Below are 249,327 nucleotides of genomic sequence, written 5' to 3'. Positions count from 1 at the left end.
GAGGGTTTGAAGTTTTCAAGCTTCCTGTGGGCCTGTGAAAATGTGCATTTTTACTCTTCTGCTCCAAGTGGTAAGTTCAGCTCTTCTTTGAAAAAATTAAATAAATTAAATAAAAAAATTAAAAATTTCCATTCCAGAACTGGAATTTTATGCCTCTTCCTTCTCCAGCCTGTGCTGAGCACGGGCACGTTCCTGTTGTAAAAATTACAAGGTGGATTTAATTTGCTTGTCTCTGCTAAATATAAATTCACTTTTATCTTGGGGCTGAAATACTGTCATAACTTTCTGATCCATCCCTCTGAACTTGTTCAGAAATAACACAATTATTGTAGTGGGGTAAAAAAAAAAAAAAAAAAAAGACCTCTGGGGAAGTGTGTGCAGCAGGGATCATAAAATATTCAATATCCAGCATTTGTTAAAATTCAAATGAGCCACTTGAAAGAATGGGTTTGAAGCCCATAAACCTCCCCAAATTATTGTGGCATTACCTGGAAATCTTAGCAAAGGAAAAACCTCATTCTTTTGACTCTGTCTTCTAGGGAATAACCATAAAAACTGAATTTACAGCAAAATAAAAAATCCTTGAATTTGGTTTCCTTTTTGTTTCCCAGCCACACCAACCTCATTATTTTTAATGTATATTTTAGTGCTCTAGATTTTTTTTTTTCTCTGCTACAAGGAATTTGAAGTGTTAGAAGCTGATTTTCCTCCAATGAGGCAAATACTTGAATAAATTTTGGTTCATTTTGCAGAGATATTTCCTCTTCTTTTCTGTGTGTGCTGCTGTGCAAGGTGGAACAAGAGGGAAAAATGAAGAATCCACTGCTGGAAATGCTGGAATCCCCTTGAGCAGAGATGAAATCCTGATCTGCAGCCTTGGATGGGTTTTCACCCAGTGAGAGCTGCTCTTGGTGGTGTTAAAATCACCTTTTTTTTGGGTGGAATCATTGCAATTCTGATGTCCTGGCAAATCAAGAGGATTTGTCTGATTTAAAGCCAATAATTAAAAAGTAATTTAGCAGGGACTTGGCTTCCTGCTGTCCTTTTACTTCCAGATTCCTCACGTGTATGTTCAGCCCAGAATTATCTTCCCTATTTAAGGGATAATGGGTCCTTCTGTGTGATTTTAAATATTTAAATTGCCTAAAATGTTGAATAAAAACAATCTCTGCTTACCTGCATTTGATGTCCAAGCTTAAATCTGTGTGTGAGCATAGCATGCTTTAGAAATGTTGGGACCTTTCCTGAAAATCTTGGAAACTTTGGAGCCAGTGACAAATTTTGAAGTGTTGGGTAGAAGAACGTGTACTAAATGTTGGATAAATATCAGTTTAAAAAAAAACCTTAAATGCCTACAAAATTTAATGTATTTATTAAATCATACCAATTAGGATTAAATAAATAATATTTAAAAGCTCCTCTACCACACCACATCTGAATGCCCAAAGAGTTTGAAAACGAAGTTAAAAAATAAAGTTGGGAAGAGCTGCCTGGATCATCCCACGGATTTCAAAACAGACTCCTAGAAAAAAAAAAAAAAAAGAAAAAAAAAAGAAAGAAAAATCAGACAGCATTGTCTCCTGTTGCTGCATGCAGCTCTTTTATTTTCATTTATCTTTACAGAAATGTGAAGCATCTTCACAAGAATTGTACAAAACCCTCTCCCCTTGGCTGGCTGCATCCCAGCAGAGCAGCTCCTGGAATTGTCTCCGAGAGCAAAGACGGGAGTTGCTGTTGCTGATAAAAATCCATGCAGGAGCTGAGCTTGGAATAAAAATGTCCTGTTCTACAGAGATTAAATAAAAAGGGGGAATAACAGGAAATAAATATACTCCTAACATTGGTTTGAGTAGTTGAGTTTAATGCAGGATATATGGATTTAGTCCATATTGAGCGTTAGTGGACACGGAACATGCGCCGGAGCCGCTGCTGAAAAAAACCCCCAAAATATCCCAGCTGTCCTCATTTCTGCATCCCCCAGGGCCTGCCGGGTCTCTGCATTGGAACACAACTATTTCCTCCAGAAAATGGGATTTTTTTTCCATGGTTGGAAGCAATAGCCATTGTCCTCTTCCTAAGGAAGCTCCTTGTGCCCCTCTCCCTGCAGGAACGACTCTTGGCCTGCATCAACATTTCCAGGACCATTAGAAAAATAAACTGCTTTTGTTTTGACATGAGGATTGTAACTGAGGCTAAGGAATTAGAAAAATGAACCCTTGGTTCTCAAACTTGCATTGCCCACAGGTGAATATTTACAGGCATTTCCCCATCCCATGGGAAAGGTCGGCTGGAAATTTACACCAGAGCAGGAACGCCGAGGGTTTGTACACGGAGCTTCCACCTCAAATCCGGGGCTTTTGTACACTGAACAAACAAGAAGCATTGTCAAAACACAGGAATATCGAGGGCATCTTGATCATAGCACAAACCACACAGAGGCTTCAGTCCTTTGATGTGGTTTCCTCTCGGGATTGTTTTGTCCTCGGATTAAGGGGCTGTGTGTGCCCCCCGAGGAAGGAGGGACCCAACACCAACAGCTCTGGAACACAGAGCCTGCATTTGGCCACACGGCTGACCTGGCTGCTCAGGGCTGGGGGTGTGAAATTTTAAGTAAATTAAGAATTTTTAAAAGAAATTTCATTTTCTTGCCATGGGAAGGTTGAGCTGAAGAGCTGTGCTCCCACACACAGCTCCCAGCCAAACAAACAAAAAAATCATTAAAATTGTATGCTCTCAGTAACTATATGCCAATAATCCCACCTTTTGTTTCATTTGGGGTCTGAGCTTTTGTTTGTTTGCTGATTTGTTTATTTTTTTTTTTTAACCTGTAATACTGCTTTGTTCCACTTTCCCTTGAAAGTAAAGTGGGGTTTGGAAAATGATCTATATTAAATACACACACTTAAATACATTAATTAACACTCCGTGCTCTGAGCATCCTGAGGCTTCAAGAGCCCACCTGTCCTTTTGTACTTCAACCACACCCACTTTTTAACCTACAACCCATTTTTGCCATTTTTAAATGACAGGTTTGGCATGTGAAGCTGTAAACAGAAATAAATAAAGCACGTGCCTGCCTTAACCAAACAGATACAAAATTAATCTTTAAAATTCCATCAAAACAAGCCCAAAAAGCTTTAAAGACAGTTCTGTTTGTGCCCACAGCTCAGCAGGGTGGGAGGGGTGCACTCATTGCTTTGACCTCTGGTAAAAGCAGAGCCTGGGATGTGCCACCACTCAGGGACTTCTGCCTGGCACTTCAGGAAAAAAAAAAAAAACAATTAAAAAAAATAAAAGATGGACCTCAAACCTCATCCAGGCACAGCAGGTCTCTCTCAACACCCTCTCGGGGTGATGCCAGCCTTGGCACTGGTCCTACCCTGGGCATCTCTGTTCTTCCTCAGGGTTACAGGCAGGATGGGCAGCACATCCCCATAGGCTGGGGAAAACTCCTTTCAAACAGGTTTTGGCTTGTTTTCTTTGTAAACATTGATTGGGGGTGTTTTGGGGAGCAAACAGTGAATGTTAATGGCAATAAACCATTCAGCTGGCAGCGAGTGCAGGAAGCTGATGGGATTTCATGGCCCTGTTGTGCTTTACAAGCTCCTTGCTAAAAAAAAAAAAAAAAAAAAAAATCACATTGGAACTGTAAGATATGAACATAAAAATATAGAAAGTTAACAACTCAGTTATTCACTTGGCAGTCAGATAAACCCTTTCCACATGGATGTTGTGGAATGTTCAGCAGATGAGGAACACCTCTGGTGTTTGTGGTGGTGCCAGGTCCCTGTGGGTCTGGGGGATGTTCTGCTGCAGGGGAAGCCACGGGGACAGGGGGTACAGAGCAGAGCAGGGGGGCTGGAGCTGCCAGGGGGCCGTGGTGGATGGGGGACAGGCAGAACCCGCTGCCTTAACAGTGACCTGTGACCGCAGGGAGGGGAAGGACAGCAGCCACAGAGGGGTTGGACCCCAGACTGGCCTGGCTGGAAGGGAAAGGGCCGAGTGGAGACACCAAAATCCACACCCTGGCCAGCCCAGCCCATCCACCCCAGCACAAACATCCCCAAATCCCCTGGGCAGCTCAGCTCCGGCAGCAGCACAGGGGGACACAAACCCAGGGGCTCAGAGGCGCGGCCACAGAGCTGGCCCGGCTTTCAGTCCCCTGGTCTTGGCGAGTTTTGGTTTGTGAGATGCCACTGCTGGGGACACAGCGGCCCCTGCCACGGCACCTCCCTGTCCCCTCCATCCCATCTGTCCCACGGCCACCAGAGTCCTTGCCCAGCATCCAGAACGCAAACCCAGCAGAGGATGAAGAAGAACACGAGTTGGGCAAAAGAGAAGAAGTTTGGGTACCCTGGGGGCCACCTGGTGAAGGAGGAGGAGGAAGAGGAGCAGGGTTTCGGTGCACTTTTACTCTCCTCTTTACCAGCCCCATAAATACACCCGACCTGCACCCTCCGGGGCGATACCAACCGCACAGCCCTGCTCCCCCAGGGCCATCGGCGTCGGGGCTCAGCCGCGTCCCACCAGCACCAGCGAAGACTTTCTCACTAGTTGCGGTATTGATATAAAAAGTTAAAATCCCCGGGGCTCACGGCCACCGGCTCTGTGTGTGTGTGTGTGGCTCTCCCGGGGCTCCGGGCATCCCTCCGGCGGCGCAGAGCCAGCCTGGCATCGCCTTTCTCGGGGGGCACCGCGGGCAGCGCCGCCTTCCCCTGGGGCCGGGACGTGCTCGCCTTTCCCCGCCGTCCCCGAGCCCTGGGCCCGCAGGGATGCGGGGCTCGGCCGCTGCTCACAGCTGGGTCTCGTCGCGCGTTTCGGGGTTGCCGGAGCCCAGCTTGTTGCTGCAGCTGCTCTTGCGGCTGTGGCCATCGTTGGCCACGTGGGCCAGCGGGTCGGAGCGGATCAGGTACCTGCGGGACACAGATTTGGTTACGCTGCTGGAATTCTCCCCCTGGAACTGACACTCAGGGATGCCCCGTGGAGCTGTGCTGCTTGCAGAGCACGGCCGTTGTTTGAGTAAGAGGTGTTAAATAATAAGAGCTGTTTATGTAAATGCTAAAAGATACTATAATAAATAATCAGGAGTTTATGTAAATGCTAAAAGATACTATAATAAATAATCAGGAGTTTATGTAAATGCTATAAGATACTATAATAAATAATCAGGAGTTATTTCTCAGCTGCTCAGTGGCAAAAGCCAAAGGGAAATTCCACACTGCCCATGGCAGCTGAGATGGGGCTGGGGTGGTTTGGGCGCTGCTCAGGAGCACAGACAGGGGGAATGGCCCGGGAAAGAGGCACAACCTGTGAGTGTTTATGAGAAATCATGGGAAGGAATGGGATGGGGGCAGCTCGTGGCTCTGGGGGACAGGGGGGAGGTGACACCCACACGATGTCATTGAGCTCCAGCCGCGTGTCCGGGGGGGGGTTGATCAGGACGTAGGACAAGGTGTTCTGGTGGTCGTTCATCTCATCTGCAAGAGGAGGGACAGGGCTGGTGAGGGAGGGACACCCCACAGACACCCCAAGGCGACAGATGCCATCCTGGCTCTCAGACCCACGGGCGAATGGGTCCCTTCACCGGGAGAAGCCGTGGGCAATGTCACTGCCACAGGGAGGCCACCAAGAATGCCACTGCCACCTCCCTCCTCACCTCCCCAGGCTCTCCCCCACCACAGGGCACTGGCACAGGTCACTCTCCAGAGTCCCCACTCCCCCCCAAAATAAAGTGAGAAGTCTTACCTTGGTTCAGTGCAAAAGAGGGAACAGGTTAGTCCTGCTGTGTCAGCTACAGCACAAGTCCAACCACTGGCTCAGGGCAGCTGAACCCCCCCCGGGGCCGCCCCAACGCTGTGCCCACCTCTCCCCTTCAATTCCTCAATTTAGCATCATCCAGGCACAGGATTAGTCCAAGGATTGCTTCTCTCCCCTGCCCAGGGGAAATCTCCTCCATGGAGCTCCAGAGCCATCAATGCCATTTTGGGGATGGCTCTAAACCACAGTGACCACCCAGGGGGGGCTCAGGGCCACCAAGAGCAGCACCCACGGGGTCTGGATGACGCGGGGGGGGGGCCCCTGTGCTTCCCGAAATAGCCAAGAACAAGATCATGGTGAAATGGATGGGGGTGCGAGGCTGCGGGCGCCGGGGAGGGGTGGAAGCTGCGACAGGTGACACCATTTCCAGACGGGCTGATGGGGTGTGGATGGACAGGGTGGAGAGGGGACGGACAGACGGACGCCGGGGCAGCATGAGGAGCACGGCGGGACACCAGCTCGCTGCAAGGCTTGTCACTGGGACACGTCTCCAGGCTTTTGGAAAGGCCCCTCTGAGGTGCAAATGGAGCAAATGGAGCTGCTCTGGGGGCAGCAGGACCAGGACCTGGGATGGGCATTAACTCCAGGCTGGGAGTGTTCCCTGTGGCCTGTCCTGCTGCTCCCACCACCCTGTCCCTGCTGATACCCCAGCCAGAGGCTGCCCTGCCCCACGGTGGCCACAGCAACGACAACGGGTGCCACATCACCCTGGCACGGGGGTGAAACTGCTTTCCTCTAGCCCTGAGATGCAGCTCCAGCCATCATAAACACCCAGCACAGGAATGCAAAGTTTCCACTCGAGGTGCCTTTGCCAAGGCACAGCCAGATGAGCCCCGGGACATCCAGCGGTGCTTGCAGGGGACACCAGACCTTTGTTGTGCTGCTCAGACACATCCCCGGCATCCCTGAGACCACAGAGGGAGCTGCAGCCACGAGGGCACGGGAGCACCCTCGGGGAGAGGCTGCCCGGGAGCCCAGCCTGTGCCAGGCTGTCCTGGAGAGTTTTCCCATCCCAGTGCTCAGCCTTACAGGGAGACAGGGATGGGGGTGGCAATGCCGGGGGGGGGGGGCAAGGGTGGCACACAGACCCTGGGACCCGACGGGACACACGGGGTTGGACATGACAGGGAGGCAGGGATGGGCTCTGGCTCTGGGCAGCTTTCCCTGCCCCATGGAAGTTTCCTGACCCCATGCAGCCAAGCTGGGCCCTGCTGAGCACACCGAGTATATTGCTGCACCTCCACTGCCCCAGGCAATATACTCTGCTGGCCTGGGGCTTCCATGAGCCCCAGCTGGGCTGCCTGGCTGATGGAGGACACACTTTGTAGGAAAATGCCAACGTTTCACCTTAAAGCTGGGCTAGTGAAGCCAAAAATGAAGCTGGGATGGGCTGCTGTTAATCTTGGGGCTGCTGCAGTACAAAGGAGCCTCTCCAGGGCATGTTCCACCATGGTGTAAAGGTGAAAAAAAAGATGGGAAAACCTGGCAGGTCCCACAGAGCCCCACAAGGTGCCTGGGGTGGCTGCAGCACCAGTGGCCCCTGTGGCTGCTGCTGCTGCCCCGGGCTGGGCCCAGCACCCCTGGTCAGAAAATGGGGTCTTCTAATGCTGGAGAGGGGTCCAGGAAGGCAAACCAAGGGGTGCAAAGGGATTTTTAAAGCACTGCCTTGCCCTGGATTGCAGCTGACCCAGCAGGAGCTCCAGCATCTCATCACAACATGCACAGGCAGCTCTGGTGCACTTGTCCCCCTCCTTGTCCCCTCCTCAAGTTGCTGTAACAGCCCAAAGCCACCTCGTGGAGCCATGGAGGGAGGGTTTTGTTAATGAAAGCCAAGGGCTGTGATTTCCCTGTAGGAATTCAGCTAAAAAAGGATCCCTGAGGTTTCTACCTTCCTGATTAGGCAGAGCCCTGTGTTTGCACCACCACCACAGGACACTGATTGGTTTTCCAATGCCACCCAACAAATCAGTGCTGAAAGCTGGGGGATCTAAGGTGAAAACTGGCAAGGGTGAGGTTTGGGCTTAGCTGGCATGATCTTGTTGTACGCTGCACGCCATGAGTCACGCGGGACTCCCAGGGAAAGGGAATTACCTTGCAAATATCCCAGGTTTACCCGATTCATCACATCACTGGCTGTTAAATTTGCTACATCCTCTACAGAACATACAGGGAAAGGCACAGACATAAACAGAGAGAGAGAGAGAGGTCAGCAAGCCATGGCTCGGCAAATATCAGAGACAAGCTCCTGCGCTGCAGCGATAACGTGAGCAAAAGAAAAAGGAAAGGGGCAGAAGGCAGAGCGACGTTTTTCCATGGGTGTCCAGACACTGATGGTGACACACGGTGACAACACACAGTCCCAGCACCGCTGGGTGCCCGAGGAGCTGCTGGTCCCCACACTGCGCCCAGTGTCCCTGTCCTGTACCCCCCACTGCCCCCTCTCCTGTTTGCTTCAACCAAAATTTGCCAAGATGGGCCAGGACAAGGATGCCAGCCCTGAGCTGACCCCAAGCTGTGCCCCAAGCCTCACCGAGGCTAGACAGCCCCTCTGGAACTACAACAGGAACTTCTGGGACTGGGAATGTAGAGAGAAAAGGAGAGGGGGATACAGCAAGGCAGTCCCTGTCCTCACTCCATCCCACCACATCCAGCTCTCCTGCCTCAATCCCTGGAGATGCTGGCAGTGCCCACAACCACCCCCTGGGCCCCCACTCCAAACCACTCCAAACCCTTCCTGCACTGCACCCCTGGACATTTTCTCCTTCTCGTTCCCGTGCCTAAAGCCAAGATGGGAAAGGAGGAATCCCACCCTCAAAATCAGCTCCCACCCCAGCTGGGGCTCATTGCCAGCCTGAGTGTGGGCAGGGGCCAGCACGGGGTGGACGGACACTCTTGGAGGATGGAGCAAACAAGCAGCAGCACAGGATGGCTTCAAAGAAAGAAAGAAAGAAAAAAAAAAAAAAAACCAAAAAAACAAAAAACCAAAACCAACCGAACAAAGGGAGCTGTGGGCTACAGACTTTGCCATAACCAAGGGGTGGGAGCTGTCCAGGAGGACACAGATGCCAGCACCGACGGGCAGGTCAGAAGCTTCACGAGAGATGTGGCTGCACAGAGGGACCCTGAGCGCTGTGGCTGTCACAGCCACACACCGGTGGCACACGCAATGAAGCAACTCAGCCCTGCAGCTACCGAAAGGTTTTCCACGGAAGAGTTTATGACGGATTCGAGTCTATAACCAAAGGGGGCTGCGCCAGCTGACGGGGTTCGGCTCTCCCTGCCGCACTACGGGGGCTCTTGGGCACAAGGCTTGTGCTGACCTGGGGTTGGCTTGTCCTGAGTCACTGTGTATGGCTGGGAAGAGGGGGGGACAAACGGGGCCGGTACGGGGACACTGCAGGCACTGGAGTCACTCTGCCACTGCCAACTCCTGCCTGGAGCCATCCCAGAGCCCAGAAATGGGGGGGGGGGGACGGGACTGCCTGCAGCTGGCCGGGGGTGGCAGGGGAGGGTGGGGGGGGTGTCTGCGTGGCGGGACCCCAGCCTGGAGCCGCGGGTCTGCACAAGCACAAGCAAGCCGGGGAATGAGGCACGGCCGGAGCAGCGCCCGCGGGGACAGGCGCTAAGCTCGGCACGGGGTTAGGCTCGGCACGGGGTTAGGCTGGCTCAGGGGGGTCGGGCCGGCTCGGGGGAGGGCGGGGGGGGGGTTACCTGAGGAGCACCGCAGAGCAGCTGGGCCGAGCAGCACTTACCGTAGCCGGTGGTGGGCAAGCCCAGGTGCTTCATACGGTTTTTGACGAGCTCGGAGAGCTCCTGGCGCTCGGAGCGCCGGTACAGGCTGAGGCGCTGCTGGCTGATCCACTCGGCCGTCTTGCTGGAGTGTTTGTTGCCCTTCCTGCTGAGCCGCCGGGCCCACTGCATGCTCTTGCGCCGCAGCAGAGGGTGCTCGGACTGGTCGCTGGAACACGAGTTGCGGTGGTGGCTCGTCTTGATGCCCCAGTGCTCCTTGACGTCCTTGGTGTCCTCGCAGTCCTCAACATTGATTGAGATCTGTGACTGGAAGCCCAGCAGGTCACGCGGGATGGGGGGTGGCCAAGAAGGGTTTGGCCTGGGACTGGCAGGGTGGGATCTCTCCCACGCCGCTGGGGTTCTTCCTCTGACACAAATGGGCTCTCCCAGCACTCGATCTCTGCCCTGCAAGAGCCGCCTGGCTGGCTGATCTCACAGAATCCCAGAATGGTTTGGATTGGAAAGAGAGGAAAGCTCATCTCCTTCCACCCCTTGCCATAGGCAGGGACACTTCCCGCCGGACCAGGCTGCTCCAACTCCTGTCCGACCTGGCCTTGAATTTCCAGGGATGGGGCAGCCACAGCTTCCCTTGGATAAGCAGTGCCGAGGGGAGTCTCGTGAGCACCTGACACCTCACACCTCTGGGATATCGGCCCAAGAAGCAGCCATGCCCTCATCTCCCTCTCTTCCCTCTTCTGTGCTGCCATGTCTGACCCAGCAATCCCCACTGGTGAGCAGGAATTTATTAATAAAGCCTTTTAAAGCATCTCAAGGAGCTGGGTTACATTTAATTAAATGTCAACTTTCAGCTCCCCATCACTGCTTCCTTACAAAGTTGAAAACTGAAGGTATTTAAAAGGGATCCTGGCTCCCTCCTTGCTCCTTATCCCAGTTAATTACATCAGGGCACTGAGGACTTTTCCCCGGAGCACTGAGGCTCAGCCAGAATCTCCCTTCCATGGGGACAGGCAGTGCTGTGCTGGCACTGGCCCGAGAGCTGGCACCAAGCACAGGAGGGCTCTTGGTGGCCAGAGCCAGCCCAGGGATCAGCCACAGGGTGAGGGGCCAGGGAGGCAGAGCCCGAGGGTGGCGGGACACGAGCAGCACTCACCTGTGCTCTGATGTCGTGGGGCTGCAGCAGGGCACAAGGAAGGAAGGCAAAACCGAGGGTGAGTCCAGCAAAGGGGCAGCCCTGCTGTGCCCACCCTGCTCCCAAATGCCCCCAGTGCCAACAACATCCAGCACTGCCCAGAGAGATGGGCACTGACCCTGACCCAGCGTATCCAGCACCACCCAGTGCAGCCACACTAACGAAATAAACACAAAAATTAATCCCCCTTCCCTTATTCTCCCCTTCTGAGGTGCTCCAGGGACCAACACTCTCCTGGATCCCACCTTGGCTGGGACCACCAGAGCCCCTTCCCAGCTCCCCCTACCATGCCCCTACCTCGGAGGTGGCGAACATGTGCGACTCCGTCCTGTAAATCCCGATGGGAATCTCGGCGCTGGAGGAGCAGAGCTTCTGGAAGAGGCGCCCGTACGTCCTGATCCACAGGTCATCCTCAGTGATCTTCATCTGAGGAGCAGAGCACAAACCTGACCCCCCCTGTGCACCTCAGGCTGCTCCTGACCCTCACCCCAGCTCATCCACAGCAATCCCAAAAGTCAGCTGGACTCCACAAAAAAAACCAAAACCAGAGGCAATTTCTGACCTCAGCCTTCCAAACTGGGAGTCTGGTCCTTGGCAGCTCTTGGTAGCACTGAGGTTCCCCAAAATGAAGGGGAACAATGACCTGGCAATGCTGCTCCCCCCTTGATTTTGCAGAAGAGGGGAACCCTCACCCCGTGCACAGGGTGACAGATGCCACCAGACCCAGGACACCCCATGGGTTTCACCCCATGGGACTTGGCACGTACCGCACACAGGTACCCAGAGCCCGGCGTGGTGTCGAGGCCCAGCAGCAGCCGAGTGATGGTGATCATGTAATCCTTCACGAACGACTGCCGAGACATTTGGGCACAAAACCAGGGAAAGGTTTGCTCAGATGTTCCCTGGGGCATGCCAAGGGGAGGCCACAGCTGCAGGGCTGTGTCTCACCTGGTAGAGCAGCGTGTCCAACATGCTGATGCTGAAGACCCTCCCTGCTGCGAAGGGCAGCCGGAACATGAAGGCCAGGTTGGAGCCATTCTCTCGCTCTCTCTGCAAGAAGAAGGGCAAGTTTGAGCTCAGACTGCACAGAAACTTGGAGGACTCATGACAATGGGAGGGCACAGGTGGCATGTTTCTGGGGGGTGTGGCAGGAGGAAACCAGGGCAGCATCTTTGCACTGTAGAAAAAGAGGATTTTTTGTTTTCCTCCACAGAAATGCATGAGACATGATTTGGTTTTCTGGACATGGGAAAAGCACAGGACTTCGAGGAGCTCAAATGCAGTCAGTCACTGTCAGTGTTGAGTTCCCAGACCCCAATGCAGGGAACGACCTCCTCTTACCTTTTCTAGCTTGGAAAGGGCCAGAGAGTAGCTGTCCTTTGCTCTGAACTGCATGAATCTCATGTTGGAGGGGTGGGTCAGCTCCGTGATAATGCTGAGGCTGGGGAAGAGCCTGCAATGGAAAGGGATCTGATGTCCTGCAGCTGTCTCAGAGGACTTAAAGCCTGAGGAAGTCATCCCTGTCCTGTCTGAGGTCAGAAATAGCTGATTGCATGCTGCTTCCTCCAGCAAACCCAGTGCCAGATGTGTCCCCCTGTCCGTAGCCACCACCCCAGGCACTGTCACCCTTCCTGGTCTCGTCCCTCACCTGAACATGGTCTGGACGTTGACAATGGTCTTGGCATCTGCCATGTAGTCCTCCTCGGCACTCATGGTGCTCTCCTTGTCCACCACCACCAAGTTGTCAGCGTAGATGATGCCACACTGCAGCAAACTGTCCAGGCTGGGCAGTTCCCAAAGAGAAGAGCGCAGGGTCAGCCCTTGGAAACGACACAGGGAAGCAGCACAGGGGTTCCACGGCGAGCCCAGGCTGCTCCCAACCTGCTCTTCACCTGCTCCCCTCTCCCAGGGAGGGGTTGACAACTCAAGAAGCCCAAGCTGGGCTCAGCTCTATGCTACCAACCCTGGGGCTTCTCGTGGGGCGACTGAAAAATCTGGGCTGGGGTGAATGCAACAATTGAGGCACGAGAGCCACACGTGGCAACACCTACTTGTCAATGGTGCCCTCCATGTAGTAAACCATGGGGAAACAGCAGATGGCCTCCAGGAAGTGGTGCTCAGGCCTGGGGGGAGAGCCACAGAGAGCGAGGTGGTTCAGCACGTCCATGCAGCACAGACAGACACAAAACCCCAGGGCCGGCCAGCAATGCCACCACCCAGCAGTGACACCGCTCGCACTCCCACCCTGCAGATGCCCGTGGAGAGGCAGGGAGGGCTCTGTGGGAGGCAGAACACCCGTGCTAAAGTACTTGCTTGTTGTCCAGCAGCAGCACGATGGGGTTGAGCTCCTTGCGGGAGCGGTAGTACGCGCGCAGCGGGACGATGAAGTTGTAGAGCCCGTTCCCGGCTGTCTCTGCAGAAACGATGATCAGTTTGTTCTTGAAGCCGTAGGCTTTGGCGTCCTCAAAGCTGTTGTGTTTGCAGCCCTGGGCGTGGGACAGAGCAGGGGTCAGTGCACACAGCCCGGGGGTGTTGCTGGTGATGGGGAGCCTCCGTGAGGCCCCAGAACTGCCCAGGCAGTTCTCGGCAACGAGGCATCTTTGCAAGCCTTGCCCGGATAGAATTCGGGCTCACAAAGTGCCTCTCGAGCCAGCAGGGATAGAGATAGAGAAGTGCCAACAGGAAAGTCCCATAGAATTTATTTCTTCTATGAAGGGAGTCCTTCCAGTCTGGCAAATCCACTGGGTGGGGTTTCTAAGGGGTCTTTTATAGAGTTTAAGGGTTTTACATTTTGCACCAATTACCAAGGGAATTCTATAACTAACCAATCTACAAAGGGCTTTAGGGGAGAAAGTAACCAATAATATAAGAGGAAAATGAACCACTAATGTCACAGAAAGATAACCCAGGGGTCTACAAGGGGGGGGACAAAATACGTCTTGGTATTGGTCACTCTAAGCAAGCAATTTCTTATCTTTAAGGTATCATCTTCCATGGGGCCCCTTCCAGGGACTTAGAGAGGGTTTCTGCTCCCTCCACATGGGGGGGTTCAGCCCCAGGCAGCCCCACAGCCCCTCCACACCTTGTCCAGCCTCAGGCAGCAGAACGGGGCTTTCTCAGGCAGGAGGTGGCACAGGGTCGGGGAGCTCCCGATGTAGGGTGAGTTTGGGGGGTAGCCCTTCACGTACCTGCAGCAGAGAGAAATCTGTGTGAGGAAACAAGGAGAGCTTTCCATTTATCCAGCCCTCAGGTGCTGGGGAAAACGTTCAACAGCAACACCAGAAAATGCCCTGCAAAACTCTCCTGCAGCAGCTGGGAATTCCTTGAATATACATATTTAGGAGCACTTTTTGCTATGCAAAGGGCCATGAGATTGTAAAGATGTAGGGACAGAGTGGAAAAGCCAAGAGGGGCTGAGCCTGAGCATCCCCAGGCACCACTGAGCTCCCCCCGAATTTTTCCTAATATCCAAAAGAGAGATTTCCTCATCATGTCCTCCAGAAGCTTCCAAAAATCAAACACATGGATGTCATGTGATCCCAGTGCCTCTGAAAACTGGAACAAACTGGGTGTAACCACAACGAACCAGAAGCAACTGAATCAAACTGGATTTAACTGGAATGAACCAGAGAAGATCTCTATCAACAGAGTGTGGACACACACATTCACAGAGCTGGGGAATTACAGCTTGGAAATTATTTTCAGGCCTGAATTTCTCCTGACTCTCAGCTCCATTCCCAGGCTGACAAGTTGACTGCAGCTTCAGTTAGGGAGGAAGTCTCCCAGGGTGATAATATAGAAAAAAACAGAGTGGAATGAATTATAAAGATTAACACCTCGTGTCTTTCCCGTGGGATACATCCTGAGGTGCTGTCCCAAGGATGTTTTTCCCAATTATCCAATGAGCTCTGTCCTGTCCTGGCTGCACGTAACACACTTTAAATACAGAATATCCGTGTTTGTGTTGCTGTCCTTTCTCCCTCTTTGCACCGCAGCAACCACAGCAGAGAGCCACTCACTCCACAACCGCCGAGCCTTCCTCGTCCGACTGCGTCATCTCATCCTCGGACTGGTCGCTGAGGAGGTCGCAGGGCAGCAGGGAGGAGGTGTCAGCCAGCTCCAGCACGGGGGCGATGCTGGGCCGCCGTGTGCCCGAGCCGTTCTCGGCCGGCAGGGCCAGTTTGCTGCTGTTGGCAGGGCGGCACTCGGTGTTCTGCAGGTCCATGGCCACTGTACCTGGAGCACAGCAAACACGCTCTAAGGGAGGGGGGGAAATGTCAGAGAAGCCTCCTGTCCTCCAGTGTTGGATCTCAGGAATCTGGAGTTTTTGGAGCGTTCTGTGCTTCCAGGCACAGACCCCCTGGAAAACACTGCTCTGGAGCTGGAACCTTGGAGAAGATTTGTAAATATGAATAATGAGTTAGAAATCATAAATGTGTACCGAGTTAGATGTGTGTATTTTCACTGGGCGATGGGTTTTAAATTTGAGGTTTTTATGTGTAGTGGTAGCTATGGGACAAGCTGGAGAATTTTGGGTGGTGTCTTTCTTCTTGTTCATCTTCTTCTCTTCCTTCTTCTTCACAGAACTTAGGTAGTTACCTTTGGATTGGTCAGTTGAAAGTCACTCTAAAGGTCATGGGAATCTATTATTGGGTCAAAAGTATAAATAATAGAGGTGTAAAACTCTTATTGGTCTGTTTAGCTTTAAAAGGCCTTGAATCAGGCTCAGCTGGATCCATTTTCCCTACTTCTAGCAAGGAGCTGGAAGTGCTGCTGTGCTTTCTGTAATTCTCTGATAAAATATAATAAACATCCAAGCCTGAACATGAGAATCCATCTCCGTCACCTTTCTAATAATCCTGGCTCTGAACAGAAACAGACGAGGCTGATGACAAACCACTAATGAGTGGTGCAAAAACCCTGCTCACTCTTACACTCCAGCTCTGCACAGGGATGAGACAGCCCAGCTGGTGCTCCAGCATTCCCGGGCACAGGGGGTGCAGGGAAAGCCCCCACAGTGAGCTCCACCTGGGCACTGCTGTGTGCAGCATCTCCCCTGGGGTCTGTCCCCTCTCCATTCCCCTCACAGCTCCATGGCCACCTGAACCACACACCTGCTGCTCTCTGAGGGCTCTGCTGGAGGTTTTACCATGCTGATGGATGTCTGAGATGAGAATCCTGCAGGCCAAGCCCTGCCCATGGCTCCTCACGGGCTCTGGGGGACACCAGCCAGGTAAGGAGCCACACCTGCCCGGGCACTGCCCTTCCTGTGGATGTCCCTTTGCCCCATGGAGAGGCAGGCAGGCAGCAGTGCCTTCATCCACCTCCCACATCCCTCCTGATCAGCTCCAGGTTTTAGAATTTCAGAATCCCAGAGGCCCGAAAAGTCCTCTAAGATCATTAAATCCAACCCAGCACTCTCTACCTGCCACCAAATCATGTTCCCAAATGCCACACCTACACATCATTTAAATCCCTCCAGGGATGGTGATTCCACCACTGTGCCAATGCTTCACAACCTTTTCTGGGAAGGAATTTTCCCTAAAATCCAACAGGGGACAAGAGAGACCTCCTCATCCTGTCCTCCAGCAGCTTCCAAAAATCAAACACATTGATGGAGTGGCCCAAGAAGCAGAGCCCAGGCGTTGGCCTTGCCAAACATCACTGCCCTGCTGGCACTCACGTCATTTCTGTCCCTCTCATCACCTCTGCCAAAGGTCCCCCGTGCAGGAGCCGTGTGAGAACTGTGCTCAGCAAAGTGCTCTGCGGCTTGCTGGGGGATAATCTATGCAAATCGCTGCTCAGGAGTACAAACACATAAATTATTTGCCTGAAATATAATGTGCTCGTGTGGCTCAGCTCCTCCAAAACTTGTTCTCCCCAGATACAAGAGGGAAGTAATGACTCATGGTATTTTTCACTTGCACAAATGCACCGCTCGCTGCAGAGAAAACTACACTCTTCCTCGGCTTGGGAATCATAAATGTGATTTAGGATGTGCCCCACGGCATTTCTTCTTCCAGCCTTGGAAATAACTGAGGGCTAAATCCAGGCTTGGGGCATTTATGCAAATACCCTTAATGATAATGGACATCACGAGGTTTAATAATGATATTCGAGCTTGCTGAGAGCACCCGGCGTGCAAGGAAATGTGTATTTTACTGGTGAGATGACTGGGGCAGAGGATGCAGGGGGGTTTTTAGTGGAGAGGGGGCGGCACGGAAAAAGAGCGTGCAAAACACAAAACAAACCAAACGTGAGAGAGGAAACGAACCCAAAGGTGGGGAAGGTGCTGGAGTGGGGTGTGCGGGCTCCTGCTGCCCCCAGACTCACCCATGCTGGCGATGATGCTGTGCACGGGCAGGCGGGAGGGGCCGTCGTAGCTGCCCGCAAATCCTTTCTTCTTCTGCTTCTCCTCCTGCTTGAAGATGAAGGCAGAGTTCTCCTCCTTGGTGATGTTGATGTAGAAGCAGGTGTCCGACGCTGCCATGATGTGCCGCGGGCCGGGGTTCAGCAGGATGCTTTTGTTCTCCTCCCTCCGGATACCGATCAGGCAGACGCCGTACCTGAGCCGGGAGCACGGGGCTGGGCATTCCCGGCTGGACAAAAACCCCTCCGGGACATTGTCCCTGCACACAGGAGCTCGCAGAGCACTCAGCCCCAGCCCTGACCCTGGGGCACGCAGATCCCCCTGCCCATCAACCCCCTGCCCATCTCCCCCTTTCCTCACTTCTTGTGTGCGTGGAAGGCAGCGTAGGTGAAGCTCTTGCCCTCGTACTCCATGAAGAATTTGCTGTCCCCCATGCGGATGTGATAGACCTCATTGCCCGAGCAGCGCCCGTACATCCTCTGCCACTGCTCCGGGGACTCCTGGCCCTCCCTGCAACCACAGCAACAGCATCAGGAGGGACCCACCAGGGCTGGGATGGGACCCCCTGGTTCTGGGATGGGACCCCCTGGAGCAGGGATGGGACCCTTTGGTGCTGGGATGGAAATTCTGAGGCTGGAATGGGACCCCTGGTTCTGGGATGGGATCCCCGGTTCTTGCACGGGACCCCCGGTTCTGGCACAAATCCCAGAACTCCAGGCAGATCCCAGGGCAGAGCACCAATAATCCCTGGAGCCTGAGGGCAGGGAGGTGACAGTGACACATCGCCACCGCTCTGGGGATGAGCTCGTTTTCATTTTGGGATTTAAGTGCCTTTTTATTGAACGAGGGCTCCTGCAGAGTGCAGAGGGAGGGTTCAGAGCCCGTGTTGGCAAACAGCTCCGAGCATGGGGCGAGAGGCATCTGGCAAGGATGTTTCATAACTGTTTTGATGGCACTTTACCCAAAATTCAGACATCTCTGACTGGCCAAGGAGTACAAGGCACACACCACTGCTCTCCTGTGCTGGCAGAGCTCCTTCCAGCCATGCTGGATATATACCCACCAAAAAAACCCTGCAGGGTCTGGGGCTGCTTGTGCTGTGAATTCACCTTCCTGCCATCAGGATCGTGCCAAAAAAAAAAGATATTTTTATCTCTCTATTTTATTTCTATCTGGAAAGCTGGCATTGCTCAGCCCAACTGCACTGGTGTGCTCCCCTTACAATCTGGGCTTTTGCTCTTGACCTGGATGGGGGTCACTGATCCCACTGTGCTCCCCAGACCCCAACCCTCTCCCCCTGAGCTCAGAGGCCTCAGCTCTGCCGTCCTTCCAGGCTCAGGCTGGGGCAGAGATGGGCAGGGATGGGCAGGGACACACGGGGACGGGCAGGGACACACGGGGACACGCAGGGACAGCACTCACTGGCCACGGGAGGTGTGCACCAGCAGCGTGATGAGGGTGGAGGTGGCAGGGCAGACGCAGTTCAGTGCCAGCATGGCGTATTTGCACTCCTCTTCACACACAACGTGATCTGAAAGGCAGAGGGGACCATCACAGAGGAGAGGGGGACAGGTGGGTTCCCTGGCTGGCAGTGCCCAGGAATGTGGGCCCATTTTGGGGTGGGGTTGGGCACTGGGCATTTCCTCCTCCTGCCAATCCAGGAGGGCTCTCAGCTGACCGAGAGCTGCTGTGCAGCTGCTCCAACTCACCAGCAAACTTGACATGGAATTTATTTTCTGGCTTTAAGATCTGGACGTAGAGAGGACAGTTTGGAGCAAAGTCTTTGACAGCCCAGGCCCTCAGGATGGTCTGGTGGTCCTGGACAGGGACAAGAGCAACAAGAACTACTTGGCTGATGGTTTATTTTCCCCAAGGCTTCTACACCTGGGGTGAACTGCAAAGCCCCCAGCCACCCTGGAGATGCACAGCAAGGGCTTCTCCTGCCCCTGCTGCTCCCTGAAACCCAGCAGAAGAAAGGTGAGCCCACAGGGGCTCAGCCACCAGCGTGCTGCTGCACATCTCTGTGCCACCCCCAAGGCTCTCCATGGCACTCAGCCCCTTCCCAGCACCCTCCTTTGCTGGGCACAGGTGAGATCAACATCACCCCAGTCCCTTCTGCCTCAAAAACGCCCCATCCCCACCCTCAGGCTGGGCTCACCGCTGCTGTCCTGTCCACCTCGTTTCGGCTGCTGAGAATGAAGCAAGCTTCTCCATTGTCCATCCTGCCAAGAGAGAGCAGTGACCCCATGTGGAGAGGCTTACAGCTGGCCTGTGGGCCACAGAGGGTTAATCAATAAGGGTTATTTCTGAAAGGAATCCTATCAGGGCCGTTGGCCTGGAGACTGAGAAGAGAAGAAGGAGATAAGTGAGAAAGAAAGCCTGCAGCTGGGAAAAGTATTTTTAGAAAAAAATTGTGAGAAACAGAGGTGGAGATGGTTTGACACCAATTATGTTGATCTATTGTAAACAATGAACAAAATGTTCAAAGTTTACACTTTTACAAAGTGTAAACTCTGTAGAGGGTATAAAAGACAGCATGCTGTTGTAATAAACAGGTATCAGCCTTCTGAAATGTAGAGTGTCAATTCGAGTGTCGTGCCCACCTCAACAGTGACAACCCCATGAATTGCACAGACCCACAACCCCGGGCACTGCCCATCCCAGCCACGCCACTGCCAGCCCTCCCCAGGCCCAGCAGGGGCACACTGGGGTGACATTCCTCTCTGGGGACGTGCAGTGTGTCCCTCTGCTCACTTGGCTCTCATGAGGTCCTGGTCCTTGAGCGCAGAGCCCTGCAGGTAAATGACCCTCTGGGACCACAGGGGGATCTGCAGCACCCGCCGCACCTGGATGTCCATCTCTGTGGGGCACAGGATCACCACGTAGTAATCCTGCAAGAGACAGACACCACCATGGGTAGGGTGTAGGAGCTGCTGGTCCGACAGTCGGGACTGAGAGACCTCTAAAGGCAGGTTTTGGAGCTTAGGGTTTATTGCATAGGGTGTGGGTGAAAGGGCCCTGCTTGGAGCTGCCAGCTCAGAGCAGGCTGTGAGAACAGGAGGGCAAGAGGAAAAGGAGTAAAGAGAGGGCAGGGGGTAAGAGGTGAGAGGGGTAAGGGTGGTAAGAGAGGAGAGTAAAGTAAGAGAGGTAAGAGAGCGAGGTTCCCGTTACAACACAATAAATCTTCTGTGTGGAATATTCTAATTTTCACTCACCAATCTAATACAAGATACAAATCCTATAGCATTTACATACAGCCTATAAGAATCACTACATTACCACACTGTGTTACACTTTGGACCCTCTTTACCAAGCTAGTAGGGTCTTCTCTGCCCTTTGGACCTGTCTGCAAGCAGAGGGGATAGTTCAGTCAAGGGGGGATTACTTTCAGCTGGCCATACTATTGTTTTCTAGTTGTTTGGCTTTCATTTCGATCTCGCTTATAGTTTCCATTTTCTCAAAATCTTTTGCCAGGCAATCATATTTACAAGGCTTTCCATTTTCATCTTCCCCAACAGTAGGGGAGCCCAGCAGTGACCCAGCAGCGTGTGCCAGCAGCCCGGTGCCCACCTGCAGGCGTGGGTGGGCGTAGAACTCGTTGAGGAAGTCCATGAGGAGGTCGATTTTGAGGGAGCTGACGCAGAGCACCACGTGCTTCTCCGTCTGCGCTCGGTGCCGGCTGTAATTCCCTCCCGACTTCTGCCGCTCCATCCACAGGTAGACGAGCTCCTCGAACTGCAGAGGGCACGGAGCTGATGTCCCCATCGGCAGGGCTGCCCTGGGAAGGGCTCCGAGTCCCTCCCCACCCTAACCTGGAGCGGCAGCACCACCAGGGCCACGCAGATCATGATCACCACGAGGAGCTGGGAAGGCCAAATCTTTGGTGTCACATCTCCGTAGCCCACGGTGGAAAAGGTGACGATGCAGAAATAGAAGGACTTGAAGAGGGAGAGCTTCTCACCTGCTCTTTCTAAATGCTGGATGCCGCAGGTCCTGGAAGGGAAAAGCCCCATCACAGCAGGGGCTGGCCTGCCCGGGACACAGGGCACCATCCTGCTAAACACAAGTGTCACCCAAGCCTTCCTGGGCCCGAATTGTAACTCCCCCCAAATTCACCCAGCAGCAGGGCTGGGAGCACCACTGAGCTCTGAAACACCATTAGTCATCCACATCAGAGCATCGTCTTTATTGCCAAAAACTCATGAGCCTAAAAGCCTCATTTCCTCTCCATTCAGCAACTTAATGGTGTAATATGCCTCAAACCCAGACCAAGGGAGCCAGAGGAGAATTCAAAGCCTAATTCAGAGCTAAATAGCCAGTGATGAGCTCTGCTCCCCTGCCCAGAGGAACACCCTTGATGATGGCAATATGCAGGGTAAAGGGCCCAGGTAATTAGCGGGAGCCCCGCTGGACAATTACACAAATGAGCTCAGGAGCTGTGACTTGTGTGGGAGGAAGAGCTGGGCTGGACCCCGGGAGTTCGATGGGTTCTGGTGAATGAGCCATCCCACAGCTGCCCCTGGGGGAAGCTGCAGTCCCTGCTCTGACACTCACAGCCCCCAGCTCCCTCTGACAACACCCTCATCCCCACTAACAACTCCCTGTTCAAACCCCAGAAAAAGGCTCATTAAGGATCATTAGTCTGGCTTAGAAACCCCCGGCAGCGTTCAGTGTGTTGGGGGATGAAGCAAAGCAGGGGAAGGTGTGAGCCCTGCCAGAGCCCAGCTCTGCCAGCCGGATCAGATGGGCACAGCTGGATTCCCGGGGTGGGCACAGCTGGATTCCCAGGATCAGGAAGGGGGTTTAGAGAAAAGGAGAGCAACACTCACCCCGTGAAAACGAGACACAGGAGGGTGCAGATCAGGATGAGCACCTGGTTAAACATTGCTGACTGTGTCCTTTGGATGGCTCGGTGCAGATCGTTCTGGGGACAGAGGGGAGAGGGGAGGGCTCCCAGCAGCTCCCAGAGCCCGAGGGAAAAGTCCCCTCCAAGCACCAACTGCTGCCTCGCTGGCCCCAGCAATGCCCTCCCTCCCCAGTGAAGGTCAAGGCTGGATTTTGCCCCCGGGAAGGGATGTGCATTCCCATCAGCAGGTCTGGGATCTGCTGCAGCATTCCCAGCTCCAGTGGGAACAGGGGGATGGCTGGAACACCTCACTCCTGACCACCCCTGTCACCGTGGTTCAGACACTGAGGGATTCCTGGTGCCAGCCTGGCATTCCCAGCCTGGCATTCCCAGGCACGGCTGCACACATCAAGCCCCAAATCCTGCCCCAGATCTGGGGGCAGCAAAGGGTTCCCTGCCAGTCCTGCTGCCCTCCACATCCCCGAGGAGCTGGACAAAAGGGATCACTCACAATCATGTTCTCCAGGGCGTACTTGGCCAGCCAGCAGTTCAGAAACACAGGAATGAACAGATTCCGCAAAGGAGGCCAGAATATCTACCAAAAAAAAAAAGGGTTATTCACAGAAAAATCCACACTCTTCTAAAAAATAGAGTTATAAACGGCCAATCCTTCTTGTGTGGAAGGATCCAAATCCAAGTTGAGCAGAAGCTGCCACCAAACATGGCCCTGCTTCCCTGGCTGCAGCAGAGCAGCTGGAAAGGGAGGATGGATTTTGGGATAATACTCCAGAGAAAGTCATTATATTGTCAAATATTGAAGGAAAAATTTCCTGCCAGCCTTAGATACCACTTGGCCAGACACCCATTTTTCTTGATTTCACCACCAAAATACAGCACTTACTACACTCAGAGCTGCTTTCAAATGTCACCAGGACAGACTCACCGTGATGATGAATGGCACCGTGTTGATCATCTCCAGGATGAAGGAAATGCGAAAAATCTGTTCCCAGATGTTCCCCTGAGGAATTAAAACCAAAGGAGAATTAAATAAGGTTAAAAACTTGCCAAAGGTCAATTAAAACCACCACACTGTGCCTCAGACCCTGCTGGATGAGGGAAATACAGAACCAGGAGAGGTGCAGTGGTGGTGGCAGACACTCTGGGGGTGGGAAATGTTCCCAAACTCCTCAGTCCTCTCCACAGCCACGACATCCCTCTGTCTGTCACTGCTGCCACCCAGAACTGGGGGACAACACCATTTCATTCAAGGATGGAGAGTGACAGTGACAGCTACAGACCTGGCACTCAGAGCAGGGGGTGGTGCAGGCTCTGGGGCTCTGCTGCCAGCCCTCCCCTGCTCCCTGGGAAGATGCCATTTGTTAAGGTCACTTTTTCTGCCCATTTTAAGGGGCTTTGGTCCAAAGGAGTCAGCTTGTGCCTCTCGTTGTCTGGCTTGGAGACAGAGTCACCCTGCCGAGCTCAGGAAAGTCGGGATGTGTCAGCCTGACACTAAAAACCTGCGTTAAACAGGTCTGAATTTCTGAGAAAGCACAAAAAGAAAAATATTCTGCACTGCACAACGCTTATCCAGCAGCCCGAGGGGGAATGAGAAAGGAAAACATCCAGAGCCGGCTGAGGAGAGACAAAACATCCTCCCGGGATGCTGCGGGCTCCGGACAGCCCCGAGCTGGAGAAATCAATTCCTGCCGGGGGGCAGAGGCAGCTGAGCCCTCCCGAGCCGGGCTCTCACCTTGTAGCTGAGATAGATGAGCAGCATGGTCTCCAGGAAGCTGATGAGAGCGATGCTGACCTGCAGGGACACACAGGGGAGGCTCCCAGGGCTCTCTCCAGGTGCTGGAGGTGGATCAGAGCTCACCGAGCACCCCCCTGGCCCGGGGAGCCCCTGGGGGTGTCACAGGGGGGACAGAGCTCCCAGCCCAGCTCCTCTGGGCTCCTGCACACCCACCAAGGGCCGCTCACCTGCACTGCCCACAGCGGGGTTTTCCTGTCCACCCAAAAGATGTGTGACCTGCAGAGAGAGCCCGGAGGGGATCTGAGCCGTGGGTTCTCCCAGCTCTCAGGGTTTTTACCCCCTCACTGAATGCAAACCAAGGTCATCACTGATTCAGGAGCTGCTGTTCCAGCCCCTGCACTGGAAATAATCCATTCCCAAAGGTGCAGCCACTGGCACCTCCCAATGGATTTGATTCTGGGATGCTGCTCCACATCCCTCCAGCAGCCCCAAAACCAAGACATGGAGGTGCCAGCTCAGCAGCCTCCATCCCTCTGCTCCCACATCCTGGCAGAGCTGACCCAAAGCTCTGGAGCAGTGCCCCACTCACCAGTTTATGTTGGTGGACTGGTTGAACGCTGTGTAATTCTGCTTTTCGCATTCCCAGCTGGAAAGAAAGAGCAGGGAAAAGCAGTCAGTGGGGAACAGGGACACTGGGATTGACTCCCCGGGATCACGAGGTGCCCTCACGGCTGGGGGAGCACAGAACAACATTTCCATGGATTCCTACAGGGCTTTGCACAGGAAAAGTCTCACCCAGGCAGCTTTGAACATCTCATTACTGGAGGATAAAACCCCTCAGGTTTTATTTATCAGTCCCTACCAGAGATGCTGTGGAATGCTGATTCTCCCTGGCACAGTGCAGAACACAGGGAGTTGGGAACTGGGAATTACCAGGTTACAATTAGCAAAAATTGCTGAGCTGCAGCTTCTGGGACAAGGCTGGCTGGGCCCCCAGCATCCTGCCAGGCAGGCAGCACCGAGCCAAGCTCTCCCTGCCTCGTTGGGAGGGCTGTGCTCCTGCTGGCCAGCCTGGCTGCTGCCTCACCCCCTCAGGAAAATGGAATTCCCTGAGCTGCAGCTGAGCTAAACCTCTCAAGGATGAGCATCCGTGTCCTGCTTCATCCTCACAGGTCTGAAAGCACTTTCAGAACGTGCAGATGTACTTGGTAGTCTGCAGCCTTTACAAGGAGAAAATCAAATCACCAATTCTCCAAGCTCTTGGGGAAAAAAAAAAAAAACAAACAAAAACCCCATTGTACATGAGCTAAACGAAGCAAGGACACATTAAAAATAGGCTTATACTGAAACCCAGCAAAGCTGATGTGGGGCATCATCCATCACCTCAAGGATCCACACAGCACAACATATTTGCCTCTCAAATGGGATTTAGTGTTAATGTCTTCAAGGGCACTGGCCTTCAGAAAATATTTGCATGGTGATGCCCTGGAGTCACTGAGCTCTTGCTGTGTCTGAAGGCCACGCTGAGCCCCTGACAGAGTCAGACAGAATTTAGAAATGAACATGACCATGCCATTAGAAACGCCCACAGCCATCCACGGGGTTTGAGCAGGGAGCAGGAGCCTCCAGCCTGGGCAGTTTTGTTAAAGTACCAATTCAAACCCATCCTCACACGTGCTGCACCCACACTGAGCCCTGCCTGGGCTGGGCTGGGGGCTCGGGGACACTCACCAGCCAATGCCCTCCTCGGGGTTGTCCAGCAGGACACGCACGATGTACAGCAGGCACGTCAGCAGCTTCAGGGAGAAGTTGAAGAGCCGGATCCTCAGGCCTGGGGTGGAGGGGAGCAGGGATGGGGCAGAATTCCCCAGCACCCCATGGGCCCCCAAACCCCCTGGGCATGCTGGGCACAGCCCCACAGGTTTTGCACAGCACAGGAGCCCCCTGATCCCCCAGGGAGCTGCAGCAGCACCGCCCAGGGCTCCACGTGTCCTGCCCAGTGCCACAGACACAGGAAAAATAAATAATGATGAGTCAGCTCCTTGCTGACCCCAATAGATGTGAGACACAAGCGAGGAGCTGCTGGAGTGTATCCCCCTCATCAGCAGGCACCCACACCAGCACTGACCACATTACAGGAGCAGGGATGGCGAGGAAAAGCTGCTGCTTTATCCACTCTGCCTCCCCAGCCAGTTCATGGGGTTATTACTCAAATTACAAGTGAGAAATTCATCACATTTTCATTAAAAACTTCCCCCCGGGCACCCTGTTGTGCTGCGCTCCAGTTTTTTAACCAGACAACAAACAGGATGGAGGCAGGAAAAGAAAATGTGAATTTATAAATTAACGAGCAGGCCCCCCTCCAGACAGCTAATGACATCTCATAGAAAGAAAATAAAAACACCATTAGTCAAGTGGAGACTAATCCCGATGGCTGGAGCAGGAGTGGGTAACTCACAGCCGGCCCTGGCTGTCCCCACAGCCTCAGGGCAGCTCAGCCAGCTTGGTGATGGGGACATTTGCTCCCTGACACCCAGGGACAAGCACCCAGCTCTTTGTCACGCTGTGCCTGTCCCCAGGGAGGTGAGGTGGCAGGAGCATCCTCTCCTCCCCGTGCAAAGCATCCCCCAAACCAAGCTGACCAAAAAACACCCAAAAAAAAGGGGCCAAGGGGTGGCAGCAGCCCCGGGTTGGGGACACGCGGGGACAAAGCCACCAGCAGATGGCAATGGCTTCTCATCCCACGGGACAGAGCTCTCGGCACTCACTCGATCGCTGGTTTTTGATGAAGAAGAGCTTCAGCCGCTCCTTGAAGGTGTTTTCATTCACGTAGAACTCGACCTGCACCCTGCGGGGAAAGTCCCCGGGGGGGATCGTCAGTGGGGTGGCAGGGCAGGGCAGGACCCCCCTGTCCCCCCACGGCAGCCGGGTGACCCCAATGACATCCCACAGTGACTCCAGGCTCAGCCAGGGGCTCCCGGCTCTTCCCGCAGCCCCAAATCAGCAGCACCAGCAGCCGGGAGCCCCAGGGGCCACCAAAGCAGCAGAAGGGGCCACCAAAGCAGCAGAATTGAGCCCCGGGGCCAGCTCTGCTGGGGGTGGCCCCAGGACTTGGCTTTGGTTCACACACACCCAGCTGACAACAGAGTTACAAACTTCTCCTTCCACACACACTTCAAAAACCCCAAAATCTCCCGGAAAAGCAGCGCCCTTGGAGCAGCCTCCTCCAGTTTTATCTGCTCCAGCCACCCGGCTGCAGCAGAGCAGGAGGTGGCCAGGACAATGTCCCCGATGTCCCCAGCGTGTCAAACACTCAGCATCAAAGTGTTCATTCAGCATCGAAGCTGTTAAAAAACAATTCCGCTCTAAGAGGAGAAAATTTCCCTTTGTTGCTAAGATACCACGCTTGGTCATTCCAGAAAAACCCAGGAGGAGCTGACAACCAACTCCAAACATCGCCTGGCATCCAGGGCCACTGGTGGTGACTCGTGGGACGGTGCCAGGGCAGAGTCACCTGCCAGGGCCCTTCACAGAATGGGGCAGGGAGGAGCAGCAGGTGAATCTGGGAATGTCCCACCCGCACCTTCCTTGGCTTCTCCTGCCTCCCACCGAGCCCACCCGCAGCCCCCTGGCAGCCCCACATCCCGGCTGGATGGATGCCCACGGCCGTGGGGATGGCAGGAAACCTCCCCGAGGCTGGGGGCTCCTCCCAGGGATCTGGGATCATGGATGGGATCCTGGATGAAGAGAATGAGGCCAGAACGGGTCCCAGCTCAGCTCATCCGCCACCGCCTCTCGTGGCACTTTATAAACCCCGCAGCCCTTTGCAAACTCATTATTCATCACCCTAAATCGCGCTGATCCTGCTGAGAGCCCTGAAACGCCAGCGGCTCCTCCTGCCTCGGCTCTCGGCTGAGCGAGACAAAACCTGCTCGTCACTGCCCGCCCATGAAGGAGTTAATTAGCAATCGCTTCCATTCAGCCAGTCCTAAGGAAGTGCTCCTGTTATTACTCCATTTTTAACTGCTCGCAGAAGGTCACGGAGCCCTCATTAATCAGGCGTGTTCCCCAGATTTCCCGGTGACAGTCCTTGCCGTCCCGCAGGTGCCAGGACCGGCCGAGCTCTGCCACCGGATCCTGATTTATTGGGAAGCAGCTGCTCCCCGCTCTGACACGGAGAGATAAATATTTACCGAGTGTTCATGCTCAGCTGATCGGGCAGCAAATTGGGAAAGGGTTTTATGTGATCCTCATTCCTCTGGGGTGCCTCATTCCAGCTGGCCTGAGGGGTGGGGAGGTGGCCAGAGGGGCTTTGCCCCACTCCTGGCTCGTGGTCACCACGAGAAGGGAGCCCAGGCCCCGCTGCAGGGACAGGAGAATTTACAAGCCCTGGCTCATCAGCACGAGGAGCAAACAGCCTTAATGCAGAGCCTCAAAGCCCAGCCTTTACACGTGTTAAAATTAATCGTTTCCAGAGCCAGACTCGGCAAATCATCCTTCTGTGCCAGGGCATAAATCAGCTGTCACAACTGCTCACAACGCTGCACACAAGATAATTGCTCCTTCTCCTTATTAAAAATGCCCAGGAAGTGCTGGGAGCTGGCTGAGCACCCCATTCATCAGAGTCCCTGAGGATTAAGTGCCTTGAGGAGCTGGAGACTTCAGGGAGCACGATTCCTCTGCCAGACATTTGTCTCGTATCAAAGCAACAAACAGCAAAATAAATCTCTGTCACCAGACAGATGGTTCAGTGATCTGTAGAGCTGTGGCCCACCTCGAGATGATGACTGTAATTGCTGATGGATAAAAGGACTAAATTATTAGATCTAACTTTTTATGATGAAGTAACCCACGTATTCATCCATCCTGATGGCTGCAGGAGGAAGGAACGCTGGAAAAACAACACAGCAACAAAAAGCCACTTCTTGACTGGGGGGAACAGGGTGTTTAACACTGCCAAGAGACGAAGAAATGAAAGAATGTGGAAGGAACACGTTCCTGTGCAGATAACCTGCCAAGGCTGAGCCCCAGATCTTTGTGGGGGTCCCACTCTGCAGGTGACTCCAACGCCCCACAGGTGAATGAGGGATGGCTCTTCCCAGGCAGCAGCACCATCCCAAAGTATCAAAGCTCCTACTCCATTTCCAGCCGAGGGAAGGAGATGATATCATGTAAAACGTACCCTTTAATTTCATTGTCAGGAAGTTAACTAGAAATAAAAATCTAGCAGAACTCTGTCTGCATTTTTACCACCCCAGAACACACCGTGACAGCTCTGCCTCTGCAGCAGCTCAGCCAGGATGGGGTGTCCAAAGTGTCCCCTCCCTGCTGCCATGGCTGGGCATCCTTCCCACCTGGAGCATCATCCCCACCTGGAGCATTCCTCACATCTGGAGCATCATTCCTACCTGCAGCATCCTCCCCACCTGCAGCATCCTTCACATCTGGAGCATCCCTCACACCTGGAGCATCATCCCCACCTCAAGCATCATCCCCACCTGGAATATCCCTCACACCTGGAGCATCCCTCACACCTGCAGCATCATCCCCACTGTCTGAACATCCTGCTGCCAGCCCATCCAGGCCACTCCAAGGGTCTCCAACTCCACAGGCAGCCACAGTTCCCCCCTCTCCCCACTCCCTCTGAACCCCCCTGGGCCATGCAAACAAGGATCCAAGTTCAGTTACAAACCCTCTGCTTGGAAATGTAATTACTGCTATTATGCACTTCATAATGCCTGAGCGACTTCGTTTTCTTCGCTCGGTTATTTATTGTACTTTATTAACCTAAGATTAGAGGCAATTTGTTGTAAGATGATGAGTTCCCAAAAAAAGACACAATAGTTTGTTCATAACAGTGCAGGATGAAAGGTTGGGATGAGCACATTGCAGCTCACTGGCATTAAAATAGACACTGAGGAGCACAGCCCCTGCTCCACACTTGCAATTTCCACACAGTGCTGGGACAGTTCTCTTAAAAAGGAGGAAAACACAAAATATGAACCCATACAGGGATGGAGAGATGGAAATCTCCTCCAAATTCTGCATCTATGGGATGTTTACATGTGGGCACAGGCAGCCCCTCTGATCTCCACAGCCTGTGACACTCCCTGAGCTCGGCCTGAAAGCTGAGACAGCCCCAAAATCCAGCGGCCAGCCAAGGGAGGGAGCTGCCAGCCCTGCCCCAGGACCTGCCCAGAGCCCCCCTGCTCCTTTCTTGGCTCCCCAAGGCGGTTTTGCTCTATTTTATATCAGACACTTCATGCCATGAGAAGCGTGTGTTCAAATAAATAAGGCTCCGGAGAGGGGAAAAACCTCTCAGCACGGCTCCATTCCTTTCCCTCACACTTCAGCTGGGTGGGAAATGAAGGGACCTTAAAGCTCATCTCATTCCTACCCCCTCCCACTTGACCAGGTTGCTCCCATGCCCATCCAACCATTTCTTGTCCCAAGAAGACTCTCAAGGAATTTCTCCCATCATGGAGCAGGATGCAAACAAGACTCTTCAGAATTTTTTTTTTTCTGAGGGGGGAATATAGCCAACAAAGCCCCAGAAATCTCTGCAATCTCAGCTCAGTGAGACCCCACTTCACCCCTCCAGCTCAGCCCGGAGAAACGCTCTGCACCCTCTGTGCAAACCCACCTGGATCAAACACATGAGCAATGTGGCTGCTGCCTCGTTGGAATTACAGAAATGTGCTGCTGGCCCAGATGGGCTCCCTGGGGATGGCTTTGGCTACCAGACACAGCTCAGAGGAAGGTGAGGAGCAGGGCTGGCGCTGCGGGTCTGCAGCATTTCCTCTCCCAGCAGCCCGAGGAGCAGCAGAGGCTGTGCAGGATGCTCTGGAGGCACCGTGCCATGGCCAGGGAGCAGCCGGTGCCAGCTGGAACCTGAGCAGAGCCAAAATCCTTCCCAAATAAACCACAAAACCTGCCAGGCTGAGGCTCGCTACCTGCTGATGGCAGCTACATGAAACACCCAGACAGCTCCAGCCTTCCTGATTCCCTTGGGGATATTTTTTCCTTTTTTCCCCCACCATGTTCGTGATGCTAGCTGGTATTTGGGCACAGAATCTCCAGCGAGAGGGATGACACGGAGCGAGCTCTGTGCCCTTGCCACGCTCCATCCATCCGGGGTGAGCAGGGGACGGGGACAGCTCCAGCCCTGCCCAGCCGAGCTCCCAGAGCAGGGAATGGGAACGGGAACGGGAATGGGAACGGGAATGGGAGCAGGAATGGGAACAGGAATGAGAACGGGAATGGGAAGGGGAACGGGAATGAGAACCGGAATAGCTGCACAGCTGTGTGCTCACAGACAGCCTGGGCGCCTGCCAAAGGCAGGGACAGGGAACGAGCTGCCCCCGCGCTCAATAAGCAGTAATTGAACAATTACTCAAAGCTGTGGTTTTCGGCACTGCTGAACGGCTTCAAACCGAGGGGGATTCGCTTCCAGGGGCTTCTCCTGCCTCGCCGGGTCCCTGTCGGGCCGGGGGATGCTTGGATTCACCGCTCCCGGCAGGATTGATGCTGCTCAGGGTGGCTGGACGCGCTCCCCTGGCAGGGGCTGCAGCTTCCCCCGGGGATGTCTCGGCTGCTCCAGAGCATCACCGAGCACCTGCGGGGCTCTGCCACTGCAGCAGCTCCTCCTCGGGCACGTTTTCAAACACAAAAAAGCAAAGCACAAACCAGACACGGAGGGAAGTCTGTCTGTCCAGACTTTGGCGGCAGAGCCCCCCAAGCCAACGCTGCTGATGCACGGAGGGGAGAGGGGGGATCTCTGTCAGGGGGGATTTCAGCTCCTTAGGGAGGTACAGGAGAGCACTGGGGACACAACTGGCAGGGCCAGCAGGGTCCAAGAGGCCAAATCTTGCAAACAGAGCAAATCTGCCAACTTCTAGTGAATGTTCTCATCCCATATGCCTTAGGAGGTGCGACACCAAAGCTGCTCTCCCCCTCATCCCAGAATCCCAGAAAATCCTCATTGGTCACAGCAGCAGCCGAGGTACTCAGCAGGTCCCACATCAGCCTGTGACAGGCACAGTCACAGCCACCATGGCACAGCCACTGTGCCACCATCACAGCCACCATGTCACCGTCACAGCCACCATGGCACTGCCACCATGGCACTGTCACTGTGCCAAGATCACAGCCACCATGGCACCATCACAGCCACCATGGCACCATCATAGCCACCATGGCACAGCCACTGTGCCACCATCACAGCCACCGTGGCACTGGCACAGCCCTGTGGAAATGCAGCTGCCCCTCCAGCAGCAGGATTGAGTTTCCCTGGCACAGCACAGGCTCATCACAGAACACCATCAGCAGAATGGAGCCCCACATCAATAAACACTGCCCAGGGAGCCAGGAGCCTTGGCACATCCTGCCCCTCGAGCACAAATACTCATTTCTTCAAGGTTTCATACATTTACCATGGGAATCAATCAGAAAAAAAAAAAATCTCTTGTTTTATTATGGAGTGTGATTTTTTTTTGCCCAGAGAAAGAATTGATATTGCCAACCACTCTGCAGCAAATTAAACCCAGCTGGGTGCAGGTAATGTCATCCTGGCTCCAGCAGTAATGCTGCAGTTTTATTTTGGGGATGAAAAGCAAACTCCAAGCAGTCACTACAGGAAAAGCCCTGCCCAAGGGTAGGTTTGGCCTCCAGGGCCATTTATCTTCACCCTGCCCTCAAGTCATCCCACAGACCCTCGTGTGTCAGTGGGACAAGAGCTGACACACACTGCAGGAAGGGCTCCCTGGGCCTGAAGAGATGTAGAAGAAATCTCCTGCTTGACTTTTAGTTCATATATATATATATATATATATATATATATATATGTATTTTTTTATTAGGGAGGACATTGCAATGGAAATGGGATTTTTATCGATTCCTCATTCCCTGAAGGCAGCTGTAATCCCTCTCCAACTGTGCTCAGCAGTTGCAGAGCTCATTTCCAGGCACCCAACCAAACACTGGAAGGAACAGGGACACACTCAAGGGGTTCAAGTTGTAGATAATGGAATACTTTAGGCTGGAAGCACCTTAAAGTTCATCCTGTTCCACTCCTGCTGTGAGCAGGGACAGCTTCCACTACACCCCAGGGTGCTCCAAGCCCCATCCAACCTGACCTGGGACAGTTCCAGGATGGAGCAGCATCTCCCATCCAAAACTTGGATGGTTCTCATGGCTGGGCAGTGGCACCACTTGCTCCTCAATAAAATAATTATACTTTTACTAAAGGTTAAAACCCCAAAAGGGAGGCAGCAATGGGATGACAGGCTGTGTTTCCTTTGCCCTATTTGTTTTGCAACATTGGAGACTGACACTCAGGAGTCTGCTCCTCTAATTGCTTGTGCTGATGAATCTGCATTGTTTAATTAGGGCTGTGCATGGAGCTCATCGTTAATGGATAATTGCCAATTTGCTGCTATCAATTCTTCCTCAAGAAACTTGTCTGTCCCTGGGAGCAGAGAATCCTCCCCACGGTGGGAATTGTTGAAGGGTTTGCTGCTCCCATAAACAATTCCTTGGTGCCCAGAGCAGTGAAGGACAAATCTTGTGCTTATCTGTTCCCTTAAAAGCAGGAAAAATCGTGGAATCATGGTTTGGGTTGGAAGGGACCTTTAAATCTGGCTGCAGACATGGGCAGGGACAATTCCATTAGACAAGGTTGTTCCCAACCCCACCCTGGAACATTTCCATGGATGCACCATCCACTTTAATCCACAATAATCCAGAGCCAAGCTTAACCACCGTTCTGCCCAAAAAAACCCCTCAGCTCACTGCATGCCCCAAACACCCCAAATTCCAAGGGGTTTTTGCCCAGGGCAAGCCAGGGTCCCTTTGTCCCTCCCCACGTTCCCAGGACACCACAGAACTTACTGTGAGAAGGAGGAATCCACGCTGAAATCCTCGGCGTGAGGCCTAAGAGTGAGAGCAGCACAGAGGGTCAGGGAATGCACAGATTTTGGAGCCTGGCTCCAAAGCAGGGCTGTCCCCCCGGGAATGGCAGTGCCAGAGGGACAAGAGGCCACCTGAGTGCTCACACCACACCTGGGACATGGCCCTGGCTCAGCTCCCAGTGATGCTCTGCTGGCTTTGCCACTTACAGCCCCTTCAAGGACTCAGCTCTATAGATAAAAACAGGGTTTGTGCCTGTTTTATGCCCTTTTTTTTTTATTTTTAAATGAGTCTCACTAAATGTGTCTCTGCTCTGCCTGTAATCGGTGCCACACCTGGTGCAGAGAAATGGGACTGGGAAGGATTGGTGCTTTCATTGTGCCTCTCCTGGGCTGGCTTTACAGACACCAGTGATGAGCAGAGAAGGGAAAAGAAACCAGAATAATAAACCAAAAATCAAATAAAATCAAATAACAGAGAGGAACGATGAGGGTGATGAGGGGCTCAAGGCAAGGAGAGGAAGAACACAAAGAAAAACAAGAGGGGGTGAGAGGCAAAGGGGCTGTGCTCGTGTACTGGACATCCCACAGACAGACAGACAGACAGACAGACAGCACAGGGCTATCAAACACAGCAGTTACAGCTGCAAAGCAAAAAATCCCCTTGTGAAAATGATGCTGTCATCAAGACACCCCAGGGTCCCCATCTTTAACTGAGCCTGAGCCTTTCCCTGCTCCAGCAGTGCCCTCTCTCCTTTCCTCGTTTACTGTGAGCCACAGACACCAAGAAATATCCTCAAAGCCAAGGGGGCTGCTGCAGACCGTAAAGATTTCTCTTGCATTTTGCTTTATGAGTCCGCAGCACTCCAGCACAGTTCACATTTTTTAAAAAAGCAATAAATTCACATTTCAGCAGTAATGTGAGCCCGAAGGGAGCTGATCCATCCCTCAGCTACGAGGTGCAGCCTCCCTGGGACAGGATTTATTTTGCTGCTTCTCCTGGGCTCTGGGCTGTGCAGAGGCTGGGGAGGAGCTCATTGCTCATTCCTTTATCCCAGGTTGTTCCAAGCCCTGGCCTTGGACATTCCCAGAGATGGGGCACTCTGTGCCAGGGCCTCCCTACACTCACAGGGATTTCTCCCCAATATTTAATTCAATATTCCATCAGTGTGAAGCCATTCCCCCTTGTCCTGACATTCCAGGCCCTTATCCAAAGTTGGCTCTTTTGGAGCTCCTTTAGGCACTGGAGGGTGCTTTAGGATCTCCCCTGAGCCTTTTCTTCCCTGGGCTCAGTTCCTGCCATCTTCCCCCTCTTCCCTGCTCATTTCCAGCTTTCTCCTGGATCATTGAGTTAACTCACACCAAAGTGGTCTCTTGTGCCACCTCTCACAGCAAGAACAAGCCCTGGGGTGCCTCGGAGCAGCCCTGGCATTTATCCCTGCCCAGCATCCCAGAATTTCTCCAGCTGCAGAGCAGAGCCTCAGGAAGGAGCCAGCTCAGGCTCCCTCCAGCGAAATTGGATTATCCCACGTTAGCAGCAGGGGCTGCCCGGGCCCCTCTGCCTGTGTTTGGTTTTGAGCAGGGGCCTTTTGTGCCTCACTGAGATGTTTATGGGGAAAGAATCAGCAAAATTATTTGGTTTTCTCCTAATCTGGTGCCAGCTGGCAGCCGGGAGGAGTGGAGGAGCAGGAGCTAATTCCAGCTGCAGAACAACCCTCCTGAAAGCCAAACAGCAAAGGCACAAAACCACACAGATCAGAGGGGTCCTGCAGGTTCTGGGATGAGCCAGGGAGATTCCCTGGGTTCCTTCCCCCAAAGCCATAAATAAACACCTCGCTCACGTGGAGGCACCACGAACAAAAGGGATTCCAAAGTCTTGGACAGACAGAAACCTCTCCAATGGTGGCTTTGGCCACTCTGTGCCAAGGTTAAAGCACACGAAATAAAATAACCCCTCTTTTTTTGGTTATAAAAAGGTGATTTTGGCTCCCAAGTGAGCGAGCTTTGTTGTGCTGGTCACAGAGGGAAGAAGTGATTTGAGGATTCCCACTGAAACCTCTCCTTCCTCCCACCAGGCACCCAAATTCTCACCAGCACTCCGATTGCTGAGAAAATATGGAGATTTCTCTGAGAAAACTAAAAATCATTCCAAATCTCATCTGGAAAACAGCCGTTCTCCAGACCCCAAAACCACTTTAACACTGATTTACAACACACAGAACTAAAGCCACTTAATGGAGTCAGAAAGGTTACGCTGGCTTTTAATGTGTTTTAGATAATCTACTTCAAATTGACCTTTTTATTTCCTCCAGATCTGGCTCCATGAGAGCAGACAAACCTTCAGCTCATCCCATTCCCACGGAAAACAACACAAGCAGGGAAAGACCTTCACCCCCCTCCAGCATCCAGGGCTGGGAGAGCAGAGCTGGGAAAGCAGAGGTCCCTTGTCCTGGTGCTGCCAAGCACAAATCACGGTGCCAAGCTGCTGGCTGCCACAAGCAGCATCCCCCAGACAGAAGAGGGGAGCAGGGAAAGGAGGGAGAAAGGAGAGGAGCAGAGGGGGAAGGAACTTCTTGGCTGCTTCAGAGACAGGTCTGCCCCCACCTTTCAAGCCCCTCACAAAAGGGGAAGGTTTTGTTAGAAGGTGAGGAGACAAAGGCACACTTATTATTAGAACAAAGCCATAATAAAGCTTGCTTATGTAAAAGAGAGAGCAATCACCTGCCCACCCATGCTGGAGGCAGCTCCTTGGCTGAGCAGCACCTTCCACCTCATCCTGCCTCCCCAGCTCCGGCTCCAGCCCCTCCCAGCAAAGGCAGGACCCCCCTGAGCTGGGCAGGGATGTGACAGCACCCCTGGGCTCCAGTACACCAAGAACTGGGGCAGCAGAACCAGTTCCCTTCTCTCCAGCCAGCCCCAAGCCCCAGCTCTGCCAGGCCACTGCGGGGTCAGGGTGGCGTTTAGGATGTGCCTCATGCAGATATTTTGAGGCTGAATGCTGTCCCTGTGCTCCAAGATGCTCAGAGCAGCTCCTCCCTCCCACCCAGACCTGCTCCCTCCCAGCAAACTCTGTGCCTTCACCACTGTCTCCCGAATTTTTGGTAAATGAAGAGCATTAAAAATTCACTGCTGGTGGTGCATTTCCTATTCAATTTACAGCCATCATTTCCAAACAAACAAACAAAAATATTCATGCCTTGACTTGAAGCCTCTGGAAGTTACAGGCACAAGTAATGACCTGCCAACACCACTCTTGGCTTCAGGCAGCTTTAATAACCACTTGCAAGGCTCAGAGGCATTTCAAGACCGAGGTGGAAAGGGATTAAATCTGACTTTCTTCCCTTGCTCTGGGAAGGATTCAACGCCTTTTCACCCTGATCTTGAAAAGCCTTCAAGACAGGGTCAAGGCAGAGGGGTCAAGATGAGCCAAGCAAGGTGAGTGCCTGGGGAGGCTTCCCAGAGCATTGCTCATCCTCCAGAGACAGGAGCTGCACCACGGTTCTACCATATTGACAGTGAGAAACTCAGCCCAAAATAGCCTGATGTGAGAAGGACAGATGGGAGGAGATGAAAAAAGAAAGAAAAGAGGGGGAGAAGGAACGAGCGAGAGGAAGAGGCACAGGTCTGCTCCCAAACCCTGCGAGAGGGGAGGGAAGGGCAGCTCCCCTTGCTGCCTGTGGGATGGAGCTGGGGTGACCCCAGGGAAAGGGCTGGAGCCTCCAGCACCATTGGTGTGGAGGAACTCAGCCAGCTGTGCTGGTGAGCACCTGGAAAAGGCAGCAGCAGCAGCTGCAGGGACTTGCAGAGAGCTGCAGAGGTGCCACAGGGCCAGGAGGCAGCTCACAGGCTCAGCTGCCTCCCCAGGGTGCTGCTGTAATCACAGGAGCGCTTTTCCCTGGCATTCCTCTGCAAAAGCCACGCCACAACTCAAACACACAAAGTTTGGAGAGCAGCAGGCGCCGTGCCAGAGCTGCAGCACCCGACATGCTGTACCCAGCCCGGGGTCCAGCCTGGCCTGCCAGGACGTTGTGTCTCAACCAGAACCAGCCACAGATTCGCTGAGGTGGGGAAGGATCTCTGAGGTCATCAAATCCACCATCAAACCATACCCTCAGCACTGCCAAGCCCACCACTAAGCCATGTCCCCAAACACCACAAGCACACATCACCCACATCCCTCCAGGGATGGGGACTCCACCTATGCCAGGGCTGGATAATTCTTTTGGTAAAGAAATTCTGCCCCAAATCCAACCTAAATCTCCTCTGGAACAACTTGAGGCCGTTTCCTCTTGTCCCAGTGATTGTTTCTTGGAAGAAGAGACAGATCCCACCTGGCTACAAACCCCTTTCAGGTCGATGGAGAGGGCAGGCACTGCCAAACCTGGACAAAAAGGCCCTGCAGATGCTCAGACACTGCTCCTTGCCTTTGCTAATGAGATAAATGAGTGCCTGCAGTCCTGACGAGTGACTGATCCTCGTGGGGGAAGGACTGTGGATGAGCTTGGAGGTGGGATGTGAGACCCTGGTGGCCCACTCAGAGGGGTGCCACCCTTCCAGCAAGCAGGCAAGCCTCCCCTGGGGGGGGAACATGCTGATCCCTGTGCCCTGATGGGACCTGATGGCAACGAGGATCCTAAAATAAACAGAGCAGAAGCCTGAGCTCGAGTGCCGAGCGTGGCATCCTTAGGTGAGGATCGTGGCTGCCTGTCAGGGCTATGTAGGGCACCGAGATCCTCACGGTGCTGGCAGCTCCCCAGGAGCGTGGGAGGAGAGCTCAGCACTCCCAAACCTCAGCCTGCTCCCCTCCAGCACCCAGCTCGGGGGCTGGCATCACCCCGTGCCCACAGGGCAAACACCTTCTGCCAGAGAGGTGGGGACCACAGGGGCAGCCACAAACACATCGGGGAGCTGCAGGGGGCTCAGAGCTGAGCCCTGGGTGGGACACGGGGATGTCAGTGCTTGGCCCTGCAGAGGAGTGGCTCCAAACCCGGGAGATGAGCAGAGCTCGAGGCCATTCCAGCAGTTTGGAGAAGTTCCAGCAGCTCTGGGGCAAGGAAAAGAAGCAGCCAGGCTCAAGGCCTGACTCTGCAGTCTGTGGTGGAATCGCTGCCGTGTTTGTGAATGGCTCTGCTCAGTGTGAGGGACGGCAGCTCCTGGTCTGGGATCGTGTCCTGATCATCAGGATCCTGCCTTAGCACATTGTCCTGAGAGCTGAGCCCAGCTCCTGAGCTCCCTGCCCCATTCCTGCAGGGATCCTGCCCTGAGAACACCCTCAGCACCCCCCAGACAAATGCCCAGAAGCCTGAGCAGGCCTGAGCCTGGCAGAGAACAGCCCCACCAGGGCTGGCAGGAGAGGTGATGCCCAGCCCTCCACGGGCACAGACCCACGGGAGGGCTGCGTGGTTGGAGCCAGGGCAGGGCTGGGAGATGCTCCAGTGTGGGCAGAGATCAGCACGCTGCCAGCAAACCAACCCCAGTGCCCTCCACCCCAAAAACACATCCCAGCCCACCAGAGCAAAGCACAACAAAGCCAAAGTGCTTCACAAGGAAAACATTGGATCCCTCACATTCTCCTTCAGATCTCGTCCATAAAGGCTCCCCCAGCGACGCTGGTCCTGCCCTGCCTCACAAAGTGTCACTGATGGCCCCAGCTCACAGTGCAGGGGCCAGCTCTGGCACAGAGCACCCTGACACCTCCAGCCTCAGCCCTGCTGGGATTTCTGGTCCAAACCCTCATGCCCAGCCACGAGAGAAGCAGCAGAAGCCCCAAGGCTGGAGCAGGGCAGGGTTGGGCAAACCTCACACAAGGAATGTTCCCTGGCACAGCGTTTCTCACCCAGAGCTGAGGCAGCAAACCAGCACATGGCATTTGCTGAGGGCAGAGAGAGGGCTCTGAAAGGTCTCTGCTGGAAAAAGCTTTTGTTAAAGAAATGTCAAAAATAAATAAATTGACTTCTTGTCCCCGCAGGAGGGAATTCCGCAGCACGGCAATGGTTCGGCAGGGAATTGTGAGCATCACCTGGAGAGCTCCTGCAAGGACTCAGTGCCTGCAGTGGTTTCACTGGCTAGGCTGGACCTCTCTGTGGATCATTTGTGTCAGGCAAAAAAAAACCCAAAAAAACCAACACATTTAGCAAGTCCTGTTTGTTAATACCACGCTGCTCCCGGGGGGAACAAACATCCATCGGTCAGAAATTCTCTTTTCAGACACATCTGGGTGAATTCCTCACTCTCTGGAGTGCTCTACCTCCAAGAACCCTGCATTAAACTCGGCCTAGCAGAGTGCTGCTCTTTCCCACTGAGGAGACTCCAGCCACCTTGTTGACTGTAACAGGGCTGAAGCAGAGTCCCATTTATTCCTGCCAAAAATATCTCAAACTGAGAGACGAGGCAAGGCTGCAGGGGATGGGAACGTGCAGGAAAGAAAGGGAGGGAAGGATCCAGCTGCTGCCTTGGGCTGCCCAAGGAAAGGAGCAGCCAGGCTCCTCTGGGACACACAGAATGGACAAGAGGGAACAGGTACAAGATGCAACAAGAGAAAAATGAGAATGATCAAACCCTGCACCCAAAGAAGCTGAGAAATGTCCAGTGAGATGTTCAAAACTCAGCAGGACTTGTCCTGAGCCAGCTGGGACAACTTTAAAGCCAGTCCAGCTTTGGAGCAGAGCCCTGCAGGTCCCCTCCAAGCCCAGCTCTTCTGCAATGCTAATCTTCCTCCCAAACCTCAGCAGTCACAATTCTGTTATTATCAACTCAACAAACACAACCGAAGGAGGTGAGGGGGGCAGGGAGGGGACACAGAGCCCTGCCAGGGCCACAGCATCCAAAGCAGACAGCAAACAGGAATGTTTGCAATCCCTCTGGAGCCCCAGGACAGGCAGTGCTCAGAGCTTCCCCTGCTTCCAGCAGAGCTGCACAAACAGGACATGGTTATCTTGTAAAAACCTCGCTTTGTGTTTTTAAACCCACATCTCGGGTGCTACAGGGAGATCACCGTGAAATGGGATCCAAGCTGATGTTTGCATGCCCTGCCTCCTGCCAGCAGCTCCTTCCCAAACACACAGAGCCCCATGAGCTCTGCTTCCCTTCACACCTTTCCCTTTCAAATGCCCCCCAGCAAAAGGGACAAATCTGCCTCAGGAAAAACCTGGCAGGGAAAAACTCAGCCTCTCCTGGCTGGTTCCAGTCACTCTCACCTGGTGCCAGGGGAGTCTCAGTGCCCAGGCAGCCGGTCTGCAGCTGAGCCCGTCCTCCCTGGCATGGCCAGGGGGCTGCCAGTGCCATCCCCATCTCACAGCAATCCCTGGCACACAGAAATGACTCCAAGCCTCTTTGGCGGAGGATTCTTCCAGCCTGGGCTGGTCCCATCCCACCTGCAGGTCACCAGACACAGGAAAATATCCCTGTCCTGGATGCCCAAGGGCAGTCCTGAATTCCCCTTTTTACTCCCAAGCTCTGGAGTGGTTTTTCCTCCGATTAATTCAAATCCTTACCTCCTGTTTTGACTGGGAACCCCTAAAAGCTTTGAGATGCTGCAATGACTCAGAGACAGAGTAAGGAGGTAAATAAAGTAGGTGAGAATAAATTTCCCTGGCTTCAATCATCAGGAGGAGTCATTTGCATCCCGAGAACACCCTGTAACACACATCTCCTTCCACCATCACCTGGAGATTCACCCCCAGCTCCCAGGGACAACTGTCACTGTGAACTGGCTTTGGGAGACACAAAGCATCTCAAACTCGCTGTTCATCACTTCCAAACCAATCTCCCTGCCTTTGTTGCAGCAGCGCAAGAAAAGTGCAGAAATCTCAATCTTAATTTCCAGCTCATTGTTGGGAAGCAGAGCCCGGGGAAGGAGGAGATCCTGGCAGTCAGGAATCCAGACAGGACGAGTCAAGGCTCACTGGGCTCTGCCCGCTGCCACAGGGGTGTCAAAGTGTTCCACCAACTTCTCCACCTCACAGCAGCACTCTCTTACAGCAATATTGCAGCAAATCACTTAAAACTCCAGCGAAACTCAGGGAATTGGGTCTTTATACAGCCCTGGGGCATTTTCTCTCGAGGGTCCACCAAAACACCGTAGTGATGCGATTTTTGGAATTGCTGCCCTCCAGAACCAATAGTGCCTTGCAGCGTCCCTACTTTATACTGTGCTCCCACAAAAGCCAAGGAGGATCAGCTCTGGGATGAAGGTTTGGCTGCCTGGACTTGGGCAGGAATCCAGCAAGCCCCTGGCTGCCAGAGAGGAGCATCCCTCTTGCACGTTTGCTCACGGCTGATGGGTGGAATCAGTTTGTAGCAGTCTGGCCCCTACACACCAGGTTTGGCCACTGACCCTGTCCTGAGGGGACGCCACCAGAACTTGGGAGAGCACGGAGAGGAAGCAGCCCTGCTCCAAAGGCTTTGCCCACAGTGGTGCTCAGAGATTCAGGTACCCCCAGGACAGGTGCAGCTTTGGTGCCTTTTTTGCAGCAATGAAAACAAGGCACAAAACCAGACCACAAACAGCCTGACCAGCACACCCAGCCTGTCAGAACATCCTGAGACCCAGCAGCTGCAGGGATTTAACCCCCCTGTACCCCCACGATGCCCATTCTCAGTTTTCACACGTGTGAGCCTTGCCTGGCAGAGTCAGAGGCAGCGCCCCACAGCTCCCAGTGTTTGCTCACCACAGCCCCGGCACCGGTGCCATCTGGAGCGCCAGGGACACACACTCCACTTCCCCAGTGTGCCAGGACTCTGCCTCCCAGACCTGGAGACCGAAGCATGTGCCCGGCACGGCTCGGCACCGGCAGCAGCCACGCCGGAGCTCCCAGCACACACCTCCCTGCTCGGCTTCCCCGGCGGGCACCACAGCTGCTGGTCCTGGCTCAGTGCCAACCCCCCCTCCAGATATGCCAAGAGGCAGAAGCTGAGGCATTAATTCATTCCAGTCTAAAGCCAAACAAGTAAAATTCTCCCTGAGCAGGAGATTTCCTACCGTGCTCATTTGCACCGAATTTACCTCCTAGAAGACATACAGTACACAGTCACAGGTGAGGCAGCACGGATGGGCTGGAAGGCTGGGTAGATGGTGGAAAAGGATGAAACAGAAAATGGAAACGAACAGAACAAGAACTGAATTAGTGACATTTGCATCCTCATCGTAACTAGGGGACCCGGCTCCTTCTGAATCACTGAAATCCCAGCGCAGTCAGAGCGTTCTCATCCTCCTGAAAAACAGCTCCAAAACAGCTCCTTCCTCACCCTGCACTCGGCTGTGTGCTTGCAGGAAGGCTGCAGCATTTCCTATGGCAGCTTTTTTTTTTTTTTTTTTTTTTTTTTTTTTTTTTTTTTTTAATATTGCAGTTACAAATAAATTATTGCTCAGATGGGGGGACCGAGCATCTCTCCTGCCACACAAACATGGTGCTTATGTACAGTGCGTTAGCAGTGTAAATAAGCCTGGGGTTTATACTGCACAGGGAAGGTGCAGTGCAAGTTAACAGTGGTGTGTGGCAGCCCCACGGGCTCAGGCTGCCATTCAGACATGCTTTAGGCATGTAAGAAAGAACCAAGGAGCACCTATAAAAAATTTAAAGGAACTGGTTTCCTTCTGCTCCATCTCCCTATTTCATAACACAACTTTGGAGCTGCCGTGGCTCTTTAACGCGGCTCTGCGAAGGATTCCATCCACCACCCCTCCAGCCCGTGGAGGCACTGATCCTTTCCCCTCTCATTTAAAAGATAAAAGGTGCTGCCTCCCCCACCCAGCCTCCCCACGCAGCACTGCAGTCCTGCAATACCTTTGTCCGACATCACTCCCCATGGATCCCATCCTCCGAGACGGTAACAAGGGGCTCACCCCGTGGACATCTTCTGTCGTGGCAGGTGGGACAGTTTTGACATGGGAATTGCTCTCTGAAGGGGAATTCTTCAGCTTGGCTCTTGCCATCCTGCGAGCCTTGGCTGCCTCTGTGAGTTCCTCCTCTTTCCCCCCTGAACTCTCTCATACATAGCAATCCTCACCGCAATCAGTTTAGAGCTGTCGGCACGTACCATCTCCTTCCTTCTTCTTCTTCTCTCCCCAGTCACGGCTGCTCAGTGGAACAATCCTGCCCTGTTCATTTATTTTGGTAGTGAGGGGAGTCAAGGCAAACTCTCTGGCCTTGCTGCTGCAACAATTTTGGTGCAAAACCGCCGAGAAAACGTCCGCGATGCAGAAATCTCTGAAAGGGCTTTGTTTGCTAAATAATGAAATTGCCTTGCCTGACTCTGTCAAAAGAAGGATTGCACTGCTCTTATCACCACAGGCAGGGCAGGGGCTGAAGGATTATTTTTTTTTCCTCCATCTCTGTTTTTCGGTAGCAACATGAGGAGGAGGAAGCTATTTTATCTTATTCCTCTGTGAGCAGAGCAGCGTGAGGACTGCGTGCCAGGGAACAGACTCAGCAGGTTTGGCTCTCTCAGACACAAAGCAGCAGAGCTCAGTCCCCTCCTAAACGCACCCACTGTGAACTGAGCAGGGAGGAACTCACTCTGAGTGGCCAGCAGGGCTCAGCTCCTGCTCACCTGGCCAGGCAGGTGAACCTCACCTGTCCCAGAGAGACGCTTCCCTCCTCAGTGACAGCAAAACCGCTGCTCTTTGCACTCTTGGCATCGATTTCTCAAGCTATCAAACAGAAAATGGAATTCACTGAGGCCAGGGGAAAGCTGAGCTGGAGGCGACACCTGAGTGCACAGGTGGGATGGGAAAGGATCGTGTATCCTTCCTTATTTTGGGAATGCCACCGGCCCAGAGCTGCTCCTGCCTGTGTTTGATGGCAGCCAGGAATAAAAACATCTGGACGGTGCTACAGGCGGAGTGGGGCACAGGTCTCAGCACCACGGACAGCAGTGTCACCAGAGCCCTGCAGTGACAGCGTCACCCGGCTCCTGCCATGCCACCCCCAAGGTGCCAACACATCCCAGCAGCGCTGCCCCATGGCCCAGCCCCTCTGCAGGCTGGAAATAATCAATTAATTCACTGATAGCCATCACCTAAAGCAATGGGAATAATCGGGCTCCACCATAGGATTTCTTTAAATGTTTTTGTACAAAAAGTCAAAGTATTGACTGGGAGGGTCTCCCCAGAGCCTGGGACCTGTAGCTGGCTGGGAGAGCAGGGCAGGAGCTGCCCTGGAATGGGAATTCTGGGACCCAAAGTAGTTCCCTTTCAGAATGCAAAGCTGACAATTCCCTTTGGCACAGCTCCACGCCCCTTCCAGGCTGTCAGAGCACCCAGAATCTCCATCCTGTGCCAATTCTGGTCCTTCCAGCCCGGAGCTGTCAGGCTGAGCTCTGCCCTCTGCTTTTCCCCCTGCCATCATTTGCCCCATGGCACAAAGGCCGTCCCCAGCTGCTGTGGGAGGAGAAGCAAAGTCCCCATTTCCTGTTAACCAAATCCTGGTTTCCCTGCTCACGGCATTATTTCTTAATGGGATTTCACTATCCGACATACTTTGTTCCAGCATTTTGAAATGCAAAATGGATAAAAACCCGCAGCCCTTTTCTTCATGTGCCAGCTTTCAGCGTACACTTAATTTCTTGTTTTGCCTCGAAATGATTCATTAGCTCAATACATTCATTTTCCACCCAAGTCATTCCTTTCTGCTTCATGGCTTGATTCAGACTCTTCAACTTATTGCTCCACGTGTCATTACTTCAGGGTTCTGTCCTCAAACACCAAAATATAATCTGTCAGCCCTCTGGGTTGGAGTGTGCCCTGATAAATCCTCCTGGAGCTCAGAGCCACTGCGATGGGGCAATCAGGTGTCTCTTTTTGGATGAATTCTACATTCTATTGTATTCCTAATTGCAGAAGAATATTAATTTTAGGCTTGAGATTAGAGGAGAAAAGGGGCTTAGGCTTAAGTTGTTCCTCTCAGCACTAATGCCCTGACACGGCAGCAGGAACAGAAGAGGGATTAGGGAAAGACCTGGGGAATTTTAACAGAAAATATAAACTCTCCTGTCATCCTTGTGCTGTGCAGAAGGTGACAAAAAGCACATCAAAGAGCCCCTTGAGGAACTCAGATCCTGCCCACTGAAGCCTCTCCATGAAGTCGCATTTTCTGTCGAGAGCTTAAACACAAACATAAACAAAGACAGGAAAACCAGAGAGAGGGGAATGATCTGACACGAGGCCACCAAAATCTGCGGGTCAGAGCAAGCACTGCCCTTCTGGGGGAGAAAAGAGGTCACAGAACATCCGTGAGCCCAGCTCAGAGTGACTCAGAGCGCTCAGCCCTGCCCTGAGCTGCCACAGCAGCTCCTGTCAGGAAAATATTCCTCCCTCAGCATTGCAGTGTGCTCCCCACTTCACCTGAAGACCCCGAGCAGCCTCTCCCCTTCCAGCCCCAGACTGCTGCTGTGTCAAAAAGAGCAGTGGGAGGAGGAGTGAAGCAGGAACTCAGAGGCAGCCCAGCACTCCCAGATACACCCAGAACACACCGAGAAACACCCAGCACTCCCAGATACACCAAACACTCCCAGATACACCCAGAAACACCCAAAACACCCAGATACACCCAGCACTCCCAGATACACCCAGCACACACCCAGATACACCCAAAACACCCAGCACTCCCAGCACTCTCCCTCTGGCTGGGAAACAGGCTGTTCCTAGAAAGAGCCGTGGCTGTGTCACCTGAGCCAGCTCTGCAGGGACACGTCCCCTGAGCTTCTGCCCTGGGGACACAGCAGCCAGCTCCACATCGAGCACCTTGTTTGCACAGCACGTCCTCCGAGGGAATCCAGGAGGGCAAAACCAACAAAGCACAACCTCGGTAACATCAAAGCCCAAATCAGAATTCCTCTAGTCCAGAAACACTTCCTGGGCCAGCTGAATGCCAAGCATCTGACTGCAAGCCAGGAAATTGATGTTTAATTTTAGTTTGAGAGCCCATTACAAAGTGCTGATTTCTCATTTCAGCATCTACATTATGCAGAGACCACTGCTGTGCCGGGGGCTGGAGACATGGCTGGGAATTGCTGAGCAGCAGTTGCAGGGGTAATAATATTTCAGAAAATAAGATTAAGAAAGAAGCAGATTCCTCATTGCTCTTAATTGAATCCACAGCAACTGCACTGTTAAATATTCTCCCTTTCATCCAGGCCGCTTTCAGTCCTGACTGCCAAAACTCCCTTTACCCACATATCCAACTTATTAATAATAAAGCATCACCCTGTCCATTAGAAGAAGTTGATGATACAGGAAGGGGTTGAGTTTTCCCCATTTTCTGGCAAACAAACCTGCTCGGTTGAGACACAACCCAAGGGTTTGTTTGCAGGAACTCCTTCAAGTTAATGTATTTTTAAAATCTCAAAATGCATCAGCTCGGCAAAGATCATACAAAGAGTAACCTGGGTGGGAAAACACATTTTGGAAGAAGAGCTTGTGCTCAGAGAAGCTCACATTAGACATGATCAGAGCTGCTGCTCGAAGGAGGGGCTGTGCTCATACAATTAAAGTGTTAACTCCAGGGACCCCGAGCTGAAAAGCCATTCCTGCTCATTATTATCCCTCCGGGAACACACTTGGCAAGCAGCTCTAGGAAAATCACCTTTCCCTACACGGCCCCTCCGTGTTCCTGTGCCTTTGCAAAGCAACCCTGACCTGCCTTTATTTAATAACACCAAGGAAAAACAAGATCCCAGGTAATTTATTACTGCCACGAACACCTCCTGTATTTCAGGACCCCAACAAATGTCACAGCGTGACATTATCAGCTCAATAAACTTCAGAGGGCCACTAATACTCAGATTAATGCCTGGCACAGCCTCTTGCTGAGGTGTTTTTCACCAAGTGCACATGCCCCAGTTCTGCCCCAGAGTGACCAGGGAATGCCCTACATTGTCACCAGGCACTCTGCAAAATTACTTTTCCAAAGCTGCCAATGTTTGGAGGTTGCCAAGGCTCAGGCAGAGCCCTGAAAAAAACCATCCCCCATCACACCGAGGATCCTGCAGCCAAGCCACAAAAAAACACCAGCTGAAATATCCCTCTGCAGCAGAACTGCCTGGAAATGTCCATGTCTCTGAGGAAATCTGAAGATCTGATTTTTTTTTCTCTATTTACTAATCGTTCTCTATCCCAACGGGAAGTTAAAATCACAGAAAAAGGAGCTTCTGCTTCCTCACCAGAATGTTTTTTCCTCTGACATTTGCTTCAGTGAAAATAATAAATTTGCCAAAAAGAAAAGAAAATAAAAAAATGTTGGTGCTTCATCCTCTTTCCCTGTGTAGAACTTGGCCTTTCCATGGCTGTGCAGTGCCAGAGCTGCTCCCACACACAGGGATGTGGTGCATGGACACCCTCAGAGCCCTCTGAGACAGCCAGCATCCCCTCACCTGCCCCCCTAGAGTGCCCCAAGGAACTTTTTCCTAACAAAACACGTCCTTCTGCCAGGATTTTTTTACTATCCATCACCTTCTGGAATTACAGAAGGGAGAGAGTTGAGCCCAAAGAGCTCCAGTTCCTTTTACAATCAAACATACAATAGCAATACATTGATTAACTCAGATTATAGATATCAGAACACACAGCAGATGCCTGGGAACCCTCTCTGGGCAGCAAGGATGTAGGTATTTATAAATAAAAGTGCTTAGGAAATACTTTTAGCTATTGATCCCGAGTCAATTAAAAAAACTTCTCTCCATTTTCTTTCCATTAGCCGGGAGAGGAAGGTCCTCCCTGGCCCACAGCCCTGGCATGGGAGCAGGAGCTCAGCACTGCTGGGAGAGCCAGAAGGGCTCTGACAAAAATGAAATTTAAAACACACAGAGGATCAAATCCTTCCTGAGGGGCTGCAGAAAGCCGGGGTGGGGGATGACTCCTACCTGTCACTCCCAGAGAGGGGCATCCAGGTGAGCTGGGGCTGATCCAGGTGAGCTGGGGCTGATCCAGGTGGGACAGACACGGATCCCGTGGGGCTGGAGCAGCTCAGGGTGCACTTTGCCATTCAAAGCACTTGCAAACGTGTCCTGCCTCCTGTGCCCTCTGTCCCCAGGGGAGGAGGATCCTGCTTTCCCCACTCCCTTCGAGCAGAGCCCCTCAGCAGCTGAGTGCCCAAGATAATGGGAGGATTTCTCAGGATTTTGGAGGTGAATCCATCGGGTAATGGGCTGTGAGCAGCAGGGCAGCACACAGAAAGCATCTCAGGGACTCTCCCACCTGCATTCACGGGGTTTGGCCACTCTCTGCCCATTACTGTCACACCAAGAGGCCTCAGCCAAAACAAGGCTGCACTTCCCTGGGCTCAGCACGAGAACCTGTCCTTTCCCCTGCAGGCTGGAGAGGACCAGGATGCACCAGGGGGATGCAGAGCAGGACAGAGAGGAGCAGGGAAAAGCCCAAAATTCAGTGACTTCACAGGAAGAGGTTGTGGCCTCTTTGAATCCTCCTGCTAAGAAACCAATCAATGACTAAAGCAATTATTTCAGTGGATTTTTTCAGTGCACTACACGGAGTGAACTGAGAATCAGAGAACACTCAGGAGTTGGGAGAATATTCCCAAGCAATGGGAAGCTTTTCCCCAAAGCTTTGAGCAGCTGGAGAAGGGAAGGGCAGAGGGAATAACACACCACAGCAGCTTTCAGAAACACCCACTCAGCAGGACCCAGGGACCAATAAACCCACACCGTGCCCTGTCTTTCCTCATCTCTCTGCTCCCTCCTCACTCTGCCTGGGCAGGGTTAATGCCTTTGCACCACAGGCTCTGACGAGTTCCCTGAGAAGCCATCAGATGGATCTGCACCACTTCGAGCTCTCTAGGATTCCTTTCTGACATTTGTCTTTAAAAAGCAACACCATTCATATGAAAAGTTGATTAATTCCACTTGTTATAATTAGGCTCACAAATAAAAGCAGCCATTCCCCCCTGCCAGCACGGGGGATAATGGTCCTTACCCTTCTCACAAAAGCGTTTCGGTTCCAGGGGTGAGAAGCTCTGTACCGAGCACTAAGTGTTATTATTAAACTGTCATTAAAAGCATTTCAGGAAAAGTTCACAAACTGCAGGGATTTCTGTCATCACAGCATCTGGCTGGGACAGCGCTTGGGCTGAGTGTTCCTGCCAAAATCACGACGGTACCAAAAATCACGAGGGTACCAAATTCCCTCTCCCCATTGCGGAGTCTCAGCCACATCCACCCTTGGGAACTCACCCCCAAGGATTTCTGTGGGATCAGCTCTCACCACAGTGGCCCTGCTCCATCCCCACTGCACTTCCAGGGGCTCCTTGGCATCCTGGAACAAAACAACCCAACCCACCAGGAGAGAGCCTGGAGCGGGGGAACACCGATATTTCACTGACACCATCACACATCTGCAGAAACCTCTGGCCAAGCGGGGCCACAGCAGACACCAGGAAGATTTGCACGACACAGGCAGAAATTCAGAAATTCATTGCCTGTTTTATTCCCTCATTTTCCCGATTTAGCCCTGGCAGCTGAACCAGGCAGCAGCTCCTGCATCACCCAGCGACTCCTCAGCAGAGTTTGGGAGCCTTCTCCAATAAACTGGAGCACTGGAGTTTCAGGGAAGGAGGAACACTTTGGAAAGCACAGAGGAGAGCAGATTTAACAACTGCAAGAGAGCTGGAAACAGAAGGAAGCCTTTGAAGAGCTGGGCTGATGGAGAGAGATGGAAAAATTATGTAAAGTAAGAAAACACATCCAGAGCTTGCAGGCAGGCTGTGAGCCCGGAGGGGGACGGGCTGATACCAGAAGAGCTTTTGATTTCTCTCCTCTTCCCGGTGTCCTCTGCATTAACATTTCCAATGTTAACAACTTCCAAATGTTAGGGTTTAGGACCCAGGACTCCAAAGCTACCCAGTAAGAGGAGCAGTGCCCTGAAATCTCGCTCCCACCCAGAGCCACGAGGCTGCTCCCGCTCCAACAGCCGTGCCCTGCTCGGATGGAGGCGATTCCCAAACAAAACCCCTCTTTTTGGCCGGCGGGGAGCAGGGAGGGCAGGTCCCCTTCCCCAGGTGACTCCGCAGGTCCCCGGGGAGCCGGAGCAGCCCTTATGTAACACGAGCCTGGCGCTGAATCCCAGAACTGTCATCGCAGCCTTTGCAAAGCCAATTTTACCTCTCTAAGTGTGGCTCATCATCAACGTGAAAGCTGCAAACCCAGTGTGGCAACTCGGGACTGCTCAGCAGGGAGAAGGAGAAACAGAGCACGCCCGAGCAGCTGCTGAACAAATCTCCCCACAAAGCCACGATGCTGCCGACACGGCTCCCGCTCCTGGGTGCGTTTGACACGCTCACAAACAGAGCAATGAGACCCTGAGGCTTTTCAGGCTTTTCCCCAATCCCTTCCTGCTCCTTTGCAGGTTAAAATGGCCGGAGGATAAAAAGGGAAGGTAAGTGTGTACCTGTCGCAGCTGCTCAAACCAGCGAGGAAATTAAAAGCCCTCGGGTAAAATCTAAATATATATCTGCAAGGGAAGCATGAAAAGTCTCCGGGCAGAGCACAGTAACGAGGTACGGCCAAGTCACTTTTCCAGGTGAGTACATAACGGGGTCACACTCTGCTTCCCAGGATTTAACGAGAGCGGCGCCGGGTCCTCACCCGGGCGGAGCTGGCACCGGGGCTGGGCAGCGCTCCCCGAGCATGAGTCAGCCCCGGCTGCGCAGACAGAGGAGCAATGCGGGCACAGAGGGGCGGGGAGGCAGCGATGCGCAGAGGAGGCGACAGGGCAGCACCCAAACTGGCTGAGGATGTGACAGGGCAGCACCCAAAACCAGCCAAAAGGAGCTGGATGTAACAGGGCAGCACCCAAACCCATCCGGGAGGAGCTGAGGTGAGAGGGCAGCACCCAAACCGAGCTGAGGAGGTGGCAGAGCAGCACCCAAACCCCATCAGGAGAAGCTGGTGTGGCTCCGGGCTCCCCCGGCCCCAAAGCACCGCCCTCCCCTCCCTTCCCCTGCCAGCAGCTGCTGTTTGCTGCCTCCCAGCAGGAGCGATCTTTGCACCGTAAATGTTTATGGCTTTCAGCATTTGTTCAGCCCTTTCCCCGCGGGAGTCTGAAAACACCTTGGAAATGCCCCCGGGAACCACAGGAGGAGAGGGGCTCCGTGCCCGAGCTGTGGGACAGGAGGAGCGGAAAAAAAATCTAAAATCCTAAAATGTAAGAGCAGTAAATCCACGTCGAATTAAGACAATTCCTTAATGACCCTCCAGCCTCTCGCATGGCCTGAGCCCCTTCCTGGGTCCCTTCCAGGCCGGGATTCCCCCCTTGGGGTTTTTCTGCAGGGGGCTGAGCCAGCACCTGGAGAAAGGACAGGGATGCTCCGGGGCCATCCTGGGCGACCAAGGGCAGCGCAGGCAGCAGCCACAGCCCGTGTGGCACCTTCCCATGCCACCCTGCTCCCCCGGGATTGACCCCGGCTCCCCCCAGGGGATGTGACAGAGCTGCAGAGGAGCCTCACGCACCTCTCGGGAGCCCTGCTGCAATTTGGTTTCGTGCCCAGCAGCAAAGTGCCGGCAGGAGCCGGGGATGCTCGGGCTGGAGACGGCACCGCTGCTGCAAACACCTCCGAGCCCCCTGGCAGAGCTCACCAGGAAGCAATTTCACAGGGAATTTCAAAATGCCACAGTGATTCCCACTCTGCAGTTTTAAAGGGCTCCAAGCCTCTTTTTTTTTTTTTTTTTTTTTTTTTTTTTTTTTTTTTTTATGATGTTCTTGCAGCAGCTTTGCTTTTCAAGTATTGAAATTGTACTGCGATGCAGAGCAGTGTCTGCTTATTAAATGCTGCTAATCTGCTGAAAAACACGGAGAATTTTAGCCTCTAAAAACTTCCATAAAACTTCTAAAAAAAAATCCAAGAAAAATGATTGACATTCAAAAAAGAAACGTTGGCTCTGGAGCTCTCCATCAGCACTTATGTCTCAATGGTAATAACAATTTCTTCCCTCCCTAGGGTCGCTGGATGATGCCAGGTACCATTTCCCATACATTTTTTCATTCCTCTCAGCATTCTTTTTGTAATGCATTATATAAGACAGAGAAAATGGCAAGTCCCCATAAAGAGGAATTCACAGCATGCTGCAGAAATGAGGCATGAACTGCACGGAGTCTGTGACAGCCTCATCAGGCTGTGTGGGCAGGACTAGAACAGGGGGTTGTGCCAGACCATTGATCTCCAAGAACGTTTCTTATTTTAACTTCAATGAGGAGAAATTTGCTTACCCATCAACATCCTGCTGTAGCTGTGGGTTCTGCTGTGAGGCAGGAGGCTCTGCAGGCAGGTGATGTGCTCAGAGTCACGTGAAACCAGGGGATGTGCCTAGAATCACCTGAAACCAGGTGATGTGCCCAGAATCAGAGCCACCTGAAGCCAGGGGATGTGCCCAGAGTCACCTGCAGCCAGCTGATTGCAATGCCCAAACCACACAGGTGCTGTCATGGATGTGACAAAAACGTCTCTTTCCACAGGCAGCCAAAAGCAGGGATCAGCCCCGAGGCATTAAAAGGAAAAGGCGAGGATGTGTGAAACTGTCCCTGAGGGAAGAGGCTCCAGGAAGTTTTGCACAAAAACCCCTGGAATTACCCCCAGAGGTGCCTCACACCTGTCAGCGCTGCCTGTCAGCCAGGGCAGGAGCTAAAGGTGAACTAAAGCCACAAAAGGATTTTAAATTATTAAATTATTATCCCCCATTGCCCTTATCTGCTCACCAGCTTTTGGTTCAACTGCCGTGACCAAATCATCTGTTGGAAAGGGAACATCCACTCCAGCAGTTGGTGACAGCAAATGCTGTTTCACAGATCTTGGCTGCCTTGAACATTTACAGTAAAAAAAGCACAGCACAAAAATGCCTTGGCCTGTTCTCATCTCTCACATAAAGACACACACACACAAAAAAAAGAAAATGAGAAGGCAGCAATTTTTTACACTGTGTCTCCTTAAAGACTGAGCTGCAAACATCATCCTCTCCATTTATATCCATCCTGGCCAGGCAAAGGCTTTTAGGACGAAAGATGGTTTAATAAACAGACATTTATAACAAGTGCCAGATCTTGCAGCTTCATCATCTGGAAAAGAGTCGATTAAACCAAGTGAGAAACTCGCTGTTCGCTAAAGGTGTCTAATGGAATTAAAATTGAATTACACCATGATTAATATCTTCACCAGCATGTTTGGCTGTACTCCTTTCTCTCTCTAAAATCTGCCTATGGGAAACAGAGCATAAAAAGCTTAGGGGCAGAAAAAAGGCCTTAAAAAGTTTGGGTGGTTGTTCCAGCTCCCCAAAGTTTCTTAGGAAAAGCAGCCACGAGGTCCTAGAGTGGATCTTGGTGCTCTCCTGTGCTCAGTAAGCCGTGCTGGAACAGCAGCACTCGGTGTGTCTGCTGTGAATCATCCTCCTTTGAAAGGGAATGGGGGATTCCACCAGCACATCCCAAACACGGCACTGGACTCATCCAATCTCTCCTCTCAGTCTCACAATTCCCTGCTACAGAGAGCAGCATCCCTTCTTTCCCTCCTGCTGAAATCCTCACTCCCCGGGCTCTGAGATCCAAGCTTTGCTCTTTGTCAGAGTTTTTTTTTTGTTTTTTTTTTTTTAACCTCTCCCCATTGGGAAGGAGCAGAGCCCTCGTGCATGCTCAGTGAGGTCGGCACATGTCTGCAAGCAGAGACGTTTGTGCTGCTGAAGCCTGGAAGGATGAACATTTCTGAGGCACAGACGATGGCACTAAAACCATTTACAAGTTCTTAGAGCGAAAGAAACAGTTCCCATTAGAGAAACAAGAGCTGCCTAGAAATTGTTTTTCCTCTCAATTTTCGCACAATAGCTGCTGGCAATAAATCTCCCCATCAGCGCTGGGCAGTTCTAAGTGCAGTTACTGTGTGGGAAGAATCCAAACAAAGTGACAATACCGAGCTTTAAAAGCATTTTGGAGGAAGATGAAAAGGAAAAACAAATTGTTCAACTGCAGCTGTGGAAGAGGCTGAGGAGCTGTGATGGCTCTTGTGTCACCATCTCACACTTTCAGTGACCCCAGGAGCTCCAGCTCATGGCAGTCCCTGAGCAGCAGCTCTGAGATGACAGCTTGAGACAACTCCACGCTGGAAAGAGACTCTAAAAATCTATTTCCACGCTCATGGTGCTGATTTACTGACCTGGAACTGGTGGGTCTTGAGAGGTTTCAGAGAATCAGGGATGAAAGGCTGAGGAGGGAACACGAACTTCCCCTTCCTTGTGTGCTGGCCCATGAGCGAGCACATTCCTGCACATGTGTGTGCAAGCACCTCAGGACAGGAATGTCCCTGTGCCAAGGAGCTGGAGCTGCTCCAGGTGAGCAGAAACACCAACCCCAGGTGATCTGGAGTGGGAACTGAAGTGTCAGAAAAGGCCTCGGCTCTCAGCAGCGTGGGTGTGATTGCATCAAACCGTAATGAAGCAAATCCATCTCCAAAATCCAACTTCAGGAACAGTAACTAAACAGCTTCCTCTAATAAATGCCTTCCCAGGGCCCAGCTTCAACTTCTTGCTGAGAAATATGGGCAGCACCTAATCCCCACTTCTGTCCTTGAGCAAACACCGTGACTGCGCATCAGAAACACCAAACTGAATTAACACACCAGCGCCCGTGCCAATTATTCCAATTAAACTCTCTTCTAAGAGCCAATTACCACCCATTTCATTAAATGAGAAAAATTTCAAACAATACTCCCATATGGAGCTCTCAGCCCAGATGCAATTATGCTTCACACATTGATACTGGACACTGGGCAAAGGAGTTGCTCTTGGTCACTGCAATGCCACCACAAGGCTGAGTTTATCTGAAGGGAGTTTTAGGCAGTGTTTTAGCTTTGAAAAGCTGTATTTGGTACCCATCTGCAGGATTCTATTCCATTTAAACTGCTTTTTGTTCACCTACAAACCAGCACAGTGCCTCAGTGAAAAGGCCACTCTCAGATGGAATTGCCCTGGGGAGCGACTGAGGCGCTCAGAGCTCAGGCAGAGGGGTTTGGTGGGAGCGATGTGAGCTGGAGCAGGATTCCCGCAGCTCCGAGGAGGCTCTGATTCCCTCACGCTCCCCGAGGCTCCCTGGTGGATAAACGCCCACTTTTGGCAAAGCCCTGCCTCGCTCGTAAACATTTCACAGGGGATTTTTATATTTTTTTTTGCTGCTTTCTGACAGGATAACACATTTCTCAGCAATGTCACTCCTGCCCACAGGATGGCAAGGTCTCAAGCTGACATTTGCTAAACATCTTCACCACCTGCTCCTCGGAAATATTCCTCTCTCCTAGACAGAGGAGACCTTTTTCCTGACAGCTCCTGCCACCAGGGAGGTGCCACGAAAGCCACCGTGAGTTTCATACGGTCCAGCTGGTCCCTGACACCCCAGTAGCGGCTGCTGGAGTCACAGGGACACTGACCCAGGCTCCCCCAGGGCTGGGAGAAGCACACGGGGCATTTGGAAAGTCCAGTTCCCAACCAAATCCACATCGCAGCGAAGCTCCAGGAGAGTAATGACTTTGCTAATTGTCACCCACGGCACATCGGGAATGAGCAGCTCCATGGCTCTGCCCAGAAAGCGAGAGCTCCTGCCTGGAGGGAGCTGCTAAAATTGCAGAGCCACGCTCGGCTGCTCTGGAGCTGCGTGGGATGCAGGAAACGCGGCGGGGTCTGATCCAAACACAGCCAAACCCCCCCCACGGCTCCTCCCGGAGCGCTGCGGGATGGGGAAACACCAACCCGACAGTCCGGGAATGGGAAAACGATAATGGGAATGGGGGAAAAACAATAGTGAGGACGGGGGAAAAAAAGGGAATGGGGGGAAAAAAGGGAATGGGGGGAAAAAAAGGGAATGGGGGAAAAAACGGGAATGCGGGGGAAAAACGGGAATGGGGAAAACAGTGGGAATGGGGAAAACAATGGGAGTGAGTTGGGGAACTTCCCATGGGAGCCACAGGCGGCAGAGTGCAGAACAGGGGGAATCACGGCCCAAAGAAATCCACACCAGACCCAACGAACCCTGCAGACCCCAGGCACAGGTCAGTCACAGAGGCTGTGCTTGGGGTTTGCTCACCTTGAAGTGAAGCTTTTTTCAGAATCCTGGCGTTGGAGCAGAGGCTGAGAGCGCACAGTGCCCGTGCCCATCCCCAGAGGTGCAGGGCAGGGACAAAGCCCACCCTGGACACAGGAACTCAGCCCTCTGCAAACCAGGAGCAGCTTTGGGGGAACCTGGGGGGGGTCCCTCAAACCAGAAGAGGAGCAAACAGCACACGAGGATGGGAAAATTCAACCTGCAGATCCAAGAGTTTGGGACACGCAGAGAGGGGGATGGCAGCACCTCGCTGGGTGGAGGATCCCAGTTTCCAGCGTGGGCAGAGGGGCTGTGGGTGGACAGGAGATGTGGACAGACCCACTCCTCACCCCCCTGCACCCCACAGACAGCTCGGAGACAAACACTCCGCAGCAGCCAGCTTTGTGAAAAGCTACAACCAAAAAACTCAAAGACAGGTGACACCCAAGGGTCCTGGAGAGAATAAGAAAATGCCAATTTGCCTGGATTTGTGGAGGAGCTGGACAGGAGTGATTGTGAGCGCTGGCCTCCAGAGGGCCCCTGCACAGTGAGATGGCAGAGCAGCAGAAAAATCATCCGTGACAACCGGTGACAGCAGCAACGTGAAATCCTGCTCAAAGAAGCCATGACGGGGGGGCAGAGAGAGAGAGAACGACTCTGGCAGCCCCAGTGGGTCAGGGCAGAGATGTCACACGGGCGAGGAGGGAGCAGTTTGTGAGAGGGACACTCCCAGGACGTGTGCACTGAGCACAGGGAGCACCCGCGCTCTTCTCCATCGCTTCTGTGACACCCAGAGCCCCGTGCAGGGACACCGATCCTTGTGTGCAGGGACACCAATCCTCTCTGGGCGGCAGAAGCTCCTGAGGGAAGAATTCTAACCCTGCTCCTCACCCTGCAGCAGCCCCAGTGCCAGGGAGCTCCAGCTCCAGCCCACCAGAGCGTGCCACACACACAAGGGCACGGTGACACGGTGACACAGCACCACGGGACAGCCAGAGCCCGGCTCCACTGAGCAAAACCAGGACATTTCTGCCCCAACACGGGCAGGTACAAACCCAACCTTTGCTATTTCTTAGCTCACATCAGGCAAGATTTTAGTTCATCTAAAGGAAAGATGTGATTGATGCTGCCAGCTCCACTGAGGGACACTTGGCTGTGTCACCTCCCCCAGTTAATTCATGGCTGTTTCACTCTGCTGACCTCACAAGCTGTTCTCCTTGCCCACAATCCATCCATCCATCCATCCATCCATCCATCCATCCATCCATCCATCCCTCCATCATCCCTCCATCCATCATCCATCCATCCATCCATCCATCCCTCCATCCTCCCTCCCCTCTGCTGTGCCCACAGCCTGGCCCAGCTCTGAACCCTGCCAGGCTGTGGCTCCTTGGACATCGTGTTACACATCTCTGCACACCCACACAACTGCTGGACAGGGAGGGAGGCAGGAAAAACAACCAGGCCATGGGGAAGGGAAAAGCAGGATGAACCCTCTCTATGATTTTTAGATATTTATTATTATTAGATGCTTACCTGTCATTAAATACTTATTGTCAGTAAATATTTAGAATGAATACTCGACAAGGTAGAGGCCTTGTCCAGCGTCTAAAGGGGGGAAATTGATGCCTTAAGTTTTAAGCTTTTCTGTTCTGCTTGGGTGATGAAGACAAAATAGTGCAAGTCCAGCTAAGGACTCAAGGACAATTTCTTCAAACTTCAGGCCCTAAGCATAAACAACATAAAAAGAGGAGGGTGGGCAAGCAAGGAGGATGAAACTTCATGATTTGTGACTATTAATTGGAGAATTGACTTCTGTATGCAAATAGACAAAAACCTATAAAAATGTGAGATCTTGTGACCAAGCTCTCTTTGCTTCCATCCTGGAGTCATCCAGGCAGGGCCATGACTGTGGCACTGGTACTGCCAGGGTGTGGCCTGTGAATATCTCTCAATAAATAATATTTTATTCCTCTTAACTCTGCTTACCCTCTGCTCCAGCTCCTCTAGGCATCAGCACGAGGGATCCTGTTCCATGGGGGAAAACATCCCAGGAAAAGCACGGGGGGAACACCAGAGACAGGTACCCTGGCATGCAGAAAACGCCTGTGGCTGCAGAAATTTCCACCCCTAAGCTGAGGGCTGGCACCCAGCACGTCGGGACTGACCACAGAGGGGTGGCTTTGGAGATGTCCCAACCCCGAGGTGTTGTGCCCATCCACAAACTTTGCTCCTTCCTCTCACAAAACCCTTCCACGTCCTGTTTGACTGTCAGCAAACAGCCCCAGGCTGTCTCCTGAAGGAGGATGAGCAGATGGTCTGTCTGGAGGAACACAGAAGCAGGACCAAGCTATTGTGGCCCCAAAAGAGGCAAAGCCAACTCAAAGCTCCTGGAGTTCCTCCAGAAAGCCACGGATGGCCCTCGCAGAGCTCCTCTGCCCCTGCACCACATGGCTGCTGCAGTTTGAGAACAGAAAATAACTCTGAAAAATGCTTGCAAGCATTGCTTCACCCACTACTCCAGGCCTCCTGCTTTAAAGGACAAGTTTTCAGAGTCTGAGAAGTTTGGAAAACACTGAATGTTGGAAAACATTGAATGTTGGAAAACATTCCTCTAATCTGCTGGTGACGTGCTAACATCCTTGGCATTTCTGCCTCACCAAGGCCTTGTATTTCATCTCTAGCACCACAAACTTCTTCGTTATCAATTATTTATTACCTAGAATAATTAAAGGAAAAAAATGCTGGACCTCCCAGGGGATTTGCAACTCTGAAAACCTCCATCCAGCCCTCTGGCTGTGCAGGGGAGATCTTTAAGACATTGCCAGTGAGGTTGTGGGGACAGAACAGAGAGCAGAGGCTGCCACCTCCCCACAGACTGTCACCACAGGGACCTGCTGCTCCAGCAGGCTGGACTTTGATCATCTCCCTGCAGTAAAACAGCCAGCCATTAATTTGCTAAAACAGCAACAAAAATCTTCACAACGAGAGGAAATGAGGTCACAGAGCCGATGAAATTCAAAGCTATTAATTTATACAAAGTGTGATGTAGCAAGGGAATCTAAGCTCTGAACTCTCTGAACGATAATTATTTTTTAATTGCAGCAATGCAGGAAATTAACGGACTGATAACAGAAGGAATCTCCAGATTTGGGGACTGGCAGGCTGCACTGCCAACCCTTGCTGGGTAACCTGAGAGCAGCTGGCAGGAGCCTTGCCCAGAGCCTGTGTGACCCATCTGAGCTGTCAGCCAGGAGCAAGAGGAGCGATTTTATCTGCAAATGAACACCTTCATCTCTGCTGTGGATCCAGACAAGGGCCACTGGAGCAGAGGCAAATGCAGCCTGGCAGGGAAATCTGTGCTCACTGCAGGGCTTCCCTGGCAATGTGCTCACTTCCCTCTCGATTGGCAGTGCTGAAATAACACTCAGGAAAGCATTGGTCCTGTCCATTGGGGGGACTTCTCAGAACCACAGAGGTTTGGATTCGAATTCCAGCCTTTTATTCCTGTCTAAGACTGCAATAAAATGAGTGAGGTGCCTCACAGCAGCACGGGCAGGAGCATTTCCTAACCAAGATATTCAGGCTCTGCTGCTGATCTCTTTTCTCACACAGGGGTCTGGGGGACAGCAGCTCACAGCTGAGCAGGGCTGGCTGCTGAGGGACCTGTGTGTCCCCCAAGGCTCGGATTCCCGAGCTCCAGCACTCCCTGCACACAGCCAGGCACTGAACAGGTTGTGCAGAGGAAAAGCAATGAGCACCACCTTCAGAACAGCAATAAATTATTTCCCTTGGGAACAAAGATGCAACTGTGATGAGAGAAAGTGGTGGCAAAACAGAGCAGTAAAATTTAATGCATTCTCTGCAATTACAGCTACAGCTGCCAAGTTGTTTCTCGTGCTGTCACTACAGCAGGGGTGACAGCTTTGGTCTCAGCCCGACCTCCCAGCCTCACCTAAAGCAGCACAGCACTCCTGGGGATCCCTGCAGGCACAGGGCTTTGGTGACAAACACCAGCATCACCTCAGCAGCCTGTGGACACAGACTCACACTTGTGACACATCCCTGTGCTAAAGACACCCTGGGAGATCTCTGCCAAGCTCTGGCATCCAAACCCAGGCTTGTCCCCGTGTGGGATTTGTTCCCTGCCCTTTCCCAGCAGGTTGAAATGGCACCAGGGCCACGACAGGAGCAGCCAGCAAAGCCCCACCAGGCTTCAGTCCCACACCAAGAACTCGTGGAAGGAGCTTTGCCCAGTAAAGCACAGCAGGAGCCAAAACCCCAGCATTTCTCATGCCCCTCTGCACTCTGTCTGCCAGGAAATTTCTCAGCTGGGACTCTCAGTGTGTCCTGCACAAGTGTAGAGGGGAATGAAACAATTCATTTGGTGTTTAATTTGCCCCAGTGGCTGCCCTGGGAACGTGCCCACCTCACCTGGTTCGTGCTCTCCCCTTCACTCTGGTGTCTTCCATGCCTCCAAACACCATTCCCCCAACAAATAGAAAAGAAACCAAAGGGAAAGGAAATAAGTGGGAAAAGAAAACCAGTCTAGGGAGGGATGGAGATTTGAGCCCACAGTGTTAAATTGCACTAAATAACTGAAAATCAATGTTGTTCTTCCTTTTCCTCAGGGCACAGCCGTACATGGCAGCACTCCAGGGACACCTCTGCTCATTCCAGCAGCCTGTACGTGCACTTAATTTTATTGCAAGAAAGGGCCCACTGCTGACAGTGAAAACAATAGCCCTGGAAAAAAACAATGGCCATTTTTTAAAATAAAATAATAGTTTTAATCACAAGAGAACTACGATTTCTTCTTTGCTCTATTGCTTTCATAACTTTCCAAATGCTCCTGCTAATGTCCAGGGGTACCTGCCCTAAGGTGAAGACACAAGAACACACCAATAGCTGTGAGGAAACATCAATTTAAAAAAATCCAAGCAGCACTGCAATTAAGACACAGCACTGGGAATCATCCCTGCAGCCTTTCAGAACAACTGGAAAAAACAAACCTCAATTAAGAATGCTATCATTAAAAAAAAATCTGCAAACACAAGAAAACCCAAATCAATTCTGTAAAGCTGCCTCGGGCTTCCAATGCTCCTCAATCCCAGTGTATCCCATCTGGAGCTGGGCTGAGCAATCCAGGGCCAAACTCCTGCTCGTGCTGCCACACAGAGACTTCCTGACAAATCCCTGGCTCAGGAAAACTGCCTCATCCAATTAATAACTGCTCTGCTTTAGCTTTGCCAGGTGGTAAAAGCAGAGGAGAAACAATTTTATTCCTCTGGCCACACGGGCAGTGTTTGGGATCCCCACCACCTTCACCAGTGTCATTTGTCACTTGGTTTGTTCAGGCATTGTCACCGAGCTGTCCCTTGAGAGGTTCTGCACCCAGGGTGGGTCTGAACACCATAATTGAGGGGATGGATATTAGCAATAACATCCATCCTGCTTTACATCCCTTATTTACAGATGAGGAACCTTCCCCAGGGGAATTTTGTGGCACAGAGCTGAATCTCCTGATTCCAGGTACAAACCTTCACTGGCACAGATGCTGCAGCCTGAGCAGACTTTGCATTGACTTAAAATATTGGCCATTACCTCACCAGCACAGAAATAAATGTCTCTAACTTCTGGATACAAATTGGAATTTTCAAATTGGCATCTGCATCTTCCGAATAAAATGAGGAAAATTGCCCATTAAATCAAATAGCAATGAAGTGAGGATTCAGCCACAGACATATTCAAGGAACCTGCCTCAGGAGCACAAAACTACCCAGCTCCATTAATGTAATGATGCATTTTGATGAGGAAGTCACTTGGGGCATGTTAGCATGAAAACTGCAGGGATGAGATCCTCCAAGGCTGATACTGCAGCACTTCACTTTGCTCATGCCAAGCATAATCTGACCTAAGATTTAGAGCCACCACTTAGTGACAAATTAAAGAGACAAAGACCAGATGTCACGACACAGACAAAGAAGTTGTAAGACTCTAAAAAAAAAACCTGAAAGCAGAAACTTAAAAGAATTTGCCCTGGCTGTCAAAATCCTCTTTTCTCGGTTATGCAAAGTCCAAAATATCTTTTATTAGAAGAAGGAGATGATAACATTTTATAGAGAAGTTGCTGAATTCTTCTGCACAAGCAGCTTTTCCAAACATTCTCATCCATCAAAACGATTTTTTGCTGATAATTATCCTCAGAAAAATGCACTTAATCAAAGTGACATCCATTACTTCTTGCTCCTGTAAATAGGACTGTGGCTTCTGACGATGATTTTCTGGAAAGTGTTCAGACTATTTAAATTAGGCAACAAATAAGCTCCTAATGACACTTTTTCTGAGATACAGTTTAATTTTATTTATGGGCTTTTCTTAATACTTGCCCCAACCCAGCTGTCAGCACCGTCCAAGAAAAGAGAATGCAGGAGATCAAAAACTGCCATAGTCAGGACAGCAAACATCAAAGGGATGCCACAGCTTGGGGTATGAAACAATATTTATCCACCCAGCAGATGTGCTTTCTCAGCTGCCTTTAATCTGCACTTGCAGCCTCACTTCAGAACAGGAGCCCCAGCTCTGGGGGATGCTGTGCTCAGCTCCTCCTCCCTTCCCCTGCACCCCCTGGCCTTGCTCCCACAGCTCCGTGGCACCGAGGATTCCCATGCCAGGAATGTGAAAAGGAGCCAGGTCCCAGCGGGGTTTGTGTCCCCAGTTCTTCAGCTTTGCTTTGTGACAGGCTCGACATTTTAAACTCAGCCTTTGCTGGTTTGCATCCAGAGGCTCTGGGTGCTTTCGTGTCCACAAAGCATCCCCGAGATGAGAAATGCAGTACTGCCATAAGCAAGCAGAACAAATCCATTTTTCTCCCAGAATGGACATTGACAGCACCTTCCAAACGGGAAAGAAACTTCTGAACTAGGCAGGACTAATGCCAGACAAGGGAGGAGACTGCAGGGTTCCCAAAGAGACCCTTCCCTGCCAGAGGAGAAATCCCCTCCCAGTCCCTATCAGCCACATTCCTGCCCTGGGAGCTGCTTGTACCCTCTGGGAATTCAGAGCTGAATGCCACCTAATCCTGTTCCTCTAACCCAAAGACCTGCCTGGCAGAAATGTCAAGCCCAGGATTTAAATGCAGCTGAGCCCAAAGCCTTCCACCATCTCGTGGTGGTGAGTTCCAAAGATGAGTAAGACGATCCTAGAAGGAGCACTTGGACTTGACAGCTCTAGATTTGCTCGTCATTAGGCTTTTCTCTCTCCCTGTTTCACAAATCCATTTTCCTCCCACATTCCCTTCCCAGTCAGCCGTTTCCTATTTGCTTCCTGGCCAATTTATTGCATCCACCGCAGGACGTTCAAAGTGTTATTTTAATTCCCCTGTCAATCACTCCACCTCCAAACAAAGAGCAAGCCCTGCTCAGGTCAACTCCAAAACAAAACTAAATTAGGAGCAGCCTAATTGACCCATTCCACCTCGCATCCATTGATCAGTTCCTGCCGTTCCAGGGGTTATCTGGACCTGCTCTCTCCTCCTGCTGTACCACAGCTCTCTAATTATCTGCTTCTTCCAACGAGCTCTCATCTCCTCCAGCTCCAGCATTACCTCATTCCCAGGGCTGGTGTCTCTTCAGCATCCTCTGTGATGAGGATGCACTAATTCATCTCTAACAGGAACGATTTTCATTCTCCACAAGCAGCAAAACCCGGGCTCCCCTTTGGCCTCCAATCCTTTTAGTCTTTGCTGACCCCAGAAACCTCCTCCCTTCAGCAGCACACTCACCCCAGGGTCACGTTCAAAAGCAGGTATTTGAGACACTCATGTTTTAAGCATTCCTTTCACAAAAAAAAAGGAGAATATTCAGCATTATGGGTGTTTTCCTTCAGTGTGACCTCCCTAAGCCCAGCGAGCTCTGTTTTAGCACTCATGGTTCCCTGCAGAGTTTTCATGGGGGAATTTTCCTCAGCACATCCCTGTCAGGGCTGCAACAAAGCCCCTCAAAGCACAGCTCTGAGCTGCTTATCATCCACAAGCCAAAGCAAAAAAGTCTTTCTGCTTTCTGCTTTTTGTTTTGTTTTCTTTTTCTTTGCCAGCCTAAATCAGCTCCTGATTCAGTGGGTTTGGAGCAGACTAATGAACTAGTCATAATTACTCCAGCGAGCTTGATTCAGCCACAAGGTCCCACTATTATTAATGACTTGGACTGGAATTTAGGCCTAACAGCAACATTTCCCAAAGCCCACAGCTCATCTCAGCTCCCAGAGAAGTCAAGTGGACTCCAGTGAGAAGCAAATGTGGGCTCAGAGACCTGCATTCCCAAACATAATGGAATTATCAGTATTTTCCAGATGAAGGGGAAATCAAAAAACTCAAGAAAACAGCACAAAGCCAGTGAAACTGAGATATCTTGAAAAACAAGGTTAATGAATTCTTGAGTAACAAGGCTAATGAATTAACAAAGCAACCCAGAGTATCTCCACATTAAAATTAAAGAGAGATGTTGAATCAGAAAGACTCAAATCTAGAGGAAAATGAAGGTTAGGGGGTGTAACCAGAGAAATATAGAAAGAAAACAATTTGCAATTGCCATCTTCCATATTTCAGACGCTTTCAAATACTTAAAAATTACTATTCAATCTTCAAACTTGACCAAATGAGCCTTATCACAACCATTCTGAAAACCAGACATTTCCTGCAGCAGGAATTTCTCGTTAACTTCTCACTTGGTGTCATAAAACTATATTAATGTTTAAGTGTCTGTTAAGGAAATCTGGGCTTTAAAACCTCCAGGATCACAGACTCATTTTCGAGCCAGACCAATTTTATGCAGCGATAAAAGTTAGGAACACTTATAGAGAACATTTGTAAAACCCACATTCGCAGTCTCAAAGCCAAATGCATTTTTTTTTCCTGCATGACACTTGTACACATAAAATAAAAAAAAAAGAAATTATCTTTTAAGAGAGATGCACAAAAGCCTTGATGCAGGTGTACCAAGCACTCTGCAGCTAGTCAAGGACTAAACAGTAATTGAAAGGTTTTGTGTTTTTTTTTTTTCTGGCAAGAATTACATTTCTCTTTGTTTGCATCATGCAATTAATTGGTGGGGAAAGATAAAAATCAGACTCCCCATTAGCACTGCAGCTCCTGGGTATTTATGACATGAACAGAATTGAAGGGAAGGTGTTTGTTCCTCTTGATTTAACCTCTCTGCCCATGGAATTCTCTTGTCACTCATGGCATTCCCTCTGTTGCTCCCTCAACCCGGGGATAAATCCCAGCCAGGCAGGAACAGCAGGGACATAAAGGCCATTCCTCTGGAAGGCCATTCCAAGGAAGGGAGAGTGGCACCACAACCCCAGCAGCTCTTCAGAGCCACCCTGCTGCCAAGACAGCAGCCAGAGCAGCCTGGAGGAGCAGCCCCAGCGAAATAAATGGTTGTCAGCCCAAATTCCACACACGGCGTCACAGGGAGCTCCACCAGCCCCTCACTGTCCCACACATCTGTCCCTTCTCCTGCTTGCCAAGCCCTGGTGGGACTCCAGGATGCAGCAAGCTGCCCACACAGCTCAGAGCCTGCTGGCCCAGTGCACCCACAACTCCCAGCACATCCACGGCCCTGGAGCACCCAGATGTGCCCAGCGCCGCTCTCCAAGGCACCCGTGGCCTCCACCTGCTGCACATCTGCACATCCCAGAGGTGCCACACACCACTGGATCCTCCAGCACATCCCAGAGGTGCCACACACCACTGGATCCTCCAGCACTGCCCAGTGCCCGCAGGCTCCAAACACGGCCGGATCCCGCAGCACACCCCAGTGCCCCCAGGCTCTGAACACACTGGATCCTCCAGCACATCCCAATGATGCCACACGCCGCTGGATCCTGCACCACATCGCAGTGCCCGCAGGCTCCGAACACCGCTGTACCCCGCAGCACATCCCGGTGCCCGCAGGCTCCAAACACCGCCAGATCCCCGCAGCACATCCCGGTGCCCGCAGGCTCTGACACCGCCGGGTCCCCCCAGCACATCCCGGTGCCCGCAGGCTCTGGCACTGCCAGGTCCCCCCAGCACATCCCGGTGCCCGCAGGCTCTGGCACCGCCGAACCTCCCGTGCCCAGCGCCGCCGTCAGCACCGCGGAGAGCTCCGCACCGGCCGGGCTCCGGCTCCGGCTCCGCGCCCGCGGCACCGCGGAGAGCTCCGCGTCCCCTCCGCTCCGCGCGGCTGTCCCGGGGGTGTCCCCCCAGCCCAGCTGTGTGTCCCCATCCTCGGGCAGCCCCCCCAGCTCCGTGTGTCCCTCCCGGCGGGTCGGTGTCCCCGCGCCCTCCACCGCGCTGTCCCCGCCGTGCGCCCCGAACCTGTCGTCGCTCTGGAAGGACTGGTCCCCCAGCAGCAGATCGCGGAAGCGGTACCGGGGCGGCAGCGGCAGCACCTCGGACTCCAGCTCCGTCATCTTCAGGGAGGCGATGTCCAGAATGACCCCGCTCTTGCGGCTCCCGCCGCCGTCCCCGCCGCCGCAGCCGCCGGGCGACGAGAGCCTGCGGGAAGAGAAGGGGACAGCGACAATGGGGAGGGGGGCCAAGGGGGAGCCCTGCCCTGCCCTGCCCCGCCCGCCCCAGCGCCTCCTCCGGGGCCGGCCCCGCTCCACCCGCACCCCGGCACGCACCGCACACCCCCCCCCCCCCCGGCTCGATTACATTGCGGGGCAGGCGGCCGTGCCCCCCCTGCAGAGCGCTCCCCCCGGGGGCATTGGGCGGCTCGGGGCTCAGCAGAGCGGCCGGAGGGCTGGGCAGGGTCCCCCGGAGCGCCCCGCAGAGCGGCGCCGGGCACAGGACATTTGCTGCTCAGCAGGCGAGCGACGGAGAGCAAGAGGAGCCAATGGAAAAGCCCAATCGCCGGGAGGGGAATAAAACTGCTCGCAAGATAATCGAGAGCTGACAGCCAAACCCAGATCCACCCCCGGGCTCCCCCCGCAAGGAAAAGTAGGGATGGGAGGCAGGCAAGGCGATGGCTCCACAACCGTGCTGGAAGCAGAAGCATCAACCTCCTCTCTGGACTGCTGGCACTTAAATCATCCGAACAACCCCAGGATTAAATGAGAAACCGCGAAGGCTGATGACTCAGTCGCCTGTCCAGCTGCCAAGTGTCGTGGCCAGGAGGATACATCACCCATCCCTTGGCATGGTGGCTCTGGTCGGGGGTGGGGGGTGGCAGCGCCTGGGGGAGATCCAAGGTGGTGGCTCAAAGACGGCTGCGTGTGGCCACTAGGCACAGAGAGGAGATCAAAGCCAAGCAGCTCTCAGGAGGTTATTTCAGAGGGTTAAACGCTTTCTTTGGTTTCTTTTCTCAAAGAACATTTCTCAGCCAGAACATGGGCACGCCCCTGCTGCCCACACCAGCTCGAGCCACCGATCTCAGCAGATTGGGGTTAAACTGAAACTTCCCAAAGCAGCAAAGCCATTCATTGCAGAGACCCCAAAGGAAACACCCTCGGTCCTGATCCTGTCTGGTTCAGCTTCATCACTGAAACTCATCCATGAAGTGGCAGGAGCACCAATTCCAGACTCTCTGAGGGAAGAGGGGAGGACAGGGAGGGCTTGGAAGAGAAGTGGCACCTCCGAGCTGATTCTTTGTCCCTCACAGGTAACTTTGGAGTGTAAGGCAGCAAATAGCTGAAAGACTCCAACTCCTGTCTGATGTACTTCCAAGAGTCTCATCCAACTCATCCCCAGCATCTTCCCACAGCTTTGCTTCCAGTACAGCCTGCACGAGCTAAAGGCAGGCAAAAAGAGCTCCCAGCAGCTGGATCCTGAGCTGGCACTGAGCACAAATCCAGGGATTTGCCGCAGGGATGGGAGCTGAGGCTCCTCTGATCATCTTCTATCTTTAACAACTCCCAGCCCTGTAAATCAGCTCCCAGCTGACCAGATTCCAAAGTCCTGCTCAGCTGTTGTTCCCCAGTTTCCAGAAGAGCAATCTGCATGCAGAATTTCTGCTGAGCACAGCCCCAGAAGAGAACCCAGCCTGCTCTCAGCCCTTCACATGGTTCTCACTGATGTTATTTGCCACTTAATTCTCTCCCCCCCCCAGAGCTTTCCAGCTCCTTTTAGCTGCCATATGCACCGTGCAGCCAAGGCCCTGCACTGACTAATGCATCTGTGCAGGGCCTTGGGCACCAGGGAGGTTATTCTATGCTCCTCATTGATCCAAAACTTGGTCTTTAAGATAAATCAAGACAAACTCCTGTCAAATCAAGCACTCCCTCCGGATCGAGTGATATAAACACCGAAGTTTCTGACCACCTCTAGCTCAGGTTGCAAAGGAGGATCTAACATTAAGCACAAAAAAAAAAAAAAGAAAAGACAAAGCCACAATTAAGTCTTTCCTCTTAGAGCTGAGCTATGATAAATTAGGCCAAAGGCACGCTGTTTCTAGGCCATCAGGACAGCATTCTGAAACTCAAATTTCAGCATGAAAAAAATGCAGTTTTGAAAAATTATCCACTCTCTTATTATCACCGTGGTTTAAAGTGGGGAGCCAGGTGCCTGGCTCTAAATGAGGGTGATTATAATTGTGTTTGGAGGAGGCTGTCACACCCAGTGCTCTCCAGTGATGACAAAGTGCCTGTTTAAAGGAGCACCTTGTTTCCTTTCCCAGAGGAAAGCCATGGACACACTGGCTGCCATGTGGAAAGGGCACCTTTACCCACACCCTGCCTGGCACTCCACAGCTCCTGTGGGTCCTGTGGGCAGGGCCATCATTATCCTGCACCCTCTGGGAGCTGGGGGTGCTCACAGCTATTCCCAGCCCTTCTCTTGGATAGCAAACACTCATTTTTGGGGTTTGGGTGTTGGTGGTTTTTTTTTTTAATTCCACATGATTCTTTTCCAACTCAGTTAATCCATCTCTCCTGGCCTCAGATCGTGTGTCAGATCATGAAACAAAGCAAATATTTGCCACTGTCCCCTATCAGCATTTAGAAACTGTAGTAAAATCCAATTATATCAGTAGCTCTGGAAACAATTTCTGCTATTTGCATTTGAATTTCTTCTCCCATTGGCAGTAGCAACTACACTTTGAATGCATTTTCTCTTATTCTTGCATACAAAATCATTCAGAATTTTAAAATTTTGGCACGTTTGTTTATTCGGGAAGAAGCTCCACTACAAGGAATACTGCATTCTCTTCTTTGTTAAAATGTCTTTAGCAATTGCACAGTGACTTTGGGATGCTGCACATCGATGTCTCAGACTAAAGTGCTCCTGCATTGCACACAGACCTCCTGACCCTGGCACAGAGGATTTACAACCTCTCCTCCCAAACACAGGGATCCTGAGCTATGGAAATGCCACAGCAACCTGGCTACTTCTTCAAAGCTGTAGTGGTATAAAATAAAAAATTCATGAACAAGCTCATTTATTGCATAGTCTTCAAATACTACCAAAAAAAAAAAAAATCCTGGAGTGGTTTATAGCTAAATACAGATCTGCAGCTTTATTTTTATCATCCCTTTCCCTCCTTCCTCCAGAACCATGTACCACCAAAAAAGCTCTCTGCAATCAGCATATGGAAACCTCAACACTCTTCCACTCTCTCGCTACGGCAGCGTCTGTCCCGCAGCTTGGCCAGCTCCCCGCAGCCGTGGGGAGGGGGACACGTCCTGCTCCTCCTGCTGGGACCCTGGGGCTGGCACTGAGCCCCGTGTGAGCCGGACCTGACCCCCCTGCTGCTCCCAAACCACAGCCAGACCCAGCAGAGCCCAGCTCGGCAAACACAGGAGCCCAAATCTGCACCTGCCTTGGGCTCCTTCAATCCTCCCCCGGGCCCAGCCACGTTCTTCCCCTGCTGGGAGCCTCAGGGGAGCCTCACTGGTGCCCTGGGGCTGGAAATGCCAGCACAAAACCAGGAGATGAGGAGCTCAGTGTGGCTCTGCAGGGCCACGTGCTCTCCAGAGCTCCTCAGCTCCAAGAGGCAGCTTTGCCTCAGAGGAAAAGCCACAGGCAGGGAAGCTTCTTGTAATGAATATTAGGATTTCCAGTATTATTTTTAACTGTGTCTGTCAAAAAAAAGAGGAAGGACACAACTCAGGTTCCTCCTCTGCTTCCTTGCACGCCACAAAAACCACAGAGCATCTTCCTGCTGCCACCACAAACCAGTCCCAAACATCCCAGACCCCACACTCGTGGTGGGTGGTGGAACCGCCCAGACCTGCCAGGCACCCTCAGGAGCTCCATCAGTGTCACCTCTGCTCTGCCAGCACCAGAATTTATCAGAGGTGACACTCTCCCTCTCCTCCCTCTGAGGACTGGGTGTGCAAGTAGAACACGTGAACCTACATTTGGGGCGTTATACATTTGTATAATCTCCAGTCTAACCTCTCCTCTCCCTGTCCAAGCTGTAGAAGGAGCCAGAGGCAGCAGCTCCTGCTGGCAGCCACCTGCTCTGACTCCATCCCTCCCCAGAACGATGGCCAGGGAGTCTGGATGTGCTGCCAGCAGAGCCAGAACCTCGTGTCCAACATCAACATCCCCTCCTCAGGAAAAGCCACTTCACTTTTTGGGATCCAGCACTGCAGCTGCTGCTGGGTCTGTGTCACCTGTGAGGGGATGGAAAGGACAGTCCCTGGATAAACACTGGAGCAAGGATCACACACAGGGTCTGACCTTTCTCCTGCTGCTGGCACCGACTCAGGACACAATCTGCTGGCAGAACCCAAGCTTTGGGCTGCACATGGGCACTGGTTGGGCAGGAGCCTCCAGCTGCTCTTTGCTGGCCCAGACCATCACAGGGTGGGAGTATTTGGATTACTCGAGGGCTGGGATGCTTCTCCAGAGGGTCCCTGGCTGCTCCAGGACAGCAAGAGAAAATCCTGTCCTCCCTGTCCCAGCCACGGCTGCAGAGTCTGGTCCTGCATCCTGGTCCAGCCTAGTCACCACCAGGCTCTCTGAGCCTCCCCAGGGAACCGAGCCATTCAGGAAATGCTGCCCTTTCTTTTCCTATAGTTATTTAAATATATACAATCATCTCGTGTTTGTTTCTCCTCCCACAGCTCTTCTGGTTACCAGGTTACAGTTGTTCTCCCCTCTCTTTTTGGTTTGGGTTTTTTTTCCCTCTCTGAGTGACATCCCTGTGGGGTGTCCTAATGACTGGAGTGCGTGGGGACACAGATTTGGTGCCTGGAGCCAGGCTGGAAGGCAGCACATCCCACACCAGAGCCACTGCAGCAGGGCTGGCACCGCTCTTGGCACAGCAGGGTGGCAGAGCTGGCACGGCACGGCCAGGGAAAGGGCAAGGACCAGGCAGGGAGGGAAGGCAGCAGCTCTCACACAGCAGCACAGCATCCCCAGGCCAGCACTGCCCTGCAGGGACATCCCCAGGGAAGGGGCAGGGTGCTCCTCTCAGAGCTGGTTTCTCTGCCAGCATCTCCTCTCTCCGTGAGCAGCAGCCAAGTCACTGCTGGCTCTGTCCTGGCTTGTTGGGGAAGAGCCCCAGATCCTCATCCCACCGTCCCCTCTCCCTCCCCACAGGTCTCACAGTGACTCACAAGACACCAGTACTCCTACAATGGTTGTGGGTTTAATATTCTTTGATTCAAAGAGTTGGAAGAGCTCTGAGGGATGTGAGCAGGCCCATCCCAACACCCAGGCCGTCATTCCCATGCAGCCTGAGCAGCTTTGGCTCAAGTCCTGGCTGTGGGCACAGCAGCTGCAGAGCACACACTCGCACATCTCTATAAATACACACCCTCACAATGTATGAAGGGCTCAGATTCAACTCCTGCATCCGAATTCCCATCTCCACAGACAGCTGGACTGTCCACGTCAGGAGCTGCTGCTGCTCAGAACTTCTCCAGAGCTGCTGAGCCCTGTGACAAATCCATCCATCACTTCCAACGAGCACAGGCAATTTAGCACCACAGGCCTCGTGGAGAAATTAGCATTTTGTGTGTTTCACGTGGAAAATGAACAGGAAGAGTGAGTCAGTGCAAAGCTCCACGTGGAAAATGAACTGGAAGAGTGAGTCAGTGCAAAGCTCCACAAGCCTTTCCCCTGCTGGCAAATGCTATTTTCTAGAAGATAAAAGTAGAAATTTTACCTTCCAGGTCCGGAGCTGCTGTTCTCATTAGACAGCCCTGCATCAGCAGCTGAGCCCCACATCTCCCCATCCCTTCTGGCCTGGTGCACACAATGTTTTGTGTGGCAGGGTGGAGCTCACAGGAGCCCCAAGGAGAAGCCTTTTCCCTCTTCTTTGGTCCCACAGCTCAAGAGGGGCAGAGGCAGCTCAGCATCCCCAGCCCCAGTGACATTTTCCATTGCTGGCCCTCTCAGGGGGAAGGGATGCAGTGAGAGTGAGCCACAGCCATTCCTTTTTCCAGAGCATCCCTTTGGGAAGGGCTGGGGGTTCCCAGCAGGGACAAAGGCAAAGAAGCCATGCTGATGACCCTGGTGACTGCAAATCCCAAATAACACCGGGAAAAATGAGGGAGGGGAAGCACATCCTGCACATCCTGAGGTCCTGGCAGGTGAGGGGAGCAGCTCCCACTCCTCAGGCCTGGGCTGGAGCCTCCTCATCTCTTTAATAAGAAAAACCAACCTGGAGCAGAGCAAGATCTGGTGGAACCAACCTGAGCAACCTGGCAGAAGGTTCCCTGCCCACGGCAGGGGTTGGAACTGGGTGATCTTTAAGGTTCCTCCAGCCCAAATCCTTCTGTGATTCTGTGACTTGCAACCAGCCTATTCCATTGTGTAAATATGCAAATAAAAATGCAAATTAGCTCAGCTGATCCCTTGCAGCACAACCCAGCAAGGCTGCTCGTCTGAGGACACAGCTCTGCTCCCCACCCCGAAATCCTCGGGCAAAGGCTCCGAGGGTTCCATTGGCAGCATCTCCTCCAGGAGAAGGGGCAAACCCGAACCAGCTCAGCCTGCACAGCCAAGGTCAGCAGCCCTGCCGGGAAATTCCTGGCTCAGCCATCCCCGGGGCTATTTCTGGACTCCATCAGGCCCCTTTCTCTGCCGTGGGAGCTGTTTTTGGAGGAGCAGGTTTCCCGGAGTGTCCAGCCCTTTTTCCAGCAAGGACATCACCCCTTTTTTCTGCCTGTCCCAGTGCTGGGTGTGTAGGGTGGCCTGGGAGCACACACAGAATTCTTTTAAAAGCTGAATCAACCCCAGTATTCAAGAAATGAAGCAAGCATTCACTGCTGGAGAAACAATCCCTCGGGGTGAAACCCTGCCAGTCCCACTGGGAATTTTGGAGGCTGTGCACAGCACATCCCTCAGGAAAACCACCCAGCCTTTAATGACAGGGAGCTGCAGCACGCAGGGATAACACCAGGCTCATGATTCACACCAACCAGCCACGACAAATCTTAAACCTAAACAGATTATTAAATTTAAAAGAGAACAATTCCCTTGCCACAGCCTCCAGAGCTGTTCCTGGAGAGTCAGTGGCCATCCCTCCACTCCTGCCTGTGTCTGTGACATCCCAAGGGACACAAGCCTGGCAGTTCTCACTCCCCCTCACCCTAAGCTGTTACATCCTCTGCCACATTTGTCACTGCCCAGGAGCTTTCAGGCTCATGTGAAAATAAAAAAGACTGCAAGATCAGGAAAGTGCTAATTCTTGCTAATAAACTGCTGAGAAAATCCTCCCTTCTGCCCAGCCCCAAGCTGCTACAAGCAGCAAGGCTTGGAGCATGGAGAAAAAAAAAAACTTCTTTATGCTCCAGACTCCTGCAGAACAGTCCCTGCAATGGAAGCAGAAAATAATAGAGGGACGTGGGAGGAGGAAGAGTCTCTTCACACTGTTCAAAAATACAAAGTCTTGCAGAAATAAACCCTGAGAGGAAGGTTTGTCACCACACCCGCCAGGCCAGGATGGGATGGGAGGAAGGGGAGATTTCTCCTGGGTTGGAAGGCAGGAGACAGAAGCAAACATCAGTGGGGTCTCAGAAGGGATGGGGATGACTGCAAATTATCCAACTGCAGCCAAACCCAGACCAGACTGTAAACAGGAAGATCTTGTGGCATTGACCGACCTAGTGCTAAAATGTCAGACAAAAATTAGCATCAATAAATTTCAACTGATCCAAAGGGAGAGGAGGGCAATCATCTTCCTGCACAGGCACAAAGAGTCTGTGAATCAGAGCTCAGAAAAGAGCCAGAGTCACAGCAGATGATGCCACAGAGCCAACAGCTCTCAGTGTGGTCAAAACCCCACGTTTTAGGGAAGGATTTTTATTCCTGATAAAACCACACTCAGAGCTGAAACAGCAGAGAGAAGGGTGCCAGAGATAACCGTGGGTTATAAAGTGTTCTGTGCAAGGCGAGACCAAACAGATCAGGAGGAGCCTCTATCCTGGATGGAGATGCAATGAAAAGCAGATAAAATCAGAGAGGACAACCAGAGAACAAGAACATCACAGGAGCTGCAGGAGCACAGGGAAATCACAGGGCAGCAGCTGAAAGGAACAGCAGCGTGTCCTGCCACAGAGCAGCTGCATCACAGAAAGTGCCAATGGCTCCAGCAGGGAGCACGTGAATCCCCAGGGAAGCCCAGCCATGGGTACAACCTCCAGCCCTGGGAAGGGCTGCTCTGTCCTGCCCTCTGGCCCTGCCAAGCAACCCCACAATGGTTTGGGTTGGAAGGGACCCTAAATCCCATCTCATTCCCGTGGGCAGGGACACCTCCCACCATCCCAGGGTGCTCCAAGCCCCATCCAGCCTGGCCTTGGACGCTGTCAGGGATCCAGGGGCATCCCCACCCTCCCAGGGAAGAATTCCTTCCTAAGATCCCATCTAAACTTTCCCTCCTGCAGTTTCTGTCACCAGGCACTTCCAAAGGACACCAGAGGCACCTGTGCTCAGAGCCTGCCTGGCTCTTGGCCTGCTTTTATTCATGAGAAGGATGAATGAGCTGTTCCACACTCCAGCCCAGCCTGGCAGGGATGCAAGAGAAACCTTCACAGGCTCCAAAACAAATTGCATGCAGCACTAGGGAACCAGGCGTGGGGGTCAGGGAGAGGTCGCTGCAGAGGACTGGGAGGATTCAAATAGATGCTGTAAATATTTTTGCAGAGCAGAAAGAGCCCTGAGCACAGGCAGTGACCTACTTTGCTGTTCTCCACTGAAGGGTGACATGGCCGTGCCAAGCCCAAGGGCAGCTCCTAAGGAGGACATTCAGCACTCTGGGGGTCCTTTTATGGACAGAATAATGGGGAAAGGTCCCAAAACCTCTTCCCACTGAGCCAGGTGTGCTGGTGGGTGCTCCCCTGCAGCATTCCTGAGCTTCACACTTCCCTTTCCAAACCATCTGAGGAAAACAAGAGAATTCTATCTTATCTCTGCTACATAAACACCCTGAAAACACAGGATATTTGGCCCTGTAGTTTTATGGCTCCTCATTGCAATTTCTCCTGGAACAGCAAGGCCCGGATGCCCATGGGCAGCCAAAGCAACAGTTGTTGCAATCCACAAGGCTGACTTTCTGGAAGCTGATAAACGTCCAAGCTAGAAATCTCGCCTGGAGGAACTGATTACTAATCAGCTACAGAGTCTGGTTCAGTGCCAGCTCTGCCAAAGAAGCATCTTCTCATTCATTTCCAGAAAATTGAAAACTTAAGAGACAACAACAGGCTGTCAGCTGCAGGGACCATCCTTGTGTTAACGGAGACAGTTCCTTGGATTCATCTAAAGATGAGCAGGAGAAGCCATGGGAGAGCCATCCTGGGCTTGGATGAGTGCTCACAATTAGCAAGAATCAATTCATCGATGCTTTTCTTCTTTTCTCCTGCCTTTGGACTCGGGCAGAGGCTTTAACAGAATGGCAGAAGGTGCCTCTGAGCATTTTTAACCTGGCTGCCACTGCTCCAAATCTTGCTGTGATTTCTAAGGCCAAAAGCCCTGTCCTGGCCACCCAGGCAGGTGGGACTGAGCACAGTCCCTGCCAAACCCAGCCCCCGGAGCTGCCATTCCACAGGAACATCCCGAGCCTGGCAGGCTGCTGCTGTCCAGCCTGCAAGCTCAGCTTCTCTGCCACTCGCCCTGGAGCAGCTGGGACCCACCTTCCTTCCACATCCCGCCCCCAAACCCCTGGCACAGCGCCCAAATCCCTGCTCCTAGCGGCTACAAACAGCAGCAGCCACACAGACCCCCCCCAAAAGAGCCATTTAGAGCAGACACGAGAAAAGCCACGTACGTCTAACACAGAGCCATGATCCCTAAGCAGCTGCTCCAGCTCGCCCCGTGTGCGCCGCCGCCGCTTTCCAGCTTTTCCTTTCTCAGACGAGCCATGGGAGCAGGAGGCAGGGGATGGAAAATCCGAGCCTCCTCCCGCCCATCCCTGCCTCTCCTGCCGGCCCCCTGAGTCGGGCAGGATATTTTTGTGTGAGTCCTTCCATCTGGCTGCCCATCCATCACCCGTGCCCGCGGTGCCCTTACATGGGCAAGGCGGAGGAAGCGGAGCCGCTGGCCGGAGGAAATCCTGAGTTCCCCAAAGTGACACGCTGGATCCTTGTGCAAACATTTACCCAGATTTCCCACGAGATAGGAAAGCGAAATTTAGGCTCTTTGTACCCTCTGGGTGCCAGAAATGTGTATTCATTCTCCAAACAAACTCTCAAGTGCTTTTACGATTAACCCTTTGCTTCCCACCTGGGAGGGACTTTTGAGATCATTGTCCCCTTGTAAAGAGGGCCAGGAGGAAGCTCACAGACATTCCCACACACTTCTCCACACTCAGGAAACCGAGAAGACAGAATTTCCCTTTAACGGCTTTTAAGCCATCTCTAGATTTGCTAAGCGAAGGGATAATTGAGTTTTCCACTTATTTCAGTGAGGTCAGCCCAGCTCAGGTCCCTTGAACATTCAGCAGAAGGTTCAGTGAACGCGTTCTGCATCTTTGCTGCTCTGTCCTGCCTCTCACACACTCCTCTGGTGACAGCTCCGCTTGTCTGCGTCACACCTACAGCTCCACACCTGGGGGCACAGAGAGGGGACAAGAAGATGGTGTTGGAGCCCTGGTCTGCCCGGGGGCCGTGCACAAACAGCCTGGAGGGGAGGGGAAAGCCACGGGAGGTGAGGGAGAAACTCGTGTGCCAGGCAGAGGCTGAGACAGCAGGTGATTAACTGGATGATCATCCCCTGGCAGGATTTGCACCCCCAGCCCAAGCTGCAGAAGAGGAAAGCAAACAGCAGATCAGCCAGGGACCCCTGGGATCCACTAATGGTGCTCACTGCCTGCTCCTGCCCTTTCTCTTTAGCAATCCTTTTCTGCTTCTTCAGCTGACCAGCTCTGAAAAAGTGCATTAGACACCAGTCTGCTCCGAGCTGGAGCTGGGGAAAGTGCCGAGTCCCGAGGGCTCCAGGCAGCTTGTTTAATATCTGCACAAGGGCAGCAAAGGGCTGAGCACAAGGGCAGGCAAGACAAGCCATGGAAAGCAATGGCATTTCAACCTCTCCGCAGCCTGAGGGGGTTAGAAACACATCGAGCTGTAGGACAATAATGAGGAAACAAAGTTCCTCTGTCCAGATTGAAAGAGACAGGCAGGAGGGTCTTTGGGCAAGGATTTTGTAGTGAATTGGATGAGGACAAATGACCCCGGGCAGGGCTGCAGTGTCAGTAATGAGGAGCGACTCCTCATCTTCCTGTCAGGTTGGAGTTGGAAACCTCTGGGAGCTGTTGTCTCCAACACCATCCCTGATCTTCACAGACACACAAAACCCCTCCAGGGTGTCATTTCTCCAGACACATCAAGCACAGCTGCAAAATGAGGCAATTTAGGGGCTGGGGAGAGCACTGTGCTGTGCCCAAAGTAACCCAACGGTGTTACCCAGAGATGAGGCGCCACCGAGCCTTGGATGCACTGGACATTGTGACAGAGAAGGTAATAACGAGGCTCTTAACCCTCAAAAACAATATTCAGGGATTTCATTAATTACCCACTCAGTGGCAATGTACCGAGAGTTAAAGAACAGACTGTTTCTTCTTTTTTTCATTTAGGGTTTTAGGAATAAAAGATCAGTTCCCTAAATCATAGCAAGAAGATGAAGACGTAGAAAATCCCAGCTGGGCAGCCCAGGGCACAAACCCAGCTAAGGGTTATCTGCCAAGCATGAATTGACACACACAATTCATCTGCACACTTCAGCTGGCATTTGATGAGTGTGACAGCCAGAAGAGCTACACTAGTAAATTTAATCAGAACAATGATAATACCCAGCATTTTTCAGGAAAAACTGGGATACTTCAGCAAGAACCACTTGTGAGAAACAGGTGCTGCTGCCAGGCACAAGAGGATGGCGGCACTGAGTCCCCCTGAGTTCAAGCATCTCTTTCCCTCCCTCACACCGGGCATTGTAACTTTGATATAAAACCAGCCCAAAAACGGAGCTGGGCAGCACCTACGGAAATGCGGCTTTTTCCTGCGTCTGTTTTAGCCTCTTTTAGGCTTTGGGATGGCTCCAGGGCTCACCCTCACACCCCAGAGCACAGCCTCGGTCCGTGCTGGGCTCGACAGAGGGATGAGCATGGACCGTTCCCATGAAGGATGGGATGCTCGGGGCTCTCCAAACACCCCTTCCCGCACACAGGCAGCTCCCGAGTGCCCCATTCCCGAGGTGCTGCTCCCACAGGGGCATTCCCAGGGATCCCAGCCATGCCTGGAAGTGCAGGCAGAAACTTTCCTCCAGGCTCGGGGCACGGGGAGAGCCGTGGGGATGGGGAATGGGGGTCCTGCCGGCCGCCCCGGAGAGGGGAAGGGGCTCCTCCGGCTGCACCGGGAGCTCCAGCAGCCCCGCGGTCCCCACGACGGCAGCAGGGACAGCCCCGGGGACCCTCCCCAGCCCCGCACCCCCGGTACCTGTGGGCGCTGCCATCGTCGTAGACGAAGGAGCGGTTCGTGTAGCACTCGGGGCACAGCGGCCGCCCCTCCGGTTTGTAGATCCCCTGCAGGCTCCGCTCCTCTCCCGAGAACGGCATGGGCGCGGCGAGGCGGGGCAGAGCATGGGCACCCCGAGCTGCCGGGGCTGCGGGCCGGGGGCTGCGGGCCGGGGGCAGAACCAGCGCGGGCAGAGCCAGCGCCGCCGTCCCGCTGCCGGGGCCGCTGCCCGCCGCCCATCACGGCTCGCCCCGCAGCCGCCGCCGCAGCCCCGGGGCCGCCCGGACGCTCCGCATGGCGGGGCCGGGAGGCAACAGGTGCGGGATGTGCGGGGATGGATGGGCGGGGATGGATGGGCGGGACTGCACCGGGCCGGGATGGGCGGGACCGGGCTCCGCCCAGCGCGCACCGGCGGCCGCGATCGCCGCAGCCCCCGGAGCCGCCCCCGCCGGCCTCGCCCCGGTACCCGCGACCCCCAGCAGCCGGTGATCCCCCCGTGTGCCTTCGCCTCTGGCCTCTGGCAGCACGACCTTTGGGTTGCTTACTTGATTTTCTGTTTTCCTCTCCTTTTTCCTTATCTTTTCCCTGTCATTTCCCTTTTCCTTTTCTCCTATATTTCCCTTTTTCCTTTCCTGTCTTCCTTCCCTTTCTTCTTATCTTTTCCCTGTCATTTCCCTTTCTCCTGTCTTTCCCTTTTTCCTTTCCTGTCTTCTTTCCCTTTCTCCTGTCTTTCACTTTTTCCTTCCCTTTCTTTCTTCTCTTTCTCCTCTCTTTCCCTTTTCCCTTTCCTTTCTTCCTTTCCCTTTCTATTTTTTCTTTTTTTTTTTTTTTCTTATTTCCTTTTCTTTATTATTTAGCTGGATTTTTTTTTTTTTTTCCCCTACCAGCCACACAAATATTTGTGTTAAGCGCTGCTGCGCCTCGGGGTTGTGCCGAAAGCAAACAGCGCGGCCAAGCCCCGGGAATTCCTGTGCCGTGCTGCGCGGCCGGGCCGGGAGCGTTGATCTTGCCGGGAGGCCGTGCTGCAATAACGCGGCCCCGCTGGGGAATGGCCCCGAGCCCAGGGACAGCGTGGGCAGCCTGGAAACGAGCCGGCCGCCTCCAGGAAAGGGTTAACGGGATGCTCTCCAAGGTGCCTTCCCTCCCCTTCAAGTTCACCCCACGTGCCAGCAAGTGCCAGCAGGAATGATGTGGCCAAATGTGAAAGTGTCCCAAATCTGTGTCCCCTCGCAGGGACCAAGATGTGAGAGCGCAAAGGGGGCGGCTCCGAGCGGGGTCCCACTGAGCATCCCCGGGCCCTGCTCGGGTACTCTCCTCTCCTTTCTGCTTCTTTTTTCATCTCTCTTTCCGAGCCCAGGCCGTTGGGGAGTTCGCTGTGGTGCCGTTTTTTGGGACCCCGGAGCTGATACCCCAATAAAGGAACGGCTCCCACAGAAACGCAGCGGGCACAGAGCCCCTTGTGCTCCGTGCAAGGCGCCTCTGCCACCTCAGTCACCACTTCAGTCACACCAGGGGAAGGTGACACCGTCCGCGCTGGGATGCCGCTGTTCCACAGCTTTGGTTTCTCTCCGGCGCTCCCAGTCCCGCTGACCCCGGGGTACCCCACTCTCCTCCCGGGCTCGTGTGATCCATCGGCACACGCTGGATGCCGCAGCCCCCGCTGTGCCACAGCCTCCGGATCCAGAGCCAAGTGCCCCCACTCGGATGCGCTGGGCTTTGCGCTTCTCTCCAGCGCTGGAGACTTCGTTCCTCCCGCAGCGTCTCTTCCTCCTCCTCCTCTCTCTCCATATGGACTCTCCTACACCAGGAGTCATCGGAGAGAAAAGCAATTAATACTCCCCGAGCAATCCCCCCGTGTGATGCTTCCCAGCCCATCCTGCTTTTCAAGGTGAAGGTTATTCTCCATTCACTAATTGCCTCACATTATGTGGTGCAAAGTGTTAACGCGCAGCTCCGGGAGGACAGGGGTGGGTGGCACAGCAGTATTGACATGCTGGGTGATAACACAGGCGTGGGGGAGGAATTCTTTAAAGCAGTTACAGTTAGATGCTGAGAGAAATGAAAAATGAACGAGAAAGAGCCAGAAGAAGAGAGCATCCCCATCCAAATGCTGGAGTTTGAATGGCAGAGTGGGACTGGGGTGGCACCAGCGTGGAAACAGCTCCTAACCAGGGACAAGCTGAGAAATCTGGTGGCATCCTACCTGAGGAAAGAGCTCTTGTGCTGGGGACCGCTCCACAGAGCAATTCCCTGATCCCCCAAAGCCAAGGGGGAAAGGCAGGGGAAGGGCAGGGCAGTGCTCTCAGAAAAGGAATCGTTCCGAATTTTGGGGGCACGGGGCTGAGCTGGTCCTTCCTGCCTCCAGCTGCAGCACTCCCCAAAATGCTATCGATGCTACAAGTCCTCATTTCCCAGCAGACATTGACACAAAATACAATTAATAAGGATTTCATGTACCTCCCACTAGAGGACCAACATCTCTGCTGGGGAGCCCCTTCAGCACCCCAACAATTCCTGCCCAGAGCAGGACAGGACACATTCCGGGGGGCAGGGAATGAGCAGCACAGCCGGGAACGGGCACATCCCGAGTGCCATTTCCAGGGCCGGGTGCTGTGTGTGAGCAGCTCAGAGCAGAGCCAGGCTCGGGGAGCAGCACTGGGGGCTCCCAGGGAAGGCAAAGCCCCGGTGGGAGAACCCCCAGGGATGGGTGTGGGCAAGGCCCAGCTGCCCTGACAGATGCCAGCACAGCTGCCCGAGGAAGGGCCTGGCACAGGGCAGGGAGACTCAGCTCTGCTGTTTCTGCGTCTGGGAGAACAATAAATAAATCTGTGGGAGGCAACAGTGGGATGAGTCAGAGGCGAGAGTGAGGGAAAGTCATCTTCTGCAGAGCACATCACCCGAGCCCAGCGATCCACAGGGCTCCAGGCATTTGTGTCTGAGGGGTTCCTGTCCTGCTCCAGCTCCCCAATAACCCCGGCCAGGAGGGTGATGGGGACAGCCCCAGCAGCGGGGCTGCAGCCTCTCTCCCCAGCTCTGAGCTGGAGCACAGCTGGATCCATCCAGCACCTGGAGAGGATGGGCTGGGGCATCACTTACAGCTCCTGTTTCCCCCCACAACCTTGGGCAAGCTTTGCCCTTTTTGGGTGCATCACACAACGACCCCATCACCCCAAGGCAAGGAGGTGCCCAGGAGAAATGTTCCAGCTGAAATTTCTCCCATTTCTCACCGGGAGAAATGCCCAGTGTAGGGCAGAGCAGCCACGGAGTCAGAAACAGCGACACAGGATCTGCTCCCAGCTGGAAATGTTGTCAGAGCTTGGACTGAATTTAATCAAAGCAGAGCCTGAGCCGAGACTCCGACGCTGCGGATGTTGTGCGTGTCAAATGAATTTCATGTGAATCTCCATTTGCCAGGCACAAATACAGCCTGCAGGGAATGAAAGGACAAGGCAAAAAGCACCAAAAAAAAGCAGCAAAAAAAGCAACTCGCATGGCACAGTCTGAGAATTAATAACAAAGAGGAAACTTCTGGTCCACTGCAAAATAAGCAACTTTTCTGTCAAAAGTTCTTGACATCTTGGCAGGGAGACCACTGAGGGAACCCGCTCGGCCCTGAGGCCTCACAGCTCAGCATTTCACACAATTTATGCTCTTTCCACTCCGCTCATGTTAAACTCAGCGTTCCCCAGGCTGAATGCAGCACTTGCAGAACACACAGGGGGTTGAGGCTGTCGTTATCCAGGAATGCAGAGGTAGAGAATTGTCAAAGCTGTCATTAATCTCAAGAAGGAATAATCAAACATAGCATAAAAAAGGAGAGAGCTCTCTAACTCCTAGACTGATGCATGCAAAGCAAAAAGAAGAATGCAGGAAACTTTGCTATAAAAACATGGATTTAGTCTCATCGACTGAGCCATTAAATCAGAAGCAAAGACACGTTCATGTGCACATTGGGAGCCACAGAGATGTTTGTCTGCTGTGTCAGTGCTCAGGTCTGTTGGCTTGGTTTTCAGTTTTCTACTTTTATTTAATACCCAAAGGGACATTAAATATCAAATAACAAGTGAAACACACGCTGTAGAACTCTTACAAAGCCTCTTCTTCCATCATTTCCCAAACCCCGTGGAGAACGTGAGGTGAAGAACATCCTGCAAGAGCTGAATCATGTCTTCAAGCACAAACATTGCTATTAGGTGACTAAGACCTAAACAATCATCTCTATTTGTTGCAACTGATGCTGTTATTAAAAACCAGACAGGTCCCTTTGCAGCCCCTCGTGCCCTCAGGTCCGTGTGTGCTGGTGAAACTGCAAAAGGCAGGTTGGAAGAAAAGGGATTGTGCAGCATCCAAAACACTTTGGAAACCTGGGAGGGTTTTGTGTTCCCAGAGCATCCTGGCTGGGGTGACAGTGAATCCGTGGGAGCACAGGGAATGCCTCGTGGAAAGGGATGTTGTGCCAGGGGGGTTCCACAGAGGGTTCTGAGCTGGCTCTGGAGCAGGAGGCAGTAAGTGAAAAGTTGCAAACTCACCTGTGGGAATCAACCTGGATTTTGGGAAAAGCCAAGAGAACAGGGGCACCACGGTGGGCACAGACAGGGGTGTCCAACCTGCTGAGAAAGATATCTAAGGCAGGCCGAGCTCAAGCTTTCACATTTGAACAAATTCCCTTCGGGAAACCTGATTTTGCCTGGATTTTCCCCATCAATCCCCTCCATCCTCCCTCTCCTGAGAACACTGCGTCATCCAAAGCCTTCGCATTTTCACAACGTGAAGTCAGGCAGAACCGAGGGAAGCCAGGCTCTGCTCCCCCTTCCAAATGTTCCCAGCACTGGGAGGGAAGCCAGGAGACTTTAGGAGATGTTTTAAGGAGCTGCTGCTCCCCTGCAGCACCCACTGCCTGCCCCAGGCTCCTCCTGCTCAACAGCATCTCCCACCACCCTCCTGGCAGCTCTGCTTTGACCTTTGGATATCACAAAATATGTGCTCTCCAAAAAATCGAACCCAAACATCCTTCAGTCTGAACATTCAGAGCTTTAGGACAGCTCACATTGCTCACAGCGTTACATCCCCGCTCCTGTAGTGAGGTTTGCTTGGACATAAAATTTAATGAAAATGTGAAAACGTCTCACAGAAAGCAAATTGTAGCCCTGTGGCTCAGGAAAATCTGCTCTCTTGGTTGACAGCCCAATTTACATCCCCAGGATTGAGCAGGGTCTCTGTGCACAGAGTTCCTACCCCCACTGACCTGACTTCAGCCATTCCAGGGTCCTGAATTCACTCCTCTCCAGAAAACTCTTGGATCTCCCTGGGAGTGAAGATTCTCCCAAATGAGCTTCACTTTACCCTTCTGAAAAGTGAGATAAAGTCACACATGAGCTGCTGGGTGTCGTCTTTGCCTGAAACCTGGGGTTAAAGGTGATGGAGGGATCATCCCCAGGCAAACTTCTTGGAGCTGAGGGACTCAGATATTTTCCTCTTCAGCATTTTTTTTCCTTGCTGTTCCTCAGCTTTCTCCCAGCAGGACTCCACCAGGCTCTGTGGATAAATAAAAACCCACATCCAAGAGCTGCCTGTGCCCTGGCTGGGGTTGGGGAGTGTTAATTTTATATATTTGGTATCAAAGTTGCTGCTGCCAGCACCACGCTGGGCCTAATTGCACCAGGGATGATACACATGTGGGGCTTATTATTATTATTATTTATTATTCTAAAGATATTCAATTTTTAATGTATGAGGCTTCAAATGCTGGTATTTATTTGCTGATTAAATGATTCAGCTGGAGACAGAATATCTTCAAAGGAGGAATTTTTTTTCCCCCAGAATGGGTATCTGGAGTTGCATGGCTGTATTATTGTACATGAAAAATATTTCCTTATTAGCCTTTTATTTCAGGGCACGCATTTAACTGACACTTCCCGTGCTGACAGCTCACCCAGCTTCAAAGCACAATTTCTGTGAGGATTGCAGAGGGTGAGGCTGGGCCAGATAAAGCTGTGGCCCAGCTGACACACGAGCCCTGGGGAAGGAGTTTTCCCTTTTTTTTTGGAGAGGCTGAAGCAGAAATCCACACTGGGACTTGCACACTGTCAGCGCTTCGGGGTTTTCCAGTGGGGTGAGATGCACTTCCAAGCTGTGGAAGTTTGTTCTGTAATTCCTCTGTTCCCTCTATCAACACAGCTGGGAGAGCTGAGGATTAACCCTGGACCCCTCAAGACAGAAATCAAAGCTCTTCCCCATGTCCCTGGGACATTGGGCTAATCCAGGCTGCCCCGAGGATGCTGCAGGGAGCCTTGCAATGGTCCAGCCAAGACAAACCAGAGCAGTGCTGTGTTCTCCTCTCACCCATGGATGCAGAACAAAAATGCACCCTGACCTCTGAGAAATCTCAAAATTCAAAAGAAATCATGATCTCCCTGCTCTCCCATGCAGGCTGGAGTTGCCACCAGGCAGACACCTCCCACCTCTACCCCTCAAGCAGCAGCTTTGCCATCACCCAGCCCTTCCCTGCCCTCCCAGGGCGCTGCTGGGACCCACAAGCCCCTCTCCCCCCAGTGCTCCCCACTGCCAAAGCCAACTGTCCCCCTGCTGACAGCTCCATCCTGTTTGTGGTGTCTTTGGCACCTCCCCCTGCAGCATTTCCAGGCCCCTGTGGCTCCCCAGCCCTGTCAGCTCCTGAGCCAACAGCAACAAGCCCGAGCAGCCCAAGGCAGAGCCTGTCCAGGGGTAGAGCCCCAAGAGCTGGAGCCAGCCTGGCCCAGCAGCACCCACGGCCAAGGGCTGTCCTCCACCACCCCACACAAGGCAAACCCACAGGTTCACACCCCAAAGCTCCAGCTCAGGAGATGCAGAGTGCTCAGCAACGTCCCCAGACTGGGGAACCAACACCACAATGGCACTGCTGTTAAAAATACAACCCCCAGGGCCAGCAGCAAACTGGCAGATCAAGGACAGGCTCAACAGTACCAGGGATTCCTCGGACCAAGCAAGCCCCAGAATTCGCTTCACTTATTTCTCAGTGACAGAAATTAATGAAGGGAAAGGCCAGGGGTTGGTTTGCTTGGTGTTTTATGTGGCTGCAACACGATCAGCCCCAGGGATCATCTTTCCTCCACCCAGGCAGGTGAGGTGGGAGCCACAGGCTGCAGGTACTGGGCAGTAACTGGATCCTGCAGACCCAGATCGAGTCTCTGTCAGGAGACACTGCCCAGAGAGCTCCTGCTGCAGGGACAGCTCCCAGCACCATGCAGGTAAGTGCTGCAGCCTCTTTCACACCATTGGGGTTGGAAGGGACCTTAAAGATCATCTCATTCCAACCCCTGCCATGGACACCTTCCACTTTTCCATGTTGCTCCAACCCGGCCTTTCCCTTTGGATTCTAACCCTGACAGCTTTCAGAGGGCAGTGTCAGGCCAAGAACCAAAAGCTCTCCTTCAAGGACATATTAAGGGGCACCTCAGGCCTTCAATAACAGGTTAAAAATAGTCAGAAATTATCCATAGCAAGTCATTCTTCAGCATTTCCACAGGTGGAGGCACAGAAAGAAGCTTCCAACATGGTAAAATCCTTCTCAGTTTGGGATCTCACCATGCTACAGGTAGATTCCTTGTTTCTAGCAGAAAAAAAAAAAAGCCTCACACTAATAATACAAAGAGCACGGTCTAAAAGCTGTGATTGCTTTGCATGGATATATTGTAAAATGAGGGAAAGCCTTTGGGTTTGAGAGGCAAGAGAACTCAGTGTCCATGTTGCTGCTCCCCAGCTGACACTCTGCAGGCTCCGCACACACCAGTGGTGCTTCATCCTCTCCAACGTCCTGCTTTTCCACCTGCTGCTTTTCGGGGCAGATTTACTGGAGCAATACTTCCTGCATTCCCTGCCTCTCTCTTACACCGATGCCAAGGCTCTGGAGATCAGGGAGAGGGCCAGGAAGTTGGATCTGGATCCTCTGAAGGCCAACCTGTCTTACACCAGCAGCAGCACAGCCACTTGCTCCGATCAAGAGCTATTTCTGCTCATCGTCGTCTGCAGCAGCCCCGAGAACAGGACAAGGCGTGATGTGATCAGGCAGACCTGGGGGAACACGACAGGCTCCAGAGGTTACAGCGTCCTCACGGTGTTTGCTGTAGGAAAAGCAGCTGCAGCAAGCACCGAGCTGCAGCTCAATGAAGAGGCTCAAAGGCACCGAGACATTATTGAAGGCAGCTTCACGGATTCTCCCCAGACGCAGACACAGAAGATGCTGATGAGCGTGGAGTGGACGGTGACTTTGTGTCCCCGTGCCAGGTACATCCTCCACACGGCCCAGGATGTGTTTGTGGGTGTTCCCAGCCTGGCTGGGTACCTGCTGAGTTTAACCCAGCTGGAGGACATCTACCTTGGGAGGGTGGTTCACCACAGAGCGCCTGACAGGGACCCGCAGAGCCCTGGCTTTGTCCCCATCCATCTGTACCCCGAGGAGTTCTACCCGGATTTCTGCCACGGCAGCGCTTTCCTCATGTCCCAGGACGTGGCTCGCAAGGTTTATGTGGCTGCCAGGGAGGTGCCACTGGCAGTGCCCCCCGCTGCCTTTGTAGGGATCTGTGCTAAAAGAGCTGGCATCACTGCCAGGCACAGCTCCCGCTTCGCTGGGGAGAAGCACATCAGCTACAATCCATGCTGCTATAAATTCATTTTCACCTCTTCTGACATGACAGAGGACGAGTTATTGAAAGGCTGGAAGGAAACGAGCGATGGGGAAGATTGTTCCTTACTGGAAACCTACTACAGCCTGGTGTCCTGCAAGGTTCTCACCTACATTGATAAGTTCAAACAGTTCAGCCTGGATAGGATAAAAAATGAGCTCCTTCATTTTGTCAATTAATGTTTAACTCCTGCAAAGAGGCTGGAGTTGCTTTCATCAGCTGTGTTATCCTGTTAGCGTTCATTACAAAGGATGCCCTCCCAAAGTTTGCTCTTTTCCCTACAGCAGCAAATGAATTCTCACTGTTAGTGTGACAGAGCAGAACTGGATATACTCTGCCTCCCTAAATAGCTACAAGTGCATGCATGGAAGTAAAAAAGATGATTCCAACAGACTTTGTCTAATTCCAGACTTTTGAGTCTTCAAAACTCCTTTTTTATGTGAGGCATCACCTACTTCCAAAGAATTCTGTAACAAGGGGGAAGCTTTCCATCCACAAAAGGAGCTGCTTCTGAGCAGGCTGGTTCACAGAGAAACAGAGCAGCCCCAGCAGGAACAGACACTGAGCCATGGTGGAAATTCCTCAAGCAATGCTGTTTGTTAACATCCATCAAATGACAAGGTTTGCTTTGGGGTTTGTTTTTTTTTTTTTTTGCTTTTAAACCAAATGTTCAGCATGTTACCTCAATTCTCCAGCATTCCGTGTTTTTCCTCAGTTATCTCCACCTGGTACTTTAAGGGGGGATGACAAAAACAACACACTTCAATTTTGTAATTTATATCAGATACAGCAGCAGTATGTAATCCATATGGCAATGTACAGCATGGGCAGGGAACTGCCTCTGAGTAATAAGGGGAAAGTGATCAATTAATCAATCAACGTTGAGCTCAAAGCTCAACAAAATAAAGCATATGTGTATTCATAAAAAAATCCCCTTGTTTGGCATCTCTGCACATTCTAAAATATTGTCTTTGGCAAGTGTACCATGCAAAGCAGATGCTAAACACTCAGCACACAGAGTAGCCTTCAAAAGCACCAGCTGAAAACACACATGGAAGAGGCTCATGAATTGCAGAACAGGTTTATATATTGATTTCTTTTACTGACATTTATTTCTTTTACTGACATTTCAGCATATGGCTCGTACAGAGCCACCAGCACACAAAGCCACCTAAAACAACAGAGCTGAACTGCCCAGAATAAGTGCAAGCTAAGAACTTCTACACTCTTTTGATTTCCTTTTTTAGTGCTTTAATGTGTTTTGCTGGATGCAGGATTCATGAAGCTCCTGTGCTGTCTCCAGTTAGGAGACACTGCATTTCTCACTGGCACATGTTTATTGGGCACATTCAGGATAAAAGCAGCAGCGTTGGGATGTGGGGTGACAACTTGGGGACATCACAAGGCACCTCACCTGCATTTAGACAGCTTAGCAAACATGAAGGGATCTCCTCTGAGCCTAGCTGGACTCCTGGGCAGCAATTTTTGGCAGGCAATGCCAGCTGCACCTCCACCTACCCCAAAAAAAGCAGAGTTCCTGCAGGACAGGATCATGCTGGCAGCACAGGGACATGGGGCCAGCACTTCTCATAGTTACACCTGGCTGAAACATTACTAAAATAAGCCCCAAAATAGGAATTTCATGGTTTATTCTGCCCCTCCTCAACAAAAAGAATACAAGCCTAGACCCTGTGGGCTCTGTTTTGGACAAGGACACATCACATGTCTGTGGAGTGCCCAGCCACTCCTGATTCTCTCCCACAGCTCTGACACCTTCAAAAGAAGATTCCAACTCCTAAGATGCCACATTTCCATACTCCCAGCTCAATCACTCCCTTCAACACAAGAGCTCCGTGTTCTTACCCCTTTTAGTCTAACTCAGGTAACTAAAATATCACATTTCTTTAAATAACACTCTTAAAAATTGTATCTCTGTTAAAAAATAGTGTAAACAATTCAAGATTTGGTTCTGAAGTAGCCTTGTAGTGCTCCAGCCACTAAACTGAGCTGCCACCCCTCAGCACAGTCAACATGGGAGAAAAAGCTCCCAGGTGGGTTTGATCCCTACAGAGTGCACTGATTTGTTTTTAAAAGGGCTAGAAACTTTTTTTTTTTTTTTAAATCCTCAGCAGAAAATGTAAACAATATTTAGGATTATTTATTCCAGCAAGACTCACATCCAGCAGGTTGAAAACAAGAGAATCCAGTCCATACTCCCTCATGTGGACAGTGTCACTGGCTTATTCAGCAACAGGATTCTGACAGAACAAAGGGTGCTCTATGCAAGTGCCAACTTTGGCAGGTAAAAAAAATGAATTAAAAAAGAATAGAAATTATGGCAGCATCTGAGGTTACAAACCTTGAGGTGTTTGGTGTTTTTTTTTTTTTAACTGAACTGTAATCTACTGAGAAAACACAACAGAAACTCCAAACCCAAGAACAATTTAAACAAACACTGATAAATTCTGCCAAACAAACCACAGTCAGCAGCTGCTAAGTGCTCACCTGGGTTACCTGTCCCATGAAGCACACAGGGAACTTCTGCCATGACATTTTAGGGGGAAATACCAAACAGCCTTTAATTTGCTCTCCTGACTCATTTCAAATAGAGTCAAAATATCTTCACATTCCTTTAAAGAGACAACCTCCAGTGTGGAGAGTTTTTACACCTTGTACCTCAACACCTGTGCCAGGACTGTGCTCTGCAAGAGGGGAACAGACACCAAGGAATTATTCTGCTCCTTCCACAGCTGTGGTAGAAACTGCCTTAACATAATAGGGGCCCTCGTGCAGGTAAGCCCTGAGCCTCAGGTAGTACTGATTGCCAAAGATCTCTGCAATGCTTTTGGAGTTCACCAGGGCCTTCACCAGTTCGTATTTAGCATCCTTTGAAGCTTTGTCAGGCTCCACAGATCTGTCCACAACGTACTCCACAAACCCTGGGCTGTTCAGCATCAGCTTCTGGGCCCATGGTTGGTTTGCAATGGCCTGAACAGGAAGACAAAAGATGTGAGGGGGTGGGGAAAAACGTTTTAAAACCCCAGAAAAGCAGTTACACAGTAGGGATTTTGATACATGGACAAGAAACAGGAAATATTACACGAGATACAAAACCACCACTCAAATCAAGCAGCAGGGTTTAACACTGGAGAACAAGAGCTCAGTGCTTATGTTCAAAGTTTTGAGGGAATTATCACAGCAGTGCCTCTGGTAGAGAAGCAGCACCTTAGAGCACAGCTCTTGCCTTTTTTTCCCCCCCTCTCCAATTTATTAGAAAATTAGCATTACAGACACGATGTGTCTGCTGCATTACTTAAATGGGGAAGCCGAGTGGGACTTGAAAAAGGGCTTTTTCTGACCACTTCTGGGTTTTAACAAGAAGTTTGTGGTATTCACTTCAAAGAAATAAATAAATCTGAGACTAAATGGCAGCACAAATCACTCCCTGACGTTTAAAACCAAAAGCACTCACAGTAAAGACCCGTAAGGCCCCACAGTGGAGATCAGGGAATGGCTGAGTGCTGATGCTCCTGAACAGCTCCAGGGGCTGGCTGGACAAGGATGTGAACCAGGATTCAGTCATTCTTAAGAGGTCTTCTGTCTGCTGCTCTGGCTACATAAATCACAAGAATAAAAGGATTTGATTAGGATTATGAAAAGCTTTCAGGTTCTCAGGTGTGTTCAAATGGTTTAATCACTCACTTAGAGCTACACTGTTAACCCAGATCCCTGGAGCCAAAGCGACAGGGACTGGAGCAGTTTGGCCCCATCCCTCTGAGCACAAGGATATGAATCTGTTTACTCTCATTCCCTATCGATGAAATCTTGATTTCATCTTTTATTAACATTTCAGAACACCTGGCTCCTTACAAACAAACCTTTAAGCAAACCAATCAGGGAATTTCACAACAGCAAATCAATGACTCAGAACACTGAAAGCACCACTGCTACCCAACCTGGAGGCTGCAAAATATCTCCTCACAATTACTCAAGAGTGTGATGATTTCATTCTTGGAGATTTAAAGGAAAAACAAAGACAAAAACCCCGACTTACAGGCAAGTAAAGCAGAGATGAAATTGCATCCAAGCACCGAAGCCGTAACTCGGTGGGGGCATTCTTGGCCTGGTGCCCTATTTTGCTTAAGAGGTTTTGAAATCTACTTCCTTTCAAAACAAAAACAAAGTGCTTTGAATTAATTCAGTCAGATCTCTACAGGAATACAGTTACCCATCAGCTACATTAAAAATGCATTCATTAGATAAGTGAATACATTTTTCAATTTCTTTCTGTATCACCCCAAACTAATTCACTCTTTATATTATAAAGTTTTATTAAAGAAAAAAAAAGATACTAACTAGTTTTCTGTAAAACCTGTTTGCCTTCCACGTTTGATCCCAGAATTCCCAGTGTGTCCACAGCCACTCCAATCATGGTTGGATCCTGACTTTCTGCCATTTCAAAAACTTTTTCCATAAAGACAGGGTAGCGCTCACAGATCTGCTGGGGACTGTCCACAACAGCCAGATTGCCAAAAAATTTAACAAATCCTGAGAAAACAAGACCAAAAAAAGCACTGAGGGGAAGAACAGCAACTTCAGCAATGACAGAATTAAATGTACATTAATGTGAGACTGATTTGTTCCCAAACATGTGTTATTAAGTCTGAATAATATTGGTAAAAAGCTCAAAATAAAGACAGAACTAAGCAACGAGCCAAATATTTTGACTGTTGCTTAACTCATGATGTTTGTATTCCTAAAAAACACTACAACGACACAAACTTTAAAGCAACAGCACAGCCTGTCCAGATCTTACTGAGGAACATTTTTCATGTGTCAGACTGTCCTTCAGCATTTTTTAAATACCCAATATTTTACATTTCCATATTTTACATCTCCGCTCTAATATTCAAAATTTCCCCTGAGTTTTCAACACAGAGGCCTGACAGTGCTGTCAGTTGAGCTCATTCCCAAAGCAAGCAGAAAGGAGGAATTCATGGTGTCACCTGGCAGGTAGAAGCTGGAGAAAGGATCAGACTCTGCCCCCAGGATGATGTTGGAGATTTTGTCGATGACTCCTTGCTGAGCCAGGTACTGCCTCCCGTGGGGGGTGTGGGCCAGAGAGGTCACCATCTCTATGCACGTGGCTCTGCAACACATAAAGTTATTTTTGTTTATTTCAGCTGGGGTTTGAAAGCACTCAGTGGTTAAAAAAAAAGAAACCACATCCAAAATTCTAGAAAAAAAAAAATAAACACAAACAAAATGACCCCAACTGTTCAAGCTTCTCCGAGCTCATTCAGCTCTTCAGATTTGTGAAAGAATTGAAAGTTTCTATTACAGCCAAACATGGTAATTATCACCCCAGCTTGGTCCTCAGATTAAGGCATAAAGTATTTGACACTCAAGAAGAAGCAGAGAAAGCATTTTTCTGAAAAGAGTTTGACAAGAAACACACACAAATACGTTTATCAGAGTTTTAACAATGGTGGAAAATCTCCTTGGCAAACTCACCAACATACCTGACCAGCACATCCTCTCCAGTCAGTTCCCCAATTAACTCAGGGATTAACCCACTGTTTGCACAGTAATTCAGAGACTCTGCTGACACTGATGAAATCTCCACAATTAACTAAATAAAAGCAAAAAGGACGGTTTATAAAAACATTACAGTAATTCACAGAAACAGCCAAATACACCTCATAGTGCTAATTAAGCCATCGTGTATTAAATAAGGAATTAATCACATTTTTATCATTAACCCAACTTCATAAGGAGTTCCAAGTTTACAGCACATGCATTTGATCTCTATTCACAACCAGCTCTTGCTGTGCTATCCCCATTAAGCTCTAGAATGGCTGAATTGTATTATTTCTTTTCTGCCAAACATTTCTAGACTGACAGTTGGCATTTCCCCAAAACCTTCAGCAGCACTTCATCCAGAAGTTAAGAGGCTACAGTTAACTATTTTACTTTTCTTTTCAGAGAAACAAACACTTTCTGATGTCTTTAGTAATTCAGTGCAGCCTTTCCAATGCCTTAGGCACTACAAGTTAGAAAATCAACAGTAATTCACACTTTTATACCAAAAATCGAGCAGTTATGACATCACGAGAGCCCACACTGCTGTAATCTCCCTACTCCTTTCCAGTTTTGATAAAACACAGGCATGAAGTGTGTGAAGCAGTGAGAAACAATAATTTAAAAGCCATAAAACCCAGGCTGAGAGTCAGGAGCACCTCCCCACCTCATAGACCCTGTATCGAACAACGTCACTGGTGGCCATGACATTCCTCAGGTCACTCAACAAACTGCTCCCAAACAGAGCCTCCAAACCCTCCTGGCTCTGGGCTATTCTTGACAGAGATTTAATGGCCTGCAAGCAAAAAAAAAGGAGCTCATTATTAAAAAGGAACAAAACCACGCAGGGGAGAAAATCCGAGATTATCAGATTTTGTTGCAATGTTCATATACACTTAGTTTTAATTATAATTCAATTTTCACTGATGAGAGCTCATTATTATTGTCATCCAACTCCCTGAGTTTGCAGAGGAATGGGACAATAAAGCCACGTTTACCTCTTTGGCCACTGCTATTTTCTCCCCACCAATGCAGTTTATGATTTGTTGTAACAGCTCGGGGCTGTGCAGAATTTCTGTGACAGCAGCTGAGTCTTCAACAATCCTCCCAACCTGATCAAAGAGTTACAGAAAATAACATTAAAATATTTTATACTCAAACACTGGAACAGCTGCACAAGAAAGCCAGAATCAGAATTTTTTTATGTTTTCGGATCAAAACTCAACTGGACAACACCTGAGAAGCTGCTCTTCGCTGAATTTCTAGAAATCCATCCCAAACCACAACATCCCACAATCCTGTTCTTTTACATTAATACAAATGTCGAGTTGCCACAGCCTCTTAGGTGTTTCCACGATAGTTTTAAATACCTTGAATATCAAAAAATGTCGCTGCTTTTAATTCTTACATCCCGTGCTGACCTGGAAAGCTTTAACCAGGACATGTGGCAGAAGTTTTACTCACTAAGTTGCTTTTGTCAGGACATAGTTTTGGCCATTATTACTGAGATATCATAAAGCATTATATACACACTGCACGATAATTATCCCAAACGGAGTACGGAAAGACACAATTCCTGCTTTTATCACAAACTGAGGCAAGAAAGAGCAGCTGGGGACTAACCCAGAGCTCTGTCCCCTCCTCCTGGGAGAAGCCCTGTACCTGGGACATGGTGAGGATCTTCACGGAGTCATCGGGGTGCAAAAGGCCCTTCTGCAGCTCCTCCCTGAGGTTCTGGATCACGTAAAGCGGGTCCAGGGCCTGCAGGAGCCTCTCCAGGATGGAAACACACGCGGATACCTGTTCCCTAGGCGGGACGGAGAGAAAACCGAGCCCGTGAGGAGACGGACACCGCTGTGCCACCGAAAGAAGACAAGGAATGAACCGAAGAGGCGGCAGGAACCCGCCGCTCCGGGAAAACAGCGGCACAGGCCGGCGGCACCGCGCCGGAGCTCACCGGTCATTGACGGCGAGGAGGCCGAAGAGAGCCCCCAGGTGGTGCTCGCCGAGGCGGGCGCGGAGGGCGGCGGGCGGCACGGCCTGCAGGGCGACCCGCAGGGCCCGCAGCTCCTCCAGCGCCGCGTCCCGCCGCGCCGCCCGCTCCAACAGCTCCACCGCCGCCTCCGCCATCTTGGCCGCCGCCTCCTCCGCCATGTCCCAAGATTCTCGCGAGAACTCGCGTCGCCCATTAGCAGCCGCCGGGCGGGAATATCGCGAGAATTCGGGTAGCCCTTAGCAACCGCCGCGTCGTTGCTAAGGACGCCCTTTGCGTCCGGCAAAATGTAAACAAAATGGCTCCTCGGCTCCGCCCCATTGGGGAGAGGAGGGGGCGTGGTCCCGGTAATGGGGGCGTGGTCCCGGTAATGGGGGCGTGGTCCCGGTAATGGGGGCGTGGTCCCGGTAATGGGGGCGTGGTCCCGGTAATGGGGGCACGCGGCCCGATAATGGCGGGGGTGGTCCCGGTAACGGAGGGAGTGGTCCCGGTAATGGCAGGGAGTTGTTCCGGTAGAGGGGGAGTGGTTCTGGTAATGAAGGGACGTGGCCCGGTAATGGCGGGGCGTGGTCCCGGTAATAGGGGCGTGGTCCCGGTAATGGAGGCGTGGTCCCGGTAATTTGGGGCGTGGCCACTGCGAGGGAGGCGTGGTCGGTCTCGGTGCCTGTCGGGGACGGAGTTGGTGCACGGTGTCGCTGTTTTTTGGAAAAACTGAAATAAACTGTGTTAATCTGGGTTCGGGAAAGGAAAGATCCCGAGAGAGCCCGAACAGCCGGTGCCATCCCGGTGTTCGCCCCGAGCAGCTCCCTGGGCTGCGGAGAACGCGCCACCCCTCATGTCCTCAAGCTGAATTTTCTCACCTTTTGCGAACAAATTGATATCGCCAGATAACTTCGACAACTTTGTGCTTCCAGCTCTGCGAAAGATTACATCCCCCGAATAAATATGGAATAGATAGGGGAGTTCGGCTGTTCTGCAGGCTGGCAGGGAATGAATCCTCCTAGCAGATTATGGGAACAGTAAAAAGTTACACGGGGGAAAATAAAGTTACAGAGCGAGACAGAAACAGCGCTCGGCTCCTCTGTCCCGCGCCCTTTACAGCAGATTTTGGGTACAAACACCACGCCAGGACTTTATACCCAAAGAGCCCCAACCAGATGAAATCTGAGAAAATAAGTTTTATAGACAAGGAAAGCAAAGGTTTTATCGCCAAAGCAAAGGTGATAAATGGCGTCAGCGCGTCTCAGAGCACCGGCACCGAACTGGGAGGGTCCCAGTGCTGGTACTGGAGGGACAGCCCGGAACTCCCAGCAGATGCTGGTGCGGGCAGCACCCCATGTCTGAGCCCACTTTTGGGGTGCCAGTTCCCGATATTTGTCCCCCCAGCTCTGCAGGTCAGGCAGGTGCACAGGCTGCGGGTGGCAGCGGGGACACCGCGCTGTCCCTTGTCCCGCAGCGGGCGGGCACCAGCGGGGAGGAAGGAGAGGAGGAGGAGGAGGAGGAGTAGAAGGAGGGGGAGGAGGAGTCAGTGCCGCCTGTCCAGGCAGCGCTCCCGGCTCGGGCAGAGCAGGTGAAGGGCCATGGAGGGGCTGAGCCAGCGCTGCCCGCTGCCCCCCGCCGCCCAGGGCTGCCCCCGGCCCGGCCGCGGCACCGTGCTGCTGGTGAGTGCGAGCTCGGGACTGCGGCGGGCACGGGGAGGGGTGGGAACGGAGATGGGATGGGGATGGACACGGGGATGGGATGGGGACATGGCTGGGATGGACATGGGACTGGATGGACACAGGGTTAGGATGGACGCAGGGCTGGGATGGACACAGGGCTGGGATGGGGATGGGACTGGGATGGACACGGGGCTGGGATGGAGATGGACACAGGAATGGGATGGACACGGGGATAGGATGAGGATGGACACGGGGATAGGATGGACACGGGACTGGGATGAGGATGGACACAGGGATAGGATGGACACAGGGATAGGATGGACACGGGACTGGGATGAGGATGGACACAGGGATAGGATGGACACAGGGCTGGGATGGGGATGGACACAGGGATAGGATGGACACAGGGCTGGGATGGGGATGGACACAGGAATGGGATGGACACGGGGATAGGATGAGGATGGACACAGGGATAGGATGGACACAGGGCTGGGATGGGGATGCAGGACACAGGACACTCCCTGAGGAGCACAGCAGACACCAACCCACACCAAGCAACCATGGAAATACCTGTCTGTACCTTTGTTAGCAAACCTCCCTCCAAAGCCATCGTGCAGGAGGGGTGCACTGCCTGGATCTGCTGGGAGAAAAGCAAATTTTCGAGTTTTCTTACACTCAGCATCACCACAAGTTGTCTTCAGGTGGTGTCGTTCAGTTGGGGTTTTTTAACAGAATCTCATCAAAACTAGGCAAAAAGTCTTGGCATGGTGATTCTAAACCTAAGGTTGGTTTTAGTTCACCAAAGCCAAAAGAAATGTTGCAGAAACCTCAGTCTCTGCACTAAACGGGCATTTTGCTGCTTGATGCTTTTCAGTGAAGTCCTTAAATCCTCACAGGGGTGTTTGCAGTTTGGTTCACTTCAGTATTTTGGCAATCATGAGTTTATCAGGCAGGAATCCTGACGTCTCACTCCTCTTTTGTACCATCTTTTGGCTAATACAAGTATTCTGGAAAGAAAAAGGGGGGAAATCTTCCTTTTCATAAAAAAAGGGGGAGGAAAACCAGAAAAAAAACCAAGATAGAGTTAATGTTTGTACCAATATTCAATCACAAGTGATCCTGGGGATTTCCTCATCACATGCACGAACATCTTACAAGAAGATTAATGATCAGCAGACTGAACAGGTTGGATGTTTGTTTTTTTTTTTTCCTGAGCAAGGAGCATGATTACATTTTAATCTGGAAAAATAGGTACACCAGCACATCTCTGTTTGGCTTGTAAGTCACTGAGTAGCTTCTGGGATTTGTTGTATAATGTTTGTTAAATGGCTTAGTGGGAACAAAAGAGCGCAGAAGGAGCTCTAAAAATTATGATGAGAAGTCTCGTGGTAACAAAGAATATTTCCTCAAATGGATTGGGAAAGAGGAGACAAGCAATACAGCACATCAGTCATTTTCCAAATGGGAAGGAACTCCTGGCTTTGTGGTGGCAAGAGTGATTTTTAATTCCATTTTAAAAAATAATTTTTTTTTTAAAATGAGAGATTTTTACATTAGTGCTGTAATGGCAGGTTTTTCACAGGACAAATGAGGGTGGAAATAGTGGGGAAAAAGGAACATATTCTTAGTCTTCTAAGCATTTTTAAAAATCACTGTAGCTGAATCAGAGCCAGATGCTGTTTCTATCAAAAACAAAACAAAAGACAAAGGGAAAGCACTGCAGCCCAGAATGGCACCATCCTTCAGCTGCTCCTCAGCACTCCAAATTAACCTCCCCATTTCCACAGCATCCCCACTGGGATCGTGATATATTTTTGGGAGGCTGTTGATGGCTTGTGAGCACAAACAGCAGAGAAGGGGCTTGCCAGGAATAGCAGCTCCTGCCCAGCAAACCCCACTTGTTGCTGCTGCTGTGCCAGGCCGAGGGCAGAGCTTTGGTGTTCGTGCAGATCTGGGCTGGGCACACTGAGATTTCTGTGCTCCACAGAATTCACTGTGATTTTAGCAGCAGATAATTCAGATGAGATTAATTCCAAACTTGTTTTGAAGCCAGGCTGTGAGGCTGCAGCGTGGTCTGGGTGGGAGAGCACAATAACCTGGCAGGGCAGGATGGAAATTCCCCAGGGAGGCAGAGGGTCCCGTGCCCCCATTTCTCGGAGGGATGGACACACCTCAGCCCTGGCACACGGCTAAAGGATGGCTACAGACATGTCCTGAGCAGGACAGATGTGCTGGGTGTGGGAGCCATTCCCTTCTTGCTCTTTTTTGCACTACAAACCAAGACATTCCATGTCTTACCTCCTTTCTTCAGAAAAACCAGTCCTGGCTGCTGTGGTTGGGTCTGTAACCCCTGTTAGTCTGGGCACTCCTGGGCTGATCCAGCCTCAGACCTGCCCCTCTCCTGCCCTGAGCACCAGATTGGTCCTTTTGGAGGGGAATTAATCCCCCTAGGAGCAGGTTCTCACCTTAATTCAATCCAATTTAATTAAGTTGCCGGTTCCTGCAATGTTGAGAGAAGCCCCTCAAGGCACGGGCAATGTGAATTCTGTTCTCCCAAGTGCAGCATTTCACCTCCCATCACCCCTGGTGTTGTCTCCGAGGTGCTGACCCTGCTGGTGCTGATGTACCCCCTGCTCCAGGGCCTGGCTCTGCACCTGCACTCTGCTGTCACTGGCAGCTACATCCCAGGGACACACTCCATTGCCTTCATCAACTGCCTCAACGAGCAGATCGCCAGGGACATCGCCAGGTACGGCCACATTCCCTGCCTTCAGGGCTTCCAAAGCCGCAATAAAGCTGAATATCTCCTTGTCCTGCTGTACTTTGCATTTCCAGGGGGGTGAGGCCCTGGCACAGGGTGCCCAGAGCAGCTCCAGCTGCCCCTGGATCCCTGGAAGTGTCCAAGGCCAGGTTGGATGGGGTTTAGAGCACCCTGGGATTGTGGAAGGTGTTCCTGCTCATGGCAGAGAGTGGAGGGACATAAAATTTCAGTTCCCTCCCAGCCCAAACCCAAGCTGTGCTCCTTTCCACTGACTCTGTATCACACCCCCTTGCCAAGAGCTGCTCTGCCCCAAGGAAAGCTGACATTTGCCTCTGAAGTCAATGCCACGGTAACAGCAATAATTCTCTGTTTATTTCACTGCCTTGCATTTTCAAGACCCATTTTCATGACCCGGAATTTCTGGGTTCTCAGATGGATTAAACTCCAGCTTGATGTTCTCTGATCTGCCACAGTCTTCATTCCTCTCTGGAACAACACAGACAACAAAATGCCAGGAGGGATATTTATAGAGAGGGAAAAAGCACAGTGCTCTGACTGAAAATAAAGGAAGCATCAAAGGGGTCCACAACAAACATTCGTGAGGTGCCACTCTGCTCACCAGGCAAACTTCAGGGAATGAGGGCTTTCCCTCGATTTTCTCCTTCTCCTATTTTAATATATGAGATACTCTGCATGATATTTGCATGCAGAGTTTTTTTTCCTGTCAGTCCCTGACTCAATGGATGTTCTGTTCAAAGAACTGAACCCGTGTTGACTGGGGAAGTGTTTATGATGGACCGTGAAGTTTCCTGCAACACCTCCTGCGCTGTTTTCCTGCTGCCCTGCTGCTGCCAAAACCCCTCCATCTCCAGCAAAATGCTCCCAAACATGTTCAGGAACTGACAGGCTACTGAAAGGGAGTTTGTGTCATCTTAAATACTGCATCTGTATTAAGAAATTCAAATAGAATTATGTCTGCACTGCTCGATGTCTCCTAAAAAAAAAAAAAGGAGCGACTGTACCTGGTGAAAAGAGCCTCAGTTCCTGAAAATGCCTCATCCCAACAGCTTTGCAAATGCTTTCCACTCTTTGTTCCTCATCTTGCAGGGAAGGGAGAGGAGATAAATCACTCCCCCTCGCTGAGATATGTCTACTTTGGTTGTGGTTTTACTGGTGGAGTAATTATTCCTTTGTTCTGGAATTGGGAGCAATGAGGTTGCAGGGGATGACACACGGCTTCTACACTCATTTCCCCCCATTCCTTTTTCCTGTGCTGTTGTATTTATTCTTCCTTTGCACTGCTCAGTGGAGCACTCACTCAGATCAGCCTGCAAGGAAATTTTCCACTGATTTAAGCAAAGGGGGTTCAAGCTTTTGCAGGTAGAATTCAGCATGTCAAGACCTTCTTGCCTGTCCTGGGAGGAGCTGACGCCCTTGGCTGAGTGCTGTGGCCACTGCACCTCACCCAACTTGCCCAGCACCCCACCAGTCCCCACTGCCACCTTAGATTTGTGCTTATCATTTCCTTTGCCTTTCTGCTTATTAATATTTAATCTGTCTCACTTCAGGGCCCAGAGTGAGGCACAGACAAAGAAACACACAGTTAAGTGCCCAACCCAAAGCTATCATGCATTATGCAGACATTTTCCACAGGTCACATTCAGCTCTTTACAATGTTCTCTGTTCCCCTGGTGGCCTCTCGCTGCTGCTCAGCTTGCTGGGACAAAGTTCAGGATCTCAATTTATTGAGACAGAGCACCAAAACCAAAAGGTTCCTGTGCTAAAGGGACTTGCAAGTTGCAGGCAGCAAATCCAAACTGATTTATGCCATGTGTGACACGACAGGCACAGCAGGGGTGGCTCTGCTCGTGCTGCTGCACTCTGTTGGTCTAAAGATTAACTCAAGATGCTCCACGAGCATTAAATGCCTGGAACTGCCTACACATGGTGAGAGCAAACAAGCCTGAGCCTCCTGGGCTGCTTCTCCTCTCCAGCCATGGTCCCCCCCAAGCCAAAGGTGGGGTCACTGGTGCCCTGCCTGAAGGGACTGCTGCCACCTCCATGAGAAGGGCCAGGCACTGCTCTGCTCACAAAACACAACATGTGCCCCTTTTCTTCTGAAAATCCTCCCTGAGATTGCTTCAGTGCTCTGTAATCACTGAAGTGTCACTTCACCCTGAGCAGCTCTGCAATAACAAACCAGCCCACAACTCATGGAGGCAGCCAGAGGGAAGGAATTTATCTGGGCTTCAGATTTCTAGGACATTTTGGGTTGGAAAACCTTGATGTTGTTAATTTTAAATGCTGCACATTTGGGAGGAAGGGGCACAGCTGGACAGTGGCAGACAAACCCCTCCCCATCCTTCCCTGGGTTCTTGTGGTCCCACGGTTCAGTCCCACAGCCAGAGGGGCACAGGGCTGGCACTGGGCAGGATCCTCCAGGCCAGGAGCAGCACCCAAAATCCCCCCTCAGCACAGGGCCCTGCCAGGAGGGCTTGGTCTGAAGTATCTCCAGCCAAAGTTCACCTTTGCCTCTGTTTTCTCAGGGTAATAAGTAACCCAAAATTCCATGTCTCCAATGTCAAAGCTGCTGCTGCCAGTCCTGGGGCAGCACAAGGGACTGTCCCCGAGGCTGGGGGTGAGCACTGAGCTGGGCTGGCACTGACTGCCCTCCTGTCTCCCCCAGGGCCATCATGGATAAGAAACTGGCTGCCTACGTGAACATCCTGCCCAAGAGCTCGGCCTTGTGAGTGGGGCTGGATATTCCCCAAGGGAGGAGGCAAACCTGGGCTCTGCAGGGAGGGAAGGAGGGCATGGACACAGGCCTCAGTTTCCAGAAGGCTGCTGGGTCTGTTTGTTGTTGCAGATGATGGGGATGAGTCTCACCGTGCTCAGGGCTTATTGAGGAGTGCAGATGCTCTGACTGCCCATGGGGATCATTCATTTATTGGTTACTTGGCTACACAGACATCCAGCAATTTCGGGTTGATGGTCCTGAGGACATGGTGCCTGTTATTAGAGGCTCTAAAATGCAGCCAATATAGAGACCAGAAAAGGCCTTTACGAAATTAAGCAGCTTTTTCAGGCAGGAAGAACATCAGGTTTGACCTTGGAACAGGCCCAGCCCTGCTCTGCAGGTGTCCTCAGCTGTCCATGCAAAGGGACTGCACTTGTTACAGAGCTTCAAGAGCAAAGCCCCAAACCAGCTTTTCCTCACAGAAACACCCTGGCAGGAGTGAGGAGCAGATCCCACCACAGCTTCCCTCAGGAGGTGCTCCCTGCAACCCCGTATCCAGCAATGCCCTTCTTCCCCTTATCCATCATTTCCTACAAACCCCGGGAGCAGGAGCAGAGCTGCTCCTGCCCAGCCCTGGCAGCTCCAGCTGGATTCTGCTCCGTGCCCCGCTCAGGAGACGCCTCCGAGCCCTCCTCGAGCAGGAGCCCTGCAGGCAGATGAGATCAGGACGGGCTCCTGGCAGCAGAAATGTTTTGAAAGGTCACATCTGACTCATGAGAAGTGCAGCTCCTCTCCTGCAGGGAAAGAGAGGAAGAAAGCTCAGCCTCCCAGCCACCATCCCTGCAGAGCGTGGCCACCACCACGGGACACCCCCGTCCCAGAGAATTTGTCCTGCCAGTCCCCCTGGGTAAATTCTCTGGAGGAGGCTCTGGTCCATAATCTGCACCCCATAATAATAAGCACCCCATAATCTGGGGTGCTCACTCGTGTGCTCAGCAGTTTTGGGGCCAGCAATGCTTCTTGAGCCACTTTGTAAAGAAATGGCCACGTGCAAAAAGCACCAAGCAGGGAAAATAACCCGAGGGTTGGCATGGCTGCAGCCAGAGCTGGATTTGCTGATGCTGCTTTTCTTTTAAATCCAGGTATTTCTGGAAAGGAGAACTGGAAGAATCCACTGAAATACTTCTGGTGAGTGGTCATTCCCTACATGACAAAAATCCCTGTTGCAGACAGCCCCAGCTGACAGGGGCTGCAGGGAGGTTTGGGGACGGTGGCACCAACCTGCTGGGTTTGGGAACATCCCCCAGGGAAGCTGAGGGAGTTGGAAAGAGCTCCTGTCACACCCCTGGCTGTGCTGGGTGGGGACCATGGAACTGCACATCAGGGTCCCTCCATCCCTTCACATCTCCCTTGGGGTTTGTTTTGGTTTTTTACTCTCCACAGTTGGTGAAAACAAGGACGTCCAAAATAGGAGAATTGTCCAACTACGTCAGGTGAGTCTCTGGCCCCACAGGAGCACTGGGTGTCCCATCCAAGGTAGGCTGTCACCTCCTGCTCCAGCTTTGGGAGTTCCTTGAGCCCCATCCCACCCAGGGGGGTTAAGTGCTCCTGCTGTATCTTACAAGCCAGAAAAAAAACAGAGATGGCATCAGCAAAAAGGAAAAGGTGTCAGGAATATCAACTGCTGGGCTTCACCCAGCTCTCCATGCTGGATTCGAGGAGGGATTCTCCTCCTCACACAGGTTATTATTCCCTGACAGGATTTCCTGCATTTCCCGAGGGGGGAGCACACTCAGCTTTGGGCCAGGCCCCCGGCAGTGTGTGGTAAAGGCCGGACTCAAAGCGGAATTCCCACGTGGCAGAAAGAAGCTGCGGGTGCTTTGAAGTGCGGGAGGGCGCGGGGCAGGGCTGGGGCTGGAGCTCACTCCGCTCCTCCGCCGCGCCTGTTTCCACTTTAGATCCATCCATCCCTTTGAAATCCCCGAGATCATCAGCCTGCCCATCGACCAAGGAAACCCTCTCTACCTCAAGTGGATAGACGAGAACGTCCCCCGGCACTGAGGAGCGCTGAGTGCGGCTCGTTTTTGGGGAGACCGGGACCCTGCAGCTTTTACCTTCTCGGGTTTGCTGTGACACAGGAGCTTGGGATTGGGAAACTTCCCCTCCCTGGCCTGTCCCGGGAGCTGTGAGCAGCCCGGAGCCGCTGCTGGGGAAGGGCTGCCTGCCCCAAAAGCTGCGGGTGAGGATACGCGGAGATGGCTCCTGTCAGGACACTCTGTCAGCAGCGAATTCCAGCTGGGAGCCGTGGCCTGGCAGCCCCTGCAGTGCCCATGTGTCCCCACAGGCAGCCCTGAAGCCGTCCTGTCCCCGCATCCCGCCCCGCCCTGCCCGGAGGCTGCAGGATGTGACACCCTGCCCCTGCCGGCAGCTGCTGGAGCCCTGCGGAATCCAAGGAAGCAGAAAACAGCAGCAAACGCCGCAAGGATTCAGCAGGAGCCGCGAGCAGCAGGGTCTGGCCTGTCACAGAGAGCTGGGGAACATCCACAGCCAGCTCAGGGAACACAAGTGCCAGCAGGACCACGAGTCCTGCATCCCTACCCCCACCTGAGCCTTTCTACCCAGCCAAGCTGAACCTTGTAAAAAGATCCTTATGTTCATGGTTTCTAGGGTGTAACTTCTGGTTTTTGTGTTATTTATGTGACTGGGAAGGGAATAAACAGGAGCGTTTCTTACCTGGGCAGAGTCTCGTGGTCTCAGCTGGGCAGGAGCCAAGGCCTGTCCTGGGCTTGCCCACCCCAGCTGGCACAGAACACAACCCAGCAGCACCAGCTGCCCGTGGTGGGCACTGGGCATCCCAACTCAATAATCCTCACACTACAAAAGAACAGTGATGTTGAAAAAAACCCCACTTTTTAATTGTACATCAGACATATTAATTACAACTTGGGTATAACGAGAGTTGCTTACAAGCAGCAACCTGAACTCAGAAATCAGAAGGTGCACAGAGTTGTTATAATCTCTATTACAGCGAATGCAAAATATACTCTGCAACAAAAATACTTTTAAAGGCTCCACATTCAATTCTCTGCAAGAAGCCAGGAGAGGAGAGGGGACAGAGAGGGAGCAGAGAGGAGCCAGGGCCACATCCTGTGGGTGCTTCCACAAGTGTGATGTCCATTGGCACATCCCACAGGCATTACCCTGCTCAGCCCTGGCACAGCTCTTGGCAGCCCCTTGGAAGGGCTCCATAGGCACTAAGAAAGGGAAAATATTTGAAGTGATCCTTCAAGGACAAAGCTAAGGCAGGACAGGGAGTTCTCCAGCTGCTGGACCCCTCCCTGCCAGGGATGGAGGGGATCTGGCAGCATCTCTCCCAAAAGGACAAGGACACTCTGCTCCAAATGAGATCCCACAAGCACAGGTAGGACAGGACAGGGTCTGCTGCTGGACAGGACCCCACAGCCCAGCATGGCCCACCCTCCATCCCATGGGATGGCCAGGGTGGGATGGGGGAGAGATGAGGGGCACATTAAAAATATCTCTCTCTCTCTCTCTAAAAGAAAAAAAATCTAACACATCTATCTGATATTGGAATCTTTTTTAAAAACTGCTCTGCTCCTGCCCAAGCTGGCAGTATTGCTTTGTTAAAGGAGGGGGCTGCTCCTCCTCTCCTGCAGACAAATCAAGCCCAGTGCTCACAAACATCACCACGAGAGAGGCACAGCCAGGAGGTCACAGGGATGGCCACAGGGACCCTGGTACAGCCCCTGCCCCCTGCCCCCACTGTCCTCTTCAGCCTTTTTTGGTTTGTCTGCTGGTTTGGCACATTTGGGATGAAGATTCCTGTAGAAACAAAGGCCTTGGGCTCCAGTCTGTGAAGTGTCCATGGTGGTTTTAAGGCAAAGGAGGATTTTTTGGATAATTTCTTCCAAGATCATGATTGTCAGAACAGGGAAATGAAGCTGGTGCAGCACCACAAACAGTCCACGTTGTGGGGTGAGAGCACATCTGCCCCATGGCTGCAACAGCCACGTGTGGACTGGTTTGGGGGCATTTTCCTCTCATATAAAACAAACCACATTCCTTTAATGAATTGATTCGTAATCTTCTTCTTCAGGATGAGGTGGAAAACCCCAAGAGCTGTCCCCAGTTTCCCATGGGCACCATGGGATGAGCTGTGGGAGCCCAGGGATGAGGAGGGGTTCGTGTTTTGGCAGCAGGACCCCCTCGAGGCTGCTCAGTCAGGCTGGGACACCGGGATGAGCCGAGCTGTGCCAGGCACAGGCCGAGGTCCCTCTGTGTGAGCAGGGTGTGGGGTGCCCCCCAAGCAGCTGCTCCAGCTGTGCCAGGGGGACTCTTCTGGAAGGGCCAGACCCCGTCACTGCTCTGACCAGCACCGGGCTCCATCACTGCATAAACACAGCCAAGGAACTAAAAATTGTTAACATTAAAAAAAACAAGAGTGTCGGGGCTTCGGGTTCCATTCCTGGCAGCACTGCCGGCCTGGGCGCTGCCTCCACCCGCCGAGATTGCCGGGGGGAGGCACCAGCACCTCTCCTGTGCCTCACGGGCTTCCCCAGCAGCCCCAGCTCCTCTGCTTTGGCTCCGGGAGAGGTTTTGGGGCTGGCGGGGCTCAGTAAGGGGTGGTGCCTTCCCACTCCACCAGGTACTGCACCTTCCCCTCCAGCGTCACCCGCCGTGCCAGCACCTGGTACTTCTCCCCGCACACCAGCCGGCCCGCGGCCCCGAAGTAGCTGCTGATGGAGGATTTGAGGTGGGACAGCGAGGAATCGTCCTCGCTGATGCTCTCGAAGGTGTGGCTGTCGATGCCGTCGTCGGGGCGGTCGGGGCCGGCCGTCGCCTCGCTGCCCTCCGGGGTGGTGGCGACCGGGCGCCCGCCCAGCTCGCCCCCTCTCCTCTTGGCCCCCGAGGCGTAGGCTGGCACTGCCAGTTTGCGCTTGCGGCTGCCCACGGTCCTGCGGCTGCCGGGGAGGGCACAGGGCAGGAGTGAGGGCAGCACCCAAAAAGTGTCGCTCCCCCCCCCCCCCCGCCCACCCTCGTTCCCCGTGCTGGCTTCTGCAGGGAGCACGCCGGGAATTTGGGGGAGCCCAGCAAGGACCGACGGCTCCGATCCTGCACACCCAGCAAGTGCCACTCTGGGACCCCCAGGCCGTTTTGGGACACACGGAGGAAAAGCTCCCCAGGGTGGGACATGAAGAGGGGAGACACAGGCCCTCGCCCCCCTGGCCATGCCACCAGGACCCCTCCAGAAGGGGGCAAGGGGCACAGTCCTCACCTGGACTCGTAGGAAAGGCTCGTGGTGGCCGAGCCTGAGGTGCTGGTGGCATCTGTGGAGTCCACATCCGATAGGAAAGTCTGTCCTGAGCTGGCACTGTGGACGGGATAGGGTGGGATGGGACAGGCTGGGATGCAGCATCACCCCCAGCCTGGCACAGGCAGCAGCCCTGGCCCCCCACACCCCTGCTCCAGCTGCACGGACCTTTTCAGGCTCTGGATCTCATCCAGCGTGAAGTCGAAGATGCTGGCCAGGTGATGGTTGGTGCTCCAGGCCGAGGTGAAGTCACTCTGTCACAAAAACAAGCTCACCCCTCACTGCCTGGCACAGGGGTGCTGCCCACACCTGGCACCGGCACCCTGCGCCCTGGGCCGGGCATTCATCACTCCCCAGAGCTCCCCAGGAGCTCTCCCTGCCCGCAGGAATGGGGAAAACTTTCGGGCAGCCCCAGGGCTGGGCAGTGCCCCGCGGCTGCCAAATCCTGGCTGGCTGCAGAGAGGAGGGGGCGAAGGACTCACGCTGGGAATGGCATCCTCCAGCAGGAACTTGGCTCTCTTGCGCCGCGCTCGCCGCTTCTGCTGCTGGAGGCTGCAAACAGGGCGTGAGGGGGGCGCGGGCAGGGGAGGGGGCTGCTGCGGGAATGGCCGGGGAAAAGGGGACACTCACCTGTCCTTATGGGCATATTTGCTTTTTCCTCCTTTCTTCAGCTCACAGGAGCTGCTCTCGCCCTCGCCGGGGGCTTTCTCCGGCAGAACCTTGCTGGGGGGGTTCGGGGGGACGCGGATCCGCAGGCGGAAGATGCATTTCTTCTTTTTGATCTCCTTCCCACACAGAAACCTGGGCGGCAGAGGGGAGGGACAGCCCTCAGCCAGGCTGGCACGGGGACATCCTGCATCCCACCCTACGGCCCGGGACTCACCTGCTTTTGTAGCTGTTGAGGGCGTTCAGGAGGTGGGGGCCGCGCTCGGAGATGGGGGTGCCCGTGAGCTGCGGGACAGGGGGGCAGGCAGGGCTCAGTGCCCGCTGTGGTTATGCAAAATCCAAACAGACGGGGGAACCCGAACTCCGGCTTTCGGCTCCTGCCCGAGCTCGGGGAGGGAGGGAGGGAGCCAAGACCTGGCAGAGCCAGCCGGGTCTGGCACTGCCACCCTCGGGGAGCTGCCCAGTCCTGCCCCGGGGACAGTTTCCAACACGCCTTGGTGTGAGTGCATCTCCCAGCTCTAGCTCCCATTGGGAAAGGTGTCAGGACACTCCAACAAGGGAAATCCCAGCACAGAGGAAGGGGTTTAAGCTCCATGCCGAGTGCTGCACAAGCTGGGGTTACATTTCTCACTCCAGCCCAAGCCCGGGGTGTGTTTGTACCTTCCCGAGCTGCAGAGGGTCCCAGTGGTGGTTCACGAAGGCCAAGATCTCCTCGAAGTCAAAGTATTTCTTCTTGCTCTGCACACCCAGGTTGTAGAGGGCCAGATGAACGATGTCCACCCTGCAGCAAAGAGGGGCATGGGGTCAGCAGCCCTGGCAGGATGGTGCCACCACCATGCCCTTGCTCTGCCAGTGCCACCACAGCTCCCAGGTCCTCCCAAACCCACCACTGGAACCTTCCCACGCTACACAGGGGGAGCAACTCAGCCCAGAGTGTATCCCAGCAGATGCCACAGCCAGGACAGCATCCCTGGAGCTTTGGGGAGAAGTGGGACACTGCCTGCAGCTGGGGGAAACCAAACACACAATCCTAGAACGCTTTGTGGTGGAAGAGGGGCTTAAAAATCATCCCTGCTAGACCAGGTTGCTCCAAGCCCCGTCCAGCCTGGTTTGAACACTTCCAGGGATGGTGTCCCAGAGCCACCTGGGCACATTCCAAAGCAGGCAGAGCCCATTTCTCACCATCTCAAGGGCAGGCGCTTGATGTATTCTGGTCCCTGGTTGCATACAGAGCAGAAAAACACATAGAACCTGGAAAACATCAGGGGAAATGCTGGGAGTGAGGATCATCCTACAGCCATGCAGGGCCCAGGATGGGCCAGGTGGGACAGTGCCAACGGTGACAGCAAGGCTGGGAGGAGTGGGGACTCTATGGGACAGGGCCACTGATCCATGTCAGTGACAGAAGGATCAGGGAGGGACACACAGCTGGGATGTGTCCATGAGTCCCCCCTGGGGAGGCGTCTCAGCAAAGCCCAGAGGGGTCATACCGGTCTCCAAACATCATGGGGTCGCTGAGGCACTGGGTACAGGCTTCGTGGAACCACTGCCGGCAGCGGTAGCACTGCAGCATCTTCAGGTACCACCTGGGCGGGGACAGGAGGTGACAGTGAGGGCAGCGTGTGGCAGCCACTGCCCCAGTTCCCCCCAGACACAGACACCCCAGGCAGAGAGAGAAATCTGTCCCTCACTGGGGTTTCTGGTGCAAGCACAGACCCAGACAGCAGAGGCAGCACGGGGAGCAAAGGCACGACATCCCCGCCCTGATCCCATCTTCCTTCTCCCCACAAAACCCATCGTGACACTCGGGCAGGCCCTTACTCTCCGGGGCCCCCGCAGTAGCAGTAGCACTGCTGCTGGTTGGTGCGGTGTGGAGAATCCCACTCCAGCAGCTCGGGGTTGTAGGACAGCACCATCTTCACGGCTTGCAGCGTCCTGGCAATGGCTCCTTTCTTCAGGGCACCGCCTTTCTGTGGGAGAGACATGGACAGGGTCAGCGCAGCCACCCGGGCACAGCCACCACGTCCTGGCCCGCTGTGCCAGGGACGGGCAGCACAAGGAGCCGGGAGCCCGGGGCAGCCCCACTCACCCGCACGGCCAGGGCGAAAATGCAGCGGCGGCAGAACCACGGCGTCCCCAGCGGGCCCTCGCCGCCACTCGCCACCGGGATGTGGCACTGCTGGTGATAACCTGCGGGAGGGCACGGCATCAGCGTGCCCGGGGGGGCACGGCAGAGACCGGGGGTGGGCACGGCAGAGGCCCGGGGTGCGACACCCACACTCACCCAGCCCGCACTTCCCGCAGATGAGGATTTCGTTCCTGGGGCCCGACTTCTTCCCCAGGCAGATGCTGCACTTGGGCTCCTCCCCCGGGACACCGGCTGTGGGACGAGGGTGACAGAGGTGGCACAGCCGCGTCCCCGTGCTGCCGGGGAGAGTCCCACAGCATGGCAGCGGGGAAGGGAGGCTGGGGCAACACTCACCATGCTGAATGTCCTTCCAGAGGACCCAGTACTTGGAGTTGTCCTCAAACGTGACGAGGCAGCTCTGCTTGGAGCCGCTCACCTGCCAGAAGAGAGCAGGAAGAACGGTGGAGAGTCAGCTCCCATTCCCAGCACTTCCCTGTTTTCCTCGGTGCCTCATCCTGTGTCTCGGGGCTGCGGGCAGTCAGGTTTGGGGCGTGACAGCCCGGGGCAGGATGTCAACCCAAAACGCCATGCTACCCAAAGAGACATGGCAGCCCAGGCCAACACCCCCTGAGCAAAGGAATGGCACCGGCTCCGCTGGCACTGGCACCACTGCGGGCTCTCCCGTTCCCTGGGGGTGCCCACGTTACCCTCTTGATCTTGCCGAGGTAGTAGAGCCCGTCTGTCCATCGGCACAGCACGTACTGCCCCTCGCTCAGCCGGACCATCAGCTCCCGGCAGCCGCTGCCCCTCCGCGCCGAGCCCTGCTGGGCGCGCCCGGCGGCCGCGTACACATCCCGGATCAGCGGGCTCAGCTCCGTGCTCTCCATCAGCAGAGCCTGCAGGGGACACACACGCTGTCACCTCCCGGCACAGCCGGGCACAGCATCCCTGAGCGTTTTCCCTGGGAGAACCGAGGCTGGAGGTGGTTCAGCCCCACCAGCAGGGGCTCAGGACACTGCAGAACAGAGCCGATGGTTCCTTTCCACGAAATCCAGGGAGCAGCCAAAACTTTTGCTACTGGTGAACAAGAGGGAATTAACCCCCGAGAGGCTCCCACAGCACCGGGACACGCCACACGTCCGCATGGTTCAGTTTTGGGAAGGGGTACATAAGGAATAAAAGCTTTAAATTGACTGCGATTTTAAAATCATAATTTCCGCGCAGTTTTGTGGGCTCCCAAACCACCGGGACTGCTGCAGAAGTAGGGATGTGCCAGCACCACCCACAGCGAGCGAACCCGGGCCGCCAAATGTCACCGCCACGAGGTTTGGGGTGCAGGAGGCAAAGAAATCACCCACAGCAGAGCTGCGATCCCGATGGACACCACAGAAACGCCTTGAAAGGGACTTTTCCCCCCTTGGGGCTCCCGTCACGGCCACACATGTGGCCTCACGGCACCACGCGTGTCTTGGCGCCGCGGATCGCCCCCTCTGCCCGGCCCCTGCCATCCACGAGGATTCTCCCGCTCGCCGAGAGCCCCGGGACGGGCAGAGCGATGGCACTCACGGCAAAACCCGGCGCTCACGAGCCGCGACACGTCCCGACAGCGGCGCCCGCCGGGTCCCCGCGTGGGAGCGCGTCCGCTCCGCGCCCCCGGGGCTCCCGCACATCCCCGCGCTTCCCTCCGCTCCCCCCCGCCGCTCCCTGCCCGGGGGCTCCCGCAGCTCCGCGCTCTCTCCCCGGCCCCCCGGACACGCGTGGGAGCGCCCACGCCTCTCCCGTGCCGGTCAGCGGGGCCGGAGCTCCCGGCCCTGTGCCCCGGTCCCGGTGGCACCTGCCGGGGGTGGCCGCGGGCAGCCCCGAGCGCGGCCGCGGCCCCGCCGCCATTGGCTCATTCAAAGGCGGCCGCGGCGCCGTCTGTCTGTCCGTCCGTCCGCCCGCCCGTCCGCCCGTCCCGCCCGCTGTCCCCGGAGCGCGGGGCCGGGGCCGCCCTTACCGCGGTGCCCCCGGGGCGCTCAGCGGGCGCTCGGGGCGCGGGCCCGGGGGGCTGCGGGGCGCGGCGGGGGCCGGGCGCGGGGCGCCATCTTCCCGCGCTTCCCCCGCGCTCCCGCCGGCATTGACGTCCCGGTTATGCAATTAGCGGGGCCGCCCCCGCCGCCTCCCACGGGTCCGGTCCCACCGCAGCGCAGCGCATCCCCGCGGCACCCACCGGCACCGCACGGGCCGGACCGGCACGGCACGGCAGCCAGCGGCACCGGGGGAACCCGCACGGACCGAACCGGACCGGACTGGTATCGACCCATTGGCGTGACACGGACCGGCAGCCACCGGACTGGCACCGACCCACCCGCAGCGACCGATTGGCATGGATAGGAACCGACCGGACCGGACGGGCGGGGCACATCCCGGCTCGGTACATCCCGGCTCGGCCCTGCCCGGTGCTCCGGAGAGCGCAGGCGGCATCCCCGGGGCCAGGACGGGGCACGCAGGGTCTGCCACGCACCCACCGCCCGTGGAGAGGCACCGCCACCCTCTGCCACACGCGGGACCTCCCGCCTGTCCCCTCCGAGCCAGGAAAGGGCTTCCCCCGGTGCCCCGGGTGGGATGCGGGAGGGGTGGGATGCGGGCAGTGCCTGCGAGCATTGTCCCGGCAGGGAACGACCTGTGCTCGCCGGGATTCCTGGAAGCAGGAGCAGCCTTTTCAGCCTTTCTCTGAATCTCACAGAGAAAATCAATCGCTGTAAAAATGCTTCTGTCTGTGCCAAGAAGAAATGTGTAGGATTTGCTGTTTGTTGGAAAGCGATCCTGAAAAAGCAATGTTTTCCAGGCTGCTCGGGCCATAGCAGAGCTGATTCCCAGTGCCGGGTCAGGGCCAAGCGCGAGCAGAGTCCGTACGGCTTTTCCTGCCCGTGATGGATGAGCTCCTGCAGCACCAGGAGCCGGGGCTCAGAACATACGTGCAACAAAGCTTGGGCTGCAAGTGAGCAGCTCCCGGGGGCCAGGGGTGAGCGGCCCGGCACGGGCTGAGCCTCCCTTCCAACACCCGCCACTTGGGAATCGTTTATTTCATCAAACTTTCCCATTAAACATTGGTGTCAGAGTGCTCCGTGTGATGCTGCACCTGCGGAGGGGACAGGAAAGGAGATTGGTGTGCCATGTGTGTGCCCTGTGTGCCCTGTGTGCCATGTGTGTGCCCTGTGTGCCATGTGTGTGCCCTGTGTGCCATGTGTGAGCCATGTGTGTGCCATGTGTGCCACGCCGTGCCACATCCCTACCCAGCCCCGGGCCCCAGCTCCCCGTGAGTCACACCGGGATAAGTGTGACTCACCTCAGGACTAAAATAAAAATAACTCCTGCCCACAGCCCTCGGAGAAACCCCGCTCCTCTCTCCGTGCCTTGGGGCCGCTGCGTTTGCCCCAAATGGCAGGGATTGCTGCAGTCCCGGGACAGCGTTCGTGTCGCAGCCTGTCCCCGAGGGGACCGGGGCAGCAGCACCCTCCTCCCGGCCCCGTGGTTGATGTTTGCAGCGTGCTGGTTGCTCGCCGCAGGAATGCGGATGGTGTGACACGGAAATCAAGCTCTGGATCGAGCTCACCGGGGGTGTACGCGGGGAGAACCGGACTGAAACCTTTCCACACCGACAAAGAGCACGGGAACACTGCGCTGGGACAAAAGTCTCAAACTAAAATGAAAAAAACAAAAAACAGAATTTGAGATGTATCCTATATTTTCTAACCGAAATGAAGCAGAATAATTACAGCAACATAAACCAGATTTATCTCTGGTTTCTTTGCAGGTGCTTCTGTCACAGCATCCAGCAGAGCCTGGCGTCAGATCGCACTGCAGGGCGCTGCCGGGTGCTGCCCTTCTCCTCCTCTTCCTCATCTTCCTTTCTCCTTCTCTTTTTCCCTCTCTTCATCCTCCTCTTCCTCCTCTGCACACCCATCTATCTATCCCCTGCATCTCTTTGTCCCATCTTGGTGGGATGGTGGCCCCTGGCAGGTGCTGGAGCGGGGCTGTGACAGCAGCTGGAGCAGCTGGGCGCTGGTTTGGCACCCAAGGCTGCCCTGCTCTCTGTGCTGGGACAGGGCAGGAGTACCCGGCCCTTAAATCAGATTATTCTGTAAGCGAGGGAAGAGAAATGAACGAGAGCCCCCAAATCGGTGCAAAGGTGAGGGCAGCAACCCCACACCCTCCAGCACAGGCTCCCGGCCCCTTCCCCGCTATGAAATTCCCAAACAAAACCAGCTTCTGCAGAAGGGTTTGAATGAAGTCCCGAGTAGTTAACTACTCTAAACTCCCTTTTTTTTTTTTTTCCTTAAAAACTTTTAATTGCTCGCCCTCACCCTGCACTTGCTGGTGCTTTCCTGCTCGCACCAGGATGGAGCAGGGGCTGGATCAGAGCCTGCGGAGGGAGAGCAGCTCCCAGCGCTGCCTCCCTGCTTTGAAAACTGCCCAGAAATCGTTGCAGCCTCTTTTCACAGTGTTTTTCTTTCTTTGAAAACAGGAGTGGGAGGAGGGGTTGGATGTTGGCGTGTAGCCTTGGAGACCGAAGCCGAGGAATATTGAATGGAAACCCAAACACGGAGCTCCAGGCCTGGCGTGGAGATGGGATCTGCAGGAGCGGCTCTCGCTGGCCCCGAGCCTCCCGGGGCTGGGCGACCCAGCCGGGCTCCCGAGAGCCACATCCAGCCGGAGGAGCGGCCACTCCTCGGTCACTTCATCCCTGACAAGAGAAGCGGCTCCCAAAAGTTGCTCATTCCTCCTCTCTTCCCTTTTTTCTGAACCACCTCTCCACTGAACCCCCCCAGACTGACCAACACCATCAGCTCAAACCACCGTGTGCAAGGCTTGAGTTCTTTCCCTGTCCTGAGCAAGGGCTTATAAGCCAAAGATTTGCTTGGTTTTTTTTTTTTTTCAGCTTCTTTAGTCCATTAAAAAACCCTTTTTTTCCTTTTTTTTTCTCCCTCCAAATCTTGTCCTTGATTATTTCAGACCATAGCTGTAGGAGCATTTTGACTTTTTGCCAACCTGGCCGTTAAACACAGAGCAAACGCTGCTGATTGAACTCCCTCAAATTCTACGTGATTTTTTCCTGCATCCTTTGGTTTGATCTGGACCAAAAAAAAAAAAAAAAAAAAAGCTGATTTGCTGGATCAGAGAGCTCTCGATATCGCCCCGATTCCAGCTCCTTTCAGTGTCAGCCACTTCCTTCTCGAGACACTTTTGCGGCTGAAGGTGCGGGAGATGAAAACGAGATGAAAATGAGGAGCCCTTTCCAGGAGGAGCCGGGCAGGGAGCGGAGCCTCACGCCTGGAAAGCGGCTCCGTGGATTCCTCCAGCTCCGGCCGAGCCTGGCAGGGACAGCCCGAGCTCCTGGAGCCTTCCCAGGGATGGAAATGCCCTCGGAAGAGAGCCTTGGGTCCGAGGGGTGCCTGCCATCACCATCGGAGCAGCTCAGGCTGAGGTTCGGCTGCTTTTTGCCAGCTGTGCCTTGGAAAGGAGGAGCGCTGGGCATTGGGTTTCGTGTCTGTTTATTTAGCATGGATTTGATCCATATCCGTCTTTTTTTTTTTTTTTTTTTTAAACTGAGCTCTCTCTGTGGGCTCTATTGAGGAGCCTGGAAGTGCTCTCCCAGCTAGGCAGGTTTGAGGGAAGTGGCCAGAGATGTTCTGGGCATTTCTGCAGCTCCTGAGCACAGCTCTTTCCTTCCCCAGAAAGAAAGGAAGAAAAAAGCAAGGAAGGAAAGTGCAGCACAGCTCAGCTCTTTCTATAACAAACAAACAAAATCATCACATCTCCAAGCTGCTCAATTCCCTTTCTGACAGCAAAAATAACACCAAGCCTTTCTTAAGTTAGTCAGCTTTATTTAGGAAATAAATAAAATCATAAGAAAATAAGAATGATTATAATAAATACAGCGCTTGTCAAAGTGATACAGACAGCATAAACATAATATATTCAGGTAAATTATTCCAGTGTGGTGACAGAGGATGGCACATTGCTAGAAAAATCACTTTCTGTCCCTGAAAGAACATTTGAAAGATGGAATAGAGGAAAAGACACACAGAATATCCAGTTCATTCCCAAACAAACTTTGATAAATATTTGTTTATGAGGTGGATGTTTTTGGAATGTGATGCTTTATCACAACTAATTATTTTAAAGGCTGCCAAGACAGAAGTGAAGAGATTTTGCCCACATCCAGACAGTCTCAAGCTTGTCTTGCTTATAAAAAAAATTTATCAATTCCTTCCCTCTATTAGAAAACCCAAAAAGAATAAAACCATTTCTAGCAGTTACTTGTATTTTAACATGCAAGAAAACTTAAACATCAGAGCATATTAAGAAAAAAAAAAAATCAATAATTTGTAATGAGTTGAAGATCCTTGAAATGCTCCAGGGAGTGACTGGACATTAAAGCAGATCACTGAGGGGGCTTTACCCTGCCTGGAGCAGAGCTCTGGCCTTCCCAGAATCCCAAATGAAATCCCAAGGGCTGCTTTGAAAATCCTAGAGGTAATTCCCCCAAGGCACAGTGTAACCTGGTCCCTGTCTGCTGATCCAACACGACATCTCCTTACAGAGCACATAAATAGAGGTCCGGAAAAAATAGCAAGAATAAATCCCTGGGGTAAGGACTGCAGCCACCAGCTCTGGCCACAGCTCTCGGCCTCCAAGGTCATGGGCAGGCACAGAGACACCTGATCAGGGCCTCAGGGGAAGGAATCTGCCCTTGCTCCTTTTTGGGAGCAGCCAAAATCCCCCCCAGGGCTGCCAGGCAGAGCAGAGTCACAGGAGCTGACTGCAGAGGAGCTGCCCTGGCTGGGCACAGCCTGAGCAGCACCAGACCTGCCCCAGTTCCTGCCTGGCCAGGGAATTCTGCCCCAGTCCCTCCCAGGGCAGGGAATTCTGCCCCAGCCCCTCCCAGGGCAGGGAATTCTGCCCCAGTCCCTGCCTGGGCAGGGAATTCTGCCCCAGCCCCTCCCAGGGCAGGGAATTCTGCCCCAGTCCCTCCCTGGGCAGGGAATTCTGCCCCAGTCCCTGCCTGGCCAGGGAATTCTGCCCCAGTCCCTCCCAGGGCAGGGAATTCTGCCCCAGCCCCTCCCAGGGCAGGGAATTCTGCCCCAGTCCCTGCCTGGCAGAGCCACAGCTGGGCCAGCTGTGAGCAGGAGCAGCTTTTCTCCAGCAGGGCAGGGTGGGTGACACTGGCTGACACCTAAACCATGAGAATTGGCTGCTTTGGTGAAATAATCCCATTCCAGCAGCTGCTGCACCGGGGAAAAATCCCATTCCAGCAGCTGATGGCAGTGGGTTCAAGGGGTGCAGCCTCAGGTTCTGGGGATTTTGTGTACACACAAATTAACACAGAATCTCAGACTGATGAGGTTTGTCTCATAATCCATTGCCATTCAACAGGTGCCTTCCCCAGCCAGCCATATTTGAGGATTTGTTAGTTTGTTTCTATGATGCATTTCAGGAAAAGCGTGTCCTCCTTCACGTAGGCGTGTTTGGGGGACTGCAGCTTGGACAGGGGCAGGAACATGGGGCAGCCACTGGCCACATTCATGTCATTCACTGGCCTCTGGAACGAAGCAGAAGTCAGGTCTGGGCGAAAGGCATCAATTATGTGTTCCCTGTTATTTTGGTCAAGCAACATAAATGTCACCTGAAAAACAGAACGTGGCAATGAGGAGTTACTGGAGTGAAAACAAACCAAGCAGGGACAGGAGTGCTGCAAAAGCAGCTGGATGCTCCACTGATAATTAAATACAAACTCTAACCAATTTTCCAACCTGCAAGGTCAGTTCGTGTGAACTCCCAGATGAAGTTTTTAAAACTTTGCTACCCATAAAACAAAATTAAATTAAATCAAGTAAGGAATTATTCCTTGGTAGAGAACTGCACAGTCCAAAGGCTTTTTGCCTCTGTCTCTCCTGACAACTTAAACAGCCCCTGGGTCTGGTTACAATCATTACATTTACTCTGTTATTGTGGTTTGGAATCAGAGGAAACAGCTCAGTTGCCTCTGCACAAATATGTAAAAGACACAACCTAAATATCAGAATAGAATCTGCCCACCTCGTTACCCTTTTATTAACTCACTGTTCTATAGCCTGAAATATGAAATATATGTAATAATCTTTTCATACAGTGAGGATTGGAAACTTTGATTTCTATTTTTTTGGCTGTTAACTGGCAGTAAAACTGTTTATAGGAAAGGCTCATGGAATTATTACCCCACAAGGGCAAGTGCCAGAGCAGAGATCAGGCCCTGTCATGGTTTCACTGCTTTTAACCATTGTTGTCATTATCAGATCACACTTAGGGCAAAAAAATCAGACCAGGATTACCTCAGACATCTGTGGCACATTTCTAAGTGGAACTCACACCTCACCCTTCTGACAGCAAATCATAATTTCCTCCTGAACTGATATCATCTATGTTTAGCAAGAGCCAGGAGAAGATGTGTCTCTGTTTTTAGCCCCGGTGGGCACAGCTTGGAACATTCCAAACCCCACGTCCTGGTGTCTGAAAATCCTGCCTGGCAAAGTTTGGAACATCAGCAGGAGCAGCTTTCAGTCAAAGGATTACCCAGGACTGCAGGAAAGGGATGTGCAAAAGCACTCAGCTTCCACAAAACTCCAGAGGAAGAGACACCTCGAGCTGACTTTTGGCTGGGATCAGCCGTGGAAAGGTTTCCCCTCTTACCTTGTGCTTGAAAGGCCACGGGAGCAAAGCGTCGTAGTCTCCTTTCATGACAACGAAGAACAGGGACATGTGGGTTCCTTTCCCTGTCCCATCCCCGTTCAGGTACACCCTCAGACACACCTTGTAGCCATATTTTGCAGTGTAGAAAGCTGAAAATCAGAACTCTTCATGAGTAAAGGTGGGGTTTTTTGGGGAAAAAAAAGATATAATGTGTGCTCTGGCATATGGGAAAAGGTGACGTGTGACGCGATTTGCTCTCACACAAAGGAGAGCAGACAAATCAGCACCCCCTGGGGACTACAGGCAATGAAAACCCAGTGGTTGGAATCCTTTTAGTGCCTCAAACCTTGGTGAAAATTACCTGTTATTAGCCACACAAGTGTATTTTACTTAATCCAATTACTTCCCACATGGGAAAGAGCTGCAGGCAGTGGTGCCAGCAGCACCGAGCTGAGGTTCTGGCAGGGATGGATCCACTGCGAGCAGCTGTGGTGGAGGGCAGAGAGCAGGATGAGAGCCCAAACCAGAGCACAGCCCTCTGGAAAAGCACATCCCAGTGCCTGGATCACAGATCTCTGCATAAACAGCATCCTGGTTTAAGGAGCTGTTTTAAGGATCCTCCTGCTGGCACGAGCAGAAAGAGGCAGAGTTTTGGAGAAATCGGGGGGAGTTCTGAAGGAGTGGGGATTGTGAACACACATCTCCATCTCGTGCTTTACCTGGGGAGTACAAACTGACTGTCCTGCCAGACACAGAGTCCTGGAGCTTCCTGCCCACCTCTGTGATTTTCCAGAGGAAGATCCCATCGTAGGAGGCTTGCTCAGAGAACAGCAGGCTCTTGTGCAGGCTGCTCAGACCTGCATCCTTCTGTGTCAGGCAGCGATGTAACTCTGCAATCTGAGAGAAAAAAAACCAAATCCTCAGTCACTCCCCTGCTCCAGGCTGTGCTGCAGGGGTGGCTCAATCCTTCTGGAGCACTCGAGTTCTGGAAGTTCTGCTTTGATTCCTTCCTAAGTGACAGCAATGTGTCAAAACATACACAGAGATGTTGTTTGGGCCTCCAGGCAAAATGCTGCTGTGAGAGGCTCTCCTGCCTGCTCACAGTCTGATCATGAAAAACTCTAACACTCAGAACTCTCAGGAATATCTCACAACCTAAACGTGGATTTAGAGAACAAATATTAGAGACCCACGTTTGAAAATGTATCAAACAACAAAAGGATCCTGAATGTGAGTCCAGAGCTGAGCCCTTCACAGCTCAAGCTCCTGCTCTGATCCCCAGCTCTCCCTGATGTGTGTCAGTATTTGCTGTCTGTAGAACAAGAGCCCAGACAATCCTTGCCGTCATTTTTTACCTTCAGTTCAAGGCCCCGTATTATGTTCTGGTCCAGTTCACTCTGCCTCCTGAAGGCCAGGATTTCCAAATTAGAGCTCTCCACCTCCTTATTGAGCACTGCCACAATGTTCTCAAACACTTGCAGTTTATTTTCCAGCTCAGCAATCACCTTCTCCCTCACGAGCTGCTGCAGGACAGGCTCATCCTCAGGAGCAGAAGAGGCAGGGAAACAATCCACTTCTGGATCCCTGCTGAACTCCAGCCCTGCTGGCATCTGCAGCTCAGAGATGCTTTTTCCTGCACTCTTCAAGCTCAGCTGTGGCTGTGGGAAGCTCTGTGCAGCGCTGGCAGCAGAGCACAGGGTTCCCCGCAGCTGCCTCATGTGCTGCAGCAGGAGCAGCATGTGAGCCCCCACGGCGGATTTTTCGTGCTCAATTATCTTCTCTTTGCTCCCCTGGAAGAGACAACGCTGTCATTGCACCCTCCATGCCCACCACAACCAGCCTGGGGCCAAACCCAGCAATCCTCAGCCCCCTGGGAGATGGAAAAGCTGCAAGGTGCAGGTGCAGCTCCATCATCTGGCATCAGAGGTGCTGGTTCTGTTTTAAGAGCCACTTCCCTGAAGGGAATGTCCAAAGCAGGGTGGAATATTCCTGAAGGGACTTGTTTCACTCACCCTAAATTCACAGCCAACTTCAGAAAAACAACACCCATCCTTGGCTGAGGATGTGGAGTGGCTCTGTTGAAAACAAAAATGCAGCGGAAATAACGAAAATCAATTGGAGGGAATTCTTACCTAAGCCACAAACCCAGCAGCTGTAACTCAGATTAATTCAAGGTAATTCCACAGCTTCCAGTGCCCAATCAGCTTTGCAAATTGATGATAAATCAATTAAGAGCGTGGTTGATAGCAAGTTTGCTGTGTCCATCTCACACACCCCATAATGACAGAACATAATTGAATGAACCACAGGGATCAGCTGGTAACAATTTCTCATAAAGAAGGTGCTGCAAATACACAGCACACTCCTGGCATGTGGCTCTCACTCAGGGTATGAGAGAAAACAAATCTTTGCCCATTTTACAATGAATTGTGATTAATTATCTACAAGATAATTTAGTGAAGGTTATTGTGGGAGCAGGGAAGGGAAGGCAGTCAGCAGGGCTTTGCTGGGATGGAAAGGGCAGCCAGACACAACTGAAGATGTTCTCAGGTGTTCATTTAATCTAAATGAACAAGTAATAATTTTATTAATTGAAATAAAGTGCATTGCACTCACTCATCTTTCACCTACCTTTTCCTTTGATGCTGTTTCTGTTTGCACAGGTTTTTGTTCCTTGCATGAACTTCCTTCACATGAATGCTCCTGCCATTAAAACAAGAAGGAAAAAGTTCAGTACCTTATTTAATCGTTGAATTAAAGGTCACCCTGGGATATTGGAGACAAGACTGGCAATGTGCAGGTGTTGCCAGGCTCGAACCAAAGTTATGAGCACACAGACAAAAATGTGCACTCACATACATGCAGTGACAAGCAGGGGGTTACAGAACAGGAAGCAACAATGACCAGCAGAACAGGAAATTCAAATATACACAGATATATATATATATATATGAACATAAACAGGTTACAGCACAGGAAACTCCAATATAAATTCCAATTTAAATATAATTCAAATATAAACTCTTCTTGTGTTGATTCCATACACTTTTCTCAGTGTGCAGACCCCCCTTGCATCCTGCTCCTGAGCATTTTGGAGGCTGGAATCCAAATTCTCCATCATGATGAGCTAACACAAAATGCACCAGCACTCACAGGAGGCTTCCAGTCAACGGGTTCTGTAATATCTGTATTTAACATGGCAGCTTTCCCTTCACACTCTTCAGGAGGGGGTGGCTTTAATCTTCACAAACTCCTTTGCATACCAGTTCTGAGGTTTCCCTTTCGATTCTCAGAAATGCAGCCACGGGTTTTTCTCACCCTCTAACTCATATTTTAACACTCTTTATCTTGCCTGTGATCTTATTCATTTCTGCTCTTTTAGTCCTTCAGATCACCAGTTCCTTGAGGGGGAGAGGCACTCTCCTTCAGAAAAGTTTATTTAAAAATAGAGAAATTAAAAAAAAAATCACAAGACTTAAAACTGAATGAACAAGATGAAGAGAGCAAGAGGAGCACCCAAAATTTACTATTTTCTCCCAGAGGGTTGTGGACACATGGAATAAAATAATCAAAATTCTGAACTGGGCATTTATTAAAGCAGATCACATACCCAGAATTCTACACTAAATACTAAAGGAGGCAGAGAAAAAGCCACACGTCAAGGCCAACCCCCCTGCTCTGTTGCCAAGGTTTCCCAACCAAAATATGAAATTAGGTGGTGGCTGAGTGGAGTGAGTGGGAGGAAAACAGCGCTGGAGCTGCGGTGCCACAGGAGGCTGCTCAGGGTTTCACCGAGCTCAGGTTTCCCCCTCCAGCCCCATCCTGCACTCGGGGAAGGCTGGCAGGGATTTAGTGTTGCCACCTTCTGGTGCTCAGAGATTTGGGAAACGCTGGGTTTAGCACTGGGAAGATGTGCCTGGGTCAGGTTCTCCTCTCTGCAGGTCACTAAAGGATGAAGAGCACGAGCAAAAGCTTCCCAAGGAGCAGATTTTAGCAGAGCACCTGATTCTTACCCCAGGAATCCCTTCTAAATCTCTTCTAAACCTCTTCTAAATCCCTTATAAATCTCTTACAAATCTCTCAGCTCAATGTGCCACCACTTTGTGACACTTTGGGCACACAGAGCTACCCAGAACTATTTACACCTCTGAAATATCCACAGCCCTCCTGTCATGTGGGTCTTTAATCACCCTGCCCAACTGCAAGGCTGGCAATTATTCCCTTGAAATCGCTTGGAGGCAACAATATTCATTGTTTTGAGCAAATAACATAAAAAAATTATAAAGCAAATCTGTTTGAATGGGCACTGAGATGTTTGTGGCAGATTCAGAGTGAGATCTTCCTGGTCTATGGACACTATTGATGATTTGGAGATTTATACCTGATCAGATCTAATAGAAATATCTGACAGAACCCTGCCCTACACATTTGTGGGTAGTTTTAGTTTGAACAAACTGGAATAAACTTTCAAGATCCCTTCCCTGTTGCTGTCTGTGCCTTTCTGGTTTTCTCTCACCTCACACCAGGACACATTTTGAGCCAGGAGCTGAAACCTGGGCCCAGGGGAGCACACGGGCACTTTGTCACATCACCAGCAGATCATCACATCCATTTTCCCCTCCAAAACTTGTGTGGAAAAAAATGATCCAATTCAGGAAAATTAAATATTCCCCGAGAGCAACAAAATCAGGCATCACAGATTATTGAAACCATCAATAGAAAGGTTTTATTTGAGAGAGAAATGTTCTTACCTGGTATTCAGAGCTGGCCAGGCTGCAGTGGCACTGCTGACACACTGTCACATTATTGACACATCCATTTTCCAAGTGGTCTGCCAGCTTCCTTCTCATCACCACGTGCCCACAGCCAGTGTGACAAGGGATCAAAGCATATTCACATAAACTCTGATGCTCCTGGAAGTAAAATGTTATAAAGCAACGTGTAAAGTGCTGATTCACGTTTATCTATAAATAGTCTCTGTTCTGGCAGCCCAAGGGCTCTGATCTGCATTTCTTCTAAGCTTGGGTAAAGTCCCACTGCACAAAGTTACTGAGATTACTGGTGAAAAATTCACCAACTTTACTGGGGTTTTTTTTGTTCATTATTGATTGAAAAAAAGAAATCTCAAAACCAAACCACATTTGGTAAATTCAAACACGAGGTTTCCCTTAAACAGCCTCTCTTAGGGCTTTTGTTTAAAAATAATATTATCCTGGTCCCAGCTTTCACCCTTGTGCTCATCACTCAAATTTGCATGGCAGATTCACAAATCTTGCCCATTTAAATATTTTAACTGAGGCATTTCAGATCAGCCTGAACAGAATAATGAATATAATTAATACACTGCCAGAGGAGGGAATTATTTCTCCTATAAAACATGGCCAGGACATTGCCTGAACACTGTCCTGGAGACTGAAATATTCTGCCCTGTCACAACCTGCTTGTAGCAGCCCTGCATTTAAACAATAAGGAAACCACTGGGGAAAATATCGAGTTGATGTAAATTCGTGCAAAGTGAAATCCTGAATTTAATTCAGGATGTTCTGGATTTGGCCAAAACTCTGCTAAAGTTAATCACAGAACCACACCATGAAGGGTTGGAAGGGACCCATGGGCAGGGAACCTTCCATAGATTAATGGCACATTTTTAGACAAAAACACTGGTATAAATCACAATCCTGACACTGATTCTAATTAATTACATTAATTTGTGCCTGCTGATATCTCGGTTTCATTGCCTCTCTGTCCCCATTCCATATTAATTTGAATAAACTCTCTTTAAACATACTTCAAAATCTTTCATGATACCAGACCAGCTGCACCCAGGGGTCACACAGTGGACTCTGAGTTCAGAAATCTCTTTATTAATGGCAGCATCACCAAAAGCCTGGAAAGAAAACAAAGTAAGGAAAAAAAAAAACATCTGTGAGAAAGTACTTTTAGGGATAGGAATAGGAATAGGAATAGGAATAGGAATAGGAATAGGAATAGGAATAGGAATAGGAATAGGAATAGGAATAGGGTGGTAAATATCCATACCTTGATAAGTCTTTACTTTTTTTTATATATTTACATTGCATAAGACTCTGCGACCTGGCAAGTTAATCTTAGTGTAGTAGAAGCCCAAATAATTATTGAATCATTTATTTCTTAGCACTCAAAAATAATCTACTTGACACTACATTAATTCACTGAAAATAAGCCCAGCCAACTACAGCTCTTATTTTACTTTTCTTTTCACAGGAGCCTGAAATATTTCACATGCAGGGAATGCGCTGACAGGACCCTGACTGTGGGGTCCCTTAATGAATGCATTTCATTATCGGGGTCATTAACACCTCCTAAACGTGCTGCACACAGAACTCTGCTCTGAGAGCACTGCTCAGATCTGGGCTGTTTCCATTTAGCAGGCACTGTGTGCTAAAAAAAAAAAAATAAAAAAATATGAACCAGATGGGAGAGAGGTTTGTTCTTTGCACTATGTAGATTTTTGTGTTATTTAAACACGAGGAATTGTACTATTGTTGTGTGATGCTGAAATACTGCACATTTGCACTGAAATCGGTACCCTGGCACGAGAAAAGGCCCTGCCACAGTTAAAGGCATTTTTTGGATAGTCTGGAGGTAAGTACAGTGCAGAGAAATGCAGATTTCACGTGGAATAACACAGAGCAAGGGCTGGGAGGGGAAAGCTTTACAAACAGGAAAGTATTTACAAACAATGCCCACATTTCAAAGCTCCTGAAAAATCTACCCAGCATTTTTTGGGAACGATCTGCACAGGCAGATCCTCCTCCCTCCCTGCAGCCTGGCTCCATCAGGACACCCAGCAGGGAAAGGAATTTTATCCTGCAGCCCCGAGTGGGGTCTGCTCACAACCACCCAGGCACAGCCTGCAGAAAGCCCCAGCACATCGGGGAGAATCCCAGAGCACAGAAATCCCAAACTGAGAGCCAGAGCACGAGCAGCTCAGGAGGGCTCAGCTGCACCTATTTGTGCTGGAAATTTCTTGGGAAATTAATTGCAGAACTGGGGATTATTTTTATTTTTTTTTCTGGGATATTACCAAGTTCAGCATTAGCAGCAGATCCATTATTTTGCTGCTTCCTAAACTTTGGTTTTTTTGGCACTGTTGGCTGCCTATTTGTTTTTAATTCCCCCTAAAAAATTTAGACAGATTATGTGTCTGTTGATATCCCTGCACATAATCAGAGAGGAGGGAAAAAGAGAGGCTGGGCCTTATGGCCCAGTTTGTATTTGGGATATAGAACAGCACAGCAATTTGCCTGGAAAATCACACAAGGAGAGATCTGCACCATGAAATTACAGATGAAACATTTGCCAGGGCATAGTTTGTATCAATTATTATGTTCAGCTTCATGTTTGAAGGGTACAAGAAACCATGAGGTTGGAAAATCCATTAAAATCTTCCTGAGGATAATAAATACCAGTTAAGACATATTATTACAAGTAGGAAAGCACCAGTTTCTTTGAGACAATAAAAAGTTAATTATATGGTAGAGTTTGGGATTTTACATTGCAGAACCTGGATTTGGAAAGTCCTGAGGCTGCCATTACACTTTTTAAAATCAAAAACTCCGGGAAATCCAAGTTATTAAAGCCTAGGTTAAAATGTGTAACTATCAGCTGCTATTACATTTTATATGATTCCCTTCTGAACTCCAATCCAATGATGACTACAGAGAATGGTAAATGATAAATTAATGATCTGTGAACTGCAACTTACCCTTTCTTCTGCCAACAGGCTTTCCTCACCTAAAGTGTTGGGATCTTCCTCTTTACATTTCTGGCAAATTGCATTTTTATTGTTTCTAGTAAAAAGAAAGAAGATTTAAATAACAATCCATTGGTGCCCTGCAGTTTAGGAAGTTTTTGTATAGGCACTGACACAAATAAAACCATGAAAATTGTGATTTCCACTCAGAATCCATAGTCCTCGTTCACTAAAGGGCCAATTCTTGTACACTCTGATGTCAAAAAAGTTTTGCTCTTCTGTTCTTCAAGATTAGGACTATGCCCATTAATCTTACCTGTATTCAGTAAAATAAGGGCAGTCTAAACCATAAATAGGAATGAAGATGGAAAACTCTTTCTCCCATGAATGATTCAAAAACTCCAAGTAGGAAGGAGAAGGTGAAAACTGAAGTCTTTTAAAACACAGAAAACGCCCATTTTGCCCAGACAGATACAGACACACATGAAAATATATTTATTAGAACCCCATTATATTCCTTATCAAAGGGCTGAAAAGTGCCATGGGAGGATTAAGGCAGCCTTAATCAGCATTCAATGAGAATTATCATGTCACACATAGAGGAGGAGGAAGGGAATATCCTGGAGCCCACCACGGGAAATCCTTGCAGCCACGGAGCCCCGGAGCCATCCCCGAGCTGGGTGGCACAGCCCAGCTCCCGGGAATGCTGCCAGCCTGGCAGTGCCCCCGGGCACAGCCCAGCACGTACCTGACGATCCAGGTGAGGCAGGCAGAGCAGTACCTGTGCCCGCAGAGCGTCTGCAGGGCTTTCTTCAGGATGTTGTTGCAGTTGCTGCACAGGAATTTCTGACCAGGCACATCCTCACAAATGTTGGTGGGGTACCCGAAGGGAAACTCGTTTTCATCGGGGGAAGAGCTGGGGGTGTCCTGCAGGCTCCTGGGGGTGTTCTCAGCCATGTGAAGTGAGCACTGTCGGAGAGGAGATAAAATCCAGGTGCTCAAACAAGGCCCACACTCGCTGGGATGTGAGAGGATGTCCTCAAGCAGCCCCAAAGCTGAGCAGAAGCCACGCTGGGTTTGGCTGGGTCTGCAGTGACAGGCGTGACCAAATGTCACACTGGGGTTTGACCTCGCACCCACCAGCAGGAAATTACTGCACACCTTTAAAATTTCCCTTAAACACAACACAAAAATAGATACGGCCCTAAAAAAGGGGGGTTGGGGTTTTCTTTCAAGAGTTTTCAGCTTGTAGGAAGATGAGCTCCAGTCTCATCAGTTCTCATCACACAGGATTGTTTCTGCAGAGTAAATCCCCAAGCACATTCAATTCTCAGCAGCCGAAATCCGTGATTTCACTGCATAGACACAGAAACTGAGCAGCTGGTGTGTTGACAGTGACTTTCCCGAAGTCATAAAACTTGTGGTGAAGGGACAAAGGAAATCCCAAGTCCACAGCCCCTTAGTGCTGTGCTCTGAGCACCTGGGGCCACATGTGCCAAGGTGTGCACATTCACTTTGGTTTGCTCAATAAGAGCTGTGCAGTGGGATATTTTTGGAAACGCAGCCGAAACCGATTCTGATGTCTCTTGGAAAATCCAAGGAAGGTTTTCACCCAGGGAACTGGTGTAGTTTGATTATAACAATCCCTTCATAAACCCTTTTTTTTTTTTTTTTTTTTCCTTTAACAGCACAGACGCATCATAACCTGTCTCAGTATTACCACACTAAGAAATCCGAAAATAAACGAGTCCAGGCTGCCGTGGGCAGGCCGGGCTGGGGGTGTGACTGCCGTGACGTGGGCAGGGCACAGCCCGGGCTTGAGGCTCTGCCTGGGGACAAGCAGCGTTTTCCATGGCCTGGCTGGGCCAATTCCCGTGGCCTCTGCCGGCATCTGAGCAGGAGCCCCGCAGTGACCGCCCAACCTGCCCGGAGCCCTGAATTAAACCCGGTAACACCGGAGCCCTGAATTAAACCCGGTAACACCGACGTCATGGAGCCGGAGGTGTCGCGGGTGGGTGTCGGGGCAGCCGAGCCGCCCACGGCTCCCCCCGCCCGCTGGCCCAGCCCCGGCTCCCGCTGGCCCAGCCCCGGCTCCCGCCGGCCCAGCCCCGGCTCCTGCAGCCCCCGGCACAGAGCGCTGCGGGCCCGGGGGTCCCTGTGCCCATCCCGGCTCGGCGGGGCGGAGAGCGGCCAGGACCCCCGGACAGTCCCCGCTGTTCCGGGGTCTCAGTTCGGGGACCGGACCTGTGTACCCGGGGCTCGGTTCGGGGACAGGGGCCGTGTGCCCGGAGCTCCGCAGAGGGGCCCGCTCCTCTCCATCCTTCCCTGCCTCCCTCCCGCTCCTCTCCATCCCTTCCTGCATCCTTCCCGCTCCTCTCCATCCCTCCCTGCCTCCCTCTCGTCCTCTCCATCCTTCCCTGCCTCCCTCTCGCTCCTCTCCATCCCTCCCTGCATCCTTCCCGCTCTCCTCCATCCCTCCCTGCCTCTCTCCCGCTCCCCTCCATCCCTTCCTGCATCCCCGCCTCTCCCGTACCTGATCGCGCCGGCCCCGGGCGGGCGCTCACCGCGGTACCGGAGCCTTTGCGGCTCCGCTGGATTTGGGCGATGCTGCCTCGCTCCGGCCGGGAGGAGCGGGGAGCCCGAGCCGCGCCCCGGGGCTGGCGGGAGCGGGGCTTCCCCTGCTCGGGTCACCGGAGCTGTCCCGGGCTGCGGGCACGGGGAATTGGCTGAGGAAAAGCCCCGCGGAGCGAATTCCCCCGGGTCAGCTGAAATGGAGAATCTGGTGGCTGGTTCCTGAAAGCGCAGCCGAGCTGGGTCTGCCATGGTGATCCGGGACTCAGACAGAAAGTCCTGAGTGCCCAGGGCGGGGGCACAGCGCCAGCATCCCCTGCACGGCCCTGGGTGCTCGGGACAGCCCCTGCCCCAAATCCGGGACGGGAGCCCCAAATCCGGGACGGGAGCCCCAAATCCGGGACGGGAGCCCCGATTCTCCCCGGAGCCTCCGGGAAACCTCGGCGGGGCAGTCCCGCTGTGCCTCAGCCGCCCACGCAGCCCGGGGGTAGCACAGCAGGGAAAGTCAAGGGTTCAGTAACGTCTGCAAAGCCTTCTTAGAGTGCGGCAGAGATCCTACAAAGCGAAGTTTCATTATCAGCAGAAGGTTCTCTTCACCCCTGACACAGCTCGCTTTGCTGCCAGCCTCTCTGGTTCTGACAGAGGGTTCAGTCAGAAAAAGAGTTGTACATGCAAAGTTGTTCACTCTTCCTTGTGGGGAATATCCCTGGGGGTGAGGCCCTGCTCAGAATGAAAAATAAAAAGCAGAGGTGTTTCCCTAGGTGCTTCACTGGCTGCAGGTACCAGCTGCAGGTACCTGTGGGTGTGTGGTGGCTGCTGAGGGATTTATTGCACAGCAGGGTTTGCCTCAAGTCTGGCACCTTCCCATGCTGGGTGTGCACAGACAGACACAACACACAGCTCAGTTCCACCTCCCTCCTCCCTGTGCTGACCCACAGCACATCTGGAGGTGCTGCTCTGATGTGGATCTGTAATTCAGAGTCATCAGGGCTGGGCATTAACTCAAAGCCATGAGCAAAGTGTGATTCAGCCCCAGTGAGGCCTTGGCCTGACCCATTTGCTCTCATTTAGGTTGGTAAAATTCATTGTAAGTTAATTTGGCCCAGGCGGTTTCTGCCCGGATGTGAGTTAAAATCTCTTTCAGAAACGAAAAGATCTCTAGATATGGGTTTTTAAACTTTGGGGATATAAGGAAGTGTAAGATGTTAATTTTAGAATGATCAGTGTGACACCACAGGGTCAGGTTTAGGGATGAAGTGGCAGCTCCACCTCTTCCCTGTGCCCTTAACTCACTCCTTTTCTCTTGCTTTGAGACTTGTTGAAAGTTTCTGTGATTCTGTTACACCTCTGTCTCCAAAGGTGCTGAATTACACAAAGAAACTAAAGATAAGGTTTTGGTACTTTCCAAACTAGAGAGATTTCCTGTGGTGAATTTCCCCCATATGAGATCAGTTAACTGAAAACAGGATGTGGCTCAGAGAGAGATTAAAATTTGAAGCTTAACTTAGAGCCATTCCAGCAGTGCTCAGCATTGCAGGGCACTGTGTTACTATTTAAGGGGAATGACCATTTTATCTACTAGGGAAAAAGTGCATAAAGCAATATATTCATATATTTAATATCACCTTTTAACAATAAGCCAAGGTCTTTGAGACTTTTAATGCTACAAATTTCATAGGACATTGAAAATGGAATTTAGGCTCAGATGCTCTGGGTTTTAAAGACTTCAGTCAAAAGGAAAATTGCATTTCAGAGAGATGTATAAGATAGGGATGTCTCATCCTATGAAAACATGATTTTCAATTAGCATAAATTAGTTGGAAATGTGCTCTTGTTCTAGGAAAACCTGAAAAATGGGTAAAACACAGGAAGGAAAATTTGCTAGTAAAAGCAAATCCAGTGCCCATGAGATTCAGGATACTTCTAGGAACTGGAGCTCAGTCAAGATTGGTGCCTGTTCAGAGCTCTGATGTGAAGGAGTTCTGTCACTCATTTTCTGAATGGAGCAGAGTGTCTGTGAGGTTCCATCAACTCGAGATTAGGAAAAGAAGAATCATTAAATCTGATTATTGTTATCCTCAGCAAACTGGACAGCTTTGCCACAATTCAGTCTCTTGTCTCTAATAAAGTTTTTTTACATGTTTCAGTTTCATCTGTCTGTGCCTACTACCAGTTGTAGCTCTGCTTTATTCTGGTGATACCCCAAGGACCAGCCCAGCTCTCATTACAAGAGCAGGAAAGTTTCCCACTAAGTTTCATAAGAGCTGGATGTAACCCTCAAAGAGACATCAGGAATCAATTTTATTTTCCCCATCCCTGCTCTGCCTCAGGATTTTTCCCAGATCATGTTCTCTGTAAGACTGTATTATCCTAGGAATTCTTTCCTCCAAAGAATAGATGCTCTGGAGCACCTTTTCAACATTTGAGAGGAGAAAAGCACCCAAAAATAGACACTATATCTCTATGTATTTATATCTCTATATATCTAGATCTCTGTATCTATATCTATAAATATATATATACATAGATATATAGATATACAGATATACAGATATATAGATATATAGATATATAGATATATAGATATACAGATACATAGATATATCTGTGTGGCTTATTTCAGTCACTCACTTAAGCAGTTTCCACAAGCCAAGCCTGAGGAGCAGAGAGAAAATGAAAAGTGTTTCTTTCTATCACAGTGGCCTTGATGGTTTCCTACAAGCAAGACCATTTCAGAGTAAAATCACTGAGACATTTCTGAGGCTTCCTCTGGGTTTAAAAGATTTTCTTCCCATGGAGAAGCTTCCTGGTGGTCTCGTGCCTCAGTCACTGTCCCCCCTCAGCAGGACAAACGTGGGCTGCAATGTGTGAGCCCAGCATGGACCAGTCTGTGCCAGTTTCCCCAGTTGAAGCTCAGCTCTCTGGCCACATGAAGGGTTTTGCTGTGCTTGTGGTTGTGCTTCTGTTTCTCTTAACGTACACAGAGCCTGAGCTAAACTGGAAAATTCTGAGCTGCTTATTTCCATTCTTAATGCTTGGGAGAGAACTCTGGGAATGGGAGCTGTGCCCACAGGGAAGCCTGCCAAAACACTCTTCCAAAGCTCTGGATGTGACATGAAAAAACAAGTTCAGATTCAGTATCTTTTGACTCTAAACCAGCTGGGAAAATGTGGATTTCTATTGATTGACTGGGACTAATTAGTGGAAACAGAAAAAGGAAACATCAGATTTATTTAATATCTTCATTAAATCTCATAAATGACAAGAACTGAGGGGAAAGTGAAGGTTATGGCAAACCTCCTTTAACCCTTTCAGAAGCTGCTCATTTTGCTAATAACAGTGAAAGCAAAGACATTTAGAAGATGTTTTCCACATGTCAGAAGCAGAAAGAGATTGACTCTGCACTGACTTGCATCTCTCTTCCACTGAGCCCATAATTCCCTTTGCCATTGCAGAATGACTAACAGCATCAGCCTCAGCTTTCCTGTAGTATTTTTCAGTGTGATTCATAATCCTGAGTAATTTCCACACCACCACTGACATGTCTATTTGTACCTGTATTTTATGGGCAACACACCCAGGGAACACAGAAGTTCCAAGTCTTATCCGAGGTTTCATAAGGGGAAAACAAAATTCTCTTTATAGATGGTGTAAAGGAAAAACAAAGCCCTCACCAAAACACTGCTACAGTAAGAAGGAGAACTCCTGAGTGTTCCCAAACCGAGATGTTTTTAAGGAGGATTCTCAAGGAGAAAGGAAAAGAAATTCTAAGCATAGGAGGAGCCTGAATGAAAAATTACAGCTGGGAGTGGGGAAAGCAGGTAAAAGAGTAACAGGCCTGTATTCTGAATGGGGGAAACAGGTAACTGTTCAAACTCCAGAATAAAAAAGAGCCCCTCTCGTGAGGCCAAACCTCTTGGCAGCTTTGCCAGTGATGGACTCCAAAATCCCCAAATCCCCAAATCCCCAAATCCCCAAATCCCAGACGTGTTCCCAGCAGCGTCCTTGGAATCCGGCCAAGGGAACAAAACTTGTGGCTCCATGTCCAACACCTGAATCACAGAGTGGGTGTTGAAACCCCAAAGGCAGCACAGGAGGCCCACAGGGAATGCTCCCAGCTCTGCAGGGACAGTGGGAGCCTGCAGGGACACAGACCAAGCCTGCCTTGGGAGGCTGCAGGAATTGTGGTGAGGTTTCACAAGCAAAGCTTGGGGTTCTTTGGGACAAGACATGGGCTGGAAGGAAATCCAGCATTTCCTAAATCTGGTTCTCTGAAGTCACATCCAACAAGTTTTTTTATCATTAGTATCTTGTTTCAAAGGCCAGGGACTCTCCTGGGAGGTGTTTCTGAGCTGGGACTAATTCTGAGCCGGGATTGGCAGGATCAGCACAGACACAGGGCAGGGATACACAGGAGCTCAAGTAGGTTTAGATACATCCCCCCAGATTTCTGCTATAAATCCATGGGATCCTGCTAAATTATGTCACAGATTAATCTGATCCCTCCTGGTTCCACAGGAAGGTTTTGATCCCACCTTGTTTTTGAGATTCCTGACCAAAACAGAAGCTTAGAAAAAAGCCCACCCTTTAATATTGCACAGATTGGTGACTGCAAACTTTTGGAATTCACTGCTGCTGGGAATGAATACCCATTTCTACCTCCCTGTCAGAGCCTGGGGATGAATATTCTCTAGGACCTTATGGCAGAAGGTTTTAATGGAAATTTTTATGATTTAGGCAGTGAAAATGACATTTTTATGGCATATTGCTTTTTATAAATAATGAAGGAAACCTGGCTAATCAGACCCTGGCAGAGACAGACACTCAGCCATGCAGTAAAGGAATGACTTCAGTCACAGCTGCCATTTAGGCCCAGCCTGTCAGCAACACCTCAGTTTATGTCTATAAATTGCAAATCACCTTTCAGCAGGTACAAACTGGCACAGTGCAACGTGCATCTCCTTCGGTGGGGATGGCTGAGGTGTTCCTGACACATTTCCTCTTCGGAAAGCAATTTTCCCATTAATTTTCTGTGCTGCAATTGAAGAAATCCTGTATCTGCACATGAGGATGGCAAGTGTAGCTCCTCCAAAACCATTTCAGTGGCACTGATTTGTTCTAGCTGGGGATGTGCCCCTCGTGGTACAAACTGCAGGGAACGTGGAACTGCCAGTGGAAAGAATGTGCAGCTGGGGCTCCTCTTGTAAAGACAAATGAGACAATTCCATGTCAGGGCTCCTTGGAACCAGAGCACTAAACCCAGCCCTGAACCTCTGTGTGCTCTGGAGCCCTTTAAACTGGCACCAGTGGGGCTGCTGCCCTCGAGAGAAAATCGATTTTCCACTGTTAATCCCAATTTTGGGGGTTTAATAGCTCAGCTGATTGAAAGTGCATCAAATAGAACTCGGTGTTTACTTTGCTTGTAAAAGAAATTGCCCCTTTTAGCTGTCAAGTAGCAAATAAACAAAGGAACTATAGTCTGAGCCACAGCACCTTAGGAATAATCTGCATTTCGTGACTTCTAGCTCTGAATGTGGGTAAATATAACCATTTTATAAATAACCCCCTGTGTGTAACAAGTATTTCCTGGGATAGAAAAGAAAGGGTTGAATAGAGCAAGCTTTACTCAAGATTTCTCTGCTATTGTTTTCTACACTTGAATGTTCTTTTTATGAGAGCTGTGGTGTTTAATCCAGTTTAGTATTTTCCAGGAAATCGGTTGCTGCTTAAACATGTATCCAAATTCCAAGTTCATTCAGAACTTGAAAAGCAAAATTTAACACAAGGACTGGAATTCTGTAATGATCCAGCAACTGGCAAAACCAAACTCTTGGTTCCCAGGAGAATGAAAGAGCCAAACCCAGATATTTTTCCTAATTAGAGATGAAAACATTATTAAATATCCTAAAAATTGAAAGCATATGTAACTCCTATAAGGTGGGTGTTTTACTGGAAAAGAACTGACAGCCACGCTAAATTTCTGTGTGTTCTGATGTAAGAATTCAGCAGGAGATTAAGAACACATTTTGCTGGGAGACATGGCTAAACATTAACATTTACACAGACTGAAAATAGGCCTGTGGAGGAAGGGTCAAGTGAGACAACCCACACGGGTGGACACCAAACTGGCAGCTCCCAGACAGTGATTTTTTTTTTTTTTAAATTACAAAATAATCTCCACTCAAAAGACAAAAAGGATTTCCTTGCTCTGTGCTCACTGATCTCTTGCACACCCCTGGTGTAAATGGATCTGCAGATCCCTCCCAGCTGATTGCACAACCCCTTCTCTGTGGAAATGGGTGTTTGATATTGTTTATTAAAAGAGTTTTGAACTTGAAAGGCATCTTCCTAAGGATTTTATTAATGGATTTTGTATTTTACACAGAAGGGAGATTGTCCCTGCACTGAACATCCACACTGCTGTGCAAATAAAGAGAATAATTCTGGTGTGATATTCTGGCTTTGCATTGCCCAGATGCACTGAACAAACTCACTGTGATGAAGTGAATATTTCTCCTATTCCAAATAATTTCAGATGAGAGTGGAGCATCATAACAAAATAAAAATTAGGAGGTAACTTGGACTTTCACCCTTCTAGCTCATTCTTTTCTTCCACCTAGTATTTAATGGATATGCTGGGGTCAGCCAAGAGAGAATTATGGAAGAATTCAGAGGTAATAATATTAACCTGCAACAGGGATTTACCATTCCTTTTCTAAAATTGTCATTTATTCCTAATTCCACACCATTTTTGACACAACACTTGGCCGAGTGTGACTACCTAGGGTTTGTGGCATGTCCTGAAAGGTTCTACACACAAAATCACTTCTTCCCTGCTTGGGAAACAATGGCCAGAGAAAGGCACCCTTTGGCTCTCTCCCTAAATTAGTCACAGCTCTTTGGCACAGCCCAGCAGCTTTCAGCCCAGAGCAAAGTGTGAGTTTCATGTGTCACTGTGCATAACAGGCTGGAATTTGGGCTATTCAAGTCACTCACCAGCTTGAGAATAATTTCTGCTTGCAATGAAAAGAGACATTCGTTCATTTCGTGATGCTTAGCTGTCTAAAAATCAGTGAAATACAAATGGAAATGTACAGAAATGGATATTTTTAAAAGAGCTAAAGGATAGCACAGTATTAACCCTTAAATTTGTTATCATCTCTGGAATTCAACCAACTCAGGCCTGCCAAGAGTATTTGACTGGCTGAGTTTCTTTATTCAAAGGGAAATATATGAAAAAAGGAAAAAAAAATATCATGCCCAAACTTATTTAATTGCCCTTAGAGAGTCTTGCTTCCAGAGATTATCTGTGCAGGCAAGGTCAGCCATCCATTTTCTTGGAAAAGTGGGGATAAATGTGGGCTGGAGCTCTTGGGGCCACTTCCATCCATGGAGGCAGAGCAGTCACCTCACACTGCCTGGCCTTTGGGAACACTGCAGCACTGGGGCAGGGAAATGCAAGTTTTTCTGGAAGCATTACAGCTGTTGGCTGGGGATTCAAAGGCTGGAGAACATTTGGAGACTTGCACATCACAGACATAAACAAGCAAGGAACAGAAAAACACTGTGTACAATTCAGAGAGAAAAGCACAGCTCTGGTGTCCAGAATCCACAGCAAGCTTGGAAGGACAGAATGTGCTTTGAAATAATTTCCATTTCATAATACAGATGAGTCACCTAAGCAGTGATTATTCCAAGAATTTCCACGTTTGCTGGGATTAATCCTGGGGTTGTTCAGTGCCCCAAAACTCTCTGGCCATGAGGCACTAAGGGTGGCTTGGGCTCTGAGCTCTAAAATCTCTCCTGTGTCATTTCCATTTTCTGTGGAAATCTGCCAGCATCATTTGCATGTGGAAGCAGAGGAAGACACAGATTTACCTTCCCCCAACACGGTTTTGCTGTGAAAGTCAAGCCATGCCATGTGGGGAAGGTGAATCTTCCTGACATTGGTACCTGTGCACAACTCCACCCTACACATGGCTAAATATCTGTAAAATGTCCCCATTTCAATACATGGATTTGAAGTATTTTACTGATCCCAGTGATACACTGGTTAATTCCAAATAGAAAGAGAGATAACAAATAAGATTAAAGATTTTTTTTTTAAAAACTAGTGACTGCAATTTGATATTTAAGAGTAGCAATTTTATGTGTTATTTTTAAATAACTGGTCTTCACAAGCCTTTTTTTGCAGTCTGGCTCACTAAAAATCAATAGAAGCTAAATGTCACAAGTCATCTGTGAAAACAAGACATGCTCCTTGTCATTTAAAGAAATAATTAGGTCTCACAATACACACTCACCAGTTCAGAAGCAGAAATGTTTACAGGTGCCTTGTCTAGACAACCCCACTGAGAATTTCCATGCACTTCTCCCTGCAGTTTGAATTTATATCCAGTTATTACTGGACACAGCATGAGCTTCTTGTGCTTCTTAGAAAGTTTGGAGGATTAAAAAAAAAAAAAAAAAAAGTCAAATACTGACAGAGCCAAAATTAAAAATTGCATCATCTGTGAATATCTTCTTTCCACATCTTAAATGTTCTGGATTGAGATATTCCTAAGAGAGAGGGAAAACAGTAATTTTAAAGTTCTTGGACGTGCTGCTTTTGGGCAACTCTTCAATATAAATAATAATGTGTGCAACTGTACTTTGTATCAAACTCTCTTCTCAGCTTTACTGGGAACCAAGGTGATTTGTGCCAGGAGCTGTGAGCAGGAAAATTGGCCTTTCATCTGCCACTTTCCTGGAGGCAAGGCAAGATTTTTAACTGTCAAATTCAGCCATCAAATGCAAAGTAATATTTGTTTTAATCCACCTAAGTTACAGGAGATGTTGATTCAGTTGAATGCATCTTAAGACACAAATAATGAAAGGCACACATAAGATTGAAGAATTTTGTTTGGTTTTTTTTGTTTTTTTTTTTTTTAACAAGAAAGCAGAGCATAAAACCAGCATCAGTTACTGTCAGGAATGGAAATGCAGGAATTCAAAAAAAAAGAGTACAAAAGGAAAAGTTAAGGAATAAAGTTTCTTTGACAGAGAGCTCACAAAGTGGCTGCATGTGTTTGTGTTCTGGGAAGATTTGGGTTTAATGACAAGACAGTGCTTTTCATGTTTGTTTTTACAGTCAATCCCCTTCTTTTGACTTCAAATGTCTTTGCACCAGACTGTGTTATTTTTCTCATCCAAGCTTAAAAATCATATTTGAACATTACTCTGCTGTAATAACATTGCTATAAAATACATGCCAAGATAATTTCTTGCAACAATTATTAACGAGTGTTCAGCTCAAAAAGAATTAATAAATAGGTGAGGATTTTTTCTTCTTTTCGCTGAGATTTGATCTGGATTTTTTAATTTAAAAACTGTCCAAGTGAATTAACAGCCACTGATGAGGAGATCTTCAGCAAAATCATCCATTGTGTTCAGAAACTCCTGGCAGGATGTACAGGCTGTATTTGAAGGCCACCACTCAATCCAAGTGCTGGAGTCTAAAGGGTACTGGAATCTAAGAAAACAGCAGAAAATGATCATTTGCTGCTAAGATTTGGGAAAGGAAATGTCAAACAGAAAAAAAAAATACAATATGGAAGTGCTTGCTCTGTGCTCATAATCCTGCTGTAATTGTGCTCATCTGGTAACTCATTGTGTGACTGCTGGTTGAATATTTTCATCATTAAATCAATTCTGCACCTCACAAGGATTATTACATACAAACACTTTAAGATTAAATTTCAGCATATCCTGGTGGTAAATGACTTACTTGAAGCTGTAACCAATGCTTATCTTCAAGGCTTCTTTCCCCATGATCAAATACTGCTCTCCTGGGCTCAGTTCAACATCTGTGCAGGTCTTCTTTTTAACAAAGGTTATTTCATTATTTTTTTGAGCAAAAGCCTGCCCTGAAGAAAAAAACAAAACCAAAAAAAAAATAAATCAAGAATTGGACAATTACACAAAAAGAATTTCCAGTAATTCACATATTAGATAGAAAACACTAAAATGTTCTGCAGCACTGCACAGCCTGGGGATCTCTCTGCCACTGTTCTTTAACAGAAAAAAATTTATGATATAAAACATGTCTCTCATAAACAATTTTTCAGTTAAATCTGAATGGCAAATAAGCCTTGTGCACATTAAATAATTTTATACTGTAGTGATTTTAAGGAAATATGGAATGCTTAAACTGAGAAGAAAATGGAGTTCCACAGGCCCTATGAGCAACAGGTAAGACAGTGAGTGCCCAGAAACTTTGCAACTCCTTTCTCCCAGGAGCAGAAACACGGAATAAGACACTCACCCCTTTTGTAAAGGTCCAGAAGAGTTGCAGAATACTTCACAAAAAACCCTTCCTCACTGCGAGCCAAGATGTTCACTTTATAAACTGCAGAGCGACACAAAGCACAGCCTGGTTATTCCTTGCTCCTGCCACGCATCCTGAATGTCTCAGAGATGCTCAGAAGGAGAATTTCGTGTCCCTTTAGAGCTCTTAATTTCTGCCAATGCAACGGTTATAGGGGCAGAAAGCACTGGGAAGTGCTACCCACAGCTCATCTGCAGAACTCACCTTTCCCTACATTACTCTGGCAAGCACACTGCATTTCTAATCTCTGCAGCTGCCATTGGAACAAGATGTTTTGCAGCAGACAGAGCAAAGAGACACCTGAGAGCAGGGAAAGAGGCAGTGAACCCCCATTACCATAGGCAGTGTCCCTCTGGCAGGCAGCCTCTCTCCTGCTCTCTGCAGTTATGGACCCATCGAGCCTCTCCTGGACTTTACCACACTCAGCTGCAGGAGAAAGGGAAAGGCAGAGGTAAGAGAATGTCAGCACATGATGGCCCTGAAGAAAACAGGGGTTTCCATTATCCTGCATTGGGGTAATTAACTGAGCAGCACCATCACTATGGGACTGCATGCTGGAGCAGTGAATATTTAAAATACAAAATAACGCCCTCAAACCCCATCCTTAACCCAGTCAGACTTCCATGATCACACTGCACGTGTCCTTAAATCTCCTTTTTAATGTAATATTTGGAGGGAAAATAGCTGTGTTCTTATGAGGACTTTTTCCTTATGTTCAATAGGGTTTTGTTCAAAGCACTACACTGCATCTTCAAACAAAGCTCACCTTCCATGCATTTGCATTCATCTCCTTCACACAACCTCACGAGTTTTTCATTTCCATAGGGGTTATAAAGAATGGTGCATCTTTTATCTAGAAGATCCAGAAAGAAATAACAAATACACGTAGAAAATCAAAGTCCAAGACACTAACACTGAAACTTGGCGAGTCAAAAGCCACCTGAGCTTCAAATCAAATGGAGCAAAAAAAAAACCTGTTAAAGATGGCAAAATGTAATTCTATGGGAGGAATACAGAGCTAAAAGGCAAACTGCTGGAACACAAACCTGGGGCATGATATTCATACACAGAGAAGGTGGCAGGGTTCATCATTCCAACCCGGAAAAGCTCACTGATCCTGAAGCCAACACACAGGAACTTGTGAGCTGGCACCTGTTGGAGAGACACATGAATGGAGGAGCTCTAAAAGCAGCAAAATGATTGCAAAGAGTAAAAGCAGTGCTTACAGTCGGGGAAGGGGGAACATACAGAGTCTATCTGCACGAGAACGTGCCCATCTTTTATCTCATAATCTGCTATCAGCTGATCAACTCCACTTGCAAGCTGCAGGGCACAGAAAAAGATGAAGAACAGTAAATATTACAGCTCTGTCATATAAAACCAGCAAGAGAAAAAACATTCTTGAATACTTGCAGTAGATAAATCCTCTGGATTGGCTTCCACTCCACTGACCAGCCCTATGTCCATCACAGCATGAGCAGACCCCGACCGGGGCTCCCTCGCACTGGGCCTGTACCTGCAGCAGATTAAAGCTGGTTTTAGTTAATTATAACCGAAATCAAAGAGGAATATTGAATATTGAATAGTTGAATGGCACCCCAGAAAAACCTGAGGAAAATCCTGTCAGCATTGAAGCCACAGTAAACTCACAATGAAGCAAAACTGTCCAGGTGAACCAATTCAGATTTATGCCAGTATCACACATCAAGAAGCTTTTAATGTTCCAGGAAAACCCAAATATAACCTGAGGACTCCTTCCCACAGAGATCATGAGCTTTGGCTCTAATTCTGTTTACACACGTACATAGCAGTGAAGGAACAGAAAGAAACGATCAGGAGAGCTGGTGGGATCATTAATAAACAGCTCAAATAATTCAAATAAACAGCCCCAATAATTCATAAATAGCTGCACTTACTTTGCACAAGCCTCCAGGCGCCCCAGGGGCTCCCCTTCTCCTCTTATTCGACCTGTTTGTACCAAGCAAAGAACCTCAGAACTCCTCAGAAGCAGCAGCCCAAACCTCTCCCAAAGCATTTTCATAGGTGGAAGGTAATTCTTTACATTGTTTTGGTGGCTATTTTTATAGGAATTCATTATCTAGCCACAAATAAATCGCATTTACCTCTTTGGTAATTCAGGTGAAATGGCAGATTTAAGGTTTAATGTAGTTTTTTGGGTGTTTATATTATTTAAACTCAGAATTTGGTTCTGTCCCCTGTTGTAACTGGACTAGAACTCTCAGTACTTTGTGGAACTCACTGTAACCCCTCCCACTCCTCATCATATTTCTTTCTTCTCACTTCCCCACCTGTAAAAACTCTTCCATGTATGACTAAAAATGAACCTAACAGAAATAAATTAAATATTAATTCTGTGCACAAAAAGGCAATCATTTCAAACAGGGCTAAAAAAGCTTCTAGCAACTTCTTTTCCAGTTTTGCATTTAGAAAGTGGCAGAATTTATTTCTTTCTTAATAAAAAACACTCATAAAAAACCCAGGATTTTTTCCCCTCCCTCCCTTGCACTGACCTGAGAAGCAACATTTAAAATTATATTAACCCTTTACCATCATCTCTCTTTGGAACAATCTTCAGTTCAAAGTTACAGGATTCCTCAGAAGTACCAATGGTGTTATACACTGTCCTCACCTGCACACACACAAATAAATCAGACCAAACAGAAGCAGCATTAAACAACCCTCAAAACTGGCATAAAACTGTAAAAACTCACACTGGGAAGAATATAAACAAGTCTGGTTTGTTGTAATATAAAAAAAACCAGCAAAGCAGAACAAATAAACTATGAGCACAGGAAAAAAATAGGGATTTCTTGAGCAAAACCACACCACATTAAGAAAAGAGAAATTCCATTTTAAAATCTGGTTGCCTACTTACATTTACTGTAGCTACACCAGTGCTGCTGCCAGTGCTTACATACAGATCATCTTGCAAAGGGGCCTAAAGGATTAGTAAGAAACAAGAAGTTACACATTAATAATAAAGATTAGAAACAAATCAGGTCAGCTGATATTTCAAATGCATAACAAATTCTGCAGAAATCTTAAATTTAAATGAATATTCAAATATATTCAATACAACAGATAAGCAAAGTCCTAAAACATTTTCTATGCTAAATTATTCCCAGCTTGTTGTAAGTAAAAATAGGTATTTCAGTAGCTATTTCAAAGCTCAAATAATCATTTACTAAGATGCTAAGAATTCTGGTTTCCCTTTTTAAAGCAATATTATTCACTCACTGTCATAGTTCTTCCCACAAAATTGTCTTCTGTCAGTTTAAATAAGTTTAGGGGTCCAGCGTTTTTGTAGGATACTTTAACATCCATGTCCAAATTCAGGCGTTTGACCAGAAGGGAATATTCAGTCAAGGCCTCAAGAGCATTAATAGTGTCCTGTCAGAAATCAATCATAAAGAATTAAATCCAGATATTCTATTGATAAAATTACAGTTTTTATTAATGAAGAGAAGTCAGATTTCCCAGACACCAAGGATATCATGGCAATGCAGTCACTTAATATTAATCCCATACACAGGACTGTGGTGGTGGCACTGAGGTCATTTAATTGTATTATCCTCTTAAAATGCTCATATCACAAAATCATGGAATGGTTTGGGACCTCAAAGCCTCTCTCATTCCAGGGACACCTTCCACTGTCCCTGGGTGCTCAGCTCCATCCTACCTGGCCTTGATTTTCCAGGGACGGGAAAAAAATGTTTCAGATTTTGGTACTTGAAGAATGAGGACAAAATATGGAAAAGCACACCTGAGTTGAATAAAATCCTCCCCCGTATCTCTGCTCTTCAGAGAGCCATTTGATGATGGGCTTGGCATAGTTTTCATCCCCTCTCAGCAAGGTAGTGAGCAAGGCATAGGCCGTGGTTTCAACCATTTGTGCAGTGACAGAGCTGGGGCTCGGCTGCTCTTGTGTTTTGAAAGCATCTTTCCAAAACCTGTAGATGGGAGGGTCACCTGCAGGAGGAGCAGAGGCTTCAGATGCAAGCACAGCACAGCACCAGGTGAGGCACTGCCCACTCGGGGCCAGGAGAGGGGCAGGAGCTCACTGTGCACCTAACAGGGATGGAAACCCACTTGTATGCTAAAAAAAATGATGTTTGCAAAGTGCTGAGAGCAGAGCTCACACCACAGAGGTGCTGCAGGGCAGCTGAAGGGCACAGGATTGCTCAGGAACACTGAGAATTGAGCAGGACCTGTGCCAAAGGTGCTGCAGGGCAGCTGAAGGGCACAGGATTGCTCAGGAACACTGAGAATTGAGCAGGACCTGTGCCAAAGGTGCTGCAGGGCAGCTGAAGGGCACAGGATTGCTCAGGGGCAGAGAATTGAGCAGTACCTGTGACAAAAGCCTCTTTTTTCAGGGCAGAGAATGCTGCTCGTGCTGCATGCTGGTTGGGGTCCAGCAGGGCCAGGGCATAGGCAGTGATGGCCACAGTGAAGGGGCTCTGGGCCTGCTGCATGTTCTTCTCCAAATAATCCCCTGCTCTGCTCCTGGCATCGTGGATTTTCTGAAAATACAGACAGGTTACAGCTCACAGCCATCACACTGACCCTAAAGAAACACATCTTCTCTGTTACCATTACACAGATATACAACGTCCTCTACAATATCTTATAATAAATCCAGGAATTCCTTGCTGTTCTTTAGCTGACTTAACAAAGCAAATAAATCTGTGAAACTGCAGAAAAAAAAAATCACTCTTGATTTTTTTTCAATAAATGTTGAAGAAAAGGGAAGAAATTCGAAGCCTGGAACATGCCCACTGGCAGAAATAAAAATAATGTTTACCTGAGTAGGACATATTTTCATTGACTTGTCAATTCCAATAATAGAAAATGCTGTGAGATACAAAGATTTTTCTTTAGCTTCTCGAGGTAATGTACCCTACAAAAATCAAATAATAAAAAACAATGAAATCGAAATTAAGGTTCATTTAAATAAACGGAACTTTTCACTGTTTAGGTGTGGAAATAAATAGAAGTTCCTGTAAAAACTATCAGTTTAGTTAAACCTGAAAATACATTGACTCTTTGGAAGGTTATAGCTCATGTGTAAAAAAGAAACCAAAATATATGAAATTATTCACAAGCCAAGACTATTGGATTGAGAAATGAACCTCAACATTCTTTTTCTGAGTGTTAAGAAGTGGCAAGCAACAGCTTTTCGTGGGAAAACAGAAAGGTTTGCAAGATTGTGCTGGGCTTTAAATGATTTTAGAATAAAGAGAAAAATTGTATTAAATGGGTGTTTTGATGAAATACAGCCTAAAATATCTTGCCCTGCTAAAACACTTTATCTCCTGATACCTTCAGCCTTTACTGCCTCAACACAGAAGATGTTTGGGTTTCATACCTGCAGTTTCACTGGCTGGTAGTTTGAAAATTCATTGAATGACCCATCTGACATCTGACAGTTGTCAATCAGCCACAGGAGGGAATTACAGACAGACATTTCATCAAGATCAATGTATTGATTCACTTGTCCAAGGATCCTTAAAGCAAAAGCTGTCAGCCTGCCAAGGGAAGCAAACAGATCCTGTTTAGATTGGCAGGAATTCCCACACTGCAGAGGGCACCCACAAATTTACACTGCTTAGGATTCTGTATCCAACACACTCCCACAGCTCAAGGGGATAATGAAGATTAATTCTAAGTGTAGCTTAACAAATGGGCAGTAATTACTGAAATAATTTTAAACCAGGATCAATTCCTGTGTTTCAGGCTATGAACTCATTACATCCCAAAGCCATCTTGGTTGTCATGGTGTGAATTATGGACACAAAGAAAAGGTTTGGCAAGTGAAAGCAAGGAATCAAAAGATATTATTCAGAGTTGTAAGCACTGCTTCCATCTCCCCCCACACTCTTGTGTGGTGCTTACTGAAAATATGAAAGCAAAGGAATGAAATAAGGCTTTTTCCAAGCAAAACCCCTTTCAAACTCACCATGTGCTACCTTGTCCATTCTTCCACATGCTGTAGGAGCAGTCAGCATTCCTGAAGGACGAGATGCTCACAATCCCTGAGGGATGGATACACCAGGCACAAGGAAAATTAGGAGAATTATATTTGCTCCCTCAGATGCATCACTTAGCAAAGGTTATGGACCACTACAAAAGCAAGAGAAGGGGCAGATTTTTCTACCTTCTTTCATCTTCCTCCTCATCTGAGTCCTGGACCTCAGGGTCTCAGGGCCCAGTAGGTGCCAATTGTCCGACTCCTCCAGGTAGCGGAAGACGTAAAACACGGGGGCAACGCTGGTGAGCTCGGCCTCTGCACTGCCCCTGGGCAGGCTGGTCAGCATCTGCAGGCCCCTGGGGCTCAGGATGGTGGCAATCACTTCACCCAGGAGATGTCCTGTGCAAGGGAAAAAAAAACCAACAAAACCCAAAACTGATTGGAACAACAGGTCAGGAAAGCGGAATCTGAAGAAGCGACCGCTCTTTAGGAAGTGTTTAAATTCCTGCACTAAAAGGGGACTTGCAGAGCCTTCTCTCAAAAGAAGAAGAATAAATCAGATTATTTTAATACCAAATAGGAGGAAAAGTGCATCTGCAGTGCACTAGAAGTTTCTGTTTACCTTTTACACTGACAGTTCTGTCAATTTGTGTTTTAGGGACCAGATTGAGTGGGACTTTGTATCGAAATTCTTGTCGTCTCTTGATGGAACCTGAAATTGAAGATGTATACATTATATACATACAGAAAATACTGCACAATCCAAATCAACAGATGGCTCAGCTGTAATTGACAGACTGAAGGTTACACCTGAGAATGCAGCAACCAAAACTTGAAAACCAGAAATATTCCCAAATGCACAGGCAAAAAGCATCAAGCTTTGAAAAGGAACAGGTGCAAGCTCTTTATCTTTCTCCTGTTACAAAAAAAAAAATCTGATCTGGACCTAAACTTTGTGGTTTCTTTTGTTAAATGAGAACATATTCTATTCCCATTAATAAAGCTGAGGAAAGCTTACAAACACACTAAAAGATACATCTAAAGATTCCTTTAAGAAATTAATCCAAGTTTCCTTAAGCCAAGGCAGGAAATCTTTGGGAAAGGACATATTTACAATATCTCAGGAAGGAGAAACTCCAAGTTTTTCACATTATTATGAAAAACTTGGTTATCAAGAACAGGAAAAAATAACACAAAGACACCTCATCAATTCTCTTACCATAAACACCCTGTGGATCCAAAGTGAAACCTGCATGGAGTTCTTTCTTAATGCCTTCTGGCTGGGATCATTATGAGGAAAGAGGCAGAAAATGGAAACATTTTTGTTTAATCAAATATATCAGCTGAAACAACACGTTAAACCCAACTGTTAAACACAGTATTTTTGTCTTCTTTTTCTGTGGCTGAGCTTGACTTAATTGCTGTACATCTGTTCCACATGAATTTTAGTGCTCTAGCTCACACAGTTCTTGAGAAAATTTAACAAAAGATTTAAATTAAACCTTAGGAAAGGAAAAAATTGTGAAAATCCAAACCAAACGATTTAGAATAACTTTGCAAAGTTGTAATCTATTTTTTAATACATATAATCTTTCAGTTCTTATAATCAAGGTTTAAAAATGAGTGTGCTCAAATATTCAGCCACTCATTTCTCTACTGCTCACATCTCAATGAATTCAAGGACATGGTGCAATAATATTAAAATAAAGCAAAGTTTCTATATTGACTCAATCTAAGCCAATTTGAAATTCAAAAATGCTAAAAAACATCGAGATTTTTTTTTTTCCTTACCACGACACGTAAAGTTTTAACCACAATTTCACTGTTCCTGGGGGTCAGCAGTGTAAAATTGACAGTGTGAAGACCCAGCTCCAGCGGGAGGATCCTGAATGTAATTGCTGTGGAAGAACCAGCATCCAGATTCCTGAATTTACAGCTCTGCATCCTCCATCTAGCACTCTCAGAATCTCCAAAGGTACAGACTCCATTTCCAGCTGCTATTTTAACACAGAACTGAAAGGTGGAAAGATTTGAATGTTTCATTTTCATGGCAGGTACAACACCAGGGAAATATCAAAGGCACTGAAATCCAGCACTGAGCACTGTGCTCCTGTAATGCCATTTCTCCGTTTGCAGTACATAACTCTGCATTAAAGACTGAAGAAATCTCATCCAAGGATCTGTTTATACTGGATATTCACAGGAAAAATACTTTTTTTTAGTTTATTATGTCAATCCTTCCACAGGAGTCATTAACACAAATTACCTTAATTGCAGAGGTTTTATGGTTATAAACTGATCCTTTCAACTCGATTTGCTCCCCTCGTACCACGGAATAAGGAACATAAATGTTCAGGAAAATATCCTTCACAACCTGCATTTCCAGAGGTGCAGCAACACAAATACCTGAGAGAATTAAAAACATGAAAGCTGAGTGTCTTATCCAACCTTCTGATAAACAAGTTTGAAAAGGTCTTGACATACTTTGGTGATGATTTATGGTTTTTCAGTGTGAACAGTCTAAGTTTTTTAAAAGTTCCCAGGTTTTTGCTTCCTGATCCAAGCTGCTCTCACCACTCCTCACACCAGGTTCTTCAGGTTTCTTCTTGCCAAAGAAATTCTCTGCTTGGATTACCAAATCTCTTGGAAAATCTCAAGTCCCTGAGCTAGAGGTAGCAGGACAATGTAAAGTTGTCCAGGGAAGAATTATTCAATATTTTTTCTTCTTCTTCCTCTCTATGAGCCACTGTCACACAAAACACAGGCTTTGTTTCCCCAGCCATTGACACTCACAACATGACATGAAGTTATTTACTTTCCCTAAAATACATATTTTTGTTTTGTTTTCCTGTCTAACAACCAGAAAGTGAACAGTTTAGAACATGAGTGTAAAACTCAACCGAGGGTCTACAAAATTTCCTGATTCTTTAGCTCCAAACCAGCTGGGCTGCAGTACCTACCTTTGTCTGAAATGCCAACACCTTGTACTTCCCAGGTGGTCAGGGAATCAGGCAAGGTGACAGACAGAGTCTTGGACCTGTGACAAAAGTGTTTTTTACATTTATTACCAATCACCATCTGTTAACAGAACAGCTCATCACCAGCAACACTCAAGGAGAGACTCAGGGAAGCTCTGAGCCAGAAAGCAGAAATTCTGGATTTTTGTTTGAATAAACTTGCTGGTATTTAGCAAGGTCCAAAGTGAAAGGAAAAGTGGCCCAACAATCTGGGCACCACACAGGATATTGAGCACGGAGAGGAACCTGGCAGGAATAGTTTGTTTGGATAAGCCTCCATTTCAGCACACATCTCTGGTGCAACTAAGGTCACCCAGTTCACCTCGGGTTTACCAATTCCTTTCCATAAAGGTGATTTGAGAAAAGCAGTACCTTGAAGAAACTTGGTGAACTTCCCATAACCAGCTTTCAGGGAAGTAGCTTCGAACTTGAGCCTCACCCAGTTCCAAGAAAGCCTCGAAATCTGAAGAACATAAATAAAGTAAAAAAAAAAACCCTGATACAAGAAAAAAGGCATCTAAGTACCCTCAGTCAAAAAATCGGTGTTAATCCCACCTCATCCATTACACATGTGAATACCTGTCCAATACCCAAGATCACCTTGTTAATAGGCAATTATAGGGAGATAATGGAAGACAAGGAATTTGACACTCCCACAGATCTTTCCTGAGGTATTACCTACCGGCTGTCTGGGGGAAAAGGATTAAAATTTAACATTCAAGTTTACTCTTAATACTCTCTGATTGCTCTTCTGCTTGTTCTAAAGGTGGGTGAACAGAATAGAGAGCTGAACACAATAAAGAGCTGCTCTCCTACCCCTCTCCATGGATTTATAACCAAAGTGCTGGGAGATGGTGAAATTCTGCCTGGAATAACCCAGATTCACAGATTCCATCACCTCTGTATCCCGCAGTCCTGCTGCAGCAGAGCTCTCATACTCACGCATTCTGGCCAATATCAGGAGTTTATTTGGCTCTTCCAGCCGCAGCTTGTTGGCAAATTCACAGCAATCTGTGAATGCAGAAATGCACCTTTGGTTCCTTCGAATTCTCTGAGCTCTCTCCCTGCAGGTCTCAGAGACTGGATAAGCCTTTACTCCAGCCATGCAGCACTGCCTGGCTTCTGGATCTCGGTATTTGGCCACTGAAATAAAAAGAAAATAATTCACATCCTTGAGATGAAGTTTTTATTTCCAAATGGATGTGATTTTTTTTTTTTCATAATGGTATACATAGAAATATTTTTAACACCTTCTTTGAGTATCTTTTCCTTGAACTCAGATCGTTTGGTTCTTAACACTTCGTTGCAAGGTTCACCTGTTCCAAAAAAAAAAAAAAGTACACACATCCTTAACTTTTCTTGCAAAACATTGTCCTCTTAAAAATAACTCCAAAAAATCACATTCCAAATGCATGAAACTTTTTATGCTTGCTGTTTTGATTACATAGCAATATTTTCATTTTGATTACAGTAACTGTTCCACGAGATGTTTTCCCCCCCCTCAAAAACCATCAGTACAAGCATCCCCAAGATAATAACTGAGAACACCAATGGAACATTTCAGAAAATCCCCAGTCCCATGCCTGCACCACAGGAATGTACCTGCTTCCTCTGAGTCTTCAGCATTTGCATTGGTGAGGAAGGTGAGCCCAGCCATCCTGAACACTGCAATGTTGTTCTGGCCTCCCCCAGCCCCACAGCCCAGGTCACTCTTCTCCAGCTGCAGCAGGATCTGAGGAGAAAGGCAGCAGAACACAGCCTGGAAAGGTTCTTTGTGGAATCAAGGAGGAGATCTTTGTCCCCATGGCTCCCTGAGCAAGGAGCTCCCCAACATTGCAAACTATTTTCAGCCAGGTCTGTGGAGCTCTGATGAGAGAGTTCAGATCTGCCTTTAAAGCCATGATTCACTTCTACTGGAATTCAAGAGATTGTAAACTGATTCTGTTAATAATTTTGGGCTGCAGATTTAAACAAACAACTTTCACTCTGGCTTGAATTGCTCTCCTGCCTGTTTTCAGGCTGAGTGCATGACACCTATCAGTTATTGAATGTGAACATGAAGCAAAGAGCAACTTGATTTTCTTTTCTGGCTGCTACCTCACCTTCTCCATGGCTCTCTTCCTGCTTCCTGTGACTCCATATATTGCCTTGTCAATAGATGACAAAGCAACAAAAGAACTGGACTGGGTTTTCATGGTGAGTGATACAACCTCTGCAGGCTTCAGGGTCTCTTTGCTTGACTGCAGTTTAATCTATAAATTGAAAACAAATATTGGTAATGTTGAAAAGCACGTTGTTCTGAAATCAATGCAGCTGAGGGCAGACACTTACTATAACAATTGAAGTGTTAAAGAACTTGTGTAAATCCAAGATAAAATCTGGCCATAAAATGAATGCACACCCACAAATTTCAGTGCCTGTTTAGCTACTCACATCAAGGCTATTTCCACATTTCTGTTCCACATTCAGCCAGACTGAATCAGCCACTAACTCTGCAGCTCCTTCTCCCATGACTATGTAGTAAACAATGAGACGTGCTGAAGGAACCATTTCTTGGGTTATCTGAAAAGTCAGGTGTTCATAATCCAAATCCTTAATTCTCTCCTGAGTTCCAAAGCTCACTGTCTTCCCTTTTGATGTGATCTATAGTTTAAAAAAATGATGGAGAATAAAAATGTCACATTTTATATTCAGCCTATTTTTCACACGTAATAATTATTTGAATTTATATCTTCCACTAAAAAGAAATGCAGTCTCTGCACTTCTTTTCCTTCATCTACATTTCACCTTCTGAAATAGCTCTTGAGACCAACACTACTTGTCCTCAATCTCAGCCAAAGTCAGATAAGAATTTTAAATAGAACAGACTATATAAATATAAAATTTTAACACTAGACTTTTTTCCTATAAAGCTGACAGATTGCATCTGAAAGGAAGCCATTGTCTGAGCTGCACACATTCTATGCTGAGGATAGCTCTTGATTGTTGAGGTTTTTCATCCATGACCATCCATGTTAAATTGCAATTCAATATTTTATGCAGAGACATCTGTTACTCACCAAATAGCTGTAGTGATGGATTTTATCAATGTAGTGACTTCGTGGATACACATTAATATTTATTACATCCCCCACTTCCAGGGTTTTGTGGTTTGAAGCCCAGTCAATATAGAGAAAACTCTGACTCAGGGATGAATAAGCTTTTGCTTCATAGGTTTTACTTGCTTGGTTTTCATCTGAAAGACGTGGATCTGCAGTTTTTACCTGGAAAGGTAATGAAATGTCTGAGTACAGAATTGTACCTAAGCAAACAAGCAATGACAATGCCAAAATCATTCTGCAATATGTTATTCAGAGGGATTAATGAAAGAGAAGCCAGCTTAAGCCATCACTCTCAAAGAAATAATTACACCCTTGAAGAAATGATTTAATGGAACAATTTAACTCACTTCAAACTCCAACATTTTGCTGTTTGATGGGATATTAACAACAAACAAAGCAGTTCCATCACTGATGCTTGTTCTTCTTCTCCCAGACTCTGAACCCTCTGATATTAACTCAGTCTCATCCATTTGCTCACTGAAGGATTTTGCAGTGACAGTTACAGGGATATTTCCAACAAAGTCATCCATGGTGTCTTTCACCTGCACCTGTTCATCAGCACAAAGAAATGGTGACATTTTTCAGGGAGAATCTTCCAAACTTCTCAACGGCTTCTACAACAGGGAGTCAAAAAATGTACAAGTGAATGGGAATTAAAGTGTGTTTATCAAACACGGAGTGACACAAAGAGAAAAGGACAAAGCTGGTGCATGGTGGGGTTTCTGTTTCCATGTTCAACCACCCTGCTCCTGGGCACTGACCTTAATGAAGAAGGGAAGGCCAGGCTTCACAAAGAGAGGAGTGGCAATCAAGCTCAGCTTGTAAGGAGACACAGCAAACCTGACTCCAGCGAACTCCACCTCTCCACTGAGGCCACCTACCAAAACACAGCACCCCATGGAACAAACGGCCAGAAATAAGTTTAATCCTTAACCACTTTTACAGTCAGAGTGGGCTGCTCTTCCTTACAAGTTTTTTGGAAGAAGAACTGAATATTAAAGAAAGTTTGATAGTAGGAAAGTTAGCCTTATAATTTTCTTTTCTAGTTCTGTTCACATTTGCAAAAGTGTTAAGAAAAAATTCAGTTAAAGAGCAACTTACCTGCAGACTCCAACACTGATGCCACAATATATAAATATGAGCCATCCAGTGCTTCCAGACTGTCAAAGCCTATAGAACTTGCTGCTCTCTTACTGTTAAAATTGATCTTAGCAACTCCATTTTCAATCTGGAAAGAAAAAAGAAATCATCACTTTTAGTCAATAATTTAGAAATAACACAGGCCATGTGTAGATTCAGTGGGTTTCTGTTCATTGTCTATTTCCAGAGGAAATCAATGATGGAGATGTGTTAAAAAAGAATTATTTAGTCCCTAAAATTATTTTAAATTAATCAACCAATGGCACATATTGCAAAGTTTGTGTGTGGGCTCAGCAAGAGGTGGAGATAACACAGAGATATCTTCACTAAAAGAGGAAAGGGGATAATCAGTGTAGAGCAGACTCCCCAGAATAAACCAGTATCATTTTGATCTGCTTGTCTCCATTTGATTTCATCTCCTCTGTAACAGATAGCACTGAAATTATTTCATAGAAATTTTAATCACACAGCTTGGCCAAGAAAGTAATTCCACCAGATTGAAACCCCATTGTGTCAGATGCTGCCTCTGAATTTCATTTCCAAGTGCATTTCTCTGCCCCTGGTGACAGCATTTCACAGGAAAAGTCCACACTGAGGAGCTGGGGATGCCAACCATGACTTGAGGCCCATTCTCACCAAATTTAATGGAAAAATTTCAGTGGGATTGGATCCCTCCTGAGCTATGCATGTGAATTCTACACAAACTTGACTTCTTACCCTCGTTACATGCATTGCCTGAGGCATCATTCTTTTCTCACTTTCTTCAATTATTCCAAAACGAAGAAAAACATCAGCACTGGGAAGCTTTTTGTTGGAAAAATAGCTGAGAATAAAACAATAGAAATGCTTTTAAGATTACTTTAATGGCTTCAACAAAGCATTTGTTTTTGAAGAAGAGTAATTGTCTAAGCAAGAGATGGAAAACAAATATCTGTATACTTTAAACACTTCTGTTGAAAAATAATCACTTTGAGAGAATTTTAAAAAGGGTCACTTAGATCTCTTACACTGCAAAAATGACTTTGATGAAAGCAAAAAGGAAAGCAAAGAGGAAAAGTCTGGGTTCAGGAGAATCATTCCTCAGGTAAAAGAAGGGGTACAAAATATTCAGAATTCCAAGCCAAATTTCCTCACCTAGCTTTCACAACAATCCTGAAGTTCTCAAATTTATCAGAGCTGATGAAGTTTCTCTCTGGCTCGATGACAATGGAAAAGCTTGGCATTGCTGCAAATTGAGTAAAAAAAAATGTTAATTTTGGGTGTTTTATCCATGGAGCCAGAGGTGCTCAGCCACTGAAGAATCACAAATATTTCAAGGGGTTTGAGTTCTTGAAAACACTAAAAATGCAGGTTCACAGCATGGGCACACCTTACCATACTCCTTAACTTCAAATTTTGCCACAGCTGAGGTCATAAAATCCTTTTTGTACTTGGCTTTAATCTTCCAAATTCCATACCTATGAAATATCAACAATCAAGCAGTTTTTAAGATGAAAATCAATGATGAAGGCAAAAATTATTATTGCTGCTTAATGATATTTCATGGTAATAATCTCTTCCAGAGGAAAATTCTGCACCAAAGTTTGGCAGGTGTTCAATGCCTATTTGAGCAGATTCTCTTTGATACATCACTAATTACTTGCCACTTATTTGAAAGCATTGAAATCAAAACAGAAAATAGAATCAGTTATAAATCAGTTTTTCAAGCCCCTGCTCTCATCCTTGTGCCATCTCAGCAATGCTTCAGCACCCTCTCAAGACTAAAAGGAGAACTGAAGAGATTTTTATTTTTTTTATGCTGCTGTTCCTGGGAAAAATGCTGGTGATTTGTATGAAATACCTATAAAACATTAAATCCCCATGTCCTTGTCACAATTTATGTCTCTACAGTAGAAAGCTTTAATTATCATTAATTTTCTTTTTTAATAGGGCATGAAAAACTGACAACTCACTGTTCTTTAAGGAGAATACTCTGCCCTATTTATAGCATGATTCCACCCATGTGAAATGTTAGAAATCTCCAAGTTTCAAATCATGCCCACCATGCAAAACCCATCTATGACAGCCACGATAAAAAGGCATTATAATGTTAATTAATTCACCAAAAACACATCAAATAAATCTACTTAGGGTTAGGAGGAATCTTGAAGTCAGGAAAAGAGACTATTCCAGTAAAATCATTTTCTTCCAAAATATCCACTTCCACTCCTTCAGGATCCTTGAAATGATAAGAGGAAACCATGAGCAGTTATAGATTGTTTTCATCAAAAGGGGAATTTTATTTGTAGAAACAACTCAGACTGAAATTCTGATAAAATACTTTATTCTGGTTCCACCAAGTAAAAGTTATGCTTAAAATAGATAAAAAATTACTGTAATAACAAGGCAATTGTAAAAGGCTAAAAAAATACAGTAGATACTGATTATTTTATATCTTAAATGAAACAAACAGTATAAAACATATATTATTAAAGTTCCCTCAAAAATCCTTTTCTCAGATATTAAAGGTTTGGTTTTTTTTCTGGAACAACTTCAGATCTGGGACTTGAAAACCTCTATTCAACTTTGCAAAGTCAATTTTAAATCTTTTAAAAGATGTCTGGCTACCTGCAAAAACATCTGAGAGTTTTATTAAACATTGGTTGCAATACTGATTTCCCATTTACCTACCTACCTTTATTTGTTATTAGAGCTAATTTAATATTAATATTAAATTCAATTACAACTCACCACAAAAGTTAGGACAGTCTCTCTCCGAGCTGGCTGCAGTTCTTGATTCAAAGAGTAAACTCTGACTTTCACTGTAAGAATAACAGCAATAAATCTCAAAATCAAAACAACCAAAAAAATTCAGAGATATTTTTAACAAATTCCCTGGAGTATCTTTCAGTCTTTGTGCCCCAAATTAATCACTCAGGGTGAGGAGGGCAGGGAGAAGTGATTCACTTTTACAATATGATCAAATCATTCAAAGTATTATTCTGCTGATGAAAAAATTAAATATCAGCTGATGGCAATGGAACATAACCAAGAGCTTAAAGAACATTTAAATCCTAATTCCTTGTCAGAGTCAACAGACTTTAAAAATTAAATACCAGCCAAGAGAAATAAATATTATTTACCTGACTGATCAGGAGTATAAACTGGTTTGTCTGTATGAATAAAAAGAAACCCATTTTCATAGGAAACAGGAATTTTTTTAAATCTTGTAAAATGAGGAGAAACAGCTTCCAAATACAAATACTTCTCTGAATTATCTGTTCTTGGTAAATCTGTTGGTTGAATCTGTGGGAGGTAAAATAAAGATTTTTGAGGATTGTTAAAATATTTTTCATTTCTTTTTTCCTACAGTATTTTTTGATGCAAAGATTATCTGAGAAGCAATTACCACCCTGTGGTTGAGTATCATTAAATAAAAATATCAACACTCACAAGGATTTATTCTTGCTTACAGGATAAAGGATGATCTGGAGTATTAAGCTCCAGATACTCTGAAATTTTGCATTTTATTTATGCCCAGAACTAGACCAGCAAAATTCAAAGCCCAGCAATGAGGTTACCACAGTACAAATTATCAGATTGCCATTTATGCACAGGATGGATCCTGGCCACAACAAAGCTGCTGCTCTAGTTGGTATTTTGATTTGATTTTCCCTATTTTTAGAGTTATGCAAGTATGGTAATGTTTCTAAAATATTGTTTCTTAAATAAAAATAATGTTTCTAAAATAGTTTGATTCTATGTTTAACCTCAGTGTTGTTCCTTTACACTGATTTTATTCAGAGTAATTTTAATGAATTGGGGCATTAGGTTTCCCTCCCCAGCTTAAACAACTGAAAACTTACCATAATCTTTTTTTTTAAGCCTTATCTCTAAATATGATGACAAAAACACTGTAAGAAAAATCTGAATTCCTTACTGTTAAAGTTACAGCATCTTGGAATTTGTTGTCTGGAGTTAAGGAAATCCGACCAGACGAATACACAGCAAGCTTATCTGGGAAGCTTTTCAGGGCAATATTGACTGGAAATTCCTCCTCATAGCCAAAAGCTTGAACTACAACTTTCTCAGAGGCCCCAGCCCGGAATATCTTTGGTGCTGTCAGGACATATCTGTACATTAAATATAAAACAAAACAACAGTCATGGAACTGTATTTATTTCAGATTTCTTACTTCTCTTTGTAATTCAGTTGCATGCACAGCGTTAAAGCAAACAGGATAATTGTAAAACACGAATTAAAATCCTATTTGGATAGTGGGCTCTATGTAAATCCTGGATTTATTTACCCAAAAGACAGGACAGCAATCAAGTAACATTTCCAGTAAACTCCGTATTTGCTTTTACTTACGTTTTCTCTTGGCTAAAAGTCGTTCCAGAAAAGAGCAGAACAATGAAATATATTAAAATAATCATTGTGCCTGGGACAAGAGCATAGATGGTAATGAGGGTGGGTGAAGGAGCCTCTGCTGTGGGTGAGCAGAAACGCCACCAGCACATCTCACTCACAGTTAATAATTAATGGCAAATCATTCTTTACCAAAACATCATTGCTGCCTCCTGAGGAAGCCAGAACTGCTAAACTTATTAATTTTTTAATTTAGGATTTCAATTCTTAACGTGTCCACGGCAATCCTGTGTCAGTCCTCACTTTCCGTCTGACAACTGAACAATAAAATAATTTTCAGATGTCAAAAAAAACCCCCAATAAACAAAAAAATCGATTCAGTTTGCCCTTAGTAATCTTTTTTAAATCAAAATGACTTTGTGTCTGCAGCAAAAAAAGCATTTTATATCAAACAATGTGTGGATGTGTTTAGATCAGCATTACTTTTTTATTGTTTTGAAATAACCTTTCCCTCACAAATTTCTCCTAGTCCAGATTATGCCAACGTTTCATCATTACAAATAAAAACTGCAATACGGAAATATTAGGGCACAATATGTCAACATGCACTATTTTAAACAGCATTTTGCATTTTAAAAGATTGAAAAAATTTACAAAAAAAAAAAAATCCCACAGCCATTGGTGACAAAACCTTCACAGGCCTGACATTCAGGAAAGCACCCCAACAAATAAGTTTTTTGTAAAGTTAAACAAAGTTGTGCAAGAATGCTGAAGTTTAAACAAATATTGAGGTCAACCTTTACGGGAAAAGCATTTACAAAACTGGTTCTGATCGATATAAAATGAAATTACTGTAAGGTCACCAGACGTAATGAACTAGAAGGGAAGCAATCATAGAATAAAAGCGTATACAATGTAAGATGCTTAATATTATTAAAATGAGTGGCCAACATATATTTTATTAAATACCATGTAAATGAAAAGGTGCAAATAGTGAAGAAGAGTGGGAAGTGCTTTCAAAGTCTAACAGCACTCTGAAATCGGGTTTTTTAAATCGAATTATGCTCCTTCCCTACGTTTTTTAGACACTGGTTTTTCAACCCTGCATTTCACACTTAATTACACAGATACTGAATTAACACACTCCAAGTGTTAAAAAGAGATTTATTTACACACCTCTGTGAAAATGACTGTGATTCAGACCAGACACGGAGAGTTTATAATTGTAAATGAATTGTGCATTTCCAATAAAGCTCATGTATATGCAATTTTGCAGTGAGATGCTAACGTGACACACGCAGGGAGTACAGATAGGGCAAAAACACCTATCAGCAGAGCAAGCTATATTGTTTACACAGCGATCCGGGTTTAAAACAAACCAAAACCCCTCAAGATTTTATTATGTGTACAATGATTTGGGCTTTATTTACCACAGGAGCCCGGGGACCGCCCTGAGGGGACGCGGCGGGAAATGGCGAGCGGGGGGCGGGGCCTGCGAGGCGGGAAAGGCGCGGGATGGGCGGGGCTTGAGGAGGCTCCGCCCCTCGGCCTCGCCCTCAGCACGGACAAAATGGCGGCGGGGCGGCCCCTCAGGGAGCGCCCTTAAAGGAGCCGCACCGCCCGGGGCTCGGCGGTGAGGGCGGCGATCGCTCGGTGAGGGGAAAGAGGCGGCGGGGAGGTGCGGGGAGAACCGGTGCCATCATTCGGGAGCGCTGCGAGGCCGCCCTGCCCGGCCGTGCCGCGGCGGCGAGCGGTGAGGCGGCGTTACCATGTCAACGCAGGTAATCAAAGCGGAGGCCTGAGGGGGCGGCGGCGGCGGCGGGGTCGCCCTGAGGCGGTGACCGGGAGGGGATGGAGCACACGGGGCCCCGATCCCCGATTTCCCCTGCGAATACACAGCCTGTCCTCAGGAAGCAGCGTTAAAACCACGAACTGCGCTCCCTGAAACGTGAAGGAACGCCCCAATGTGGCTTTGCATTAGCGCGCCAGCATCTTTCTGTCCTGCGCCTTTCAACCTCACTGATCCTGTATGAATTGTGTTCCCAAGTAATGGATAGAAAACTACTTATTCTTGCCCGCCTTCCCTTGTCCTTATTTCCTTTCCAATTTCGGAGAGGAAAAAAAAAATCCATCTCAATGAAGAACATATTCTCAAGGCATAATGTCATCACACACAAAGCTCCAAGTTCCCGGAACAGAAGACTTTTCTCTCTTAAAGGACGTCTTAAAATGTGCTCCTTGTTCAGTGGGTGGAGGTGTTAGTAAAGCTCTGTCTCTTGGAGATGGTTGCTGTGAGGGTTTTGTCACACAGAGTACATGACTTTTCCTACACTTATCCCTGGGGAAACATGTTAATCCCTGAGGGAAGTTTCTGTTAACATCCTCTGGAATTTCCCAGGCAGTCACAGGATAATTTGTTTGCAGAAAGGAAAACTGGGAATGCCAGTGCTAGACTGATCTTAATTTTTTTTTTTCTCAGTTACCTTTTCCTGCTTGCATTTGTTCTTACTGCAGAGTGGGTGATTTCAAGCTTTAGGAATAGTTGGAATCCAATCCTCTGCTTCTGTCCCTGCCAGCTCTGTTAGCCTGAGCTGAGAGCATCTCCAGAACCTGGCAGAGTTTGTGGAAACCACAGCCTGCAGGACAGGAGGAAGAGGAGCTGCAAACACAAAGCTGCTCAATCAGTCCCTGGGGCTGTGCTCTACAAGGGTGGGAGTATAAAAGTAAAATTCTTCCCAATGCCAGGGAAACTGGAAGCTGACAGCCATTGGAGATGTGGTTTTTGGCAGCTTCTGCAGCACCTTTTTGTTGTCATGCAAGCCTTTAAGATTTAGCTTTCTCCACATTCTGATAATTGTTTCAGTTCTTCCAGGTATTGCCATGTGATACCCAGCATTTCTGGCAATGAAGAAAGGCTCTGTAAGGAAAGCTGCAGGTAGAAAACCACAGGCACCTGAGCCAATGCCACCTGTGAGTTCAGGTGCCACATCTCCACATCTTGGCCAGCAGACACCTCCAGCTGCTCCCAAAAGCATGGAGCACAGACTCCAACAACTGGATATTCCAGCAGAAAGTTTTGGAGCTGCTTTTAAATTTCAGAAAGGTATTGTAAAATAAATAATGCTGGTATCCAAGTACATACCACAGGCATTAAAAGCCAGTGTTCTGTGAATTGTGTGATTAAAGATGTTTGATCTGTTGGAAAGAAGCCTTAAAAAATTGCTTGAATTTTTTTTTTTAAACATATGGAAATGGGAGTAATGAAAGCTGGGGAGAATAATGAAACTTTCACTCTTTTCTGTAAATGCTTCTAGGGGGATCATTTTCAATGCTTTTCCAGAAAACAACAAATAAAAAACCATCAATCCTTTCTGTTTAATTTCAGGTGAAAATGGTGTTAGCCCAGGGGTTAAGTACATAACTGAAGCCCTCATAAAGGGTCTATCAAAACAGCAAAATCTGGCATTTATAAACTCACTGAATCTTTCTTCCCCAAAGGATGGGGACAAGAAATTTAAGGTAAGTTATTGGAAATAACTGGAGATTAAGCTAAGTTTAAAATAATTACAATTTATTGTTTAATACAGGCTTATTTTTAAGTGGATGTAAACAGCACAGTCTAATTCTGTTAGCCCTAGTTCTGCAACCAGCTTCTGTTAAAAAAAAAAGGCAATGGGGACTTGAGCAAAAAAAAAAATAATTGATTCATTAGAATGATATTTAAAATAGATTAGTTGATGTAATTTTTTAGGTTTTGGATTGTGCTGGTTTTGGTTGGTTTGGGGTATTTTGGGGTTTTGGTTTTTTTTTTAATAACATCTTTTTATGTAGATAAAGACACTGTAAATTTAAAATCCAGCTTTCCTAAAGTGGGATTTTAGAATATGACAATGAACTGTGATTAATAAAATATTACAATACTTGGTATTTTTTAATTAACAAAAAGCTGCTTTTCTCTTTAAAAACACCCCCAAACCTTATGCTAAGGGATTTTCTGTTCTTTAGTACATAGAAAATTTGGAAAAGTGCTCTAAACTAGAGGTGCTAAACCTTAGTAACAACCAAATAGAGAAGATTGAGAAGCTGGATAAACTGCTGAAGCTGCGTGAGCTCAACTTGTCTGGCAACAGAATCAGGTGAGAGGAGCACCCCAGGGTCAATAAAACTGATTTTTTTCCTTTCCTGTTTGAGTTTTCTTACAGCAGTGAACACTTGAGGTGAGTTTTTCTTGTATGTCAAGGAAGCTTTGAGGTCTTTTTAAAAAGCACAAGCTATGAGATATTAGAAGTATAAATGGTTTTGGGAAGTGCTGTCAGTGTGCCATGGCTGTGGTTTAATTTGTTTTCCTTGGAAACCAAGCCAGAAGTGCAAGTTTCCAGATACCACAACAAGAGTGGGTAATAACCCAATTAAGTGCATTAAAAATTAATTAACCTTTTACTGTTTATTATTACAGGTAATATAATAAGTTTTTTATTTTAGGAAAGGAAGCTGAATGGACTTGATCAGGCAGGCCATAAACTCCATAAATTGCTTTTGAACTCTTTTGAGAGCCTGGTGACTTATTTAAGTGTTAAAGGGTAATGGTTCATGCAGTAGCAAAACTCTTAATTGCTTTTAATTTTTCTGTCAATGAATTATGATCTTATGTGTTATAAAACTGCCTTTGCAGCAGAGAAGCTTCCCTTTCAGTAGAGACATTTACAATGGGAAGTGAGTAAAACCCCAGAGTTTCTACACATTGCATTCACACAACTTCCTCTCTCAACAGGAATTGAAAAGGGCACAGTAGATTTTAGCTCCTGCTCTGTTTTTACACTTTGGTGATGTACAGCTCATCTATACCCAAAAAACAGCACAATCACAGGAGCACATCCTGCTTTGTTATAATATTCATGCTTTACTTAATGCTCACACATACTCATAAAAAATGCTCAAGTAAACTAAGACCTAGCATGGTTTCCTCCAAAGTTTTAATGGAAACACTAAAAATGGAGCTCTTCATGCTGTCAGTTTACAGCTGATCCTTCCTTATATGGGGGAAAAAAAACCAAAAAAACCACTTTATTTTGATTCATCTTCTTTCCATTGCATTCTCAGGAGAGAAAGAGCAAATTTTGCTAATTAAAATGGATTTACCACACATTAAAATAATGTTAACATTGAAATGAAGACATGCAAAAGTAATGAGTTTGTGACAATGACAGAAAATCGTACTGTCATTTTTTTTTTTTTGGTTTTTTAATACTTGTAAGTAAGCTGGTGTCGTTTCATTTGAATTGTCCATGGCAGTAAATAATGGTTTTGCTGATCTCTTGATTAATTAATTGTGACAGATTTTGCTGTAGTTTATCCATAACGCCTCAGTTTCACTTTAAATTTGCTGTGTTTCATGACAAATGCCATTTTTCTTCTCATTTTCAGCAAAATTGAAGGCTTAGAACATTTGCAGAACCTCCAGAAGCTGAACCTGGCAGGGAATGAGATTGAGCACATTCCTGTGTGGGTAGGCAAGAAACTGAGATCCCTGCGCAGCCTGAATTTGAGAGGGAATAAAGTGTCCTCAGTAAGTGATTCCAGTTAGAAACAGCCATTGTTCAGTGATTTCCTGAACTGAGCTGGGGTATTTAATAAAGTTATTTATCAGAGAAACTCCTGTTGTGCAGGTATTGAAGATGCAAATCTATATTATGTTGTTTGGGAAAACATAACTTTTTGGGAGGTTATACATCCACAGGCCTTGGCATCTTGAAATTTCCAAGATAAAGCTTGATTGCATTTACACTCTTTGCAGTGTAAATTTTTTATAGAGGACATAATCTGATTTTAAGAAGTGACTTTAGTCATAATACTATGTATTTTGGTTGGTTTTTAGAGATTATTCTTTAGCATAATGATTAAAATAAATCTTTTAATACAGACCAATCATGGAACATTCTATATAATCAGAAACTCACTCCTGAGGGTTTAATTCTTCTCAGAAGGATGTTTAATCATTGCTTTGTTTCTCTTTGATTTAGCTCCATGACATAGCTAAACTAAAGCCTCTGCAAGATCTGACCTCTCTGTTCCTTGCTGAAAATCCAGTTGCAAGTCTGCCTCACTACTGCTTGTACACCATATTCCACCTGAGGGCACTGGAAAACCTGGATGGACAGCCAGTGACAAACCATGACAGGCAGGAAGCTCTGGAGAGGTTTAATTTGGGTAATAATCTGTTAAATCTCTAGTGAATTACACAAAATTTAAGTTTAGAAGGTAAAGATTTTTCTACTGGAACGTTTCTCTGATTTTTGTTTTTCAGAAGAGATAGAAAAATTAGAAAGAGAGTTGGAAAACACAAAAAAGGAGATGGAGAACATGAAACTTACCCAGTCCAGAGTGCTTGAGCAACTTCAGCATCAAGATGAGCTCAACAGGTCACTAAAGGAAAAGGCTGTGCAACAGAGACAGAGCTTTGAAGAGCTGCAGAGGGACCTGGGCACCAAAAATGAGCTGGTAAGACGATCCCTGGCACTAAGGAAATCTTTGGACACAGAGGTGTCAATGTGAGAGTTCAAATGAAGATTTAATTTTAAAACTGAGAGATTTCCAACTGTTTAGAGAGTGATTATTGACCTTCAGTATTCTTTCTGTGGAAAAAGTAAGTCTATGGAAGCAGCACTCAGTATCACTCTTGAGATTTATAGTAACTTCTTTGTTTCTAGTCATTATTTATGTATTTCTTTTAAAAATTCTGTCAGCTGGTGAAAGGTTAAGCTGCAATATTGCTGATGTTCTGAATATCTGCACTGGTCAGACTCTGAAGTGCTGCTGCAGTAAGGGAGAAGATTGCTACTTTAATAAAAACAAGATGTGCACACAAGTTGTATGTCAGTAATAGCCCTTGATTATTATTTTGGGTAATGCCCACCACTGTATTTGTATTTCATTCACATCTCCTGAAGTCTTGCATTTGAGTCTCTTTCATTGGTAGCCATAAAATGCAAGCATAGTCCTACTGACTTGAGAGTGCTGGGTTGTGAATGACCTGATGGCAACTTAATATTTGGATTTTATCCTGTTAGACTTGTCCTCTAAAACTTTATCCTTCAGACTTTCATACCTGGTTCTTCTACAGCTCTTTCTCTGAACACACACACACAAACCAGCAGGCTGCTTCCAAAATGAAGTTTGCAATATAATGAGATTTAGCAGCAAATACTTTTGCAGCTTGAACCCACTCTTGTCCTTTGGATGACAAACTTGGCTCACTTCTGTCTCCCTTTAGCTGGTGTCTGGGTTTGTCACAGTCCCCTTCCTGCAGAGCCTTTGTTCCTCACTCAAGGTAGCCCCACTGTGGCCCTGGGTTGCATGGTTGGTTTTATTTCTAGGATGTATTTGCACGTTCCCTGAAGTAGCAATATTACTATGAAGTGTCCTAGTGAGACTTTATATTCACTGTGGTTTGGAATACAATTTTCTTGATATTTATTTCCCCTTTTCTCTGAAACAGAGTTAATTTTTGCATGATATTTATCAGGTTTTAAAATCTTTCTTTAAGCCTTTCCTGTTCTATTTCTTTTCCTCCATTAGTTCTGCTTTCCACTCTCTATTGGAATTGTGCTGCATGTTCTCCCTCAGGTATTCAGTGTGAAAAGTTGATTTAAAAAGAAATCACATGATGGACCTTTACTTAAAAATAACCTCAAAACCAATCTAGCACATGGTTAAGCTAAAATAAAATACACACGTACAAAATGTACTCTTGACAATTGAGATATTTTTGTTTTTTACAGACCATGAGTGTTAATAGTCCTCATGCTCACTAGTAGCAGTAAATATATTTGTTATTTTGGCCTAGATTTTGCTGAAGGATCATACCCAAATTATTGGTTTATCCTAAATTAGGTTTAAAAATAAACTTGTCACTTCCATGTACATAAACTGAAAAGGCCTTTCATGTGATCATTTGTGTTCTATGAATTGTGGGGCTTTTATCTCCTCTTAGTCACCATTGTCAAATTGCCCTTTGTGATATTCTGGATCCCAAAGTGTGCTGTGAGCTTTGTTCCCACTCGCAGGGCTGTGCCCTGCCCTCTGGGGGGCTGCACTGAGTGTGACTGCAGTGAATGGCTGCAGCTCACTGGGTTTTGTGCTTTCTCAGCTGAAGCAGAAGACAGTGGAGCTCACCCGGGCTTGCCAGAAGCAGTATGAGCTGGAGCAGGAGCTGGCTTTTTACAAGATTGATGCAAAATTTGAGCCCTTAAATTATTTTCCCTCAGAGGTAATAATTTTAAAAATCGCTGATCTTTTTATTGCTTGATTTTTCAATTTGGAAAATAAAAACCTTATTAGTTTTTCTTGTAGTCTAATAGATACTAAGGCCCAACCTCTGTCATACCTGCAAAAAAATGTGGAGATGCCAGAATGAAATCCATAAGAAAAGTAAAGATCAGTAATCATTGACTACTATTAAGTTATGTCTGAGTAAAAAAATGTAATGAACTAAATATAATCTTAAGTAAATTCAATATACTAAGAAAAAGTTCCTCCAGATATCTGCAATAAACTGGTCACACCCCACTTGGGTTTGTTTGGTTTTAATTCAGCTATAAAATAGCAATGTTCAAGGCCAAAAATGTAAAGTATAATCTGTTTTCTTCTTATTCTTCCAATTTCAAATTGGTTTTCCTTGTCATGCTTGATAAAAGAACTTAATGTATGTTAGGAGTTGACTGCAGCCATAGTTCTGAGATAAAGACTCTGCTTTTTAACATTTCAGGAGGTTGAACTTGATAATGTACCTGGTGAAAGTCCCTACATTGGCAAGGCCAGGTACAAAAGGAATCTGTTTATAAGGGAAGGCTACATCCCTGACACTGCTCAGCAGCTGCAGGTTGGGAAAATGCAACAGGAGGAAGATGACTCCTGTAGGAAACCCCAGCTGGAATCACATCTCCAAAGTCTAGATAAAATACTGCAGGATAAAGAGGAAAAGATTAATTCAGGTAAAATCTTATTTTTTATCAAATAAAGATATAAACATGTGGATCAATGTGGTTTATCCAGTGGTTGCATGCTTGACATAAGAATAGAAACAGAGTGTCAAAGGCTGCAAGTGCTGTGATTGTTAAACACTGGGCTTGATGCATTTTTTTGTGTCAAAACTGCTACAGTTTTTTACTGCTGTTATTTTAAGATAACTCAGGATGAAAGCATTACATGTTACTGAAAACAGTTCTAGGGAGGTTTCGTGTTTGATGCATGAATTTAAATATGTAATAGCTGATTATCACTGTGTTAAAGCTGTGCTGATTAACGTGTTCACACACTGCTGTGTATCAGTGTTACACACAATATTATATTTTGTGGGATTGTGGGTTTTATGTTGGGTTTCTTTTGTCTGCAGCACAAAGAAGATTAGAAGAACTGCAAAGTGAAATTGGAGATGCAGAGCAACAAGTGCTGAAAGTAACAGGGGAACTGCAACAACTGGAGGATGCTCTGGCCCAGAAAAAAGTGAGTTGTTCCATGAATAGCAAGGGAAGGTGTTTGAAACAGTGTTGATGTAAGAAAATAAATCTTTTTCTCCCCATTCTCATGAAGAGGCCACTGTACAGACATAAATCCATGTGTCAAGCATCAGAAAAATCTTCCAGGTCTGAGAGAGCTTGTTGATAAATCAGCTGTTAGAGCTGTGGTGCAGTTAATGGCATCTGTTCCATGTGTTGCTGCTGATTTATTGCTGGCTTTCCCCAGAACCCTCTGGAAGAACCTGTGTGTAGGCTGAGTTGTGCAGCTGATAAGTAATGTGGCTACAGAATTGGCAGCAAGAATTCATTTTGTCAGCATCAAACTAAAACAGCATCTCCCACTTCTTGAACTGTCATCAATTATTGCTATTTTTAATTTTTAAACTTGCCTGAAAATCAGTGACCAGGATGTTCTTTATTTAAATGTTAAATATATTCTGGATCAGCTGTGTATTTCCAACCACTCAGCCTCCTAATGCTGTCTGCAGATCTCCCAGGCCAGCAGGGAAGCAATTGAACAGCAATTGAGTGAAAAGTTACAAATCCTGCAGGAGCTACGCAAGGAAACCTTAGAACTGGAAAAACAAATAGAGAAACAGAAGAGAGAAATAGGGAAAAATCAGAAAGAGCTTGAAGATTTGCAGAGTTCTCTTGGTTCTATAAATCCTGAGGATCCAAGGCATGTAAGTAAAACCAGAATCTGAAGTTTTTACATACTGTGCAAGGGACTAAAGGCAGCTGTACCAGGTGACCATTCATTTGTTTCTGTTTCATGAATTATATATTCTTCTGCTGTTTATCAAAATCATTAACTTCAAATTTGAAAGTTAAAAAATCTTTACAGCTAAAAAAAATCCCACCAAACCAACCTGCTTTGGTAAAACACTTGGACAACTCATTTTCCCAGCAGCTGCTGTAGAGCACGTTAAAACTAAATCTTTGTTTTGCACAAACACTGGGCAGAGCCTTGCAGACGATTTCTGTGTAAGAAATCCTTTGTGCATCTTTCTGTGGAGTCTGGCCTTAGAGGTTTTTAAAGATTTGGGTCTGTGAGTGCTCTCCCAGCCTGGTTGGTGGGGACTGATGGCCTTTCTGTGCTGTCACCTGCAGTCTGTCAGTCCTGACAGATCCCAGGGCTACTCGAGCTTTTCAATTTTATGATCATCAGGGATGCAGGACTTGTTCTGAGTTATTAACTGTGTTCAGGTACAGCAAACACTTCTAGAAACTAAATTAAAATGAAGCTGAATTACCATTAATAGTGTTTTTAAAAAGCTTATTTCTCTAAATTAAGGTTTTTCAGGCCTGCTGGATGCTCTTAAGTGAGAAATGAAAGTATTTTTATGCTTTGCTCCTTTTCCAGCAGGGCAAAAAAAAAAAAAAAAAGGCGCGAACACTTTTTTTTAAAAAAAACCTCCTTTTGTATTTTTAAACTTAATTTCCTCGGCTGTTGAGTGGCAGAAGGGCCGAGCGCGTTCCTGGGAGGGTCCCGGGGGGCAGGAGCGGGGCCGGGGCGGGAGCGAGCCCGGCCCTTCCCGCGGCCGCCTCTGGCTTCGAATCACAACACAGGAAGTTCCCAACGGCCGGGACCGGGACCGGGAACGGGGCTGGAAACGGGAACGGGACCGGGAACGGGAGCGAAGCCAGCGCAGCAGCTCCAGCCCCCGCCCCGGACCCACCCCATGGAAATTCCGCTCAATTCCTGCCCCTGCTGAAGCTCCCGGTGCTTTATTTAAATGAATTCCCGCTCAGGGGTGGGGCGTTGTGCAAGTGCTGTCTCAGGAAGAAAAGACAAAGGCAAAGCTGTAAGTGGTCGGGGAAGTTGTGGCTTTTAGTTTCTTTTTAAAAATTGCATTTTTGGTGCCGTTCAGCAGCTGCAGCAAGATGGCTCAGTGGCAGCGGCTCGGGTTTTACTTGTTGAAATGTCGCTTTTGAAAGCTGCAGGGCAGTTTGTGTTTAGCAAGGTGACAAGTTGAACTGTGCCGATTTGGATGTTGAAGTTAACTTTCAGTTTAATCCGTTAAAAATACGAAAAGCTTTGGTTTTACCCATTTACTTTTGTTATGGAAGCAACTTTGTAAAGATTCTTTTTCCTGAGAAGTCATATTTAAATTTCCTACTGCTAGCTCGATTTATTTTTTTGAGTAGTAAGAAAAACATGGAGTTAATCATGATAGTATAATTTTGTATTTTCTCAAGTTTCTGGTGTTTGGGTTGTTTCTGAGCAATATTACACTGGTAAGAAATAACACTTTATTCTTGATAACCAAATTTTTGTAAACAGCTGAAACAATCAGTTAATTCATACTAAATGCATGAAACCCTTGCCAAAGTCTGTCTGAGCTGTGTGGTGTATCTCCCAGAAATATTTTAACAAAATAAGATTTACTTAGGAATATTTACTTAGTAACTGTAAAGTTGGCCCGACTTGCTGTTTGTTCAGAGTATTTTCCTTCAAGTACTGACCTGACATGTTCTGAGGCATCCTCTGCTGTGAGGGCAATGCAGGATGACAGGATTAAAGGTTCTGGGAGAAATCATGTTTGTTCTTGATTGAGAGAGGAAGTGGTAGAACAAAATGTAAAGGCAGGAAGAAAGATAGTAGCCATGAGAACTAATTTATAAATGCAGGCTTTATTCAGCCTGGACAGGGGGGAGCCTGCAGACAATGCTGGCAGTCACAGATTGCTGCTGGTCTGGGCTCCTTTGTGGGGCAGGACTGAGGGAAAATAACAACAAGTAACAAACCCCAAAGCACCACAATGTGTGCTGAGCTTGTGGCTTTTCTTGCTGACAGTGAGACGTTGCAGAACTGAGACAAAATCCCGATTTGATTTTTGAAATCTGTGTCGATGCCTTGTTTTACCTTTCTGTTACTTGACAGGCTCACATGAAAGCTCAAAAAGCAAGTAAAGAACAGCACCTTGATATAATGAACAAACACTGCCAGCAGCTGGAGACTCGCCTGGATGAGATGCTGTCCAGGATTGCAAAGGAAACTGAGGAAATCAAGGATTTGGAGCAGCAGCTCACTGATGGTAAACTGCATTTTTTGTCTTAAAGTATTTCTTATACTTAGGGCAAGATGAGAATGGAATTGAGGATTGTTTTGTTTATCTCTGCTCAAATGAAATACAGAATGGATGTAAAAGTGTTAAAAACTATTCTTAACTGATGTAAAGGAAAATGTGTGTGCTCACCTCACTTCTACCTGCTTGGGAAAGGGGGACAGGAATGCACAAGGAGCTGCAGTTTCTTTTAACTCTTCCAGTGGCCAGGTTAACATAGTAATATTGGGAATCCTAACCTTAAAACCAGTATTTTCTGGTTGAGTTCTAGGTACATGTTTTTATTTACTCCAATGACAAACATTTAAAATTATGAAGGAAGGCAGTTTGGTTTTTTGGTAAATAAATGTGGCTTCTTAACTACCTCGAATTCATTTTGCATCCCTGCAGGTCAAATAGCAACAAATGAAGCACTGAAAAGGGATTTGGAAAGTATTATCATTGGCTTGCAGGAATACCTGCAAAGTGTGAAGCACCAAGCAGAACAGGCCAATGAGGAGTGTAAGAAGTTGCAGAAGGAAAAAAAATCTTTGCTGGGAAGATTGGCAGGTCTGGAGGAGGAAAAAAACAACCTGGAAGTGGTTGCCATGGATGCAGAAAATATGAGAAAAGTAAGGCTTAATACCTCTTTTCCTAAGTTCAGATATCTAAGAATAAACTTGAAAAAATAAACTGGTGATCAGATTGGGACTAGGGAAGCACAATTCCTTGGACAAAGTAATTTCTGTTATGGTCACGCACTAGATGTGCCCACACACCTCAGGAATAGAATCTGGCCTTCAGAACCAGTTACAAGAGACATGCAGCAAATCTGTGCTTTGTGGGAGAGGGCTCAGAAATGCAGGTTTCACCTTGCAGACATCACTGCAAATGGATTTGCAGGTGGCACCGTGAGGAGTGGCATCAGTGAAATCTCTGACCTTGGCCAGGGCTGTGTGTCTGCAGCCTGGATCTGTCCTGACACAGAGCTCTCTGGGCATCCTGATCACTGTTGGGAACTCCTGGGACAATTGTGTTTCACTTCCAGCTCCACCTTTCTACCCCGAGTGTAGATTTTGGTCAGTCAGTGGCACCAGTGACCTGACCTTGCAGGTAGAAATGCCACCCACCTTCAAATTCTAATGGAGTTCCTGAGTTAAAGAGAAGGAAGGCAATATACTCTTAAATTTTGGCTCTCCCATGAACATCCTTCTAAAATGGGTGTTAAATTCCAGGAAATTGCAATGCTGGAGAGTTCACTCCAGGAACAGAGAGAGATAAATGAGTCCCTTCAAGATGCTCAGGGGAAGGTCAGCACCTACAAGGCTGAGCTGGAAGCTCAATTAAGAGAGAGAAATTCTGAAGCCAAGCAACAAAAAGAAGAATTGGAAAGACTGAAACAACTTAGCCAGGTAAGAAGAGAGCTTTAGTGCTGCCAGAGGTGTTTGCTACCCCAGGACACCTCATCTCCAGTGTTAAATCACAAACAGCTGCTGGTTTAGGAGTGTCCCCACACTATCAGCTTGCTGGGATTTGGAACTTTGCTTTGAAGCAAGATCCAGATGGTTTGCTTGGGGTTGTTTTGTTGGATCTTTTTTAGGTGCTGTCATATTGTTACTGTTTTAAGAAATACATCTTGTTGTGTGTTGGGGTGACAGGTTGGGATTGGGAATATTAATCTGGAGGTTTTGTGGTTTTGTAGATGGAGCTGTCAGCCCTGCAGGATGAACTTGAAAAGGAAAGACAGCTGTTAGAAAATGCTCAGACCAAAGCACAACTGGCAGAAGAGAAAGAACAACAAAATTACAAGCTGCTTTTACAGTTCAAGCAATTGCAGGTGAAGTATTCAGTGTATTAAATATCCTAGCATTTATCACTTGTGGATTTGTTTGCTTACATTCGTGTGGATTTTTTTTTGGTCTATTTTCAGGGAGACAATAATTTCCTAAAACAACAGCTTAAAGATCTTCAGAATCACCTAAACCATGCAGTTGGTAACTTAATTCATCCTGAGGATGTCATGGCTTGTATAAATGAGCTCAGGCAAAATCTTAAGACAGGAGCTGGAGAGATGAAGTGAGTAAAATAAAACTGCAGTGGGAGATTTGAGCATGTGAAAAGGGGCAGGACAAGAAGAAATGGCCTCAAGTTGTGCCAGGGAAGATCCAGTTTGGATATCTGGGAAATTTTCCTCACTGAAAATCTTGCCAGGCATTGGAACAGGCTGCCCAGAGCAGTGGTGGAATCTACATTTATTATTTAAAAATTATTTAGATGTGGCATTTGTGGACACGGGTTAGTGGTGGCCTTGGCAGTCCTGGGGGAATGGTTGGATTTGATGAACTCAGAGGGCTTTTCCAACCTAACCCAAATGAATTACACTAATTAATAAACTTGCACTATTTGTCATTCATGATTTCTGTATCTGGGATCACAACTTCAAATCACTGTTTTCTGTCTTAGAACCTGGATTGTTTCTCTTTCAGGTGTACAAATTCAGCTGATATTTTAGGGAAAAACCTTGCAAGTCTGCAGAAAGAATTCAATGACATCCTTGCTGATGCACAGAAGGAAAAAGAGAAAATATGGGCTGGACAGAGACAGTTGCAGGAAGAAATGGTTTCCCAGCAGGAGAAACTGGAACAAATACAGGAGAAATACAGACAGGCATGTATCAAATAACAAAAACAGGAGTGAGACAATTTCAGCTTAGTTTAAAAAATGTAACCTGCAGCTGAAGGATTGAGTTTCACTTGATGAAGATTTGCTGTGCTCTGTCCTTCGTGTAACTGTGGAGTCTGATTTGATTTTTCATTAATAGTCTTCCTGATTTTTACCTGATTATTTGGTGAGTTGGAGTTTAGTTAATGATCTGTCTCAGAGGCAACAAAGACTTTAATGACCACTAGAAAAATACAGCTCTGAACCTTCTTGAAAGATCATTATATCTCTAATAAATTAACTGAGGCACTCATAAAATATTACAGTTACAGTGGCATAGTAGTTACCTTTCCTTTCTGGTTTGATGCAAAGTATGCAGGTAACTGCATTTCCCAGAAATTTAATTAAATAATTAAAACAGTTTGGCTTTTGATTGGGAAAAAAAAAAATCTGGCTACTTGTTCTAACATTTTTTACTTACAGGTTAAAGCTGAAAACAAGCAAAATAAGAACAAGGTCCATCAGTTAGAGAATGAAATTCAACGTTTACATGAAAAAATAAAGAACATGGAGGAGATTCAGGGCCTGGCTGATCAGCAGCTCCAGGAGGCAGATGAGGAAAAAGAGGCTATTCTGGCCCAGCTGGAGAATTTAGAGAAAAGGGTAAGAATGGGTGAGGGCAGGTCCATGCACTGTGTGATTGCTCAGGAGAGAAGAAACAAAAACTTGTGAATTTTTGCTTTCTAAGATGAAACAACACATGTAAGACCACAAATGTTAAATATAACATCTTTCTTTTCCTTAAATTTTACTGCTTGTCCTCACTTTAGATTTTTTCTAAATAATACAATGAGGTATTTTTTTCTAAATAAAATGGGGTGGGGAGGAGGATGAAAGAAAATACATTGTAAAAGTCTATTTCCCTGCTTTCAGAAAAAAAGAGAAGATGCCAGGGCCCAGATGCAGGTGCTGAGTCTGGATAAGGAGCTGAAGGAACTGCAGAGAGCAGTGATCACCTCAGACAAGCTGGCAGCCACTGAGCTCTCCATGGCTGCAAACCAGCTCAAGGCTCTGGGGGGAACTGTGCTCAGGATTAACCAGGAGAGAGCTGAGGTGAATCACCACGAGGAATTCATGGATTGCTTGTCAATGCCATTGCAGTGGCAGCAGTGCTGGTGTCCTTCAGATTTGTTTCAGAGCTTGCTTGTCATAGTTCTGAGCTGCACAGGAGCTCTTGCTTGGGGCACTTGGAGATGCAGTAGATGAGTGAGAAAATTTGGGGATGGGCTGGTTCCTGCTGTGGGAGGGAAAGGGAGGGGGAGGATCATTAATCCCTTATTAACAATAGATAATACACTGTTCTGTAAGACAGAGAAACCAAAGAAAGGACTGGAAACTCTTTTTCAAACTGGGAAGCACTTTTGGCTACATGATAACATCTCCTCTGTACCAGTACTGTAAAGTTAAAGGAGAAACAGTATTTTACATGTATCTAAAATTCCAGAACAGTCAGGTGCTGATGCTTTTTAATAGTTAGCTTTTCACAATGGCACATCTTAAGCCTGAGAAATGTTCCTGTAAACTACAGCTCAAATGAAAATCTCAATTTCAGGAGCTTGAGGAAGCCCAAGAGTTCTGTGCTGAGGCAGCTCGTGCTTCCCAGGCTCTTGCCAAAGCAGAAGCAGAAATAGAATTGCTACAACAACTCCTGAAGGAGAAGGAAGAGCAAGTAGGTTGTTTGCTCTGTGTTTTATAAAATACCAGTGAGGTTCTGGAAATGGGATGTTTAGAGGTTCTTGCCCTGCCATTTTCCCCTCAAGTTTTCCCAAATCACAGTGTTCTTCCCTCTGCTGACCTGCCCAAGAACAAACTGAAACCTCAGTGCCTGGAGCAGCTGAGTTTTAAAGAAAATGATCACCTGTTCACTCAAACATATCTCATATGAGGGGATGGGAAGAACAGCTTTGTGGCATTGGCTGGGAGCTTTTTGTGATTTAAGCTTCTATTTCAAATAGCTTCTGCAGGAAATAGAGAAAGCTGGTGAGAAAACTGCTGCATCAAACACTCAGAAGTTTGAAATTAATAAATTAACTGAAGCCATGGAACAGCAAAAAGCAGAGATTGACCGTTTGAAATGGTTGTTGGATAATATTGGAACAGGTAATTTCTCTTTTCTCTCCACTGCTTGCAGATAGACAGGGATACAGAAGATTGTTATTCCCCATTTCTCACTGTTTGAACTGAGAATCTGGAGAACAGTGTGCAGAATATCCAGGTTAATACAGGATAAGTGTCAATATTCATTAGTTTGCAGCTTTTACAGCTGGTTGTGCTGAGCATTCCACTTTAAGTGCTCTAGGACATTGTCAGAGCTGTGTGTAAGGAAAATGAGCAGCAGTTACCTGGATCTGAACTTGTATTTCCACAATCTTAAACCACCAAACCTCCTGTGTATGTCTATCATTACAGATAACATTTAGTTTGTTTCCCTCAGCAATTAATTTTTTTTATTATAGTTCCAGTTTAACTGGATAACATTGAGGGGAAAGTTGAATGCAGTATCTATTTGACTCTAAAACTGTGCTTTATTTCCAGGTAACAAAGATGAAATTGAGACCTTACAGGATGAAATTGCAGCCCTCAGGAATGTGCTCTCACAGCAGAATGATCACAGCACCAGTCCAGCAGAGCCCCTGAAAAGAGGGGGATACTGGTACTACCTGCCATCATCACAGGTCAGGAATAAAAATCCTCTTATGGATTGTTTTCCTTGTGGGAAGCCCTTTGAAGGGGGAAAGTGCATTATAAATTTAGTAGATTTGGGAGAAATTGAAGAGCAAATATTGGCTGGCATGTAGGAGAAATACTGAAATAAAACACACAAATGTTCCCTGGTAAAGCCCTTTATTGTGCTGACAGGAGTCCAGGGTACATAACATTGGGAGAGAACTGTTCAGTGGGCAGTACTGAAAATCCATTTAGGTCAGGGTTAAAAGGGAATGTTACAAACATTTCTTTCAAAAGAATATTTGTCTGAATTTAAAACCATTACTGTTAAAATATATTTAGTGCTTTTAAAGCATGCTTAGAACTGAGAGACAGCAGAGTATGTGTAGCCTGTTCTGAAAAATCATTAGAATATCTACAACAACTCCTTTATTTGCCATGCTTTGTAATTTCCAGATTAACAGGTGCTGTTTTTTTTTTTTTTTTTTCTTTAGGCTTCAACTCCTGCTTCCCAGAGCACCAAAGACTCTGGAGTGTGTTTGGGGTGCTCTGGCACATCCCCAGCCAGGAGAGGGGATGCTCAGGACAGGCCCTGTGGGAGGGAGGACTTGCCCAGCCAAGGATGTTGGGTTTATTCACCAGTCAGAAATAAGTTGTACAAAGCAAATTCTGGCAAAGGTAAGTCAGTGTCAGTCTCAGAATGTTTAGGAGCAGATTAAAGATGGGCTTGCTTAGAGTTCACAGAGTTTTTATTTTGATGGGCATGAGTGAATATAAATGTTTATTACTGTTGAATAACTTCATTTTAAAAGCAACATTTGTTACATTTTTGTAAATTACATAGAATTTAAAATCTGCATTTGAAGACTATCTCTACTGAAAAAAATTATTTAAAATAACATGTTTTGTTTTGTCTGTTTTAAAGCTAGAAGAGCAAAAGAAGATGGTGAAGGAAATGCAGGATCTCCTGTCCCTGAAGGCTCTCCCTTTGTCCCACCCCCAGGCACTGTTATTTACACAGCACTTCCAGATGGGACCCCTGCACCTCAGGGTGTGGGGGTTTATGGCCCTGCTCCTGCAGCAGCCACTGGAGCTCCAGTCACTCCTGGATCCATCATCCATGGGCCAGCTCCTCTGGGATGCCAGGTGCTTTGTGGCCCTCTGCCTCCAAACTTCACAGTGCCACTCATTCCCCTGGGAGTGCTCCACTGCAACGTGCCTGGACATCAGGATCTGGTAAGAACCAGAGCTGCAGCTGGAACCTTTGGGAACAGACTGACAAATGGGTTAGGAAAAGCTCCCTGCTGGGAAGGGGCTGGATCTGGTGACAGGCTTTGCCCTCTGGAGCTGCTCCTGAGTGTCAGGAGGCCTCAGCTGGAAAACAGATCCTGATTGTCTTGTTCTGTTCCCTGTGTGCAGGAGAGTGAAGTCTCGAGGCTGGAAGACACTGTGTGCTATTTAAAGTCTCAGAAATACAAAGAGAAATGCTCCGAGGCAGCTGAGCAGAAATACAAAAAGGAGGTGGAAAGATTGCAGAGAAATGTCGAAGAACTTGAGCAGGAGAGGGAGGAGCTGCAGTGTGAAGTGGCAGAGCTGCACCGAGCTCAGGAACGGAGCACACGCAGGTGGGGACAGCATGGAGTGCTCTGACAGCAAATGTGCAAACACCTGAACCTTCTCCCAGCAAAAATCAGCTTTCTGACTCATCTACTATTCTAGAACGTCAAGAGGCTCCCAGATCTTTGGCACCTCTATTTTAATTTCACGTTTTTCATCCTGACCTTTCAGGGACTTCATTGATGGCTACACTGAGAGCTTCCTTGCAGAGCTGCAGCTGGAGAAGTCCCTGCAGCAGCAGGAAGATGTTGCAGAGGAGATTGAATGTGCAGAGAAGACTCTGCTGAAACGCAGGGCCGAGCTCAGAGAGGCTGACAGGCTCCTCACAGAGGCTCAGGTGGAGCTCGAGAGCACCCGGGGCAAGGTGAGTGAAGGCAAAACCCTGAGGGCAGGAGGATTTGTGTTCTTTTGTTTGTTCTTTTGTTTGTCTAGGCAGTTTATTTTCACGTGGCTAATCCGGAGCTTCTTAAAATGTTTCTATATGAAAATAAATTGGGAAATAAACTGTGCTAGAAGAACTTGGTTTGTCCTTGTTGAAGAGGAGGAAGGTTTTCTGCTCTGGAAAAGAGAGGAGGAAAAGTTGTTCCTGGTAGGAAGAGGGAGAAGGCTGAGGAGGAGTATTCAAGCCAGGAGCTCACATTTAAACAGCAAATGCGGCATAAAGTGGAATGTATTGTCTCAATCTTTACTTTTTGCTTTAGACTAAAGAGACTCTGCAGAAATACAATCGTGCCAAACATAATTTGTCCTGCACTGAAATGGAGGCAGAGGAGCTGGAACAGAGGGCTCAGGAAACAGCCACCAAAATTGTGAAAGCAACTCAGCAGCTCAGGTACCCTGAGTGCTCCTGTGGGTTTGTGTCACACACGGGGTGAGGACAAGGACTGGGTTCTTCCCAGAATCAAGATGCTGCTTTTGGAGAGGGAGAGCTGTTAAAATGTTAATCTGAAAAGGTATAAATGCTCTTCTAGGTTATTACAGACAGATACAAGGGGTTTGGAAGAGCTGAAGAAGGAACAAGAAGGTATTTTGAAGGAACTCAACAAAATGGTGGCTGCAAGAAACTCTGAGTTGCAATCATTAAACCAGAAGATAGAAATGCTCACTGAAAGGTGAGGACTTTTAATTTACCATGAAATTGTATGAAGTTAAACATGTCCTCCTCCAGTGAGGCACTGCCTCAGATATTCTCATTTCTTCTGACTCCTGTTTTTATCCTCACTCAGTCTCCAGAAGCTCCAAGGAGATATTCGACTTGCAGAAGGTAATGAGGGCCAGCATCTCCAAATCATCAGAGAAGCAGAAAACCTTGTTCAGGGCAAGAAAACTGAACTGGAAACATTGAAAGATCAGGTGAGGCTTGGCCTACTAACCCTGGGCTGTCCATTTTGTTGGAATTGATCTTTATCTCATAATTATGGTCCCAGTCTCTCTGATGCACTTTTTCATGTGGGTTATTTTTTTTTTTTTTTAATGTTTAGTTACAAAAACAAAAGCTTGCACTGATTCTTCTGTTAAACTTCTCCACTGCAGATTTCTGCTCGGCAGCAAGAGCTCTTATTCCTGGAGCAGCAGGTGACTCAAAGAACAGAAGAGCTCCATGGCCTTCAGGAGTGCATTTCCCAAAGGAAAGGTGACCTCAAAGAAGCTCTTCGAGATGGAGAGACTGAAGCACATGAGAAACTTCTCCAGATAAGGGTAAGTTTCCCAAATAAGTTTTCAAATCATTATAACAAAAGGCTTGAAGTACTACAAACATTCCAGGAGGTTTCTACAAAATCAGTTTTGCTTTTTGTGCCCTCCCCAAACCCACTGAGAAATTGAACATGGAATTTTATGGTTTTGTGGGACTAAAAGCTTGGTCTAGATGCACAAAGAAGAACTCCCCAGTTCCAGTAATTCTTACAGAATTGGTCCCTTGAGAGCTAAATGACATTAAATATGAGTCTGTGAATGACTTCCTGTTGCTGAGGAGCAGCTGCTGAAGGAAATCAGTGTGATCAGTGTGTGTAAAACACAGCACAGCTGCCCCACTCTGTCCCCATCCCCATTTGCACAGAGAGGATTCTGTACTTCCCTGCTGAAATCAAAACCAAGTATCAGGGCTAATTATATTTTGTGGTTTTTCTTTTGTGAGGGCTTCTTGTCTGGTTTTGTTTTAAGGCCTATTACTCACTTGAATGACAATGTCGTGGTAAGATTTGGAGATCAAAATCTTTGCAGAATTATTACTCTAAATTATCAACAAACAAGACCTTTACTTAAATATTCTGTATTTTTTGTTTGTTAAACCAGAATACTGATGACAGACTGTTAAATAATGTTATAAATATGTAGAACTTCAGTTTAAAAAAATTCATTTAAAATTGCAAAGAATGGTATTCCTTGTAACACTGATACATTCTCACAGGAAATAAAAGTGCTTCTAGGAGAGCTTAATGTTGAGAGGAATGACCTGGATGTCCAGCTGAATGAGAGGAGAGCACAGCTTTCAGTCCTAAAGAAGGATATTAGAAAGGAGGAGGAAAATCTTCAAGGAATTCTTGGGCAAATCACCAAGCATAAGATGGGTATGTCCCAGGATTTAGTGGGTTTTGTGCAGATTGGGAAGGAGCACACAGAGCTCTTTAGTTCTCCTCATCCTAATGCAATAACTGCTCTTTATTTCACCTCACTAGAACTGAAACATGTGCTGGAAATGCTGGAGCTTGAGAAGAATGAACTGGAAGCTTTGAAACTCCAACATGAGCAGAAGGTCAATGAGCTGGAGAAGACCCAGGTGGCCATTCTAGAGGTAAGAAATATTTCTGTGGCTGAGGCAGAAACTGGGAGATCTGTGGTTCTTTTAAACCTTGGGTAACAGAGTCCTGATGCTTTTAAATCAATCAGTTTCTAATCTGATTTCAGCTTATCACAGAAAAGTCTTAAGTCTGCTTAGGCCCTTTAGAATAATGGGATTTTTTGGTGTGTGTGTGTGAGAGAGGGAGCACAGAAACTCTTCTGTGGCTCTAGAATGATGGATGCTGGTTTTTAGGAGCTTCCAGAGTCTTTTTATCTGGATCCTGTGTCCTCACTTCCAAACTATGAGTCTGGAAGGGAATTTAACTCAGCTGGATGATCTCTAGCATTAAAAAGGTCCCCAAGGTTCTTGGAACCATTCTGTTGTCACCTTCCTCCATTAAATACACTCAGCTCACTCTGAGGGTGTCAATACTTGCTCTGCTTCTGGACCACATAAATGTGGTGCTCACCCTGCCTGTTTTTCCTAGGAGAAGTTAAAACTGGAGAATATTCAGAGATTATTTCAGTGCCAGCAAGGGGAAGTGGACTGGCAGGAGCAGCTCCTCAGGAAGGAGCGTGAGGAGAATGAACAGCTGGGCTCTCACATGAGAGCTCTGCAAAACAACATCGAGGCTCTGAGCAGAGAGAAGGAGAAGCTGGAAGAGGACTCCAGGAGTTTGGAGAAGAAGTTGTCACAAGCCAAAAGGTGGGGGAATGTCTTTTTTCCTGCAGAGATCAGAAGGGATGGGGAAGTGTTTGAGTGTTTGTCAGTTATAATTAAAATTACAGCTCGAACTCTGAAGTGCCCAATGATACAGAACAGGCATTTTCTTCTCTTCTGTGGAGCTTTTGCTTTAAGCCTCTCTACAGCAGATTTAAAAAATATTCAGCAATGGAGCTGATGAATCAGCAGCATTTGTTATATCCTGGCAATGCCACGAGAAATGTTACAAAAAGTGAAGTGTTGCATCTTGGAACAGGACACTTGTCTTGCTCTGACTGCTCGTGCCATCCCCTTGGGCTCATTTTTTAAGTCCTCACCAAGGATTTCCAACTAACCAAGAATATGATCCACATTTTACAGGGAATTAACTGCTGCTGAAGACAGCAGCAGAACTGCACTGTCCAACAGGGAAAAAGTGGAATTGGATGTTAAGAACCTGCAGCAGGAGGTGGAGCTACTGAACAAGCAGAAGAAATCACTGAATACAGAGATTGCTGCTGTCCAGGAGAATCTTCAAGGTAAAGACCAATTTTTGGGTTTAAGCAGTTATTTTAAGAGAAATTCTGTTAAAAGACACACTTTAAGTGAACTGTATGATATTAAACATTCAGATGTCCTTAGGCAGAACGAATTTAACATGCTGAAAAGATGGAAATTTCATAAACTATGTTTGTGTTATTCACTCCTTGCTCATGAAAAGAGAGAATTTCTGTGTCTTGGTATTTCAAACTACTGATTGATAATGTCACCAAATACTTTCCTAGGGAAAAAGGAAGAACTGGAAGCACTGAAAGGAGAACTGAATGGCTCGAGGCAGCAGCTTCACCTCGTGGAACAGGTTGGTCCTTCTGGTCACTCTGGGAGTCCTGTGCTGATCCCAACCTGTTCATGTGGGCACAGCTCAACATCAGAGCCCTGCAGAGCTGAGAACAGGGATTGCTTTATTGCCTTCCTCTTGCTGAGTGTGGAGTGGATTTATTGCTTCTTAGGAAGAAGATAATGTAAAAACAACCAGCCAAGCAGCACCCTCTGGCTTTTATCTGGTGGCTCCTTTTGTATTGAGTCACTCTGTGGCTGCTTTGAGTGGAAGGAACCCTGAGAGTGCCAGTGACCAGCTCTGTTCCCTCAAACCCAAACCTTTGGGGCTGCTTCCTTTTCCCAGCTCCTCCTGCCACATGCTTTTGTTTTCCACTGCAGGATTTGGAAAACAACTCCAGGCAGCAGGAGGAGCTGCTCAGAGAACAGGCAGCCCTGAAGGAAGAGATCCGAGGGTATTTGAGGAAAAGGAAGGAATGCCAGGAGAGGCACAAGAGGAGGGAGAACCAACTGCAGCAGCTCCAGAAAAAGATTGAGGAGAAGGAAACAGAACTCGCCCAACAGGAAGTGGTAATGAGCCCCCTGACTTGCCTCACTTCCTGCTGACCTTAAAAATAATTCAGGCCAAAAAGTCTGAGGTGTGAGTTTACAAATAATCACAAAAGCACAGATTGGTTTGGCCAAATTAGCTCGGGTTGGGTGAGGAGTTTCAGCAAATTGTTACCCAAAAGAAAAACTGAGGGAACTGTTCTGAAAATGAGAGAGGGAAGAAAAATTGACAGACATTGTTTGTCAGTAGGGACTGTTAGACTGCAGTTCTTGCCAGTTTATGCTGGTTTTAATTCTTTAATGTCTCTTAGTGATGGGTTTTGTTCTCCCTGAGTTGGTGCTGGTTCAAGCTCAGAGTGGGGGTTTCTGGCAGGTTCTTCATCGCCTCAAGCAAAACTCAGAGCGTGAAGGGAAAAAACTGGAAGAATGTGCAGCTAAAATGAAGGATCAGAAAATCCTACTGGAAAAGGAACTAGCAGATCAACACAAGAAGCTGGAGCAGACAATAGCTAAAGTCAAGATGGCAGAAGAGAACCTTGGGAAGCTGGAAAAGGAGGAATCCCAGTGTGCAGCTCTTGAAGAAACCATCAGAAAAAGCAGTAAGAGTCATGGCACAAATGAACTGCCACCATCTCTGGGGGCTAAGCATAATGGCACAGATATTTTTGTTCATCATGCTTGGGTTCTTGGTGTTTGGAAAATATCTGTGGTGTATAAAGTGGGCCAAGATAAGCTTTTGCTAATCAGGATTTTTTTTTTTTAATGTTCATTACAGAACATCAGCTCTCAGAAAAAGAATTACAGTTACAACAAAAAGACAGAGAAATACAGTGTCTTCAGAAAGAACTGGAGCTCTCCAAGTGTGAGCTAAAGAAGCTTCAAGGTCAGATAGTGTCAGAGAGGAGAGAAGCAGAAAAACAAATCTTGAGTCTGAGAGAAACACAGAAAATGCAACGGCTGGAGCTTGAAAGCAAACTGCAAGTAAGTCCTCAGTGAGTAGAGGAAGTTTGGGGGTTTGGGTTATTTTGAACAGCAGAATGATGGAACACCCATTGTTGTCATTGGAGGAGCAAAGTAATGCAACAATTTCCTGACCAGACTTGAGGCAGCCAACCTCTGGCATTCCCAGTGCTGCACAGCACCTGAGTCACTGCTGTTTCTGCCTTCAGGGACTCCTGGGTTCTCTTAGCTCGTGTTCTGTAGTGGGTGCTGCAGTAAAAGGTCCCTGCACTTTCCTAGGAGCAGAAGCATGGAGGTGGCAGCTTGCACAGTGCCAGGGCTGAGCTCATCACCCACAGCCACTGCCCACGAGCCCAGCACCTCGAGGGGGCCCTGGGCCAGCCCCAGAGCCAGGTACAGCTGGGTGCCAAACCCAGGGGGGCTGAGGGTTCCTGGCTTCAGACGAGCTCATTTTTTATTGGTTTGGAATCTTCCTCCTGTATTGAAAATACACCCAGAGTTATAATTTATGCAAATCATTAAATGTTAGCAACGTTGAGAGCTACTCAGCAGGCATTTAACAGCTTGCCAGTGCCAGCTTGGGCCAGCTTTTTCTTCTTTAAATACTCACTTTAAATTAAAAAGTTCACCTTGTCTGACTCCTAGTCCTTCAGGAAGCCCTTTATAAACTGTTTTGAAGCCCTTTAAAATCAGAGAGGAATGTTGTTGGCACTTGGAAAGCACTGGCCCTGCAAGGTCAGAGTGTGGCAGGTTGTGGTTAACTCCTGGTAACTGAGGGGATTCCCTGGGGGAGTTAATATTGGAACCAGGGCAGAGGCTTTGGGATTTCTGGCTGCAGTGCTCCATGTGCAGAGCAGCCTTGTTGAGTTACACAGGAAAAGCTCTCGGGACTGGTGTTTGTAACTGTTCTGTGCTGCAGGTTAAAACCCAAGACCTGGAAGAGAGACAAAAGGAAATGGAGAGTGCAGCAACCTTGCTTAACCAGGAGGTTGAAAATGAAATTAGGACGGAGTTTAGATCTTCATGCTCATCTTCTACAGACCCGTTGGAAGATTTGGAAGCATCATTTGAAGGAAAGAGGAGTCTGCAGTGTGAGTGTGATAACTCAGAGACTGCTTCCTTCACTGCTGCCGACAGCCAGCTCCTCTCCTTGGAAGAAAAGTTCAATATTTCCAGAGTCTTCTTACTGGTAAAATGCTTTGGACAATAGCTGTTCCTGTGCTGGTGTTGGTCCCTGTGGCTGAATGTGCTTCTTGTTCCCAAAGGATGAGCAGTGGCGAGGAGAGGTGCTCCAGGAGAAGCTGCAGCAGCACGAGGACCGGCTCAAGGTGCCACATCCGTGCCCCTCACACCCCTTGGGCCCCTTCAAAACATGATCTAAACACCCTGGGGGAGTGGGGATCCTCCTACACTCTGTAGTGACCAGAGAGAGGAGCTTTGGTGGGAACAAAGCCTGGCTGAGTAATTTTAATTGGCGGTTAATTAGATGTTTGAATATTCCAACAAAATTCTCTCATTTTTGTCATCCTGTGGCAGAGGAGTTCAGCACCACCCACAATCACCTTAAGGTGCAGGCTCAGTCAGAACATTGGCCATCAAAACAGAGCTTGTTTAAAAAAAAAAAACTCCCAAACCCACTGCCCCCTGCTTATGGCATGAGACTCAACCTTGCAGCTTTTAGGGCTGACTTTACACAGCGTTTCCAGTGTGTGCCCAGCCCCGCCGTGCCCCTCCCGTGTGTTGCAGGCACAGCTGCGGTGCTGCCTGGCCAAGCAGGCCGAGGTGCTGCTGCAGGGGAAGCGGCAGACGGCCGGGAGCCTGCACAGCCTCCAGCGCCAGCTCCAGGTGCTGGATGACCTGATCAGCAGCACTGCTTCAGATTCCTTCTTCCTGCCCAGCAGCCCCAGCCTCGGGTCTCTTCACAGTGCTCTGAGTGTATCAAAAGCTCAGGTAATGTTCTGCTGCAGACCAGAATTCTGATTTGGGGGGGTTTTAATGGTTCTTCTCTCACTGGGAGTTGTTACAGCCTCTCTCTCTCCAAGGCTGGGCAGGGGTTTCTGAAGGTGGTGATCACACCTTACCCCTAGTCTGGCAGTACCTGATGTTTTTGGAGAGGCTGAGCTTTCTTCACAGTGCTTTGGGGTTTTTACAGGTTCCCAGCGGCCCAGGAAGTGCTTTGGGGTCACCAGTGCTGCGTTCCAGCTCGCAGGGAATCTCTCGGTGAAGGCCACAGGTGAGATGTGGCCTCAGGCCAGTTCCAACCTCCCAGGAACACGAGTGGCTGGAAGCTGAGGGACCGTGGGGCAGCTGTGGCTTCACAGACCACACTGTCCCTTCCCCGTGACAGCATTGCCAGGGCTGCTGTCCCTTCTGCTTTAGGTTTGTGTGTTGTGCAGAGGAGTCTGGGTGGGAGCTGCTGGGAGCGCTCCTGGGCCATGGAGTTACTGCTGCATGAACTGTTGCCATCCCTGGTCTTTCAGGAACTTTCCTGGTTCAGCCCCATGGCTGAACCTCTAGGACAGCTGGTTCCACCCCAGCCTGGTACAAAAGTGTTCTTTTGTAACGGTTTAAGGTACAAATGGTACTTGAAAAGTGGCTTCATTTTAAAAGCAAAGCCCAAAGCACATGCACAGCTCGGACAGGGGTGCTCAGGTGCCACCTCTGAAGAGTTCTCCTACCTCACTGGGTGAGCCTTGTCTGAAAAGGCCTTTGCCACCACTCACAAACAGCTGCTGCAAGGCCTGGACTGTGAAGGTTTTGTACAATTGACAACAGGTTTACATATATAAGTTGGTTTGTTTTTTAAAAAATGTCCAAACCAACCTCTTATTTAAGTGTTCAGCTGGTGGCCAGTTCCCACTTTAAAGAAACTTTGTTACAGGGCCTGAGCTGTTGCCAAATGCATGGAGGTTTAAATTCAATTATTTTGGATACTTCCTTAAAATAAACTTTTGTGATTGATGCTTTTATTTGGCAGTGGTTGTGGATTGTTTTCCTCAAAGCTGCTCTCCAGGACACTTGATACTTGGCACAGCCCGGGACAGTGACAGTGCCCTGAGTGCTGGGGCTCCTCCTTGCAGGAACGAGTCCAACTTTGGCCTTTGTGTCCTTGTCCCTTTTCCTCTCCCGAGGCTGCATCACTGATCTGAACCTGGTGGATAGAGACAACGGCTTCTTAACAAATGACAATCATCTTCCCCCCTCCTTAGTAGAGGAGAAGCCACTTTGTAAATCCTTCAGGCAGCAGGGTAAGGCCCAGGCCAACACAGGCCAGTGGCTGTGCAGGGATTGTCCCAGCCCTTCCCAGCCTTTCCCAGGGATGGGCTTTGGCAGCAGTCTCAGTCTTGCCCTTTCTCATCCTCACTAAAGATAACATTTTTCTATGCAGCCATTGTCAGAGTTCACTGGCAACAAACAGCACCCAGCCCTGCTTCCCTCAGAGAGCAGCTCTGGGAACCCCTGTGAAGTTTGTACCAAGGAAGAGCCAGGGTGAAGGCTGAGCACAAATCCCAGCACTCCAAGGAACCCACAGAGTGCTACAGCAAGTACCACACAGCAGGGAGCTTTATCTAGATACAGGTACTTTATTTACAAATATTTAGATTAATAGCATTGTTACATCAAATGAGAGGAGTACAGCAGTCCAAACAGATCCTTTCTGTGACAGAAACAATAAGACCTACTGTAACTTACTCTGGGAGTACAGGTATTGCACCTCAACAAGCTGTAGTCATTACAACACTGACTTCACATCAGCAGCAGGTCGTGGTCCCTGGGCAAACCCTGGTGCAGGCTTGGGTTAAGCAGGATGCAGGAGCTGGAGATCTTGAACATACCCATCTACTGAGGAACAGGAGTTAAAAAAGACAGACAAACAAAGGGACAGCACACGAGTTACCCAAATCCTACTGTCTGCACATTCCAGTTTTGGCTTTTATTTAACATTGACTGTACAATACTCTGGTACCACTGGTTACTTACAAGTCTGAACATTGTAGAGTTTTAGTGTCTAGAGAGGGATTTTCAGACTACTTTGTATTTGAAACTCTGCAGTAAGCCTGAAGTGGGACATTTGGATTGTGGTTAAGCACTTACCCCCTTCCATTTTTAAACCTTGTGATGTTTTCCAAGTGAAGCTGCACAAGGAGCCACAGTAAAACCCCACATGAGTGCAGCAACTCCCCCACAGGCACGGTCACCACGTGACACCCCAGGAAGGACGTACTTGTAGGCTTGAAGCAAAACCCTTAAAAAAAACCCCCTCACACAGCACTGTTAAAAAATACAAGAGTAGTTTAAAATCCCTAGAGAGCACGTGTTGTTCCACCTGTCCAGTTCAGCCTCTGCCCAGTCCCAAAGTTACAGGTACAAAAGCAGGAGGTGTGCAAGCCCGGGAATGCCAAAGAGAAGCAGGCAGAGCACTGCTGAGTGCAGAGGGGAGCATTGCACAGTGCAGAATGAGAGCCACACCCCACTAGTGTTAATGTCTGTGTCCCCAGCACCGTGGGGACCCCGTGAGTGACACCCAGCAGCTGCAGCCCCAGCTGGGCTGTGCTGTGCTGCCACGGGGGCACAGAGAGCTCAGACTGTACAAACGGGGGGTTCTTACACACTGCTCTAATGCCAGGCATCATTTTCTTCATTAAAATCATATACACAGGATGTATTTAACTGTTAGCTCAGTTCCTTCAAATTTTATACATATTTACGTTCTGTTAACAAAGGTAAAGGATAAAAGTGGCAAAAAAAATGACGTAAAGCTATTGAGCACAAGAATGAACAGATCGCTTCCCTGCGCCACCCCGACCCCAGCACATCCCACAGGGAATTCTTCCAACAAAAGCACATCATTACAGAGCCCCTTGCTACCATCGGAAGTCATTTCACAGCAAAAACTTATCCTTTACTACTGACAGCTCGAACAGTTAGAGGTGGGGAAGAAAGGCCAAAGAACCATGAAATAAACCATACAAGACAAAGCCCTGCGAAAGTGTAAAATCAGGAGTCCAGCATCAGTGCTCAGTTTAAATTATGTATCGGTGACACTATCACAAGGACAATCAAGGAAAAAAAAAAAACTTCTAGATTTACCATGCAGGAGAGGTTTTATTACTCTACTTGCCTTTGATAACCTGATTACATCTAAAGTTGTTTAGCAGTTTAGTACTGTGTTAAACTTGTCTCAGAGTTTTAATTAAACCCAGTAAGATGTACAGAAGATGGGGAAGCGGTCAAAAGCACCACTCCCTTAGAGCCAGAGGTGAGGGGTCAGGAGGAGCCACGGAGGGGTCACTAGCAGCCACAGCCTTCTCTCTGGGGCTGGGGTTCGCTCGTTAGCCGCCCCCCCTGCGGGGCTGACGGTTTGTGCTGTACGCCCGACTCGGCCGCGTTCAGGTCCAGGCTCCCGTCTTGGATGTTCTGGTAGATTTTCTTGGCAGCCTCCAGGAACGCGTCCTCCACGTTCTCTCCACTGCAAGAGAGCAGCAGGAGTTAGTGGGGATGCAGTGCTGCTCCAGGAGGGAGCTGGGCAGGCAATGGCCCCGGAAGATGGGCAGGCACTGTCCAGTCCTCATCAGCCCAGCCCCGGACAGAGCAATTCCCTCCCTGGCCACTACACCCATGCCAGGAGCAGCCAGGAATAAGGAATATGTGCCAAAGCATCGAGCCACGTGCACAGGACAGTTCTGACAGAGGCTTAAAGACAAGGGAGCCACTATGGATCAAAACCTCTTTTTGTTACAAAGTTCTGTTTCTGACAAGGGCCAGTAGGAGCCACATTTCCTGGTAGCCCTGGAGATTTGCTGCCCAGTGTCACAGCCAGCCCCAAGCATGGCACAGCAATTCTTCACTGACTGGAGGGGCTGGTCATTGCCTACAGACCAAACCTGCAGCTCTCAACACCCAGGGGAAGGAACCCTTTACACACTGAACACATTCACACTCAAATAAGGCCTGAAATCCAAATCAGTTCATTTGAATTCAACCAGTCTTTGCCTGAAATGCAGCCAGAGGTCTCAGTTCCAAGCTACTTTCAATTCACAGCAAACACACCAATCTGAACATTAGCACAGCCAGAAGTCACTTACGTTTTTGCACTTGCTTCAAGGAACAATAAACCTGTTCAGAGACAGAGGTTTAACAGTCAGTGCACAACACACCTCAAAGAGCCCAATGTCAGACACATCACAACCTTCCCATTACATGCAAGACATTATTTTAGCACTAAACAAGTTTTTGTGACTATGTTAAGGCATCAACACAAGCTGATTTCTAGAACTAAGCACAGTTATCAGATTGCCTGAGGCACAGCAGGAGGTTGTACATACAATTCCATGACTCTGGAAGTGTAAGCTTGCAACTATCAATGCTGAGGAGTCACTTTAACATCACTAACTTGTAGGAAAGTACCAGCTCAAGAGAAAAAAAACACACCATTTTCTTCAGCAAATTGTTTGGCTTCTTCATATGTAACATCCCTCTGTGCTTCCAGGTCTGCTTTGTTTCCTATGAGGATTATCACCTGGGTCAGGAGAGACAAAGTTAGTCTGGGAAAAACCTTAGGAGCTTTTTCACTACCACCTTTGTAAAAAAGCCAAATATGCAGAGCAGATTATCTAGAGAAGCCATGCTCCTTCAGGAGAGCTCTGCTCTAGCATTGCCCACTCTGGGAAAGCAGGAACACCATCTCCAGGTGTCACCTTGCAAAGCTTTAGGGTGTCCTCATGAGATGAGCTCCTAAAAAGCAGTGCTGCTGCTCTTTGCTCCTGAGAGCTGTACCCTGAGCCACTGCTGGTATTTGTTTAATCAGCTGCTAATCCAGACAGGACCTTTAGATCATCAGTTTGGTGCTAAAGTATTTTAGAGGCATCCAGGAACAGGCTGAAGAACAACAGCTCTGTGCTATGGGCAGAGACACCCAGCAGGATCTTCCTCCACAAAACCTGGTCAGCTTTTGCTGGAGATCCAATTTACATTCCAGCCTAAGGACAGCATTCACCTCATTACTGACACAAAGCAAGGAGTAACACAAGTCAAGGCTGGTCCAGATTTCATCCCAGTTCTGTCTCCAACTGTTTCAAACAGACCCTGAAAGGTGAGTGGCACAAGAAGACTTCTAGAGGAAGCCCTTTTGCTCCAGCTGCAGCAGGGAAGTGAACACTGCACTCTGCAAGTGGGGACAGGAGCAGTGCAGAAAACACAGGCAGCTCTTGCAGAGACCACTGCAGTGCTTTGGCCTGAGCCTCCCACTGCTTGCTCAGGGAGAAGCAATCTTGCTTTGAAGCTAAATGAAGTGCAACTTACAGTATTTGGATTGGTGAGGTTCCTTGCATCTGTCAGCCAGCTGCTTAAGTGATTATACGTACTTCTTCTGCAAAGAACCAGGAGAGCACACTTTTAGTCTTTTATAAAATATTTAGGTGCCAACAGCACAGTCAGCATCCAAACACAGTAACATCCATCATCCCTGTTCTCCCCACCTCTAGACAGACACAGCAGCAGCAGTGGGGACTCACACCACAAATTTGAACTTCAAACCCTTGGAGCAGCTCTTACACTGCCACTGGAAAAACAGAGCAATTCCCACAGCTCTGCACACAGACAAGGCTGATGCTGCTCTGTACAGAACACATGAAAGAGTTTCCTGTCAAATACTCTTAGAGAACACAGTGCAGCAGAACAGCACTCCACTAGCAAACTGCAGAAGGTCGTGTTTTACTCAAGATTTACACCAACAGGAAATACACCTACACATACAGGAAAAAAAACAAAGAGGTGCCTGAAGAATATCAAGAACAGCCCCAGAGGAAGATGAGAGATGTGTGAAAGCAAAAGTATTTCATGTTGCATCTATGCATCATTGTTTGAGCAGCACCCTTAGCTGTCCCCTCTGGAGGTCAGGCTGAGGCCAGGCTCCCTCCCCACACACCACGGGCAGTTCTGCACGTTCACTGCAGCACTGAGGACAGCCCTGCCAGGTGAGCAGCAACATCCTCGTGCTGAAGAACAGATTCTTAGGACAAAGCCAATTCCTTAAAACAACTTCAACACAGGCTGAAATACAAACTCCTCAGGCTCATCAGCAGCGAGATTTGCCAAGAAAAGCCTCTCACACCATTGCCTGTGTCTCATTTGCAGCTCTTTCAACACCTGGGGTGTTTAGAGAAGGTGTGGCAGGCATCACACAACAGGATGCTGCTCATCCACACACACACAGAGCCGAGGGGACAGAGCAGGCAGGGCTGTGCACCCCAACCTCACCCAGCTCCCCCAGAGCTCTGCTGCCCTTACCTGGTGATGTCGTAGACCATGAGAGCTCCTGCTGCTCCTCTGTAGTAGCTTCGTGTGACAGCCCTGAATCTCTCTTGTCCTGCTGTATCCCAAATCTGTAGTTTAATTTTTTGGCCACTAACTTCAATTATTCTTGTGCCAAATTCAACACCAATTGTGTGGGGACAGTCTGCCATAACTGTCATGAAAAATAAGAGCAAAGATCAGATCTTCCTAGGACAAAGTTTCCTTGCTGCAAAAATATGATTACCACAAGTTTTCAGTTATCTTTACCAGATTTCTTCAGTCTCTAAAAAAGCATTTTTACAGCTACAGTTCCAAAACTGCATCACTTAACCAGAAATAAAATGCTGTATTTCCTGAGCTGCTGTTAGTTTTAAAAACAGTTATAAAATTCCTTGCCTTCTCTGCTGCTCTTTGGCCATACATATCAGAAGGTACCAAGTCAGCTGATTCCCAGTCTATCCTTGCAGCAGGTTAACTATTTTAATGCAGTAGGAAAAGATAATTTTTAGGGGATTACCAAGAAAGATACAGTCACAAAGTCTGTCACATCTTCAAAAACAAATACCAAAGTTGGTTCAGACAGGGCAATAGCATGACTGTCCAAGAAAATGCCAGTTTCATAAGTAGCTACAAACACACCAAATCAAATCCAAAAAGGAATCTTTCTACTTATGATAAACTCATGTTAATAAGGTCATCTTTGAGGAAGATCAAGAAAATGCAGACAAGGTGAGGACCTACTCAGGCCAGCTGGAGTTAAGGGCAGACTCACACAGAGGTGTTTGGTTGTACTGCTTTGGCCTGGTGCTGACAGAACGTTCTCCTCATGGACAATCTGACCACGTGCAAAATGGCATTTAAATAACTGGCTGATACTGCATTTTCATTAAAAACAACAGTCAGAAATTCCTATTTCTACTGCAAAACCAATGTTTTAACTGCAGCTCCTACCCAACTGTTAGCACATCTCAAGTGGCACATGGTGATGTCTGCACTGAGAAATACCTCCAGACTTACTCACTGAGTGAGGTAACAGCTGCTGCAAACCCCAGTGCAACTCACAGCAGGAAGAACTGAAGAGAATTCTTAATTAGTGATGATACCATACAGGAGAAAATGTTTCAGCTGACAGAGACTGCAGCAAACCCTAAACACCATAACCCAGGGCAGGCCAAGTGTCCTGCAGGGCTGCTTAAGGCTGCAAATAAGGACTCAGAGAAAAAGTATTTCTTTTTTTTTCCCTTTTGAACTCCTTAACAGCACTAAAAACTCCAACTGCCTCTGATCAAGCTACACCAATATTGAAAACATGCAAATTTCAGACAATAAATTTCTCTTTGTCCATATCAAAATGCACAGAAAAGTTGTAAAATCAGATCCAGTTCTCCCCCTCCTCACAGGCAGGACTGGCTGGAGCATGTTCTGCCATAACTACATCAATGTTTGTTTCTGCATCTGCTGAAGTCAAACCAAAAACGTGACCCAGTACAATCCAAACTCGGACAGAGTGAGACAGAGCTCATGCATGATGGAAACAGGCAGGGAAAAGGGATGAAAATGCCAGTCAGAATAAATACCATGAACTGAAATGATACTCACACTTCTTTTCTGTGAATTGATGAAGCAAACAGGACTTTCCTACACCCATGTCCCCTGTGACAGAAAGAATAGTTAAATCATTGTTGCAACAAGCACATTTTCTTCCTCCCACACAACAAATGGTACAGAGACATTCGTTTCTCAGGTCAGATGGGCAGTGTTCTATCCCTGGCTACATCCTCGAATTTATCAACTTTGCCACTACAGCTCTGGTTATAGGTACAGCTTGCACGCAAGAGCAGAACATTCAAGAAATAAGTTAATTTCTATTACTGATTTTAGAACTGTATTTCACAAGGTTACAAAAAGCGCAGCTGAAGAAACTGAAATGTAAAATATACTTGGTGTTTGCTCGTGCCTTACTGTGGTAAGAACATCAAAGGTACTGACAGCCACCCAGAACACCTCCAGAAATTGCTTCATTTCCACTGATCCTCTTGCACAATGCCAAGAGTGAGACACAGCAAGATCTTTTAAGAATCAACTTTTCCAGAGGCTGAGGCTGTCACAGCAGCCTGACTTACAAACCTGCACAATAACACTGCAGATCATTTACACCTACACAAAGTCATTAACAATTAAACAATTAACAACAAGACCAGTTCTTCCAGGACAGCAATAAATGCAATCCCTTAGTCCCTGACTAAGCAGCCAAGGAAGCTGCAGCTAAAAGCAATATTTAAACACAAAAATACAGCCTGACAGAGGTTTATGAGCCTCATACAATGGTTTCCAATCAGCACTTGTGTCTTCAACATAAATTCTGAAGCCTTTGAGATTAATGATGCAAAATGCTCCAGTAAATGCTGAGGCTGTAGAGAAGTGTGGTGACCTGTGGGGGCTGAGGTGGGACAAGCACATGCTGAAAGCAGCGTGGCACAGCCACAGCTTCTCATGTGTCCACACAGAACATGCAGGGGTGTGAGCCCACTGGTACTTACCAATAATGATGTACTTAAAGATGTAGGAATAGTTGTAAGGTGCAGTTGCCATTGTGGCACTAAAATAAAAAACAGAACACATCAGAACTGATACTTCTTCCCTCAAGGCGACCCAATTTATCCAGTTTAGTTCATTTAAACAAAAAACCTTCCCCTCTCCCCCAAGCACCCTTTCATTCACAGTTCAGATTTGTGGAGTTCCCCACAATCACTGAACTAGTGGCACAGCCAGCCAGCAAAGTTCCCCCATTGTTTGCTCTGAGCCCCTGGCAGCAAGGCCTCCAAGCAGAAACACACTCTGGAGCAGTACTGATAATCAATTTTATCCAGAAAGACTTAGAGCTGTTGAAAAGCTCAGGCCCTCCTTGCTCTGCACAGTCCCTGCCAGAGCAGCACTCACCCGCCAAAGAGCTGATGTATGAACCGAAAATAAAACCTGATGCAGCACAAAATCTGGAGACATTTAACAAAACCAGCAAGTTGGAACTATTAGCTCACGCTTCTGAGACTTGCAGCAGCAACAAAGGAAGCAGTGCAGCTTGCAGCACACAGCTAAGATTTCAAAGAATGCTGTAGTGGCCTGAACTGGGGCCTGGGGTGCTGCTTGTCCACGTCGGGAAAGCGGTGCCTGCCACAAATCAGATGTTCAGGAAGTTGGTTAACATCTCTGTGGCTTTGTCAGCACGGCAGTGTCACAGCAAGGCTGCTGAGCAGTTTCTCTTTTTTTAAAAGGCAGGCAAAGTACTTCTAACATTCCAGAATTTTCTTAAATGTAGAGGGAATTCGAACTGGCTTTGGCAGTTTAAATGTGAAGGAGTAAAAGCTGACTTGCTAACTAACACGTCAGCCAGGATTACACATCTGTAAGGGCCAGATGTTGCCAGGTAACACTGAGGATGGGAAATGCCTGCTTGTGTCCCAGGCTTTAAGTTAAACTGGATCCACTGACCAGTTAAGCAAGTGGAAAATTTCCAGGAGGAATTCAGCACTTCCCTTGCTGCTCCTGCAGGGCAGATAGCCAGCCATTACAAACACATGGTACTCCTTACAAGGAGCACTGCTGGAGCCTAGAAAGATTTTCATTAGGTCATGTGTCATTCACATGACAAATGAAACCAATACTGGAAAGAAATACAAACAGAGGAAAGCTTACAGGCCCGGGACTTTCTCAAAAGCAAAGTACTGTTCCTTGAACCACAATTAATCCCTCTCAGTGAACTGCAGTCATAAGCAAGGTGACCAAATCTCACTGCCAGCACAGAGGCAGCAGCCTCTGCTTCCCAGGGCTGAGATTTGAGGCAAACATGCTTATCTAGACCTCGGAGGGGAACAACTCCCAGAGCAGCTCAGAAGGGTTTACCGAGTGCCAGGCTCTGCTCTGCACCTCGTCCTCCCTCCAGGCCTGGCTCAGGACATGGAAACACTCAGCCCTTCTAGCCCAGAGCACCTCTGCTGAGTCCTGTACAGACACACACTCTTCTACTAAACCAAGCTTATTCCAAGGTAGGAAATAAAGTGACAATTTTGGACACTGAATCACCAAGCAGCCAGCAGCTTTATTGCCTTGTTTCCTGGAAGATTCCAGAGTTACAGTACCAGCTTCAACACGTGCATGGGTTATTTAAAGACAAGTCACTGCTCCATATTGAGCTCCAAATGAATGTGTCACTGTGGAAACATCCTGGCCTTCAAGTTTCCTGAACATCTTCACACATTATGTTCCTTTTCTTCTCCAGCAGGTCCCAGCACAGTAAACTGGGCACACAAAGCACGTGTTCCTGCAGGACCCTTCACCTGCCACCTCACAGCCCAGCTCCATCTGATGGCACACTGGGCTAAACTGGGGGTCCTTCAGGGAACTGGAGGTATAAAAGAAAGCTTGAAAACACTGATTTCTACATGCAAGTATTTCAGGAGGAGAGCAGGAACTGCCCTGTTTTCCACAGAACACAGCTGGGTCTTACAGCCACAAGGCAAGAGCACCAAAGATCTCCTGTGCATTCTGAGGGTGGAAATATCCAGTGACTTATGCTGCTAAAAACCCCAACCAAACCAACCAGCACCATGAACTCCAAGACAGGGAATCAACCACCTGAGTGGCTCTGAAATCTGCAGAAGCCTTGGTGCCCTTTCTTCTTCCCTGGACCAGGAGGCCAAGGAATGCCAAGAACTCCCAAACACAGGGAAGTTTGACGTTTCTGAGCACACGACTTGAGGATATCACTGTGTGGTAAACAATGTTGTACTGCTCTGCTCTTCCAGCCAGGAGGGAGATGCATCCTGCTATCCAAGCCTGGAAAGTGAGGAGCTTTTTTTTTAAAGCATGGACAAACTGGGAACTCAGTGCAGTCTCTGTCACAAACTGAATTTGAAGTGAGTCTCAACTAGATCTTCATTGCTAAATAAACAGCTCTGTCCATTTTCATTATGCCCTCTAAGTAAAAGAGTCTTAACTATGCTATTTCAATACAAAAAACTACTGGTATTACATTTATTCCAAGGGTCATATTACAGAAAAGATTCTGAAATACTCCATTAGTAAAGGTCAGGAATTTTTTCTGGAGAACAGATGATTACTTAAATTAAAAAAATCAAATAAAAACCCAAGCAATACTGAAACAACCGAATAAACTTTTAAACACTCAAATTCCAATAAAGATTAGCAGGAATTCAAACTGTACTCAGATGTTGGAATAAAAGTGATATTCCACAAGGACTCTATGCTGAAGAAGGAAAAAAAAATGCAACCAACTAAATACAGAAACCCTGCTGAGAATTCAGCCTTGGAAAACTGACCACCTCAGCATTTACTGCAGACGAAAGAAGGAAGTCCAGACAAGAGCAGGGCACAGCTGGGGTCAGTAAATTCTAAGCTATCAGCTACATGGCAGTGCAAGGAGCTGATGAGTTGATAGCCATCACCCATCTGTAGGAACTCAAATTCTGCCTCCACCCTCTCTGTTCCAGACACGTGAATCTCACTAATTCCAGTATGGGGGGAAGAGATTTTCCTCTCAGCAGAGCAGGAACTTCAGGCCTGAGAAAGCTGCACATAAATATCCACAGCTCAGCCTCAGCCACTGCTGGCACTGTGCACTGTGACATCAAAGTTAACCAGCCATGAGTTTACTGTTCACAGAAAGCAGAAGTTTGGTCTGGGAGCTTGGCCTACCTGCCATCCTTCTTCCAGGAAAGTCTGCCAGCTCCGTTTTGGCTCCCTTCTTCCAGGTAAGGCTGCCCTGCAGCCCAGAGCATTATTGCAGGATGGCCACTGGCCAGGGGATCTCACTAAGCACAGATTTATGCTCATTTCAAAGCCTACACAATTCATTTCTGTATTACATTAAGACTGGACATTTTACAGTGACTCATGTTGCCAAATCCATTTCCCATGTATCAAATTCTTCCTTAGAGGCTTTTATTTTTTTTAATAAAGTTAAAGATGATCTTAATGAAACACCAGTACATCTACATCTCCTCCTCTAATCAACAAGCACTACACAGATATTTAGAAATCTCACTGAAGCCTTATTTCAAGTATCAGCTACATCTGGACTCCCTGAGATAAGATTGTTCTGGGCACACTGCTGTAACATTCTTTATCATAATAACATAACTGTAAATATCAGACTGATGCCAGCCTCTGCAAGACCTGTGCAGTTCCTTCCAGCTCAAGGACACAGTTTTAACTCCTCACTGCATATCATTTGCATTGAGAAATTTACTATCTTTATGCTCAACAAGAAGCAGGCGTGTTACAAAAGGAGACCAGAAGCTGCATGCAGAGGGTTTGTGAGACACTGCTGTGGTTCATACCATCAGCTGATGGATGGGCCATGTGCAGGGATGGGACCTGGGGAGAAATTACACCTTCAAACTCAGCACTGCCTGGCTCCCTGCAAACCACAGCACCCTGCAGCCAGGGAACCACTGCTTAGTTACTCTGAAGCAGAAGGTATTTTGTAATCCATCTGGGCAGCCAAGTGTTCTGTGCATCATTCTCAAGGATGTGCAGCAGGAAAAGCTCTCACAGTTGAAGCTGCATGGATGTTAACTAGCAGACAGCATAAAGATTGATAAGGGGGAGGAGCTGGAGAGAGGTAGAATTGTTTCATTTCATAACTGCACTTTCCCCCGATGAGGACTTTTGTCAAGCACACAGAACACTGTGGCTCAGCTGGTACCTTACTTCAGCAGGCCACCAGAAACAGTCTGGGAGTGCTTCAGTTATGGTCACCTGTAAGATCACAGCACACTGAAGGTAACACCAGCTCTGCTATCAATTCATTCACCCAAGCACTGAATTCCCACAGGTCTGTTGTCCACAGTATGAGGTCTGCTACAATTAAATTCCACTGTGGTTGTCTGGCTCTCACACACCAAGGACATTCAGGTCTTCCTAAACCACATCAACATCTCGGCCCTCTTTAAGATGATGCTCTGCAGCCACCCTGCTCTGCTTATTTATTCGTTTTTGCAGGCTTGGCTTTACAAAGCCCTGCTGAGCCTGATCCCTGAGGAGTGTCAGAGCCTGCTGCAGCCATCCCACCTGTCTGACAACATCACTTGTTGCTGGCCAGTTCCTTACTCATCCCTCAGCTCTTCCAGAGTCATCCTCCCCGGCTTCCCCCACTTGGATTTCAGCAAAGCATCCAATCAGCACAAGACAGGAAATTTGGCTGAGCTGATCTCTGGTCAGCCAGCAGCCTCTGTGAGCTGCTGTCCAGGATCACTTTGCATTTCCTGGTTATTCCCAACTCCAGTTACTCTTTCCCTGACAGCACACGAGGCCTGCAGGCTCTGGGGCTCAGACTGCAGCTCTGCTGAGCCTTTCCAGGCTGTCCTTGAAGAAATGCATTTGATATATTCCCATATCATGTAAAACACTTTAACTAGCCTGAGGCCTAGAAGATTCTTCTAAAAGCTTTACAGGTCTTCACTTCTCCTTCCACCAGGAGAACTCTGTTTTCCTTTTTAAATCAAAGCTATGTATCACACACTACCTTCACTTTCTGACTTTCCTCACCAGCTCTCCAGTCACACCCACGTTGTCCTGGTTATCCTTCTGCTGGTTTCACATCCTGCTTCATTAAGTTACTCCATTTTGCCTCCTAAACTTCCTGCATTTATATGTGCACAGCTCAATTCTCCCTAACCACACCCCAGCAGCAGAGCTGAACTAATCACTGCCTACCTGTCCTCATCAGCTCGAGCACCTTCTGCCATGTCCCTCCTTTATCCACTTGTATTTCCTCACTTATCCTACTCTTCCTACAGAACACTCCAACCTGTTGTGTGTCTGCTCACAGCAGGAGAGCCAAGGCCTGGAGATATCAGGCAAGTTTGGGACAGTGTATACAAAACCAGAAGAGTTTTCTGTCATTCCAACAAATCAGAACACTCTGGAGTCATCACCCTGGAAATCATTTTAGGTAAATATTAACTAAGGTCTACCTCCTGGTTCAGGAAAATACAGCAAAATGAGAACCAATCTTAAGCAGGTTTCATTAGATGCCCAGGAGTGAGCAGGTTAATTTAAAAATATTATTTACATTTTACATCCCAGCACCTCCAGTAGAACAGGTTTGTTTCCAAACTGCTGTCCCTCATAAGATCTCCTCGGTTTTTTTTTTTTTTGTTAACCATAAAATGGAGAAGGAAAAGAGGAACTTCTTCCTTCCACTCAGATTTATGACATGTTCAGATCCCTACAGGAAGCTAGCAAATTCCTTTCCAAACCATATTCAATTGTGACATTTAGTAATTAAATTCCCCAAGGTTCCTATTTTCTTCCCATTCCCGAGCAATGCCCGAGCACAAGAGCCCCTCAGTCCAAACCATGGCAGGGATCAACCCCAGCCAATACATTCCAGAGGATAACATCTGGCTCCTGTAAAAGATGTGCTGACTTGGGGTTTGATATGATTTAGGATCTGGCCAACCTGAGGGAATCCTGCTCACTAAGAGGCTCTGTTACCTCTGAAAAACATCCCAGCACAGATGTACCCTGTTCCACAGCAAAGGCCACACCGAGTAACCTCCAGAGCCACTGCCAGGGAGACTCCCACCTCTGCCTGCCTTTAGTGCAAAGATAATCCAGCACAACTCCAGTTCAAGACAAAGCTACCTACTGAGAGAGACTGTAGACACTTGGTGTGCCGCAAACAGGCAATAAACAATGAAGAGAAAAAAAAGAATTTCACTCTGTTTAACCCTAAATAAGCTTTGACAAAAAAAGCCAGTTAGAATACTTTCGCTGCTTTTCTCAGCTAGGAAGTGGCTTTTCCCTCAACCCTCAAAGTCATTTTTCTGTCAAAGTTCACAACGTAACAAAAGTGGAGATAACGCAGCACAGCGGCCACATATACGGTACAATATACACATACACACCCTATGTGCAACTGCAACAGCTCGTAAGGGGGAGATATAGAAACACATATATAAAAATATCGCCTGTGGCCGGGTGTTCGCCAGTGCCGCTGCCGACTGTGCAGTGCAGAGGAGCGGAGGGAGGCGGCGGTGACACAGAGCAAAGCGGCCTAGTCCTGCCCGCAGCCTCACCCCGATCGGCCCGGCCGCCCCTTCCCCACCCTGCGGCCCCGGGGCCCGCCCGCAGCGGCCCAGGAACCGCACGGCGCCCTGCGGGCCCGCCGGGCCGCGGCTCGGGGCGGCACCGGCACCGGAGCGCCGCCGGCCGGGACCCGCCCCGGTCCGCCCGGCCCAGCGGAGCCCAGCGCGGGGCCTGGCGCTGCAGGCCCGGCCGGGCGGGCGGGCGCCCCTGCCAGCCCCCCGTACCTGTGCTCGGGGCTCAGGGAGCTGTGCAGCGCGGCTGTGCGGGCGGTGCCCGGTGCCCCGCGGGCTCTGTGGCTGGGCTCGCTCCGGGCTCGCTCCGCTGCCTCAGACGCGGCTCCGCTGCGCCCCCATCACCCCCGCAGCCAAGATGGCGGCGCCCCTCGCACGGGGTTTCCCCTCCCACTCTCGACGGGCGCCGGGGCCGCACAAAGAGTGGGCGCGAGGGCGCCGCGGCGCAGCCAATCACGGCGGGCGCTGCCCGGAGAGGCTCCGCCCACCCCGCCGGCGCGAGGGGCGGGGCCAGGCGGGGCAGGGCGGGGCCGGGCGGGGCGGGAGCGCGCACGGAGGGGTGGGGCAGGGGCGGGGCCGGGGCCGCGCGCGGGGCGGGGCGGGAGCGCGCGCCCTCAGGCGGAGGAGCCGCGATGGCGGCGGCGCCTCCGGGCGGAGCGCGGCCTCCGGTACCGCGGGAAATCCCGGATTTCCGCCCTTTTCCTCTTGGAAAAGTGGCAGCGACCCGCCCGGAAACGGAGCGAACAGGAAAAGCCCGTGCAGGTACGGGGCTGTAGCAGTGTCCAGCCCCTCTGAGACGCTCCAGAGACCCCCATCTATCTCTGGTAACATCATCCGGTGCGTTGCCGTGACTTGCTCTAAGTTGTTCATTTGGGCTTTTTTAATATTAAGTATTAATATCTTAATATGAAAGGCTTTTTAAACACTTGTGACAGGCGATACTAAACACCTAAAGCTCCAACATGCAGCCCAAAGCTCACAGCTCACGGCATTCAAAAATAAAAGATAAATCGGTGGTTCAGGAGATGTAAAACTGTATCAATAAATGTCCCCAAAAAGGATTGTATTTCGGTCCCACACATTATGGAAAGCATAAAATTCTGTTGTGTGTCAGTGTCCAAGATTGAAATTGCAGCTTCCCTAGTGCCTTAACATTTCTATGGAAATGTTTATTTTTCCAGAATGGGCATTTTCCATCTCCATTACTGTGACATTACTAATTCCATTTCCTTAGTGCAGCAACATCCAGGGAATCCTCTGCTTTCCATGAATCAGCCACCTCCTAATTATTACTCAACCTCTACCAGGGAGAAACTGCATGGTAGATAACGCCCCTTGTTATCTGAGCAGAAACCTCATAGAGTGAAAAACACTGATAAAAAACAATTAGAATTTTTTCCCCTTTATCTACATACTATATAAATAAATCTCTGAGTGATAAAAAGCAAAGATTCAACAGAAAAATACAAAATCTGCTGGCAATGTAGTACAGATGTAAGACTCTTGTCAGTTATTGTCAGGGTTCTAATTTCAAAACAGATAACACTGTGCAACAGAATCCTTTTCAAGTTTTGCAAAGCCTTATATGGAGTGACTTTTACTAGAAAAATAGGTCAAAACAAGCCAGTGAGAATGATTTCCACGAGAGGGAGTCTTTAAACAGAAAATGACCTGACTGTTGTGACACTCTTGCAGTCTGGTTTACTGACTTGAAAAATATGCACTTCCCTGGTGTTGCCCCAAATATTAACACAGACACTGTAATGAGAGGTTTCAAAATTCGGAGTTGTTCAAATATCACACAGGAAAATGCATTGAGGATTTTTCTATCTATGGTGCAGTGTTGGTAGAGTCAGGCAGGTGGGATGAGCTTCCCTGTTTTTCCAGGATGGAATTCATCCAGGTAATTATTGCTGTTATCCATGGAAAGAGCAATGGGTGCACGGCCTGCCGAGGGTGGGAGTGGCTGATTGGAGCTGCAGCTTCTTTTCCAGGGGAAATTCCAGGCGGGCACAGGCTCCCAGGGCTCACCCTGCTGCACCTCTCCAGTCACACTCACGGGTGGCACTTCCCCCTCCAGCGCCCATGGACACATCTCCAGGATTACTCAACAGCTCTGAAAATCACTTTAATCTGGAGTCTGCCTTGTGGGGAATTGGAATTGTGAACAGAAATCAGAAGCGGTTTTGGGATAGAATTACTTTTGTTGCTTACCTGCAACAAAATTAAAAGCCATTAGCAGTCATTATGAGCTGGTAAAAGCCATTATGAGTAAGAGTCAGCTTTTTAACTGAAGTTGCCAAATATATTTTATGTAGAACTGCCTTCCTTTCTGAGCTGATTTAAAAGGCAATACAGATTTGCTTCAAAACTCCTGGTTTTGAATTGTTTTATATGCTCTGCTCAAATATTCCTACCAAGTCTAAAGTTCACAAAAGACGTGAGCAGGAAAGATCAAGTAACAGCATCTGCATTTCTTTGGTTCTTTATTCTTCTGAGTGCTGGAAAGCCTGCAGCAGTTTTTCAACAACAGTTATTGAGAAAAGGCTGACTTCAGCCCATTTATTGTGAACATCTGGACAGAACCTAACAACAGTAATTAAAACCCACTAAATTGGTGACAATACCAAATTGCCAGGGGTGGAATCCTCCTCTATAGTCCCACCCTTCCCTGTGGATTTCTGCTGGGTCAGTCCACTCTTGAAAAGCCTTTTCCACGTGTCTCTTTCTGAGGTCTCTGTCAAGAGAGAACGGCATCCAAATTTTCTGATCACGTGAGCCTTGCTCTTGGGTTTATTTCTGTACCACAAACCCCAGGAAAAGTAAAGACTCCGAGTTAATGCAGTTGATGGAAGGTTTGAGGATTTTCTTCTTTGCAAATAAATTACATTGAGTGGTCTGTAGGACCTGCTTCCTTCTTTAGAATGCATCCTTGTAAGAAAATAAATCTAAATATGATTAAATTACACATCAGCACTCATGAAGAGCATGGGAATGAATGGAATTTTTTTAATCTGCAACACTCTGTTTTCCCTGAGGACAGCAGTGAGGAGGCCAGACTGTCAGAATTTAAACTGTCAGGCCACAAACTGTCAGTAAAAGGTAGCTAAAGTCAGTTTTGTCTGTCTGTCTTCTTCCCCTGAACCCCAGCTTCATCTTCTGGCTTTGCTCAAGTTTCTCTAGACAGAGAAGGGAGAAACACAGAAGGGATTTTTCAGGAACTAGTTTGAAATACACTTCTGTGGGAGTCGATCACGTAACACTGGACTGGTCACAGATGACTAACTGGTCTTTACTTGTATTTTATTTTTGAGTTGCCCAGTTCTCCTTTCATCTTTTACCATTTCAGTTTTGTGGTGTCTGTAGAAATGTTCCTGTGGTCAAGGTTTTTTTTTTTTTTAGTTCCTTCTTTATCTTTTTTAGTTCCTTCATCTCATGTAAAATAGGCTGCCCGAGCCCATTGGCACTTCTACAACCTCAAAGCTTCAAATTAAAGTGATTAATGATAGAAGGACATTTGGGCCAAGGGTAATTCTGGTGTCAGTAGATGCAGCTCAGCTGGATTCTCTCTGTCAGTATTTTGTGGGAATGGCAGTATGGAATGGCAGTGTACCCCTTTCCACAGCAATTTCTACATTAATATTGAGGGAGCCCACTGGATGGGGTCAATGCTCACCATGACTCCTTTTATCCTGACTAAAGATAAAGATTTATCTGAGCTTTACTCACTTTATTTGACTTATTTTGGAGATCACTTTTCAACTCTGATGCCTTGAGTATAATCCTCAAGCATTTGATGTGTCCTTAGCAAGTAGCTCATATTTTAGCACAAAACCAAACTGGAGCAAGAGAAATGCCTGCAAAACACCAGCATCTGCTTTTCAAAGACACACAAGTGTTGTGGTTCCTTGGTGACATGACAACATGGCCAGAAACCAGATCCTGACAGTGGTGAAAGACTTTGTGAGTCAATCATCTTGCACAAGGCAGGGTCTGATGCACACAGACAGAAATCAACCTTTGGAGGTGACCACGACAACCTGCAGGGCTTTGTGCCCCACCTCAGGGAGTTTCCTTGCTGAAGGGCTTTGCACAGGGCACCCTGAAAACCTCTCCACCCTCCTCATCAATCACAGAGGTTTCTGAGGCTCTTCCTGGCATCAGGAGATTCTCTTGGCTCTGCTCTGAACGTGTGGTTCCACATCTCACTCTCTGCACTGAGGGCTTGCTTCTTGGAAAGAAACTCCCTCAAATGGTTCAGCATGCCAAGGTCACTTCTCTACAGCACAACTGTAGCTGCATTTTCAGCTGAGTAGTGGAAATGAGACTTAAAATTTCCATGGAAACATTACAATTTAACAGTAATCAAAGTAATTGAACACTGTTTTTAAAAGGTTAAGTCATTTTGCATTAATCATATTTGATGGACAGGTGAAGAATTTTTGTTTCAGCTGTGTAATGATGTTACAAATGCATGATAGGATATGAACATGATGCAGAACATCAAGTAGATGAGTTATGGAAACTCAATTGTGTGACTGAGCACTGTGCCTCTTTGTAAAGGATTCCTGATCTAATAAAAGGTTTGCTCCTGCCCTGGTCATGCACAGTTCTCCCAGACTTTAGGATCGAAATGGCAGATGGTTTTTAGCCCACCTAAAATATTCTGGTTAATAATGTTCTCATACACAAAAGCATAATGAAAACTTCTTGAGTTACTGCCATGACAGAGGAGAAATACCCACCACTGGCTTTATCAATAACCATGTCATTGTTCCACACAATTCCAGCAGCAAGTGGAGGCATTGTTGGTGGCATAGAAACCGTTTTTGTGAGAACCCATGGCAGGGTGGCACTGTCTCGGTACAGTGCTCCTCTCAAGAGCACAAGTTCTCTGATTACATGATGGAGAGAGCAAAAGAAAAACAGCAGCCTGCCTGCCTGTCTTAGATTTACCTCAACTCACTGGTAGTGTCAAGGAAAAACTGCATGAGAAATGCAAGAAGATGGAAATTTTTGTTTGTGAGTGCCCCTGGAGATGTCTGCCTCGCTCTCTGATGTGTTATTACACATGGTATTGCACAGAAAATGCTTCCTGGTAAATTGCTCCTCAGGATCAGTTCCTTTCTCAAGCCTCAAACACAACAACCACGGGAGGATGAGTGTGCTCTGTGTGATATCCTGGAGGGATGTTTGATCAATGACTGTCATCCACAGGAGACTGTACTACAGTGCTTTGGTGTGGACATACCAATAACTACATGAAAATTAAAAACCAAGCAATGAAATCCATGTAACAAGACATTAAAACATTCTGTGGAATTGAAGAGGTGGGAAGACGAGGCAGCCGAAGGGGAGGAGAGGCCTGGCGGTGCAGGGACTGGAGGAAACTCGAGGATGCCCGAGGGGCCGGGCGGGTCCAGGCTCCACCGGGGCCAGGGAGCACGGGCGGTACCAGCATCGTGTCATCACCTCTGCGGGTACCTGTGCAGGTAAACTGGGCCCGGGTGCCTGTGCTGGGGTAGCCGTGCCCGGGTGAGCTGTGCCCGTGTGTCCTGGTGCCCGCATCCCAGTGCCCGTGTCCCGGTGTCCGTGTGTCCCGGTGCCCGTATCCCAGTGCCCGTGTCCCGGTGCCCGTGTGTCCCGGTGCCCGTGTCCCCGTGTCCCGCGGTCCCGCAGCCGCGCCCAGGGAGGCGGTCGGCGGGGCGGAGGCGGAGGAGCTGCGGGTCCCGCCCCTGGGTCTGCCCGGCTCTGCCCGGCCCTGCCCTGCCCTGCCCGGCCCCGCAGCTGCCTCTGCCCGCGAGTGCCAGCACTAGGTAGGACCGGGAGCGGCTGCCGGGGCTCCCCCCGGCTCCTCGGCGCACGAACGGGCGGAGGGAACGGGGACTCGGAGGGACTCGGCGGGACGGAGGGAGGGGGCCGCGGTGCCGGGTTCTGTCCCCGGTGCTGTCCCGGGACGTTTCCTGCGGCATCCGCGAGGCTCTGCCAGGCTCTTCCAGTCTGTGCCAGGCTGTGCCAGGCTGTGCCAGGCTCCATGGGAGCGCTGCCGCCGTGGAGCAGTTCCCGTCCCGCCGGGCCGAGGGGCGGAGGAGCCCCCGCAAGCTCGGTGCGCCTGTGGAGCAGTGCGAGTGGTGATGGGAACAGTGGGGGTTTGTTTGTTTTGTTCTTTGCCTGGGGGAAGAATGTTTGAAAGCTCTGTTTGAATAGAAATTCAAAAAATGTAGACACTGAAAACATATTTAAAATGTTTCCTAGGAAGAGTGTTAAAAAAAAAGTTATGGGGATGACTTGTTTCAAGGAGGCCTCATTAGTAAGTAGATCCCTCTTGGAATAAAACTGCTTTGAATGTTATTTGCTCTTGGATGTAAAAAATCCGACTTTGCTAACAAGGATGATGCTAGCATTGTTTCCCCTTAAGTCTCTTATTTTTCTTACTGATCATTACAATTTCCATTTCCACTACCAACTCTGCATGATGCAAGTTTATCAGCAAAAAAAGAAATTTCCTTTATTTCCTTTGTGGGAGTAGAGCATGGCTCAGCTCAGGGAGCCAGAGGGGGTGGGGGTTCCTTAAATGCCTCTCCTCCTTCGGGTTTCTCAAACTGTTTTACAGAATACCTTAGAACATCCATCTGGAAAAATGCAGCGAAACCTGAGTACTGAGGAATGGGTCTCTCCCAGGCTATTGCAACTGCTTTCTCTTGGCCACAAGACAGTTTATTCCATAGTTTCTTCCACGGAGAGGTGGGAGATGGAAGCTTAGCCCGTGCAGGAGCAGAGAGAAGCAGAAGTCAGCCCTGTTTAACATCTGCTCCGTGGGATGGGTGCAGCTGGCATCACCTCCCTGCCCACCCCACTGCCCGGCCTTGCTGAGGTTTCAGGCTCTGGTTGAGCTCTGTGCCTCTTCAGAGTGGATAATGGGAATGTTGGCCTGTGCTCAGGCACCAGCGCTGGGTCTCAGTGTCCATCTGTGCCATCACCAGGCTCGCTGGAGTGCTGGCAAGGCCAGCTCATGGGTTTCACTGGAATTCAGCATGAACACAGGCTGGGAATTTTAGTTACAGCTGGTTAGTGACGTGAGTGGATGGTGAGTGTCTGAAATGTTAAATATTTAAAGACAGGAAGAGATTTTCCAGTGGATGGTTGAGAGTTTAGCTGACTTTTAGTGAGAGCTGAGTACCTGCAGTGTCCCCAGAGGAATGGCTCTGGCTCTTGGCAGAGTGGAGGCTTTCTCTGGCTGGATGAAATTCCAGTGCTATGGGGGAAGCAGTGGGGAAATTGAACCAGCCATCAATCTTTGTCTGCTTCTGGATGTCAAAAGGGTGACAAAGCAGAAATGCTACTGCTGCTGCTGGTTTGACTTGGATTTTACAGGCACAAGTCCAACACGTTGTGAATTTGTTCCTTTCATCACCAAAGCAGGGATGGGAGCACTCTGCAATCCAGGTTCATGGCTCTGATAATGTTACCGCGGGGGATTGCTGCCAGCTCTGGCTAAAAGGCTGCCTGATGTGTCCCGGTGCAGGGCTGGTTTTGTAATGATTTCTGTCATTCTGGGAGTGCTGCAGCCATGCCCAGCGTTGGTGCTGTGGGCAGCAGTGTCACTGAGCCTCTGTGCCGGGGAAGGGGCTGGGACCTCCCTCTGGGACGAGGAGCAGCAGCTTCAGCTGCTCACCCAGACTGAGCAGTGCTTTCCCCATCCCATATTCAGCTAAAATAACTTTTTGTTGTAGTTTGGGTGTTTTACAGAACTCCGGTGGGAACCAAACCATTTCTAAAATAGCCCTGTGACGTATTTAGTGCTCAGGATTTATATCTGCTTTCAGCTCACTTACAAGTACAAGCTTTCCATTTTAATCCAGTCCCAGACATTAGTGTTGCTGCTGAGTGGCATGTATGGGAAAGAGGGTTTTGGACAGAAATGTCCAACTATTTCCCTGTTTTACTTTGGAATCTGGAGACCTAAATAAACTTTTTTTTGTTATTCTTTAAGCTGAGGTGATTAAGTGTTGCAGCTTGATTGCAGTAAAGCAGAACATGGTTAAACACAGATATGAAGTGGCTTGGGTACAATAATTCCAGCTGCTCTTGTTTTCTGTTCCCTTCCACAGCACTCAGGAATTATCATATGAATAATCAAGTTCTGAGTGTCTCTGCTTCTGTTTGATTATTATCAAATATTTTTCCTGAAAAGGCAGAAGATTCTGATATGGACAATTTGTCTGTAACAAGCTGTGTATTATTTCTGTTGGTTAGTGATTGTCTGGTTCTCTGGACCAGGTATTTGATATCCCTTCTAACAATTTCACCTGAAAATTGTAGATATTGATATTTCATAGGTTTACATCTGATCTCTTTTGCATCTTTTTAAACTCAAGACTCGAAGGATGTCTTGTGCAGTGGCTTTCAGAGGTCACTGAGGTTTTGCATTAGGAAGAAAACCTCAAGGTATCTTTTTTGTGAAGCTTTTGTGCAGCTCTTTGTGTACCTCTGTCATTTCATTTGTTCTGTTTCTCACAGCATTAGTTCAAGTGTGTGTCTTTTCAGCCTCTTAATCATTAATTAATCACTTTAGACACTAAGAAGCCTAAGGGAATCGGAAAGAAATGCTCTGGATGATGAATCCTTTTCCCATAAAAGCACTAAACTTGCTGGAGCTGTCAGCTCTGAGCCATGCTGGAACTATTTTTCCTGTGTCAAACACGAGCTCCCTAGGTGGGGATAGTGCACAGCTATTGAGCTGAAAGCTGAGTTTGGCACTTTGGGAAGTGTTTTACTGCAGGAGGCTCCCAGAGCAGTGGGAGAAGGGAATGCAGCCGGAGACAGCCCCGGGGCACGGCAGGGCTGTCACGCTGGCTCAGCACTGTCTCACAGCAGATGTTTGCACTGAGATGGGAATGGAAAAGTGCTCAGGCAGCTTCCCTCAGCTCTGGCCTTGTGACTTTGGCAGTCGGGAATGTCTTGATCAGGGATTTCTGACTTTGTTTGGATACTTCAGTGAGGAGGAGAAAGGTAAATGTGTGGTGGGAGTGTCTGAGCACCGTGTGTGCACCAGCCTGGATTTCAGAGATTTTGCCTCCGCCTCATCTGTGCTTCCCAGCAAGTCACAGGCCTTGGCAGATTTTCAATATTTACACTGTGTCCTACACCCTGATAGCACCAATGGCCAGAGCAGATTCATCAGGCCTCTTAGCAGCTGTCAGACACTGCTGCTGCCTCTGTTTGCCCTGCAGCAGGGTGTTCCTGCCCTCTGGATCCGGCTGCACTGCTCAGCGTGCCCGTGGCAGCAGGGAAATGCTGGGAGAGCTCCCCTGCACAGCACGGCGTGGCTGTGCCCATCAGTGTGGGCACCCTGCGTGTTTCAGGGTGCTGGAGCAGAGCTGCCTCTTAATGTGGCATTGATCAATCCCGTCAGGGATGAAATCAGGTCAGACAGTGTCCATTAATGTCAGCCCAGTACTTACAGCTGCTCAGGGCAGGAGAGCAGGAACCCTGTCTCAGCAGGACGCCCAGGTATTTATCTCCGATTATCCACTGAGGATGCATTTGCAAGGTTAAATAGAGCTCTGACATGAGTGGGGTTAAACAGAACTCTGGGGTGCTTTGCAGTTCTGGGCTGTCGGGAAATGCCAGCTTGGAATGGCCTTGCTGGATCCGGGCCCCTCCGGGAGCCTGGAGCTGCCGCTGGCATGGGAGTGGTTGGTTTGGTTGGTATTCTGGGCATCTCACACTGCCCTCTAGAGAACGACCTTTATTTTACTTCCTTCGGCTTCCTCAGCTTTGGGACTTGGTAGCAGCTGCGTTCTCACTCAGGATATTCCAGGTTTTCAGGTTTTTGTGATCAATATTTGGGATGTGATGGTGGCTGGATGGAAAGGTTAGATGGTACAGACTCTGAATATTTATATATTTTTTCCTTTTGCCCGTTTCAAAGTGTTCTTTTTCTGACTATAGACTGTGGTTTTGGTCTTTCCTTTTCTCTTGTTTTGTTCCTCATTCACCTCCCACTGAGAACCTGGAGAGCTGGAACCGATCTGAGCTGAGGTCCCAGCACAACTGGAGTGGGAGAAACAACAGTTTGTGTGTATTAGGAGACAGGCAGTGGGACACTGTCCAAACCCAAAGTTTAGACATATGTTATTTACTCAGTGTTTCCACATGCAGTAAAAGTACAGCTACAATTCAAAACAGCATCTTTTAAACACTGGAGGAAATGAATCATCCCGGGATCTCTCAAGATGGACGGAGGCTGCTGCAGTGAGGGCTGACACCGTGAGGACTTTCCCTTCTTTTGGGCTGTCTGCTCTGACAATCCTTGTGGTTCCTCCTCAGCAAGGCCTGAATCCTGCTTAAAATTAAATAAAATGAAACCCTCTCCTGTTAATCCCATAGCTCCGAGGAAGAAGGGATGATTCTGGCATGTGAGTTTGCAGCATTGCCCTCTTGTGGCTGTGCCCGGCGGGATGGGAGCAGCCTGTGCTGCTGCCACGGCTCGTGTTGGAGCTGGAACAGCCTGAGTGAGAAGCTCTGAACCTTCAGCCACGGTCATTCACACCCGGGCCACACCTGCCTGTGTCAGGAGAGCTGGGACAAAATGGAGAGGGGAACTCTGATAACTTCCTTTCCACAGTGATTTACTTCGGAGATGGTGTTTGTGGAGAAAGCCACTTCATGGGAATGAGGAAATAAGCAGGAGGGTGGTGGAGATGTGCAGAAGCTGCCAGCAGTTCTGGGGCAGGGCTGGAGGAAGCTTTCAGACATAGGTGTGACTGTTCCCTGCCAGCAGGTGACAGGAACCCGGAACCTGCAACCCTCAGCTTCACCTTCTGCTCCTTTTCTGATCTAGAAGAAGCACCTTGATTTTTAATGTGTATTAAGTAACCTAATTTTTGTTAATCCTGAGTTGCTTTGTGTCCTGTGGGGGTTTTTGATGTAGAAAGTTGAATTCTGTGTGGAGCTGATGTGGAAGGCAGGAGCTGATGGACTCGCACTGGCCCGTGGTGACACCAGACCTGTCATTGTGGCATCAGCAAAATTCCTTTATGTGCTTTTTACTCAACCCTGCCATTTGCCTGTACCCCTCCCTTGTCCCACATGCAGCAATGACTCCTCCTTTCATTCACCCCATTGCCTGGGCCTGATGCTGCACGAGGAGAACAAGGCTCTGTGCTTCCCTTTTGGACTTGTTCTAGGCCAGCTCTCCTGCTTTCCAGCCTTTCCCTGGCAATCATGTGTTGCTCTGTTCCTCTTTGGGTTACGGATCACAGATTGAACAACTTCTGTGCTGCAGAGGAATGTATCAGCTTGTTCTCTGGGGAAGAAGAGTTTGCATAAAGTTGCAGATGATTTCCCCTGAACAGGCAGGACCTGGAGACAGGAGGAAGAACATCTGTGTCATTTCCCTGCAGCTGACCACAGGCATGTCTTCACTGCTCCCTCAATGTGTTCTGGCTGTCACCAGCAGCTCTCTCTCTGGGACTTAATTTGGGGAGGTAGTCATATTTTAATGTGCTGGTTTATGTCTTATGTGTTACATAAGCACTCCTTAAATATTTTTTCAGCACTGAACAATGATTTGTGTTGGAGTGTAACTCAGGATTTATTTTTGCTCCCCAGTGAATGAAAGTGGTTGGTGGTTTCCACTGCTCCAGCCTTCCTTGTGCTGTGTGTGTTTAAGTGCATGATTCAGCTCTCACTTATGCTCTAGCCAGGGCTCTGAACCAGCTGATTGTATCAGCAGATTTCCCTGGGTGTGTTTCCTATGGCAGACCTGTCTAATTTTCAAAGCTTTCTCCTGTGCAAGTAATATTCTCCCCAATTGACATCACTGCAACTGAGAGGAAACTCAGGTTTTTGTGTTGAAGTTTTCTGCCTGGGTGCATCGGGCTGGAAGCTCTGTGTTTACTAAGTGGGTTTTATTCAAAAGGTACAGAGCCCAGAATAGAGCTGATGTGACTCATAGTGCAAACAAACAGCTGGAAAAAGTGAACAATACTCAAATCTTCTGGGCCTTCTAACTTGCTCGAGTGGTTTTATAGGAATCTTAACTTAACAAATGCAAAAAATCTACTTGCCAGTTACACAGCTAATGCTGGACTTCGTGTCCTGGACTCTTGATCTGAGTTAGGCAACTCAGCTTGAATTTTTTTGGATTTGTGGCTTTTCTGTTAAGATGTAGCTGCAGGGAATGCCATTAACTGTGCTGCTCCTCATACAGGGAGCTGAAATTGTTTATGGAGTCACCATGGCTGGAGGAGGAGGCTCTCCCATGCCAGTTTTTCTTATCCCAAATAACCTTTGTTTACTGGCTTCTTCAAGGGATGGAAGGAAAGGGGTTGGTTTAGTTTTGTGTATATATGAATTTAAGGCTGTCTGGAGACTGAAAATGGAGCTAATCCATCACTTTAGATATTTTTCAATTCCTGTCCCCTTGGTAACAAAGCTGAAGTCTTGACAGAGTTATTTTCAATGGTTTACTGAAGAATTATTGCTATTCTATACTGGTTTGGCAGGGAAGCCAAAGGAATAAACAAATATTTCCATTTTCAGGGTGTGCTGTCATTGCTGTGGATCTTGTGCTGAACTTTCTCTGTGTTCAGCAGCATCATGTCCTGAGTTTTGGGTTGTCAGAACTCAAGTGATCCTGTGCTGTTCACTCTCACAAGCTTTGTACATTCATCTGAGTTTTTATGGGTCAGCAGCAGACCAGAGAATAAAGAAATGTCTACATGGGCAGCCAGACAATGTAGATTGTGTTCAAAGTGCACAAAGAGCTGAACCTGAAGCAAGCAAACAACTTTATTGGGTTTTTGTTCGTGTGATCTCTTCAGTGTTGTGATTTTAGACCTGGGGAATGCAGCCCTTGCTCTGGGGTGTTACTGTGGCAAGTACAACCTGTAGATTTCCTGGGATTGAGCATGCCAGGAGGATTAGACCCCTTTGCCTCTTGCAAAACAAGGATTTAGGGTTTTCCTGTTGTTGCAGCAGAAATACAGCAGTGATTTACCTCTTCTGGCACTTGGTATAGGAGGTCTGCAATGCTGTGAGATAAGGGAGGCTTTCTTTTTTGAGGACATATATTGTTTATTTGGAGTAGTTCATATTCTCCAGGCAATGTTTGGCAAATAAATAAAAGGAAAGAGAGAGTTAGTTGGGTGGAAATGTAAATGTTTGCCCCCAAGGTACAATAAGGATTGGTGCACAAAGGGCATTTTTGCAACATGACTGTAGTGTGGATACAGACTCTACTCAGATTTACTGTTCTCATATTTAAGAAACTCAGTCTGTATTTGCAAGTTATTTTGATGTTCTGCAAGTGTCATCTGTGAAAATCAAAAATACAACCTTTGCCATGTAGAAAGGCAGGAGTTAGTCCAGCAGAGAGCAGCAGGTGGTTTGGATGCTCTGTGTGATGTTGTGTTGGCTGCAGCCCTTCCTGTGTGGGTTTTGTTTATGCAGCAAATTTAGTCAAATTATCTGTAGCCATCATGAGTCGACACCAGAGCTGCAAATGAGCACAGCCACATGGGGATGTGAGCTACCCTTGTTTCTGTGTCATTTAATTCAGCCAAGCTTTCCTGAGCAGCCCTGTGCAGGTAAGTCCTGGCTGTATTTGTGGGTATATTCAGGTAAATTCTTACAAGTTAACTGGGCCTCACAAAAAATGTTGTGCTCATTTTTCTCTTGTTAGTGGCCAGTTACTGAATGAAATAAAGATTTTCTTTCCCTGCTGTGAGTATTGGATGATATTATCTTGTAGGAAGTTACTTTAGCTACATCATTAAGCTTTAGATGGTGGTAGGTGTGAAGATGTGAGAGTGTATTTGATGTGGAGGAACCACACATTAATTATTCCTTATATGGATTTTGCAGTGTGATGAGGTAGAGTAAGAGATCTCAGGCTCAGTGTCCACAGGATTGTCCTGAAGAGAACAGGACATTTCTGTCAGTATGGCTGTGCTGGGCAGTGCAGAACTGGGCAGCTCCTTGGCAGAAATTCAGAGGAGAGCAGACAAACACCAAAGTGCTGCTGTCAGTCTGGGAGGGCAGAGGTGACTGAGACAGATGAGGAGGAGGCCCAGAGCAGCAATGAAGAATTGAGGGAGGGAGGCAAAGAGAGCTGCTTGTTACCAGGTGCAGGGTGGAAATAGGAAAGGTGATTTGGGTTGGTGCCAGGAGAGGCAGGAGCTGAGCCCCGGATCGGAGGCGCTGGGAGCTGCAGCAGCAATCACAGCACAGCAGGGTCACGATTGCTGAGCACAGGGACTGGGGCCTCTCTGCCTTTCCTGGCCTTCCCCTGAAGCAAACAGCTTCCAGCCTTGGGAGATCCTTCCACACTGGCCTGGAGCAGCAGCTCCAGGCTGCCATTGGCCTGTGGGCCAGGCACAGACTTTGATCAGTGAGTGTCGCCTTTCCTGCTGGGGATTGTTCCTGCAGGCCAGACTCCATCCCAGGACCTTCCTGGGCTGGCCTGTCCTGTCCTGCTGGTGTGACTGCACATCTGGAGACCATAATGGTCTTGTTGTCTTCCAGTGGTTGCTCAAATCATTGGACTGATTTTCCTAAGATCTTGTTTTCATCACTGTGCAGCCAAGTGTCATTTAACTGATCCATCTGTACTGAAACCCTGTATCAAGCCCTTTCCTTTTTTTCCTTAAACAACTTTCTTTTGCATAAGATGTTGGCTGGGCACCGTTTCTGGACCAAGCTGGACACTTTTATTAACAGCAGCTTGAGAAGTGCCTGTTTTCCATGTCTCCATCAGGACACCCTTTTCAGTAGGGCCCTGGCGATGTCAGCTGGCAAGTGCCCTCAGAACGATGTCCAGAGCAAACATTTCTGGGGCTTCATTTAACAATGCAACACTTGCTGCCAGCACTAATAACCCAAACCAGCTGTTGGGGTAGATTTACAGCTATTCCCTCCAGGAATGGCTCAGATTAATTAATTTTATGAAAGAACACTATAATATACAATTTATGCATTGTAACTCTCTTTCCATTTTTTTGCCTGTATTTACATATTGCAGCTCATTAGGAATGCAAGTTTGGACTTATAAAATGCCAAATTAATTAGAAGAGTAAATAAATGGTTTTTCAAGAATATTGTATCTGCATGTATCTGCAGATTACAATATCCTACAGTGAGATGTTAACAAAGAAGATTATCCTGGGTTTTTTGCCTTCAGTCTGTGAGGTTTTCCCAGGTATGGGGCTGTACAGGTATTTAGTAGTAAATTTAGTAGTAAAAAGTCCAGAGTATTTTTCCATTTGGAAGGGACCCATCTCTTTCTAATGTTATGCAACCCAGTCATTTTGGTTTGGTTTTGCTGCAGCTGCCAAAACCTTCCACAGCTGCCTTCCTTGGAGTCAAGGTTCCAGCATGTTTTTCACTGAGACTTAGACCTCTGACACTCTGAACTTCCTTCACAGAGATCAGAAATACCAGCAGGACTAGCACATTGTTTTTATTGTCTGTTTCAGTTTGAGACTTTCCAGTGAAAATTTCAAAGGTGACATTTCAAATTAAAATGCATCAGCTTGGACAAGAGAGCAGCAGAATGTTCTCGGGAGAGAGGGAAAGAAAATATCCTCATGGAGAGTGGAGAAAGCACAAAGCAGGGACTGCTCTTTCCTTCGTGGAAGTTTTGTTGTGCAGTTTTATGGGTGGAGGGTTTGGCCCCTTATTTAAGAATCTTTTGAGAGATTCTGACCGTGGGAAGCTCAGCCTGTCAGGAATTGTCCCCTGGGTATTTTGAGAACAGAAGTGCCCAGCAGCACAACTCCACATTGTGTGGCTGCTCCGTTCCTCAGGGCCACAGGAAAGGTTCCTGCACTTTTCACTCGCTGCAAACACTTGGAAAATGTGATAGATGAACTTGCTGCAGTGTGAGACAGTTGGAAGAATAATTTCTTTATTGGTGGCAGATTGTTGGGGTGCTACAATGAGCCCTGTTGTGATTCCTTTGGGCTGGGTAGGTTTGCTGGTTGTTGTGTTCCTGCCACAGGGTGTTGCTACACCCTCAGAAATACTTGGTTGTGAAATTGTTGAATTACTGAATGAGCTTTTGTTCTGTCACCTCCCAGGCTCTGAATGCTGAAATCCTTCAGTGCATCCCCAAACCCTCCCGAGCTGTCACTGCCAGTGGCGGGTGTGGAGTGAGCTCTGCTCCTCTGACAAGTTCAGGGAGCTGGGGGTGCATCCCCCCATCCCCAGCTTGCTCAGTCCAGTCCTTGTCTTCCCCAAAATCTCTTTCCCTGCATCCCCTGCCAGCTGGAGCCGCCGTGCTGTTCCTCTGTGTCTCATCAACTCTCCAGCTCTCAGCTGACAAAATGTTGCCTCTGTTGTGATGTCTGTGAATTTCTGCCTGCGAGGGGACGTTTGGCCCGTGTGTCCCTGTCGGTAATGGATCGCACATTGTGCTGCTGGGCTGTGGGAGAGGCTGCGGGAGCCTTTGGGATTCCAGCAGGATTGTTTGCACAAACGCGTTACGCCCCTGTGCTGCCGAGGGGGTGGGTGTGTTTGTCCCCGATAAAAGATTGGCTTCTGCCCTTCATCTTCCCCAGCAGCCAGAGGAGCAGGGAGCTGGGACTCCCCACAGCTCTGCACGAGAAGGGAGAAGCCCATTTGCTCCTAGAGATGGGCAGAAAGGACTTCAGTTTTCTTTTCCTCACCGTTTTGTGCACAATGGCTCTGAAGCTGAACTGTGTCAGCTCCATGTCTGTGGCAGGGCTTGGATATGTTGTTACAGCAGCTCTTGTGCTTTCAGCTGTGGTAAGTGATGAACATCACAATGAAACACTGGAAAACTTCTGGTTCCAGCTGCTCACAGGAGTCCTTCCTCTCTGTCAGGGTTTTGTCCAGTTTTTAGTGGGAATTTGGGAGGATTCAGGCTGATGGGAATCATGATGATAAAGTTCATTCTTTTCCATCTTTGATAGCTCATTTCAGCCTAGGAATCACTTTGATACATAACTTGCTATTTTGCTTTCTAGTTTGTAACATTCTTTATTTCTGCCTTGAAAACTGAGCATATTTTACTTTTGTCCCTCAGCTGCTGTGAACCATCTTCTTTGTCAAAGTACTGAATGCTTCTGATGTAACATTGTAATGTTTTCTTCCCTATTACCTGATAGCAGTCAAAGGCATGATGTGATCCATGGACACATTGCCAAGACACCAGAAATGTTTTATTTCCTTTCAGAATTACCAAAGTGAACTCTTCTATAAGAGAGGGAAGTGTTTATTATGTTTGTTAAAAAAAAGATATTGCACTGTGTTGATATATTGCATAAGTATGGCAATAAGCATATTAAACCAAAACTGCAATGTCCTTAGGACAGGATGTTGTGTAAATTAATGTAATTCCTACAAGGGAGCAGTTAAACTAACAGGTCAGAATAGCTTTAAGAAGCCTGATAATTACCTAAATATTCAATGATATTCACAGCATTTTCCATTTGGTTTTAGAAAACCTGTAAATCATATTTGTGCAGGATGTACAACGTATGGAGTTAAAAGGGGTTTCTTTCCAACAGCCTGGAATGTCAAGCTTCACTTATGTGCCATACTGAAAAATTATAAATTAGGAGAATACAGAGATTAAAATCCAGAGAGAGAGACAATCGAGTCTAGAAGAGGATAAACCAGGAATAAACCAGGAAGTAGAGGTGATTGGAAGTAAAAATTAACAGTGATCAATGGAGAGGGATTCTTTCCACACACATCTTTATTTTTTCCCCCCCTTCAAAACTCAGTGCACGACAAAAAAGGAAACTTTCCACTTTTTGCCTGGTGCAACAAGTTAAGAGATGAGAAGCAATTTAATTTCAGTACTTCTTGTGTCCTGCACACTGAACAGCATCCTCTGTCTCACCCCCAGCCTGTCAGCATGGTGGAACACGCAGAGTTTTTGAAGGCTGGGAAGGAACCCGGCCTTCAGATCTGGAGGGTCGAGAAATTTGATTTGGTCCCAGTGCCAAAAAACCTGTATGGAGATTTCTTCACTGGAGATTCCTACCTGGTGCTGAACACCATCAAGCAGCGCAGCGGGAACCTCCAGTATGACCTGCACTTCTGGTTGGGTGAGTGCTGGGAGTGTCCCTGCAGAGTTGGGAGCCTCTCTGCTCCAGCCATGGCCAGTAAATGTTACCCAGGGAAATAAAAAGAGAGTGAGAGTGCAGTTCTGGGTGTAAAGAGCTCTACTCATGCCAAATATTTGCATGGGCTCTGTAATAAAAAGTACAGCCACATGATCCTAAAACCTGCTTTTCCTGGGCAATAGGACAGGTAAGTCCCTGTTCTGCAGGGGTTCACTGGGAAGACAAGATTTCAGGTGAAAAGTCTGAAATCCTTTCTGCCTGAAAGGAGGGAGGTCAGGTGTGTTCCTCCTGATCAGGGAGTGGAATTTTTCCCTCACCTAACTGCCCTCTGCACTCCATGTCACAGAGTACCCTGCCAAGGCTTTCCCCACAGCCTTCAAACCCCGGGCTCTTGGACAATATCACACTTAAATCTGCTTTCTCCCCGTGTGTTTGCACAGTTGAATGCAGAGGCAGCCCCTGCATTCCCTCCCAGTGAGTGTCTCCGTGTTTCAGGTGATGAAAGCTCTCAGGATGAGCGTGGGGCTGCTGCCATCTTCACTGTGCAGATGGACGAGCACCTGCAGGGAAAGGCTGTGCAGCACCGTGAGGTGCAGGGCCACGAGTCCCCCACCTTCCTGGGCTACTTCAAATCTGGCATCAAATACAAGGTGGGTGTGCAAGAAATGGCATTCTGCCCAATTCCCAGGAGAGTGAGAATTGCCCTTTTTCCAGTTGCTTAAAACCCATTCTCAGCCAGATGTTTTCAATGAGTTGGAACTGCACAGGGCGGAGAACAGCAGATCCCAGTGGGAGAGATTTGGCTGAATTAATAATACACAAGGAAAGCCCCAGAAATTTTTAGGAATCAAGGTTTTGTTTTTCTTCAAGAGGCAGAGGAAAGAACAGTCCCAAGGCACCTGGAATGAATTTAAGAAGCAGCAAAGTTAATGGGAAACGCCTACCCAGGAGATTTGATTTCTCCCCACTTGCATAACAGTTTGACCTTGCAGTCTCTGTGCTTAGCCCACCCTCCCAGCATGTGCAATGTTTTGGTAAAGGAGATGAACAGTAGTGGGAGTTACTCCTCCCTGCCATCACAATAAAGTGGGATAGAAGTGAAAACATGCAGTCAAGCAGTTGTGTCTGTTAGGAATCCAAAGGCACAAGGAAAGTGATATCAGGTCACATGCTTGCAAAGTGTTCACATTTTCTCATGTCTGAGAATTTCCTGATCTTTGTGTTTTGTTTATTTCCCACTCACTTGTTGTTACTTTCCTTCATTTAAAGTTGATTGTGCTTTTTTGAGGGTAGCTGACATGGGTCTTGTTGCCTGCATTGATAAATAATTCCCAGTGTCTGTCAGCAGAGAAAGTGAATCCTGAGCTTGGGATAATTTCTGGTAGGCAGGACACATGGGAATTCACTCTCCCCCAGTCCTGGTGTGAATCCTTGCTCCTGTGTTTCCCCCCAGGCTGGTGGTGTGGCTTCTGGCTTCAGGCACGTGGTTCCCAACGAGGTCACCGTGCAGAGGCTGCTGCAGGTCAAAGGCAGGCGAACAGTCCGGGCCACGGAGGTTCCTGTGAGCTGGGACAGCTTCAACACAGGGGATTGTTTCATCCTGGACCTGGGCAGTGTGAGTACCACGTCAAAGGCAGGTGTGGAGGAATCCAAGGGGCAGGACGAGTCTGACACTTCACATCTGTGCTGAAGCCATCTCAGTGCTGAGCATCCTGAAACACTGACATTGCTCAGCCCCAGCTGAGTCGTGTCTCATGCTGTCCCCTGTTCTGACACAACTTTCTGCTTCCCCCAGAACATCTTCCAATGGTGTGGCTCCAAGAGCAACCGCCAGGAGAGGCTGAAGGCCACGGTGCTGGCCAAGGGCATCCGGGACAACGAGCGCAACGGGCGCGCCAAGGTCTACGTGTCAGAGGAGGGATCCGAGCGTGAGGAGATGCTCCAGGTTTGTCCCTTTGTCCCTTTGTCCCTGCTGGAGTGGGAAGTGTGTGTGGAAGAAAGGTGGGGTGTGTGTGTGTGTGGTATAAACACACAGCTCAGTGCAGGCCTGCTCCTCTGCCCCGCTGGGACTTCAGAGGGAATTTACATGATTGATCTGGAATTCTCTTCTACTCATTCTGTTGACTGGAGCACCCGGGAAGGAAGATCCTCTTGGACTGGCTGGTAATGATTTTTCTCTCCCTCACAGGTCCTGGGACCAAAGCCCAGTTTGCCAGAAGGAGTTTCTGATGAGACCAAAACTGACACAGCCAACAGGAAGCTGGCTAAGCTCTACAAGGTAATGAGGAACCCTGACATAACTGTGGGGAGAACAGAGTGATCTTTGTGAAATTAGGTGGAGGTGCAATAGCAGAGAGGAGATGAGCTGCTCTGAGTCCTACTCCTGCCTCACTCTGCTTCTTAAATTTTATGTATGAACCTTGCTTGCTTACATTGTATGTCCATGTACTTTCTGTTGTGTTTGTCACCACTTATGACTGTAGTGAGACACCTGGGACTTCCAGGAATTTTCAAGAGAAAGGTGGAGTGTGAAACAAATGAGGGCAAAATGGAGTTTTCCTCTGTGCTGTCAGGCATTGTGTTAGGAAGGTGACAGGAAAGAACTAGCAACAGTGAGCCTGAGAAGCAGGACCTGCCCCTAACACCCACATGAGGCCATGACTTGGAAGGTGCCATTTGCCATCAGCTGTGTGAGTGGAGAAGTGCCCAAGACTTTTTGGGAGGAATCTTCTCTAAGCAACCTCTGGTATCCATGGGGTGAATATCTGCTAAGATGGTTTGTTATGTGGCACTTTATGCATTAGTCAATAGAGAAACTCAGATTTTTAACCCCACTTGATACAGGAAGGCTGTTCCCAGTTACCCTCCAGTCCCTGTGTGCAGTTGGTTTGCTTTAGAAGATATTTCCTTGGCACTGAGGTTATTTCCCATTTTGGACCAATCTCTCTTTGGTCCCAGCAGTATCTGCTTTGCTAGAAATAGTTGAAATCTTCAGAGTAAGTATTATGTTTTTGCCATACTGTTGCTGTGTCAGAGGTATCCTGTTTGAAAACAATAGTGCCTGCAGCAGCCAGTGCATTCAAATGGATTTCCCTTCCCCTCCCTGAGTTCTGAGCTATGGCCACGGAGCAGGAGGGAGCAGAGGGTGCCTTGTGTGACCTCTGTGCTGTTTTGTCACAGGTCTCCAATGGGGCTGGGAACATGGCAGTGTCCCTGGTGGCAGATGAGAACCCCTTCTCCCAGGCAGCCCTGAGTACAGATGACTGCTTCATCCTGGACCACGGCACAGATGGAAAGATCTTTGTTTGGAAAGGTACGTGAGAGAGCCAGGGAGAAAAGAATGAATGTCATAAATAGAAAGCCAGTTGTTCTCTCAGCTGTCACAACAAGCATGGAAGAGATCCAGCAATGGCCATTTGTTATTTGGTATCATTCATCTGGAAGGCTGGGCCCTTCTGCTTTGCCAAAAGATACATGGGACAGTTTCTTCTCTGGGTAAAAAAATTCTGATCCCCTTTCTCTCTTTTTTCATTAAAGGCAAAGGTGCCAACTCTGAAGAGAAGAAGGCAGCACTGAAAACAGCCTCAGAGTTCATTGACAAGATGGGTTACCCCAAACACACCCAGGTAAGGACCTGTGGCAGCCCCAAGCACTGAGGTCACTTTTCTGCCACATGGGCTCAGGTGACGAGTCTCTGTTGGTTTCTCAAGTAGCTCCTGGTGTGGGACATCTGCTCTGTCTTGGGAGATTCTGCAGTGCTGCTCCTGGCCTGAAGCAGCATTTACCCCAGCACAGCTGCCAGTTCAAGTTTCTTCCTCTCAGATACGCTTTTACCTTTTCCATGACCTTTTCTAAGAGTGAAAAAGAGAAATAGATAAACCTGCTGTTCTTAGGGAGATGGTTCTAAAGGTTCATTCCTTTCAGATCCAAGTCCTCCCTGAGAGTGGTGAGACACCTTTGTTCAAGCAATTCTTCAAGAACTGGAGGGACAAGGACCAGACTGAAGGGCTGGGCCAGCCTCACGTTTCTGGCCACGTTGCCAAGATTGAGCAGGTGCCTTTTGATGCAGCCACCCTGCACAGCTCCAAGGCCATGGCTGCCCAGCACGGCATGGAGGATGATGGCTCTGGCAAGAAACAGGTCAGTGGTAGCACAATCCCCCTGGCAAGGTTTCCACATTTTTCTTTGCTACTTGATGGCATGGCTGCAAAAGCAGCAAGACAAATGGAATCCATACAGTCATCAACACTGAAGTCTTGAAATTACTGGGGGAAATTCTGATACCAGAAATAGCAGCAGGGTCTTGAAAGCCCTGCAGAAAAGTGGAGTTGATTCTGACTCCACGATTTCCCAGCACTGTGGACATGGATTTTTTATTCCTCCTCCTCCTGGTTTTTCTCCGTGTTGCCATCTCAGGTGTGAATGTCTTGGAGCACCTGGGTTCATGACTTTGAGCATAGAAGCAGGGGTGGAGTTGGCCTTGAACGGGCTGAGGGCTGTCCAGAAATCCACAGCGGTCCCGGCCGAGGTTTGACTGTTTAAAAAGGCCGCGAAAAGCCTCCAGGCTCCGTTCGGGAGCAGCCGCTGGAGCGGAATTGTCCCTCAGATCCCGGCAGAGGGCGCGGCAGCACCGCCCGCTCCGGGCTGCGGGGTTTGGGGATAACGCGGGCCGGCAGCGCGCTCCTGCTGCAGCTCCTGTGCTCCTCTCCCCCCAGATCTGGAGAATTGAGGGCTCCGAGAAGGTGCCGGTGGACCCCGCCACGTACGGGCAGTTCTACGGCGGCGACAGCTACATCATCCTGTACGATTACCAGCACGACGGGAAGCGGGGACAGATCATTTACACCTGGTACGGGACATACCCTGGGGCTGCGAGCCCACTCGGAAAAACGATCACTGCTGGTTCCCACTTCCAGAGGATCTTTGGGGGATTAAGTTTCACCCCGCATAACTTTCCCTTGTAAACAAAACAATACCAGAGGTCTGGGATGTTTCATTTGAAGTGGAACAATGGAGGGAAGTACTGTGTGAGCTTTTTAAATTCCATTTCCCCCCCACTGGTTATTACTCCCTTCTTTGGATCAAGCTCTGCTTATCTAGGAAAGTGCTGCTTATCTAGGAAAGGTCCTTATCTCCCCCTGTACTCGCTGTGCTACAATAGAGGATAAGGAATTTCTCCTTTGTATTGAATGAAGTGCTGCAGAGATTCAGTAACACAGGGTTTCCTTACCTCCTCTTGATCTCTGTAAGGTGTGTGTGGGAGAAAAGGCTGAGAATAAAGCTGGGATTTGGCCTTGTTCTCTAGGCAGGGCGCCGACTCCACACAGGATGAGATTGCAACCTCTGCATTCCTCACAGTGCAGCTGGATGAGGAGCTGGGAGGCAGCCCTGTGCAGGTAAAGACACCCAGCAGAAACCAACCCCAACACTGGGGAATAAAGAATAAAGAGCCACCTGGGCCAGCTGGGTGCTCTTTGAATATCCCAGCTCGACAGGGGGTTGTAAAAGCCGTTTCTGGTTAATCTTGTGCTCCTCAAAACTGACAGCAAATTTCTTTTTCTTCAGAAACGAGTAGTGCAAGGGAAGGAGCCCCCTCACCTGATGAGCATGTTTGGTGGAAAGCCCTTGGTTGTTTACAAGGGTGGAACCTCGAGGGAAGGAGGCCAGACTGCACCTGCAGCCACGAGGCTGTTCCAGGTGCGCTCCAGCACCTCTGGAGCCACCAGAGCAGTGGAGGTACGTGGAGAGAGCCAGCCTTGGTGTTGTGTGTGCAGCCCATGATGGGAACATGATCCATTGAAGAGTTCAGTTCCCTGTGTGGCAGAGGAACTTGGGCCAGGACTCAGGTTCAGAGCCCCACTGCTCTGAGAGAAAACGCACACAAACAGCTCTGTGCAACAACAAAGGGGAGATTAAATCCTGGTGAGGAGAGGGAAGTGGTTTGTGGCTGCAGGAACTTCCCGAGTTTCCAGCTTCAAGAGGCCTGTCCTTGTTGACACAGAGGAGTTGGTGTTAATGATTGATCAGTGTTGGCAGCAGGGACTGCTCTGCCATGGGACCCCCAGTGAGCCCCTAAATCTCCTGCCATAATCACCAGGACTGGCACAATGACAGCCAGGCATTCCTGCTATAGGTCATGTGTAATCACACACTGAAACAGTTATTTATTCTTCCCATGGGGAAAATCTAACTCATCACTTGGATACAAGGAATACACAACACATCTGACAGCCTTACATGCTCATAGGGAAAATCTTGTTTGCAGTTTATTTAGCTGTAGGTTCTGATTTGATTTTGATGTAAGAGGCTCTGTCTATAGGACGGTTATGTCTGACACCTGCAGTGTTCCTTCTTTTCAGCTGGATCCTGCAGCCAGCCAGCTGAACTCCAACGATGTCTTTGTCCTGAAAACTCCCTCTGCTGCCTACCTGTGGGTTGGCCAAGGAGCCAGCGACGCTGAGAAATCAGGAGCACAGGAACTGCTGAAGATACTGGGAGCTCGCCCAGTGCAGGTTGCTGAGGGCAAAGAGCCAGGTGAGGGGGTCACAGTGCAGTCTGCCATCATTTCTGTGTAGCTGCACATGCTCAGCAATTATTTCATGGATATTCTGCCTCCCAGAACAAGAAGATGTGGACATGGGCAGAGGGGCTTCTCTGGGGTATTTTGATTGTTTGACACACGTTATTCATGTATGTCTGCAGAGCATTGGGACTTTCTGACCCAGAAGAACGCTACAAATCCCTCCCAAACCATAACCCTGGTGTGGGTTCCATGAACAGGAGAGGCACCAGTGTCCCTTTGTGTTTTGCAGAGAATTTCTGGGCAGCCTTGGGAGGCAAAGCTCCGTACCGCACCTCGCCGCGCCTCAAGGACAGGAAGATGGACACGCACCCCCCGCGCCTCTTCGCCTGCTCCAACAAGAGCGGGCGCTTCACCGTGAGTGCCTGGGGGGATTCACCCAACACCCACCTCCCAGGGCTGCCAGCAACTCAGCTGCTCTGAGCCCCCCTCCAGCTGTTACACCTGAGCTTTTCTTCCTCTGGTTTGTCCTGCACAGATAAAGTGATGCTGGAAGCTTGTGCTCATCTTAACCTCCTGTTTTCCAGATTGAAGAAGTTCCCGGAGATCTGACTCAGGATGACCTTGCCACAGATGATGTGATGCTCCTGGACACATGGGATCAGGTATGTCACGTTTACAGGGGGACAAGTGGAGCAAAGAATAGGCACAGATTGAGACCTGAGCCACAATAGCCAGAGGTGCTGTTGTATTACAGATTCAGCACACATCAGCCACAAGGCAACTCAGAGATGAACTGTGATGTTTTATAGAAAAATGTTCAAACATGTGCAATTTTCCCCTGATGTTAAGCTAGTATAGAATTTGTTCAAGGGTCTACAATTCATGTAGATGAAGTGCAGGCCAAAAACTTGTCATTATTGACCAATAGAGCTTTGCTCATGTTGGTCAACAACCCAGGCACACCAACACAAGGATTTTCTGATTTGTGTCCCACTCTGTTCACTGAGGGTTCATCTAAATTATCCCTTCATAAAGAGAATGATTGTTACTGAAGTAATTAATATTTTTATCTTTAGGTCTTTGTATGGATTGGGAAAGATGCCCAAGAAGAAGAAAAGACTGAGGCACTGAAGTCTGGTAATGTGAAATTTTCCTTTCTGAACTATCCCTTTCTCATTTTCCCACTGTATGATCATGACTCAAGCAATTTAGATTCTGACAGACATAGATAAAACCATAGGGCACAAACTTCCAGTGGGTGTTTTTGTTCAGATGGCTGGTGTGAAGCTGCCTCTCTGGCAGCCATTCAGCCCCAGTTTAGCTGTTGCTCTCAGGCCTGGTGCTGAGCGAGATCCTCTCCCTGTGTCCCCAGCCAAGCGTTACATCGACACAGACCCCTCCACGAGGGACAAGAGGACCCCAGTGACCATTGTCAAACAGGGCTTCGAGCCTCCCACCTTCTCTGGCTGGTTCCTGGGCTGGGATGATGACTACTGGGCTGTGGATCCCCTGCAGAGAGCAATGGCAGATGTGGATGTGTGAGAGGAGTGTTTGAAACAGAGCAAGATCAGTGCCTTCAATGCCTTCAAGAGCTCCTTCCAGCAGGATGTATGTTAACGAGGGAATGATGTTAATAGCCAATTAGCTGTGCAATAATTTCCGAAAACAATCGTGACCAGTCATTGACCCTGCTCCTTGCTTTGATTATATTTAATACAATAAAGCTTGTATGAAATATGGGAAGAACAGAAATGGTGGAGTTTGTTATGAAGAAGAAAATATTAAAGAGCAGCTGCAGATCCCATGTTTGAACACGCCTTAGAAACCAAAACCTTCTTTGTGCCATCTTTGCACGTGGACTTTTTAGTAAAAGGTAACAGAAATTATTTTGAGGAGTTGGGGACTGCTTTGCTTTCCCCTCTTCAGAATTATATGCATTTGAGACCCTGATAAACAGTATTTTACTCTTTCAGAAACTCACTCATTAGTAAACAGCATGTTTTTTATTCAGGATGAGAGCAAAAAGCATCTTGTGGTGTCAACAAGAATTCACAGGGGTGGCATCTGCAGCTGCAGCAGCGAGAGTTACAGAGTGACTCATCTTCCCTAAGGATTAACCTGGAGCTGTGCAGTTGCTCTGTTTCCCACTCCAAGTGCCTGAGCGCAGCAATGCTAATTATTCCAACTCTGTTAACTGCTTCTCTTGCTCCCAGCCAGAAGTTAAGCTCAGCTTACACGAGCTGCCACCTTGACAAACACAAAGGAAAACCTGCCAGCAGACAGGCAGAAAAGCAACAGCACTTGGGCATCTCCTGCCAGTGACAAAGGCACAGCGTGTCGAGGCACAGGTACCCAGGCCTAAAACACCTGTAAATACAGAGCTGATTGGAGCAGAAAGAGCATAGGAACAACTTATGGAGTTATGCTGGCCAGTGGGAGAAGGGCACTTACATCATGGATCTTGGCATTTCAGTTCCACTGCCTCGTCCCAGATTTTAAAGATGTCAGACTCAGTGCTGGTGGAAGCCTGACGAGTCTTCCCCATGAAGCATCCAGATCTTCTCTTATTTGCCTTTTCTACAGAGGTACAAAACAGGAAGTTTAACAGCTTGGGTTATGTGAGTTGAGGCCCAGCTGCTTTGAGGATGAAGTGTAAGCCCTTATTGACACAACAACCACTCCAGGTCTGCACAGAGCCAGCACCAACAGGTAAAGCACCAGTGCAGCACCTTCTGTTAAACACCACTCCTTCCTGCTAGTTACAGACATGACATTTCCTAGAGACATAAGGTTTTAGATCTGGATAAAATGCAGCACTTTGGTTTTCAAAAAATATTTTTAGGAGAAACAGACACAGGCACAACCTTTTCAGTGCTTTAAAGCAGTGTAACTCTATGCAGACACAGCCCCATAACAACATAACCTCGGAAGTGACCACAAGCACGTTGTATCCATAACTATGGCATGTTTGTGCCATTCCTGGCTGGCAGAAAGTCCCACTGACAACTGTTTCTCATCAGTGGGGACTGGTTTAGAGAGCATGAGCCTGATTTTTAGGAGTCCCCAGGACACCATTCCATTTCCCTTGCAGGGTCACATTTTGTAGAAGGAATAATTCCAAGTGTTGGATCACCTCTACCACAATTGGTTTTTTATTCTATTTGGAAAGGAGGTTTTGGATTAGAGGTGTCCTATCCAGGACAATATGGATAAAGCTTACTTAAGATCACAACCTGCTTGTACTCATTCTGAGAGGTTTTCAACTTCAAATATTGCAATTATCCACATTCACAAACATTACATACAAGTTTTATAATACACTCAGTAAAAACAAAAAGGTTCCTCAGCAAACCCACTTTGCTAACACTGCCACAAGCTACACTACACAGGGAATTCAGTGTTGCAAACATGGGCTGACCCCAAGCTCGCCCCTCCCAGCCTCTCTACTCCTTCAGACCTATGAGGCCCTGCAGGATGTTTATGGGCAGGGGGAAGACGATGGTGGAATTCTTCTCGGCAGCGATGGTGGTCAGGGTCTGCAGGTAGCGGAGCTGGAGAGCAGCAGGAGACTCTGTGATCACCATGGACGCCTCCTTCAGGGCCCTGGAGGCATTCATCTCTCCCTCAGCAGCAATCACCTGGGGAGGCACAACAGTGACACTGAACCCATCCTGCACAGGAGGAACAGCCAATCCACTGGGGGTTTCAGCCCTAGGCAGGTACCAAAGCCCAGCAGCCTGCTAAGTGACCTGCCCTGGGCATGTGCTTTCAGCAGGCACCAGCCACTCCTGTTTGCTCTGCAGGCCCCAGTGCCTGTATCCTCCCATCCAGAATGCAGGATCACAAAAGCTGGCATCAGGTCTTGAGAGTACAATGTAAGTATTTATTCTATCTTCAAAAGCTTTTGTGCTTCTTCCAGCACTGCCTCTCAATACCAGAGGCACTCCCCATAGATAGCTGAAAACACTTTCCCCTTCAAGCTGTACCTTTTGGTATATACGAGGCCTTGAGAGGGAGTGGTGTATTTCTTACTTGGGGAAAGCAAATCCAGCCCCCAGGCTGATGTCATTACCTTGGCTCTCGCCTCCCGGGCAGCCTCTGCTTCTGCAGCCATGGCTCTCTGCAGCTGGACAGGTAACTTCACATCCTTGATCTCCACACGTTCCACTTTAATGCCCCAATCATCTGTTGCCTCATCAAGTGTGACCTACAGAAGGCAGGACAGGTAAGTGAAGCCACACACCTGGCTCAAACTAACGCCCAAATTTGAAGAATGACCAATAAACCAAATGAATTCTCTTCAAATTCTCACTTTCAGGGCTTTAGTATTTGTAGTATGATTTGACAGCTATAAGAGCACAACTGTTTTAAACTAACAAAACCCCTCAGAGCTCCATTAATGTATTGAAGGAATTCTGTGGCACAATTTTCTTCAACAGTGAAGGACTGACACAAGGACCCAGGGGTGCCCTCCTCTCCTGTATCCCATGTGCTACCCCACTAGACCCTTAGTGCTTTAGTCCCTCATTCTTATTTTACAGAGTGTCCTCCCAAGAGATCTTGTCAGGGCTTTGCCTACAGCTCCAAATCACAACTGATCACTTAGAGATAAAATAAATCCACACCTTTAAGTTATCCATGAGATTGCTGCTTAACCTGCTGCTTGGATTGCTCCAAGCTGCTCATACCTGCATGAGGTGTGCAATTTCCTCACGGTCAGAGAGGATCTCAGAGAGGTTCTTGGTGCCCAGGACATTCCTCAGGGTGGTCTGTGCCAGGAGCCGGGTGGCTGAGTCGGCGTTGGTGATGTTTGCCACGGCCAGGGTGGCATTCTGTACCCTGTAATAAACCACTCCATCCACATTAACTGTCACTGAGTCCTTGGTCAGGATCTGAAAAGCAGTGGGGAAAGTACAGAATATTCCATAAATACAAAGTTCATTATTATGACAATCATGTATTTGTTTTACTGCACCAAGTCCTGGTTTCCCACTGCCTTGAAAACAAAAGCCCTTATACACATATGCTGCATGTGAACATGTCCCAGTGTTCATTAACCTCCCAGTACAGCTCTGCAAAGCTGAGACTAAATATGGGATTAGAAACTTCTCAGTGAAAAATACATTCCATTAGCTTTGCCCTCATGCTATTTTTAACCCACTTCCTCGAATTCACAGAGGCATCTGCAAGTCATACCAGTGATAGGAAAAAGAGAAAAGGCAGAAATTATTTATTCTGAAATTCATCTTCACTTGGGAAGTTTAACCAGTGGTTCTGGCGAGGAATCACAGCCAGGCAGGTCCCTGCTGCCTTTCAGTGAGGTTACACCAGGGCTGTGTGAGGCTCAGAGAAATTATTTTGAGGAGTTCAGGAGGAGCAAGGCCCTGAGGACTGTGCTGCAGCCTCCTGGGACAGGAGAGTGGCACTGACAGGGGAGCTCAGAGAACCAGCCCAGAGCTGCCCTCGTTCCATGGTACACAATTGCCTTCAAGATTTACCTGCCCTGTCCCCTCCCAAACGACCTCGTTCAGCAGGCTTTTCATAACACAAAAGCTAAAGAATGAGTAGCATGCACAGAAATCATGTTGAACAAATAAAAATGGATTTCTGCCTCTATGTAAGGAACACAAACCTAAATCCATAAGCATGATTTAATCAAGTCAAAAGAAAGAGCAAGTTACTGATGGCCTCACTAATGGTACATCAGCAGCTGCAAGCACATTCTGCCTGTCAGTGATTAGGTTTCTCCCAATTACCCTTTAGAGTGTAGCAGGACAGCTGATTTGTCTCAATCCACAACTGACCATGAGCAACAAACCCATGTGCAGATCTGACAGGAAACAGATGCAGGGCACAGGTTGCATGGAGCATCTCTGTCTGATTCATGAGTGATACAGTTACAACCATAGGGATACAATTGTTCACTAACTCGTTTTTAGAGGGAGGGTTGGGTTTTATTATTTTGTTATCCATGGAGCTGGCAGCACTGAGTTCAGCTGCCTTAATGCTCTGGAGACATTCTGCTACAAAGTTAGGATGTCCAAGGAAAATCAGGCTAGGAATTAAAGTAATTTTTTTGTTCTTTAGGACCTGCCATGAGTGGCAGCACCCTCATCATGTTCCTGTGCAGGGCAGGGCACACAAACCCAAGGAAGGGAGCTGACCACTCATTCCCCAATTGCTATAAATAACATTTGATGTATATACCAATTTCATCCCATTCCTTGAGCTAGTTTCTACATGTAGATAAATTGGCACAGGACAGATCCCTGCCGTGCCTGGAAATTTTCCAGATTTCACAGAAGCAATTAGGGAATGTTGTATGAAGCCCAGCAGCCTTGGTTCCAAACCCCTCCCATTCCAGCTCTCAGGCAGAATTCAATTATCTCATTTGGTTCTCAGAGCATCATCTGTTTTCTTTCAGTGCTCTTCCCTTACTGGATGACATTTCTAAGGGATATATATGTAATCTTCACAATAAATGGCACCTGCACAAGGAATCTGTATTCAAACTGCACATTACCCAACACTGAGAGGGGAGAAGGAAAAACAAAGTGCACAAAATTCTGCAAGTACTTTAGTAGATGCAAAGGCAAATACAAACTCACCTCCTGAGGAGGGATATCAAAAGAGATGGTTCTCATATCAACTTTGATGAAGCTGTCTGTGCAAGGCAGGACAAAAAACAAACCTGTGCCAAAAAATCCATTCAAGAAGGTGTGAAAATGGGTCATTAAAGCAGACAAAACTTGTTACTGCAATAAGCTGAAATCCATCTGTTGTGGCTGTGCAGCTCTTTGTGAGGAGCTCAGCAGCACAACACTTGTTAGTGGCTTCCAAACCAAGGTAAGATTTTCCAAAATGCATGCTGAGAAATTTCAATTTATCTGGGTATCACTTAGTTTGAGATTTTTAACATTTGGAAATAAAACAGCCCCAGAAGTATTAACAGCCACTTTTTAAAATGTCCCCCACATAGTTACTTGTGGGGCTTAATTCTGACAAGCATCAACCTCCTGCCTTCTGTTCTGGTGGCTCGCTGAGATTCTTCAGCTTTACACAATATGGAACATTGCAAAGCCTGGGTGAAAATGGAAGGAGAAGCCATTGCCCCTTTCTGTCACTTTGAGCACCAGAAGCAACAGCTGAAAATAACATTGTTCCAGATCTCAGAACTTCTAATATACACAGGCAACTTTTCAAAACTATCAAATACTCTACTGGCTTCTGTTACTTTTGAAGGACATCAAGGCTTTCAGATTCATTTGCTTTAATTAATACATCAAACTTCTTTTTTAACATAACCCATTTGAAAACTCCCTTTACATTTAATGCTTTTGATTCTGCCTGCAGACCATACATTAACAAAGGAGAGCTGGGTAACATTAAGTTTGCTGTCTTCTCAATCCAGAGCATGAATCAGAACTTCATGAGCTGGAAGAGACCCACGAGGCTCAGAAAGTCCAATTCCTGTTGTAACACATCCTCTTACTGGAAGTTACAGAATTGTTGAGAAATCCATTTGCCACTTTACTGCAATGTCTCTACACCATTATTGTTTTGCTGATGACTAATTAGAACAAATTTCTGTCCAGGACATACCTGGTCCCTTTGCTCCCCCTTTTAGGATGCGTCCAAGTCTGAAGATGATGGCTCGTTCATATTCCTTGATAATCTGCAACAGATTGTTGGATGTCACACACAGCTTTCCAGAAGTTACATGGTGGATTGCAAATTATGTACACATCAGGCTTGAGTCTCAAATTTAATACACATTTCTCTACTGGCTGCTTTTGAGAATTTTAGTCTAAACTTTCTTTGTCAAAAAGCAAAGAGCAAAAGGAAAAATCAGGACAATAGTCCATAAGAAATATTCCTCAGGCTCTCAGCAGAATGGCACCTGGGCAGGTCCAGGCACCAGCAGCAGCCATCAGGAATATCCTGGCAACCACACAACAAGTGCAGCATTTGTGAGCCAGCAGGGATTTTTCCAGCTCCAATTCTGATACCACATCAGCCAAGCCAGGAGGAAATAACTCCTCCTGTCTGGAAACTGCAAACATCAACCCCAGAGTGATCAGAGACAACACTGTGCCTACAAGTGTGTCACATGCAGCCACATCTATGTACATAATTCTATTTACCTACTTCACATTTAGACATGTGATATACAGGGAGAGATCTCCTTAAAAAAAAAAATCAGTTCTCTAAGAGTAGTTATGGGTTCTTGCAATTATTCTGATCCTTCAAATAACCTTATTTACTAATGACAGCTGGGCAGATGTAGTAAAGACGTCAATGCAGGAATTATTTTGACTTTTATTTTTGGTTTGAAGAAGAATGCCCTGAAGTGCTGGTGTCTGCTATTTACTGTTTGCTATAGCTCAAGACAGAACAGAGTTGGATTAATTTGTGTTTAGAATAAATAAATCTAATTGAGAACAGTAATAGCCACTCTGCATTGCTGAAAGTTTTAATCCAACTTAGCAGTGAACAATTTTACCTTTATGCACATCCATATTGATATAGGAAATGTAAGAACAGTGAAAACAAGCGAGGTGATCACCAGGATCCATCCACACACACCGAGGCCAGAATCAACATCATCTACAAAAGAGCAGAAATTTTCACTTCTTAAAATCCAAGAGTGCCTAAATTGGATATTTATGTTGAATGTTCCTTGAAACAAGTCACTCTTAGCACTACTCTTCTGGCCAAATGCATTAGGTATAGATCAGAAAATAAATTAAAAGCCAAATTCTGTTTTGATTTTCTAAGTCGTGCGAGACAGCTGAGGGCAGAATGCTGTCCAAGGAGCATTTATGCCGAAGTTTACTAACATTTAAGTTTCAGTTCTCAAATGCCTTTCTTTCTCCCAGTTTTTTTTTTCCTTTTTTAGCAGAGTGACTCACAGGCAGCAGTGGAAATTGCATTCCTTTGTTTTCTGAGAAGTCAGAGGAAGACTTCTGTAAGGAGTAAAATGTAAATACCCCACAGCCTGCCAGCTCAGGGACAGCATCCTTAGAAGCTGGGCTCTGTCCCAGCTGCCACAGATGCAGATCTAAGAAAACCACAACTCTCAGACCCGTTGGATCTGGGAAGTTGGATAAGATGAGGTACAAGATTAGCTGGAAATAAAGCCTCCATAAAGAATTTCTTGGCCAGATATTCCTCATGCCTTATTTCTCTGTCAGGAGAAGACACCAGCTGAAGGTAACTCTGGGATCAAATAACGAGCTGGTTGTTTCCAAAGCTCCCCAGCTAAAGCCACGACAAAACGTGGGCTGGGAGGCACTGACAGAGCTACAGGAAGTTTGTTATCCTGCCAGCCAAGACTCCTAAAGGGCTGTCAGGAGCCTGTTGCCAAGCAGGGATGTCCCAGGGTGACACCCGGCACTCACAAACATCACCTTCCTACTCTGGAGATTCGGAATTTCATGTAGAAGTCACACCTCAAATGACGTCAAAATTCAAGATTGAGCAAAGAGGATGCTTTATTTAGCACCAATGTGTTGTTTTTCACAGTACAAGAAGGGAGAGAGATGCTGTATTGTGGAAAGCTCTGTGAGACAAAAGAAACGTGCCTGGCATTTGTGGGATGAGCTACTTCTGAACCATCCATCACAGCACTGGGATAGCTTCACCCAGAGGCAATTCTTGCCTGATTTCTCAGAGAGGCTCGTTGACACTGCCAGAGGTGGTGCAGATCCCCATCCCTGCCCACCCCACAGGCTGAAAACACAGACCTGACCCTGCTCTGATGGCTGACAGTACCCTGAAACCTGCCACTGGGATTTTCTCCTGGGCTAAAAGGCAGGCAAGCCCACACCTTGGATAGCCTGCTGTGCTGGGCAAATCTAAGCAGGCAGTAAAAAAAATACAAATATTGTTGAGCAACCTTTTTAAGAAATAAACCACAAGGAGAAAGACTATTAAAAAAAAACAAACAAAAAAACTTAATTGAATCAGCTTTCAATGCCTTTAAGGCTGACTGGAACAGTTACCGTACTTTAGCAAGAAATTATTACTTGGACCATCAAACTGTATTAACAATTTATAATACACACTTAGTGCTGGAGGCTAAGATGGAAGGGGAAATTTCTCGTTACAGCTTGAGGTGTGGCACATGGTTCATTTGTGATTTATTTCCTTCTGCAAAGACTCCACAGTCCAAACAAGCACCCCACTGTCAAAGAGCAAGAATGTGTCCTGACTGAAAACAAAAGGCCAATTTCAAAGTGAACTAGGTGTCTTCATAGCTGCTTCTCAGAGCATTTCACATGGGGAATACCCAAAATTATGACATCCAATAACCAAAACTACATCTCTGTCCCTTACTCCATATTTTATTGTGACCACATGAGAGCTGCAGGAGAAACCACCTCAGCAGTGTGTTCAGGAAAGGCTTGCAGAGACAAGACTGGCACCGACGTGACGAGGTATTAATAACTAACATAGTTAACACATGAAATGCAGATCCTCTCCAAGGATTCCAGAACCAACATGTGCCACTGGGCATGAGGAAAAGAGATCCACAGTTATTTATACAACTCAAATTACCCAGCCAAAGGCTTCGTACACAAAGCAATCTTATAAATACATTTCCTTCTCCAGTTGCAAACAAGAAAAGTATAAAATAAATCATGACTTTTCCGTTGCCTGTCTCTGAACAATGGAAGTAACAGGAAAACATTTCGGTTTCCAGTAAATGAAACTGACAGTTGTGCTGGCTCAAGTGCATCTCCAAAACATCCTGACCCACATCCCACACCAATACACTTCCCAGCTGGAAGGCCAAAACCCACTTCAATAACGATACCAAGAAGTAAAAAACCACTCATTGCCCCACCTGAAGACTTCTACCACTTGCACCAGTCACACCTAGACAGGATATGGTTGTGGCAAAAAGCCACAGTAGGGTCAAAAAACAATCTCTAATCTTTCCTTGTTCTCGTTCAGGGATTACTTCTGTTGACTCTGTTTGTCATTATTTGCGTGGTTTTCCCCTTAGTGATCCGAGTTACTGCACAGGGAAGGAAACATACGCACAGAAACACACCCGGGTTACGCCACCGGGCAGCTCGTGGTGATGCTCCCGTTCCCAAGGGCGCTGCCAGGACCTGCCGGGAATCGGCACCTGCGGCCGCGTTACCCGAACGGGCAGCGGGGTCAGCCCCCGTTAACCGGGGCTGGGGACTCAGAATCCCCCGTTAACTGAGGCTGGGAACTCAGAATCCCCCGTTAACCGGGGCTGGGGACTCAGAATCCCCCGTTAACTGAGGCTGGGAACTCAGCACCTCCCGTTAACCGGGGCTGGGGGCTCAGCACCTCCCGTTAACCGGGGCTGGCGGCTCAGCATCCCTCATTAACTGGGGCTGGGGGCTCAGGATCCCCCGTTAACCCCCGTTAACAGGGCTGTGGTCGCTCCGGGACCGTCCGTGACCCCTCGGCAGCCGGAGCTGAGGGAAGCGGAAGCTGCCGGGGAAGCGAAGCACGACCGCTCCTCACGCAGGCTTAACTTCGGTGAAGCATCTTCAAACTTTCCCCCGCGACTAAATAAAGCAATAACTAAAACCGAAACAAAAAAGCGGAGATAGAGAGAGACACGGAGGAGAGAGACACGAAGGAGAGAGACACGAAGGCGCCCCTCGCACGGAGCCCGCGAGGAGCGGCCGCTGCGGGGCCGTTTGGGGACAGTCCCTGCCCGCTCTCCCTGCGGCCGTTACCTGGCGGCCGCCGGGGCTTCTGCGGCTGCCCCGCTTCTTGGTCTGCCATGGTCCCCGCGTCCCCTCAGGGCCGCCTCGGAGTCCGTGAGTCCGTCCCGCGTTCCCTCAGAGCCGCCTGTGCGCTGGGCTGCCCCGATGCCGATGCTCCGATGTCGCCGCCGCTGTCACCGCCGCTGTCACCTCCGTCCCGTCTCGGGTCACCCAACGCCACCCCCGCGCGCCCGCCCCGCCCCGCCCCTCCCGCTCTTCGCTCCGCCCCTCGCCCCGCCCCTCCCGCGCGCTCGCCCCGCCCCTCCCGCGTGCTCCGCGCGTGGCCCCTCGCGCCCGGCTCCGCCGCCAGGGGGCGCCACCGCCGCTGAGGGCGTGAGGGAGCGGCCATGGAGAGACCCCCGGGCGCAGCTCGCCCGGCTCGGGGGAGGCCGAGGGGATGCGGCTGGATGGCGGTCCAGGGCGGCACAAAGGGCAGGGAACGAAGGGAAGGAAGGAGGGGAAGACATGGAGTGAGCGAGCGACCCGACGGGCAGCCATCGCCCCAGGTGAGTGAGCCCCGGGCATCCCCTCCGGAGGGGAGCAGCGAGGAAAGCTCCAGCTGCCCCGGCCTCGTGCGTCGTTTAATGCGGGGATGTTCCGTGAGGTTTTATTACTTTTCTTCCCCACGCTCTCTTCCCATCACGTGGAGAGTTGGAGTCTTTTTTCCCTTTTGGAAGAGGCTACAGTAATGATTTCTGCTGCTTTCATACAAGGTCCATCCACAAAGACAAAGTCTGTGCAGAAACACATCATACACACACAGGCATTGCATACCAGATTGTAGACCAGACTGTTAAATTCGATAAGAGTTCCAAAGTTGAATTCTATATCAGTGTGAATTACGAGGGCTATAAATAAATCCCGGCTATTCTTTAACCTTTGTTTCTCTACGAGATGTTGGTAATTAATGGGGACGTACAAATGCACGTGTCACGTTACACTGCCAGAGTGCAACTGCTTCTTCATAAAACACACTGCAGCCTATGAACAAAAATGGTATTAGACTACTAAAATAGAGGGATTTCTTTTCAGTGTTGGTGTTATTCTGTGTTAAACTCTTCCTTGGAAGAGCCTAAATGGACAGCCTGGATCTTGCTGTCCATTGCGTACCAGAGGAGCCAAGGTTTGTTTGGTAGCACAGTTGGGTGAGGTTAATGGGGCAGGAGTGGAGCTGAATGCTAAATGTGGTTTCTGATATCTCCAAGTGACAAGAACAGCACTGGAGAACGACCAACACTTTCTCTGGTGAGTGTAAAACCCCTCATGAACACTCTTCCTATTGCTGCTGTGAGCTCCTCCTGCCACACTCGTGCCAGTTGATTTCAGACTCATCCAGATGAGCAGAACATGAAACTAAAGACTAAATCTGCCTCGAGATCCCCGAGTGACCTTTTAAAATTTCTTCTGTCCATTATCTTTACTCACGTGTTTACTGTTAACACATTTACGAGTGCTGACACCTGCTGTTCTCATATCAGCAATTCCTTAACCTTTTGGTCCTATTATCTACAACTTTGTGAGTTTACCTATGCTCTGTACATAACACGTGGGGCTAATTTTTCACAAAGGTACAAGAAAGGGAGAACTGTGAGTTCTCCAAACTGATAGATAATCATTCTATCCGAGCTGTCACCTGCACGCAGCTTGTAAATTCCACAAAGAAACTTACAATGCCAGGTGATGTTTGGCCATGGGTTGTAAATATCACCATGCTGTAATTGAATGAGAATCTGTGAGATTCCGTGGGCTGGTTGGATCAGCATCGAGGAGGAAGGAAAGACGTGCTGGAAATGGGAGGGACAGGCTCTGCAGAAAAAGAAGATGAGCTGTGAGGAATCCCCGTCATCCACGGCAAATTTGGCACCAGAAAAATCTGAGCTGGTGCCAATAATAAGATAATGGTTCTACGATTCTATAGGTGCTTTGAAAAATTATACAAATTGCTCGTTAAAAGATGTACAGCACGGGTTTACCTTGTTTCAGCAAGGAAGAGGAAGCACCCATTCATTTCCCCTCTCTACAGTAAAAAATAAGCAATTAAGACCTTTCTCCTCCATAAACTGGGAACCCTGGTTCAGCAATATCTCAGCAGCATGCTGTGTACTCATGTACACATTTATGTTGGCGTTTTGCTTAAAGAAGAGGAAGCTTCCCTCTAATTTTAGACGGGCTTGCATTCCATTCATTTTATTCTTTGGCTGTTTGCCAGGGGAGCTGGACAAGCCCCTGAGTGGGGTGGGCAAGGACAGGGCTGTCCTGTGGGGCATTCCTAGGACCTTGACCAGCGGCAGAGTTTCCCTTCCCCTTCCTCCTCCTCTCCCCCTTCCCCTCTCCTCTCCTCCTTTGCTAAATAACAACATCGGAATATCTTATCTCCTAATTCTTGGTTCAATAACTAAAGGAAATAAAGGACTTGGTTTCTGTCTGCCTAGAAGAAAACAGTGGACTTTCAAATTGATTTATTAATCTCTAGATCTTATGAAGAGGAACATTTAATTGGACTTTGGCTTTATTATTTCCATAGGTCAGCGTCATCTCAAGTGTGGGAGTTCTGGTAGCAGGAGCTCCTTGGTACTGCTCTGCAGTGAAGTCTGGTTTATTTAACCTTTCCTTGAGTTCCAGTGTGTCCGGTGGGCAGTTAATTGAAAGAAGATTTGTGTGAGGTGTATCAGCAGCTACAGAAGGCAATAGTGGGGATATTTATTGCCCAGATGTGCTGTCAGTGGGATTTTCTGTAGTGTACCGAGCTGCCGATAGATGTCAGCAGGATATTGAGCACAGCCTCTGTGCCAGCCGGGCTTGAAGCCTGTATTGAGGGCATGGATTTCTGTCACCTCAGTGGTTTTTTTAAACACAGTAAAGTAAATTGTAGTCCCCAATGATTATGGAATAATAGCAAAGGCTATTCCTGACACCTTAAAAATTTGCTGGATGTGGAATATTCCGTTTCAGAATCATGTTTGGAGATGGCTTATTACACCAAATTTTATGTGAAACCTGTTTTACTCATGCTTTTCTAAACACTTGAAGTGCAGTGAGTTCCCCCCAGGGATCAGCCATGGCAGTTTGGTGGTGTGCCTTATTTTAGTGTGCTTTTCCCACTTTACAATACATTTTAAGCAACTCTCACAATAGTTCATTGCTGTTTGTCATTCTGATTTTTGAAGGGTGCATTTAAGTATGTCAGGACATCTACTGGGCTCTTGCTACATATGTGTTTAAATGTTTTGTTGAATTTTTAATTCTCTGGAGAACTTTCTCACTTCCCTTATACATTTGCAGTAGGTCTGTCTCCATATATTTTGGCTTTCATCTTAAAAGTACTGCTTTGAACCAATTTCCCCTAAAACATCCAAAAGTAATCAAATCCAGAATGCAAGTTCCACAAACATTTCCCACGCTATAACAGCCTGCATTTCATTTAGTTGCCTATTTTTATATCATGGGTCTATTTGTTTTCAGTGGAAATAGAGTATGTATATGTTGAATAATAATCCCAAAATAAGAATGTCATAAAATCAGGTTTCTTTAAACAGAGTAATTTCTCCCACATTAATAGATTCACAGTTTAAAATAGCTTTGAGTCTGGGAGATTAATTATTTTAATGTTGTTTACACTTAGAGAATACATATGAATGATCACTCAGAGCAAAGCTCATCGTGAGGGAATCCCGAGTTTTGGGGCTGCTGTCCATGGATTTAACAGGAGAAAGGAGGGGTCACAGCAGCCTGGGGTGCTGCTGCTGCTGGGGGCATTGTTACAAATATCAAGAAAATCTGGTCAAATTTTCAGCAAATACTTTTACTGCCAAACTATCTATGAATATTGCAAGTATTTTAGAAATCTAGGAAATTCTGTACAACCCAGTGCTTCGAATTGTCCCATATATCCTGTTAAGGGATATTCAGGTACACAAATACAAATCAAAGTCGAATTAAACGGTCCTTGCTGATGGTATTTGCTTACAGAGAGTATTTTGGAGATAATGTTTGTTTTCTAAAGTGTTTCTTACAGTTCAGGGAGGCAGAGGACTGAGTTTTCAAGACTTTTAGCAGTCTAGGAGCTCCTCCAGCCCTGGAGCCAGTTCGGGGGAGGGGAGAAGAAGAGACTGGGATGTAGCAGTTCTAAATTTCCAAATGTCCCAGAGCTCTCCAGTAGTTTCTCTGAGGAGAAACCTTCCTCCTGTTTCCCATTCTGGTCATGTGCACAGAGCCTTTACTTGTCATTTCTGGGCTTACCCAAGATCCAGCTGGGCAGCCAGGGCTCTTCTTGATTTTTCAATATAATGATTTCTTTACTTCTGTAGGTTTGGCAAAAGAGAAAATTTGTGTCTGACAAAGCAGAGGAAGCCTGAGGTAACACACACAAACCAAGCAAATGTGCTAGAACAAGTCAAAGTCATCAAGGTGCCTCAAAGCAGCAGTGGAATGTCACTTTGCTATTGCAGAAACCCAGGCTCCTCCTGGAGCAGGAATCCTCCTGCATATGTCACTGAAATTACAAGTTTGTCTCACACTTAGATAGCCTGGGGGGGTTTAGCACTTGTAACTGCTCCATCCCTGGAATTAAGGAGCAGAGCTGCATTCCAGAACACTGGCATGCTTGAAAGATTTAGTAGCAGCATAAGAGATTATGTTACTGATAAAACAAGATACTGAAGGGCTGTACATTTCACTCTGTGTATTTAATAGTTCTATATTTTAAACCAGAATAACTGTGTGAGACACTGAAAGCAGTTCTGGACCAACAATATAGCCTAAATCTGATGATAAAAGTAACAAAGCTCTGGGTACTTTGTAATAAAAATATATTTTATTGCAAATACATTTCTGGCAGCAGTGATTAAACTGTAACTGGATGCAGAAAAAGAACTAAAGGAAATGCTAAGAAAATGAAGACAAACATTTGTATTAACTTTTATTGACAACAAAATTGGCTCTGAGCTGGGGGTCAGTGGCAGTAAACTCTGGTGAGTCATGTATTTGTGCCAGAATATTCCTGAAATGGCCAGTCCTGTGTTCATCATTTGCATGACATCATTTTTTCCATAGTCAGGCTTCCTATGGAGCTCAGATTTCTATAACAACCTTTTTGGCAGGAGATTTTAAGTGCAAATGGGAGTTGACTGGCACTCAGAGATTTTACTGGATGACCAAACCCCACAATTTTCCCTGTTGTTCCCCTGTCTGTGGCAGCTGTTGTTCTTCCCTTGTCTTTTTATAGAATCATTTAGGTTGGAAAAGACCTTCAGGATCATCGAGTCCAACTGTTACATGAAATGAAAGAGCTAATTGGTGTTTTTGAAAATCTAGCATTAAGTAAAGCTGAAAGTTTAAGAACAGGTTTGATAGAGAAACCGAGAGCCCCATGATGTGTTTCTATGGAAACTCCAATTTAAGGTTTTATCTGATGGATTCTGAAAAGGGTACAATCTGCCTCTTTTTTGTGATTGGGTAGACAGAGGAGGAATACAGCAGAATCAGTGTTGCAAAGTGATCTTTGGAAAGATAGTTAATGAAGTGCTTCAGGATGAAAACTGCTGTATAAATGAAAGGTGACATTTCTGTCTTAATCACTGCCTTTAATGATGAGATTTTTAGGGCAGATTGCTGGAGAGAAGCTGCAGCTCAGCAGCCAAAGTGCTGGTTTAAGTTTCCATTCAGCTGCTGTTACTGAAATGTTTGATTGTTTTTACTGAGTATCTGAGCATTAACTTCTTGCTTAGAGTTGGCCATAGGATGTGGATATTTCCTGTGCACATCTCGGGGCATTTCCAGTCCTGACTCATCACTTTTCTGACTTCCTCATTCTCTGCTGGTAAAAGTCCACCCTGCCCTGCTGAGCCACATTCCTGCAGTCCCAGAGTCCCTGCAGCTCTGCACTGGCCTCTTGGTTTCTCTGCTTGTTGTGGAATTCCAGAATGGTTTGGCTTGGAAGGGAACTTCAAGTCCATCAATGGACTGGATCAGGTGCCTCCAAACCCCACCCAGCCTGGCCTTGGACACTTCCAGGGCCTCCCCACCCTCACAGGGAAGAATTTCTTCCAGTGTCCCATCCAAGCCTGCCCTCTGTCCATGGGAAGCCATCCCCCCTTGTCTGCCCCTGGTGGAGCTGCAGCAGGCTCTGCACAAACGCTGTGCCACGGGCTGTGCTGAGGGGACCAGGACTGTGCCATTTATTCATCGTATCAGAAGTGGAACGTGCTGGTCAGAGGTGAAAGCTGTGGTTCACTGAGCCCTTGTGCTATTTCTGTCCCTGCTTTTATTCACTTGATTTCACTTTCTTAATCAACACAGATCAGTTCACAGCCATAGAATTCATTATGCACCATCCATTCATCCTCACTTTCCAGCAGATCTTTCAGTCGTTCACAGCAGAGACTGATTCTGCTTAATCAAGTTTGAGTTCAGAAGTCAGTGGCACCTTGTGCTGCCTGTGGTTAATTCCCTCACAGTTCCATGGCCATACAAATGGCTTCATTAGCAACATAGCATATGTTCACATTTAGAATTGGTTGAGACTGAGATATCCTCATCTTTGTCTTCTAATATTGACTGCTAGAGCAAATGAAATAACTCATGTATTTTTACTTGTGCTCTAATGAGTTCAGGAACTAGTTAGACTCTTTTACACCAAGTATAGATTCACTCCTGAATTGATGCTTTAAATGGAAGAGTAATATGGAAAAGAACAGAAATTTATTTCCAATTTAAGGAATTTTCTCTCTTCCCACCTCCTCAGAAAACTCAGCTAACTGCCGTTTCTTTCCTCTTGATTTTGCTCTTCATCATTTGTTGAACTACTTCCCATGTTTGCTGCTACTTTCCTTTGGGAAAATACTGTTGCACAAGTAAAATGTGGAATATAATGTAAAAAGCACCATTTCCAACAGCAGCTACCAGGCAACCCTAAAGTTCGGGATTTTTCATTCTGACACAAGTGTTTGATACTGGAAATGAAATATTTCTGCTTTGGCTCTTTTGATTTGTTCCTTTAAATAGATCGAGTAGAGTACACCAGGTGTTTGGAGCTCGAGCACAAAATAAAAGGAGAAATTAATAAGTATTTAGATAATTTTAAAGATAGTGAGTGGTTCAATGGGAGAAAAATTTACTGTCTCCATTGTACAAAACCAAACAGAAACAGGCTGGTGCCAGCAGCTAACAATGTAAAATAATGACTGGCTTTGTCTCTTTGAAGCTGTTCAAACCAAATGACTGAAATTATCCCAATGACGTGTTCCCAGTTCAAGAGATAAAAATGAATTCATGGGTATTGTGCATTTCTGGCCTTCATAATTCCACTCTCCTTTCACTTCTGGCTGCATTCTCCCAGAATGTGGGATAGCAGTGCAGGGTTCTGGAAAGGTAAATTGTTGGCAGAGGGTTTGAAAAGGATTAGTTATCACCATGCCAAGCTGGAAGAGATTTTTTTTTCCTTCCTTGATTTGTAGTGTGGTTGCAGAGACCAGCAGTTGCTGCTCTGAGTGAAATCTCCAACCACAAAGGGGTCAGATTTATTGTGCTCATTCTGCAGCTGGTTGAAGGGGAATTCACATGGATTTCAGACACGTTCTACAGATTACTGACAAGACTGTACTAAACAGAATCACTGATCTTAACATCCCAGCTTCACTCTGAGCAGCTCAGCTCCCTGCCTGGTGACAACAGGACACTTCCTCAGCATCCACATCTTCTGTGGTTACTCTGTGTGTTTTGGGAATTATATCCACACTATCAATATGGTTAACTACAAGTCCTTACTGAGCTGAAGTTGCTACAATAATTCCAACTATATCATGTGCAATATTCTACAGTGGAACAGGAGAGTTACAACAAACTGTTTGTCCTCCAGGGCCAGCAGTGACATTATTTGAAAAGAAAACAGAAATGATGAAACCATTATGGCCTCTGACTCTTTCTCACTTGGTTGACAAGATCTGGTTGGTTAGAACGTTAGATAAATTTGATGTGTATGTTTAAATTACAAGATCTGATGATAAACTTTTCAAAAGGATATTGCTGTATTTAGTAAATCTCTCTAATAAGCACTGCTTGTAGAAGCTTTTACTCAAGCTTTCTTTAGAGCTGTCAAGACACTCTTTAGGCAGTGACTTTTATTGCTTGTCTTTATGCAGTGTTTGTTGAGCTGCTGATTATCTGATCATAGAACAGTTTCTGGTGTGCTTTGTGAAAGAAATATTTTATTTTTATTTCTACTGCTTCAGCAGGACAATTTCATATTGGGTGCATTTGTTCTTATTAGTCATAGCTAAAGTAGCTCGGGGGAGCCCCACAAAGCTATATAGATTCTTTAAAAACTTTTGTGACAGATAAATTGCTTTATGACTCCCCACTGGGCTGATTTTTGCTATTTTCTGAAACTTATTTAGTCGAAAGCCTTTTTTTGGATTACTCCTGTTAATTATTTTCCTTAAAGTAATAAGATGCTATTTTCATTTACAACATGAAAGAAGTTTGGTGTATACATAAAACATCGTAATCTGACTTCAGTGCTATTTTGGTATCTCCATTTTTTTTTCTATTTTTGGTAGAACTAGATGAATTAGAAACAATTGTTTTGTGTATAGATGCAGTGTGGATGTTCCTGAAAAGTGTGTAGTTTTGGTATAAAGTCTCTTTCTTTGCATTCAACTCAAATCAGTTTGCAAACACTGGGCAGGGCATGGTCCTTGGAAGAAACCTCTAAGGAGCAACACAAGGCAGGAGGGAATTTTGCTGTACTCTCAGTAAGAGTTTACTGGCAGTCTATATAGAGATATGGTAAAAACATTCCAAATGGTAACATAAAGCAATGCCTGGCATCCTCTGCTCCATCAGATCCTGTGACATCTCTCTGGCCTTTGCCTTGTCTGGGTTCTGCTCATGAAGAGTTTCCCTGGCCTGGTGAGTGAGCCTGCAGTGTGCCAGGTGTGCCCACTGCAGTGTGCCAGGTGTGCCCACTGCAGTGTGCCAGGTGAGCCTGCAGTGTGCCAGGTGAGCCCACTGCAGTGTGCCAGGTGAGCCTGCAGTGTGCCAGGTGTGCCCACTGCAGTGTGCCAGGTGAGCCCACTGCAGTGTGCCAGGTGAGCCTGCAGTGTGCCAGGTGTGCCCACTGCAGTGTGCCAGGTGTGAGGCTCAGTGAGGTGATGTGAGAGCCAGGAATGGATGTGGCTGAGAGGGGCAGGACATCCCTCTGGGCCCTGTGTGCCTCACACCCCTGGCATGGCAGATTTCCCCCCAGGGTCATTGCTGTCGCTGAGCAGCTGCTGCAATGGCCCCAGCAGTCATGGAACTGTTCCCCTGTAGCTCACAGAGTGCATTAAATCTGCAAAGTGCTGCTGAATTCTCGGGCTGACACTCTGCTATTACACCACGCTGCACTTTTACTTTAATGAGTTCTACCTGCAGGAATGGTGCTGTAATTAACAGGATGGTAGATGTGCTGTAGGACCCTCTCAGCGCCCCCTGCTCCCAACACAAGTCCATTAATTTGCTGATTGTTTGATCCTTCCTGATACTCCACCTGTTTCTGGTCTGTTCTGCTGCCGTCTCCAGGGAGTGGGCAGTGGTGTGAACGTCTCTCCTCACACAGCAGCTGAAGATGCGTTTCCTTCAAAGCCTGCAATCGATTTCCTAAATGACTATTTCTGCTCAGCTAGCCATAGACTTGAGGTCTCGTTCCTTATTAAATTGTTGCAGAGCTCGCTGTGACTCTGGTTAGACTGGAATGGACACGGACAATGGGGGAAATCCCACTGCTTGCCTCTCCTTTCATCCACAGGGCTGTGTCTTAATGGCTTGCAAACTTTCTCAGCTGAAGTCGTCTCACATTTGGAAGGGATTTATGTTTCTATTTCTTGCAGTATGGATTTGTCCTTTGACTTTTTCATGTAGGTTTAAAATACAATGGAAGTGCCTGAACAGTCTGTCCACAGAGATGCCAGTTACACTGAAGTAATTAAAGTCGTGCCAGAGTTTCCACTATAAAATGCATTTCTCCAAGTTTTATTACTCGACTTCAGTAGTTTGTTCTTGTAAACAAGATGTACACTCAGACAAATTGTTTTGAAATGTGTTTTAAATGTCCCTTTGCAAATTTTTTGAGCTGTAACACAACTGGAGAGAGACCTGAGCACTTGGCTGAGTTTTGGCTTTCATAAATCACAGAGAAATGTATTATTTTTCCCAGTGAAATGGTGCAACTTGTACCTAATGAGCCTCGCTGCTGGTGGGGACATTAGGCTTAGCATTTGCTTCTACTATGATCTCAGGGAAACATAAAAATGAGAAACTATTACTGTTATGCACAGACTAAAAATTCTACCTAGGCCTAGGTAGCTATGGGGCATGACTGAATGTTTAATATTTTTCTTCCCCTTAATTTACAACAACAAAAAAATCTTTACAAGACTTTATGGCACTAGAGAAGTTACAAAGGCTTGAAGGAGAAAAATAATGTCAGTAGGTTAGATGTTAAAGACTATAATGCTAATGATAAATATAGCCCAATTAAACTGAGTCACAAACTTTTCCAGCAGGTTCCATCCTGCTTTAATGGCTGGGATTTACTGCCAGCAAACTCCATCTCCTTGAGACTGATATAAATAGAGACATAAAATGTCAAGCTTGACAAGCAGCATTTCATATCAGGCGCTGTCTTGCTCATTGTGTTCTCCAGTCACAGATTGTCCTTTAATACCAAATTGTAAACCCACCTTTTCAATCAGCTTCAAGCCAAATGTTCTCTATTATAGTGTAACAACCTCTGCAGTAAAAAAGATTTTGGCTCTGCTGAGCAAAGAATTTGCCCTGTGCATAACACCCCCAGCTCTGGATTTCCATGTTGATTTTAAATATAATTTGTCATTATGGAGATTTCTTCCCATTTCTGTTGCTCTTGGGTGCAATCATAACTTTTTGGTAATGAGAAATTATTTTCTTGCTTGCAATTAAAAAAGGATAGAAATAAGATCTATGTCAGTGCACAGTTTAAACCTATCTTAAAGTTCTAGTGTATTTTAAGTGTGTGCTTAAAAGAATTCGAGTTGGAAGAAGAAGGGACATCTGCAGCCTGTGTAAACACTCATAAGTGTTTGGGATTATCAGAACTCTGTAGGGGGAAACTTCCCAGTCTTTACATTATGGAAAACATGGAGAGAAATTCCATAGAAGAAATTTAATGAATTCAAATACTCATGTGAAAATAAGTATTCCAATTATTGTACAAACCAAGGAGAGACAGTGATCTTGTGTTGGATATTGGAAGTAAAAGGGAGGAACCCATAAACAGCAGGACAAATGCACTGTTCCTTTGGGGAGTGAGAAAATGCATCAGTGAAGGGAGCCCAAGGCAGGCATAGTGCAGTACCTGACGTGGCTGAAAGGACAAAAGGACAGTTTTAGGAGTAGGATGTCAGAATGGAAGTGAGAATATTTGCACTGGAGCAGGACCGGGTGGCTCAGTTGCTGTGGAAGGTTTGTCAGTGGGAGTGGAGTGGAACAGAAGGTCAGGGCACAATCCAGAAACTGCAGAGTGGGGAAAGGTGAGGAAGCTGCAAAACCTGGCTGTGCCAGAGGAAACACTCAACATAATTACCATCCCAATTTATATTACATAACTTCAGAGGATGAGGTCTGCATTTAATTTAAGAATGGGATACACTCTGGAATGATTTGGATGTCTTCTTCCTTTAGTCACTCATGCTGAATGTGCAAGTGTGCACTCACAGTGCCCTGCACCTTCAGCTGAAATGACTGCTGGTGGTTAAAAATAAATTCAAGGACAAGCAGTTGACTTCAGTTAAAAATATAAGCAACGAAGGGGTACAGCTGTACTGGGATAGAAATTGGAGTGCCATGGCCTTGATACCTTGTTCATGATGTTATAAAGCTTCATTGTAAGAGATGACTCAAATACTCCTCTTTTTTTTTTTTATTTCTTGAGCTTATTCTTATATACAGGCTTTGAATGGGAACATTTCCTGAGTGGTAAATTCTATATTGCCTTTGTGTCCTCTGTCTCCATCTCTGCCCTCTGTCTCCA

General features: G+C 48.2%; 11 protein-coding genes and 1 long non-coding RNA gene across 29 annotated transcripts; 5 read left to right on the top strand and 7 right to left on the bottom strand.

Moving 5' to 3' along the window:
* Positions 1 to 1,573: 1,573 nt before the first annotated feature.
* On the bottom strand, positions 1,574 to 67,205 carry KCNT1 (potassium sodium-activated channel subfamily T member 1). Of its 3 annotated transcripts, none has more exons than XM_088177559.1 (31): positions 67,053 to 67,205; positions 26,494 to 26,573; positions 25,457 to 25,556; positions 24,315 to 24,371; positions 23,953 to 24,001; positions 23,723 to 23,782; positions 22,916 to 22,990; positions 22,484 to 22,567; positions 21,956 to 22,050; positions 20,939 to 21,119; positions 20,697 to 20,861; positions 19,881 to 20,017; positions 19,285 to 19,348; positions 18,836 to 18,944; positions 18,549 to 18,657; positions 17,487 to 17,636; positions 17,090 to 17,322; positions 14,776 to 14,992; positions 13,839 to 13,944; positions 13,070 to 13,242; positions 12,808 to 12,879; positions 12,405 to 12,539; positions 12,098 to 12,209; positions 11,705 to 11,806; positions 11,524 to 11,607; positions 11,054 to 11,182; positions 10,718 to 10,738; positions 9,570 to 9,873; positions 7,909 to 7,971; positions 5,393 to 5,477; positions 1,574 to 4,913 (listed from the first exon to the last, which is right to left on the bottom strand). In XM_088177559.1, the coding sequence occupies exons 1-31, from the start codon at positions 67,145 to 67,147 to the stop codon at positions 4,793 to 4,795; spliced, it is 3,567 nt and encodes a 1,188-aa protein (XP_088033685.1). In that variant the 5' UTR covers positions 67,148 to 67,205; the 3' UTR covers positions 1,574 to 4,792. The 3 variants fall into 3 exon arrangements, with proteins under 3 accessions (XP_088033685.1, XP_014735610.1, XP_088033686.1); XM_014880124.2 differs by lacking the exons at positions 7,909 to 7,971; positions 67,053 to 67,205 and adding exons at positions 33,614 to 33,655; positions 43,416 to 44,019; XM_088177560.1 differs by lacking the exon at positions 7,909 to 7,971.
* A 19,606-nt stretch (positions 67,206 to 86,811) lies between these two features.
* Positions 86,812 to 88,430, top strand: B3GALT9 (beta-1,3-galactosyltransferase 9). The gene is made up of 2 exons (XM_088177680.1): positions 86,812 to 86,817; positions 87,330 to 88,430. Exons 1-2 carry the CDS (start codon positions 86,812 to 86,814, stop codon positions 88,428 to 88,430), a joined length of 1,107 nt encoding a protein of 368 aa, XP_088033806.1.
* Positions 88,431 to 89,332: 902 nt separating this feature from the next.
* Positions 89,333 to 96,138, bottom strand: PSMD5 (proteasome 26S subunit, non-ATPase 5). The gene is made up of 10 exons (XM_014880115.2): positions 95,789 to 96,138; positions 95,494 to 95,638; positions 94,830 to 94,943; positions 94,499 to 94,627; positions 93,774 to 93,883; positions 93,258 to 93,400; positions 92,608 to 92,799; positions 92,306 to 92,415; positions 91,724 to 91,864; positions 89,333 to 91,239 (listed from the first exon to the last, which is right to left on the bottom strand). The coding sequence occupies exons 1-10, from the start codon at positions 95,983 to 95,985 to the stop codon at positions 90,982 to 90,984; spliced, it is 1,539 nt and encodes a 512-aa protein (XP_014735601.2). The 5' UTR covers positions 95,986 to 96,138; the 3' UTR covers positions 89,333 to 90,981.
* Positions 96,139 to 97,344: 1,206 nt separating this feature from the next.
* CUTA (cutA divalent cation tolerance homolog) lies at positions 97,345 to 106,534 on the top strand. 2 transcript variants are annotated; one of them, XM_014880121.2, is made up of 6 exons: positions 97,345 to 97,485; positions 100,086 to 100,234; positions 102,933 to 102,992; positions 104,126 to 104,171; positions 104,427 to 104,476; positions 104,942 to 106,534. In XM_014880121.2, the coding sequence occupies exons 1-6, from the start codon at positions 97,405 to 97,407 to the stop codon at positions 105,042 to 105,044; spliced, it is 489 nt and encodes a 162-aa protein (XP_014735607.1). In that variant the 5' UTR covers positions 97,345 to 97,404; the 3' UTR covers positions 105,045 to 106,534. The 2 variants fall into 2 exon arrangements, with proteins under 2 accessions (XP_014735607.1, XP_088033453.1); XM_088177327.1 differs by lacking the exon at positions 102,933 to 102,992 and having other exon boundaries at positions 97,352 to 97,485.
* PHF19 (PHD finger protein 19) lies at positions 105,872 to 112,507 on the bottom strand. Its single transcript, XM_014880011.2, has 14 exons — positions 111,817 to 112,507; positions 111,464 to 111,545; positions 111,266 to 111,361; positions 111,071 to 111,171; positions 110,803 to 110,951; positions 110,472 to 110,567; positions 110,164 to 110,232; positions 109,642 to 109,762; positions 109,199 to 109,266; positions 108,946 to 109,116; positions 108,798 to 108,867; positions 108,484 to 108,569; positions 108,280 to 108,375; positions 105,872 to 107,965 (listed from the first exon to the last, which is right to left on the bottom strand). Exons 1-14 carry the CDS (start codon positions 111,994 to 111,996, stop codon positions 107,617 to 107,619), a joined length of 1,734 nt encoding a protein of 577 aa, XP_014735497.2. The 5' UTR covers positions 111,997 to 112,507; the 3' UTR covers positions 105,872 to 107,616.
* A 771-nt stretch (positions 112,508 to 113,278) lies between these two features.
* LOC148221409 (uncharacterized) lies at positions 113,279 to 117,174 on the top strand. The gene is made up of 2 exons (XR_015808082.1): positions 113,279 to 115,280; positions 115,617 to 117,174. It is a non-coding gene; the product is annotated as an uncharacterized LOC148221409 (long non-coding RNA).
* Positions 117,175 to 118,484: 1,310 nt separating this feature from the next.
* On the bottom strand, positions 118,485 to 130,187 carry TRAF1 (TNF receptor associated factor 1). 2 transcript variants are annotated; one of them, XM_014880081.2, is made up of 11 exons: positions 130,090 to 130,187; positions 128,305 to 128,525; positions 127,569 to 127,653; positions 125,610 to 125,708; positions 124,573 to 124,734; positions 122,453 to 122,524; positions 121,834 to 121,896; positions 121,177 to 121,611; positions 120,541 to 120,718; positions 119,822 to 119,970; positions 118,485 to 118,778 (listed from the first exon to the last, which is right to left on the bottom strand). In XM_014880081.2, exons 2-11 carry the CDS (start codon positions 128,511 to 128,513, stop codon positions 118,563 to 118,565), a joined length of 1,668 nt encoding a protein of 555 aa, XP_014735567.1. In that variant the 5' UTR covers positions 128,514 to 128,525; positions 130,090 to 130,187; the 3' UTR covers positions 118,485 to 118,562. The 2 variants fall into 2 exon arrangements, with proteins under 2 accessions (XP_014735567.1, XP_088033682.1); XM_088177556.1 differs by lacking the exon at positions 130,090 to 130,187 and having other exon boundaries at positions 128,305 to 128,643.
* An 8,836-nt stretch (positions 130,188 to 139,023) lies between these two features.
* On the bottom strand, positions 139,024 to 158,201 carry C5 (complement C5). Of its 2 annotated transcripts, XM_014880080.2 has the most exons (41): positions 158,091 to 158,201; positions 157,660 to 157,852; positions 156,863 to 157,025; positions 156,471 to 156,541; positions 155,867 to 155,958; positions 155,115 to 155,197; positions 154,875 to 154,965; positions 154,458 to 154,563; positions 153,702 to 153,828; positions 153,362 to 153,477; positions 152,948 to 153,148; positions 152,559 to 152,762; positions 151,933 to 152,142; positions 151,602 to 151,751; positions 151,102 to 151,231; positions 150,750 to 150,815; positions 150,442 to 150,642; positions 149,872 to 149,962; positions 149,443 to 149,519; positions 148,749 to 148,888; positions 148,274 to 148,495; positions 147,702 to 147,762; positions 147,105 to 147,194; positions 146,669 to 146,881; positions 146,471 to 146,546; positions 145,880 to 146,039; positions 145,316 to 145,411; positions 144,863 to 145,034; positions 144,278 to 144,483; positions 143,752 to 143,904; positions 143,390 to 143,452; positions 143,062 to 143,143; positions 142,410 to 142,461; positions 141,907 to 142,009; positions 141,742 to 141,816; positions 141,540 to 141,645; positions 141,260 to 141,346; positions 140,830 to 140,919; positions 140,431 to 140,514; positions 139,894 to 140,032; positions 139,024 to 139,638 (listed from the first exon to the last, which is right to left on the bottom strand). In XM_014880080.2, exons 1-41 carry the CDS (start codon positions 158,153 to 158,155, stop codon positions 139,509 to 139,511), a joined length of 5,037 nt encoding a protein of 1,678 aa, XP_014735566.2. In that variant the 5' UTR covers positions 158,156 to 158,201; the 3' UTR covers positions 139,024 to 139,508. The 2 variants fall into 2 exon arrangements, with proteins under 2 accessions (XP_014735566.2, XP_088033669.1); XM_088177543.1 differs by lacking the exons at positions 139,024 to 139,638; positions 139,894 to 140,032; positions 140,431 to 140,514; positions 140,830 to 140,919; positions 141,260 to 141,346 and having other exon boundaries at positions 141,720 to 141,816.
* Positions 158,202 to 159,774: 1,573 nt separating this feature from the next.
* On the top strand, positions 159,775 to 186,453 carry CNTRL (centriolin). Of its 8 annotated transcripts, XM_088177536.1 has the most exons (43): positions 159,775 to 159,868; positions 160,951 to 161,190; positions 161,473 to 161,606; positions 162,093 to 162,223; positions 163,512 to 163,653; positions 164,108 to 164,294; positions 164,392 to 164,585; positions 165,358 to 165,414; positions 166,234 to 166,353; positions 166,852 to 167,077; positions 167,479 to 167,588; positions 168,091 to 168,285; positions 170,487 to 170,640; positions 171,061 to 171,281; positions 171,885 to 172,061; positions 172,352 to 172,486; positions 172,580 to 172,725; positions 173,136 to 173,316; positions 173,794 to 173,973; positions 174,244 to 174,423; positions 174,923 to 175,039; positions 175,326 to 175,470; positions 175,906 to 176,045; positions 176,532 to 176,715; positions 176,963 to 177,273; positions 177,457 to 177,662; positions 177,826 to 178,018; positions 178,356 to 178,486; positions 178,626 to 178,766; positions 178,881 to 179,007; positions 179,188 to 179,352; positions 180,065 to 180,224; positions 180,333 to 180,448; positions 180,924 to 181,141; positions 181,520 to 181,677; positions 181,924 to 181,997; positions 182,357 to 182,545; positions 182,898 to 183,123; positions 183,300 to 183,505; positions 184,404 to 184,673; positions 184,750 to 184,812; positions 185,231 to 185,434; positions 185,637 to 186,453. In XM_088177536.1, the coding sequence occupies exons 2-43, from the start codon at positions 160,992 to 160,994 to the stop codon at positions 185,706 to 185,708; spliced, it is 6,885 nt and encodes a 2,294-aa protein (XP_088033662.1). In that variant the 5' UTR covers positions 159,775 to 159,868; positions 160,951 to 160,991; the 3' UTR covers positions 185,709 to 186,453. The 8 variants fall into 8 exon arrangements, 7 of the variants coding, with proteins under 7 accessions (XP_088033662.1, XP_088033666.1, XP_088033667.1 ...); XR_015808080.1 differs by lacking the exon at positions 159,775 to 159,868 and having other exon boundaries at positions 159,977 to 161,190; positions 184,525 to 184,673; XM_088177537.1 differs by lacking the exons at positions 159,775 to 159,868; positions 165,358 to 165,414 and adding an exon at positions 165,663 to 165,710 and having other exon boundaries at positions 159,981 to 161,190.
* Positions 186,454 to 187,048: 595 nt separating this feature from the next.
* Positions 187,049 to 201,240, bottom strand: RAB14 (RAB14, member RAS oncogene family). Its single transcript, XM_014880057.2, has 8 exons — positions 201,115 to 201,240; positions 194,320 to 194,378; positions 193,379 to 193,432; positions 191,774 to 191,951; positions 190,787 to 190,853; positions 189,917 to 190,004; positions 189,571 to 189,601; positions 187,049 to 188,954 (listed from the first exon to the last, which is right to left on the bottom strand). Exons 2-8 carry the CDS (start codon positions 194,369 to 194,371, stop codon positions 188,777 to 188,779), a joined length of 648 nt encoding a protein of 215 aa, XP_014735543.1. The 5' UTR covers positions 194,372 to 194,378; positions 201,115 to 201,240; the 3' UTR covers positions 187,049 to 188,776.
* Positions 201,241 to 206,612: 5,372 nt separating this feature from the next.
* On the top strand, positions 206,613 to 227,277 carry GSN (gelsolin). 3 transcript variants are annotated; one of them, XM_088177554.1, is made up of 18 exons: positions 206,646 to 206,717; positions 207,157 to 207,211; positions 218,783 to 218,984; positions 219,498 to 219,652; positions 220,456 to 220,617; positions 220,798 to 220,947; positions 221,191 to 221,280; positions 222,183 to 222,315; positions 222,540 to 222,628; positions 222,927 to 223,142; positions 223,718 to 223,851; positions 224,308 to 224,398; positions 224,568 to 224,738; positions 225,362 to 225,536; positions 225,815 to 225,939; positions 226,110 to 226,187; positions 226,602 to 226,662; positions 226,898 to 227,277. In XM_088177554.1, exons 2-18 carry the CDS (start codon positions 207,179 to 207,181, stop codon positions 227,065 to 227,067), a joined length of 2,235 nt encoding a protein of 744 aa, XP_088033680.1. In that variant the 5' UTR covers positions 206,646 to 206,717; positions 207,157 to 207,178; the 3' UTR covers positions 227,068 to 227,277. The 3 variants fall into 3 exon arrangements, with proteins under 3 accessions (XP_088033681.1, XP_088033680.1, XP_014735544.2); XM_088177555.1 differs by lacking the exon at positions 207,157 to 207,211 and having other exon boundaries at positions 206,613 to 206,717; XM_014880058.2 differs by lacking the exons at positions 206,646 to 206,717; positions 207,157 to 207,211 and adding an exon at positions 217,443 to 217,674.
* Positions 227,278 to 227,506: 229 nt separating this feature from the next.
* STOM (stomatin) lies at positions 227,507 to 237,473 on the bottom strand. Of its 4 annotated transcripts, XM_088177557.1 has the most exons (9): positions 237,252 to 237,465; positions 234,029 to 234,132; positions 233,128 to 233,200; positions 232,134 to 232,216; positions 230,214 to 230,417; positions 229,598 to 229,732; positions 228,983 to 229,163; positions 227,977 to 228,102; positions 227,507 to 227,892 (listed from the first exon to the last, which is right to left on the bottom strand). In XM_088177557.1, exons 1-8 carry the CDS (start codon positions 237,298 to 237,300, stop codon positions 227,978 to 227,980), a joined length of 954 nt encoding a protein of 317 aa, XP_088033683.1. In that variant the 5' UTR covers positions 237,301 to 237,465; the 3' UTR covers positions 227,507 to 227,892; position 227,977. The 4 variants fall into 4 exon arrangements, 3 of the variants coding, with proteins under 3 accessions (XP_088033683.1, XP_014735546.1, XP_014735545.1); XR_015808081.1 differs by having other exon boundaries at positions 227,977 to 229,163; positions 237,252 to 237,473; XM_014880060.2 differs by having other exon boundaries at positions 227,507 to 228,102.
* Between the last annotated feature and the right edge of the window lie 11,854 nt (positions 237,474 to 249,327).

The sequence above is a fragment of the Sturnus vulgaris genome, chromosome 22 (genome assembly GCF_052056855.1).
Source record: "Sturnus vulgaris isolate bStuVul1 chromosome 22, bStuVul1.hap1, whole genome shotgun sequence".
Classification (NCBI taxonomy): domain Eukaryota; kingdom Metazoa; phylum Chordata; class Aves; order Passeriformes; family Sturnidae; genus Sturnus; species Sturnus vulgaris.
The sequence above is the reverse complement of the archived record's forward strand: the minus strand, read 5'-3'. Positions and strand labels throughout refer to the sequence as shown.

Excerpts from the sequence above, each read along its gene's own strand:
- CUTA (XM_014880121.2), top strand. The coding sequence starts at position 97,405 with ATGGAGGGGCTGAGCCAGCGCTGCCCGCTGCCCCCCGCCGCCCAGGGC. Across the intron at positions 100,235-102,932 it reads ATCGCCAGGGACATCGCCAG|GGCCATCATGGATAAGAAAC; the intron begins GTACGGCCACAT and ends TGTCTCCCCCAG. Across the intron at positions 104,477-104,941 it reads GAATTGTCCAACTACGTCAG|ATCCATCCATCCCTTTGAAA; the intron begins GTGAGTCTCTGG and ends TTTCCACTTTAG.
- STOM (XM_014880060.2), bottom strand. The coding sequence starts at position 237,300 with ATGGCAGACCAAGAAGCGGGGCAGCCGCAGAAGCCCCGGCGGCCGCCA. Across the intron at positions 232,217-233,127 it reads AGGGGGAGCAAAGGGACCAG|GTTTGTTTTTTGTCCTGCCT; the intron begins GTATGTCCTGGA and ends TTTTTGGCACAG. Across the intron at positions 229,164-229,597 it reads CCCGGGAGGCGAGAGCCAAG|GTGATTGCTGCTGAGGGAGA; the intron begins GTAATGACATCA and ends GTGCCTCCCCAG.
- KCNT1 (XM_014880124.2), bottom strand. The coding sequence starts at position 43,564 with ATGGCAAGAGCCAAGCTGAAGAATTCCCCTTCAGAGAGCAATTCCCAT. Across the intron at positions 13,243-13,838 it reads GCTGCCTGAGGCTGGACAAG|GGCTGCAAACACAACAGCTT; the intron begins GTGTGGAGGGGC and ends TCCCACGCCCAG. Across the intron at positions 11,608-11,704 it reads TGGACACGCTGCTCTACCAG|TCGTTCGTGAAGGATTACAT; the intron begins GTGAGACACAGC and ends ATGTCTCGGCAG.
- TRAF1 (XM_014880081.2), bottom strand. The coding sequence starts at position 128,513 with ATGGCTGAGAACACCCCCAGGAGCCTGCAGGACACCCCCAGCTCTTCC. Across the intron at positions 127,654-128,304 it reads TGCCTCACCTGGATCGTCAG|AAACAATAAAAATGCAATTT; the intron begins GTACGTGCTGGG and ends TCTTTTTACTAG. Across the intron at positions 121,897-122,452 it reads AAACAGCATCAAAGGAAAAG|AGCCACTCCACATCCTCAGC; the intron begins GTAGGTGAAAGA and ends TGTTTTCAACAG.
- C5 (XM_014880080.2), bottom strand. The coding sequence starts at position 158,155 with ATGATTATTTTAATATATTTCATTGTTCTGCTCTTTTCTGGAACGACT. Across the intron at positions 154,564-154,874 it reads AGGATTGTTGTGAAAGCTAG|CTATTTTTCCAACAAAAAGC; the intron begins GTGAGGAAATTT and ends TTTTATTCTCAG. Across the intron at positions 146,547-146,668 it reads GAGGAGGAAGATGAAAGAAG|GGATTGTGAGCATCTCGTCC; the intron begins GTAGAAAAATCT and ends TCCATCCCTCAG.
- GSN (XM_014880058.2), top strand. The coding sequence starts at position 217,540 with ATGGGCAGAAAGGACTTCAGTTTTCTTTTCCTCACCGTTTTGTGCACA. Across the intron at positions 217,675-218,782 it reads CTCTTGTGCTTTCAGCTGTG|CCTGTCAGCATGGTGGAACA; the intron begins GTAAGTGATGAA and ends TCTCACCCCCAG. Across the intron at positions 224,399-224,567 it reads TGGGAGGCAGCCCTGTGCAG|AAACGAGTAGTGCAAGGGAA; the intron begins GTAAAGACACCC and ends CTTTTTCTTCAG.
- CNTRL (XM_088177536.1), top strand. The coding sequence starts at position 160,992 with ATGAAGAAAGGCTCTGTAAGGAAAGCTGCAGGTAGAAAACCACAGGCA. Across the intron at positions 165,415-166,233 it reads GCCTTTGTTCCTCACTCAAG|CTGAAGCAGAAGACAGTGGA; the intron begins GTAGCCCCACTG and ends GTGCTTTCTCAG. Across the intron at positions 167,589-168,090 it reads ATGCTCTGGCCCAGAAAAAA|ATCTCCCAGGCCAGCAGGGA; the intron begins GTGAGTTGTTCC and ends TGCTGTCTGCAG.
- PSMD5 (XM_014880115.2), bottom strand. The coding sequence starts at position 95,985 with ATGGCGGAGGAGGCGGCGGCCAAGATGGCGGAGGCGGCGGTGGAGCTG. Across the intron at positions 93,884-94,498 it reads TTCGATACAGGGTCTATGAG|TTAATTGTGGAGATTTCATC; the intron begins GTGGGGAGGTGC and ends GCTTTTATTTAG. Across the intron at positions 92,800-93,257 it reads CTCCAGCTTCTACCTGCCAG|GATTTGTTAAATTTTTTGGC; the intron begins GTGACACCATGA and ends TTGTTTTCTCAG.
- PHF19 (XM_014880011.2), bottom strand. The coding sequence starts at position 111,996 with ATGGAGAGCACGGAGCTGAGCCCGCTGATCCGGGATGTGTACGCGGCC. Across the intron at positions 109,267-109,641 it reads ACCCTCTGCAGCTCGGGAAG|CTCACGGGCACCCCCATCTC; the intron begins GTACAAACACAC and ends CCTGTCCCGCAG. Across the intron at positions 108,868-108,945 it reads AAATATGCCCATAAGGACAG|CCTCCAGCAGCAGAAGCGGC; the intron begins GTGAGTGTCCCC and ends CCCTGTTTGCAG.
- RAB14 (XM_014880057.2), bottom strand. The coding sequence starts at position 194,371 with ATGGCAACTGCACCTTACAACTATTCCTACATCTTTAAGTACATCATT. Across the intron at positions 190,854-191,773 it reads ATGGTCTACGACATCACCAG|AAGAAGTACGTATAATCACT; the intron begins GTAAGGGCAGCA and ends GGTTCTTTGCAG. Across the intron at positions 189,602-189,916 it reads ACAATTTGCTGAAGAAAATG|GTTTATTGTTCCTTGAAGCA; the intron begins GTGTGTTTTTTT and ends GTCTCTGAACAG.